Here is a 234,420-nt window from a genome sequence, read left to right on the forward strand (position 1 = left end):
TTTGAAATGGAGCTCCTCATCTCTGCTCGAACCTCGAGGCGACTTTAGCCGCGACTAGCGTTAAACGGTCTCACTTCTGGTTGCCTCGGCGACCCCTGTGGTTACCGGTGGGAATGCGAAGAAGTCGCCGACGTTGCCTGACGATGCAAAAACTGCCACAAAGAGAAGAATAAAGAATGCGAGCGCATCGCACGGCTACGAAGCAGTCCCCTTCGTGTGTCTCCTAGTGGTGTGGCACCTGTCGTTGAGGGGAGTGAAGTTGTACCGCTTGTCAACACACAGGCACAAAGTAAAGTCAACCACACGAGGCGGCAGTCAGCAGCGCGTGAAAACCGATCCACATCGCCGAAGCACATCCTCTGTGCTGGGGTCCCTTTTCTGTCAGGCTCACACACACACACACACACTCGTTCGTGCACACACACTCGCATTCCTCTGCAGACTCTGCGAGGGGCAGGCGCAGAGTGTGCTGAAAAGCTTGGAGCTTGTTCTTGGGAGTGAGCCTCTCTCTCTCTCTCTCTCTCTCTCTCCCCCCAGTCGATAAGTCAGAGAGCGGAGGAGGACTGGATTCAGAGAGACTAGGGGAGGTCTGACGCCGCCATCCCAGCACTGCACCGACTCTGGATGCACAGATCGATAAATGCACGCGCACACCGGTTGGCTGCGGGAGCGTATGGAATTTGTAACCCAGCTGTCCTTCTGCAGGACATGTGTACACGCCGGGACAAGCACTTAAACGTGGTTCTGGAGTCACAGCATGGTCCACTGTAAGGATGGATGACACCGGCTAACAATGCACCCCGCCACTTCTCTGACCCAGCTCTAATTTAGCCCGACGAAGAAGGACCGGCGACAGATTTGAGCACACCGATTCACCTGCAACTTTGACCCCCCCCCGGGCTTCTACGATGCTGTGGCACAACTACGGCCGCCACTTGTTCTCCCTGGCAGCGCTGCTGGTGATTGTGAGCTGCGGAGGAGGGGAGCAGCGCAGAGGGACGGAGAGCAGCAGCAGCAGCAGCAGCAGCACCAGCAGCACAGGTGGCAGCAGCAGCGGGAGCAGCGGTTCTGGCGGAAGTAGTAACCGACGCTTTCACAAGATCCAGCATGGCCAGTGCACCTATACGTTCATCCTGCCCGAGGGCGACGGAGCCAGAGGGGGCTCCTGCAGGGAGGCGAAAGCCGGGGGCCCGCAGCACAGCGGCAACTCTCTCCAGAGGGACGCGCCGCCGCCGGAGCCCGACTTCCCCAACCAGAAGATCCAGCAGCTCGAGCACATTATGAAGAATTATACACAGTGGCTTCAGAAGGTAAGGTGTGGGGGTGAGTGTGTTTCTGGGGGGGGGGGGGGGGGGGGGTTCAATGCACCGTCAAACCAAATCGGTCCTTAAGAAAAAAGTAGAATTCAAACTGTTTTACTGTTAATGATGAATCAAAACAGAAATTAAATTAAAGTTGTTGTTTTTCCGACATAGAAGTGGTCAACGGCGTCGTATATTTGTTGAGGTATCTGTGTTCCCGTGGCCGTGTGTGGTCTCCGCAGAGTGTCTGTTTGGGGCTCCACAAGATAACTTGTTTTGGTTTCTGGTCGAGGCTCTCGGCTTTAAAACGGAGCCGTGTTTCGCTGTTTTCTCCCCCACCACACGTTGTTTGTCAGGAGTGTTTGCTTTGGACCAGATGACGCCATGTGATGCTCCGTCCTTGGTCTCATGAAAACCTCTTGGACGTGCTCCAAATGGCATCGTGGTCGGTTCGCTGTATTTCTTTATCATTTGTCACAACAGCTTCGATCAAGTCTCGAAGACCGAGTTTCCAATGAGCCCTGCTGTTATGTAACTGTGTACATAATGTGAGGACAGACGTTGTGTTCTGGATGTCTCGCAGTTGTTTTGATTTATTTATTTATTTTGGATTTCTTTTCTTTTTTTCGCCTCCGCAGACCGTCTCGTACCGCTGCATCTCGTCTCGTCTGACACATCTGTGTTTTTTTCCCCCTTCCATCGCTCTATTTTTTGTATTGAATTTTTTTTCGCTGAGTAAACCACCCTTTGAGTAAATTCCACAGATGTCCGTTTGAGTTGCGCGGAGCGTCGGCCGCAGAGCAGAGGTAGTTATATGTCCGTCACCCCCTGATCTCCAGTGGGCTGTCTCTTCAATGGCAGGAAGTCAGAGGGAGTCCCCGGAGACGCTCTGAGGAGAAAAAGACAGAACGCTCCCTCTATTTATTCAAGTCAAGGACATGAAAGTGTAACTTAAACATACAGACTCCCATATAATTAAAAATTAAATAATCCCTAAACCTGTTTTTTCTTCTTCTCCAGAATAGAATCCTCCTTTTTTCCACTGTTGTGACATAAAGGATAACTCCCATTTAATGATTCTCCAACGACCAAATCTCTATGTATTTATAGATCCACGGAGGTGTTTGCTATGTTCAAATATGGCCCCGCTGTAATGTTAATGAGCTGCGTCACTGATATGGCTTGGCGGCCACTCTGCTTTTCTAAGCTCGGAGACTTCGTGTCTCCAAACGAGAGCGAGACTATCTCGCCGAAATGAATACGTGAATCAAATAAACAAAGTTCCCAGATTTCAGCTCCTCGACGTCCCTCAATGTTGTTCCCGGGGAAGATTAGCTGGTCCAATCTGATTAATTGCGTAAAGCTGATGGTTTATTTTTCTGGTCCATTAAAGCAAACGCATGCACGGATAACAGGCGGGTGGATTTGATGGATTGCGGTCGGACCGGGGGAATAAATCAACGTGAACTTCATCGATACCCCGAGTCTATTCATTAGCAATCGGCGCGCCTGCTTTTCATTTGCCCTTCGGTAAAACCTTCTCTCCTCAGGTCGGAGGAAATGGTCGTCCCTCATGCAATTACCCAGGCGTTGGTCACGGCGTGTTACAGAGAGATGGAGATTGAGTTTGTAATTTAGGAGGTACGGTGTTGGGAGAAATTCTGATTCCCTCTCTAAACCACAGGGTTAGGAGGGAAAACCCAAATAAAACGAGAGGTTTTCTAGGGCAGAATCTGAAAATACCCGCTGATAACAATGTGTGTAATATCAATGTATCTCAGTTTAGAGAAGGAACTCACTGTATAATGGTGTACGTCAAGGTGATGGCAGAACTAAGCTGCAAAATTCTGCATTTTTTTCTCTTTTCGAGCACTTTTTGTTGATGACTTTCAGCGCCAGTTTGCTATTTGAAGTCTGTAAACCTGTGTGTGTTTCCGCATGGCTCCCAAAAGCGATCAATGTGTCAGGAAAGGCCAGGGGTGAAATAACACCGGCTTTATCTTTGCTCAGTGGACCTCATCCGTCTGTGATAGTACAAGTGATACTATGAAAACAGAACGGCGGCGTTGGTAGACTGCAGGGCTGACTAATGAGACCTCTCGAGTAACTCTCTCCTCAGACGTCTGCCATCGCCACCGGCCATGCCTCTCTCCTTGACACGGGGAGGCTTGCCGGACCGCAGACATTTTTCATTCGGAAAAAAAAGAAATAACGATTTCACTTCCAATATCGAATGCATTCAAAGATCTTGTTGGATAGCAATAGTTAACGAATTATATAGATTTAAAAAAGTGTGACATGAACAGAGTTACATTACATCCCCCCCCTCCCTTGGGTCTGAAACTAATTCTCCACACTTATTCCACACCGTGAAAAAATCACCCAAAAAGTGGGCAAGGGGCTGATGGATTAAACCACGGCCACTTTCGTAAGACGAATACCTCGACACGCTGTCGCCAAGGATGAACGCTGCAGTAGCTTGCAAAATAGCGATGTCACATGGGGCACTGAATTTGATGGATTCAATGTTTATTCGACAACAAATAAGAGGATAATTGCACCCTCTGCCCCTCCTCCCGCTGTTTAGGGACTACTTTGCTGGGAGGAGAGTGGCCGGCAGCTTCAGAGACGAACCGTCACGGCTGTTAGCAGCTTGAATTCAGCCAGCGCAAACCCTAGCGCCTCCGTCTCCTCCCGGCTAACGGGTACTAGCCGCGGACCCAGCTCTCTTCTTTGCTCGTTTTATGTAACCAGAGTAACGTTAGCATGAAAACGTGGGGGAATTTGGCGAGCTAATGTACGCTATAGCTAGCTAGTGGCGAATGAGAAAAAAAGGAAAGACAGAGGGAGCAGGCGAGGAGTGGGTTCTGAAGTAGAGGGGACCCAGTCGCCTCATTTCATGACGTAGATTAGTCCCAAGCGGTCGGCTCCGTCTCAGAATGGGCTTTGCAGGAATGGGGCTGATTTAAAACTATACGTGAGGTTTTAGAGCCATTTTTAACCATGAAATGCATCTTTTCTATTAACGCCAGATTTGTTTCATAAGTTGTCGTGCAGTTATATCGTAGTTTCTACCATAAAACATATTTATGTGTGCAGTTACTCTTCACATTTCCTGGATGCATGTTTTTAGAAAAATATTGGACAAATGTAACAAGTATAAAGATTAGCGCCACAAAATAATTGGGTTAGACAGTTCAGAGGGGACACTTAAACACACAGTGGTAATTCAGCCTAATTGCACTGCATGGGTGAAGGAGGATAGGGGGGGCGACATCAGGATGCAGTTAACATTTTTCATCGGACAGAAGATTAAGTGTCCTGGCCAGTCTATCTATCTATCTTAATCACACTTTTTTTTTTAAACTGCTGGTCTAAGAGAAAGCTCGTCCTGATGAAAGAGACGGGATGGAGGAGACCGTTCACGATAGTGCTGCCGGGTCTGGGTGCTCAGTCCAGTGCGGGAGGTATAGACAGAAGAGAGCGATGCAGCAAACAGCCGTCGGGGAAGCGTTTTAAGTCTGAGATCTTTCCTTCCTCAAGCCGAGCGAGAGTATATGGACCCTGATAACATTCCTGACCAGTCAAAGTTGACCCGTGTTTGTCCAAGAATTACCTCCCTGCCTGTCTGCAAGTCGAGGAGGAGGCTTTACTGTCAGAGAGAAAAACAAGCTGCTTACCACATGAAACAATACCAATTAGCAAAATTGAGGAATGAAATGGCAGCAGAAAAATAATCAATCAATACAGTGACATTCCGTCTGTCCCAGACTAAAGTCGTCGATCGTTGGAGAAATCAATCAAAACCAGTCGTCTTACAAAGACTACAACCCACATGTATACACCAACCAACCAACCATGGCCATTTTATTTATTTGGCCCATTATCACAAATTGCAAATTGGCCTTGAAGGCATTAAACAAAAGGCTTTTTGAGTTGGCCTCTTTGTCATGCACCATGTGAAACATTGTGCGTCACAGATTGCAACCACGGCTCTATTCGACCCGCACAGAGTGACCATCAGTGAACTCAATGCTCTCCTTGGGTCCTTTCGACTAATGGTACGACCTGAACAGTTGCAGCTCGAGGACGGATGGCAGCAGTAAGAAAATGGAAAGTACTTTTTTTTTGCTTTCCTGTTGAGAGTTAAATTATGAGATCAATAAAGGCTAGAATATCTGTCTGTTTAAGATGAAGAGAGCCAGACAACGTTTACCTTCGCAGGAGCAACTACCTCCTGGAATGTACTGATCCAAAGCCAGCAAGAAGTCTGGCGCATCCCCACAAGTGAAGCCGTAACTTGTCATTTCTACACTTGGTTATGGATAAATAAACGAGATATAAAGTTGCATCCTGCATTGATGAGCTTAAGAGGTGTTACTTGTGTTACCTTTGGATCGAGCTATTTCACCTTCCCGTCTGTCTTCTGACAATACAGATGTCTGGTATAGTCACACATTTAAATGCCCTTTTAAGTACCCTATTTCAAGCAATATGAATATAACTATTTCCTATAAACCCTTTTTATTAATGTAAGCCAAACTCTAAATATCAGCTTTTCTGAATATTTGCAGCTACTCAAGCTTTCTCAGAATATAGCTGAGTCTGTGATGTGCTAAACTGTCTATCCACAGGTAGTGAGTGGACCGATTGGTATAGTGCGCCATTAGACAATGGGGACCAGTCTCTCGTTGGAAGCGCAGGATGGATTGGTTCCTTAACATAAGGAGAAAAGGTTGCACATGAAGTACACATTTAGAGAAAGACCTTTTTACCTCTCTAATTCATCATGGATGATGACAATTTGGACGAGATAGCACTTTAGCTATCCAAATTGTGTTTCTACAGCTGGGAGTGAAAGTAATAGATCATGTGGTTTCCCTCCTGGTGGAGACAGTAGAAAGTGGTTGAGAGCAGATTTTCTGGAGGAGGACGGCCTGTGCCAAACTAAGCCGTTGCTCAAAGGGAGGGGGGAAGGCTATCGGCGGTGTCTCATCCCCGTGAAATTCCCATCATTCTGCCTCTCCACGAATGTCGACTGTGGTTTAAAATGGATATAGCGACATGTGGGCAGCAGCTTGTTTCCCTTCCATACTGGGAGTTCATAAGCGAAAGGGTGAATATGTTTCTCTACTTAGTGCTATCAGAGGGCCACACAGCATGCCTGGGGATCCAAAGGAGAAAGCTATCTATTTTAGGGGGTGACTGCCTCTATGAGTGTTTATTTTCACTGATAACATTGGCCAAAACTAACAGTCGGATGATGCGGAATGGCTAAGAAATGCTCGGAGGAATAAAAAGCTCTTCCTTCCTGACCCCAAAAAACATGTAAAAAGGAAACTATGGAAATTTCTGAAGGACATTACAATAACAGCATCCCAAAAAAAGTTTTGCATCGGCTGTACTTGCGCTCTGGTTAAAAGCGTAAAGGAAACGGAGCCCTCTGCTTAGCACGTCGTGGGAAGAGGGGGAAAAAAGACACATTATAGCCGTGGTGTTTCCACATGGACGTGAAGACGGAGACCAACATTGTTAATGGGCCTGATTTTGAAGAAAAACGGACAATTAGTTGTTTTGTCACGCTCGCTATGGCAAGCCACTTTGTCTTGAGGCCCCTATTTGTCCAGAAATCATATTTCAATGCAGTCGGTGGCCCTTAACATGCTAGAAGTTTTGATATGCTGCAGGCAGGTTTTGTACACCTTTGTCTCTTTAAAGCTCAATAAACGAAGAAAGAAATGTCTTGAATCCGCCTCATTGGTTCTTTTTCCATCACTCATCGTAGTGAAACGCTCTCTGGTGGGCACTTTAGAGGGGATTTATTTAATTTTAATTATAAGGTTATACATTTGGCTAAATGCCCGCAGGATTTATGACATCCCGTCTGAAAACATTGTTGCTTGAAAGCTTGTAGCTTGGCACCCATTGAGGCATCTGTGAAATAAATGTAGAGCTTCCTCTTGGTCTGTGTTTCCGTGTAATGTTGCAAATTTTTCATCATTTGGTTTCCGAAGGTTTTATGTGCTCTGCAGTTTGTCACTCAGGTATGAAAGTGATTTTTTTTAAGGCCACTTGGAGGAAGCTAAACATGCTATAAACCTAAAAATGTACATGTCAGCATTTATTTTCCGTGGCTCCCTGTTAAATGCGAGTCCAATATTCATTCTTATTTTAGCTCCGTTTTGGCCTCCAGAAGGAAATATCTGACTCGTATGCTGCTAAAAGTTCCAACCTCTTATTTTGTCTGTTGCGTTTTCTGACTTTTACAGATTCCCATTTTTTTCTTAACCCAAATTTATGTTAACGTAGACTGTGATTAATCTGAGCAGCTAGCATGGAGTGTGAACGTTACGTCTTCTTCACTCACCAACACACCTGTGTGTGGCTGTGAAGTTTGACTTACTGTGTCGAGGTCAAGAAATATCAGACTGAAGGGAGGGGTCAAGCATCTTGCACCGCTGTGATTAAAAAGGCACGGATGAGAGCCACGGGAGTCAACCAAAACGTTTCAGCTGAGGGCCTTAAAAACCAAAACGAGCTGAAAGACGCTCCATCAGAGCTGAGAGTCGACTGGGACTCATCTGGGGGCTCGTCATCACAAGCCACCTCTCGCACACACACACACACACACGTGGTCATTTGATCCATTGTTGATATAAATAAATTGATTATAGCAGGTTGCATGTATTGTGAATGTGAGTGCTCTCCAGTGGTATTGACTGGCGTTTAAATATTTTCTTTAAAAATGAGTGGAACAAGAGCAAATGCTTTCTTCTAAGGAATGAGTATGAATAATATTATTCCGGGCAGGCAAGTGGAAGTCATTTGTACTGAGAGTGTAAGTTATGGGCGGAGGAGCTGCCAAAAGCCCCGAGGTCCATGGCTGTATCTCTGCCACTGCTAATGCTGAGCGACTGCGTGCCAAATATTAGATAGTAATAGGTTAGATGGAGTGAAACATTAGACATTATAGTCAATCTGAGCTCGCAGTTATATAACGGTCAAGTACTGCAGCGTTATCGCGGCCGGCCTGCAAATCACAACTGTGTTTGAACTCGTTTCAGTCCCAGAACCCGGTCTTTATCTCCGTTGTGTTTTAGTTTCATAATGACTCTAGATAAACACAGCGCATGATAATATAACTCACTCGTATCTGCTGCTATTTGTTTTCCTCCAGGCTTTAGATTCACTCAGGTTGTACGCTCTTGTAAATCAGGGTTTGATGAAGGTCGAGGGAACTGTAACGGCTCGGAGAAACCAAGCGGCGCTTCAGAATTTGAGCCGCTCGCACACGAATTCCGCAGGATGTCAACACGGCGTGAATTTACTGTAACGTGTCAGCCGCTGTGTTTGTTTCAGTTTTTTTCTACTTTGCTTTCAGGGAAAGAAAACAGAGAAAACATGCATGTCTTGTTTTGCCGGTTTCCTGGCAGGGAGCTGGAGAACAAATTCACCGCAAGTTGTATACGTGCCTCGTTTTATGTGTACGTCACATTTCTGAAGTTCACCATAAGTTGTGCCGCTTCATCAACTTGTGCTTCTATACGTTGTTCCTGGGAAGTCTGAATTCCTGAAACCTCCCCACATGCGACCTCTGGGGCCGACTCTCCCCGCGGCGTCTCTTGCGCTCGCCCTGACAGATGTTGCTTTCTGAGTGGACGTCTTTGTCTGTCAACACCGGGGAGCCTTCCAGAGGACTGAACCGATTCACCTTTATTTATTTCATTTACATTTATTTAAAAAATAAATGTTGTGTGGAATTCAGCGCTCTACGGATTTGGGGTTGCTACGATTTCAAATAGAAGGAAAACAAAAAGGAATCGCGTTGGGACGGTTGGGAGAGATTCTTAAAATCCAAGGAGTGTAGAATCAGTCCGAGTCGTGGAAAACTAATGACATGGAGCAAGTGAAAGGTGGAGGGAAAAAAAGAAAGAAGGAAGGAGACGGTGACAGGGTCCAAAATACTGGATGAAAAATAAAAATCTCCATTCCCCCACAATGGAGGCTAGATAGATGTTTAAATGACTAATGGTGGGCTCCACTATGTTAGTTGTGTTCTTGTGGCGAGAGGGATAAGAGACACTCGTTCCCTCCGTGTCGCATTACCTCACTTATTTATTTAAGTGAGTTGAGAGGAGAGTTGGTGGGTGAACATCTGGGGATGTATTAACATCGTGGGATGTGTTAACTTGCAACGTAATACAAACACATAGTGGATAGTCTGGAACTTTGGGTTTTTCCATCGGCAGTTTGAAGGAAAGAGAGGTGTGATGTCACACGTCACTGCGACCTGTTTGTAAACTGGGCATTTATAAGTGTTACTAAAATAGTGATTAAACCCCCGAAAGCGCAAATCTACTCAACGTTGCATTGCCTCGATGAGGCCTAATGCTCGAGTTGAGCATTTTTTAGCTTGCACACCGTGAGCTGTCGCAAAAAATCGGTCGGGTCCGGAAGGTTTCACGCCACTTCACCGGCTCTCTCTCTCTCCCTGCAGGGTCGAACGAGGCTCTTCAATGACTTAAATTGTTTACTGGAGCAAATTGTTTGTCTTGCCTCTTTATTTTTCTCTATGTGCACCAGATTGATGCATTTAACTTCAGAATGCAACCTGCACAATTCAGGGTGAATTTTTCAAAAATGTTATCCTAATAATAAAAATATATATATATATAATAAGATATTATATATATATATTTATGTATGTATATATATGTATACATATATATGTATATATATATACATATAGTATGTATACACATATATATATATACAGTATATATATATATCACAGGGGAAAAAATTACAATGTCAGTTATGTTTTTCCAATATTGTACAACCCTAAATTTTCCATTGCCAGGAATGTAGTATAACATGAACATGAAAGCATTGCTCAGTTTTTTTTTTATTTGCAAGTGCAATAAAAACATTATTTGTCCCTAAAATCCAGGAATTATTGTAACAGCTAAGGGGACACACTTCCCCTGGTCTGGGCCCCGGGCCAGGCTTCTCCCATGCAGCCCCGGAGCCGCAGTTGGCTCCGACACGACAGATTGTGACTCAGTTAGAGTGTGTACGTGTCCCCTTTGCTTTGTTAAAAAATATAATAAAAATCACACACTTCCAAACATATAACAGAGCATGTCAAAGGTCCTCGTAAAAATTAATTTGCGTTACTTGACCTCCCATCACATTCTTTTAATCCTTCGTCTTCGCAGCGCGTTGCGCTTTTTTGGTGGCGGCTCGGTCGGTGATGTCACAGCAGCTGATGGAAAACACCTGCTGCACTCTTTGATGAGGATATACACGCTTTTTTTTGTTGCCTGATACCGATTTCGGTGCCTGGAGTTAAGTGTTCAGCTTCCACCGGTGATGTAATTACCTTTTACTTTTCAAAATCCATATTCCCCATTGAGTGGAAACCGATCGGGGTCACTCCTAAATCAGATAGCATGAGGCTGGAACGCATCATTCATTCTGAGCCATATGAATCACCTTGAATATAAAATAAATGGTTCTGACTTCAGTTTCCTTGACTTTCCTTCAGCTTTCCGTTCTTAAAGCAATACATCCTGATATTCGATACGTTTGGCGTCCGTCGCCAACTCGCCACACATGACTTACGCTCTCGATGGCGGGACCACTTCAACATGACCGGTGCACATCGGTAACTCGTTGACCTCAAGCGGTGTCATGAAATGTGACGAGATCGGGAGACGAGACGCAAGCGCTCCCTTCCAACTGAAGTCTTTTCACCTCGTCTGCCCCGTCAGCCAGACGAGGATACGAGGTCGTGGAACTTACTCTGAAAGCTCAAACTCTTTGTGAGGCGAGCGGCTGGCTCTTGAATTTGATTTGTCTCGGGATGTGACGCTCGCGTTGTTCATCGCTGATTTCTAACAGCGATGGAAAACCGCGGTAAAGTATTCCGACAGTTAACGGTTTCGGACAGGAAGTCGCTCTTAAATCTGTCATTGATCGAACAGATGGATGTGTGTTTTTTTGGGGGTCTTCGTTTACACACAAAATACAAATAGATTCAAGATTCAAGGTTTTATTTGCCACTTGTGCCTAGACACACAGTCCAGACACATTTGGAAATCTAGTGCAGGGCTCTGAGTCCACAGTTTAGAAATAACACTAATAAACAAAATATAAAAGAAAACACTATACAGAAGGTTTTAATATGTACAGGAACAAGAAAGGTGCTGGTATGTACAGTTTTGGATACAGTTTTAAATTTCAGATCGTAATAATGTCTCAAATATTGCACATAATAGGTGTAGTGAGGTCGTGTTGGGTTATTAAACATATTTCAAGAGTTTTGTTTTGCCATCAGTCTGACTGGCAGGGAAGAAGCTATTGAAGGAACGTGTTGTCTGAGGGATGATGCGGCCAGCTCTGCCGTGTCTCAGGTTGTATGTGCAGAGAGTGAGCTGGGAGTCCATGGAAGGAAGTTTTATTGTTTATTTGAATTGACTTGTTTGCAGTGGTTCCGCTTGGGAGAGGCCGACCCCTCCGAAGCCGTCACATTCTGACCGCAGCATGCATCTGATGCGTCTAAAACGGCACGTGTCACACCAATGAACAATACCAGAAACACACTTCCTGTCTTCAGTTATGTCCTCACTCAACAGTGAATGTATCTACAATCAATCAATGAAACTTTTATTACAGATTCACGGTCTGTTACGAACTCAGACACTTAGGAAGTAGGACCCAATTGCCGCGACCGGGGCCAGAGAGAAAGTATGTAGTAACTTTTTTTTTTTTTTCTGTTGTGATGAAAAAAAGAAAAACGCCACGAGAGGACCAAAACAAAACAGAGCACAAATACTGACTGACCTGACCATGGCAAAGACAAGACTGACAAGACAATGGGAACACTGGACAGGAGAATTGGAATTTATGCACACAAGACAGGACCAATCAGGGGCGGGCCACACTGGATAACAGGAGGAGACAGGTGGGATGACAGGTGAAACAAGAAAGAAGCCTGGAAGAAAAGAAAGCTATAAATGATAAATGACCTGAACTTCTATAGCATCGCTGCAGCAGCAACCCCCTCCCCCGCCAACTCCTGATAACCCCAGGCTGAGATAAGAGTTGTAAAAAGTCGTGAGATAAGAGTCTTAGCAGCTATCCAGCTTAGCCAACTCAGGAGTCTACCTTCCAGCCCCAGGAAGATTGCTCCCCCTACCACGGACCGACTCCCCTAGCGGACCTTATGAGCGTGCCGCCTTCAAACTGGGGGAGGCGGTGGAGGGGGGGGAGGGAGGGGCAGGGGCTTGGAACAGGAGATTCCAGCTTGATTCTACTAACGTGAACGCAAAACGGCGTTGAGCGTGGGTGGTGGCGGGTTGTGGCGTGGGCGACATGGAAGCGGACCTTGACATCTGGACACTCTTTCTTTGGAGACGCGACATGGAGGCAGTGAGTTGGTAAGTCTTGTAGGAGTTTTTGGGCTGCGGAGCGTAGGAGGGGCCTGGACTGTATGAGGGACGAGCCGGCGAAGAGACGTCTGAAAGAGCTTCATAGAGAGAGGACTTCAGCGCAAGACCAGCCACAACCAGCGCATGGAACATGACATCTTGCCATGGGAAATGTGGTTGGGCCAAAGTGGAGGCACCTGGAGGAGGAAACCAAATGGATGGAGAGAATGGAGAGAGACCTGTGAAAGAGTATTGTGGTGGCCTCCTGGTGGAGGTGTGGAGTCAGGTGGTCGTGGTCTGGTCTGGTTCCTTCGAGGTTCTGGCAGACGTCTCTCTTTCTTCTCGCCTCTGACTGTCCATGTCCATGACACTGACTGTGATGACACGATGACGGTGGCACCTATGAGTCGGAATTCGGTTTGAACTCCGGAAAAAAAAAATGAAATTTGCGAAATGTTGATGTAATGAATTAAGGGAATCAATCATTCCGAATGGCAGAGGAAGCTTGTCATGGGCGACTTGAGGACTCTTTGAAATGGTCAATGGGATGTTAGACCATCTTTGAAAATCTCAATCGATCAACCAAACGATAGAACCGTCTGTGTGAACCTGGATGGAAAATCAAAATCCCGTAAATCCATCGAATGTGTGACCAAGGTGGTCTGGAATCGGCAGCGGCTGGAGCAAGCCCATTATAACTTTACATTACTAATACACTCATACACCAAACACATTTTCTTCATACCTGATTCACTTTTCTTGTCGGATGGCCTGAACAAACGTTGTTGAACTCGAAGCATTGGGATGTTGGAAGTGACATGAGGAACAAAAGTGAGATTGTTGGGTGAAGCACTGTGAAAGCTCAGAAGAGGGACACCTCAGACTGTGACTGTGCTTGCACTGCTGCTTCCTGGGACCATCGCTCCCTCTTGCTCTCTGACTCCGCGCCGGCCCACCCGACAGGAAGTTAGGTCTTAGGCTCTGATGCAGCAGGTTGGGGATGGTGGGAGAGACAAAAAGGGGGACAAAGCATCTGTTTTGATTCTGAGACCGGGGCGAAGAAGAGTGTAAGTTGAATCTAAGAAAGTGTCCACCTAGCGATTCCAGGAGTTGAGTATATATTCTAGATTTATTATATAGCCTAGACTTGTCTCCTGTCTATACTAAAAAGCTTTTGCTCTATTCTAGCCAGTGTCTCCCATTCCTCTGCAGCAGCTTTACTAACAGTTCCTTCTTTCCCACATCACATAATTTCCTGCCTTTGTTGTCAACAATTTGTCACAGCTCCACATGCATTTTCATTTGAAGCATCCACCTCGTTGAGACGATTCTCTCCCATTCCCTCATTGGAGATCTCACCATGGTGATCTGCTGGCTGGGGATCTGGAATGAAGTGATCTGGGAATGAGGGGATCTGTCTCTGAGAAGTTGGAAGCGAGGAGAATGCAGAGGCCAGAAGAAGAAACCTTAGGAGGGAAGAACATGCAGAGAGCAATACAACATCAAAGGAACTTAAAAACTTCCGTCCTGACTCTGTGGGAGTGAAGCTGGTGAACCTTTCCTGGAGTCTGGTGTGAGCACTGGGATACTGAGATTCACTGGATCCTGTTGGATTTGGATATGATTGGGTAGACTTCATCTGCTTGACCTGGAACACCTCTCTAGTGAGACTAACATTTTCTGCCTTGACATGGTTTCTGCTCATGAGTAAGTCTGGGACCTGGCGCATATGAGTTAACAGGAAGTTAAACAAATGGGAGAAAATCAGTATAACCATCCAAACAAACAAACACTGAAAAATTCACATCCATTCGCACAAAAACTCAGCTTGAAAAACAAATTTGATGTGTGTCTTACATTAAAGTCCCTACCTCATCCCCATCTTATTCCTTGTGTTAGATCAGTGCACTCATCATCCTCTCTTATTGTATTACAGGAGTATCTTGTTCTTAAATGAACCATTCTAACCATATGAGATTAAAGCGAAGCAGTTCAACATGGTTCATCATGAGTAGCGAAGCGGTGCTTCTTCTTCATTCAAAAGAATCCCGCTAGTTCATGAAGTCTATGTCAAGACGAAGCTTTCTTGGACCAAAAAGAAGGCGGTCCTGAGAGAGCCGCCTCAAGAGACGGATTCGAGTATCCTCGATTGAAGTCTCCCGAATCCGGGTAAGATCCTAAGGTCTCAGATGACAAAAAGTTGAGATCAATCGGACGCTCAAAAGATCGATGAGGAGGTTTAAAATCTCGAAAAGAGGGGTAGCGGAAGCCTTTAGATCATATAAAAACTGATCTATAATCATGGTAACAGGAGTAAACATCTTCATAACAGAGGATGATCATGGTGATCTCAGGATCCTACTCCTTGTCCATCTCTTTAACTCAGTCTGAAAGTTTGCACCTAGGAGATTCTGTTGTCTCCATAACAGCCAGCCAAAGCAACCCCCAAATTACAATCAAAAAGGAAACCCTTAAATAAAAATCCAAAATATTTCCATCTGAAATGAAAAAATATGAAATGGTGCAATCAGTACAATAATTATTAACTGTACAGTATTCAGCACAATTGAAAGTGCAAAACTACTGTTTTTTATTTTTTCTAGCTTTTACTCAGGCCCACAATGCGATAATACTAGCCCCATTTTTAGCTGTTTTTAAGACTTGGTGGTAATATTTTCAGTCAGCCCTGAGTCTATTAACTTTTACAACAATGGGTCTGAGTCCTGTGAGTCTGTTACCCAATCCTTGGGCTTTTTGAGGATTGAGCCCGGCTTGACCGTGATGCCGCCGATCGTTTCGGGCTGGGAGCAGTAGATCGCCGGCGCTTCTGCGTGATGAGGCGAGTTGATGACCCGGCTGGTGCCTTTCCTCTTGCGCTGCATGCGCCGGAGCCTCAGCGAAACAGTGTCCTCCTCCTTCCGTCTGGTATGGGTCCGAAGCTCATCGTTTGTAGTCCTCTGATGGTCGGTAACACTTGATGGAAATCTCTCTCGCTTCGGAACCTCCCGGCTCTTTCGGTCGGCGGTTGTGCACAACTGGGATCTAGCTGGTCGCTCCTCGGTCGAAAGTCTGGCGGGGTTATCCGGTATCGGTTCTGTCCAGAGGGCGCAGCCCGGATCCGGCCGGAACATTCCATCCGCTGTTCGCTGCTGCGTTCATTCCTCCGCTCAATGGTCCACGCGGCGGTTCCTCTGGCGGCAGCTGTGACCTGCTTCTGCTGGCCTCCGTGGCATAATCAGAGTGGTCAGTGGTTGGTCGTTGCGATGGCGCTGCTGGGTCTGCTGCCCTCGTGGCAGGCGACGAGTCGGTCTAAATGCCCTTCCATAGTGCAGCTCTTCCGTTAAATGAGACACAATAATTCCCACATACCTGCACTCATCTAGCCAGGCTGCAGCTGAAATTGAAGTAGGGATGAGTCGCACAAAACCAGGCTCCACTAAAGAGAAAGGCTCTCCCTGCTAATTGAGAGAAAGCTGTAACAGAAAGAAGCTGCAAGCCTGGAGAAAGTAGTCAGACTCTCGAAGTCGAGCCAGCCGTGAAGAAGAAAGTCAGCGTGGGATTGAAGTCGGAAAATCTGAGTCAGAAGGCCTTTTCAGCTGTGGATGGCGTCACCGGAGCCTCTGTTGTTTTGAAGAATCTAAAATTATTGCTTGGGCTATTGTATCTCTGTTCACTGGCTGCCTCAGTGTCAGCTCCGTGTACCTGTCCTCGTGGGGCCTGTATGGTTTGGTCGGTTTGTCTTCTGGGTCCTGTCCATGGCCCTCTCCCCAGACTCAGACCTACGAAATGCGTTGTTCTGACCCACGGGTGGGTCCATAACCCAGAAGTATGGTTCTTGTAAGTGACTTAGAAGGTTCTGCAGTGAGCAAATGAAGCTCAACAGAGACAAAAAAAACTTTCTTTGTTTAGAATACAAAATGAGATGACCTGGCGGCAACAAAGATGACGGAATGGAAGTAATTTAAGCACAGGAGACTGACCTGATCATGGCACAGACAAGACAGACGACAAGACACGGGAGACAAGGACAGGAATGAGAGCACATGACAGGTGGACACAGGAAAGGACCAATCAGGGCTGAATGAGAGAAAGTGAGCATACAGGATGATGACAGTGACCACATATCAACACGGTCCAGATAGTAGAAAACATTAAAATATAATAAAATACAAACAAAACCAAACAAGTACAAAACAAACAAAGAACTACACACATAAATAGACAGCTGTACCAGTGTCTCCACAGCTGGAACTGTTCGCGTGTTGTGCTGAATTTTATATTTGATAAATTTGTATATAAGATTTCTTAAAACCGCTTTGAATGTCTTGACTCCTGCAGCCACAAACTTGCACTTGTCCACCTCGGTCTCAACAGTATCTCATGGCATTGTAGGCCACCTGAAGTCTCCATAGTCTTGCTTTTTTTGTAGTTAGACCACAAGTGTACAGTGAAAAGAGGTGTACAGTACGCTTTAAACGGAGACATCTACACATGTTTTGCTTGAGTCATTCCCCTTATATTTAAAAATGTACAGCTGATGTCCTTGGGATGTGCGTAGATCTCAGTTAAAGGTCAATAAGGGTCGCCGTTCTGGAGCTTTGGATCATATCTCACGATCTTGACCAGAAGACGGTATGAGTTGTCTTGAAAGTCTTCTCAAGTTTTCAAAGTTCATTCTTGATCTAGAAAACCGCCGCAGGTGACAATAATAATAATACATAAAAATCGCATCCAGAGGTCCGATAGGTCTAGCTGATACTTTTAAAAGGGCCAGCATTCAGGGGAATCTATTAGCATCGTTGTATTTTTGTGACCTTATTTATATTCATAGGAGTACATGGAGCGGGTTCTATTCACGGAGTCCGCCATGTTCCTACGGTGGCCCAGAACGGACAAACAAAACACTAGCTGTAGATGGACAGATTCACGTTTTAACACTTCCTCAGCAATCCACGTATTTCTCCTCTACGCCGTTAGCCGACATAGCTCGAAGAAGTTCTAACATTTCTCTGAAACGAATGTAAATCGGAGCATCTACCCTCCACACCAAGACGACCGACAAAAGAGCATCTGCTGCGACACTATCAGAGCTCCACGAAAGTGACTAATATTCTCGCCCCTGGAGTACACAGGGCTAACGGGAGGAGATCAGTTGTGGTGGAGATGTGCCTTGTTCAAGGTTCATGCTGTGCAGGTCCGCAGGATGTGATAGGATGTTTTACTTTGTGTTGAAATAACGATGTCCAGTCTAGTTGCCCTTGGTTTGGATCATTTGAGCCATCCTCTGCTTCTTACTGTGCTTCCACACTCATGTGGTGCCGATCAGCCTGAATACACAGACACCTGGGCACAGGGAATGTCCTGGGATCACACCTCCATGCTTCTCAGAACCCTGCTCGTTCTTCCAGAAGTTCCCGACAGAAGTGTGCTGCGAATCAACCCAACAATGAAAGCCCTGACAAATTGCACATTTGCCACGCTTGTCCCGGCCGATTCTTTAGTCGCATGACTCACAAACACATTTACCCCGTGGCTCTTCTAGGAAGAGCTGTAGCAGTCTATAAAGAAATACAAACACGCACCGTATCAGCCTTCTAATCCGTCATCGGCTGAAGGCCAGACAGCAGCAACCGCTTCTAATGCCACGGCGGCTGAAAAGTGTCTGTGAGCTGCGCTTTATCACCGACAGCAGCATCGACTTTCTCCTCGTCCCCGACAGCCCCGCAGTGAACCGCGGGTCAGGCTGACGCGGCTCCATCTGGAGATGTCGGTCTGGCTACCGCACCTCGTCTTCCTGCTCATCTCCTCTTGTTTAGATTGAGTGTCGCTTCTGCATCACTTAGGGGGGAATTTAGTCTCGCACACACACACACACACACAGGCCACACTGCATTAATGTACCACCATCCATGCTTAAGGGTGCCCCATGGGATAAATAGTCTGGGGCCTGTTGGCCACGAGCAAAAAGCAAGAGTGCGAGAGTGGAAAATGACTCGGCGTGAGTAACATCATCTGGACCCGATAGCGATAGCGCCAATCCGTCTTTGGAGATAGAAGCAACGCAAAGCAGGGGTTGTAATTGTAAGAAAGAAGCGTGGGGGCGTGGGGGCAGGAGATGGATAGATCACGCAGAGCGGCAGAAAGAGAGAGCGAAGGGAATGAACTGCACGGCTGTGGTTGCCGTTCGCCGTGGTGATTGTAACCCTGGACGACGGCAGCGGCGGTTCCTACACTCCAGAGTCCTCGCTTAATGGGATGTTGGGATGAAAGATAAACAAGAATGTGACGTTGAAGGAAACAGCCCCTGTCATTTAACGGCCATTCGTTCTGATTAGAAGAGACACGCTGCTAGATAGATGGCTGTGCTGGCTCGCATAACCAAAGCAGGCTTTTTCTTTCTTTCCTTGTCTTTTTTTTCTTCTCCTGAAATGTTGCCCAGCTCGGAGGTTTTAATACACAACAGTAATGTTTCTGTCCTGGCTGAGCTTGAAGCAAAACATGTCTATTTGCATCTCCTGCTGCAGCTTCTTGGCAGAGGAATCCCCCGGCCGGGATGTTGAGAGGGTACACTGGGATGCTATCTCAAATATTTGGACGCCTCCTCCGTGGGATGGCGGATCCGTGGTATCCCATGTGTGCTTCAGTCAAAAAGGGGCAGACTGACATGGCCTGGTGCATGAAGATTTTTAAAAAGAAAGTCCAAACCCTGCCTGGATGCGCCCCTCAGGAGAGGTTCCCATGCAGGACGACCCTGCGTCACCACAGCCACGGACTCTTCTGCTGCTGCTCGGACGTTTCAGAGCGAGATGAATGAGCAGGTCCCCGTTTGTTTGCTTGTTTGGGTTGCGTACACATTCCCAGGCATCGGGTGAATGCAAGTGCTTCCTCTCCCATACGGCCAGATACGCGTAATTAATCGGATTAATTTTTGGGCCCACTTTGACATCAGAGAGCAGAGATTGCAGCTGGAGGAAAATATACATTCATGCTTGAGTTGCACTTCACCATATTTATTTTCCATCTCGCATAGAACCAAACTGCGAGACGTCGAGACGGCTACAACGGCCTGAGGTTTGAGCCAAATTTGAAAGAAATATATCTTTTAGTACATTGTTTGAAGGTCAAAGGCATCTTTAAGTACTTTTCTAGGTTGGGGTAATGCTCCAAGGGGAACAATAAACAATATTGTTTTTAGCTGTACATCCAGTAGCTGCTTCGCAATAATATTAAAAGGATACAATATTTGATGTTCGGTATAGACATGACTAATTTTGGTCTTAATTAGGCCAATGCGATACATTGAGATGTGCATTGGAGGCATTGGCGAACTTGTAATTGAACCTTTGGCCACGGTGCAGTTTCAGACCCTTTAATCACATTTAATCTCTATTCCTTTTCTAATGACAGTCCAAAAACCATTAAAAGCTGGAATACATCAGCTATCAGATCTGATTGATCTCACTGACATCTCCCTGTGTCCCCTTTAGCTCCAGAGCTATATCGGCTATATGAACAGTCGCTCAGAGGGTCTGAAGAGCAGTCCTCGCTAACTTCTGAAAACTCAAAAGTGGCATTTCACTCCGAGGAAAAATAAAATACATAATTTGGCCGAGTACACTTGACCCCAGCTCAAGTTGCCACATGTTTCATTTTTTAGGGTTTGGCTAACTCACGAAATATGTGTTGATGCAGCTTATAAAGTCTCAAAAAGTGACGCATGCTAACAGTTCTGATTCTGCCCTTGAGTTTAATGGGGAAAATTAGGTGCAAGGGTGTTGGTGGTTTTCTTTACAGGGGGTACTGTCGCAACAACCTTGGCTTGAAGCCTTTACGATATATTTTATAGCTTTCTTGCATGGTTTTAAAAACCTTTTTTTCCCCACTTTCACGCGTTTCTCTTCAGGAAAACAAAAAAGAAACTTCCACATGCGTCCGTGTCTTGAGCTTTATGTGCTGCTACTGGAATCTGATTAAAGTGTAGAGCTATCCCTGTCTGGACCCACTCTGACAATACATGAACTTTTAATGTAAAAACAAGCAGGCGTCCCCAGCGCCGCACCAATATCAATCACAGAAAAGTCAAAACATTTCTGTTGCATGAGCTCACGCGGAGTGGTAGAGAACTCAAGTTCAAGGCAAAGCAGAGCTGTCCGTCTCTTTACTTTGATGCTCGGATAAAGTTAATTCTCACCGAGACACAATGTCAAAACTTAATTACCTTTTTTTGTTTACCTCATTTGACTTTTGAGGAGAATTGGCTACGATTGTAGATATCAGAGGCGTACAGAAGACAGTTAATCACTAAAGGTATGGCTTGTAGACCAAACGCTGTCAGAGTACGTGATATTAATTAAAAAGTCCTCAAGCTAGAAGACACATTTATGTCCGAGGGAAAGCTAATGGCTATATTCAAGTTTTTAAAGATGTCATTTATTTTTCCAAAGAAGACTAAAAAAAGAAAGGGAACATCAAGTCTCTCTTCAGTTCCCAGGGCTTTGATATTTTTGGATATTTGACCTCATCCCAATAAACATTAAAATCTGAGTCAACTAGAAACACATTTCTTGCGATTTCTGCCGATCATGATTTAGGACCACACTCTACACATTTCACTCAGACTGTCATTGTTATGTCATTGTGGTTTTCTATTGTTGTAATCTAGTAAATTGGCCTCTTTCAAAGCTCATAAGTCATTTGAAAAAGTCAAACTTTAACATCACAGTTTCCACTCTGTTTTTACAGTTTGTGGCTCAGCCCAGGAAAGGGATTAACACGAGCAGGTTCCACGTATTTGACTGAACAAAAATGGAAAATCGATTTTGCCGCAAACATTTGTCCTCGAGTGAGAAATTCTGATTAGTTTTTCCAGAGAAACCAACTTGACAACTCAACTGCTGGCTAAATACTCTCACTTTCTCTCATTGTCTGCCCTGTTGACGAACCGTTGCGACCGAAAACCTTTGAAATGGTTCGACCTCTGATCCTGCCAAACGGTTTTGGGCACGTCCAAGTAAGCACAATGATTTACCCAGTAATTTATACAGAGAAATGGTTGGTTTGTTCCTCAGGTTGTGTACACAAGGCTCATTATGTCCCTTGGAAATGCAACAACCGAAAAAACGTGATTGACGTCAACAAAACAGCATCTTGACAGAAAGACAAAAGACAGAAAATAAGAAGAAAGAAAGATGTAAAAGGAGAGGAGAAAGGGGAGGCGGCACTGGCAAAGGGGCCGGCGAGGAGTTGGCGGTATAGCTGCGTTGCTTTTCAGATGGCGGTCGATCTTTCTGGCCGAGTGACGTCCAGATCAACAGTATTAAAGACGGCAACAGAGATGAGGAGGGACCGGACCACCCACCTCACGGCAGACTCCGGTTCATGATATTTGACCATTCGCTAAGCTACACCCCCTTCACTGCCGCTGCGGCTGCAGGCTTTCTAGTCTTTCACAGCAAATATGCCGTCTATAGGGATGAAGATGCCAGATTTACTGCTCTGAATGTGTTTTGGATTTTTAAACAATGGGACCTTGATTTCAGACAGCGGTGAATAAAAGCCTGTTTGTCATTTCTAGCAACTATTGGGCCAAATGAAACTGATGCTTTTATCAGCTGTATCTCGGGATGCACCATTCCGATTGTTTCTGTATTTCTCATGACGTGGAAGTGACTGAGTTCATTGTTTTACGTGGAAGGCAACATCAGGCTTGACATATACATTGCTTTCCTCCATTTGGTAAACCAAATATGACAAATAAATATCCTCACTAATAAAGCTGGGTTCAGGTTCAGGTTACTATATGTGTACCTGTAGGTAGACTTGGTTCACAGTGGAAAGTGAGACACACATTACAATCAACACAAAAAACAAGACGGACATGATGATAAGAGAAGACAAAGCCACACACCAGTGTTATAATTCTAATTTGTTCAACTGAAAGATCAAATTTGCGCTAAGCTTATGTTAGCGCCGTGAGTTTGCCAAAAACACTACTCTCTGACTTTTAATGCTGAATCTTATTCATACATAAAAGTACCTAAATCATACTAAAGGTGTCCTTAACGTGACGCCATATCTGGTTATGTTGTCTGGGGTAGCAGGAGCATAAATGTCCTCAAATCCAATAAATTGCTAATCCAGAGTTGCTAATGTTAGCGTCACAGACGTATAGCACCCAAATAGTACACGGTGAAGGCTGTACGGGGCTTTGTTTCACATAATCTATAACCTCTCTAAACTAATCTTCAGTTGATGTTGTTGTTTAGTTAATGATCTACCCAATGACCTCGGCAATGCTTCATTGCTGTAGATGGTAAGCTAGTTAGCTTTATGCTAACAATGGCAGCATGCGTTAGACCAGATGCTGCAAACAAGGTTTACTGCAGAGATGCTGTAAATCTTTTTCCTGGCATTGTCAGGCCTGGAGGGCCTCGTAAAGATAGCTGAGCTATGGTTGGAGATCTGCATTGTGGGGAAGGTGTCAAGGGAATGAATGGTCCGTTGATCAAAGCTCCCATTTCATTTCACTAAAGATGTGGGCACTTCTGTTTGTTTATTATATTACCCCCCCCCCCCCCCTCTCTCTTCATTCTATGAGAGGAACAAAAATGTGGCAGCAATTGAGTAAACGCCTGGGTGTTGACCACCGGGGCAAAGGTGACAGAGGTCAACCGTGAGTTCATCCTGAGTTGTTACTCACCTGATCTTGACAGAGTTTAGGACGTAGCGTCTTAAAACTTTGTCATGGTGGATTTAAAACAAACATGACTGAGTCAGACAGCTTTCTGAAATGTGTACAGAGGCTTGCCCATATCGTATTATACAATGCTGGAGAGTGACAGGGCAGTGAGGAAGGGTAACACCTTCCTAAAGCCCCACCAGGGTGAATTATAGGCCCAGGTTGCAAAGAGGGGTCTCAAATTCGCCCTCCTTTGTGAGTGGGCGATAAGAAGGCGTGGGTGAATCTGCTGCCGTGTAGTCCGAGGTGGCTTGTTATCCTCCAGGAGGTGCTGATACTTGAGGCTGGGTGGCGTTGGGTAACGGCCTCCCAGCTCCACTAAAGTGCTTTGAAATGGATTCAGGCCTGAGCGTAAAGGATGCATCCCAGAGCCACAGTAACACCATCACGCCCCCCCCCCCCCCCCCCAACCCCAGACAGAGATAAGTGGAGATGTGACAGAGCTACAGCCGTAAGTGTTTCATACAGTCCAGACCCACAGTCTTCTGACTCTCACAGAGTCTCTCAGCTCCGCCGCTGTCGCTGTTTGGAAAGAGATCAAGACCCCCTTTCAGAGCGGCGAAATGGCAAATGTCCGAAAAGTGGTAAACATTCGCAGTAATCTGTTCAAATGAGAGCAGGGAGTATCATCTCGAAGGATAATCTGGTTCTTGGCTCTCAAGAGATGGCAATTTAGCAGCTGCCCCATGACGATGTGCAGGATGTGTCGGGGGATGTCTGCTCTGTGCCTTCCCCCCCCCCGCCGTGACCACTTGTCCCTCTCTGCAGGATGAACAGTCTTTGCTCTTAAAACCGGCATCCCGCTGCAGGTACATACTTTACGTTGTGCAGCTTGTCATTTTACGCTCTCGATGGCCCAAAGCAGCTCGTTTTGGGGGTTTAACAGCCAGTTGTAGCTCATAAAGCGTCGAAACGGACCCGTCTGCATTGTAAAGGTGCAGTTAAGGTACTAATGGATCGGCATCGTTGTGATCGCAGCATCATTGGCCAGGTTGCAGGCGGTCCACCCTGAAGACAGACTGTGCCAAAACACACCACCCTAAAACCTTTATGCCTCTGTGTGAAGGAGCACTTGGGGAAACATAAACGTGTGTTTATGTGGCTCTCACTTAGCAAACAGGCGGGCTAGATTTAGTAGTTTCTAAAAGCAGAGACTGGTATTATTGCACTTTCTGGAATGTCCCCTATAGATCACAACAAAATCATTTAATTTAAAGTGGAGTTTTTATTTATTTTTCTTTCTTTTCCTAAGTGGGAAGTGTTCACGCACTGAAGGAAATCGACAAGTTACGACTTTAAAGATAAAAAATGTCGAAGTGAGACTAACTTTTGAATGAACCAATAACACGTTCTTTCATAAACAAATGAAGAGCTTAATTTGGAAGCAATAAAACAAAACATTCATGTTTTTAGTACATTCTGGTTTAGCAGCTGTAACCTTATTTGGTCTGGTATGACCCGTGGCTCATAATGGCTAATCTTGGCAAACTTGAGATAAATATCTCTGTAAAACAAACTTCTCTTCACTGTTACGGTTTGTATTTAGGGTTATATCAGAGTGTTCACTTATGTCCAGAGTGGCTGCTGTTCTTCATCATCCTGAGAAGCTTACACCTGACTGTAAAGTTAGAGGTGACCCCATTATTTAGTTTAACCCCGAGTTGGTGGGCTCACCAAACCTTACCGATTTTAAGCCAGGTTTACTGCTCTGACACCTGTTTCTCGTCAAATTCCCATTTGTGAAAGGAATTCCCGAGTATCAGACAACATTCCCACTGGGGTTTGTTATTTCATTGACTTTTTGACTCTACGTCTTGATGAAAATGCAGCGCGAATTGAAATTAGCCGACTTGGTTCCAGTTTCAGATAAACTTGTAATGGCTTTGTTACAAAATGTAATGGAAAATAATCTGTCATCGGCATAATAACCTCATGTCTTCTTAGAAAACAAAGCGCCACGAACCTCTGGGTTCTCATCATTCACCCACATGTATTTCAACATTTCTTACTACCGGTAGTCAGTGACGGGGAAAGAACAGCATTTAAATGGAGCCAAAGTTGGTAACCATCAAAATAACCCCACACCCACGAAGACCCACATTTTATGGCTTCCCGAGGGGTGAGTTGACATGATCGGGCTTGTTTTCGTAATCTTGTTTCTCCTTGGTGCTTTTCCATTTATGACCCCCAACCAGATCTAGCCATGAGTAAGCCACATTCCCTAGGACTCAGACCATGAAGTGATCGTGGGCTTGAGTTTCTGTGTGCCGTCCGTCCCTTCGGTACCTTTCCTCTCAAGGTGACGTACACCGGGCCGAGCCCAGGGCCGTCCTCCGCCTGTTCACACAGTGCTCTGCTGCTGTAGGACATATGAGGCAGGGAGCTTTAATGAATCTTGGCCTAAAAGGGTGTGAAGAAAAAAGAAAAACCAACACCATCCAACAATTCTAGAGACATTTCCAAACCCAGTCATATTCTGTGGTTCATTATCAGGCAGATTAATCCATCATAACTTGAGCTTTGTGGATTCCAGACCCACTGTTTTCTTTTCCAACTCCTCAGGCCAGACTATTGGAGGCTGTGTGGAAAGTGACACTTATTTCAGCCTTGTGTAGTTCGCCGTTAGGGGAAGCAGTGTCACGCCTGAAATCCGGCCCAAAGGAAACGTTGCGTATCTCTTTAATATTATTGCCAAGAGAGGATGTTACACTGAAAAGCTAATTCATCTTGGAAGACCAGTGCGAATGGCCAAGAGCTGTGTGTGTCTGTGAAACCGCTCAGAGACCCGTCTCTTGTTCACACCGGTTCATCATCGATCTGCCTGGGATTGATGGAAACGTTGCAATCCATCAGCTTTTTCTGCACGTGAATGTTTTATTACAAAAGCAGGCCATGACACTCGGCTCGAGGACCCGCAGAGCAACGATTACCGAGATGAGTTGGGACTTGCGGAAGTGTCTTTGTGATTCCCGGCAAAGCTTTTCGGGCCCCTGGTTGCAGTAGAGGACGGGGAACCCGTTGCTAAGGACACCAACACATGTGATGTCGTGCTGTTTGACACTAATTTGTCTTGGCTGATGCGTTGCTGAAACATGGCTGTTGCGCACCATCGATGAGCCAAAAGAAAAACAGAGAAACTCCCCACTGGCCGATTATTGAATCACCTCGGTCTGTGTTCAGGCATGCGGACACATAATATCCAATCAGGCCAGAGTTATTTATTAAACAAAAGAATGTCAGGAAACACACTCGGACAAATCCTTCCCTCTTGAATCGCTCACAACTCAACCGGTTCTGCACAACGTGATTGGACGGCGCATTTATTCGTGCTGCGAGAGCTCCGAACAGTTAACCTTAAGGAAATAAATTCAGTAAAATGTGGGTTTTGTGGGAACATGTTGACGTGAATTAATCACACACACAAAATTGCCGCAGTGCGTAAAGGCCTAATAGGATTACCTCAACTTGAGCCTCGATACAGGAAAAGAAATTCAATAAAAAAATGTCCTGTGAGGAAAATGACAAAGAATCTGAGCTCCATGGTCAACATAGTTCATTCATAGAACATGAACATCCATCTTTGTTTGGGGGCATTTGTTTGCGTTTGGAGATAAGGATGAAAGAGTTCTTTACGGACACGCTTCAGAGGATATCTGTTCATCTCTGCCTCGTCCATCCGAAGCTAACCACCCACATCTGGCTGTGCGCACACTGACGAAGCCACTTCTTCACTTCAGTGCCATTCAAATGATGGAGAGAGAAAAAGGGTTTGTTCGTGGATTTCTTCAGATGTACGCCACATAAGAAACCCGTTTTATCCCAACAGGAATTTGAATAATCGAGTTGGATCATGTTGTGTCTCGATTGAGGTACTTTTTAAGGCATCCTTAAAACTCGGGGATGACAGCAACGCCTCAAAAACATCCGTGTAGCCACTCATTTATATCCTGAAGTGGAAAACTTCCAAAGTTTTGAACCATTGTAAACCACCTTTTGACCATTTGACTGAAACCCACAAGTACATTACATTCTGTTGTGTTCTGTACGTCTGTGATCTCTAACCAGTGTGTTTTTTGTTGTTTTTTTGGGTGCAGATTGAGAACTACATCAAAGAGAGCATGAAGACTGAGATGGCTCAGCTGCAGCAGACCGCCGTCCACAACCACACGGCAGCCATGTTGGAAATGGGCACCAACCTCCTCTCTCAGACGGCCGAACAGACGCGCAAGCTAACGTACGTTGAGACGCAGGTAAGGCCTTGAAACACACACACACACACACACACACACACACACACACACACACACAGAGAGGATCCATCTAATGCACGATTAACTCAACTACGCCATGTTCAACTGCCCCAAAAAGACGATGGCGATGCCTTCTCGGACTCATTTGTGAGGAGGAGTTTGAGGAAGGGGGGGACGGATCGTTTTGAAAGAAAGCGGCAGGTCATTTTAGCCACAGCACTAAAAAGATAACTGTTTGCGAAGTAAAAAAAATGAAAAGAAGGATAATCATAGCAGAGATGAATATCTTCTTAAGTATTACCATGTGTTGGGCGAACGCCGCGGAGCAAACGAAAACAAAGTGGACGGTTTATATGTGAACTCCAGTGTCTACAAAGCCCTAAATACAGCCTGGCGTTTCTTGGGTCTCTCTTAAAAGTTGCACATGTGCATGATATTAGCCCGTAATACCATAACTAAAATATAATATGTGGAGTCATGATCTATTGTATATGTGTGTTTCTTATCATGGCAGGTTCTAAATCAGACATCCAGGCTTGAGATCCAGCTGCTGGAAAATTCTCTCTCCACTAACAAGTTGGAGAAAGAATTAATGGTGCAGACCAATGAGATCAGCAAGCTACATGACAAGAACAGGTAAACAGACAACACACACACACACACACATACCATACTGCAGCAAAGATAGATTAAAGGAAACAATGATGATGTGTCCTCAGACGGAGAGCCAGTCTTTACCGCTGTTCTCTGGTGGGATTGCGTGACCAAAATCCTCAGAAAGCTCTCATATTCTCTCCATTATTCCGTTGTATATACAACATCCATAATAGGAAGCTGGGCTTTCCATGTTGGACCACTGCGCATTTGTTGCAAAATCAGGCACTGTGATTGCCGCCTCGGGATTGTCCGAGATGAGGCAGTGTTTTTTAAAAGGGTTTGGTGCACGTCTCCCGTTGCAGTGTCCGCGGAGGGATCGCTTTAAAAAAGGGAACGCCATTTGAAAGCGCGGTCTCCGGTGATTCTGACTCTCTCCACTTATTCTTGAGGCTTACTCCCAAAGATTTCTCCAGGGCTATTCCCCAAAGCTTCATCAATTACGACTTTATTCCATCTCGTACGTGTCGTACATGTGATCAGTTGGTGGTTTGGAAGTCACTCGATATCGTCTTTTCGGACATTCTCACGAGCTGGAGGGGCTTACTTATTTACCCCCTGACGAGGCGTGTGTTGATATTGTGTTGGGAGAACACGTAGCAACCAAACCCATACATCATTATTTGCAGTAATGCGCTCTTCTTGTATTCGTATTCCCATAACGCTCTTTGGGAAATAGCATATCGTATTGGTTGTCATTTATTATAGTGTCCATGACAAAGTAAAGGCAAGAAGTAGAAATGTCAAAGGTGGAAGAATTCCACAAATTCCGCTTTAGTCTGTTAACCCCTATTTATAATGCGGTAATAAATAAAAAGAGAGAGAGATGCAAGTTACATAATCAGTAAGTCTCTGGTATTATCGTAGTAAAAACTGCAAAAACAATATTCAATCCATTTAAATCTGTAAAAACAAACCCTGTTCCAGCGGATTTGGATGCCTCGATTATTAGCCACACGTTCGTCTTCCATGACAAACTCCACTTCCTTTTTTTCCGTCCTTTTCCCCTCAGCCAGCTGGAGCGCAAGTTGCTACAGATGGAGACCCGGCACCGCGAGGAGCTGGACACACTGAAGCAGGAGAAGGGGAGTCTCCACACGCTGGTGGGGAGGCAGAGCGGCGTCATCGGGGAGCTGGAGACGCAGCTGAACCGGGCCACGGGCAACAGCACGGCCCTGCAGAGGCAGCAGCAGGAGATGATGGACACGGTCCACAACCTGATCAACCTCTGCTCCAAAGATAGAGGTACGTGACCTGGAAGTCAAAGTCTGGAAAGCCTGAGAGGTTCGGAGAAAATTGCGAATGCGCTCGCACGCAATAGCTGTCAAGCGAGCGCACGTCCTGGTGGATGAGGATGGAGGAGAAGAAAGGCTCGACCCGTGAGAGGTGTCAGAACAATGGTGAACCAAATGAAGAAGCCTGATAAAGAAGATAAGCCACTGAGAAACGCTTGAGCCCAGCAGCTGATGGAGAAATACCAAGAATGGTTTAAGATGAGGACGCTATTCTTTTCTTTTCTTTTTTACAGAGTGAAAAACAAGAAATCAATAGCAAAGGAATGTGTGCGGTGTGACCCCACGTGGCCCACGTTCAGAACCAATACCCCACACGGGACCTTTTAGAGACATTTTTTCCACTGCAGATTGTGAAAATGCAGAGCGGGAATACAAGTATTTAGAAAAAAACGATTCTGCTGTCGTTGTGGTCAGACTCAGGTTCAACCCTAAAAAAAAGTTACAAATACATTCAGATAACTAGAATGGGCACTCGGTAGAGCGCATACCTTCGCATATCACAAGATTGGGCATTGAATTATGAACATGTTGGCATTAGTTGCATGCCAATTGGATATAAATTGACCGCGCTATGGTAAAAAGAAGATGTTGACCTTTTCATGACCTTGACCATGACCTTTGACCCGATCGATCCCAAAATCGAATCAAATGGTCCCCGGATAATAACCAATCATCCCACTAAATTTCATGCGATTCAAGAAGATTTTGACCTTTTTCATGACCTTGACCTTTGACCCGATCGATCCCAAAATCTAATCAAATGGTCCCCGGATAATAACCAATCATCCCACCAAATTTCATGCGATTCGGTTTAATACTTTTTTACTTATGCGAATAACACGCATACAAATAAATAAATAAATACACGGCGATCAAAACATTACCTTCCGCATTTTCAATGTGAAGGTAATAAAGACCGTTGAAGAAATCTGTGTTTCAGTGGAGAATAGTTGATTGGTTATAGACGGATCCACACTCTTGTGAATGTTTACCTTTCATATGTATTATTATAGAACAAGACATTACAATTAATCATGAGTTTAAAAAAACACAGCTTGGTTTAATATTTTAATCCACACAAGCACTTCTGGTTGCGCCCACTGTTAGCGTTGGTTTAGTGGCTAACGCTAACTAGCGATGACCCGTACCCAGAAATATGCTAAGCTAAATGTATGTGCTAAATGTGTGGCGGTTCCAAGCTGAGGAGGCGGCACTCGACTTGTTTTGGATCATACTTCCTTCCTCTGGTAAAATATTAGAGCTACAACCTGTGAAGGAATGGGTGGGAGCCACGGGGAGTAGGACTCAAAAACAGACTTTTAGACGAGGTAGTCGGATTCGAAAAACAAAAGTCTTTACTAGCTAAACGTTTAGAGACGAACTGACACAGAATAAGGGGTTGACACAGACTAAATACACAGCGTAACGAGGCACAGGTGCACACAATGAGGGCGGGGCTAGCAATCACACAGGTGGAAACAATCAGGAACAGGGCAGACACTCACCGGGACAGGAAGTGCAGGGAAACAGATGACACGAGAGACGGGACTTCAAAATGAGACACAACAACTCCGGATCATGACACAACCTCTTCTACTTCCATCTTCTATTTAACAATCCTCTTGAAATTAGGGCGTAACCAGTTCTAATAAACCCCGCTCCGTCTATTAAATCTCGGTTCTCACCGTTACCCGGCGTGCTCCCGGTAAAGAGGTCCGGTGCCTCTCGTAAACCAGCGCGCTGCTCCTTTCTTTTTGATGCGCGTATCGCTTTTCACGCCTGACTTCAGAGAGTGTTTTGCACACTGCTTGAATAAAACTAGTTGTGAAGTAATAGGATTATCGTATTCCTCCGAGTCCACTCGCTGCTGTTAAATACCAAACCCAGGGATTTCCCTTCTGGCTTTCGACGTTTGACCCCGACGGCAGCGCGACCCGTCTCGTCCCGGTCGACTGCGGTGAACTCCTTCACCCCTCCCTCGGATATGAGAACGCCGAACCCCGCTTGATCCCGACGTCGGTCTCGAATCCCATCGGTCACGGGAGATTTGACGAGAGCTTCGTTTACATTTGTGGATTTCCGGCGGAGACGTGACTCGAGACCCCACAGAGGTTTACCCGACAGACGGGAAACGCCAAAGACGTGACGCCACGTGGGAGTCGCCAGTGTCGGACGAGTGCACATCACAACGCGTGATTCCTATTCATCAGGCTGCTCCCTCTTTTGTCATTTTAATGTTCCAATGAGGAGGAGAAAAAAAGGTCCCGGGTGGCCTCGCTCGCTCTCCCCGCCTGTTTAGTCTGGATTTGTGTGTGTGTGTCACATTTAATTGCCAGAGGTCGCTGGAGACCACTTTGGCCTGGCTGCTCGTTATGTATCGTCTTCATGTTCAAGGGCGACACTTCTGGCTCTCTCTCTCTCTTCTTTTTTCTTTTTCTTTTTTTTCTACCCGCCGTTGTAATTTGCCAAGTGTGATTACACTCTCTGTGTTTTATGCTCGTCTAGCCTCTATTTTGACACCCTTTCCTGCCATTTCCAGGGTCGGGAGGTGGAGGGGGGGGGGGGGGGGCGCTGTGCGTGATTGGTGGATGTCTTAATGAGAGGCGATGTGGAACGTGGTCGCTGCTCTGTGGTTGGTCTTTTCCTCTTTCCGTGAAGGCTGAGGAGGACGCGCAGGGCGGTATGGGGGGGGGGTCAGAGGTCTCCACTTTCTTCACCCCAGCCTGAATAAGTCAAACTGTAATAGCTCCTGGGGGACGTCCCATCCGAGGGAGGCAAAGGAGGCGGTAGGCCTCAACGATCATGTGACAGGGCAGACGCAGCTACGCTTCTTCTTCTTCTTCTTCTACTTCTTCAACTTCTTCTTCTTCTTTTTCTACTTCTTCTAGTACTTCTACTTCTTCGACTCTACTTTTTCTTTTACTTTGTCTACTTCTTCTACTTCTTCTTCTATTTAAATGTATTCTTCTAGTTCTACTTCTTCTTCTTCTACTTCTTCTAGTTCTACTTCTTCTACTTCTTAATATTATGTTTTCCATGTTCAGGGGGGCTTTTGTTTGTTTGACAGATGGATGAGTGTTTTCCTTTGAGAGGGGGTGTGGGGGGGGTGGCGTGTGATGGAGTGGCGTCGGCTGGCATTAGTCGCTGTTTTGAAAACTGAGCCCGAGCATTTCCTCTAAAGCAGCGACTCAAATCGTCTTTGACGTTGCGTTAGGGGAATATTACAGATATTTAGAAGAGGTACGTTTTAACACTAAATCTCCATGAACCCCCCCCCCCCCCCAAACTGATGTGGCCAGATGCGGCTCTTGTTTAGGTTGTAATCATTACCCAAACCCCATTAGGGTGCAATGAGCCACGCATTGGACATCAGCTTTTTAGGAACACTCGTTTTTACACCGGAGGCTGATAAATATGATTTTGTTTTACAGTGTTCTATGATACCCACGTGATGAATGAACTTTTTACAGCTGCTTACTCAGTAGGAGTCAAACAAAGTGGAATCATTTCAGGGCCCCAGGCTCAAAACCCCCTCCCCCACAAAAATAATAATAATTGTGGGTTGTAAACCACTTCATTTAGACATGATAAACCAGACCACATTTCCAAATGCTGCACATGATTATTGTTCTGCTTCAGCCACCAGCAGAATGAGTTGACACGTATTGTTTCAGGGACCCTGTAAAGTGTGCGGTTATTGCGAGTCACCTCGGTGACCTTCCTGAAACCTTTGTTTTCGCAGAGGGGAACTCGACTGTTTTATTGTATGTTGCGTTTGCACACATGTCTCTTTGAAACGCACGAAATAGAGCAATGTTTTTGAGAACGTAGATAGCATCACAGTTGGTAAATTTATAAATTTTAGGGTGAAAATTAGCCCATTAAGATTAATAAATTTTTGTCGGACGCAAACAGGAGATCTTTCAACACAACTTAACTCTTAAGAGAAGAATGTTTGCCTCCAACTCAGTGTTGGACATAATGTCTTTACATATATATAAACATATATACATATATTAATATATATATCATGTTCTATATAAATATATATATATAAATATATATATAATTTTATATATATATAATTATATATATATGATATTTCCATCTCAGGATTTTGACAAAATGCATTTGCTCTCCAAAGTTAGTCTCCCGTGTTCTACGTCTCGGGGCTGCGCCGGCACAAGTGTAGGCTTTCTATTATGAAACACTTACAACTTGACTCTCTTGCATACGACGCAGACGTCTTCACGCAATAACCGTAATCCCCATCCACCATCTTGAACACCCCATCACTGTCGCCGAGTGTACTGTGGGAATGAGCCGCTGTTGTTTTACAGCGCTCTGCATCCTTCGTGTTCATGAATCCACCAGAGAACAGCATCGCATCTCGGAATGGAATCACTTAAACTCTCCGCGGCCTGTGGAGACTGATTATGGTCACATGGGAGCGCCGATGTCTGCGGCAGTCCATTTAGCTCCACTCGCCCGTTCTCCTCGGGCCCGAGCACTCGGGGCTCATTTGGCAAGGGCACTGATTTATGCAAACACCCGAAACCCCCCCTCGCCCCCCCCGCCGGGCCTTTCACATGAACCCCCTGCTGCATACGAGTCCCCGCTGAACCACAAAATATCTTTCTGTAAATAAATATCGGGACATAAATAATATTTGCAGAGCTGGGCGGCACGCTGTTTCGAGGGCAGCCGCTCCTACACACTGGAGCGGGCCGCGATCTCCGAGGTCGATTGTGAAACGATGGTGCGCACTGTCACGGATGGAGTACCAGAGAGCAACCCCCTCTGTCGAGGTCTTCTCCCCCCCCCCCCCGGCCTCTAAAATGTGCCACGCTGTCCGCCGGCTTGGGGTAAATTACCGCCTGGCGGGGCGCTCTTTGTTGTATTAGAGTCCGGGGCGCGAGGGCCCACTCGGTCAACCTGTCACAGCGGGAGATTCTTGTCGCTGACACTCGATACTTTGTCAAAACGCTCGGAGAGAACACCCAAATAAGCGCCCTGCTTCCACCGGGATGTTCCCCGCTCGGGTAAGGGGGGGCAGCAGGGGGGGGATCAAAGCGGTGGCGGAGGCTCGCTGACACGTTTCGCTTTTTTCCCTGACATCTTCTTTTCCCATCTCTTCCAACGATGTAAACAACGGTGTGAAAAAAGGGAGAAAGGGAGGGGGGCGGGGGGATGGGATGGGGGGGGGGGGAGTCCGGAAGGAATTTCCATCAATGTAACAAGGGCTTGGAAAGGGTAAATATAAACCACTTGTTATAACAGGAACTGGAAATTTATAGCTTGTAGTATTTTGTCCTTAGCCCCTTGCTTGGTTTTCAAAATAGTGCCGCCATAATTATCTGCAGATGGAAATGGATGCAGCTGGTCGGCGAGTGTGTGTGTGTGGGGGGGGGGCATCATCCTGCCGATGAACTGCTTCTCTCTCGCTAACGAGTCGGTCTCCCTCAGACGGCATCCGGGCCGTTACGAGATACTCGCTGTGAGGCGACCAGCTCCCGCCTCCGACTCCTTTTCATGTTTCCCCCTCTGAGATCTTGAGTTGTGAAATGAGATAAATTGACCCGATGTTCTCAATCTGTGATTTCACTTACTGTTGGAGAACCACGTCCTCCGTTCTCGTCTCACACACAGGGTTGCATGGAAGGTACAAAATGTTATAGCGAAGTTTTTTTGGGGGTGGAATGCTTTTTTTTTGTCTCCATATGAATTGTTTATTTGATCCCTTAATTTGTCCCAGAATGTTTTAACACCTGAGCGTCAGCGTCCTGTCAGTCTAAGTGTAAAATTGCTCGTGTCGTGTTTCTGACCGACAGCTGCGGCATATGTGGCAACAAAATCTCTCACGCCTCCGAGTGGCATCGATCGTCTCACCTTACGCCGGGCGAGAAAAGTCAATAAGCATTTTTCCAGAAACGTCAAACGGCTCCTTTGAAGCGCTGGCCGGTAGAGATCATAACAATCCGAATCGAAAACAAAACCCAGTTGCTGAAAAGAGTCGCCGTGCTCGTGCTTGAGTTGTCTCTGCGGAGCTTCCGGTAGCTCAACTCTGTTTTCTGTGTGATTTCTTTCACGCCCGCAGCCGTACCCAACAGCACGAAGGTGGCGGACGAGGAGAAGAAGTTCCGCGACTGCGCCTACCTCCACCAGGCGGGCTTCCGAAAGAGCGGCGTCTACACCATCCAGATCAACTCTCAGGAGACCAAGAAGGTGGGAAGAAGTCACGATACCTCACGATACCTCACGCAACGGCAACTGTAAACGTGAAAAGAAATGTCTGCCTCTTCATCACCTCCGGGCCGCTCGTTCACAGGCGGCTCACACGGGATCTGGGAAACTGAAAATACAGCTGGCAGCTTTGTGGGGGTGGGGTGGGGGGTGAAAGTGGACACTGAGCGTATCACGATGGTGACAATTGTGCAAATGTGTGTGTGTGTGTGTTCTCAACCTCTCCACTGTGCTTACATAGGCTTGATTGATGGGAACGATGATTTAATAGGTCAGGAGGTCGGCACGAGGTTCTCGTGTGCGGACTTCTGTCCCTAAAACTCAAGCGTGGCGCTGCTGGGCTGATCGCAGAAGTCGTCCTTCGACTCCGCTGCATGGGCTGCGTGAGAATGGGTGCAGGGATGGATATTCAGGGGAAAGCTTTACCGCCAATTTGCCACCTTTTAAGTAATTTGTAGAATTGCGATCGGACTTCTGCCGGTCCGCCGTAAACAAACGCAAAACGTCTCTTGAGAGACGCAAACAAAAACCGACGGGAACCAACTTTCACGCAACTTGAGACGTGGAACACGATACTGCGCATCACGCTCGTGCGCCGGCGCCTGGTGGCGAGGCCTCGGCACGTGAGCGTCCTTGGCCTCGCGCCCATCCGAAGCCTCCGGGTGGCCGACTTTCACTCCCCGAGCGGACGCTCGCGAGTCTCGTCTTCGCGACGAGACGTTCGGTCGAGTTATTTCCACCCCTGCTGCGTTATCGTCAGCTCCCGCACACTCTCGGCGTTGTGTCGGTCCTACATTGCAAACAAGTTTGCGCACGCATGCCATGAGCGATGAGCTCGTCTCGGGCGAAACGGCGCCTCTGTCAAGGCCACTTCCTTAATTGTACCCAGGCCGCGCTGGTGTGTGTTCAGCTGCGTGGGCTGGCTGAGGTGAGAGACCTTCTCCACGCCGCCCCGGGGTCTCCTCAAAACAAAGAGCGACAGCGCCGATAGAGCAACAGCCCCGCGTTATCGGCTGACACGCAATCGGCTCCGGGGTTAAGGGCCACGTTACACCGAGGACCTCCACTTTGATCCGGCAGCGAAGCGGCCGCCCGATGAGGTACATCTCCGGGGAGCGGCCGCCGTGGGATAAGGAGACGCTGATTAACTCTGAGGAGGACACGGATACGTCGCATTCCCGAGGATGATTCATCGCGGAAAGCTGGGAAAAGGAGTGTCTTTAAAAAGAAACAAATAATTGCCCGAGTGACCCTTCGTTGTTTGTTAAGTCCTGTTGGATTCCTCCGCTGGATCGTTACATGAGTGCTGTCATTGTTCCATCGCCTCTTTATGCATCTCTTTTTTTATTCCCATCCTCCTCCCTTTTGCAATCGTGTAGGTGTATTGCAACATGGAAACAGCCGGCGGTGGATGGACGGTCATCCAGCGCAGAGAAGACGGCGGCCTGGACTTCCAGAGAACGTGGAAGGAGTACAAGATGGTGAGACGAGACACACACGCACACACACACACACACACACTTGTCTGGTATGCAGACACTCATATCTCTTGGTACTGAACACTGACCTCTTTCTAACACACATCTTGTATCTATTCTAATGGTCCGAAGACAGTGGGGTCAACACACGGGCAGAAATGGAGATAAAAAACATTCAATTATCCGTAATGTGGTCAATGAGCAACGCATCCTGTTTCAAATTATGACAAATAGCGTAACACGCTGAACGCTAAGAGGCAGATAGCCCCTCCCCCTCCCGCCCCCCGTCGTTGCTGTGCTGGCAATATTGTCTCGGGCGTCTGAGACTTCCTCTCCTCCTCCTCCTCCTCCTCCTCCGCCGAGGCTTCGGGGACTTGCTGTTATTCTTCCTTTTTTTTCCAACCGGGGGGAAATTATTGCCTAAAATGTGCAAACACACACGTTTGTTTAGTCTCAGCAGCGCCGTGCCAGGTGTGTCATCTGTTTGTCATCAGGGAGAATTGTCTGCGTATTTGCATTGAGGGTGTTTAACATCTCAGAGCCGCGGCGGCGTTGAGACGGCGGGTTGGATTTGTGTTATTGCTGGCGGCCGCAGCGCTTGTGTTTGCTCTGTAAGTCAGCAAAAATTAACGGTGTGTACCTTCCACGGGCCGAGAGTTCATTGTCCAATGGAAGTGTGTTCATTCCACCCCGTGTAATCTGCTTTGTGTTTGCCAGTTTAATGACTTCCTCCCCCCCGTCTGCTCTCGATGTTCAGCGGGGAAAAAAAGATAACTTTTGTTTGCGGGACAATACAAGCGGAGGAATCCCAACTTAGATTGACTTAGAGCACTAAACTGGGACTGAACACTTGTAAAAAGCTTTGAAAGGTAAAATAAAGACAATAAAGATATGCGAGGGCTAGAGCCGTGCTGTGTGTCTCCCTCTCGCCCCTTTCAAACGACGGCGTATAGAATCTCCCTGTTGAGATGGCAGCGAAAGATAACAAAGAAAACTTAACAATGAAAGGGGGGTACAGTGATTTTTTTTTTGTCACCACATCCACGTTGTTTGAAGCCTCAAAGCTTTTAGAACCACAACTACAGTCATTTTATTGTTCTGACCACAAATCTAAATAATGATAATAAACAGTTTAAGAACAAAAGGTCCTCCGCTCTGACTCAGCCCTGTAATGATAATAATAACAAATATACATTGTCATTATATATAATATGGTTAAAGTCATTCATGAACCAACTTCCTTTTTTTTGCCTGAACAGTCCTCATGGACTTTTCCCTGAATCTGTTCTGTCTCTACCTGTTTGTCACGATACTCATATTATAACTTCTATACATATTACATACCTGCCATAAATATCATGATACCCGATACCAGAATTCAATACAATACCATAAAAACAATATGGTACCATTAATACGAGACTGGTATATATATCTATAATAGTAATAAATAAAACATCTGTATGGTTCACTTTTTACCAACTTTTTCAACACTTAACAAATGACAGTAATATGAGTATTCATACAACCAGATATGAATGAAACTACATGGTTCCATCATAGCATTGATTATACACTATGAGGCCGTTAGTCTCTGACCAGATGATCCACAGTTCATCAGGATGAGCAGCTGGAGAGTTACACAACTTTACAGACTGAAACATTTCACTTCTGGCATCTTTTTATTCTTTAAGCCGAAGTCTCTAAAGCTGCGCCACTTCTCTCGCTGTGAGCTGCGCAGCGCAGTGTGCGCAGACAGCTCGACACGGAGCAGCGCGTGCGCTCTGATCGCTCTCTTAATGAAGTATCGATACTAAAAACATGCTAAATCACATCGTGTTTAACGTACGGGTACTTTGTTAGCATCGCTACACCGTGCAGCGTGACAGGAGTAGATGTAGCGGGCTAACATTCAAGCTAACCTGAACCCCCAAACGATGTCGACATCTGAACGCTGATTGGCCGAGACGCGTCCCATCAAAGATGTTTTATTGCAAAGAAGAGCACCACTTCAAACTTTTCTCCGCGTCTCACTGCAATCTCAACGGCAGCTGGCCAGGTAACCCCCCCCCCCCCCCCCCCAACAAAACAAAAAAACTCTTCGGATCTCCACAATTCACGTGGATGACCTATTTTGAGTTCAAAACGGTGAATTTCACCGAAAGGTGACAAGTTTGCAGGTATGCCACTGGCTGGTGGAGATAATGATGATAATAAGAGTGGAAACCCTGGAGCTCTTGAACAGGTGTCGGAGAGAGCGGCGAGTGCATTGCGGTCAGGGTAGGAAATTTATATATTTTTTGGGGGGCATTTAAAAATAAATGGGGGCACTTATTAAAACTTGTGAAATAACATTTAGCCTTTGTTAAAAAATTATAAATATACTTATTTAGGCCTACAGGATATGAGCAAATGTCATAAAAAGGCCAATAATACGACTATCAGGCAGTAATCTACAGATTAAAAGTGTTTTCTTCGATTTTCAATTGTATTCCTATTTATTTGTGGTTATTAATTCTTAATACAACTATTAACAAATTCAACTTATTTCTTAGTTTTTTTTTAATTACTTATTTATTTATTTTTTACCTAGCACAGGCAATACAGACAAGACACATCCAACAAAGAACAAAACAAAACACTATTAAATTAACATAACTATTAGAGAAAATTATGGGGCATTTTTTGCCCTTCTCCTCGTGATATCGGGGGCAAAATTATATTTCTTAGGGGCAGTTTTGCCCTTTGCCCTCGTGTATTTCTGACGCTGATTGCGGTACACGAAGGGCACGCTCACGGACCTTGGCCGACGTTTACAGTCGCTGATTTAATCGCCGGTCTTGGAGGATTTGTAAATCTTTCAGTAACGACTGACGTGTTTGTTTCTTCGTGGGACCACGGAGAGACGCTTGGCAACGGGGATGCAGAGCACATTGTGAACTTAGGACCATCTGATGTTTATAATAATCACATAACCAGGAGACCACACATCACAGGGGACCTCGCAAAATCATATTCGCAACTCACTCTTCCGTCTTATCAGCATGTGAAAATGGTGCTCGTAGCGCAGCGCTCTCCAGTCCCTGAACGCACCTTGGGGGTGGAGTGCTTGTGCAGTTTCCAGGGGTCAAAGTGGGAAAAGCTCATGTAGTTTTTTACAAGTGGATCCACAGTCGGCGGTAAGCCGATCACCAGCCTCGAGGATGAGAGAGGAAGAGACCGTCTCCAAAACAGTCCATTCAGAGTATAGCTATGACGACAGGACGTCGATATATCATGGATAGTATTTTTTTATAAGGCTTGCAATGTGAAACAGAAACTAACTGCATCAAATTAATACACCGCAACGAATACGCAAAGCCAAGTGTGTTTTCTTTATCTTATTCTGTGAAAAGACAAACAAAAGGTGTTAAAAAAAAACGGCGCAACATTTGTTCACTCGATCAGTTTTTCTTTCGCAGCCTCCGTTTCCTGACCTGCGCGATCCAGCGGGACTTTCAGGGCTAAACGGCACATTCAGAGTCGAGTCTAAAACTGAAACGTCAAGTTTAAAATCAACTTTAAGGTACATCGTATTCTTCATTCGAACTTGGCTTAGGGGTGTGAAAAGGCTCATCTCTACGAACATATCTATAACGGATGCATACGAATATGTCGGCCAAGGTGACGAGATCTTTGGTATTGGAATTCAATTCAGTTTATTTTGTATAGCCCATTCTCACAAATTACAAATTTGCCTCAGAGGGCTTTACAATCTGTACACAGCCCTCTGAGGCAAATTTGTGGAAGCGTTCTGCTTTGTACTCCGTGTGGAAATGACTATTGGTGTTGGAGCGGCGTTGGCAGGTGAACACTAAAGAGGGATTTCATCGGCGGAAAAGCAATCTCTGATCCCACCGGGTATTATTTTCCGTTTTTTAAGTGTTAATCGGAAGAAAAAGCCTTCACCCGGATATCTCGTCCAATGAGTTCCAAGATTGCAAAAAAGGCCCAACGTGTAAAAAACGGTTTATATAGTCGGCTAAAAGTTTGAATACACACTTGAAATGATATGTTTAAATTATTAAATATCAGTTGAAATCGGTCCTGCCACTCTGAAGTGGTGCGAATGGAAACTTGATCAAAGCAACTTAAAAAATAATCAATTCAGATGCATTGTCTTTGAACACATTGAGATAGTTAGATATCATTAAATAACATTCAAAAGAACATAAAGGCTGGCGCCGATGAACGGAGCTCGGTCCAATAGAAGACGTTAAGAACTGGATTGGACTCTCTCGGTATTTCGAGTTTATCTTTTCATGTCCAACAGATCCTGACATCTCCAGCGTTCGATGTTTACAGCATCTTTTCTCACCGACAAAGAGCTTTTAGCGAAGTATAAACTAAGCGCTCGGTCCAACAATGTGACGAGCCGTCCCCTCAGCGCTTCTGAGCTGAGTGATTGTGATCAGGTTTGCGTGTGAGGCATCTCGCGAGGAACCGGAACCACAACAAAGGAACACAACACCGAGCCTTTTTTTATCCAGCCAGTGTTTTTTTATAACCGCACTCACGGTCGGTGGCTTCGGACCGAGCTGGACGACAGTCAGGAGGAGGCATCTCACCGGGAGTGAGTTCAATTCTGGAGAAAGAAGAGTGAGGGAGGGAAAAAAAGGGAAAGAACAAGCAATAATGGGCTCCAGTCACTTTCTCTTCCACCCACTCGGCAGGACATGCCTCAGGCTCGAGGAATGCCTCGTATTTACTTTCCCTCCTTCCCATTCCTCATCGCCACACACGCTCAGCACAAACACACACTGCTGCCTGGCTTCTCCTCGGCCCCCTCTTTCCCGATCTTTAATGGGCCAGTTCAAACTGTCCCGTCAGACCTGTAATGTCATCCCGCTTCACAATATCCCCCCCCCCCCCCCTCTACAATCCGCTGCCCTTTGCCGCTGTCAGGAGCACTTTGCCCGTGACCGGGAGCCACTCGGATCAAACATGACCCGTTGCACGTTAATATACACTGTGAGTAATGTGTGCGGCCTATTCCCTGAGATGTGGAGGAATGGAAAGGAATGCTGGGATGCTCTGAGTAATGACTGAGAATAACTCCAATCCATCCGCAGCCCTCTCGTGTTGAGATATAATCGTTCTAGATTAAGAGTGGAGATCGTAATGAGTAACATCTCGTCCGTGATTTTGTAAAGAAGGTTTCCCTGCACTGTTTCCACGCTGATTGTTGGGCTCCTCTTCCTTTTTACTCCAGGGTTTCGGCAGCCTGCCGGCAGAGCACTGGTTGGGGAACGAGTATGTTTACCAGTTGACCAGCCAGAGGCAGTACGCCCTCCGCGTGGAGCTGACCGACTGGGACGGACACCAGGCCTTCTCGCTATACGACCGCTTCCAGATCGGCGGAGAGAAACAAAACTACAGGTGAGACGGTTGGTCACGAAGCTACTGGTAGACATGGATGAGGATTGTCTTTTTATTAGGAACGCACAATATTTTACACTGCGATATTTTATCCGTCCTCACGGTGGCTTTATGACGGTGTGTCATCTGGTTTGAATTGATATCTGCACCGCATGTTAAAATGTGACAATATTTGAATAAATTAATGAATCCAGAAATAATTGCACTAACCTGTCAAAGGCAGGCCGGTTAGTCCGCTAACGTTTGAGTTTGCCATGAGTCTTGGTACCAACATTTACGTCAAGACTTTGGCGATCACTTTTATCGAGCCTTTGATCTAGCACCGTTGGAAGGAGGATAGGAACTATAGAGGAACACATTACTTTAATGGAAAGTCTAAATTCAAAAGGTTAAAAGCGACAGTGAGCTCTCCAGACACTTCCGTCACGCCGCTCCGGTTATGGAAGTCCGTGGCGAGGCCTTCCTCATCGCAGAGTCCTTCCGAACCAAGTCTATCGCTTGTCGCCGTCTCCTCATTCCCCTTGATTGATGCTTGGTCCCTGCATGTTGCGGGGGCGAAGGTTTCTGTTTTCTTTAGTGGGGGTTAATGATAACAGGCCTCAAACTATGGCAGCTGCTTGGCCCTCTCAGATGTGGAAAACTACTGCAAATTCCACCGAGTTCCGAGCAATTGCTGGCTTCTCGGGAGAAGGTCTGACACGTTTTCACTGGACGACTGGTTTTCTCCGATAAGAGGTCCCTCCAGTTGCGAAATGTCTTGCGTCCAGCTTTGAAGGAGGAAATGTGGAGCGAGATTCTGCGGCTCGAAAGCCTTTTGCCTCGAGCCGTCCAGTCCTCGTATATGGGCGTTGTTGGATGTTGCCATATCCAATTGTCTGAATTGTCATGCGATGACAGGGGTTTCACTTTAAGAGGTTTCCGTCTTGAGGAGCTCGTACCTGGAGTGGGTTTCGTGGTTCTCCCTGAGGACCGGGGAAATGGATTTCAATCAAGCTGAGGAACTCAAGTTGTTGGTTTTTTTCCGAAATTAACGCAGAGTTGAGTTGATGTGATGACTGAGTGAAATCATCTCTTCTTACATGTACCTCTGGTCTCTACTCGTGGCTCTGGTTTGAACGTGCAGGCACTGGCCTCAGGCTTGTGTACAAGGCCCACGGATCAAACCACAACACGCACTTAAAAGTATCTTCCCTTGTGTGAATCTCTTCAATGCATAAACACATTTACTTCTGATCGTATATCATTCTTTCTGGGGTTTTCACACATATTTCTAGCATGTAGTTGTCCCTGCGCGGCTGGCCGAGGGCATCCCTCGCCATTACAGCCTGTTTTTCTTGCGGGCTCATGCTGCTCAGGAGTCCAATCGACACGCCGATCTCAAGAAATAGATTTGTTCTTGAAAAATAGTTGTGGTACGCTAATCACAACACTGCTCCTCTGAAACACGGGCCAAAATAAACCAGATGGTTGGGCCCAAAACAAACCGACGCTGCCATGATTTCCATGCTTTGGCACCTACCTGCTCCTAAGTGTTCTCCAAATTACATTTGGTGCTCAGAAACATCGGCGATAGCTGTACGCGATACGCCTCGCAGTTGGTTTTGGATTATTTTCTGTCGTCGGCGGCGGTTTCCTGGAACACAGTCTGCGTCAGCGCGAGTCAGACAAACATTCGTAAAGACCTCATTTGGTGTCGTAAATCTTGCTCTCTGTCACACACACACACACACACGCACACACACGCATACACACACAGGCTGTAAGAAGGAAAGCACATTAACTAGACAGACCACTTGGAAAGCAGGTATAATAATTGAATATTCTAAGTCCATTTATCATAAACAATATTGAGGATTGCCAAGAAAGGTGTGTCGCGCTGCCAGCTCCTTGGTTTAATCCATACGTGAAACGGACATGAGTCAACTTTAAGAGAGGCTGGGAGGTGTACAATTATTCCTTTGTGAAGTATAAGGTTCTAATCCTCCATAAATTAAGTCATTTTTATAGAATAAATGTCATATTTATTCCCAGTGTTCTTTAACTATGGACCTATTCAATTATATTCAGTCATCTCATTATTGTCGGCTTCATCCGGCGTCATAAAACTGTTCAATCAGCTCATGATTGAAGAACTTTAATCATATTTGGTCGTGTAATTTCACTACTTTGGTTCTATTTGGTTGATGGTTTTTTAAAATTGCAATAATGGGAACCCTTTGAGACTATTATTTCTCTAAAAAATAGAGATTATGCTTTTGTTATGAACACGGCTTGGGTTTTGTCGAATTTGATGGTAATTTTTCAATATTTAATTACATTATATCGACAAAAATAAAAATAAAAATTTAAATGAAGTACAGATTCATGGATAATGAAAAAAGCATAACATGTTAACCTTACTGTAAACTTTGCAAAAGCCTATTCATGCACTTCTGGCTCCAAGACTTGGATTATTGTTCCTCCGTGCAGTTTGGATAACATAAAAAAGACAATCTACCGCCCTAAACACACACTATCTATCACGCATGCACGACATGCATCCATATGGCAGAACTTCTCTCCGAAGTAGATCTTTGGAGAGAAGGAGCGAGGCGGAGGAGAGGCATACATCAATGCAACAGCAGCCAAATAATAGAAGAAATACACACTGGCTACATCTGCACAGTGTAAGCCGACATCAGTGATGTTGTTTTAAAATTGAACGAACAAATCATGCGGACAACACTGAGGGAAGAATTTGTGTTGACCAGCGCTTTAAACTTTCCACTGAACCACAACCACATAATATTGTGAAATGAGCTCTTGAGTCTTTCTCCCTCGTTGTGCCTGAGGTCACCATGATTGCATAAAGGTTACTGTTGTCATGAACAACACAAGAAATCCCCTATCATCAAACCTAAAGTGGGTGCTGTGATACAGCATGGGTCGCAGAAAATAAAATAATACAACCAAACATAATTTCATGACCTACACATATTGTTATAATGATAGCCATCAGATCAACGCTTTCAGTTAATCCCCCTCATTTATCAAAGTTTCTTTGCCTCGAAACAAGGGTTTCTGTGTGCTACACATCAATGTGAATAGAAGAGGGAAAGTAAACGTCAACCTCTAGGAAAGCAACCAAACAAAGAGACACAAGAGCTAATTAGAGAAAATGCAGATGGTTTGAAAAAAGAAGTTATAGCACAGAATGAAGACAATTGCTTGTTGCACAAAACTAAATAAAGTAACAAGAAAAGACGGATAAACAACCTGAACTGAGCGAAACACAATGTTGGCAGACATAAACAGTTTCATGCAGATAAACAGTGATTACTGAGAATGCTCTATAAATTACAGATTTGAAGGGAGAGTTGTTATTGTTTCTAAAATAACAAGTTTTCACACAGGCTTTGTCGATAAAATAGCAAGGATTATTATTTCTCTTAGCGAGTAAAGATCATCTGAACTTTTCCTGCACAATACAGTGGAATCATATTGTATATGATTTACAGTAACAAACCGTAAAGTAGTTAAGAGTAAAGGCAACCAAGCTTCTTGCAGTGAATGAAGAGGGAGTGGAAATATCTCTCTAAGCTAATGAACAGAACAAGCAAATATAAAGAAGTATTGTCTGCATAGAGATGTATCTGAAAATCACAGTTTCAAAGAATATAATTGTTAGGAAAGTCTCAAATAACCAGTAAGTGCAGGTAAAGGATCTGATTGTTGGCCTCCATGGGTTACGGACTGTAACTGGACTAGAGGTCCACTTCACAGCTGTAGAGTACATTCAATTCAATTCAGTTTATTTTGGATAGCCCAATATCACAAATTACAAATGTGGCTCAGAGGGCTTTACAGTCTGTACACATATGACATCCCTGACCTTTGACCTCACATCGGATCAGGAAAAACTCACAAAAAATAGAAAAAAATAAAGTGAAGAAACCTTCAGGAGAGCAAGAGAGGAGGATTCCTCTCCCCGGATGGACAGATGAATAGATGCCATGTGTACAGACGCAAAGAGTACAGAGTTACAACACATTCAATGAGTATGACAGAGTCTATGAATAGTTGGTAGTAGTCATGGACCACGGTCCAGACCTCCGTGACCCATCAGGCAGATGGAGGTAGGCTACATGTTAAAGTCGTACACTTCATCTTAGAGGTGTAGGACCATTCAAGCGGCATTTAGTGCAAGTGTTCTTCTAAGTAATGGTCACAGTTGTTTCAGGAGTTTGCCCTGAAGTAATTACTACTGTTGCAGTGTGGGAGCGATGACATGCAAAGGGTGGTACATCCCATGAAAGAGAAAAAGAAATCAGAGAGAGAAAGTTCTGAAGAGTTTGAGTCCTCATGCAACATCAGTTGAAGGCAAAGATGCTGCGTCGTGATAAAAGAGTACATACTTAGGGCCAGGCATGAACTAATGTGCATTCAGATGCATCTATATTTTAAAGATCTAAGTGAAATACATGAAACATTTATACGTTGAACCCTTTTTGTGATTTAAACATCGTATATTTTCCAACATGCAACAGTTTCGACGTTTTTAAAAGTCTTTCACGTAACTATTTATGACCATGTCACTATATTTAGCTAGGATTAAGATTTTAAAGTGACATCAATGCACAGAGCATTTGACCAGATGGAGCCAACAGAGGGTAACATGGACATATCTGTGTTGTATTTACTGTTACTGCTGTAAGAAAACTGTTTATTTTTGTATGATCCATTACATCTTTGTCCAATATCCTTCCTTGTTAGGGCAGCCAAGTTCTTAAATGTAATGATTTCTCCACATGGTAATGAGCCAATCTGGAATCAGATCTCGTTCAGATGTTTTTTTATGTGAGGATTTCGTCAAGAATTTGGGGGCGATTTGGTTTCCAGAACATGGAGAGTCCTCTCTTTTCTCACACTGTGATTATCTAAGATATCTCAAGCCTCGCCTTGAACACCATCCTCGAGAGCTTCAGGTTTCACCGTTTCCACTGATGCAGAGATGAGGCACCAAAGCTACTGGCTGCAACACTTGTGTACGACATAAAAAAAGGATCAGCGGAAAAATCTGTTGTGAATTTAAAGTGAATCACAAATCAAAGCTGTCATGGTTTTTTGTTTTTGTTCGGGTGATTATGCGTCTCTCTATCGCCTTCTAGAATTGAACAGAAGAAATCCCCAAAAGATTATATCGGAAGATGGCCTCCATCTGTGGATTGAGATCCATCTCCATCTCCATGACAACAAAACAAACTCAATCCCGCTGATGAAGCCCTGCAACCGGTTGAGATCTGTGCCCCGAGTGGAAGTTGTACAACTCAGGATTGCGTGGTAGTAATATTATTTAGGGCTGCAACTAACCATTATTTTAATAATCAATGAATCTGTTGATTATTTTTTCGATTAATCGATGAATCTGACTTTTTAAAAACATAAATTTTCAACCCTTTATTCAAAAACAGAACTGACGACGCTTTACTCGCGTTGTGGTTCATTCGCGCCTGAGAGGGGGCGTGGTTTATCTCCGTGGAAACGGTTATCATTTCCTCCATCCACTATTTCTGCTTTATTCTAATGATCAATTTTTATCGATTTTATCAATTCGTTGCTGCGGCCCAATATTTTTCTATATTTTGCGACACAATAAAACTATATTATATGTTGGAAGATTTAGTCTCACAGACGAAAGGAAGAAGCTTCGGTGAAGCCCGCAGCCGCGTAAAGAGGCTGCAGCCGGGCGGAGTATTGTCTTTTAATATCCCATCTTCCATTACATTACATCTCATGTCATTTAGCAGATGCTTTTATCCAAAGCGACTTGCAATAAATTCATCAACCAAGAGGACAAACTCAGAACAACAAGAATCCAGAAAGTAACATTTCTTCAAGAAAGTCGAACTGCAAAAGTACCATAAGTAATACCATAAGACATAAGTTATACCAGTACCTCAAGTAATACCATGAATCGTACCATAAGTAATACCATAAGTAAGAGCCATTTAAGTGCCACTGAAGTGCTAATCTGTGTTTTAATCCAATACTACTGATGCTGAGTTGATGCCTACCAATGATGTTCAGTAAGTTTTTTTTAATCACCACCCGTAGAGCCCCCCAGCACATCCAGCTGCCATTTTGCGATATCATTTTCACGAACGAAAGACGTAAAGAAGACGACAAAAATGTATTCTCGCGCCATGGCCGGTTACTTAAATGTCAAAAAACAGTAAAAATGTATTGCAGTACAGCTAACCTCCCGCTCCACGGTAGTAGAGCAGTCAAGCGGGTCTCAGCCAGCCGGACACCTCTGAGGCCCTGCAGTAGGAGCCCTTTTGGTCAGCGTGATTAACCTCCAAGGGCCAAACCGGAATGCAGCTCAGGAGGCTAACGAGTGCCAGGTGTGTACCAGCACGCGCTGGACCCTCAGCCGACCGGCTTGTTGGCTTTGCGCTCGGACATGAAAGAAAGCAAAAGCAGACTCATCGTGGCCGTGTCAATCAAAAAGATGAAAAGTGGCATATTTTCTTTTTCAATGTTATTTTTTTTCAGTCGAGCCTCGGGGAAAAGATTTGCCGCACCTCTCGGCGATCGCTCGTAACCGCTGCTGTTTTTTTGTCTTTCTGCCATTTCCTCCGAAGAATCCCTCTTGAACTTTGCGCACACGCATTCCGTTAGACACATTGTTTTATGTTTTATTTTCCCCTCCCGTAACCTCACCGGAGACATTCGTTCAGAAAGTCGGTGCGTGACAGCGATATCCTCTGCTCAGAGTAACACAGTGTGTTGTGAAATGGGAAGTGTCAGATAAAAGTAAGGCCGCGAACAAGCGGCGCGTTAGCCGATCGGAGGCCCCGAGCCAATCCCAGCCGGCCCCGCAGTAATCCAACACATCTTTCCTCTGTGGGGAGGACCACCTCCAAGGGGTCCTCTACCACACACTGCTCTGCTTTCAATCAGGTGCATTTCTATACATCGTATATATATATATAGAAATGCGAGAGCACGTCGAAGTACATCGAGGCTACGATGACTGATTCCATCACACTATGTGTCAAACACATCATCGCTAGTGAAATCAGTAAAACATTTAAACATTTAAATTGATTTTAATTAGCTGTATTTGTTTAACCCTTGTGTTGCCTTAGGGTCATTTTGACCCGAATCAATATTACACCCTCCCCCCGCTTTAGGATTAATTTGACCCCATTCAATGTTTAATGTCGGTGTTCTTTCGTTAGTCAACAAACAAACATAAAGTGCCTCACACTTAAACTTGGAAAACAATATTAATTCTAATAATTTTCTGGAGGTTTTAATTGCTGACGTCAAATTGAACCCAAAGGGTAAAATATGTTAGTAAATATAAAGGTAACAGGAGGGTGAAACATTGAATCGGGTCAAAATGACCCTAAGGCAACACAAGGGTTAATATAAGCATTCCATATATATATATATATACATATATATATAAAGGTTTTACTTGAGAGTTGCTAATATGTATATATATTTATATATATATATATATATATATAAAGGTTTTACTTGAGAGTTGATATATATAATATATATATATAAAGGTTTACTTGAGAGTTGATATAATATATATATATATAAAGGTTTTACTTGAGAGTTGATATACATATATATGTATATATAGAAAGGTTTTACTTGAGAGTTGATATATATATTATATATATATATATAAAGGTTTACTTGAGAGTTGATATATGTATATATATAATATATATATATCAACTCTCAAGTAAAACCTTTATATATATATATATATACATATATATGTATATCAACTCTCAAGTAAAACCTTTATATATATATTATTTCAATGTACTTGGACGTGCTCTCGCATAAACATGTCAGCGTCGCCTGAATCCTCACTCGACCCTGCAATTCATTTCTCACGCACACAGTCTGCAGCTGTGATGCTCCGGAGGCTTGATTGACTCATTAGGGAAACTGAATCTGTATCAAAGCCCCACCACCACCCCCCATCCCCCGCTCGTGCTATTAAGTCATGCAAATCGCCTTACTCATGAGTTAAATGGCATCTCGATTGAAGACATTGGCAGCCACCTTATGCATTACTCCTTTAAAAAGATCTGTGTTACTTAACTCACTTACTTTGCGCCAAAAGTAATACAATCGGTGCAAAAGATGTAACCCTTAAATGTGCTTAAAGCCGGAAAGTGAGTGAATCGGTGTGCATTGTTCTATGAACGAGGTTGATTATGTCAGTATCAGTTGTCTCCAGCTCCAGGCGTACTGGATGGAGGGCTTCTCCTTCAGCTCAGGAAATCCCTGAAGCACGACACGCTTGAAACGCATTCACATGTGTTTGCCTTCGTTAAATCAAATAAAAATGACACCCGGCTGCTACGGTTTAAGCCACACGGACATCTACGCGCGTCAGGCCGCTCGGCTGTAACTCGATGTTCTGCTTCTTGTGTTTTCTTTTCCGATGGAGACGTCTAGTTACCGGGTTGCATCGTGTAGCCTCCTTCCCCAGCTGTGGGACCTGTGGTTTAACCGCCACGTCATCGTAACATAAGCTAACGAAACACACACGAAAACCACTGTCGAGCTGACGAGCAGATTCACGGGGAACTGATCGCGCGCACCCACAGCAGATGTTTTTACGTTTAAACATCTGTGTGTTTGCATCTTCCCTCGTTCACATATGTTCAGCGAGACGCTTGCAGCGCAGTCCGAGATGCAGTTCGGGTGCTTCTTCTTGTCTTATTTGTGCAGCGTTAGCAGTCGTAAAAAACAGCCACACAGTCCTTTTGCGAGGTCGCCCCAGAGTGTTGTTGTCCTGGGGTGTGGGGGGGGTGGGGGGGCTGGCTAGCGTTGGCTGTCTCTCTTTTATGACTCCAGTAAACCTACAAGTTAAAGGTGACCGGGGGGATGTGTGTGATCAGCAGAAGTCTCAGATGTCTCAAAAGCTCTGCGTGAGAAGATCCCAGGAGGTTTTCTTTAATTTTGTTCTTCTAATTTGGCTGAACTGATCTTAATGCTGATGTGCACTGGTGCTACCAGAGGATTCTGCTGCTAGATGACTAGACTATGCTAGACTTTCTAAGCGATGCGGAAGACGACAAACAAGCCTGCATCCCCGATAGCTATTGAATAATTAAGCTTCAGGGACACCAACCTCCCTCCCAGAAGGTGTCATCGAGCTCAACCAGAGGATTCCCCTCACGGCTCAATGTTTTGGTTGCCGGTGAGCCTCGACCAATCACATTACTAGGTTACTTTGACAAGAAGGTTCAGATTTGCATGCATTGCCCGTTAGGTTCCTGGTGTCCATCCCCCGATCCGTTTCTTGAAGTTGATCCTCCGCACGCCGATGTCTCTCTCGATCGTACAGACACGGCCTCGGGAAAGAAAACCTCTCTTCCTCTTGAGTTCATTCCTTGGCCCATCTTCACTTCTCACTCGCGAGTGCGTAATGGATCCTGGCGGAGGAGTCGAGGAGGGATCGTCGGTCTGCGTAATTGAGTCCCGCGGCTGTGTTTACACTTATTTAAAGCGGCCCGTCAAAGTGTTACGCCGGACAACCCCTCGCGGTGGCGTGCCTTTGGCGATTCGTCGGCGCGGCAGAGATAGCAAGAGCTTCGGTAATAAAGAGAGAGAGAGAGAGAGTGCAGGGTGAGTCTGTTCATCGTCAGACCGGTAGCGGGCCCCATCCTCGACATCGCCTGCTTTGTTCCTCGGGATCCAGGATTAGCCTGATGGAAGTCATGCTTCCCATTAGTGAGGCCTGCGTGTAGCGCTGAGTGTACTCTGAACTGGAGAGCATCTCCCAAGACATCTGTTGCCGGGCAGACAGCGCTGTTGATACCTTCAGCATGTGACGTACTGTTCACACACACACACACACACATAGGGGGGAACCTGCGCATTTATTCGCACACGGGTGCCTATACTCGCGGGCCCTTGTCCAAACTTTCCGCAACCAGAGTCCGTTTGGTGCCCCTGATTACATGACTCACCTCTGTAGGATTACACGCCTCGGATTACTGGCTTAGTGAATCCCCCCCACCGGTGACCCGCAGTCACACTTCTTTTTTTTTAAACTCTGCTGTACAAACTCGACATTTCCACAGCTGTCCAAATACAGAAGTCCTTTCCCGGTAAATGACTGTCTTTCCCCCGAGGGAGTCTCTCTTTCCTGATGTTTTCCGAGCTTCAGGCTTCACGAAAGCCGGAGGAGGCGCACGCCGAGTCGATCGACGTCTATACCGTAAAACACGTCATATTTGGGGTGTGCGGGGCCTCGCGAGGTTCACGACGCGCACACGGGGGCCCCACTGTTGTCGGAGGAGTGAACTCCGGAAAAAAAGAGAGTGAGCCCCGAGCTCAATGACGGCGACCCTGAAGGTGCGGCCCTCTTCCTCTTTGGATGCGCAACCTCGTCTGTCTGGGAGACGGTGAGAGCGAGAGAGAGAGGGTGAGAGAAACGAAAGACGTGAGGAGAATGAAATGCAGCAGGTACGGGGGGGGGGAAAGGGATGATGGAGGAGCTGTTCCATTCCACGGGCAGCGGGAAACGCCCTGGAGAAAATCTGCTGACGAGCTTCGTTTTAAGTGCACTCCAAAAAAAAGAAAATATTAAGACACTTTAATGCATTTTAATCCGAGCAACTTGTCATCTTCTCCTCTGGGTGGATTATTGCCAGGTGATGCTCAGCAGCTGTTTATCATAGCCTGTCATCGTTTATCATCACTCCATTTATTCAGTGTGCATTAACAACAGCTGGATGTTTTTTTGGGGGGAGGAGAAGAGGAAGTGGGTAGTTTAACATGAGCAGAAAAAGGCAATAGTGCCACCTACAGAAACTCAAACTCCTTATACAAGAAGAAGAAGATAATTTTTAGTATTTTATCTTCTTCTCGTCAGTTTCCCAGAATGGTGTAGCAATTTATTTTGGGGGATTTCATTTGATAATTAATTGAAAGGCACTCCTCAATACATGATACTTCCTAGCAGATGCTCAGTGTGATGCACCAGCCTGTATTTGAGGAACACATTTGTTTAATGTTCAACATGTTTTCTATGGTTCTGCATTCCTGCATCCTTCTGACCTTTTTAAAATAATTAATTTGATGTAAAAATACAACATTTCCACAAATGGATAATACGACACACAGATAACAGAAAAAAGACATGCAAATTATTCAGATGAGATACAAATAAAATATAATAATGTGGACGATATAATACAATAGTAATAAACATATTATATTCACACATTAAGTTTCAAAAAATACATCATCTTTGTTTTTCATGAAATACATGGGGGTCCAATTAGACCTCTCTGATATCCCTGAACATGCTTTTAAATATAAAATCCTTCAAATTGCCCCCGGCATGACATAAGAACTGGCAGCAAGTATAGTGTGTATCTATTTTTATGATAGGGATGTATCGTCATGCAAAGAGGGAAAAAAAACATCGCAAATATGTACTTAAACACAAAAGGCCAGACTGGGATACTGAAGCCGTGAGCGTGTGTCCTACCTGCCGCGCCGTGGATGGATGGTTTTGTTTAACAGGTTGCTTATTGCTTTTTAAATGCATGTAAAGCTCTGAAAGTTCGGCATTCGGGGTGTAAATTAACGTTCTGTGAACCCGCCGATGGAAATGTGATTCCCAGACATTCCTAACACGACACAGCTCTTTCCCCTCGCTGTCTCCCTCTCTCACTTTCCGTCTGTAATTCTATCAAATGCTCTCTCTCTTTCATTTTTATTGTATCTCCTCTCCGCCCTGGTGATGTTGTGCCAGGTGCTCTACATGTACTCAATCACAACACGAAAATAAACATCTCTCGGGAGGCATTTCTTGCAGCATGTTATGTCTTCTCGCTGTCTTTATTGCTTACACTGCCCCCCCCCTCCCACCTCCCCTCATTCCTCCCACCCCGATGTGTTTTTTATGACCCGACTCCCTCCTCTTCCTCCTCGTGTATTTCAGGCTGTTCCTGAAAAGCCACAGTGGGACCGCAGGCCGACAGAGCAGTCTCGTGATCCACGGAGCAGACTTCAGCACCAAGGACATGGACAACGACAACTGCATGTGCAAATGTGCCCTGATGCTCACTGGCGGTAAGTGGTGCTCCACCGCGAGGACATCATCCATAGCTGAGCAGGGGACCACCTGCATCGTGATACCTCCCGCTGTGACTACGTACGCCCAGTACAGTAGATCAAAGTTGAAAATTGTAGAGCTGCTGTAAAACCACTCTGATTTATTTAGTGTTGGGCCACTTTGGGCGCAGCACGACGAGCTGCTAACACAACATTGACGTAGAAAACATTTGTTTGTTTACATCACCAGCAGACACAGAGCAGCAGTGACGTTCATTTGGCCGATGTCTCCGGCCACCTCCGATACTCATTGTCCTTGTAGCTCCGTGTTTGGTCTCCACCAAGTCCTGAGGGAAGTATCTGGCTCTTTAGCTACTAAACTATGATTACTTTACTTTGCCAGCCTGAATCAGCAGACGGGCAAAGTATTACAGGCTTTAAACAACAGAATGAATCCACAGAGCAGGTTTGTCACAACAAACAGCAACACAAGTAAATACAGCCTCGTCCTCTGGTCCGCGGAGCGCAGAGCGCGTCAGATCAAGAGGCAGCCATCGCTTCAGGAAGGCGGAGCGGATGGGAGGCAATGACACAGACGTAGGCGCGTATTAGTATGGAGTACTTACAGAACACTCCAATACCAAGGGCAGCGATCGGTATAAAGAGACTGAGGGCTGTTAAAGAAGATTGTGATAAATAAAAGACCGATTTAACAGCATAATGCCGTGTTCACGCCGAATGCAACGCCATTTTTCCGCACGACAAGATCCCATAGGCAAAGTCAACATACAGACGCGTGTGGTTGCGATAGACGCAACATTTTTCCGTGTGGCACGTTTGGGGCGTTTTTGGCGACGCGTTTTCTCCCCGAGTTGAAATATTTCAACTTGGAGGTGGTAATTTCGCAACTCGTGCCAATAAAGCATAATTAGTGGTTAGTTCTTCCTGGTGGATGAGAGAAATTATAACAGCCTTTACGGAAACACGCCACAGAGATAAGCCCCGCCCCTCGCTGCGCTTCGCAACGCTTTTGGTGTGAACACGTCAAATGTGTGAACTCACGCGTTTTGAACGTAGCATAAAGCTACTGTTTAAAAAAAACTAAGAATACATTCATAAGACAGATGAATCGAATAAGAACTGCGTACTGTTTAAATGAAAGACGAGACCGTTTGCCTTTTCTCTTCCACATAAGTTCACGTCGCCAGGAGATTTGTTTAAAACCCGCCTGACTGTCTGAAGATCTCATACTGGCAGGAAACATCCGCCGTCTTCGTCTCCCGTCTCAGAAATGAACTTATGGAGCACGATGTAATTATTACCCATATATTACCTTGGGTAAAACTACAAGAATAACGACGCAATGAAGCGGTATAATCATGGAAGCATGTGTGTCCCTCTGGCAGCAGCAGGACGACAGAGGATTGCCTTTACGGGGAAGAAAAAAAAAACGGCACGATTTAATCAATCCAAAAAAAGCAATTTCCTCTGATTGGCATCGTGACGAACACCCCGCGACGTTCCTCGCCTGGTCGTTAGTTCAGGTCGTTATAATCGCAGCCTGCAATGGGGGCTCACAAGGGCCACTTATCCATCTATCTGCACCTATTAGGGCTGTGGTCCACGTCCCCCTCCCAGTTGCACCGTGGTTGGAAACAAGCACATTATGAAAAAAAACTCCCCTGGGCGCCGCACCAAGTGTCAGTGATATTTAACATGACTCCGCTCCTCCTGCTGTGTAAGTGGAGCCCGGTGACCCCGGCTGTCACCTCATGGCAGCGCTGCGGCGGTGGAACCCTGACCTGGTACTAATCAAGCATCTCTAAGTGCAGGTTTAAGATCGGCATTACCTCTTAGGTCACTGAGTTAAAGGGAACGGACATCTGATCACCAATCAACACCCCGGACTCTTGCCTGATTCACGGCCCGCCTGCGGCCAGGCCGCAAAAGGAGAGGCATGACAACATGTAGCGCGAGGCGAGGCTGGTCCGAACCCAGCAACGAGCCGCGGTATGCACGGTATATCATTTGATTTATTCCCATGCGTTTATAAGAGCGGGGGGGGGGGCTGACATCTAGTGATGTAAGTGTCTGGAATATGCAACGGGGAAAATACTTCCCTGCTACATTGATGAGGAACTGCCGCATGTTGAGGAGGACGCAGGAGGATATACTGCGGGCCCACGTAGTGTAATGTATATATTTACACAATACCTCAACGTCCAGGAGGGATACAGTACTGACAGTAAGGGCTGTAGGGTGGATCCCTCTATCAAACTGCACTAGACTCTCTTTCTGCTTTTTTTTTTCAAAGGAAGAGACCTCCACTGTTTTCCGCATGTCAGTAGAGATATCAGTCATGGTAAAGGAGAGGATACCATAAATCCCAAAAGATTGCTGCTGTGCACCCTGGATGTTTATGGGCGTGACGGCGGTTGTGGGGTCTGCACTTTATCAACGCGCGATGGGAGACGTTCGCTGTGTTCTGCTTCGTTTGGTTAAGAGGGTAAAAAAACAAAACACTGCCTCAATAAAATAAAACAGCAGGTTGCGCAACACGCTTAGGGATGATACCACCAAGCCCCATCCAGGGTTCATACACATGTTGACCAATGGATGTCCATGACCTTTCCATGACCTTAAATCAAATTTCCATGACCAAAAATTATGTGAAATCTCGGTGTATACACGAGTACACCTTAAATGACACAAATAAACGAGAGACAATAGTTTGATTAAAAGAATAAATTATTTATATAAATATGTATTCTTTTAATCAAACTGTGTAAATCTAAATGTCCATGACTTTTCCAAAACTTTTGGGATTTTATTTTTTTCAAGGACTTTTCCAGGCCTGGAAATAACCATTTTTTAATTCCATGACTTTTCCAGGTTTTCCATGACCGTCTGAACCCTGCCCATCCCATCGTTGTCAACTACGGGACATTTCTACCTGCTTTTTTTTACTGGCTCATCTACGTTTTCATTGTATTTCGGGCTGGTGTCGTAAACTATGTTGTATTTACGACACCAGCCTCTTTTTTGGGGGTAGGGGGGTTAAGCGGCTCGATATTCAGTTTCCAATTTAAAGCCCCTTCAATGTTTTTTTGGGCCACTTGAAGGAAGCGGAAACGATTCAAAACGTATTACTTATTTACACATTCAAAAGATATTAAGTCAACTATTCACTCTCCTTTTAACTCTGTTTTTGGTCTCCACCACCTCATGAGGGATGTATCTCCTCTTCAGCTGCTACGTGTTTATCAGCTCGTCTCTAACTGTCGGTCTGACGCTCGGTGTTGGCCAGGTGTGGTGTGGAGAGGATCAGCATGCCTCTGTGGTGGCGACAGGTGTCACAGGAGGCGTTTTTTTTCTTCTATTTCGGGGTTGGTACATTCGTGCGTCCGTCCCATTCTCGTGAACGCGATACCTCAGTCACGCCTGGAGGAAATTTCTTGAAAAATTGGCACACATTTCGAATTTCGAGATCAACCTCACGATAAAAAATTGTGGCCATATCTTGCAAATTCATAAGCAAATCTTTACAATTGCACAGACATCTCAAACAGGACACAATGAGGAAGTGGTGACATTTTGAACAGAAATGGATGTTGGTATGTGCAACAAGCACCTTTTAAAACCGTAAAACCAGAACAATGAGCTAAAAGACCCTCGCATGTCCTGTTGAGCTGAGGGAAACTGCACAGATGGGTGATAATGTCACTGTGGACTCGTCACTACGAGCAACCACTTCAACATGTCACGTAATCATTCAATCTATCATTCGTTTATAAAGATTGACTACAGCAGCGTTGACCTTTCACCACTGTGGTCCATCTGTTAAGATGTAAGGTGCAGTAGCTCCTCTGAGGACAATTCCCCACAAAAGTCTTAAGAAATCATAGCAGAGCAAATCCATGTTCATATTTGGTTCCCACTGGCACCGGCATGTACTGAAATTATAAGCAGCTGTGGAAATGTAAGGAGGTGTCCACCCGTTTCCCCGCTATACGCTGCGTACGTGTCTCACGATGAAGCAGCAATCAACGGGAAATTTATGTCTAGTGCGATCCACGCCAGCCGCGAGGGCAGAACATCGCTCCTGATTGCTGACAGCTCTCGTGAAATGTCAGCCTCGGAGGCCGCGGTGGTATTCAGGTCTGACCTGGGAGAGGAGAGGAGCTGCCGTTCGGCCCCCGCCTGACTGACACATGCCATGCCTCGCATATGTTCCATGTCGGCCCGTTCACGAGTTCAGATGTGAGACGCGGATGAAAGATTACGAGTGTGGATTACATGTCGTGTTGAGTAAATTAATAACTCTGAACTCCGCCGATACTGAAAGATACAGGAAGCCAATGTGTGTGAGTGTGTTAAATTGAAGCCCAACCCTTCTCCTGAGCACCAGATACACCACAGGAAAATTATGAAATGTGTCACCTCGGTAGAATAAAAGTTTCCCATGCCATTCGCTACGCTTTAAATAGAAAACGGGTACCGAAAAGTGTCCAGCAGCAGGTACCGGCATGCCACTGAACCCAGTGACAGTCACACATTGAGCAGATAGCAGCGCAATGGTGTCTGAAGCAATGCCACGGCCCTGTGGGGGAGGCCATGGGAAGCTGTCGACCTTTCACCGAGGTCAAACACGTCTGATAGAGGTGACTTCCCCAATGCTTTGCGACGACGACTAATATCTCACTTTCCCTTCTTCTCTTCAAAGGTTGGTGGTTCGACGCCTGCGGCCCGTCCAACCTCAACGGCGTGTACTTCGCCCAAGGACAACACATAGGGAAGCTGAACGGCATCAAGTGGCACTACTTCAAGGGCCCCAGCTACTCGCTACGAGCCACGGCCATGATGATCCGCCCGTTGGACTTCTCCTAGTCCTCAGAGGGACGCTCCTTATTTCATCCTCTGGTTTCATCTCATTTTTCGCCACCCCCCCCGGGAGTCATCCAATGAATCCGTTTTTTTTTTTTCTCAATCTGGTTCCTCTCCAGAGCGGCGGCCATTGGCTCGCGCCAGGAGGAACACCAGAGCGAGAGAGGATTCAGCTGAACGGGTTCAGCAGAGTAACAAATGTTGAGTTATTTAAGGACTAAAGTGTTCAGCGGGTGTTAAAGAAGGTGCCATATCAACTGTTTCATCACCCTGGGGAGCTGCGCTGTGTGAAGAGGACTTGAACTCTTGTGAATGGGAAGCAGCTCTGACTCTTCATCTGCAGGACAGAACTTATCCGGAATGCTATAAGGAAAAACGTTTGTATTAAAATGTTGCTCACCGAATGTAGCCCATGAATATAACCATTGTATTATATATTGTGGGGGTTTTTTTGTAGTATTTTTTTTGTTATCCCAACTGTATACAATATCCAAAGTGAGATGAAATTGTCTTTTGTACTATACGTGTAACACGCTCAGTTTTAAGGTGACTTTGGAAATTGAAGTGACGAGCTAGTAATAGTTACACGGGTCACTGGCGGTATTTGCCGCCTTAACGGTGTGATTATTATTAGAATTCAACATGAGAGGTTTTCATTGGGTTAGATTCTGGACTGAGAACCATTTGCATTTGTTATTGGCTGAGAAACGCCTCGTACCTGCCAAGGTTCAGCGAGTGAGTGATCACCTTACCTCTGCTGAATATGAAAAACAAGGACATTAATACTGATTCCTATTATTAGTGATATATAACAATTGCAGCTGTGTGCACATTGATGAAGTACCATGTCATAGTCCGTCCATATTTACAAAGATCTAAATGCTTATATTAAGCGGATGTGCCACAAAGAATGAGGTCTACGTTCTTATTTCTTACTCTAAAGGACATTATAAAAGCTCTTTCGGGGTAACTTCAGTATCTTGTTAACCCTATTGTTCCTGGTTTTTATGTCCAAGTGACGAATAGGGCCCACACTTGTTTTATTTGGTGTTGAGGGTGAAAGCTGCAGATTAAAAGGGCTGCAATGTAATGGGTCACCGTCAATGTACGTCCACTAGAAGTGTTTCATCCTCTCAAAGGCTCAGATTGTTGTTGTGAGTGTCTGACCACGCTATGGAAAGAACCCGACAGGGAAATAAAACCTTTTTCTTAACCTCTCGCTTGATCCGGTCTGTCTTTTAGCTCGGAGAAGACTTAAATCTTGCATCACATCCGCGTTGTTGATAATCAATGAATATTCATTAAATCAATACATATTCAGACATGACATTAATCATCTTTTAGATAACACAAAGCTACACTTTCTGCACCAGGCGGCAAACTCCGAGTCCGAAAAGTGAGGCCAACTTGCATTCTCGCCACAGGCCAGCAGGGGGCGACTCCTCTGGTTGTATAGAAGTCTATGAGAAAATGACTTTACTCCTCACATGATTTATTCCCTCAGTAAACATTGTCCAGTCTGGGACTTGCAACTTTAACCCTTTCAGAGGATTCAATTCAGTTTTCAATCTCCTAGAAAAATCGTATTTAGCTTTATAGTTATACTTGACACTCTCGTGTCATTTCTGGTCAACCAATATGGCGACGGCAAAAAAATAATATGGTGACGGACAAAATGACGAACTCAAGGCTTCAAAATGGTAGTTCACAAACCAATGGGTGACTTCCACTTTCTATATACAGTCTAACACGCCAACACAACAAACTCTTAACACCGCCACTCCTCCCACCAACACGTGGTGTTCTGGCAACAAGTCACATGATACAAAACCAAACTGAGCCGGATCATGAGAAACGTACAAACACAATCATAGAAAACAGCACTTTCAGTGGACGTTTAATGGACTTTAAGACTGGGCATGACCTCTAGCCTTAAGGCAAAGAGCAGATCTTTAAGACAAGTTTCATCCAAAAGGTTTATAGACATCAACATGACATCAGAACCCAGATAGTTTCTGTTCCTCATTTATGTAACAGGAACAACATTATTAGAATAAAACAGCTGGAGTTGAATATGAAGCATGAAATGAATGATTGCACCAAGTGATCCGTGTGAATGCACATTTCATAACTTCTAGCTTTGTACCAACATAATCTACCGTGGGGTATTAATAAAGGTTCAAGTGGCGAGAAGATGAAGCATCTGCAACTGCAATTAACATGTTTATTAACGCACTAAAATGTAGAGGCTTTAATCTGTGTGTACGGAGAGCAGCTCTCCTGAGGAAAGCAATTATTTCTTTTTTTCTGTTTTTACTCCACCAGAATGATGTTTTGAAGTTGAGCTTAAAACATAGAAGTTAGGATCATAACCCTGGAGAAATAACATTGCTTTTACCTCATTGCATTCCAGATTGGGCAGATTTATTTAAACATCTTTTTGTAACATGTGGTCAGTGTTGTGTTGCTAGATTAAATAAAGAAAAGGAAATGTTTTCTTCTTTTTTTATATATATATAAATATATATTTTTTTCTTTATATATATATATATATATAAAATATATATATATATACATATATATATTTTATTTAGGTATTTTTACAGAATTAAAACCTTTCAAAGTAAGAAAGCATAATAATAATGAAACCAAAAAAATAAAGTAAAAATTAACCATGCATCTGGCCAAGAAGGGCCATAAGGAAATACAAAAATAAAAATGTTAAAGCAGGATAATAATTATAAATAAGGTTTTTCAACCTGCGTCCCAGCTGCACTTTGTGTGACGATAGGTGTGAAGTCAGGCTTCCAAAACCATGCCCTTCATTACAGCTTTCTTGAAGCGAACATGCTCAAATCTTCTGTATGTCCTGTAAAGCGAGCTCATCACACAGAAAGACACGCGATAAATCACACGGATACACAGAACAAGCTTTCTTTCAATCAAACCACGCGGTTCAGACATTAAGCTGCCGCCCTGGCCATCAGCCAGGCGGCGGCGTGGCTTTCGTCTCGAACGGCGACTCGCTCGCCCGTGACAAAGACAGATTGCGCGAAGTGTCAAACGATGCTGTCGGGACCCGTCGTGTCCTCGTGGTTGAAATTCCTGGGCCTAATCAGAGGTTAAACAAATTACTGCAGCCTGCAAAGGCACCGCGTGTCCCTCTGCGCCCGCACTGACCCGACACCCTCGCTGGAATGTGTTCCATTCAGAGTCCGGAGCGGTGGGGTGTGAAGAGAGTCCGCACGCGCTGGCGAACGCCAATGTGGGTCCTAAGCTCTGTCCTTTGTTAGCGTGACGACAGGAGGCACCGAGAAGCACTTCTAAAAACCGGGTGGGAAGTTTTTCCTCCGGTGGACATTCAGATGTCAGAGAAAAGTGGTGTTTCGCTTATCACCTACACACACACACACACACACACACACACATATCACGAGCTCCTTACATCCCCGGCCAGGCGGCTCCACTGAAAGAGGATCCTTTCCTGTTAACCGAGGAAGAGCTGAGCGCTGGCGAGGTGATGGGACTCCCGGAGGGTCTGACCCGCTGGACCTCCACCAAATCAGATAGGACGGAGCACAGTACCCGCAGTATGAAATCTCGGAGCCACTGAATCCCCTGAAGGGGCCACCTGCTCGCATGGAAATGAATACAAACATTGAGGATATGCAGAGAAAGGAAGTGGAAGTCAAAATAGAGCGTATGTCTGTAGCCGCTCGCTTCATATCAAATTTAATCATGGAATGCCTTTAGTATGGGCTCCTAATTCAAGTTTTATTAATCCAGTATAAATAGATTTGCAGAATCACAAACGCCTGATTATATGACAACGGAGATGGTTGGATTCAAGCGAGCAAAACGAAAGATTATCCCCTGTGGTAAGCAGGGAGCGCCGAAAGATGACGAGCAATGTCAAACAATCGTGAAAAGCGAATGATATAATCATTACAGCCTCGATGTACGATAAGGGATTAAAATAAATGAGTCAAATGAAAGTAATATGGTTTTAAAGTCATAAGCCAGATGTAAATAAGCAAGGAAAGGATTAAAATGCGGGAAACAAATCGAGCCATCTGGTTGGGTAATAGCCGTGATATAATAACCGCATACCATGGCTACATTGTCGGCCCGTTGAAGTCTTATTGTGACATGGCATAGACCACAGAGTGCATAAAAGAAGTGGACTTAGTCGGCGTGACGTTACCAATTGGTTTGTGGACGGCCGTTATGAAGCCTCGAGTTCTTTGTTTTGGCCGTCGCCAACAAATGTATGGAAGTGATCATATTTGGACTACGGGCAGAGGTCACAAGCTAGTCCCGCGTACTCCGCTTTATGGTCTATTTAATTCAAAATGGGACCATCATTTACAAAATGAATACATCATGCTGTATTGAAAAAGACTTGAAACTAGTAATTGACCTTTAAAATGTGTACTGCGGGGTCATTTTCTCAGAGACTTCTATAGAATCAGACTTGTTTTTGCAACCAGAAGAGTCGCCCCCTACTGGCCATCGGAAAGAATACAAGTTCAAGACACTTCCGCACTGGCTTCGCTCTTCAGAACCAGAGGTTGCCGCCTGTGCAGCACTGGGAACTGTCTCCAAAAATCAAGACGGCGATGGCCAAAATGCCAAACCTGAGGCTTCTAAACCAATCGGTGATGTCGGGATGTCCACTTCTTGCATACAGGGATATGATCCAAGGCCAAAGCAGCTAAAGTAGTGTGAATCACTACAATACCTTGCTTTTGAGAATTTAGTTTCCTTGATATTGTGTTTTATTTTTTTTTGGTATCTCTTTTTTAATTTCTTCTTCTTTCTGTTTTTCTGACACTATTACACACTTTAAATGCAGACTACTTCAAACCTACACTGTGAGTTCCACAGCCTTGTGAGGAAAGAAGAAAGCCCCACATTTTGGGCTTGTGTTTCAATTAGAGACCCTTCAAGGTCATAAATGTTTTTCTTTTTGCGGGGCCATCGTCAGAGCCAGCAACGAAAGAAATGCATCGGTTCTGCCGCGTAGCTGGCACAGATATTGACCGCCGATAAAGCAAACATACTAAAAAACTAGAAGGGCACAGGAGAATGCACTTATATATTCATCAAATGCGAATCACCCTGAAGTCGTTATATTGAAGCCGACATCAATGTATGCAACTCCCTTTCTCTCTTCGGTCTCTATAATCCCAAACCAACTGTGCGGTCTCTGCACAACTCTTAAGACTTGGCATTTATGTGAGTCACACACTGAAAGACCATCATATGTACGCATCATTGTATCAAACTGAAACATTACCCACATCAACTTAATGTATGTCCTAGATTTTCAAATCCTCAGCAAGAACATCTACGATCTCTGATTTCTCGAGACGGACAAAGGCAAACTTTCATCTGCAGGTTTTCTGAGCTGTATCACAACAAGTGTCATGGCGGGTGGAACAATGCTGGTTTGAGTACAAAATCAATAGAGTGGAATAAGAATGTAAACCTGAGTTGAGGTACTCCGTCTTGGAGAAAAACTCAAAAGGAGCTGAATATGATTGATGGCCTGCGGGAGAGAGAATGACACTCGGTGTACACAGAGGGTGTGAAGCTGAGAGAGAGGCTGCAGGCCCAGGCAGGAGCCATTCACACTGACGATGGCGTGATGAAAAGAGTTTAGAAGTGTCTTTCTCTTTGGGATGTGAGTAAAAAGCCGAATCGGCTAATGCGGACCCCCAGAGAGACGATAAATCATCTTACGACATCATGGGAAGACGAAGCTCAGGAGCGTTGGGCCTGTCTGTGTTGTTCATGGATTGAAGCGTTTTCTTCTTTTTTTTCCTATTCTTGTGACATGTTGGAAAATTACAAATTAAAAAAAAGTAAAAGAAAGCATGATAAGTTGGAAAAGAAGCAGTGGAAGAACAAACGCGTAGATCCTATTGTGTCGACTCCAGAGGCCTGTGTTGGCATTGTGAAGGTCCAAGTAACGAGTGCGAGTGAGAAGTGTGTGGCCAATTATTGCTCCAGAGGCTGCTGCGGTCACGAGTAATGAAGTGCGATTGCTGACTGACGCCATGCGGGCCAAAAGCAACATGTTTTTATAAGATCTCTTGTAACGAGACCATGTGTCAAAGCAAATAGGCCAGATGTTTTGCCTAGACGTTTAATATCTCTGAAATACGGTGATGCAGCATGCAAATTGCCAAACTTTGTGAAAAAACGACCCACGGTGTCCTCGTTTTCCCACAACTTTCAATAAATGGTGCAGTTTGACCATCTTGTAATTCATGTCTGATTGGAGGCTATACCTCCGTGTTCTCTGTATCTTTTCTCATGCGACCTCCTCGGAGACAATCACACTCGGCTTATGCGATGACGTTGATGAATGCCGTCGTCTGTTGGGCTGCTTGCCGCTCGCCGCTCGTTTGAAGAGCGTTTGCAGGATAGATAGCTCTGACTGCAGCGGTAAGCCCAGTTATTTGTCTAAATTAAGTTCATTTATGGCCCAAACTGTTTCATGATATATATACAGGACTGTCTCAGAAAATTAGAATATTGTGATGAAGTTCTTTATTTTCTGTAATGCAATTATGTCATGCATTCTGGATTCATTACAAATCAACAGAAATATTGCAAGCCTTTATTCTGATTTATTGCTGATTATGCTTAAGAAAACTCAAATATCCTATCTCTAAATATTAGAATATCATGAAAAAGTATACTAGTAGGGTATTAAACAAATCACTTGAATTGTCTAATTAACTCGAAACACCTGCAAGGGTTTCCTGAGCCTTGACAAACACTCAGCTGTTATAAATCTTTTTTTTACTTGGTCTGAGGAAATATTAAAATTTTATGAGATAGGATTTTAGAGTTTTCTTAAGCTGTAAGCCATAATCAGCAATATTAAAAGAATAAAAGGCTTGCAATATTTCAGTTGATTTGTAATGAATCCAGAATGCATGACATTTTTGTTTTTTTAATTGCATTACAGAAAATAAAGAACTTCATCACAATATTCTAATTTTCTGAGACAGTCCTGTATATATATATATATATATATATATATATATATGATATGATATTCCTTTAATTGTCCCACAGTGGGGACATTTCCCAAATATTTTTTTTGCAGTTTTCAAGCAGAGTATGAACCGAACACCAGTACCATGATTTCATTTTTTGTAATAACACAAATAACTTTCACAGACCTTTATAAATTACCTATTTCATTTAAAAAACTGACAAAAATAATATATTTTAAATTAAAGTGCACTTTGTTCTGATTGCAAATTAAATATAATACTTAGAACACTAAAACAAAATTGTTTTTTAATATTTTTTTTTATTCAACATGAAATCATCTGATTAGAATCGTATTTAATTTGTTATTCTGTGGCTCTATTTCCATTTCATTAAGGCTAAGTGTCCCCAGTTGGAAGTGTTCCCACATCATTAGCATTGTCGTCAAGTGGCTACGTTTCCTGTTTTTGCTCATGCGATGCTAACCACTAAAAACATGAACCATCGCTAATCTAGAAACCGTGTAAAAAAATGATAAAGAATTAAGTTTCATTATTGAAAATTAACTAAATGCAAAAAAGTAATGAATACGCCAAACAACCTGCTACCTATATTAGAAATGACCAGTGATAATGTGCCAATATTGGCATGCTAACGGGCTAAACGGTTGAGCGTGGTACACCTTGTAGCTTCTGAACATCAGCGTGTTAGCGCTGTCACTGTGAGCGCGTTAGCATGGCGACGTTAGCTCAAAGCACCGCCGCGCCCATGCACGGCCCCACGGAGCCGCTCCTATTGCTATCCGAGGCCAGTTATCAGTGACGCGGAGCGACGTCTTCCCCATGAAACAGTGCCATCCAGGTCCGCGACATCTGTAAACACTCGCCTCTCCTGAAATGCTCCCGTTTTATCATTTGTCCCGCCCCTTCCTCGTCTGCCTCCGTCCCTCTTCATCGTGCAAAACATTCGCCGTGAAAAAGCTGTCACATAAATCCCAACCAGCCTCTAATGACTTCGTCTGGCTCCAGCGGCGCTCTCCGTCATCCTGTCGGGCCCTCTGCAGGGGGGAGGGGGGGAGGAGGAGGAGGAGGAGGAGGAGGAGGAGGGGGTTGAAGGTTTTTCCTTTCAGCCTCCTGGCCGTCCCTCGTTGACCTCCCCTTGCATTGAGCTCGCTTTAATTTACCGTCCTTCCCATCTTTATTCGTCGGGGGCCAAGCGGCACAGCCGAGCAATAACAATCGGCCCCCTTTCCGGAAGGAAGTATGAGCGGACTCCATCGTGGTTTACTTCTCCCGGGCCAGCACAGATTTGTGCGGCTGGCCTCTTGGTTGAGGTCAGCGTTGTGGAATGGGAAGATCCCCTATTTGGATCAGAACTGTACTCATTTCAGATGCTGCGACCGTTAAAGATGTTATTGTTGATCAGGCCCGGAAACGAAGAGACGTTAAAATTCATCAAACCGCGCACAACATCCTGGTGCGCAGCTGTTTCATTTACACAAATTTGACAAAATAAACCGCGGCTACCGCTGCAAGATCCAGATGACGGTCTCGAACGTCTCCGACGCGCCGGGATGTTGATCGGATCGTCGCAACAACAGGATTCCGATTACGTGCGCGATCACCCCCGACACACGGGGTCAGAGCAACAGCTTGAGAGACCCCTCACAGATGCACATTCCTGCACAATTAATGTGCAACAATGAGGACGGCCAAATGAAACAACTGGAATGGAGGGTAAACAAAGCAGCAGCAGCAGCAGCAGTAGCAGTAGTAGAAGTAGCAGTAGCAGTAGTAGTAGTAGTTAGCAGTAGTAGTCGTGGCGGCGGTGCAGATGTCGATAAGCAGGAGACACAGGTGCACTCGCTCCGGGGTTGCACGTCCTCGTCATTCAGAGGGGTCGGACACCCGGTCAGACGAGACTTTAATTCGGGAAGTGCACCGGCTGCTCCCACCTGCAGCTGGCCGGTCTTTTTTTTTAGAAGAACCACCTGAAGAACTCGTCCCGCTGCTGCCATGACTGGAAATCGGCAGATGGTTAACGGCATTTTAATGAACATCGTCACTTTAAGCACCCGTGGATCCAGAGTTATTTGTTTATTTTGTATTCTGTGCTCTTTTCCTCGTGTATCACCTTTATGCGAGTCAGCCTTTTTGCTATCTTGCTTCAAACTTGAGGAACATAAAAATCGATAAAAAGGGAATTTAGAACCAAACTGTTCTTTCTAGTTTTTAATCTGGAAGGGCTAGATGTTTTTTAAATTGTATTTAAGCTGTAAAATCTAACTATTTTTTACAGTTAATTTAAAAAGCAGTTATTTTATTGTACTGTTCAATGTGATTATTGTTATTTTATGGATGCCTTATTTTGTTGTATTTTAGTTATCTAGTAGTTTTACGACAATTACTGAATTATTGCTTTTAATTATGTTTTTTTTGGTTATATTTTCATACATTCTATTCTATGAGAATGGTCTCAAATTGCTGAAATTAAAAAGAATTATATGATAGATTGATTTTCACTGTCGTCTAATTTCAAATGCAGCCAAATACGTCGTCAGGGTGAGATATTGGGCACTTTCTTCAGTTTAATATGCTCACAGTGCAGTACACATCACATGTGCTCGAATTCATTATTCAGCCCCACTGGTTGCTGATTCATTGGTAGGAAGGTGTACATATATTTCTAGTGGGGTTATTAAATGAAAACATTAAACCAAGGAGCTGAATAGACCTCTTAGTGTCCCTTTGGAGCTGCAGCGCTCCAACAATGAACTCATAGCAGCCTCTACTGGTGGACTGCCCCCCTCACATCGATCACACACGTTTTAAAGTCACTCTACAAACCAAACCTGACTTTTTGCCATTTCTATCAAACTGTAAATCCACTCAAAAATATAGCCAGAAGAATATTAACAACATCTCCTAAACTGTCACATTAACCGTGTGGGATGAAAGGATGCACGGATTCTCATTGCCAAGAGATTATTGGTGTTTCAACCGCCAGCACAAGTGTTCCATGTCCCCGCAGATCTGCAGTCACATTACAAAAACAAGCATGTAGCCCCGGAGGTCCACATCCAGCTCTGCCTGGAAGTCGTGGTGCTCTGCAAAAGAAACAAGGTTTGAGGGGCCGTCGTAGACGAGTCTTGTGACTATTATGATTATTATTATCAGATCACACACAATGTCGAATGTATGTCGTTTTTATTGTAACTAAAAATAACAAAAGAATGCTGATGAAATGGTGTGATGTTTGAGTTGTTGTATACTATATACACTCTAATAGTGTCTTTTTTGGGGGGGGGGGGGGGTCCAAGGACAGAGGATATTTACTGCTGTACATATTATAAAGCCATCCTAAGCAAATGTGTGATTTACTTAGTCAGGCTACAGAGATCAGGTGTAGAAAGGTGTTTCCAGCCAGGTGTCATATTTTCATTCCAAAAGGTGAAAGTGCAATGAGCCCTCTGGACCTCGTGGAGGCGCTCTAGCCCTCCTCTCAGGACCAGAACGTGAAACTGTGTCCATCGCCAGGCCCGCTCGGTTTGAAGAGGCATCCTGTGCTGATGATGCTCGATGAGTCGTTTCCTCTCGCCGTGACAGACTGCCAACAGCTGCAACTTCACATGTGTGTGTGTGTGTGCCAAGTCCTATGTATACAAACACACGTACAACTACATCATATAGGTTCACATAAAACACAACTCCTAACACCCCTGCCATGCATCAGTTTAGCAGAGCATGAAGTCTTGATGCTGATGTGACGCATGGAGCTCTCTGCTCTCATGTCGGTGACATCACTGCCAGCCGCATGGCGGCGAGGTTGAAACTCCTTCGTGAGTAGACTGGAGGTCCTCGTCTCCTCCGGGTCTCGTGTTCTGTCCCGGATGCTGAACAGGATCACCTCAGATGAAGTGTTTCTTTACCTCCCTGATACCCTCTTTGGACGTCATGGCTGCATCTGAAATGAGAATTGTATATTATTAGGTCTTTAGTGTCTAATCAACTGAAAATAAGATTAGTGTTTTTGTGGTTTTGCATTGGACCCCAGAGTTTTTTCGAAACGCTTCCCCACACGGGAGAAGTTTCAGATGGTTATTTATCTCACCGGATCAATATTTGAGCTATACTCTCACTCAAAGCCAGAGCCCAGAGAAGCAAGTCATCAAGTATAAAGTCTGGAGCTGCGACATAGACAATGAATAGGAGACTGATTCAGTTTTGTCGGTTTGATTTTAAAGCGTTATCCGATTGGTGCTCCGGATGACAGTAAAATAATAATAATAATACCCCGGGGTTCTCTTACTTTGTAGGTTTCTCAGCATTTCTCTTTGTGCCTCGGGGAAATGGCCATCGTTTCATTAACTACCCGTCTTATCCCTATAAAACTGTCATAGGGGAAAACCTGACAACACAAAGTAACTTCAGGTTCATTGACTCAAGTGTTGCACTTCAGTACAGCTGGAACGTACTTTCACCTGAGTATTTCCAATTTCAAGCCACTCCATTACATTTACGTACAAGATGCATTCTTATAGATTAAAATACCTGAAATGATATAGAATAGTTCAAATAAAAAATGCTAATGACGCAGGGGTTACCGGTGTCAGGGAATGACGATGAGGAGGGTAGCCACGGATGACTCAAATTCTTCCCACCGTCATTCCGTAGCTGCAAGCGTGAGGGCGGGAAAGCAGCAGAGGGAGACAAGAACAGCTTTGAGGAGATGGAGATGGAGATGGATATGTTCAGGCTAATCTGACAGCTGTCGAGGAAGATCGCTTAGCGGGATTAAATGTGCCTTAATTGACACATTACTACTCGTAATTATGTCTGAAAACCAGCTGGCAGCTAGGAGTCGGGCAACGAGCAGAAGCAGGCACGTGAACCCAGCAGCTGGGAGCCGACAAAGACTCGGGTCCCAAAGAAGTCTCCTCCCGCTCAGATCCAGCCAACAAGAAGCTTCTCAAAATCATGTGCTCAGCTTCGGGAGAGACTCGAAACCGCGCAACGCCCCAGAAGGAGAACAAAGATCCATCCGAGAGCCGAGGAGGCCGAGGAGGCCGAGACCTCAGCTGAAGAAGGTGGCCAGCGGGGTTCAGGAGGGAGGTGCCGGCATCGGGCTCTTGACGAGAGGATGAAGAAGGAGTCCCTGCCGCCGGGTGAGGAGGTCGACGGGCTCCTGAGGACGAGGTGCTCGGTCAGCGCTCCACCGGGGGACCGCCTCGGACCGCCTCGGACCAAAAGCTGGAAGCAGGCATGAGCTCTTTAATAGAAGCCGAGGAGAACAACTCTGAAGGAGACTCTGAGTGAGAAGCGAGGATTAAAGGACCCCCCCCCCCCCCCCGGTCCCAAAGTGGGTACGCAATGGGTTTTAAATGTCGCATGAAACAGCATATTTTATTATAAATGAATTACTTTTGAGAAACAGGATATTGAAACGAGTCATTTGACAGTAGGGGATCAATCTTGACACAACAATTGATAGCTGTGTAGAGAAAGGCCGTCTGATTTGATTTGGTTTTGGAGATGGGCACAAAGCCAGGACTGTTATTGTATTTGCAATGACTTAAAAGTGTTTGTGTATTTTGTGTTTCGGGCCACAAAGGAGAAAATGTTTCCTTTTCTGCCAACAGTGAACCATGTGACCTCAGGTCATCCCGGAATTGATATTCAACTCTTACACATTGATGACAAATTATTACCAGGACCAAGTTTTTCTCTTTGTGGGATGATTGGTGGCTCTGTTGGTGGTCTTAATGACCCCCCCAAAAAAGCTCAACATTGGAGTCTAAATTAAAGGTGAAGTTAGCTTCGTTTATCGTAATGACCGACCAGAAAGAGGGAAACGGCTCTATGTCTAAAGATTACTAAATAATCCCACCTATCAGCACCTCTAACTCTCACAGTGTTCTTTCTCGTTTGTATAATTCGTACGCAAACAGAAATGTAAAAAGCTCCGAGCTACGGTTTTACAAGGAATCCCAGGCTGTAGGTGTTTCTTGGCAGTGACTTCCTGGAGTTTCTGTCCTCGTCGTGACGACAATACTCCTGAAAGCCGCCATGAACGCCTCATTAACTTTAACCTGTTGCCGGGCTCGCCTCCAATCATTATGCTATCTAAGCTAAGCTAAGCTAATCATCTCCTGGCTGCAGTCAGTGGTTTCAAATTAAGCATCTCTCTAGAGTTGTGTGGCTCCTGGTGTGATGCGAGTATAGACTGAATGGACTCTAACTGCATGAATCCAAAGTCAAAATAATGCACAAGGAGTATTATAAAACACAATAACGTGGTAATAAGTTATGATGTGCAAAGGATGCCTTTTAAACATCTTACCCACAGTTCTGAAATAAACTGTGATTTTCTTACAGTTCGCTTGGCAAAGTTGGGATGGCTCCACAGACCCGACCACTGATGCACCACTTTTGGTAAAATACCTTTCCAGTCCCATCAAATTGAACATATATTATACTTACCCTTGGATGTAGCTGGAGTCGGCCTTCCACACTCTGTGATGGTGAATGGACTGCTGTCTCTAGGTCCACAGCACATCAGTTTCACATATGTATAAATGGAAATTTATATGACCAAGTTGATCACCGGACTTAATCCATGACAACCCAGGGTTCAGATCAGGAACTGGGAGCAGAGTTGTAGTTTAACACCCTTCTCTGCTCTTCCATTCGAGCAGTTACCCACCCATGACTTTAGAGTAGAGACTGTGTCTGTCCCACGGCCACTTCAATTAAATAAATTAAAAGTAAGCAGAAGAGGAGTCGTACACAATAACCTTATACAAATTAACACCATTATTTCAGCAGTGCAACAAAATAGGTCTATTAAATGTGGTCTCCTAAATATTCGATCTCTGTCATCTAAAGCTGTGTTACTAAATGATTTAATATCAGATAATCACATTGATTTATGTTGCCTAACTGAAACCTGGCTGAGCCATGAAGAATATGTCTGCCTGAATGAATCGACTCCTCCAAGTCATATTAATACTCACATTCCTCGAGGCACCGGTCGAGGAGGTGGAGTAGCAGCCATCTTTGAATCGAGCCTATTAATTAATCCTCAACCAAAATTACACTACACCTCATTTGAAAGCCTTGTTCTTAGTCTTTCACATCCAACCTGGAAAACACTACAGCCAATTCGATTTGTGATTCTGTACCAGCCACCAGGTCCATATTCAGAGTTTATATCTGAATTCTCAGAATTTATATCAAGTTTGGTTCTTAAAACCGATAAAGTTATTATTGTTGGAGATTTTAATATCCATGTGGATGTTGATAATGATTGCCTTAGTGCTGCATTCATCTCCTTGTTGGACTCGATTGGCTTCTGTCAGAGAGTACAGAAACCCACTCACAGCTTTGGCCACACGCTTGATCTTGTTCTTACTTATGGCGTTGACATTGAGCATTTGAACGTCTTCCCACAGAATCCTCTTCTGTCAGACCACAACCTCATAACTTTTGAATTTATACTACCGGAGTGTACTCCGTTAGTCAAAAGTTTCTACACCAGATGTCTAACTGACAGTGCTGTAGCTCAATTTAAAGATGCGATTCCTTCTGTATTTGATACGATACCACGCCTCAATATAACAGAGGACTCCTGGTCTAACTTTAGTCCGTCCCAGATTGATCATCTTGTTGACAGTGCCACAGGCTCTTTGAGAATGACACTGGACTCGATAGCCCTCTGAAGAAGAAGACAGTGAGGAAGAGGAGGTTTGCTCCTGGTATAACCCTCAGACCCGCAAACTAAAGCAACGTCACTTAAAGCTTGAACGCATGGTGCTCAACTAATCTCGAAGAATCCCGCTTAGTTTGGCGAGATAGTCTTAAAACATATAAGAAGGCCCTCCGTAATGCCAGAGCAGCCTATTACTCATCAGTAATAGAAAAATAAAAACAACCCCAGGTTTCTCTTCAGCACTGTAGCCAGGCTGACAGAGAGTCACAGCTCTGTGGAGCCGAGCATTCCTATAAACCTTAGTGGTAATGACTTTATGAACTTCTTTAATGAAAAGATTTTAACTATTAGGGACAAGATTAATATTCTCTTGCCCATAACCTGTGCCAATCTGTCCTCAAGTGGAATGGCCTTGGAAACCGCTGTATGCCCTGGTGTATATTTGAGGGCTTTCTCCCATCAACCGTGACCAATTATTTTCAACGGTTTCTACTTCTAACACGTCTACCTGTCTCTTGGACCCCATCCCGACGAGGCTGCTTAAAGACGTGTTGCCTTTAATTGGCGGCTCTCTATTAGATATTATCAATGTGTCTCTGCTAACAGGCCACGTACCACACTCCTTCAAGGTGGCTGTTATTAAACCTCTCCTGAAGAAGCCCACTCTGGATCCAGAGGTGTTGGCTAACTACAGACCGATCTCTAACCTCCATTTCCTCTCCAAGATCCTTGAGAAAGTGGTCGCAAATCAGTTGTGCGACTTTCTACATCATAATAGTTTATTTGAGAAATTTCAATCAGGATTTAGAAAACACCACAGCACCGAGACGGCACTGGTGAAAATTACAAATGACCTCTTAATGGCAGCAGATAAAGGACCTCTCTGTCCTGGTCTTGTTAGACCTTAGTGCTGCATTCGACACCATTGACCATGACATCCTATTACAGAGACTGGAGCAGTCGATTGGCATTTCAGGCACGGCACTAATTTGGTTTAAATCCTATTTATCAGATCGATCTCAGTTTGTATTTGTAGACGATGACGCCCCGATGACCACCAACGTTAGTCACGGAGTCCCACAAGGTTCTGTGCTGGGACCACTTGTATTTACCTTATTCATGCTTCCTTTGGGCAATATTATCAGAAACACTCCATTAACTTTCATTGTTATGCAGATGATACTCAATTATATTTATCGATAAAACCAGAGGAGAGCAACCAACTCTGTAAAATTCAAGCATGTCTTAAAGACATAAAAACATGGATGACCTGCAACTTCTTGATGTTAAACTCAGACAAAACCAAGTAATTTTAATCGGCCCTGAGCACCTCAGAGATCAATTATCTGGTGATGTGGTTTCTGTAGACGGCATTGCCCTGGCATCCAACACCACTGTAAAGAATCTTGGCGTTATCTTTGATCGACTTGTCCTTTAACTCCCACGTAAAGCAAATCTCAAGGACTGCATTCTTTCATCTACGTAATAATTCAAAAATCAGGCACATCTTGTCTCAAAAGGATGCAGAAAAAGTGGTTCACGTTGCTTATTGAGACTGGATTACTGCAACTCCTTATTATCAGGCTGCTCTAATAAATCTCTTAGGTCCCTCCAGTTGATCCAGAATGCTGCAGCTCGTGTTCTCACTAAAACTAAGAAAAGAGATCACATCACTCCTGCACTAGCTGCTCTGCATTGGCTCCCAGTAAAATCAAGAATCACTTTTAAAATTCTTCTCTTAACCTACAAAGCCTTGATTGGTGATGCTCCATCATATCTTAAGGAGCTTGTAGTACCATATTGCCCCACTAGAGAGCTACGCTCACTAAATGCGGGACTACTTGTAGTTCCTAGAGTCTTAAAAAGTAGAATGGGAGCCAGAGCCTTTAGTTATCAAGCTCCTCTTTTATGGAACCAGCTTCCAATTTCAGTCCGGGAGGCAGACACAGTCACCTCGAATACGAGTAGACTTAAGACCTTCCTCTTTGACAGAGCTTATAGTTAGGGCTGAATCAGGTTCACCTGGTCCAGCCCCTTGATATGCTGCTATAGGCTTATAGCTGCCGGGGGACGTTTTAGGATGCACTGACTACCTATCTCCTCTTTTTTCTCCTTAAGGATGAATTTTCATCTCTCAATTACACCTTACTAACTCTGCTTTCTCCCGGAGTCCTTTTGACTTCACGTCTCATGGGGTCATCGGACCCTATGAGACGGCATAGATCCTATCTGCCTGATGGATCGTCTGGGTCGTGGAATTCCTGCTCATGACTACGCCACTGTCCTGTTGAGACTCCGCCCACTGTTGAGACTCCTCCTCCCCACCGCCATCTGCCTGATGGATCGTGGAGGTCTCCATCGTGGAATATGCCTACTATGAACTATTCATACACTCTGTCATATTCATTGAATGTATTTTAACTCTAAATCTGTCCTTCTGTACACATTACATCTATTGCATCTGTCCATCCTGGAGAGGGATCCTCCTCTGTTGCTCTCCTCCAGGTTTCTTCCTTTTTTCCCCTGAAGGGTTATTTGGGAGTTTTTCCTGGTCCGATGTGAGGTTTTGGGGCAGGGATGTCTATGTGTACAGATTGTAAAGCACTCCGAGACAAATTTGTAATTTGTGAAATTGGGCTATACAAATAAACTGAATTTAATTGAATATATATAAATGTATATAAATATTTATATATAAAAATATTAATATGTAAATATATAATAAAATTATAATTCAGATGTATAATATGTTCTATTCTAATGTATTTTTAACAAATAAATTAAAATTGAAAATATGTATTCATATACGTGGCGTGGCTAAAAGACAGAGTGGGGAGGGCGTGGAGCTGAACTGTGACAACATGTATGTCGTTAGCTCCTCACCTGTCCAGCACCGGTGAAAACTAATCTTGATAACCCGATGTCACCATGTCAAACCGTCCTTATCAGATCAATTCAGAGTATCGTGATCAACGTGAGCTCCATCGTACGAGGAAGAAGTGTCATCGCCTGCGCATGTAGCGATTTGCAGTGTAGGAAGAACATTTTTCATAATATAATTGTGTGTAATTGTTTGTAAATGTTTAAAGCGGCTTTACTGCTTTTCAAATACAAAGCACAGAACATGTGAAACCTTCTTTTGGAGCAGCTGGGAGCAGCACCGGCTCTTCCTGAACTCCTGGACACCGTTGTCAAAATAAACGTACATAGAAAGTAAAGGTGAAATTAGAAAGCCGTGACCTTTTTTAGGAGAGCTTGCTCGTATTGTAGGGAGACGCCTTTGCGTGTATAGCAAGTTGTTAACTTCCCGTATTTTCTCCAGTTTCATGAATACTGTATAGATGAGAGTTATTGCTTTTTAATGAGATTCAACCAAATACAGAACGGCTCAACGTGGCACGCTTTCTGCATCCAAGATTCTTCTCACACTTAATAACTGAGTGTGAGAAGAAAACTTTTCCTTTTCTCCCCAGACGGTCGTCGCCACATTTTACATGAATCATTTCAGGCTCGGTCCGATTTAAAAGTGGTCCTGCTCTGTTCCTTCTGCATCGTGCCCGCGGCAGAATAACGACTGCTGAGCTGCAGGTACTCGGGCAATGAAACCCGACCCGTGTGTGAATTACTGTGCTGCAAAGCTGCTGCTTATTGGGACATTAACACATCGTCGAGAAGTTTCCTGATTAAAATAAGCCATAAAAAAAAATGTAAAAGGAGATTCAAGTCTGGATGGAAACTTCAGGAGCCGAAAGCTCGAGCATTAAAGATTACTGATTTCTCAAAATACATACATGACGGCTGAGTGAGTCACTGCCTTGTTTAAATATTTTGTTTCCTCTGTATATTTAGTATTTTAGTATTAGTATTTAGTAATATTATTGTGTTTTGTGTTTTATCTTTTATTTTTATTAATTAATGTGCACCCGCTCCTGTGATCTTGAAATTTCCCCACTGTGGGACTAATAATTGAATATCTTATTGTGGCAGCTGTCTCTAATTTGGCCTCGGCTGCTGGTGATTGGCAATCAGTCAGCAGCCGAGGCCGCCCTCATAAAAGCTCCCAGTTGAGAGTGGAGGAGGAAAGTGAGCAGAGGCGCAGTCTTGCGGTCTGCTCTGTGTTGTGCGTGTGAGATAAATAAATATGTTCTCCAACGGAACCTCTTTGTGCCTGGCTGATCCTTGGGGCTTTTGGGGGAAACCCACGGGTAGCGGCGTGAGACCTGCTACACTTATCTTATTTTAAATAGCCCCAAAACTAACAGCCAAATATGTTGTGGCTAATCCAAATCGACTGATTGTGTTAAAATTCTTAGCCCTGCTTGATAATGACTGAGTAGCTGTCGGAGGATTTTCAGTTTAACTTTGACCTGGGTTTTGGTACCCTCCTTGGGGCGTCCGTAAACCCTCTTCGCCCTTTTGGAGGCGGAGGGACGTGGAGTAATCGTGGTCGAAGAATTGGCCTGAAGGGATTCGGTCTCTTGTTGGCCTCTCGAGGTTTCCTTCTGTGACTGGGAGGGAAGTCAGATTACATGAGAAATATGTAAAAAATATACAACACACGCTTAGTAACCTTGGACCCAGTAATATGAAATACTGCTTTTTTTTAAAAAGTCGCTATGGAAGAAGACGTTGATCTATGTGGAAACCGCTACTTCCTGGAAGACTTCCCGTCTTTATCTGTGACCTCATGGTGCACAAGTATAGTTACTTCCATTAAATATACACTGCAAAATAAGTGTTTTGGGGTGATCAACTGACCTCCTCAACTTCTACACAAATCACACAGTATAGTTATACAAGCTGCCCTCTATTCTAAAAAATATGACATTATTTTTAATTTCTATAATTTTTTGTCTCTATTTTTAGTCTGCGTGAACTCATAACTCGTGACATTTCCCTAATCAAAAACTCACGATAACGAGAAGGAAATGGAAGCACAACCACACTCACACACACACACACACACACACACATACACGATGCTTATCAAATGTCGTCAAACAAACTCCCCAGACAGGCTGAGCGTTCCTGTTATGACACACCTGTCACGGAAACCACGTCCAGACTTCCTGGTACCGTGACACACATTATCCGTCCATCACTGCAGGATTATCGGTCGTGGAAATGTCGCAATCTAAAACGTGACACGTGCAGGTGAGCGGGCGGGGCCCTCCTCCCCGACCTGTGATGATACGTCTGGCACGTTCAGGCGCAGTCGTTGTAAAACTGCTCTCCGACTCGGTTTCCTCCTCCATTTCAAACACCCTCTCGGAGCCGGGCTATCCGTCCCCCCCTCCTTTCCAGATAAACTGAGACGCTGCTTATAGATGGTGTTTTTTAAATTTCTCACTCGGTTGGTCGAATTAACCAAGAATATGATCCAGATGTGGGAGCTTTTGGGCTATTTTGACCAAGTTCCCTTGGAGGAAGTGATGATCAGCATCACATGTGTCACTCATGTGACATAGGGTGTCATAGGGTGTCGCGGTTCATTTCAATTCAGTTCAGTTTATTTTGTCCAGCCCAATATCACATATTACGAATTTGCCTCAGAGGGCTTTACAATCTGCACACATAGACATCCCTGACCTTTGACCTCACATCGGATCAGGAAAAACTCCCAGAAAGTGAAGAACCCTTCAGGGGAGCAACAGAGGACGATCCCTCTCCAGGATGGATGGATAGATGTCATGTGACCAGAGTGAAGCGTCACAGAGTTACATAAACACATTCAATGAATATGACAGAGTGTATGAATAGTTGGTAGTAGGCATGGACCACGATCCAGAAGTGGGGGGGGGGCATTAGCAGGGCCATGGCAGGAGGCATCAGATACAGCCAGGCCACGTGGCATCGGCCTAAACTCATAACTAACACGATTTATAACATGCTAATAATAATAACACATTTATTTGGTACTCAAAAGGCACTTTACCTAGCATCACATATTAGTATGTGTTACCATATTCACCTGTAGCATCTTTAAACTGTAACATTATACAATGCAATTCTGGAAAGGCCATTTTCTCATAATGAGTCTTTTCTCAGTCGCAGCTAGATTGTTATTTAAGGTTTTATTATATTAACGATTTACACATCTATTTAACTTTTTCATTCAGAAAAGTATTCTTTGTCCATCCTTGGAGGATCTTGCTAGGAATATACAGGACTGTCTCAGAAAATTAGAATATTGTGATAAAGTTCTTTATTTTCTGTAATGCAATTAAAAAAACAAAAATGTCATGCATTCTGGATTCATTACAAATCAACTGAAATATTGCAAGCCTTTTATTCTTTTAATATTGCTGATTATGGCTTACAGCTTAAGAAAACTCTAAAATCCTATCTCATAAAATTAGAATATTTCCTCAGACCAAGTAAAAAAAAAGATTTATAACAGCAAAACAAAATCAAACATTTGAAAATGTCCATTAATGCACTCAGTACTTGGTTGGGAATCCTTTTGCACGGATTACTGCATCAATGCGGCGTGGCATGGAGGCAATCAGCCTGTGGCATTGCTGAGGGTTTATGGATGCCCAGGATGCTTCAATAGCGGCCTTTAGCTCATTTGCATTGTTGGGTCTGGTGTCTTTCAGCTTCTTCTTCATAATACCCCACAAATTCTCTATGGGGTTCAGGTCAGGGGAATTGGCAGGCCAATCGAGGACAGTAATGCCATGGTCAGTACACCAGTTACTGGTGGTTTTGGCACTGTGGGCAGGTGCCAGATCATGCTGGAAAATGAAATCCTCATCTCCATAGAGCTTTTCAGCAGATGGAAGCATGTAGTGCTCTAAAATCTCTTGGTACACAGCTGCATTTACTCTGGACTTGATGAAACACAGTAGACCAACACCAGCAGCTGACATGGCTCCCCAAACCATCACTGACTGTGGGAACTTCACACTGGATTTCAAGCAACTTGGATTTTGCGCCTCTCTTTTTGTGTCTTACCCTCCTGATGGAGGGTGTCAATGATGGTCCTCTGGACAGCAGTCAGATCAGCAGTCTTCCCATACTTGTGATTTAGTTTACTGAACAAAGCTGAGTGTTTTTCAAGGCTCAGGAAACCCTTGCAGGTGTTTCGAGTTAATTAGACGATTCAAGTGATTTGTTTAATACCCTACTAGTATACTTTTTCATGATATTCTAATATTTAGAGATAGGATATTTGAGTTTTCTTAAGCTGTAAGCCATAATCAGCAATATTAAAAGAATAAAAGGCTTGCAATATTTCAGTTGATTTGTAATGAATCCAGAATGCATGACATTTTTGTTTTTTTAATTGCATTACAGAAAATAAAGAACTTTATCACAATATTCTAATTTTCTGAGACAGTCCTGTATATGTGCTTTAGTGATTTACCATGAGCCTTGAGAGAGAGAGAGACTTTCAAACTGCCTTCTCTGCAAATACTGATTAAACTCTTTCTCCTTCACTCATATCCCTCTGGTCTAGAGAGCTCTGCGCCTACACTTCCCATGATGCATTGAGGCGCGGCGGCAGCTGTGCGCTCCGGCTCGCCCGCAGCCGAAGTGATAACACGGAGAACAAGGTGCGATGACAGGAGCGTTGACTTTCTACTTGTTCGCCTCGCTGCCTCTCGCGAGCGATGCGCACATCTGAGGAGGAGTAGCGCGATGGCGGTCAAAGGTAAGGCGCCTCACCTCACCGCGGCACTTCCGCTGTTTAGTTGCTGTTCCGCGGGCATTAGTTGCAATTGCCCGCGATGTGAGCCGGTGTGCACGGCTCGCGCCCCGGACCCGGGCACGGCCGTGTGTGATGGGGTGACGTGGTCGCTCCGGACTACGTGCCGCCGTCCCTCCGGTCATCTGCTGCCGGTGTTGCGCTGCACCGTGGAAACGATTAACGCGCCGCCGCCGCCGCGGGGTTCGCCGCGGGATCGTGATGATGGCACACGGTCCTCACGCGCTCGTGCAAGCGCGCAGCCTCTTTCAGGGTTCATAGTGCTTTTTACCGTCTGCGCGTGTGAGCGAGAGAGATACCGGAGCCCCGCAGTGTCGCCGAGATTAACATATGGGACTTTATTATTATTTTATTATTTCTTTGTGATAATTGATCTTGTCTCCATATAGCTTCTCTGCGCTTGTGCGGTTGAGACTGTTCATCTGGCATCAGGTGGTGTGCGCGCGTGTGTGTGTGTCTGTGGACCGGGGAAGAAACCCGCTCCTCCCGGTGATTGTCAGGGAAAGGCGGTTCGTGGTCGGTGCTCCGGTCGGCGTAGAGGTGAGAGAAGTGACCGCCAGTGGCACCGGATGTTCAGCCAATCACCGGGGAGCATCTTGTGGATCCAGAATCCAATGAGAGGTATGTTGGAGGAAGAGGGGGCAGTCTCTCTCTCTCTCTCTCTCTCTCTCTACAAATGCATTTCCTTCTCTTTTGTGGATAGTTTCTGAAAGTATGATCGGTATGTGGCACTCCTGCAGATCAAGTTATTCATTCCTCTGAGGACATGTCATGCACATTTTCCTGTTAGACCTGTTCCTTTCGCCCAAAATAGAGTTGTTGTGTTGGTTGTTGTTGTTGTTGTTGTTCTGCTGCGTGACCTCTCACGTCTTCAGAAAATAGACTACTGTGAAATGGCTATTGACCCCAGAAGCGGACACGTCTCAGGTTTATCGTCCCCTTTCAAAGCTTCACAAGCTTCACAAGCTCACATGGATGTCTTATAACTTTAACAACAACGTCCCTCTTTAGGCCTCCATTTTTTAAATTTAGATCAAGAGATGTGCTGTGTTGCTGATCCACCATGTTGACAGCTGACCTGCAGCATTGTGTTGTACTCTGTGTGGTTTCCTCTCCTCAGATTCCTCTTTCACAGCCATGAAAAAGAAATTGTGAAGGCGGGTTCTGCACACTTTGTTCTCAGAGCTGAACGCTTCATCCTTTGTCCAGCTTCATCCTTTTCTTCATCCCTTTCTCATCTTTTTATTGTGTATATATATATATATATATATATATATAACATTTCTACATTTCTGTTTTTTTCTGTCAAGATGGGGTGCTGAGTGTATATTAATGAGAAATAAAATGAACTTTTTAGAAAAGTCTCGTAATGGAATAATTATAAGTTGTTGTATTGATACCTGCACTTCTAATTTCTTTACTATCGTCACATTTAATGATTTTTATTCTGAAACATAGTTAATTTAAAGCCATAATAATGAGTGATTATTAGGATAGTAAATTCACATTTTTAAGCTTCTCAAATGTGAATATTTTCAACTACATTTATTCATTTAGAAACCGAGGATTTATTACTTTTAATTTTAAGGCAGGCAACAAAAAAAAGCAATAACTTTCATAACGTTTACACATTTCATATATTGATTGATCAAATATATGAATGACAGTTACTGTTATGTGCAACTTCTTCTTTTTCTTAAGGTAGCACGTATTATCAATGTCAAGTTCCAGTGCTCCACCAACCGCCCGCAGACGGGAGAGAATATAGAACAGGTATTTAATAATTTATAACGCATGAGAAGATAATAAGCTCTTTGAAAAACCAGCACTTTGGAGAGAGCCTGTCGCCTTTCCACCGTCGCTTTGGAGGACACTTTCACTTGTTTCCCATTTGCGCAAGACGACAAAAAACAAACAACGCCTTGACTTGGTCACATAAGTAGCTCACATGCTGAAAAAGTGTGAGCACCCCTGCCCTAAACGCTATCGACATCTTGACGCTGATTTGCCAAGAATCGACACGTCCCATCAAAGATGTTTTATTGCGAAGATCACCACATCACATTTTCTCCGCGTCTCACTGCAATTTCAATGCCAGCGAGCGGGCCAGTTGACCCCCCCCCCACCCCAAAATAAAAACTCTTCGGATCTACATGATTCATGTGGATGACCTATTTTGATTTAAAAAACGGCGAATTCGGCCGGAAGGTGACGAGTTTGCAGGTATGCACACTAAAGTACGGGCTAATGAGATTCTCTATTGTGGCTTTGGATCGCTCAAGTCCTCGGCGGCGCAGTTGGAGACATTTATATTCTCAAGTGCTGTTGCGTCACCACGGCTACCGTCGATGACTTAACGTCTGGTGTTATATTTAGCTCTGCCCATATTGACTGAGGGCCGGGTTGCACTACAACAGGCCGGGTTTGAACCGAGTGAAAAGTGTTTGTGGCGGTTCTGAGAATAGCCGGCCCGCCCACGAGACGCCTCTTCAGACGGACACGTCTCTCAGGGGAGGAATCCTGTCCTGAAAAGGGACAGAAGTCGGATAAGTTGCAAGGGAAAAAAAGAAAGAAAGCTGACGATGGACGTTCCAACCACAGTTCTTCTCTCTCTCCCACGCTGCGGGTGAATCTGGGCGTGAATGTCAGATTGTCCATTTTTAGAATAAGTGACACAAGTCAGATGGAGTATTCTGTGACGGTAGAAAACGTTGAACAGTGCGATAACTCACAGGACAAAAATATTAACGTGTGTGTGTGTTTTTGTGTGTGTGTGTGTGGGGGGGGGGGGGTTGGAGTTGCACAAGCTAGCTAATTATTGTCTCATTTGTGGTCTATCAAACAATAAAATGCCCCATGATCAATATGTCCCAGGCTTTGCCATCCGTAAGTGGGCGTGGCTTCGTCTCAACGCCTTCTGAACTCTGATCGGGTCGCTCGGCTCCTCGCGTACCAGTTCATGTTTCCGTTCTTCAAGTTCTCACACTAAATCCACAAGCTCTGTTTTTCCTTTTGCACATTTCCTCATGAAGCTGCGTTCCGAGCCAAACATTGGCATCGGCAGAGCCCTCAATGGGACGAGCAGCACTTTGATCATCCAAGAGGACCGAGGCCTCTGCTGGAATTCGACCGGCCCTTTTGTGGTCGCTCGTGCGTCTTCACCACCCGTCCCCCAGCATGTTATTTCCAGTCTGTTTACGTCAGTTTCTTTATGTCAGATTAGACTGAATATAAAAGGCGGCATGTCCTTGGGGCCGTAATGAAAAGATGCGTTTGGTAAGAACATATGCACATGTGCTTTAAAATGCATGTAGATGCACACGCACGTAGAAGAAGAGCCGAGGACTGGACCCCGTGTTTACCCCTGTGGGTAAGAGGGTGGCCATTGCATCTGTGCGTCAAGCCTCCATGATCACTCCTGCCATGCTCCGCATGCCTGTGGAAAAACCCCTCAAATCCATCTTCCCAACCTTACTCAGCAGTACCGGGATTAGGATGACAGAAGATGCAGCGAATGCCATAGGAGAGCGGTGTTGAGTAACCGTCCCTCGGGTGGACCCGCCGCCCGCTTTGATGTCGCCTGGACTTTAGAATGAGAGCGAAGCATAAAATAAGGGGAAAAGTATTAGTAGGCACAAAGTTGTCCTGGAGCAATGTCAGCACTCACGTGTTAGACTCAACCGATTTTGTTGGACTTCAAACTCGAGTTTTTTTGTACCCCGGTGACGTCTCAGAAGTTGATTAAACTGACAGGAAGTCAGTAGGAAGCTGAAGGCTTTCGCTCTTCCCCTGGCTTCAAGCGTTTGATCATCCCACTGTCATCCATCCAAGTATTTATTTTTATTTTGTGCCTTTTTATAAGTGCCTGACCTGTTTTAGAAACAGTTTCCAACGACCGCTTCTCTGATGGTTCCGTGGATCAGGACATTTTGTCCACTTTGAGCTCTCGGATATTATAAATAGACCAAAGGACGAGTTGCTTAAATCAAGAAGGTAATCGATAGATTAATCAAAACTGTGTTTATTAACTGTCTTTCTATTCCAAAACCTTTCTTTAAGGACACCTATCAGAGTGCCGATACTGTACCATGAGCCACGGAAGGGGCCCATTCCAAGTCGGATGTAATTGGCCATGTACAGAACTAAATTTTTAGGATACGAAAAATAAAGTCAGCCGACATAACCGCAGCGCAGGCAGAGTGGAGAAGATTCATCACGGTCACGCCTGCACCTCTCACTCTGAGTGTCACCTGCAGCCTCGGGGCGCTGCGGCTCAATCGGCTCGGATCGAAAGCCATTTTCCTTCTTTCTGTCGTGTATTTTGCATATTACTCTTAAAGATACAGCTATTTTATAGATCTGAGCCTAGAAGGCCACACGAGGGTTTGGAGTGAAGAGTTCCTTTGTCTCAAGTTGGCGCTATATCCATATTTGGTGGTCAACACGGGGAGATCATCTTCTGAGGCAACCTATAGAATCGACTCCCACTTTCTCTGTGTATATAAGCTGTAACCACATAGATCCGTTGAATCTCCTTGTACACGGACCGGGATTCCCAGCCGTTCAGCGCCTGTTTTACGAATAAACTTTGTATTTGGAGTGGGTCTCTCGAAACTTTCAACAAGTCCTCATTCAAACTGCGCCGGCGGAACCCCAAAGGGAAGACACAACATTTCTTTTTTGCCTTTTTCATTTTTGCACTTGGCACACACGGAGGCAGCATCGCAGTGATCAAAGAGGGAAGAGGGTGCAGATGTTCCACATTTAGATCCAATGAATATGCAGATGAGCGAAGGCAAAAAATAAAAGGATGAGAGGGAGTGTGGAGTTGTGTTGCCTCTGTTTCCTGCAAAGGCTCTGCAGTGACTTTTTATTTATTGTGTGTGTGTGTGTGTGTGTGTTGCAAAGCACTTCCAAAGCCTTCTCTCGATACAAAAACGACGACCTCTGTGCTTCCTCTTTATTTTTGTGTGTGAAATGGCCTGCGACACTCGGCACCCCGCTGTGTCGAGTGCAGAAACTCAGGTTCTCTGGGCTCTGTTCCCGCTCCCTTATTGAACCCTGAGGCAGTGTGTGTGTGTGTGTGTGCGTGTGTGTATGTGTCTCGGGGGGCTTCAGAGTTGCTTAATTTAAGGTTGTACGCGCAGTGAAAACATTCACGCTTCAGATGCACGTTGTGGGCCCCCGCTGACAACTGGAGGGCGTCTAGAATCACTTTCAAGTGCAGAATAAAAAACGTGTTCCGCTGCACATGTTCGGAGCGGCGATGGCAGCAGAGCTAATTATTATTAGCATTATTATTATTATTATAGCCTTACGAATTGAATCAGTACTCGGAGAAAAAGAATGCGGCGGGCTGCAGTGAGCTCAGGGTCGATTGAATCTGCAGCAAAGCAGCAAACATCGCTCTTCTGTTGACTCCAAAAAGGAGAACCGCCTTCATGTCGTTTCATATCGCAGCTGGAGCGGGGAAAAAGAGCAAAAGGTCAAAAGGTCACGAGCAGGTGAAGGAGGGCTGAATCCAAATGTCTGGACGGACTTGATGACCAGCATGGATGTAAAGATGTACGACACTATTTTACATTTCTTAATATATTTGAAGATATTCTTTTTTTCCTTCTAAGTATTAATGTTTGACTTGAAATATATTTGCTAAATAATCTGTATTTGACCTTTTTCTCCACTGTACTTGAGCCTTAATGCTGATACTGCAGTTATCGCGTTGCTGACATTGAGATACTCTGGTCTGATGGTCACGTTTATTTACGCAGTAAAAAAATAAAACATGCATCACATTGAAGCTAATAAAGAAAATGCAATTGTGAAAATGAGTCTGCAGCTGTGTGCTGCGGCTCAAGGCGAGCGGTGCACACTTTGCAGTATAAATGTATATACGTATAACACACGGTCCCCGAGAAATAAACAAAATTAAAGCTGCAAGCAGCGATGAACTGCTTCGCACGTCGGGGGTGCCGGCCAGACGCCGGCCCCCTCGGCCGAGAACGCATGCACGGCGAGCAACATTTTTTTTGGGGAGCACCGAAGACCCATTTTGACCCAGGAAAAACCATGCTGTGTGCGCGGATGTGTCGGCGCGCATCACGGCAGACAGAGCGATGCGACCCGAGATGTGTTAACATAAACTAATACTACAAGAGGGCGCCCCATTTGACATCGTTTTGTTTGGCGGTTAGAAAAATAGGTCAGATAAAAGAATAACACGTAATTTAAATCATAAATATTTTTATATTAATTTTAAACTTTTCAAAATTGAAAATTAAAAACATTTCATTCATTTATTGTAAATGACCTCTCGGGGCCCACCTGCAGTACCTTCGCGGCCCACAGTTTGGGAATCGCTGGCATAGAGTAAACATTACCCCTATGCTTCATAACACATTAACAACAATATCAATATTCTCCCTAATATTTCCTATTACAATATCTTTCTATATGTATTAATTTAAAGCCTAAGACTTCCTCTGCACATGTTATCAAAATAAACTATTACAACCTAACAGTACACAACACCGTTCTTCTCCGCTGTGGTATCTGCAGAGGGCATTAAAACCACCTTTTCCCACGGTACAGTGAGACGCCAATCTGACGCCGTTAACTAGGCATTGACTGGATTTTATGTATTTTGAACTGATGACATTACAACAATGTGTTGGATGGATGCAGGTTGTCCTTAAAGCTAGTCAGAATTGTGAATTTACTTTCTGGTGAATTAAGTTTTTAATTATTTATATTTTGTAATCTTCACATTTGTCTTTGTTCCGAGTATAAACTATATTATTGTATTCCCCTTTCTTAACCATATGAAGCCTGACACATCAAATAATATTCAGACAATTCTAATTTAGGGTTTATTTGATCTTTATTAAAAAAGGAAATGAAAGAAAAGTCATTTACATATAATTTTTTTTATTTGAGACATCAGGCATGTTGGTACATTTATTGATCGCAACAATATTAATTTTTAGAAAACAATAACTAATTATGTGAATTGATTGTAGAACATTTCAGTTAGTTTGGTTCTTATTTTGCCCAAAGAGGAACCTAACCCAAAACTTTATTTCAACAAAGCAGTTTCTGTCGTTTTTCAGGCAAATATTAACTTTACATCCATCACAGTAGACACGGGACACGTGATGCTGTAACAGCATGTGTGTGTGTGTGTGTGTGTGTGTGTCTTCCCTGTGTCCCCTGATTGGTCATTCCCTTCAGCCCTCAGCCACTCCTCTGCCTCCTGTGTGATCGCAAGCCCCGCCCTCATGGTTCCCGCCTGTGTCTCGTCCCCTGTGTATTCAGTCTGTCTGCGCCGCTCCGCAGATCCTCTCTGCTCCCCTCGTGTTACGTCGTCTTCCAGCCTGAGCTCCTCGTGTGACTTCTTTCAGTGAAGAGAGTTATTTCAACTCCTGTTCTCTGCTCCTGAGTCTCTGCCCTCAGACACGTGCCTGTGCATCTCTGCCTGGGCTCCATGTTGGGAAGTGATCGATGCCTTCCTCTCGGGAGGTGTTCTAGCGTGTGGCCTTTAGCATGGTGGTGTTCTGGGGAGCATGGTGGTGTTCTGGGGAGCATGGGGGTGTTCTGAGAGCGTGGTGTTGTTCTGGGAGCGTGGTGGTCTGCAGCACTTGATCCTGCAGCTGGTCTCTTTAGGGGGTCCATGCACTGACGACCGCCACGGTGACCGTGTGCCACCAGATGTACATGAACCATCTTTGAATGTGAACTTGTAAAGTGCAGACAGCGTATTAAGGCGGTAAAAACGTCTAGTGAAATATCTGGAATATTTATCTCCGTTGGCCGTAAAATCTAAACTCTGTTACGTTGCCACTGAACTATTTCCGTGCCACGAATGTGATGGAGCTGAATTCACGGCTGGTTTGAGCCAATACAAGATCAATTGTGACTGAATAAATAATCCACACTGCAAGAGACATGCAGGGAGGCCGGCTACCGTGGCAGACTCTCACCCCGTGACACGTGGTGAAGAAAAAGGGAGCCAAGGGAAATGTGATTTAAAAAAACACAAAAGTGACTAAAGGTGTTTGCCTTGAACGCTAACGTGTGTGTCTGTTACGTTACCCGTAAACTGTCACGCTGGAGCTTTCTGTCTGAACGGCTGCTTGCAGCCAGTAAAGATTAACAGATGCCCGGATGAAGGATCTAATGAGCACAAATAGTTTATTATTTATTCACAGGTTAAATCAGTTTGACTGTGGGTTAGGATTCATAACTTAGTATTTTAAATAAACTTTAATGTTTAACTATAATGGTGTCTTTGAACTGAATTGTTGAAAAGGTGTGGGGAGGAAATGAAATCAACCAATAAATATATATATATAGAGTAAAAATGTGTTCAGTTCTCCAGCATTTTGCAGATTAGTTCTGTAAATAGGTGGAATATTGCAGCGTGGTATGGACTAAGCGGTTTCACTTCACCACATGATCAAGCTGACGACGGCTTTACACAGCTCGTTGATGATCTTAATGAGGTAAGCGATGCCGCGTGTGGTCGACATGGTTCATGACTTCAATGGATCCTCGTTAAAGGATTTAAAGTGTACTCATAAAGGAATCAATAGCCAATTATGGAAAGAATTTGATTGGAAACTAAAAGTCAGATATTTTAATACACCTCTTGTAATCTCTAAATATGTGAAGGATCCTTCAGCTCCATTATGCTGGAGAAAATGTGGAAAAATAGGAGATCACACGCATATCTTTTGGGACTGCCCAGTAGTCAAAGGTTTTTGGAAAAATATAAAAAAAGAAATCAATAGAATTATTGAAGTGGAGGTACCCTCAGACCCATTAATATATGTGCTGGGGTCTATACCAAGAGATTTAGGGGACACCAATCTGAGGTATATTCTCCGCATACTTTTAATGATTGCCAGAAAAACAATAACTGAACTGGAAAGATGCAAAACCACCAACCATAACTCAGTGGAGACAGAGATTAAACCAGGTCCATACAATGGAAAAAATGACTGCAAAATTACAAATGACATTAGATATCTTCACAAGAAGATGGGCGTGCGTGACGTTATATCTAGAGTCGATATTGGATGTAGATAGTATAACTGAGAGGGGTTGATGTTGTACACATACAGTGCAACTGCAAAACAAAGAGGTCTATGAAAAATCTGGGTATGAAATTAATGTCTGTTTTTTTAATTTTCTATTTTTTACTTTTCACATTAATGCCTTTTATCTTTCTTTAGTTATTTTACTTGGTACTCCATGCTTACCATTTGGTGTTATGTAGTTTGATAGTTTAGTCCTTTCCTCCCTCCTCATTGGGTCCTACTCTTGGAGGGTAGAAACATGTGGGAGGGGATGGGTGGGAATCTTTGGCGGGTGTTTATGTGGATATGGATGGATTTGGATGTGCTGATTTTATTTTGTTGTAGATATATTACTTTTTTTTGTTTTTTTTGTTGTTGTTTTTGTTGTTTTTTGTTGTTTATTTGTTTTGTTTTTCTCTTTTTTTCTTTTTCTTTTATAGATGTCAAGGAATAATCTGTTTGTGGAAAATGCAAAATAAAAAGTTATAAAGTGTACTCATTCCAATTGCAGGGCCTCGAAAGAGTCCTGTCTATCTAATCCTGAAGAAGCTGCATTTTTTAATATTTGAATGGTTAAAATAGCTGAATATATGAAGGAGATGAAAAGGGACAAAAAGGGTACGGAAGAAATAGAATAATAAGTTTAATAAAGATGACAAGAACAAGAGTTATACAAAATACTAAAAAACTAATACTAATACTAAAGGAGTAAGAGTTAATAATAATAAAACACAAAACTAAATACTAATACTATAGGGGAAAAGGGGTAAGAGTTAATAATTATAAAACACAACTAAATACTAAAAACAATACGAATACTAAAGGGGTAAGAGTTGAGATGGTGGAGAACGGCTTAGTCAGTCCCATGGTTTGGGAGTGTTTTACTCGATCTACCTTTGGTCTTGGCTGTTTAGTGGTGGATTTCCCATTGAGCAGCAGCTGGTGCGCAACTTGGTTGGCAGTGGTCGTATACTGTTGGTGATTTGGGGTTGATGGGTCGTTGCTGATTTTTCGGATGAGGCTCCATGTTTTTTGTTGTTTTTTGCCATATCAGTTGTCTCCAGCAGGTTTTTCCACCTCAGCTGGCGGGATTCTGAAATAGAGGTCATGAGACACTCACCTACTTTGATGGTAGTTTCAGCAAAGGGATCAGATTCATAGAGCTGTTTGTATCGCTCATACAGCTCGGTACTTGTGGCGTCGAGGCCCGGGATGTACTGAGTGTGGCAGCCTCTTAGGATGTTCTTGCGGGCTGCTTCGTGCACAAGCTTGGTGAATTTGTCATAATTCCTGGGGTCTGCTGGGAGATGGGAAAATCTTCCTTTCAAGATCTTCTTGGAAGCCAGGCCAGTTCGCTTTTCCAAAATGTAATCTTCGGAATGGACTGTGGCTGGGGTTATTGCAGCGTTGATTGTGATACCGATGTACATACATCAGACCAATGGAAAGAGCCATACAAATAATATCACATGGAACAAGTTGTTTATTTAACTTTTGAGCAACAACTATTCAAATCCTTTCTTAATATATGCAATATATATATACATCTATATGCATATATATATAGACACACATATATATATATATACTAGGGCTGTGAAACGATTAAAATTTTTAATCGGGTTAATCACAGGTTTCTGTGGATTAATCATGATTAATCACATTACCGATATTCTCGGTATATTTTTGTGAGAACATAAAGATTCATGGCAAAAGACGTATCATTTAAACATTCTTTTTTTATTCATAAAAAAACAAACAATGGTGCTGCAACTCAGCAGTTATTTAGCAGTTTATGAACATTAATATAACCTCATTCCAAACAGAATGTTTAAACAGAACATGTTTCTCTTTTTTGTCAACCATTAACACCATGACACAATCTAAAGGCCCGCCTAGCTAGTCTTCCTTTAGCCAGCTGGTGAGGCAAACTAACTTGTTCACATTCTCTGACAGTAAAGCTGACCGCTTCTTTTGCACAATGTGTCCTGCGACTGAGAACAGTCTTTCACATGGAACCGTGGAAGAAGGAGTGGCTAGGTATTTGCGAGCTAGTGAGGCCAACTGCTCATGAGCTCCTGAATGAGATGACCACCACTCCAAGGGGCAGTCCTCCATACCAATGCTGGGCTCTGCTCTGTACCTGTGTAGGGCTCTGTGAGGCTGCTGCACCTCTTCATCTGATTCAGAATCTGAGCCCATTACCAGAAGGCTCATTTTCTTCTTGGGTGGCCCATCTTCAGCAGCTTGTGTCGTCCTGGCCCTGTGTGACTGTTCCTGCAGCAATCTCTCAAGTGTGGTCCACACCTCTGGTCTCTCACTCTTGGGTAGGCTCTTCAGGTCTTTAAAACGTGGATCCAGCACTGTTGCAATCTTGAGCCATTCATTGTTGGTATTTTCTTGGCGGGAGGCTAGGTCTGTCTTGAATGCCGTCTTAAATTTCACCACATATGCAGGGTCATCTTCGGTGACTTCCATTACATGATGCAGGTGGCAGAGTGCAGGCAGTACCACAGAGCAGGAGACATAGGCCTCCCCACCCAGAATTCCAGTTACATACCTTCAGTGGAAACACACAGACACACACACAGGAAGATGGAGGAGGTGAGAGATAATTAAGTTATTAAAACAGGTACACAAATATAATTTGAATTTAATCTTTGACTCTTTGTGGAGCACTTTGTAAACATTGTTTTTAAAGGTGCTATATAAATAAAGTTGTTATTATTAATCAGTCCAATTTAATGTTAGAATAGTCACATTATCATGGATTGCTTACTTGCAGGGCTCTAGAAGAGACTCCAGTCTCTGCAGTTTGTCCCATTCCTGTTGTGTCAGCATCACTAGTTTGTGGTTCTGCTGGTCCAGGGCTGCTGTCACTGCATCCGTATTGCGGATCAGACGTTTAACCATGTCTAGCGTTGAGTTCCAGCGTGTTGGGACGTCTTGGATCAGTGGCTGCTGCGCCTGCATGCGGTTCTCTTGCTCTGCGTTGAGCTCCGCCGTTTTGCTGGGCTGTGCTTGAAGTGGCCGACAATTTTGCGACACTTGGACAACGCATTCACAAACCCGCTGTCAGCGAGGCTCACGGTGATGCTTCTCTGCAAAATGTGAGCGATGCACGGCATGTGTTCATATGGCAGTAGTCTAGCCGCGGCTACCATATTGCGTGCACTGTCTGTCCCTATAGTCGTCATTTTCTGATCAATTGCCCAGTTGCTTGCAACAGTTTTGAACTGTTCAGCACATGCCTCTGCAAAGTGGCGCTCTTCGGTTTTCATGCACGTTAGTGCAAACGACTTTAATTTCCATTTGTCGGATATTAGATGTGCAGTTACACCCAGATAGTTATCATTACTCACAGAGGTCCAGTGATCCCCTGTCAGCGCCACATGTTCCGTAGCAGACAAGTCTTTTTCCTTTTTGTTCTTTTCAGTTTCATACAGCTCGTGGATTTTAGTCATGACAGTGCGTCTTTGCGGTGCTTTGATGCTCGGGTCCCCCGTTGCCACTCGCAAAACTTCGGTGAACCCCTCATCCTCAACAATATTAATTGGTCGACAGCTTTTTGCAATCCATTCCGCAACTGTGCTCGTTAGCTTGTCACAGGCAGACTTAGTGAGGGGCCGACGTTGTTCAGTGAGGGTGGTTTGGCGCATTCCACTCACCTCACCGGCAAACGCAAGCTTCGCGTTGAGATGGTACTTAAGGCTGGTTGTGCTATGGTGAAACGACAACGTCTTGCCGCAGAATGTACACATCACTTTTGATTTATTTAATGTTCCATCTTTGAATTTTTGGAACACGAACTTCCCACCCAGAAGGTCCCCAGGCTCATCGGAATTATACATGTTGCTTGGTAGGATAGCAGTTAACGTCTGACTGCATTAGAACCGGAAGTAGTTCAGATTGAATAGGTATGGAAGCTCATTCTGCGCATGCGTTAAAAAAAAACAACTAGTTAAACCTGTAATTTGATTAACTGAGTTAACGCGTTATTTTTCACAGCACTAATATATACACACATATTTATATAAACATGTATTTAACCCTTGTGTTGCCTTAGGGTCATTTTGACCCGAATCAATATTACACCCTCCCCCCGCCTTTGGGTCATTTTGACCCGATTTAATGTTTCACCCTCCTGTTACCTTTATATTTACTAACATATTTTACCCTTTGGGTTCAATTTGACGCCAGCAATTAAAACCTCCAGAAAATTATTAGAATTAATATTGTTTTCCAAGTTTAAGTGTGAGGCACTTTATGTTTGTTTGTTGACTACCGAAAGAACACCGACATGAAACATTGAATGGGGTCAAATTAATCCTAAGGCGGGGGGAGGGTGTAATATTGATTCGGGTCAAAATGACCCTAAGGCAACACAAGGGTTAAAGTCAAAAGGTAACTATTTACAATTTGTTCTGACAAATAATAAATAAATAAAGTTAGTCGTGACTTGTATAATGTTTATCTTAACAGTATTTGAACCGGTCCAGAACAGATATTAGTAAACAGCCAAATTAACACTCAGATTTGATTTTAACACTTTTGAAGACTAAGGGTCCACACCACAAAGTGTTAATTTAACTCTTTTTGGAGAGTTAGTACTTTAACACCAATATAGTGTTATTATTGACTCTTGGGAATTTAAATTTAACTCTTCGTAACACTCAGTAGTGTTAGTTTTTTGTAACACTTGTATGTAGTGTTAATAATTAACTCTCAAGGGATGGTTTGTTAACTACACGTGTCACTCCCATTTTAACTATAAGGTGTCAATGTGTTTTTTTACTAGAAATACTTGAAAATTAAAGTTTGTTAAAGGGAAAGGGACATGATAGTTTTAAAACATATTTATTTTAAAACCAGTGCATCACATACACATTTTACAATGCTTTTCAAAACATACAACAATATATGCTCCGTCACTCATTAGAGTAGTTTATCAAAAGGTCTAACATATGGCAGTTTGTCAAGACCAATCAGAACACGTTCGCTGCTTTGCTCCTCTATACAATATGCATGGAAATGGTCATGGTGGAGAGGAGGTCGTTGAAGAAACTGGTGTCCATATTGGACAACCCGGACCACCCTCTCCACCACCTCCTACAGGGACAGAGGAGTACTTTCTCCAGACGTCTCCTCACGCTCCGCTGCCACAAGGAGAGATACAGGAGAACATTCCTGCCGACGGCTATGAGGCTCTACAACAGTTCACCTCTTGCCAGATCACCCTAACCCTTCTTATATTTTGTGTTTTGTTTTTTTATTCTTGTGTGCTGCTGCTACTGACTCGACAAATTTCCCCTTGGGGATTAATAAAGTATATATCTATCTATCTATCTATCTATCAAAGTACATTGATGTTGTACACCGTGGTTTGAATGAGGGTGTAGAAACTGGAAAGAGCTTTGTTGTAGGAGATGCTGAAGACATAGTGAGCTTTGAATCACACACCAACAGCAGCCACCGATGTCCGAGCGTTGAAGGGGACAGCTTTCTGGTCCACAATGATGAAGAATCTTTCGATGTTCTTCTTTTGCTCACCGATGCAGAGGAGGAAGGGCTGTCTCGCACCATCCATCCATCCATTATCAATACCGCTTATCCTCATTAGGGTCGTGGGGGCACTGGAGCCGATCCCAGCTGACATAGGGCGACGGCAGGGGACACCCTGGACAGGCCGCCAGTCCATCGAGGGCACATATAGAGACATACAACCACTCACTCTACATTCACACCTATGGGCAATTTAGAGATCAATTAACCTGACTGCATGTCTTTGGACTGTGGGAGGAAGCCGGAGAACCCGGAGGGAACCCACGCTGTCTCGCACCAACTTTCTCTAGAAATGTAGTGATGCTGGCTCCTTCCTGTTGTTTGAATAAAATAGTCATATATTTAGCATAATAAGCAGTTAGATGGATATATTATATCAACCTGCAACTCACTTCTGATAAATAACTGCAGCACTCAAAAACTAAAATGTTGCTCATAAAAGGCTGATGGTACATACCTTAATACACCTTACAGCAGGGATTCCCAAAGTGTGGTGCGCGCACCCCTGGGGGTGCGCGAGCTGCCTCTAGGGGGTGCGCGAGAGGAAAAATGTAATGGTGGTCTAATGGTGTAATAATTAATATTAAACATTCTCAGGGCTCTCAAGTGTCATTTCGGTCTTAACTCACGCACTCCCGCCACACATCGTATTTCTTACGCTGAAAAAAACTCTCGGCTATTTAATGTTTGAATGCAGGGGTGCAATACGTCGATCGTGGTCGCCGCAGAGCTCCGATGCCGGTCTGCGCGCATCGGGACGGAGCAAAGAAAAAGTCACTCGCACCCCTCCCGGCTGTATACCCGGTGTTACCGGGAATATAATGACGGAGGAATAAAGACCGTGGGGCGTCACTTTGTTTCAGTGTAACTCTCGCTGTCAGAAGCAAAACTTTATTTGTCACGTGTCATCTTCAGTACCTCTGATTGGTTGTTCTCTGCCCATCAAAAAAGTGACAGGATTAACCCTATAAAGTCTGCACATGACAATACATATCACATCATATAATGGAGAACATATATTGTGTATGTTAACAGTTTAACGGCTTCTACAGGGAATATGGCCAAAGAGATTTTTAATGTCCTCACTGTGCGTTTAAAAAAAAGAAGTATCGGTTCAGGCACCGTTTAGGCACCGGTATCGTTTTAAAAGTACCGATTTAGCATCACTAGCACCCCCCCCGTCAACAACTCTTGCACTTTGTTGCGGTTTTTTTTAAGGTGTGGGGGATTGGGGTTGGGGGTGCGTGAACCCGGTCGGGATGTAGAAGGGGGTGCGTGGTCTAAAAAGTTTGGGAACCCCTGCCTTACAGGATGGTTGGCTGCCTGGGCTGAGCTTCCTTTGGCTGTTGTTTGTGGCCTCTTGATGAAGGAGGCAGGAGATGCAACAGCAACAGAAGAGCTGACATATCACTATCCCAGCCTTGAAGACATCTAAGATATTTTATAAAGAAGAAAATAAAGCAATGGAAAAGAAAACATTATTTTAGCCTTCAACAGCTACTTAATAACTCTTTATTTCAATTTAGTTTTACTGGACTTGGCAATTTGGGTATTTTTTACACAGAAAAACTGTCCATATTTACCAAAGTCATTCTCAGCCTCAGTGTCAAAAGCCAGCAACTCCTCGACATGGAGACTTTGGGGAAGACTCTGGCATTCTGCGATGACTTTGTCCTTGAAATATGAAGGCCACTTTGCAGGAAACTGCCCAGATACTTCAGCCCCAAACATCATTGAGAAATCCTGTTCAATCTTTAAACAGAAACACAATGACCATATACAGGTTAATGAAGTATGCTTTGCATTTAGAAGGATTCAGTTTTGAAATATTTCAAATAAGATGAAATAATCAATGCATATCCTTACCAATCCGGGTGTGTCAAGAAAGCGCTGAAAAACATCCAAGACGGAAGATGTTATAACCACAGATTGATCAGTTGAGTGTTGAATTGTTGAGAGAGCCTCTCTGCACTCCTCACCAAAGAGCTGTCCACCAACTAACAGAGTCCCTCGTTGGGTTGTTGGGCTGTCCTGGAAATCGTTCCTGGAACGCCGACGAAAGCCGTCATAGGTGGTGCGTTGGACTGTTTTGAGTCTCCAAGCTAGATAGCCAGTGTTGGCCTCAGCATAGAATTGCTCCTGCTCACGCATAAAAAAACATGTACATATAACAATGCACAAACAAACACACACATATAGAAGGACAAATTAATTGAATTATTAAAAACATTAAGCAGTCCATTGACAATTTTACAACACAGACTGGATTTTAAATTAAAACTTACGTATCCATTTTTGGAATATGGATCTTGGAGATAAGGGGAAAGGGTCACAATTCCCAGTGCACAAATGTGTACATTAAAAAAAGCAAGGCTGCTGTAACGCTTCTCCTTTAACAACTTGAGTTTCCCGAAGCATAATGACAGCAACAGACCAGCATTGATGTTTCTTAATGCTTATTCATTGCTCAGCGCTCTTTTCGGCTGTTTGTGTGCGCAGCAGAAGGCATTACAGCGGTCTGTACGCGCCGTGCGGAAGACACACACACAAACAGCCGTTGCCCTCATCCTGCTTCGGGAAACTCAAGTCGGGAACGGAGAACTTTACTATAACTAAAACTTTTTTTTCACAATAAAAAAAAAAAGTTATAATAATTATAATACTTGGCGGGCCGGATTAAAACGTATCGTAGTTTGCCCACCCCTGGTCTAAACCCATGGCCCGCCACTGTCTTCAGCATTATTGGGAGTGAATCAGCTAGGTTAGCTTAATGCTAAGCTAGCGCTAATGTTAAGTGTCGTGATACAGTAACGCTACCGTTATAACACAAGACTAACGGTGGCTCACCGTGCCAGAAGAGAAATATCAATATCAAAACATATAATTTAGTTAACAGAAAAGTACTTACCGAAAATGTTATGCTCAAACACCACGGTCATGGACGAAGTTTCTGCCTCCTTGTTGAACTCGGAGACTCACTGGCTTGATTCAGTCAGTGTGTGACGTACATGAGGGGGAGGGGTGAATTAACACCTACAGTGTCACAAGTCAGGTTCGGAGTTCAGACTTAAAGATTCGGAGTTAACGTACCTGAAGTGACACCTACAGATTTAATTTGCATACTTTTTTATTACAGAGTGGCGGGTGGTCAGATTTCACCCTGTTATAATGGTAGGGGAAACACTGGAGTTGATAAGCGTGTTTTCTTGTCTGATCAATACGCAACTGTGAGGTGCGCGAGTTGACAGAGCGACCAGCTGCTGATCACTCACTCAACAGCCCGACTGTAAGAATAGATAGTGCGCGCTTTGCGCGCAACATTTTTTTTTGGGAGCACCGAAGACTCATTTTGACGCAGGAAAAACCCTGTAATTACGACCTCGTGTTGCTCCTCTTTCGGAGGACCCCGGGACGTCTCACTCGCAGGAGATAGATCAGGGGTAAAACCAATGATCCATGGATTATAAGGCTGAAACACACAATGAATGTGTAACCCCTGTGAGATGTCTCCTGTTCAATGAATCTCCCTGGAGCTGGGCAGGCTGGAAGCAACTGTTTATTCTGCATTCATACAAAAGGGACAGAGTACGTCGTCAGTTTCTGTGGGCAACGGCACGTGCTCCGTTCTCATGAGGAATCCCGAGTCGCTCTTGTTACCCATTTAAATACAGTCACATTAAATAATATACAAAACAGTGAACTAAAGAAACCGTGATCGTATAGTGGATTTACAAGACCCTCCCCTTCCCTTTAAACGGCTTGCTCACGCAGACCACGTCAATAAACATGGGCATGTTTGGTATCCCAGCATTCAACACATCCTCATCTTTGCAAAGAACATATACATTTTCTTTTATTTCGTAATTTTTCATAATAGGAGCCCAAACACACAATGTCTAAAGTCGTGATAAATGCAGCAAGTCGGGTCAAATTTTTTTTGGGAGCACCGAAGACCCATTTTGACCGAGGAAAAACCCTGTAATTACGACCTCGTGTTGCTCCTTTTTCGGAGGACCCCGGGACGTCTCACTCGCAGGAGATAGATCAGGGGTAAAACCAATGATCCATGGATTATAAGGCTGAAACACACAATGAATGTGTAACCCCTGTGAGATGTCTCCTGTTCAATGAATCTCCCTGGAGCTGGGCAGGCTGGAAGCAACTGTTTATTCTGCATTCATACAAAAGGGACAGAGTACGTCGTCAGTTTCTGTGGGCAACGGCGCGTGCTCCGTTCTCATGAGGAATCCCGAGTCGCTCTTGTTACTCATTTAAATACAGTCACATTAAATAATATACAAAACAGTGAACTCAAGAAAGTGATCGTATAGTGGATTTACAAGACCCTCCCCTTCCCTTTAAACGGCTTGCTCACGCAGACCACGTCAATAAACATGGGCATGTTTGGTATCCCAGCATTCAACACATCCTCATCTTTGCAAAGAACATATATTTTCTTTTATTTCGTAATAATTTTTCACAAGAGGAGCCCAAACACACAATGTCTAAAGTTGTGATAAATGCAGCAAGTCGGGTCAAATATTTTTTGGGAGCACCGAAGACCCATTTTGACCCAGGAAAAACCCTGTAATTACGACCTCGTGTTGCTCCTCTTTCGGAGGACCCCGGGACCCGGAGGTGACGGCAAAGTCGGAGGAGGAGTCAGTGTCTGAGACCAGAGAACCGAGGACTTCAACGACTTCACTTCAACTTCAAGTCTTTACAAAATGAATAGCAGAAATCCAGTGACCAAGACCTCATCCCACAGGACCCCCCAGGACCCCGGTCCATCAGGACCAAGACCTCACCCCCCAGGACCCCGGTCCATCAGGACCAAGACTTCACCCCACAGGACCCCCCCATCCTCCTCCTGCTCCTGCTCGGCTCTTCGGGGGGCCTGGCTCGTCAGCTCGTCCTCCCGACTGATCAGAGACACGTGGAAACTGCTGCTGCTGCTGCTGCTGCTGCTGCTGCTGCTGCTGCGGGAAACGAAACTTAACTCGCCCAGTTATGGAAAACGAAAGTAAAGAGCTAGACTCGTTTAGAATTATTAGTTCATTAATGTCGATGATTTCCTCTCGTGTACTTTTCCAAAAGTTTTGGCATTTAAGTTTTTTCAAAGGACTTTTCCAGGCCTGGAACCTTTTTTAAAGTTCCATGACTTTTCCAGGTGTTCCATGACCGAATGAACCCTGTTGTAGACTCTCAGGGGTCAGACTTACGCCGCTCCTCTCCTCTAGGATTGAGAGGAATTGACTTCAAGTTGTCTGCAAATGAACTGGGTTAAAATAATAATAATACTGAGCATGAGCCCATCAGGACGTACCTTTTCATTTCCTGTCCCAGCTCCTCCACGACTCCCAGGTCTCTTGTTGACGCCCGGTCACCGAGAGCCACGGCGTTGCAGCGGTCTCTGGAAGCAGAGGATGTGTGTGATGCTCTAAACCAGTGGTCGCCAACCCGTCGATCGCGATCGACCGGTCGATCTCGGAGACGTTCCCTGTCGATCTCCAAAATAAAATGAAAATAAATTCAGAAACACATTGTTCCTTGTTTTCGAACATTTTCTAAAGTGTCTTCTGAAATGTTTTCTTTCTGACTGGAAGATTGACGTCAGAAAAGATCTCCGCCTGATTCATGAACGCCTGAAAACGGGTTCGCTTACACAGCCGTGTTCTCAGCTGTGCTCCCCGAGAGAGGGGAACGTCCCACTACAGGTGGGGCGCAGGGGGAAATAAAGAAAGACCTTGATAACTTCACATATTGCACAAGCTCAAAGTACACCGACATGAAACTAAGTCGTCAATAAATAAATGTTGAAATGCCTGTACCTTCGTGTAAATGTTTACGTTACGGCATTAACAGGTTACGCCTGCGCATGCGCGATAGCCGAGATTCTTGGCGACTTGCCAGGTCTTACCTCGGTGAGTTGGGCTTTTCTGCTGTTGTCCTTCAAAACAAAAGCTCAACATTTAGCTTTTTTTTCTTGTCCGATAGAGCAATCTGGTTTACTTGAAAGTGATTGCAATTGAATTAATTTTATTATTTGAAAAGGGACAGATGCAGGAGTCACAAATGGTGATTCTCATATTTATTATTATAATTATTTAAATCTGTTGAGCTGATGTGAATGTAATCACTAACGGTCTGAGTTCAGAACCTATCTCAGATGAGAAAACGTTCATGAATACCAAATTTGCCCCGAAAAACTCATCAGTGGAGTTGAGAAAATCACCAAATCAAAGACCAGGAGCTGGATTACTGACAGACAGCTCACAGACGGCCTCAGACTGGCTGTCTGTGCTTATGAACTAACTACAAGCTCACAGACAGAGTTCAGTCACAGACAGAGCACTGACTGGAGTCACATGGCTTGATGGAATTATGATGAGAGCTGAACTTACATGAGTTGCATTGACTGATCATGTTGTCAGTGTTGTGCTGTAATTGGATTGGATTCAATGCATTGTCATTGCTAGAGTACAGGTACAGAGGCAACGAAATGTAAATAAATACAACATTTATATTGGTAGTCCATCCAGCTGCTCATTGCAAATGTGTTTTTTCTTGTTCATATTGTGTGCGGTTAACAAATATCTTACTTGTTATATTACACTTAAATTCTGTGTTCCTGGTCACATCAATTTGAGGTAGATCTTGCCGGTCATGAAGGCGGAGGTCAGGGATCTTGGGCTCAAAAAGGTTGGTGACCACTGCTCTAAACTGACTTTACTTCCGTATTAAAACTCATTTGAAGAAGCCGCCGTGTGGCTGACTGAACCAACAGACAAAACGGAGCTGTAGAAATCGATTGATCACATTTTGAACTATAGATTAGACTTACAGGAGATAGTGTACAAGCACTAGAAGGCAGGCTTCATTGGCAGGTACATCCACCATAGTGAAGACAACAAAGACGGCCACTGCTCCTCTAGCTGGGGTCCCAGCTCCTCCGATGCTCGGCACTGCTGATGTCAAACTGCAGATCCAACACACACACTGTCCTCATGTGTGGTAACCTAGCCAAAGACACGGACCACGAAGGATGATATATCGAGTGGAAGCTTTATATCCAAATAGCAGAGGTTGCAATACAGGATATACTCAGGTACTTTATGCGGCATACAGAATTCCCGGAAGTGCCAAACTGGTAGTCATTTATACTAGAGCTCCCCCCTAGTGGTATACAAAAGGACTGATCTCGTAAACATTACAACACTCCTCCCCCACTAAATTCCAACATTCCATGAATACAAATCAACTTGTTATATTAAGCTAATTCAGTGTCATGGCCTTTCATACACCTTAACTTTAACAACAGTTCTATTTGGCATATACACTTACAACTGGCACATTCCCTTAAATTTAACACATACAGTGATTAACTAACAATCAGTCTGTCTGGAGGTTTCCGAGCACGCTGTGACCTGCGCACCATCTCCGGGGCTGTCGCTGGCACTGCCGGTGTAGGTGTTTTAGGTGGTTCAGGTGACGGGGTCACAGGAGGTGTCTGTGGGTCCATAGTCAACTGTCCCTCCTCTCCAGGGGGCGCAGACACTCCCCCGAGTGACCTTTCCTCTGGTGATACTCCCACAGTAGGCTGGCTCTCCGGGGGAAACTGAGGTGCTGATGATCTCTGGGCTGATGTCATGACGCTGGCGGACGTGGTCCTGATGTCTGCGGAACACTCGTCCATCCGTCAGCTCCACAACATATGAGAGAGGACCTCTCTGCGTCAGGATAACCCCCGGTAGCCATTTCTGACTAGAGTTGCAGCTGAAATTTCTCACATAGACATTGTCACCTGGTTTCAGCTGTCTCTCTTGTGCATGTTGATCATGTCCCTCCTTCTGCTTTTCCTGCTTCCTCATCACCGTGGCCTTGATGTCTGGACGCAGCAGGTCCAACTTTGACTTCGGTCTTCGCCCCATCAACAATTCTGCTGGAGCATGAGCAGTAGTGGTCTGTGGCGTCAGACGGTATTTAAACAGGAAACGGGAAAGCCTGGTGCTTAGAGTGTCACCCTTCATTCGCTTCAGACCCTCCTTCACCGTCTGGACAGCTCGCTCCGCCAATCCATTCGAGGCTGGGTGGAAAGGAGCTGTACGAACATGTCGAATTCCATTCTGTTCCATGAACTCACCAAACAGCTCACTGGTGAACGTCGGACCATTATCCGTGACCGTGTCAGGCAACCCATGAATTGCGAATATTTGTCTGAGCTTGTCTATGGTTTTGGGGGCCTCAGTAGCCCCTGTGATTAATATGTCATCTAAGTACACGGCTACCTGTGGAATTCCTTGCAAGTGTCCATTTTCCTTTGGAAAATGGCCGGGCTGGACGCCACTCCGAACACGAGGCGATTGTACTTGAATAATCCTTTGTGTGGATTTGGGCGATGAAAACTGCTGCGACCACATCGTAAATCACAGTTCCATTCCTGTTGGTGTTTGATGCGGAGCTTGGAGAAACCCTTTGTTTGTGCATCACTCATATAGAAATACCAGAAATGGGAAGCTCTCACATATGTTACTTGTCTTGGTTAGCTCTGATGATGAATGTACATTAACCCTCTGAAAACGAAGCACGCTGCAGTGCGTTTTGACAGCTTTATGTTTTTAAAATCTGTATATCTCCGCGACAATACGTCGCCGAGATACGTTTAAAATACTGGATGAATCCGGAGGATTTCCTCTTCCGTTCATTTCTCTACCGTAAGCTCCTCTGCGATTCACAGAGAAAGATAGGGGGACGAACGTGTCGGGTGACGCGGCACCGAGTACTGTGATTTGCCAATGCGGTTGTCCGTCAACATTTTGCGGAGAAGAACAACCAATGAACACTCAAGAAATCACAAGGACCTACCCACCTCCCAGGTGAAGCTCATTAGCAGCCTGTCAGTCAGAAAAGCCAGAGAACAGGCGCGAACGGACTTCACAACAAGGAAGCAGCTGCAGCGACTTTGGCGAGCAGAGGAGAAGCCTCAGAGGAGCTCCAGAGCCACGAGGAGGAACATGCAGCCAGAAGAGATCCACTTGGACCGGGTAAGTGTCTTCACTCAACGTTACGTGTCCGTGACGGGACGTGTCGGGACATGTCTGTTATGTGTCTCGTCACGTGTGTGCGGTGCTGACTAGTGTTATATTTTACAGAGATGATTCACCAGCACCTGCAGCGCAGCCTGCAGATCCACCTGCAGCCCCACCTGCAGCTCTACCTGCCCGGCCAGCAATGGTCTCGTGCCCCGGAGGACCATGACACGATGACATGATACCATTATAGTGAAGCCATATTGTAAATATTCTGGATCAATATTTGTGTTCTGTTTTCTATTTCTCAACATGAATATTATGTCGAATATCTTTACTTTTTGTAATGTATAATACATTTATTTGAAGAAGAAAAAATGTAATGGTCATTTTTTATTTGCACACACCCCATGAGACTTTATCTGCAATATTAAGTCATTTCTCAGTCCCATCTTTATCATTTTGGTGAATGTGACGGACCACATCATTTCTACTCAAAAAACAATAATACAAAATTAGTTTTTTGACATATCTTTACATGTATCTGGCATTGTATTCAGATATTTCACTGCTTTTGTGAACCTATGACCTTTGGTAAACCAATTTTAAACACCAAAATGTCACACCGTGGTGAAGCTTGTCTTGGGTTTTTGTCTCGTAACTTCCTGTTTTATTTTGAAGTCTCTTTCGCCCTCTCATTTCAGGTCACTTGCCCTTCCTCATGTGTCACCGGTCTGATTGTCTCCCCTGATCCCTGATTGTTTCCACCTGTTCCCCATTACCCTCATGTGCTTATAGTCTGCGTCTTCCCTCTGTCCTGTGCCAAAGTGTTTCGTCTCATGGTCGTTCACCAAAGCCACGTTCATAGCCGCCGAGCCTTTTTGGAAACTGATTACCAACCTCGAAAGAGCGATTTTTGTTATAGTTTTCATAATCCAGCGTTTTGTTTCTTCGTACATTATTTAGCCTCCACCTCTTAGGAGAGTTTTTGTTTTGAGTATTAAACTCTGTTCACTGACACCTCAGCATTTTGAGTCCTGATCGGAATCTCGGCCTGACACAAAACAGTTGGTCCACATGAGTAAAGGTGTGTTTTCAGAAGAGATATGAAGAATTTTTAGAAATCGAACTTACATTTTCAGCTTTAGGGCCATATTTTTTCTTTACACTTGTACCTGAGGTCATTTGTGCCTCGTTATATAGAGAGCTGAGATTGTTCTGGAATTTTTGATGTATAACACATGGGTATGTGTCATATGCAAAAGCCTTTTAAAGGTGAATTTAATTTTGTTTGTAAAATCGAGAAAATGACCCCAGACTCCAGAGGGTTAAGCAGTGATCATGAACTCACAGACCTCTGAGTTACATCATCTTACCTGGAAGATGCAGTCTTTAAGGCAGGAAAAATGTCCTTAATGAAAGCATAGGGGTTACGTCTCACTCGCAGGAGATAGATCAGGGGTAAAACCAATGATCCATGGATTATAAGGCTGAAACACACAATGAATGTGTAACAACCCCTGTGAGATGTCTCCTGTTCAATGAATCTCTCCCTGGAGCTGGGCAGGCTGGTAGCAACTGTTTATTCTGCATTCATACAAAAGGGACAGAGTACGTCGTCAGTTTCTGTGGGCAACGGCGCGTGCTCCGTTCTAGAGACGGAGCCACGTTTGTGTTAGCTAGGTTAGCTACGATTAACATTTATGACTGGCGACGAAACATATAAAACTTATACATAACCTAATGAAAACATGACGAATACAATCTAAGACAATTACTAAACAAACAAATAAAGCCAGCTCACTTTTCATTCACTATTCCTATCTATTACCCCGATATAGCCCACAGACCCGTTCAGACAGACGTTACCTCATGAGGAATCCTGAGTCGCTCTGGGGATCCCCCACAATCCCTTGCGTCTTATTATGAACTGCAAGTGCACCTTAACCACAGCAGGTGGCGTAAATTCCATTTTAGCTGGATTTAATGCAGACCAGATTGACTATGTTACATATGCACAATCAATACTGATTGTAAATGATAATGCAACAACATAGTGCAGCTGTAGCACAAGAGTCAGCACAATGTCCATTATAGGACAGTATACACCCAGACGTTGATAACATTCATTCGTTTTTTTTGATGAATTCAACTTCGTTTTTCAGAGTGACGTTATTTCAGTGATAAAACCATAAAAGGGGAACATACCCAAAAACGACTACTCCGATGAACTGTCCAAGTTTGATGGCTATTTCCCAGTCGTCAGCCTGAACGACAATGCCTGTGACCATGAACACGATGGCAAGTGGCAACAGGCTGGAAAGAAAACCATGAAATGAAACAAATGAAGGGAAGACTGACTGAGAAAACGCAGACGGTTGTCTGAATCGGTGCTCCCATAAAGGACCAGGGCATCCATGGCTGTCTGGCGTTTCATTTTCAAGCATTTTGGACGTTTTAAAAATCACTACTTAGCCACATGCTAAACCGGAAGTACAGGAAGTACCTCTTATAAAGGGTCTAGAGCTTAGTTCTTTTAGTATGTTTGTCACGCCACCCTGGGCAATCTGGGGTTTCAATTTCAAGCATTTTAGAGCATGTTAGCAAAATCGCTAATTAGCCAAATGCTAACTTTTATTCAGCTTGTTTTAAAGTGAATATTGAGAATAAAAATACGGGGCCAAGGACCATGGGCTCACACCACTTTGACTGATGTGTACCCAGGAGATGTGGCCCCGATCTTGGGTAGTTTTCTTGCAAATTGACCATTTTCCTCCCATAAAAAGCACGATATTTAGCCATCAGGACGGGGACAGGGAAGTTTCTCAAATCGGGACATTTTCTAACCACTTGCACGGGCCGGCCGAGTGTGGCAAATGTCCCTGGTTATTTTAAGATAGTTTCACTGGTTTTGTACCCAGGAAAGGTGGCCAAAACCCTGGGTACTGAGATAGTAAAGTGACCATGGTGCTCCCATAAAGGACCAGGGCATCCATGGCTGTCTGGCATTTCATTTAAAAATCGCTACTTCCCAGATCGCAAAATTCATCCGGCCCATTGTTGGGCCACATGGTTGAGTTTCTTCTGGCCCAGTATACGCCCGGGTCCTCGGCCCGAAACTGGCCAATATACAGCATGACTGTCAGATGAAACATACGTGGGCCTGACCTGGACCGATGCGTTTAAACATATTGTAAAATGCTGTGGCCCAGTTCTGGCCCACATACTACAACATTCTAACTTTTTATAATTAACTCTAGTGTTGGCCCAGCTCTGGCGCAAATACTGCTATCAGATTACAATTGTGCTGCTGGCCCAGACCTGGTCTATGTGCTGCATGATGGGTTGTCTTGTTGCCATGGAGACCTAAAATCCCACCCCACCTCTGTTCCACAGATTATTTTTGCATTTCTTTCATCATGCTTCTTAAAAGCTGAAAGTGATACTTGTTTTACTGTAAATTAATAATATTAATATAATTTTACAGAGCTGCAGTTTTTAAATGCTAAAATGTTGCCATGTGTTTAAAATATAAAGAAAATATAAAAATACCCAGGATCATATTTCAGCTTTTCACAAAGACAGATCAAAGAAAAGGAAAAAACACATTGAGGAACACAAATTACCCTGATAGTGCACAAATATGTTGATATACATTCATGTGTATTTCTGTTGGAAGTCAAAAACAAATATAAAAGTTTAACTCAACTTTAATTAAAATTGTACAGTTTTTGTAAATCAATGTATTGAATAGAGCAACAATCAATATAACAATAACCAACAAGTTCATGGAGCTAAAATTATTTTTAAAACAATGTATTGAAGAGCTTAACAATCAATATTACAATAATCAACAAGTTCAGGGAGCTGAAGGGATTTGGGCTCGCCTTCTTCTGCCCCCTTCTCTGTCCGCTGCCAGCTGTAGCCACCTCTTCATGAACATCTCCACCTGACGTTCAGAAGCCCTCGATGTCAGTGGGTTCTTCCGTACGGCAGCTGATGTGGGAAAAAGTTTTCAAAGACATTAAAGTTTCTGTTGGTACAGAAACAAAATGAGTTGAAGTTCTATCTGAACTATGAGGAGCATTTACCGATTACAGCTGTCTTCAGTTGCACGGAAGCCATGGATGTTTTCCCATTTACTCCTCTCCAATTGGTTTCCTTTGCCAGGGTGTTTGAGATTGTGTGCTTCATGAGACGCCAAACCGTATCCTTGACATCACTTCCGCCAATCAGGCTGAGATGGTTTATCTAAAGTATGAAAACATTCTGTATACGTGTGCCTCTTGCCAGAAAGAATACACTTTCACCTGTATATCAAATTTCAAGTCAATCCGTCATTGTTGAAAAAAGTTATTCGCTTTCTTCCTCAAGGGGGCGCTATAGAAACATTTCTAAATGCAAAAATGCGAAACCTTGAAAATATCGTGTTTTTCGCCAGTCCTGATATGCATGCCAAATTTGACAACTTTTGGAATATGATAAAGGCCTCAAAAGGGCAACATTCCCCAGAGAAAATAATAACTCTTTGAAAAACAATATGTTCCTCTACGACGAAGTCGTAGTAGAGGACCCTAATAATCCTTTGAAAAACAATAGGTTCCTCTACGACGAAGTTGTAGTAGAGGACCCTAACTATCCAACAGTCCCATGTCCCCCAATAGAGGAAGTGTGTGTGTGTCTCATGTCCAATATTTATAGCCGCTACTTGGCTCTCATTTAAGACAATATTTTTTTGTCCGCCTTTTTGAAGCAGAGTACGTTAAAAGCTTTATGCCTGGTGATGCAGTGAGTGGACGTTTTTATATTTAGCTCGCATGCGTCTGCGCCGCAAAGTGGGTCATTTCATCGCCGTCTTCCTGACTCATTGTCTGTCTTTCTCACATCCATCTCTTCTTTTTATCCTCTCCGGGCCGGAGAGGGCGTGTTTCCGAAGTTCTGATTGGATCTCGGGGCGAGTCAGGAGTCCCGCGGTGACTCGAGCTGGCCTCATCGCTTGTTACACAGCTTCACTTTGATTTGTTAGCCGTGCGGTCGATCCTCTGTCTCAGCGGCAGACGTATGAATAGATAAGCCGGCCGAAAGGGGAAGATTTGAATGCCCCCCAAAAAATGGTAATTTGTGGTTTATTGTGCCGCGCATGTTTTCCTCTAGTCTCTGTTCTCGGTGAGTTCAGTCCAACGTGAGGTTCTGTCGCAGGCTTTTGTTCTAACTGTAATGACGAAGTGCACTTTCCATCCTTACGGCCTCCTAAATAGGGGGCTACATTTTTGTGGCAGCTGGCTCTAATTTGGCCTCGGCTGCTGGTGATTTGCAATCAGTCAGCAGCCGAGGCCGCTCATAAAAGCTCTCAGGGGAGAGTGGAGCAGGAGAAGTGAGCAGAGGCGCATGTTTGGCGGTCTGCTCGGTGTGTGTTTGACAGAATAAATATGTCATTGAGCGAAACCTCTCTGTGCCTGGCTGGTCCTTGGTGCTGGTGGGGGAAACCCACGGGTAGCGGCCTCGGTCCTGCTACAATTTTATTCATGGGTACATGTGTAGATGTACAGATGCATGGACATTGTAGGAATCAATAATTAATATAATGATGCAATATACCAAATTAAACCATAAAGCCTGGGCTCCAATAATAAGTAATCCGTTTGTACATGCTCCAATCTCAACACCCAAAGTCAAACATAACCAACTATGAAGATGGTGGCTGGGGTGTAAGGTTTGACCATATCCTAGATGTAGATGGGACCCGAAACGTTTGCAGCACGGTACGCAAGAACCAATGTTTTGAAGCGGATGCTGGCAGCCACCGGTACCAGTGAAGAGAACGGAGGAGCGGAGGAATGTGGGTGAATTTAGGCTGAAGAAGTCGAGCTGCTGCATTCTGGATGAGCTGCAGAGGTCGGATGGCCTTAGCAGGTAGACCTGCCAGGAGGGAGCAGGGTTGCCAGTAGGGCTGCAACAACGAATCGATAAAATCGATAAAAATCGATTATTAAAATAGTTGGCAACGAATTTCATTATCGATTCGTTGTGTCGCGCGATTATTACGGCGCTCAATAAGTCACGGAGAATAAACAAAGTTGAGTTGAGCGCAGAGCGGCGCAGGAGAAACCAGAGTGGAGGGAGAGACGGAACGCTGCGTTGTGAGAGCCAATCAGCGCTGAGCTGCTCCGCTGTTGATGAATCTAATTGGCTGCTGCTGCTCACGTGGCGCTGGATGCGGAAGTCCTTCACGTAGTCGGAGACATTCACGGAGCTGAGTGCGCCTCCGGGTGACGTTATGAACCCTGACACCAGGGCACTACATGTTATGACGTGTGTGGCATTTCCACAAGAGGATAACGTAGAGAACATGGTTATTTATTCCGTGGCGGATGGCTGAAAATATTTTTCCACGGAGAAAGGCAACGGAGATAAGCCACGCCCCCTCACCGAATTAGGCGTTTAACCCTTAAATGGCCAACTCAGGAGAGTAAACCGCTGTCAGTCTGTTTGTGACGGTTCATCCACATGCTGACCAGTGAACAGGGTTCATACACATGACCAGTGAACAGGGTTCATCCACATGCTGACCAGTGGATCTCCAGGACCTTTCCATGACTTTAAACCAAATTTCCATGATTAAACATTTTATGAAAACTCTGTGTACATGAACAAGTGAGAAGATGTAGTATTTAAAATAACAATAAGAATTCCAAAGCATACCGTATATATACCGTGTAAATTAACATTTGAATAAAACAAATTTGCATTACTTTTCCAAATATTTTGGGATTTTATTTTTTTCAATTACTTTTCAAGGCCTGCTAATAGCCATTTAAAAATGCCATGACTTTTCCAGGTTTTCCATGACCGTACGGACCCTGTTTTGAATAAAGGGTTGAAAATTACAGTGTTTTTGTTTTTTTATCCGATTAATCGATAAAATAATCAACAGATTAATCGATTATCAAAATAATCGTTAGTTGCAGCCCTAGTTGCCAGGTCTGTGTGACAAAACCAGCCCAATGGCCAATAAAACCAGCCCAATATCAGAACTCAAAATATGCCCGTGCCAAACCATATACACTGCTTTTAAAGTCCAACAGCATTGCTATCATTGCCAAATGTATTGTAATATCTACAAAGCAACACCAAATGTTTAGTATGAGAGCATTAAAAGCAGTTTTCCCAAAACAGTTATTTCACCTAGGTCCTAAAATGGCCTTGTGTAATTAGATACAGTATATTATCATAAATAAAATGTGTGTACATGCTGATCTGAAGTCAGTTTGGTAGGATTTGGGTATAAATAAATTATTTCATTTAAAATATGGATTTTTATTTAAAGATATTCATGTAATTTGCATGCAAAATAGGTCTACCCGAACCAGCGCACAAAAAATTCAACCCGCGGCAACACTTCAAAAGTAGCCCAATTCCGCGGGAAAACCGCGGACCTGGCAACACTGGGAGGGAGTTACAGTAGTCTAGGCGTGAAATGACCAGATCCTGGACCAGAACCTGTGTTGCCTTCTGAGTAAGAAGCGGACGTATTCTCCTGATGTCGTGCAGCATGTACCTACAGGAACGTGTTGTCGCAGTAATGTTGGCCGTCAGGGAGAGTTGACTGTCGAGTGCCACCCGAGGTTCCTTGCAATCGGGGTCGGGGCTACACAGAGTTGTTGAAGGTGGTATTCAGGTCGTGGGTGGGGGAGCCTGTTCCTGGAATAACAAATTAATTATCTTTTTAGATGAATATCGCGGGCCCACGCGCCATTTTGACTTGTAAATGACGGAGATCTCCCTGTGCAGCACGAGGAAGTGTCCGGAGGGAGTTTGGAGTTCCGGTACCCTCGTGGGGTCTCAGTGGCATCGAATCAAATCCTACACGTCACCAAATGTGGGGATTTGATGATTATCTGTTGCCGTCAATCTCATTTGGATTGCTTTAGGCATCCCATAAACTTGCACCATTAAAAGGAGTGATCTTAGACTGAAATCAGACCACGTAGGGCGGAGATAACGACCGAGTTTATCGAGAAATATGATTAATTCGTAAATATTTATTGATGATTAAAGGGCACTGAGCATTATGTTGGTTTATTTAGTGGATGCTGCTGGTTTATGTGGATGTATTGAACAACAGAAGTGATATCAAAGTTTAATAAATAGCGTGTTACATGAGAAAATCTAAAAAAATCAACTCTCTACTAAAGTCTCTAAAAAGGTTCTACTTCCCATTATCAAAGTCAAACTTTGCAGAGAGACCGTTAACATGTGATATGATTTGGTAGAGTTTGAAGGTTTCAGCTGCGTCACTCTCAAGAGATATATCCTCAAAGCTTTCTTTTCTTTTTTCTTCCTCTTTTTCTTGGAGTTTCTGTCTTCAATAACTTTTAACCAGTAATGCATATACTGCTATATACACATCTTAACTTATCTCACAAGTGCTTTCTTTATTTTAACAGCAACACTATTCAAATATCCCTCGTAGTTGAGAAGATACACTGGTTTCACTATGGCTATGCGAGTGCTCATACGCCCGCCGGTAGGCTTGAAAATGACCTTGTCAAGAATTTCCGCCAGATGTCATGTGCTGTTATTAATGGCTCATTGCATTTGTATTACCAGACTACGCTTATGCAACAGTGAGTTTAACGCTTGTTGCACAAACCTACGGGCTTTCAACCAAGATGGAGCCAACGGTTAATGTGGAATTTCATCTCTCAACACATTATAGAATATAAGATGAGAGAATATTTGAGGAAAACGTTTGAAAACACTTAACATGTTGAACTGAATTGTGGCTTTAGAACCTTTTTTAAATCAGTTTTTGTCTTTAACTGTTTTTGTGCTTAAGATTTTTGGCCTAAAATCATGGCTCGATGACACACAGGAGCCGTATAAAGCCCCCCCAAGGCTACATAAAAACGAGAGCGCATAGCATCAGTTCTCCGTCACTGTCTGATCAATTCTGTCCGATGACATTTTGAAAGTCTGGAAGAGCTGCACCATTTTAATTATTGTGTCCCTATTCCAGTTAGCATAGGGCTAAACCGTAAGGGTTCTGGTGCGCATGCCTTGCCCACGGAGCATGCCAATAACGCTCTGCAAATGAAGTGCCTTTAGATGTCCAACATGTGGCACGCGTGCTGTGACTGGACATGTCATGATTGGCCGCTGTTCCAGAGCAGAGAAAACTTCACATTTCTTTCACGATTGAAACCTAATTTTCTATAAATGCAGATCATTTAAATTTAGCTGTGTGGTTAATAACACTTTTTATATATTTGTTTGTGGTGTGAAAACCCACAAAAAAACGGTCACATCCTTTGTGCTTCCTGATTTATTGTGAAGTCCTGTCTCTCGTGTCCTCTGTTTCCCTGCACTTCCTGTCCCTGATTGTTCATTCCCTTCACCTGCCCACTCCACTCCTCTGCCTCCTGTGTGATTGCAGGCCTCGCCCTCATTGTTAACACCTGTGTCTCGTTCCCCTGTGTATTTAGTCTGCATGTCCTCCTTGTCCAGTGCCAGGTCGTTGTTGTACCTCCTGTGTGGCGCCGCGCCTTCAGGCCTGAGTGCCTTGTCCTCGTGTGACTTTGTGCTAGTAAAGAGAGTTGTTTGACCTCAGCTCGACTCCCGTGTGTTCCTCTGCTCCCGAGTCTCTGTCCTCAGACACATTTGCGAACGTGACCTTAACAGATATAGACGTATAGACAGACTATGAGCTTCAGCCCAATGATTGGCATTCCGTTTGAACTTTGAGCTGACTAATGACGCGTTCGACCAGTTCCTTCAAATCTCTCCTTTTTTTAAATCCGGCTACTTCGGAGTGATTTACCTCGCCGGCTTGTGAGTTTTTAAAACCCAAAACGTCGAGTCTATTCACGTCAGGGTGACGGATGCGCTACTTATTCCATGCGTTTGAAGCAAAGACACCTCCACCTTGCGAAGGCTTTAACCCTCCTGTCGCCTTAGGGTCATTTTGACCCGATTCAATGTTTCACCCTCCTGTTCCCTTTATATTTACTAACATATTTTACCCTTTGGGTTCAATTTGACGCCAGCAATTAAAACCTCCAGAAAATTATTAGAATTAATATTGTTTTCCAAGTTTAAGTGTGAGGCACTTTATGTTTGTTGACGACCGAAAGAACACCGACATTAAACATTGAATGGGGTCAAATTAACCCTAAGGCGACACGAGGGTGTAATATTGATTCGGGTTAAGTGGAATACCTTACAGAGTCAATCCAGCTCGAGGTCAGACTGCAGGTGTGCTGCGACCCCGTTGGAGGTGACGATCAACGGGAATGTTTCTTTCTGAGCTCGACGTAACTTTAACCGGCTTCGGCGTGTGCAGCTCTGGCCGAGGCGGCTGCACACTCTTCATTGTTAAAAATGAAGCCCTAATGATGTGAAGGGCTGGTATCTTGTGATTTTTATTTAGTATTTGTTTCCTTTATATTATATGAATGTAGCAACAGAAGACCCATTTACCAAGTGGACTTAAACTGTGGGAAATGAGCAATTTTTCATTTTTAGATACGCAATCTGATCTCATTTCAAACGAGATTACAAATGCCGGCGTCTGGCACGATGTCTGTGATGCAGATGTTCTGTCTCCAAAGAGTCTGTTTCTGTGAGAGTACAACCAGGAGCACGCTCACCAGCCATGTTCTTTTCGTCCGCCTTACTTTCTAATCTAATTCAATTTCTCAATGCACAAATTGAAGCGATCAAATAAAAAAACTATTTGCTCAGGGGCTCAACGAAGAAGCACATTAATGAGTTTTCTATCGAGATGTGTCCCTTCTATATACAGGAAACCGCCGACTGAAATTTTAATAAGATCTACTCTTGACTTTTCTGCTCTGGGAAGCGTGCAACACGGACCTGACGGCGTCTTCTGTCCCCCACTGACGCATCTTTGCAAAGTCCTCAGGGTAGACGGCTGAGCACATTTGGGTTTTAATTTTGGAGGGGGGGTGTGTGCTCACTGTGGGGTGTGAGGATGGGCGACGCATGCAGTTTGAGGGAGGCCATTTTCACCGTGTGTGTGCACAAGTTGGTTGGAGCGAGATGACAGGCGCAGGAAGCTGACCGCTCTGTGAAGACAAAAAAACTAAACAAAAAAGTGTCAATCCACGCATTCATTCCCCGAATCGTTGAGTTATTTTTAGGGCCGGGACTAATTTCAGATTCAGCTCCGAGCCACTGTTGACACATAAAAGAGAAACAGCTGCGCCGGTGACTGAAATGTCTTTTATTTTTTTTCTTCTTTTTTTTGCAGAGACGTCAGTTTTGGTGCCTGGGCCAATGCGACAAATTCAAAGATTAGCGTCATTAGTGTTTAGCTCCAACAGTTTTCGGGGTTCTGGGGACACCCGGGTCACCTTTGTGTGAGGCCCCAGGAACAAAGGCTGGGACTCGGTGCGATCTGCGCCGTCATCTGGCCCGGCTCACCCTGGCTGCTTTCCCCAGGCTCGGTTTCTGGGTCACGTCGGTGATTCTATTCACAAACAATTCATTGTGCTCCACTTTGAGAGTCAGCCAGAGAGAAAGAGATAACTGTGAGCCTGAGCGCCCACACAGAGCAAACTTCACTTCTGATTATGGACCCGCGAGTGGCTTCACTTTGAACCAGTGGAGCTCGGGAGGCAGCGCAGAGGAGGACACTTGGCTTCTCCCATTATTACGGTTTGAACACTGTATTTTTCTCTCTTCCGGGTTTCTGAAGTTTCTATAGAGCAAACCTAAATGTCAAGCCGCAGCCATGTTACGCAACTAATATAGTGAGCAGATCCTACTAATGCCTTAAACCAGTGATGACTGACCTGAACATATGACTTCTTAATATTGACTATATTTAATTAATAAGGGATCAGTTTGGTTTTGTTTGGGGTCCTGTGGTCAGTGGTGGAAGGTAAATACATTTACTCTCGTGCAACGGATGTGACATGAACCGGGGAGGTTCTGGTTTTTTGTCGGGGTTCAGGACTCGAGGCTAACACATACCGCCATCTTGGGGACGGTAGTAAATGTCTCCTGATGATGCAACATGAGCCCAAGTATCCTTTTTAATTGTCATTTGAAAATGTAAGCAAACTTTTGAAAAGTCGCAAGACAAAAAAGGCGGGAAACTCTGCTACAGCGTCAGTTGGTCAGAAGTTGGAGCTCTAGGCTCCGTGGGGCCGTAAACTGGGGAGCAGAAGTCGAGGTCTTCGGCAATTTGAAGAAGTTTCTTAGAATGTTTCCGTTTCCATTCAGCGTCTGTTTTTCACGCGTCTAAAAGTAGGAGGCGAGCTGGTTAGCGTTAGCACTTAGCAGCCGGCGGTTAGTCCTACTAAATTAAATGACGATACACATTATGATGCATTCAAGCTCTATGCAATACACATCAGTTTTTGGAAGATTGTACATTATAATGTCATTGTGATATGTTCCAATGTAATCTTGTAAAGTTTAGTTAAGGCCCATCTTTAGGGATTAATAATACATTTGCAAAGACGAGTAAGAAACAGCTTATAAACACATCTATCTCTCTATCTCTCTGTCTATATCTGTCTCTCTGTCTATCTATCTGTCTCTATCTATCTGTCTCTCTAGCTCTCTGTCTATCTATCTTTAAAAGAGTGTTTGTCGTAGGACCTGGGATTTATTGGTGGTTTTTTAATTTTGTATTATCAATAGTTGTGGACGTCCACTGGTATTTTGACCACTCCATCTCTGGTTTCCGGACATCCAGTACTGACTGACCTTAAGTACAATTTTGAGAGACAAAGAACCCCCGAGCATGATTAAGCAGAATATCCTGTTAACCTGGGGACACGATGTTCCCGTCGGCCGGTATTTGTCATATCCGACTGGTCGCTAATGGCTCCTTGGTACGCAAACCATGTCCAGTATTTAGGAGAGACATTGTGATGTGAGATTAATCCAGTTCTTTATTAATCTTCCTCTCAGTAATCTCAGAATGCATTTGGCCGTGCAGGGATTGGCGCTATTCTCCAACACCTCCATTCAGTGTTTCCTCCCTGTTTTCACTGAATCCCATTGAAAGGGGGAAAAGGAGGCAGACACCCTCCATCATCTGTCTCTGGGAGGAGAGAGGGAAGAGTGTAATGGAGCTATTTATAGCAACTGTTAAAAAGAAATACATTCAGAAAAGGATTGAAAAAAAGAACGCAGCTGCCCTTCCTTCCTTTTTTTGTGCGCCTCCACTTTCTCTAACCCCGTCATCATCTTGTCCGCCATCCATCCATCTATTCCTTTAGGCGGAGGACGTGTAATTAAATTCTCCTCCAGAGTTGTTGCACACCATTCATGCGTCGAGTCGAGTCGGGGCGAGGAGGAGGGAGCGGGGCAAGAGAGAGCTCTGTGGAGATGAGGGTGGAATAGAGGGAGAGGAAGGAGGCTTCGTGCCGCGCATCTCAAGTCGGCTTTGTTTAAATCATGTATATATTCGCTCTATGGCTTGCGGCGGCATCATCTCAAGACCTCCTGTTTCTCATCCTGTGTTTGTGATGTGACCACAATTAGACCTTTTGGTCATTGTTATTCTTTTAACCCTCCTGTTACCTTTAGGGTCAATTTGACCCCATTCAATGTTTAATGTCGGTGTTCTTTCGGGTCAATTTGACCCCAGGCTGTTTTTCACTGTCAAACATATAAGAAATATCAACTTTTTTATATATTTAAAGGGCTATTTAGGTAGTCAACAAACAAACATAAAGTACCTCACACTTAAACTTGGGAAACAATATTAATTCGAATAATTTTCTGGAGGTTTTAATTGCTGGGGTCAAATTGACCCCGAGTGTAAAATATGTTATTAAATGTAAAGGTAAGAGGAGGGTTAAACATTGAATGGGGTCAAATTGACCCTAAGGCAACAGGAGGGTTAAACACTCCATTACAGGTAAAAGTGCTGCATTCAAACCTGCAGTACAGGAGGGTTATGTCAAATGCACCTCAGGTCTCAGAATGAGTTGACATCCTCCCGCGCCTGTGATGTCATCGTCATCTTTCTCCAATCCTTCTGATCCGTCTCGGGGTTGTTGTAATTGCTCGGTGGCGTCGGCCCGACAGTCGGCCTAGTCGCCTGTTTTTCCTCGGCTTCCTGGGCTTCACGGCGAGCCAGCAAACGGGCCGGAATCACTGTTTGGTCAAGACGTGGCCGTCGGCTTTATTTTTTCCATCCCGGTCAACACAACTTTTTCCATCCGGGACTTTCGGAACGTTGAGTTATTCAGAGCAGTTTGCACAAGTCGATGCTCTGCAGATCTCCCGTTGTGGTTTTCAAATGTATTCCCGCTCTCTCTGTAGACCGCTCAGAGGGAAAACAAGCCGTAATCCCCAGCAGCAGCCTTCAGGTGTGATGAAAAGAGTCTCTGACTCCTGTTTCCATATATATATTTTTTTAAACGAGCCGTCTGTGTTTTTTAGGACGATTGGGTCCAGATTGCATGATGACAAACGGAATATTTTCTTCACACGGCGCGCCGGCACTTCTGTGCTCTCACCGGTGGCTGATGAGGCTAAAGTTAGAGCCCGAGTCTGACGCTGCGCACGAAGGAAACAAAAAGTACTCTCAAAGTGTTGCGACGCAAGTTTATGAGAGGCATATAAAGGCGTCTGCTGATGTGCCTGTGTCTCTCCTGAGGGCTCCGGCTATAGGATAGAGTCTCCACTCACATGCAGCTAGACAGACAGGGATCGATTCAGTGGATTTAATCCCAATGTTCAAGTCGTGCACCTGAGATTAAACTTTTTTTTTCTTCTTTCTTTTTTGCAAGTATTTGAAGCCGTAAAGCTCTTGATCTCTTTTTCTTTTGGCTTTTCCACTGCAATTTCATATCATCTTAAATGTTTTCTAAACACACATGAGTCTCTTTCTCTAAAAAGATGCTTTTCTGGCTGAAGATGGAACAAGCTGTTGTTGTGTTGATCAGTTAAGATTTTATAAGATAATCCTTTATTAGTCCCGCAGTGGGCTCATTTACCGGATTACAGCAGCAAAGGGTAACGTGCACACAAGAGACTAGTGATATAAATAATAAACGGTAATAAAAACAGTGCAAAGACGACAGTAACTGAATGAATAGTATATATTCAGACAAAAAAATAAAACTATTATGCACAGTATTTATATTGCACAGGTTGAAGTGTAGTGTGTGTGGAGTGATTGAAGTGGTATGATTAAATGGTTAATAAGCTGCTGCAGAAGTGACGTGATTGGTTAACAATCGCTCATGAATTTAACTTTTTATCTGCAATATAGTGAAATAGTATTGGTTCAAGATTCCAACGTTGTTCATCGGAACTCTCACTTTAAATGAGTTATTATGAGTATTATTATTGTTGCTGGTGTCATTTGATGGTCAAAAACATTGAGTATTATTATTGTATTATAGCTGCGCATCCACGACTATCTACTGCCACCTAGTGGACGTTAAGCAGCACAGCATTCAGCGTGAGGACCTGGTGGGTGATGCTCACTGATGGATATCATCAGTCGACCGGGCAGCAATAACTTATAAATCACCTTAATTAAGGAATGTTAAAAAGCACCTCGTAGTGCTACTTTGGAAGTTATTAAATTATTAAAATATAAGCATTTCCACAATAAACTTGCACCTTCCGCCAAAAAAAGTTCCTCGTTTGTTTGTGAAAACATTCTTTGGCAATAAACCTGTTTCTGATTCTGATTCTGAATTTGAGTTGAGCAGCTTAAGTAATACCTCTTGATTTATAACGGGTAGTAAGTACCTGATAAATGCACCTGAGTGTCCATCTTCTCATTCTGTCCTTTTCCTTTTGACCCCCCCACACACACACACACACACACACACACACAGCTGTTCACTGCAACCTGAGCCAGAATGGCATCGACCACCAGATGTGCCCGGAGGACATGACGTCACAGCCGGAGGAAGAGGAGGAGTCGGTGGACGCGGGGGGCTCGGTGCTGCCGGACGACGACAGCCCGAGCTACCGGGACGTCAGCCCGCCCATGTACCGGGGGCGCCCGCCGCCACACCGCTCCGTGTCCGAGTCGGAGCTGTCGCGGGTGAGTGTTGGCCCGGGAAGCTTCATCTGTTCGGTTCCCAGCGCTCTGGAAAGATGGCCATGACCTTTATTAAAGCATCTTTCAACTTATTCTGATAAGTGTCTGATTCATAGACATGCCCCCCTGTAGTTACCGGTTCCTTCCCCCCCCCCCACCCAATTAGATTATTAGTACGAAATATAATGTATAAATACGTTATGATTCTCTCACATTGAAGCACCAGCAGGCATGATCCAATTGTATGATATTTTATTCCTGAGGCGTGTCGTTCTGCATAATAAGTTCTTATACTTTTGATACTTGATAAGTTTGGATCCAAATAGAAGACTTTTGTACTTGTACACACGTTGTGTGTTTCTCAAAAACATTTCCTGAACGTTTGTTTTTTAAGGCAGTATTCCAAAACCCAATGTACAAGAAATCCCATCGGCTTTCTGCCGAGGAAGCCGACGCGCTGCTATCGACCGCCGTCAGCTCTGCTGTTCACATGTGAGCACTTCATCCACCCGCTTATTAAGTATCACTCATATAATCCCCAATGCCCCCCCACCCCTAACATCCACGTCACAGATCATTGAGCAGGGGTGGAGCGAGTGGAGTCGAGCTGTTGTTTGAACCCCCCGCTGTGTTTCTGATACCAGATCAAAGGATCCATCATCAGCAACGCACAATGAAGTCATCACTTCCTCCTCCAGGAATAGAGCGCACACACACACACATATACACACAACCTTGTCTTCATGGTATTGTAAGACCACACACACATACACACATACACACAACCTTGTCTTCATGGTATTGTAAGACCACACACACACACAGCCTTGTCTTCATGGTATTGTAGGACCACACACACACATATACACACACAGCCTTGTCTTCATGGTATTGTAAGACCACACACACACTCCCTCTTATCTCTGTGTGAAATCTGTAATAATCAGCTGTCAATCAAAGCAAGTGGAGGAACTTTGAGTCAGACTCAGGCCGCGGTTCAATGAGTGCAGACACACACACAGACACACACACACACACACACTGCTCCGTCACTGAGTGCTCATGAGGCCACCCTGTGCCAGTATCTCCATGTTCTCTTTGCCGGTCTCATCGTGGTGTGATTTCATATCGCAGCGTCTCAGAGACGGGGAGGGGAGGTTCTGCGTGAGCTGAAGTGAATTACCGGACGGCGCTCTCTGTGTCTCTGGAACGCCGTTAACGGGAATGTCTTCTCTTCGTTAGGGGGGAGTCTGAAAGAGCAACTACGGAAGGGGCTATAATTACATCTATTCTCTCCCGCGACGCAGCCGAGGCCACGCGGCGCTCGCTCATACGCCGAGCTGGAGGAGGATGACTCATCAGCTTCACCGGCGGCAGTTAAAGTCACAGAGAAAATAACCGGCGGTCGGAGGCCCCCGTACACCCGGTCACCACGGGAACCGCTAGGAGAGGAAGTAGACCCACAGCCTCCGATCTGATCAATCAGACGCGTGTTTATCGGCTTACTGGGGGGAGATGCCAACATCTCACCATGTTGGCGAAGAGAAGGCGCTCTGATGTCAGTACCCACGATGCACCAGTGGGCTCTGAGTGATTGTGAGCATGGTGTCATAAATCCAGAACTTATTACATGCCCACGCCTGAAAGGTCATCTCAGTTCACATCAGCAGTGTTCGTTATCAAAGATTGGATCAAAGCCGTCTGGATTTGTACAGTGGGCTTCTTCTTTTTTCACGCGGGCTTATTAATTCATCCGGGCACACCGTGTTATTCTCCGTCAGTCGTCCACACGTACACACACACACACACACACGCACACACGTCCACATGCATCTCATCGCCACCCTCTGAGCCTGTATGCAACGGATTCATTAATAAGGGCAATTTTCATCTCCCGCCAAATCTGAGAGGGAAAGAGGGGGAGAGAGAGAGGGGGGGAGAGAGAGAGAGATATGACTGGGTTGGAAAGAGAGGGGGAGAGATGCAAAGAGAGAGGGTAGGGGGAGAGAGATGGAAAGAGAGGGGGGAGATAGGGGGAGGGAGAGACAGAGGGGGGGAAGATGAAGAGATGGAAAGAGAGGGAGAGAGGGGTTGGAGAGATGTTGGTTGTCTCAAACATCCCTTCACTCAGTCAACATGTCACTCCTGGCCGTGGCCCTCCCCTCCCTCCCACTCAGAGAGCGGCTGCAGTGTCTCGTTGCGCCACCAGAGGGCGCCATATACCCGCGTACCGTGAGCCGAGTGGAGCAGCGCGTCACTCCCGTGTCTCTGGTGTTCCTGAAAGACGTATTCAAATAAAGGGAGAAATATAAGTCGGAGTTTGTGTGCGATGCATTTGCATAAGTCAGAGAGGATGAGTCAGAGCTGCAGGGGCACGACGTGTGAGCAGAGTTTAAACTTCCTCCATCACTGCTCCATGAAATGAGAAGGAATGGCAGAGTAACAGTCAGGCCGGGTCTCCATGGGAGAAGTTATCATTGTGCTCACTACTGGATGTCACTAAACATGAGTAATAGTAAGTACATTGTATGTTATTAAACATGGGCATACACCATGTATTCCATGCTCAGTGTGTGTCAAGCTGTTATAGTCATCCATCTGAAGTAGATATATTGTCTTTTGTTTATAGCGCTCATGCAAATAATGAAAGTTTAGAGTGTTAAATGGCTCGGAGCATTATGAGGCGAGTACATGACGGCACGACTATAAACTCTGTTATGTTTCATAAGTTGTTGCAGCAAAGTTTGGGTTTCAGTTATTGTGTGAATGTTTATACATTACATTACATTACATGTCATTTAGCTGACGCTTTTATCCAAAGCGACTTACAATCCTGTTACATTGATACACTGTAGACGCAGCTACAGGGAGCAACTCAGGGTTAAGTGTCTTGCTCAAGGACACATCGACTAGGGCAGGGTTGAACCTCCAACCCCCTGATTGAAAGACGGACCTGCTACCCACTGACCCATAGTCGCCCATATATATACAGTATATATATATACATATATATATATATTCTATATAAAAATAAATATATGTATGTATATATATGTATATAATATATACATATATAAATATATATATTTATATATGTATATACAGTATATGTATAGAAATAAATATGTATGTATATATATATACATATATATATATCAAAATGTGTATATATAAATATATATATATATTTAATCTGCATCACTAGAAGACATTACCATTCGCTTTTCCAAATTTGATTGTTTTGATGCATCTTCCACAGCGATTTCTCTTGGTTGTCTTCTCCCCTCCCGGCTCGTGTTTCACAGGCTTTTATAATAATCTTCACCAGAGGTTGTAACTGTTTTCAGCCAGGAAATGATCTGTAAGACTAAAGTTTCTCACTTTTAATGAAAATGTGGTTAAAACTATCCTCATTTCTCAGAGAATTGAAAAGACATCTCCTGCAGAATGACTTTCACTGACACGCTGGACCTCATCACACTCACCTCTCTTGTCTTTGAAAAGATTGCATACATGAATATGAAGCTCATTTATCGCCTCATAAAAGATGCATTACACCTCTAGAAAAGGAGCTAAATGTAGAAAGGCACCCTCCTTTCCTAACGTACTTTTACTCGTTTCCGCTCTGCAGTGTTTTGAACGCAGATGTGTTTCATCCCCAACAACAACAAAAACAACAACATGTCTGATAAACAGCAGGAGCTCTGAGGAAATTATCAGGGTGGGGGGGGGGTGTTTGTTTTCTGTTTGCCCTCGGAGGCACTGTAAATATAAACGCTGCCCTCTCCTGACGAATACCAAGAGCCCAGAGTCCAGAGTCCAGGGTCGTGGTTTATGTCTGATGAAGGGCATTCTGAGGCCTTTGTGGACGGTTTAATACGAAATAACAGTGACGAAAACAACAACAACAATGCTCTAATCACTGCTGTGGTTTTAATTGAGTGTGCAGCCACGTGACCATCCAATCAGAGGCGGCGATTTCAGTGTCCAAATGACGGGGAGGACCATTCACAGCTCCTCATGTTCAGTTTGTTTGTCTCCACAAAAACAATATGGGAGGGGGGGGGGGGTGCGTGTGATTGCCTCTTGATTAATTTAGCAGGGTGCATTCATATTGGATCCTTTGATACTTATCAGCCATTACACGCTTCATTACGGTGGTAGTAGTTCTCCACCGCGGTCCTTAATGTGTGGCTGGTTCACTATAAGCACCCCCCCCCCCCCCTCCTTAAGGCCTTTATTCCTATTCCTCATCCTTTTTTGTGATTTCTGAGGTGGCCTTTGCTCTGTTGCTAGGGTAACGATGAAGAACACTGGTAGCTGCACGGGGCTTTCACTTATCAATTAAAGCCAAGGACGGCAGCACGTTGGCACGGGCGGCGATTAGATGCCTTCTCTGCCTGGGCTTCATATCCGGAAATATATATAGATATAGATATGTATATATATATATATAGATATCTATATATATATACATATACAGGACTGTCTCAGAAAATTAGAATATTGTGATGAAGTTCTTCATTTTCTGTAATGCAATTAAAAAAACAAAAATGTCATGCATTCTGGATTCATTACAAATCAACTGAAATATTGCAAGCCTTTTATTCTTTTAATATTGCTGATTATGGCTTACAGCTTAAGAAAACTCAAATATCCTATCTCTAAATATTAGAATATCATGAAAAAGTATACTAGTAGGGTATTAAACAAATCACTTGAATTGTCTAATTAACTCGAAACACCTGCAAGGGTTTCCTGAGCCTTGACAAACACTCAGCTGTTATAAATCTTTTTTTACTTGGTCTGAGGAAATATTAAAATTTTATGAGATAGGATTTTAGAGTTTTCTTAAGCTGTAAGCCATAATCAGCAATATTAAAAGAATAAAAGGCTTGCAATATTTCAGTTGATTTGTAATGAATCCAGAATGCATGACATTTTTGTTTTTTTAATTGCATTACAGAAAATAAAGAACTTTATCACAATATTCTAATTTTCTGAGACAGTCCTGTATATATATATACGTATGTGTGTGTGTGTGTGTGCCCGTTCCCCAGCCGCATCCCACTTAAAAATGAAGCCGGCTTCTCTTCTCACCCCTGCGCTGTCACTCAAATCTCTAATTGGCCCCGAGTCTCTTGAACGCAGCTCTTTGAGCGTGATTGTACTCGTGTGGTTTTTTTTCTCCCCTCTGCTGTTTTCTCTCTGCCCACTTGGTGCTGCCGACCGGCTGCTGACCGGCTGCCGATCGACCGGCTGGCTGGTTGTAAAGACTCCGGCTCACCTATCGCGCCCTGGCCACCGAGAAACACGTCTACGGGCTAAACCAGAGCAGAAAGTAACACACAGGAGGCCCTTGACCCTCAAATGTATTCATGGGGAAATCAGAGAACCTCTTCGGTCAAATTCTTTCATGTCCGGTTTTTTTTCTCTACTTCTTCTTCTTCTCCTCGCCCTCTGCTCTCCATCTTTTATTCCTCTGCCTCGTCAGTCCAGCCTTTACTCCAACCTGGTTTTCCTCTCACACAAACATCCGTCCTCTCTTACTCTTTCTCCATCCGTTCCTCCTCCCTATGCACTCCCTCTCTCTCTCTCTCTCTCCCTCTCTCTTCCTGCTGCAGCCTCAGGCCTCGAGTCAGGGTTAATTAGCGTTAAGTAGAGATGTGTTTAATGGTTAATGTGGTTTTCTTCCTGCGCTGCCCTCCTCTCCCTCCTCCCGCCCCTGTGGATTCACCCGACCACGACGGCTACCGAGCGAACCCTTGGTTTTTTTGACGGCGTCTTCTTTTGACTCGTCGGAAAAAAACAGCTGGGAAAAAAAACAGCCGGGGAAAAAAAACAGCGTGTACATCTCCTCCAATTTCCCTCCTTTCTCACCGGGGCGCTACATATAGTGAGTGAGTGGGAAGGAGCTGTGGAGAGACGAGAGAGAGGGAGAGAGTGAGCCGGTGCCATATAATAAGAAACACGTGAGAAAGAAAGAGAGAGAGAGAGAGAGAGGGAGCGAGATGGGAAAGATGAGAGAGTATGTGGGGAGAGGAAGTGTGAAAGACGGCGTGATAGATCTGACAGGGACCGAGCGAGATCGAATACGAGGGAGAGAGATCAGAGATGGGTGGTGTGGAGGGATGGATGGGGGAGGGGGGGCTGCCAGTACCTGTTATTATATATATATAGCAAAGGAGAGCAGGGCCTGCCATTGCTATATATATATTTATATACATATATGTATATATACATATACAGTATGTATATATATATGTGTGTATACATATATATATATAGATACACATATATATATATATATCCGTTAGTCTTTTTTTTTCTGCAGCGCCCTGAATCCAGATCTCTGAGCGGGACGCAGCCAGAGTCGTGACGCTGATACGTGCACGTCGTGTGTTTTGACTGCTGCGTTCATTCCGATATATATTTTAATATTCACTTTTCCGTCATTCTTGGCACGGCGGCGAGGCGTGGCGGCGGTGAGGCGTATAGCGGCAGGAATGTAGCGCCAGAGGCTCGATGTTCCTCCAGTTGTCCATCTGTTCCGTGCTTGTGATCTGATTGCAGCTCGGGAACGAACGCCCGGAGAGAGTTGTTTGTCGAAATTGGAACAAACGTCGTCTCAGGGATGAACTGCTTAGCTTGGGGGTGGTGGGGGTCAAAGGTCACCGTGATGTCACAAAACAGGTGTTTTTCGGCCCATAACTCAAGAATGTCTATGCTATGCCAATTTCACACAAACGTCTCCATAGAATGAGGAAGTGATGTCATTTTGGTCAGATATGGATGTAGAAGTCTCTCTTATTTCTTTATTGATGGAACTCCAAAAGCTTCTAATTCTAGCTTTTCCGTTTTTATTGTGTCTCGTTGCTTTCTGAAGTCCAAACGAGACGTTTGAAGGTGCCTCTTTGGACTCAACAACAACAACACACAGTAATTGGTCTCCACTGTATTACACAGAGTTATGGTCTGGTTTTTATTTTGTGTTTTATGTTGTTTTCACTAGTTCATGAAAAGAAAAAAGAAAAAACGACGTGTTGGTGGTAAATAGCTGTTCAAGGTAGCAATCTGTCAATAAAAGCTGCTATAAATAATGCAGGTTCTCCAAGCATTCACACTTTGTTCTGACAAAGAGAAACAGGATTCAACACGTTAGTCTTAGGGGAGGAAGTGGACGTCAACAAAAACATTCATTTGGTAACGAGTAGCTTTTTTTAATGCATGAGCAGACCGGGTCTGGATTAAGCATGTTATTAACCCTCGACCTGCCGACAACGTTCGTATGAAACGGTTCCATCTTACAATCAGGACATTGTAATTATGCATGAGAGCGGAGCACAGAGCTGCCAACCTCTCCACGATGTCGTTCGGCGGCAAACCCGCCGACAAATCCTCTGAAGCAGCGCTGGCCAATCAGAGGGCAGGAGAGGGGCGGGCTTCCGCGGAATCTGGATCCAGTAAAGAACCGTCTGAGCACCTGTGAAGAAGGTCATTTAGCATGCGGAGGAGGAAAGGGCATTTCATCATTTCTCTCTGGTTGTTTTTTTGTTTGGTTGCTCGTACCTTAAAAAAAGATGAATACTCTTTTGATCCTGGAGGTGGGAGAATGTTACACGGCAGCCAGTAAATCTAATATGACAAGATCAGTCAGGCGGAAAGTGTCACTCGACGGCCCTCTGACCCGTCGGTGGGAAACGACGACAGGCGAGAGTGTTTTATTCCACGGTTCCTGCAGCGCTGGTCACTCAGGCTCTGACCCGAGTGTGCAGGTGGGAGAACACACGCATGTGGTCCCAGGCTTTAAGAGAGCATGTATGAGGGGCCTCTGAAGAAGGCCAGGGGAGCCACAGCAAGCTTGTAAAACTTCTTCAGGACATGTCAAAGTTGATTCTGAAGTGGAAACATAATATATATATATTTTTTTTTAAATGTCACATTTATTTAACGAGGAAATGCTTCATTGAGATTAAACATCTCCTTTACAAGAGGGTCCTGGCCAAGACAGCAGCAGTAGCACATTACACAAAGTTTCAGACAATAAAACTTAAAACAGTGACAGACAATTAAAGAAATATTTAAAAATAAAGATTTTTTTTTTTTAGATCACAGTATGAATAAAACCCAAACTAAGACTCAAGTCATCATAACCCAGTTCACACAGGTGCTCATACCTCAGTCACAGAAAACATCGACGACCAGATGAACCGACCTCCAACTCTTTAAACACCTAACTCGTATAACCTAAGTATAACTGATCATGACATGTTTCTGAACTGTACTTTCCCCTGTCCGTCTCAGCCAGGATACGTGAAGCTGTCCAAGCCCGTGGCGCTGTGGACCCAGCAGGACGTGTGCAAGTGGCTGAAGAAGCACTGCCCCAATCAGCACCAGATCTACAGCGACTCCTTCAAACAGCACGACATCACAGGTGCGGTCCGATCCACGCCGTCCATCGAGTCTCCCGGTTCTGTTTTGTTCTGCCGTTACGGTCCATTTCTTGCATTCACGCGGCAATATTCTCCTTCAGATTTCTTTTATATTTTTCTCTTTCGAGGAAAAAACGGGAAGAGAAGTAAACTCCAGATGCGAATCATTAAAATCTGAATCACACGATCGATACTGGAGGCGAGTGACTCATTGTGCATCGTGAGCAGCTGTGGTGCCGTGTGCAAACACTCTGGCGCCGGCCAGCCCAAGAATATGAGAGACGCTACCGGAAAAAAAGCTGTATGAATAAGAAACTTCAGCGCTAATGAAATTGAAGTATTGCGACAAAGTAAACACGTGATTTCCCCCCCCCCCCCCAAAATAAGCATGGAAGAGGCTCCATGGAGCCTTCATTGGGATGAGTGGAGCAAGTCCTCAAATCAAATAGTCCAATCACATTAATTTCTCTAAAACATATAATAATCCATATTTCATTTTATGATATATGTGTTTAAAATGTTAAGATTTAAAGATTTATGGTCCTCAATTTTAAAAGTCATGGTGCCTTGCATTGGACAAACAACGTGTGGGTTTTTCCTATGTTGGTCAAAGTGCTCTAAAATCCCAGTTTGCAGTGAACGCAGCGCGCTCTGCCTGGGAGCTGTTTGTCATGTCTTCCTGTGGAGGAAGCGGCGTGCGTCTCATTCGTAACATCCCGGTCTGCCGTCCGTCTCACGCCCGGCTCGCCGGCCGGCGTCACCGCCTGCTCGCGTCGGCCGCCACGTCAATCACTCCCCGCTAACGAGGCGCCTCAAGGTCACCTCGGCGCTGACGACGCTCCGCATAATAACAGACCGTTAATTTGCCGTCTCTCTCTCTCTCTCTCCCCTCCCTTCGGAGCACGGCTGATCACGTTAACACGTGTATCCGTGGCCTTCGAGGACCTCCTCTACTCGCAATCGCTCGCGGCGGCCATGACAGTTCAGGCCCCCCGCCATTTTTTTTTACCCCGTTGATGCATTTCTTTTTGGAAAATGTTGTTCAAGGTGCAGTTCAAGCACCGCTGCAATTACAAAACAAATATCCATATATATATACACACACTACTGTTCAAATGTTTGGGGTCACTTAAAAATGTCCTTATTTTTCAAAGTAAAGCACTGTTTCTTTTAATGAATATAACATTAAATTCATCATAATACTCTCTCTACATAGTTAATGTGGTAAATGACTATTCTCTGGTGTTTAATGAAGTCTCTACAGAGGTGTCTAGAGGCCCATCTCCAGTGTTCTAATGGTACATTGTGTTATCGCCTTAGAAGACTAGCGGAGGGGTAGAAAATACTCGAAAACCCTTTTTATGTGAGCGCAGCTGAAAACAGTTATGCTGGTGAGAGAAGCTATAAAACTGGCCTTCCTTTGAGCCACAAGAAGAACAACAATAATATTTCAAATAAATAAATAATTTCTAACCTTGTCAATGTCTCGACTATATTTTATTTTCATTTAGATATTCATTTGATGAATACAAGTGTGAGTTTTCATGGAAAACACCAAATTGCCTGGGTGACCCCAAACTTTTGAACATATATAAAGATAGTTTTCCTGCTCATGTGGGTCTCGTGCAAAAGGAATTATTCGGTGCAGGAGTTCAGATGAAATACGAGGCGCGTACCCGCCGACCGCTTCCAGAGGCGAGCGCTGAACACTCACCTCTTATCTCCGCCGCGCAGCGTTTGTTGCATGAAAAAAAAGAAAATCATGTCGAGTGCAGCCAGTCAGTCTGTAGATAATTTCTCAAGAGGGCCATAACTACATTAAGGAAAATGCATCTTAACTTTGGGATTAAAAGCCTCGCCGTTCCTCACGAGCCTAATGTCTTCAGTTACAGTCTGTAAACAACAATATTTCCCCGTATTAGTCTTTCAGTGATTAAAACATCGCAACTCAGCCTCCTAATGACTCCATGATATGTGTTTGATTATTAAGGCGTAATGATTTTTACAGGATGCTGAGAAGAAGAAGAGAAGAAAGGGTTAACCACATACTCTCACACACACACTCACACACACACACACACACGTGTGATTTTCCTATCGGCACAATTAGGCGTTAATGATATGCACAAAAAGCCTGCAAGTAATTCAGTTTGTCTTCACATGCAGCATTCATTAACACGGCCCAATTAAAACAGGCCACAGCCATTGGGCTCGCGGAGGCAATTTGCATCCCAATCAATCTTTTAAATATTACGCCCAGCGCTCGTTTCCTTCTTCTGTTCCCGAGCCCCATTAGAATAAACAAGGGGGGAAACAAATGACGAATGGAATATTGTTGTGGAAAACAATCATGCGTGGAGAGGCAAACGGCGAGCGTGAATACATTGGAGAGGCCATCTGAGCATATCTGCGCATAGCCATAGCCCTTGAACTGTGTGTGTGTGTGTGTGTGTGCATCCTCTCTCCATATTTCCCGTCCCAATCCAAGTCAACAGCGTCCTGTGGTTCCCTCGTCATCCCTCCATAAATTACAGTAATCAATAGGCGCTCTCGTTTCCAGATCACAATTCAAGCAGGCGTTTTTCGTCCGCCCTCGTCTCGGCATGACAACCGGGGGGGGGGGGGGGGGGGGCGAGGTAGTTTCGACGCCGAAGCGACTACAGTTATGCAGCAGCTGCCCCCCCCCCCCCCAAGAGACACGGCGTTGAAAAATTTGACTTGAGCTCCGGAGCTGCCATTAAAAGGGCATTAAAGCATATTAAGGCATAATGAGATATTAGTCCCTAATCCGGTGTAATTACGAGGCCGAAGCTCTTTGGGGTGGGCGAGTAGCTCGGCGTGAAGAATTAGTTAAACACACACATTTGCGTGATACACCTTAGATGTAATCAGGTGCGATGAAGTCATCGAAAAAGCAACGGGGGACGGAAGAGGGCGAGGCGCCGCTGAGCTGCATCTTCCCTGACGTCACGTGGTGGCATTGGAAGGCGGGATCGGATGCAGCTGCGGAGGCTTTGCCAACCTCTCAGTAAATGTGTAAATGCGTAGCGATGTGTCGGGGCTCACGGTGAAAACGCTTCTCGGCCGAAACGAAGTCTACGTTATTACATTTTGTTGGTGCTTTTTCCTTGTTTTTACAACTTTCAATATTTTATTGTAACATATAATGTCAATGTGATAGATTGAGACACAGCCAGTATAAAAGGACCCCCCACCCCCCAACTACATACTGGAAGAGCGAGACTCCCAGACTGAAAGAGATGCAAAACAAAGAGTGGAATTTCTTCGGCTTTGATGAATTGCCGTGCGTTGGTAAAACCACTTCAACCAAACATCGATGAGTTTGTTTCTTCTTCTTTCCGCTCCGCACATGGAGCACTCGAGCAGCCTCGTAATACCACTTGACTTATGGCGTCGCAAGGCCTTCGCTCTAAATAATTCACAGCCTGTAATATCAGCGGTTTAATGGAAAGAGTATCCACCGGTTCCTTCACACTCGACCACTTAAATTCTTCAATCTCTCCTCCCTCGCGTTCCCATCATCCCTTCGCTTTTACACCCACTGGCGGCCCCTCCCCCGTTGGGTACAAAATGTCTATTTGATGCGCCTCAGAAGAAAAAAAAGGTGACAAACGCGTTTTTGTTTCGAGAAGGGAAAAACCCGGCGGGCAACAAAAGGCCTCGGCAGCACTTGAGGGACGAGACGATGAACTCCGCCGGCGCCGGAGCTCATTGTTTTGTGTAATTTGCAAAAAGGGAAATCTGAACAGTTCGCTGCTGATGAGCTGTTCGGGGGCGACGATTCGATCGGCAGACGCAATGAATCGCGCTTAATGACGCCGTCGGGCGAGCTGATTAGGCGGCAATGTGTGACACACGGTTAATTACGGCTCCGCCAAACGGCATGTTTTTGAACAAACGTTGCCCTTCGCTTCTCCGTACGGAGAGTTTGGAGTTGAAACGATCCGAGAGTGTGAGAGAGGAGCGTCAACAGAGTGCAGATGGGCTCATGATGCCGAACGAGACGCGGGTCACGGACCGCGACACTCGGTACCGGCGGTAAGGAGGCGCCCCGATTTCAGCGACGGGGAATAAAAGAAGTGCAGTGGAGAAGCCCGTCGATCGAAGGCGTGAGCAACACGACGACACGGTGTGAGAGTCAGGGAGACGAGTGGTATTGTGTTGCGCAACACACGGACGCACAAGGAAATGGAGCTCGTGTCGCCCGCCAGGAGAAAAACATGAAAACCAGAGACGTCAGCAAACGACCATCCACTGTTGATTCTGTTTGAGCGTTACTGATGCGGCCCGTCGAGAGCAGCGCGGGATGGCGGGATGGAGTGATGGCTTGACGGCGTGATGGAGTGATGGCGGGATGGCTTGACGGTGTGATGGCTTGACGGTGTGATGGCTTGACGGCGTGACGGCGTGATGGAGCCCGGTCTCTGGAAGGAGGCGTCGCCCAGGTACCGGTGTCTGATCCGGCTGACGGGTGTTCGGAAGACGCGGCGGAGCCGTGGTCGCCTCCAAGGTCCCTTTGACCCCTCATATGATGATGAAGATGAGGATGAGTGTTATGTCACTTGCCATGTATAGTGAAAGGTGAAGCTGTCGGGGTCCCGGCAAGTCGCTCCAAATCCAGACTCGAGTTCGTCGGGGAAGGTGCGCCGCCACCGTCGTTAGCCGCGATGTTCCCTTTCACGCGTCACAGGACGTCGGAGCGCCGGAGTCCCCGCCGGCAGTCGCTCCTCCCTTAACGACTCGGGGAAACTGCGGGCGGCCCGTCTTCCTCTGGACAGCTAGTTAGCTCCACAGCGCTTTGGGGTTATCTGAACCGACGGATTCGTCTGCCGGTTGTTTTGCCACGGCTAACCGACAGAGCCGAAATAGATCAGCGGCGGTGGAATCAGCGCGAGGCCGCCGCCGCCGCCGCTGTGACAAGTGGAGGACCGAGGCAGCTTATTATCCGCGGCGTGGGCGGGTGTTTGTGTGTCTTTGCGGGCCGGCTGGACCGGTCTCATGACTTCCGCTGAGCCCCCGCTCTCTCGCCGGGGGCTCACAGCTGGCCTCCTCTCCCGCAGCCGGGGACGAGCATTAGCGTTGCATCGCGGGTGCTCAGTGGCTGCGGTGGCCTTTTTTTTTCTAAATTGTTTTCCGCTGCCGGACTCCATTTACTTTCAGGACGGCGAGCGGAATCCGCCGCGGTCCGGCGGTATGTTTTGTAGCTCGTTGAATCCGCCGCAGCTGCGCGGGGTGATTTGAGAAAACAAGTGTGACCCGGCGCTCCCCCCCACCCCCCCCCCCACACACACACCCCACACACACACACACAGTTGGCAGATATCCCATCAGCTTGCGCATGCTTTTGAAATCCAATGTGTCCGTGTACATGTCGTGTGTGAGTGTGTGTGTGTGTGTGTTTGTACAGATGCACTCTAAGCTCCCATTCATCAAAGCCGTGGTTGACTGTGCCAGACTAGAGCTGTGGATTAATCTGCTTCAGCCCAACACTGCTGCTCACCCACCACTCATTAATCTAACTCCCGGGGATTCTGTGTGTGTGTGTGTGTGTGTGTGTGTGTGTGTGTGTGTGTGTGTGTGTGTGTGTGTGTGTGTGTGTGTGTGTGTGTGTGTGTGTGTGTGTGTGTGTGTGTGTGTGTGTGTGTGTGTGTGTGTGTGTGTGTGTGTGTGTGTGTGTGTGTGTGTGTGGAGGAGTTTGGCTCGGCTGTGAAAATATATTCAGAATAAAATGACCGATCATGCATCGTGTTGTTGTAGTCACGATAGAGCTCTCGTCTAATAAAACACATATTATTGGATGTCAGAAGCAGGTGGAGGTGAGGCCTGTGGAGGTGGAAACTCCTTACTGGGAGTTTGGATTTCTTTGCCCTCTTATATAAATAAGGAAAGGAATTGTTCAGCTCATTCCAGCAGGAGCAGAACAGTGTGCTCGTCGAGATGCGATACCTGAATATGGAAGTGACAGACGGGAAGAGCTGGGGAGGCGTGGGAAAAGGAAGGAGTGGGCCGGCAGGATTTTTGGTGTGTTCGGAAAGCAGATGGACGGGAACGTGTGTGAGCTCAGTTGTCCACCCCAACGTGAAAACCCACAACACAAAGAGTGAGGACGGCCAAAGGAACCAAGGAGATGCACCTGGGTCCGTTCTTCTTCTGTTGCCGAGTCCCGTGCTCCCACGAAGACCCCGGAATGAGGAACGGGAAGTGCAGGAAATCCAGGGGCTAAGTTGCATGTTGTTCACCTCTGTTCTTACGGAGGCAAAATAAACCTGGGGAAGAAGTGAGAAGAAAAAGAGGGCAAGGGTCATTTCCATTGATGTCATTGTGACATAAGCTCAAAGGTTTCCCAGATGACCCGATAATGGAGTTAAAATTAAACGAAAGGAAACTTGAAACCCTGAATATTATTGGTTTGATTTTTTTGGGTAGTTGAATAAAATCAGATGGATCCAAGACGGGTCTCAGATATTTCCGCAGGAGGTCTGCAGTGGGAGTGACGATGGGAGCAGGAGTATCATGTGATCCTGCACTTGTGTTGTTGTTGTTGTTGAAAGCATTTTATTTTGCCCAATTTTGGAAGATTCCCTGGAACAAGTGAGGAGCATCTGTGAGATGAGAGGAGCGCTCCGTCATGGCGCTGTGACCTCGTATAATTCACCATGCAGCAGGATGACGTCATCGTGTGTCTCTGCCACCGCGTGACCCGGTCGTGGCGGCATTAATTTTTTTATTTCGGATGTCTTTACAGCTGATTCACTTTTTCTATCTTTTCCAAGTTTTCTCCAAGTATCTCTCCGTCTCTTGCCTCATTTATTTCCTCTTGACCAATCTCCTCCTCCTCCTCCTCGTAGCCATGCAACACTGCTCAGTGTATTAATTGCGGTTGGAGATGTCCCCTTCTGAGATTGATATTGTCTCAGAGCTGCAGAGAGAGAGAGAGAGAGAGAGAGAGAGAGGCCTCCAGCCCGCCGGCACCGCCCCACCGGCTGGAAGGAGCGGCGGCTTCAGAACCATAATGTTGGGGGCGTGTCTGTGGAGGGAGACCCGAAGAGACGCGCTGCCACCGATTTGTTATTTATTATGCAAGTTTTGGTGGCCTGAGAGTTGGTGCTGCTACTTTCACCACTGAGCTGGTTCTTCTGGGTTTAAGAATCCAGATTACTCACAGGTTTTTTGCAAATTTAGTACTAACGTAGTATTTAAAGCTCAGTACTAACGTAGTATTTAAATCTTAGTACTAATAGAGTATTTAAAGCTTAGTACTAACGTAGTATTTAAAGCTTAGTACTAATAGAGTATTTAAAGCTTAGTACTAACGTAGTATTTAAAGCTTAGTACTAATAGAGTATTTAAAGCTCAGTACTAACGTAGTATTTAAAGCTTAGTACTAATAGAGTATTTAAAGCTTAGTACTAACGTAGTATTTAAACTTTACTACTAACTTAGTATTTAAAGCTCTGTACTAACGTAGTATTTAAAGCTTAGAACTAATATAGTATTTAAAGCTCAGTACTAACTTAGTATATAAAGCTTAGTACGAACGTAGTATGTAAAGCTTAGTACTAATGTAGTATTTAAAGCTTAGTACTAATGTAGTATTTAAAGGTTAGTCCTAACTTAGTATGTAAAGATTAGTACTAACTTAGTATTTAAGCTCAGTATTAACTTAGTATTTAAAGTTTATTACTAACTAAGTATACAAAGCTTTGTACTAACTTAGTATATACAGCTTAGTACTAACGTAGTATTTAAAGCTTTGTACTAACTTAGTATGGCTGCTGAAATTGACTCAATATTTATTCATATTTAATGGACACAACAGTGAGGTTTATCTTCTAAATTCACTGTTGGTAAGTGAATCCTAAAACTTCACTGAATGCAGAGAGAAAACTGTTGATTTTGCATTTATAATTGTACTTCTACCCAAACGGCGGTGTGCGGTCCTCTTCCCAAGTCCACACGCCAACCCGCCAATAAAGTTCCCGAGCGGCTGCTTCCTGAAACACAGCGCTGGGCGAACCACCTGTTCGTCTGCTGCTCCTGCAGGTCTGGTTTCATCTCTTGTATCTGCTGAAGACATTACGGAAGCGGAGAAAAAAAGTGAACCTCTGTTGCCATGCCAATCTATCTTTGGTTGCCCAGTGCCGGTTGGTCAATATTTATAGACTCATAAAGGCATGCGCACGGCGTTTGGTTTGGGTTTTTTTCTTCGTCAATTTCTACGTGTTCCTTTATCTGGCCAACCTTCCCTCCTCGCCTTCGACCCATCAATCCTCTTTCCACCTCACTAATCTTGTACTTCCCATCTTCCCATTTAATAACCTCCCCTCACCTCTGAGCCTTTATCACTCTGCTTTGCTCCCCTGTTGGCTGACGTGATGTAATGGGCAATTCTCGCGCCATTTTGCATCCGAGCGTCGTTACGGCGTTTGACATTACACTCCCCGTGGCCGCGGCGGGCGAAGAGCTGCTTTCGTTAAGGCGGCGGGAGAACATTGGCCTAACGCCGTCAACGTTACACCGCGAACACTTAAGGGCACTTAGCGTTCCCAACGACTCCCTTCTGGGCTGTGGTGGCAAAGTGGGAGTCTGAGGCTCGACCGGCAATAGATCGCCCCAAACAAGTCGTGACACATGAAATGATGCCGTCTGCCTTTTCATTCTGTTGTAAATCTGTTGTGTTAAAACAATATAAATATATAAATGTTGAAAGGGCCACTGAACAAGAGGGACTTAAAAACGGCATTGATTGCATCAGGGATGTTAGCTTTAATTATCTGGAAATGAATAGAAGGGATGTTAAGAGGAGAGAGAGAACGAGGGAGAAGAATGCAGCGGACCCCCCCCCCCCCCCCTCGGCTGTCAACCAATCACAGCTAGTTTCATGCCCAGGGAGCCATCAGGGCTGTCGGGGTCCAACCCAACACGTAGTAATTACGCTGGATGTCCACCCCGTCTGCTTAGCATCGCACAAGTTACAAAGGCGGTCGTAACAAGCGTTAATAATTACGCCATATTCGAGTGGCGTTTTTTTTTTACTCGCAGCCCAAATCCCCCTCATCGACACTGATTGGATGATTAAATTATGGATTGTATACAAGGATTTGCAATTAAGGAAGAAGCTGTGAGGGATTACTGCTCGAGGGCCGTACAGCGCTAATATGTATGGAAAACTGCCTTTTAGGAGATTGTGCGTCGCACTGAGTTGTGCTGCGTTTAGAGCTAAGTGACAGTCACATAATAGGCAAAGGCTTGTGAAGAATTTGTTTGTCACATTTTGCAACCTTGAAAAACCCCTCATATCAACATTCAATGCACAATTTGTGCGGCTGTAATCTTCCCACCCTGCGTGTCAGTGTGTGTATATGTGTGTGTGTGTGTTTCTCGCTTTGTTCCTCCACTGGAATAAATGCTTTATCTGTGGCCTTTTCGAGGGTCTCCAGCTGTGCATAACGTATTCCCACTGGCTATTCCCGCTCCTCCTCTCCCTTAACCCTGAGCCTGGCTGGTTCTCCTCTCTCTCTCAGGGCGGGCTCTGATGAGGTTGACTGACAGAAAGCTGGAGCGAATGGGCATCATGCAGGACGTCCAGAGGCAGCACATCCTGCAGCAGGTCCTGCAGCTCCGCGTCCGGGAGGAGGTCAGGACCCTTCAACTCCTCACACAAGGTAGACGTTTCACCACCCGTTCCCACCCTCGGTCCTCCCGGGAAATATATCCACGATCCATTTCACCGTCATATTATCTGTCTCTTTCTGCATATTCACAAGCGTTCAAAGCCACCGCAGGGTTTCAGAGCACGGGGTGTATCGGTATCCCTCCCGGGTAAAGATTAATCACAAGGACACCGACTTCTCACATTCTGAGATAAATATTTCAATAATTTACCGTGCGGCATTTATGTGCATGCCATCCGTCGTCATGGCAATCAATGCATGTTTTTTGGACACAGAGGAAGTGATGAATCAGAAATGATTATGCAACTCCAAGAGAACTCGTTATATATGCGCTACTTCTTAGTGTTGAAGTCCGAAGTTGTGCCTTGATTCTAAATACCTGGTGCGGCCTCGAGGCCTGAACACAGCGGGGTATAAAACTCTCTTTGAGAATATTTGATTGAATAAAACAGCATGTTTGTGGCGATGAACAAAATGCGAATGGGAAGTGAACAGTCAAGAAAAAAGCTGCTGGTACTTTAGTGCTACTGATCACTAGGCTGCGATTAGCCATTTTGTATCTGACTGCCACTTTAAAGGTGGCCTGTGGAATTAAACAAATGATATATATATATATATATATATATATATAATGGCACCCTGCAGTTTCTCACCGTAACCTCATTTCGTTGCCGTCTACATGCCGTCTACACCTCTCTCTTTGCACCTCGCATCCTCCGTAGGATGTTCCATGAGAACAGCCAGGCGCTGTCGCTTTCCATTCTCAGCCTCCCTCGTCTCTCCCTCCAGCGATCCTGGCACCGCCGCCTCCGTCAGCAGCCGCCTGCCCACGGACTCTCAAGCAGGGCTTTGCCGCAGGGCGCCGATAAACTAATTCGAGCGATCTCTGTCACTCTGCGATATCCTTGGAAAGCATTTGGAGTGTAATAAAGCGGCTTCTATCCCCCCCACCAGTGTTTTGGTCCCCTGGCAAAGAGGAAAATAGAAAGGGAAAGAGAGAGAGGGCAAGGGGAGAGTTTAGCTGAGTGATGACACTTTGCTAAGGGCCACTCTCAGCCTCCCCATCCCTTTTTCCTCCGTGTGCTTTCTGTCTCATCTTCGCCACTCTTCTTCTCCACTCCTCTCCCCTGTAGCGATAACGTGGGAAGCAGTGGCTCACCTTGCCTCAGGCCTCAGCAGGAAGCAGCCTGTCGATAGAGCCGGCCTGGGGGGGAGAGAGAGAGGGGGGGGGGGGGTGTAAGCGAGAAGCTGTGAAGAAGGAGGAATGGCGATAATGTCTTTTATTAGAGAAGATTCGATGCTGTTTTGCATAACTTGGCATCATTATGTATAAACTCTTTTGAATCATGTCAGGGACGAGTAAGATTGACACAAGTGAGGATAGTGTCTTGCAAGGAATCACATTAATACATTTATAATATCAACAGTTTAAATCGATATCGGTGCTCGTCTTTGTCTTCATCACAGCCATTGTTTGCCGTCTGTACACGAGGAACGAGCGTGACGGCCGAGAAATGGGGAGCATGTGAGAAAGTGGAAGAGAAGGAAGCAGAAGTATTTTAAGTCTCAAAAACTGTCGCTCCTGGAGATGCTTTTGGCAGGGATCGAGAATTCGGAAGGAGAAATGATGGTGGAGTATGTCCAGGCCCGGGGCGCACTTCCACGAGCTGTTGCTAGAGGGAAAAGAGAGAGAGAGATAGGATGATAAAGAGAAAGAAAGGAGGAGTGGTGAGAAGAGTGGGGACAGAGGGAGATGGTAGGTGTCACGAAGGTAGCAGAAGAAAGAAAAGGAGAGGGAGAGAGAGAGAGAGAGAGAGAGAGGGCGGTGAGGACATGGAGTAAAAATGGAAAGTGAGGAGTGTGAGAAAGAGAGGAGGTGAGAAAAAAGAAACCCTGCTCCTCTGACGCATGACAAATTACATTTCTGTCTCTATGAAATACCTTTCTATATATACTGGCCAGGAAGGATTCGAATAATGGCTGCGTTTCAAATTACACCCGAATGAATAAAGACCAAATGAAAGTCATTAGTTTCTATTAATTATTTCACCTCTACTTTATTTTCTCTTTCTTTTTTTTCAGTTATTTTATTTTTTTACTTCCTGGAGATGTTTCACATTACAAAGCTCCCCGGCTTCTACGCCGTTTGAGTTTCGGGAAGGCTTTAAATGTGAAACATCTCTGTTTCTATAATAATAATAATGAAAGTAAAACTCCGGAAAAGTATAAGATGCTGGAATAGGGATTTGTGGCAGCTGTCGCTAATTTGGCCTCGGCTGCTGGTGATTTGCAATCAGTCAGCAGCCGAGGCCACGCGCATAAAAGCCCTCAGTGGAGCAGGGGAGTGAGGAGAGGCATAGTGTTGCGGTCTGCTCGGTGTCTGTGCGCGCTGCTGAATAAAAGCATGTCTTCCAACCAAACCTCGTGCTTCCGGGCTGATCTTTTGTAGGACTACCCCTGCCAGCCTCGAAGGTCCCGTCGGTACCGGAGCTGCCGATGATCGGCCGGCCAGCAACCGCTCCAGGGCCGCCGAGTGCATCTGGGCTTGGTCGTGAAGCGCCCCCAGAAATTGCCTGGTTGTCACCGCCTCCTCGCGCTGCATAGCCGTGATCCTCTCCAGCATCTGCCCTAAGGCCACGAGCGGCTGGGCCGGTGCCCCCGCCTGCTGAGCCTGCGTATCCATGCTGCCCTCCTTTGTTGGGCTCCACTGTAGTAGACCGTGGGTCTCCGGGGCACAAAGTGGACACGCACCAGCGGGTTTGACAGGAAGAACAACGTTTTATTGAGTCTTCGGCTCCCAGGACGCTGCTGCTCTGCTGCCAGGTCCTCTCCTCCCGCTCCCTCGCTAGCCCTGTACATATATTGGACAGAAAACACACCTAATTTGGTGCAGCTGAGGCCACTTTGCCACTCCAGCACCGTTCCTCGAGCCACACCCCCGCTTCCCCCCCTCTGCAGCTGTGCTTCCGCACCCCCCGCTGCCACATACCTCCACCGCCGACTTAGGCCGGGGCAACATCCGGCCTAACCTACTCCCCCTCCCCCCCATGAGAGCGGGAGAGGAAGTCGGCCACGACCATCTGTGTCCCCGGCCTATGGACCACCTTGAAATTAAAAGGCTGTAAAGCCAGATACCACCGAGTGATTCGGGCGTTGGTATCTTTCATGCGGTGGAGCCATTGGAGCGGGGCGTGGTCCGACCAGAGGGCGAATGAGCGTCCCAGGAGGTAGTAGCGCAGGGAGTCGACCGCCCACCGGATGGCCAGGCACTCCTTCTCCACCGTGCTGTACCTGCCCTCCCTCTCCGACAGTTTGCGGCTGATGTACAGCACGGGGCGGTCAAACCCCCCTACCTGCTGGGACAAAACGGCCCCCAGCCCTCTGTTCGACGCATCAGTCTGCAGAGTAAAACTGGGAGAGAGAAGTTAGGTGTGTGAAGGAGTGGTTCCTCACAGAGAGCTTGTTTTACCTTCTCAAACACCAACTGGCACCGCTCCGTCCACTGGACCGGATCTGAGGCACCTTTCCGGGTCAGGTCAGTCATGGGGCTGGTCAGCTCTGCAAAGTTCGGGATGAACCACCTGTAATAGCCCGCCAGCCCCAAGAACTGCCTCACCTCTTTTTTAGTCTTGGGCCGCGGGCAGGCTGCGATGGCGGCGGTCTTGTCCACCTGAGGGCGCACCTGCCCGGCGCCCAAGTGGTACCCCAGATACCGTACCTCCCTCCGTCCAACTGCACACTTCCCCGGGTTGGCCGTAAGCCCCGCCTGCCTCAGGGACTCCAGCACCGCGCCGACCCGCCGCACATGCTCCGCCCAGGTGGTGCTGTGTATGATCACATCATCCAGGTAGGCGGCAGCATATGCAGCGTGCGGCCGCAGCACCCGGTCCATGAGGCGTTGAAAGGTGGCTGGGGCCCCGAACAACCCAAAGGGAAGCGTGGTAAATTGGTACAAACCAAACGGAGTGGAGAAGGCCGTTTTTTCCTTGGACTCTGGCGACAGAGGAATCTGCCAGTAGCCCTTGGTTAAATCCAGTGTCGTAAAGAAACACGCAGTGCCCAGTCGGTCCAGGAGTTCGTCGACCCGGGGCATTGGGTAAGCATCGAACCGTGACACCTCATTCACCCTGCGATAGTCCACGCAGAACCGAATAGACCCATCCTTCTTGACCACAAGAACAATGGGACTACACCAGGCACTGTGGGACTCTTCTATTACCCCCATTTCCAGCATGGCCGCTAATTCCCGCTGAACCACCTTTCTCTTGTGTTCAGGTAACCTGTAGGGCCGCGACCGCACCGCCACGCCTGGAGGCGTCTCAATCTCGTGCTCTATGAGGTTTGTGCGTCCTGGAAGGAGAGAGAACACATCAGCAAACTGCTTTTGCAACCGGGCAATGTCTGTTTTCTGGGTCCCGGAGAGACGGTCTTCACAAAGGAGCGAGGCCGGATTGGTGGATTTTGGGACCTCAGGCCCCAGCTCCTCTCTCTCAGATACCGAGGACACCAGAGAAACCGACTCCGCCTCCCTCCATGCTTTTAGGAGGTTGAGGTGGTAAATATGTGTAGCTCCGCCCCTGTCAGAACGCACCACCTCATAGTCGACATCCCCCACTCGCCGTGTGACCACAAAGGGCCCTTGCCACTTGGCGAGGAGTTTAGAGCTGGAAGAAGGAAGCAATACAAGTACCTTCTCTCCCGGTGTGAATTGTCTCAGCCTGGCACCTCTGTTGTACAGCCGCTGCTGACGCTCCTGGGCCTGGAGCAAATTCTCACGTGACAGCTGACCCAGTGTGTGGAGCTTTGCTCGCAGGTCCAGGACGTGTTGGATCTCGTTTTTACTGGTGCTCGGCCCCTCCTCCCAGTTTTCCTTAATGAGGTCGAGCACCCCCCGCGGAGTCCTACCGAACAACAGTTCAAAGGGAGAAAATCCCGTGGAGGCCTGGGGAACCTCCCGTACTGCAAACAACAGAGCGTCAAGCCATTTATCCCAATTACGTTCATCATCATTAATAAATTTACGGATCATGGACTTCAAAGTTTTATTCAGACGCTCCACCAGACCGTCGGTCTGTGGGTGGTACACACTGGTCCGAATAGACTTGATGCCCAGTAACCCGTAAAGTTCTCTCAGTGTTCTTGACATGAACTGGGTGCCCTGGTCCGTCAGAATCTCTTTCGGGATTCCGACTCGGGAGATGACCTGAAACAGCGCCTGCGCGACACTCTTTGCGGAGATGCTGCGCAATGGCACCGCCTCCGGATAACGTGTTGCGTAATCCACGAAGACTAACACAAAGCGATATCCGCGTGCACTCCGGTGAAATGGCCCGATGAGGTCCATAGCGATACGCTCGAATGGAACCTCCATTAATGGCAGCGGCCGTAACGGTGCCCTCGGAATGGCCGGAGGGTTTACCAATTGACACTCCGTGCAGGACGCACACCAACGGCGCACATCCGCCCGGATGCCCGGCCAATAAAATCGGGCCATTATCCGGTCCAGAGTTTTATCATATCCCATGTGACCAGCCATTGGGCTCCAGTGTAACAGGACCACGTCCGTTACCCGTGGGTTTCCCCCCCCAGCACCAAAGATCAGCCCGGAACCACGAGGTTTGGTTGGAAGACATGCTTTTATTCAGCAGCGCGCACACACCGAGCAGACCGCAACACTATGCCTCTCCTCACTCCCCTGCTCCACTGAGGGCTTTTATGCGCGTGGCCTCGGCTGCTGACTGATTGCAAATCACCAGCAGCCGAGGCCAAATTAGCGACAGCTGCCACAGGATTACGCTAACTTTATCAGGACGGCAGGTAAAAACATCAGCCGGCAAGATAAAGGGCCCCTTAAAATGTAGGGTATATGTCCGTGATAGGAGAGAGAGAGAGAAGAGGGGCACCAGCTTCATATGAACACAACCATGACAGAGATACAGGCATAGACCTCCACGATCTAGAGAGAGAGAGGGTGAAGAAGAAGGCATTGGTGCGAGCAAGGTGCTCAATAGAGGGAGAGAGGGAGAGAGAGAAAGAGAGAGAGAGGTTGTAATTACTGCAGTGTACCCAGACATAATTAGCTAGACGGACAGTGATTAACCTTTAAGGCTTGCTGGGCCATGGAAGGAAAAATAATTAGATTCTCTCCCTCTCTCTCTCCCTTTTTTGTTGCCACGGCGGCTATTGGAGGCTCGTCGCCTGGCGTCTGCAGAGACGGGGCCGAGGCACTCCAAAAAGGAAAAAACGATACCCGAACAAAAAACGGCCTCAGATTGGTCTTTTTGGAGTGCAGTGCCCCTGCACTGCTTCGAGGTCCGCCATTCCCTTCACCGCGACATCTCCTCTGGCGTGATGCATGAGGAAGGTCAAACCATGCTCGCTCTGCCAGCCGGGCACACTTTGCCCAATCGCGGCTGCGCGTGGCCTGCGCGCTTGTCAAATTGTCATTTTTCAGGAAATTGCGAAAGGTATTGAATGCAGCCGTTACCCGCGACTCGACAAATCAAGTTCCAATTTGGACACTAATTGCACATAAAGTCAGGAGTGCTCTGAAAACTGATTGCACGTACAGTATCTTGACTAAATAATGGCTCGTGGTGAATGAGCCTCATAAGTGTAGCGAGCAAAACACGTCCGTCAGGACCGAGAGCCACGACAGACCGAAACTCGCCTGCTCAGCACACTTGAGCTTTCTCATTGTGCACGCCAGACACCCGTAGAGCCGACAGGCCGCGCACGCTTGTCCACTTCAAAACACATTAGTGTGAAAGTCGGGTTCGTACCGCCGCCGACCGAGTCGCTAACTAGCTGAGTCTCTAGCTAGCTGAGTCACTAGCTACCTGAGTCGCTAGCTAGCTGAGTCATACTGGTTAGCCTGGCGCTGCCTGTCGATACACGGCTATATCGGAGACCCAGATGACGTTTCTGAAACACCAATCAAGGGCCTGTGTGGTACAACATCCCTCTATTGTATGATAACATGTAGTTTTAGAGATGTCATGGTTAGTCGTGTCTTTCTAGCCAAACGCGGCGGTGGTGTTGCTAACCTAGCAAAGGCTGGCTCGCGCGCTAACAAACTGCGCCGGTGCTCGGCTCCTGATTGGGTCAGGCCGATTGTGGCAGCTGTGTCTGATTTGGCCTCGGCTGCTGGTGATTGGCAATCACTCAGCAGCCGAGGCCACCCTTATAAAAGCTGCCACTCGAGAGTGGAGAGGGAGGTGAGCAGAGGCACGTGTTTTGCGGTCTGCTCGGTGTCGTGTGAGTGACGAATAAAGATGTCGTTGAACCAAACCTCTTGCGGTCTGGCGGATCCTGGGTGCTGGGGGGGGAAACCCACGGGTGGCGGCCTCGGGCATTTATTTTTTAAGCAAAAATGTCATGCATTCTGGATTCATTACAAATCAACTGAAATATTGCAAGCCTTTTATTCTTTTAATATTTAATAATTTTTTAATTGCATTACAGAAAATAAAGAACTTTATCACAATATTCTAATTTTCTGAGACAGTCCTGTATATGGGCGGGACCTCGACACCACGGCACATGTGACACATACAGTGCATTAATATTGTATTTAGAGAAAAATAAACATACACAGTCACACAATATCTATTTTTCTTTTCAGAATTAAATTACATGAATGAAAATGTGATCAAAAGTAAATGTTTTTGGTCGGCAATGGTAAATGTGTATTTAACTTTCCATTAACTTTCCAATTTCCAAGGAAAAAACTAATCTCGCTTGATTACAGTTCGTTTATCAAACTGCCATCTCACACGATGTCAAATGTCTAGAAGTCATCGGGGAAGCAGCGGCTGACGTAAACATGGAACTATAAAGTTTTCTTTCTAAAACATTACTGAAACGGTTAATGAATATTTTGCTGAAAAATAAAACACTTGTTTTTGACAGTTTGTTAAATAAGATTTTTTATTTCTATTGAAAAGCTCTTTACAGCTGCGCTCTGAAAGGGAGGAAATGAAAAGAAAAGATTCAATCAAATGAGAAGAAACCCTTCTCTCAAATGTCAACACACAAGAAATGTTTTAAGTAGAATATAAACAGTAAGGACATTTAATAAAAGATCAACACTTTAAAGAAGATTGCTGATTTCAAACACACTACAGGTTTACGTCTGTTTTTATCTCGACTATACGCCTGCGTCTGAGACGGCATGCTCGTTGTGCCATTTATATTTAGCTTTAATATGTGTATCCATAGAAACAAGCAGTGATCTTTCCGCACATAAGACAAAATGTAGAGTGCTGGGTGTTTAGCAAAAGCGCCTCTCTCTCTCTCCTGGCAAATTAAAGTGAGTTATGGCTTCATATTAACCCCAATGACGGCTTAAACATCAGGACTGGGAGACAATAGAGACAAGGGAACGAGAATGTTTTGATTAATTAGGTTGTTTTCTTGAAAATGGCATCCAACCGTTCAAATAGTTAGTGTGTAAAGGCCTCCACTGACTGCACTGAATCTCCCTAAATGAACTCCCACTTCTCCACTCTTCCCAAAAACAAAACAAAAAATCATTTAAACTCTTCTTCTCTATTCAATTTCATGCTTATAACCATTTCAGAGTTATCAATAAGAGTCATATGCCAGTAAATATGCTATTACCGGCTTGTGAAATCATCACTCTTAAAAATAAACTTGAATTACACAGCTGACGGAGCTCTCTGAAAGTGGTTTTCTGAGTACATAGCGCTAATCTGTGAATGTAGACACAGGCCCGCTGTTTGTGCTTCATTTACTGCAATAGAGTCTCATTTAAAGGAGGAGACAAGGACAAAGTTTGAAGGAAATTAGACATCGATGCTTCACAGTTTCCGTCACTTTGTGCAGCCGTGCCTGCTATCGTCCAGCAGAGCTCTGGCATCTGTTGCTCAGAGGTTTGTTTGGTTTTCCCAGCTCTTTTGAAGAAGTATTTAAAATATTTGCAGTGCGTCGCCAATCAATCATAGAGCAAACAATTTCTTTTAAATAATTTATAAATAATGAAGAATTCCAGTCTTCACATATGTAGGTGTTGTTCGAGATTCAAATGTGCTTCCATATCACAAGCGGCAGCTATTTATCTAAGAAGTCTCAGACACACCTGAGAGTTCTTATTCAGTGAAAAGTTATGACTTTTATTGGCAGTAAATGAAGGAAGCAGTCCCGCTGCGCTCTCGTGGGCCACGGTTCCCTTGCTCCAGGCAACTTAATTCAGATTCAGATTCAACTTTATTGTCATCGCACAGGTACCGAGGCAATGAAATGACCAGAGCAGTGCAAAGAGAGCAGTATAAATACAACAATGATCGTGAATTATCTCTCTCCGCTTCATGGCTTCATAAAGGAATTGTCTGACAGGACGTCCTCCGTCTTTTTATTTCTCCGAGTTCAACATGTAAAGTTGGCATGACGATCTGGAGCGACTCGGGGAACTTGACCAAGCTTTTTTTTATTTTTATCAAATGTTTAATTGATTTTCGAGATGTACACACTGTACGTATACAAAGGTACTCAGAAAAAAACATACAGAAAATAAAATAAAGAATATATATATATATACTGTATATATAAATAAGGGTAGACATACCAAAACCTGCACACATATTAACATATATATGCACATGTCTGCATACCCTAACACATAAACTCGACTGAGCTGAGCAAAAAATATAACCAAGAATTGGAAACGCTGCATTTGAGTTTTTTTCCCCAGCTAGTTGATGAACACTTCATTTGACAGTGTGGTGATTGTGGGTTAACGATCGGCCCAATCAATAACGTTGTAATGCAAACAGTTCTCAGTCGCTAGGCCCCCAGTGAGCATGTGCAGGATTTGTGTCTGCTAGAAGATCCTTGACGAACGTAATGTACATAACTACGTAATAAAAGTACTTTTTTCAACCCAAAGCACCATCTTGTATAACCATAACCTACATAAGACACGCTGGATCGGATAAAAGCATGTTTTTACATATGTTTTCTTTTGTTTGTTCTTTTAAACTTCCTGAGACGGGATACAGGAAGACAGAGTTCTTCATATTGATTATTATATCATCATTTATGAACATCACTTGTGAATGTCATTATTCTATTTATATTTAGCATTTTTTTTCCAGGGAGATATCAATGACTTTATATCGGGAAATTACTGTCGCGAACATTACTGTTGCTGCTCTGGATGTAATATTGAGTTATATCTGCATTATAAATAACTTCTACTGCTGTTCTGAATTGATTTGTTTTTTAGAATTCTAGACATGTTTTTGAAGGCAATCATTTTGTCATGAATAATAAGAGTATAGCTCCTTGCGGTAATAAAATCCTCGACATATCGAACCCCACCTGGAAAGGGAGTGGCAGACCGGGGGGCAGATTGTTGCCTAATATACAAAGTCTCACCATCTCCCACTCACTGTTCCTTTAAGAGAGCCATAAAAGCCAAATATTTCTAAATATATTTCATTGAGTGCCATATAGTATTTTTAACGTATAATAAATTAAATATGTCTTGCTTTTAATGCGACTTCTGGTGCTGCATGATATGATGCTACGGGGGGTGGGTGTGTGTGTGTGGGGGGGGGGGGGGGTGCAGGTGACTTTTGTTTTGCTTCGCGCCGGCATCGGAGCTGTGTGGCGCACGAGACGGAGAGCCGAGAAGTGTTAACGCGACACGTAGAGACAGAAATGACGTGCTGCTGTGTAGAGACGATCAATAACAGACGGCTGTTTAGTTTAATAATATAACAAAGACGTCTTTAAGAAAAGGACCTTAAATGATTTCTGCTGTAATCTGGTGCGATAGAGAAAATTACAGGGGGGCGGGCGGAGATTTTTTTTTCAACTCAAAATTGTCTGGGAGCCATATGCCGTCACCGGGAGAGCCATGGCTCGCGGCCATAGGTTCCCGACCCCTGCTTTAAGACATAACCGAGGGTTCTGGTGCCTAAACCGGACCGACTTGTTTCCTGACACTTGGCATAGCTTTAAGCATTGGGCCACTTTCCGAACTTAAAAGTGAAGCGTTATTTGGGAGTTTTTCCTGATCTGATGTGAGGTTTTGGGACAGGGATGTCTATGTGTACAAATTGTAAAGGACTCCGAGACAAATTTGTAATTTGTAAAAATGGGCTATACAAATAAACTGAATTGAATTGAAAAAGTTAGGAGTGTAAATGTGTTGCTGTGACCACGCCCACAAGTGATGTCACAGTGTACTGACACGCCCTCAAGTACACTTCTACATCACCACTGCAAGCTCAAGTAGAACCAGTGGAGGTTAAAATAAAATAAGAGTTTGCCTCAAAAACACCAACGATGTAAACAGTCTCACAAACAGCTCATAGAACATTAATCCAGGGTTTAAATCTATAATGTGAATATTACACAAAGTCATCCCAACCAATAAATATCAGCGGCAACAATGCGACTGGTGAATTTGGCAGCCTTTACCCACCTTGTGAAGACGTTGATACACACACACACACACACACACACAAACACAAACAGCGTGGACCAACAGCGTGTAACGTTCAGGAGCCTCACGTGAACACTGGGTCTGAGGTCAAACTGTCAACATGTTTATATACACTACCGTTCAAAAGTGTGGGATCACTTAGAAATGACTATTTTTCAAAGAAAAGCACTGTTTTTTCAATAAAGATAACATTAAATTAATCAGAAATACACTCTCTACATTGTCAATGTGGTAAATGACTATTCTAGGTGGAAACGTCTGGTTTCTAATGAAATATCTCCAGAGGTGTATAGAGGCCCATTTACATCAACTATCACTCCAGTGTTCTAATGGTACATTGTGTTTGCTAATCGCCTTAGAAGACGAATGTCTGATTAGAAAACCTGTGCAATTATGTTAGCACAGCTGAAAACAGTTATGCTGGTGATATAAGCTATACAACTGGCCTTCCTTTGAGCTTGAAGTTTGAAGAACAAAATTAATATTTCAAATATTAATCATTATTTCTAACCTTGTCAATGTCTTGACTATATTTTATATTCATTTGATAAATAAAAGTGTGATTTTTCATGGAAGACACGAAATTGTCTGGGTGATCCCAAACTTTTGAACGGTAGTGTAAGACCATCTCATCTGTTAAACAACAACAAAGCCAGCCCCTTTGACCGGCCGTGGGAGGCCAACAGTGAGTGCACCTCTCTCCGAGCAGGAATGTCCACCACGGGTGAAGAGAGTATCTTTTAATCCAAAGTCTTCTTTGAAACCGTTCCCTCTGAAGACTTGAGGTGCTCCGGGTGACTGGCGTTCGTCCTTTGCTCCTCGGCGAATCGGATGTCTTGCCCCATGTGTGTGGGGAGCTGAGAGCTCTCATTATCCCAAGCTCTCTCCTCAGGATCCTCCCCCCTTAAACCTCCATGGACTCCATCCTTCCTCTCTCTCTCTCTCTCTCTGTCTCTCTCTCCCTTTCGTTCTCTTGCCGCAAGCGAAGGTCAAATTAATTCTTTTTCATAATTTCCTGTCAGCGATATTCCTCCCCTCCGAGACTCCATCTACGGCTCGGGACCTGAAAGATGTGATTAAGGTTGAAGACGAAGTGAATACCTGTGCCTGGAAAAGTGAAATATGTTTTTTCTGTTCTCTTTCTTTCTCCCTCCTTATCCATATAGTGACATATATATACATATATATATATATGTATATTTATATATATACATATATATATATATGTCACTATATGGATATGGATCTTTTTTTCTCCCTCCTTATCCATATAGTTACATATATATGTAACTATATGGATAAGGAGGGAGAAAAAAAGAGAACAGAAAAAACATATTTCACTTTTCCAGGCACAGTGTCTGGTAATAGCACCTTTAATAAAGCTTCACTTTTGCTCCACTAATATGCGCTCGTGCTCACAAAGGAAATGTCATTTAAGGAGCAAATGGCCCATTAACGCGGCGGGTCTCCCCAAGGCCTTCACGGCCTTCAAAGCCTGAATGCAGACATCCACAACATAACCACGCACCTCCGATTGTAATGTTTTGAAGTAGGAAGAGTAATTGCGTCCCCCCGCTGTGAGGGAAAAGGTTCCTTTCATTAAGGCTTGAATCGGGAAGCGGCCGCGGAAATGAAGGTCGGCCGGGCGCCCCGGAGCTGGCGTGGCATTCATTCAATCAGGAGATGGAGTCCGGATGTGAAATAGTGGAGGGAGGAGAGCCGAGTGACGAGTATTAATAATAATGTACACATGCTTCTCTGCATTTGACCCTTCTTTAGTTATTACGGAGCAACTGGGGGTTCAGGGTCTTGATCAAGGATCTTCTGCTCCCTCATATTCATGGGGGGGGGGGGGGGGGTATACAGAGAGAAGTAATAAAGAAGGAAGAGGTGCACTCGTGGAACAGCTACAGGCTCAACAGCGCCACTAGTTACGTGTGTTATGTTGTGTCTCGAGTCTGACCTCTGAGCCAAGGTGTGGGCATAGGAGGGGGGGGGGTATTAGGTTAGCCACAAAGGGCAAGCCCCTGAAGCCCCCCCCCCCCTGGTCCCTGTAATTCACGTAAACCTAATGAAACCCGAACCCCTATAAATAACAGAAGCCCCCCCCCCCCCCCCTCGTCAGGTCGATAAGGACCCCCGGCGCTCGATAGTCGTGTTTTTATTTTTTTCCTCTTTGTTTTATACCAGAAGCGGCGGGTCGGGTTTCGGTCGCGGAGCCGCACTCGTTACTTTACGGCGGTAGGAGAGGCCGTTAAAGGAAATAAAAAGCCCTCTGGACCGGTCGTCCCCGGCGTGCCGCGGCCGGTTCCACTCTGTCTGCCGCCGTCTCCGGCCTCCCCCTGACCACACCTCCGGACATCCAGGAGCCCAGACGGCGTGGACCGACCACGACTCCTGCAGCACTCCGGCTTCCCAGCAGCGCGCTCATGATCTTACCAACCCCGGGTCGATAGCCGTAAGGACACTTACTGTACATTACCCAATAAACATGGCGGGGCGGCGCTGGACTCCAGACTCGCCCAGCGGACGCGTAATGGGAGGAGAGAGAGAGAGAGAGAGACAGAGAGAGAGAGAGAGAGAGACAGAGAGAGAAGGAAAGTAGAGACGGGCACTCCGAGAAGTCGGTCTGCCAGAGCGGTGGTTTACAAGGTTTCGAGGTGACGCGGCGGCGGTGGCGGTGGCGGCGGCGGGCTCCTGAGTTAACTCGCTGGGGCCCCGTGATGTGTTCATGTTACATCACTAATAAGATAACACCTCAGTCCTGAAGGTCCCGGCCTGCTTGGTGCCTGCAACACGATCGCTTTCATTGCAATTATGATTCACTTTGAGTCATTAGGGACCCCGCACAAACAAAAGTATCATTTAGTTTTGACAAATGTGTTTGAATTTGTACCCGATTGATGAAAATAAAAAATCTTTATGTTTCTATACCTAATAGATTCAAACGGGCCTTTGGTGGAGAAGCAGAACCACAACCACCGATGTATTATTATCTTCTCATTGAAAATGCGGAAGGTTATGTTTTGATCGCCATGTATTTATTTATTTGTATGCGTGTTACTCGCATAACACAAAAAGTATTAAACCGAATCGCATGAAATTTGGTGAGAAGATTGGTTATTATCCGGGGACCATTTGGTTAGATTTTGGAATCAATCGGGTCAAAGGTCAAAGGTCAATGTCATGAAAAGTTCAAAATCTTCTTTTTACCATAGCACGGTCAATTGTTATCCAATTGGCATGCAACTAATGCCACACTGTTCATAATTCAATGCCCAATCTTGTGATATGCGAAGGTATGCGCTCTACCGAGTGACCGTTCTAGTTTATCATGTATTACGAGTCCGCACAGGGGGGAATTGAACGCCGTGGCAGACGTCATCTTCCTGTTCACCGTCTCCGGGTGACATTTTAACATCGCCATGATAACCGGCAGAGAGAGAGAGACAAAGAAGGGAAAGGGGTAGAGAGAAGGAGAGAAGGAGATAGAGAGAGGGGGGAGGGAGAGAGAGAGAGAGATGCCAAGGACATTTTGAGATAAACGGGGTGGAGCGAGTAGGTACATAAAAGGAAATGATGTATGTTACATCGCCGCGCGGCGACCCCGCGGCTTGTGTGTTCATGCCGCACCTGATCCTCCATTATCATCCTAACACCTCTCACTTCGTTGGGGGGGGGGGGGGGGGTGATTGATGGGAGGCCGTTAATGACTTTGGGTTCTTGATTGTTGTGACCGCGGGGAGAAAAAAGATGAGACGCGCGACATTTTGAAGACTGATTAGCAAAGAAAATGGATGACGGGAAAAAAATGTGAAGATTGTAAAAGAAGGGTCAGACTTCAGTTCGCAACTTGAGCTTTTCTTTTTCTACTTTTTGTGTCCTAAATATGCATTTCAAACCCGAATGTGCACGATTATGTTCAACGTGCAGGAGGAAGCAGCCCGTTGCTGCTCCGCTCTCATTAATGTGACTGTGCTCCTCCAGCCTCTCCGTCACCGAGAAGAGACGTGACAGGGCTTCACTGTAAAACACCACTTTGAAAAGAAATAATAATCATAATTGAAAATCAGGAGGAAGCCTTGTGTAAGAAACTGATTAACCCGCCCACTTCCCTTGTAATTGGTGCCGTTAGTCTTTTTTTATGCTCGATTGACTGTCAAAATGTCAGCCTGTCTATTTCCCCTCTTTTTGACACTTTTTTTTGTTTTTGTAATTACAAGTGATTGTCTCACTGGCAAGTGGAATGACATTTGTATTTGTTATTTTTTAAACTTAGTGATGAAAGTTCTGGCAAGCGGCGCTCGTTATCGTGAAGCACACCCTCAGCGCCGCTTCCTTGGGATGAAAACATATTGAAATAATCATATTCATTTATATCTAATTTAAGAGCAGAAGATACAGAATACAAAGAGTTGTGTTACTATTGAATTAATTAACTTCCGGGTTCATAAACACTGACGACACATTCGCCGTTGACCTTTGACCCCTCCCATGTTTTATATATTTAGCCCGCCTCATGTTCCTGGGGTTCTGTCTTTGGAGGTCAATTTAAATACTTCTATATAATATATATATATATTTATATACATATATATATATATGTATATATACAGGACTGTCTCAGAAAATTAGAATATTGTGATAAAGTTCTTTATTTTCTGTAATGCAATTAAAAAAACAAAAATGTCATGCATTCTGGATTCATTACAAATCAACTGAAATATTGCAAGCCTTTTATTCTTTTAATATTGCTGATTATGGCTTACAGCTTAAGAAAACTCTAAAATCCTATCTCATAAAATTTGAATATTTCCTCAGACCAAGTAAAAAAAGATTTATAACAGCAAAACAAAATCAAACATTTGAAAATGTGTTTCCAGGTGTTTCGAGTTAATTAGACGATTCAAGTGATTTGTTTAATACCCTACTAGTATACTTTTTCATGATATTCTAATATTTAGAGATAGGATATTTGAGTTTTCTTAAGCTGTAAGCCATAATCAGCAATATTAAAGAATAAAAGGCTTGCAATATTTCAGTTGATTTGTAATGAATCCAGAATGCATGACATTTTTGTTTTTTTAATTGCATTACAGAAAATAAAGAACTTCATCACAATATTCTAATTTTCTGAGACAGTCCTGTATATATGTGTATATGTGTATATATATATGTATACATATATGTATATATGAATGTATATATATACGTATATATATGTATATATGTATATATATGTTCAGTGAATTCAAATAAAATATTGCACAGACAAGAGGAGGACTTCAAATGAGTGATGTCAAAAAGTATTATTTCCCCTCAATGACTGTGTTCCTGACTTATACTTACACACACACACCAAACACACACACACACATCGGTAAAGTTTTGAACATGAGCAGAATTGTTGCTGCAACACAGACGAGTTATCGACGCCCCCGCGAGGTTCATCAAACGACTCAAATCAATGAATGCATCACCACCAGCGGAGCAGGCAGCGAGTAAATCATGTCCGCCTGCGTGCTGACTCAGCAGAGAGGACATTAAATGGCCGACGTTGATCTACAGGAGGATAAATATTTGAAGAGCAACGTTCACACTAGACTCTGTTCCGTGATGCGCACGGTGTTTCTCGGTGTTTCAGCTTCAGCGGTTCCCCGACTGGCATCTCTAAATAAAGACACGGGAGCGGCACATTTATTACACACACACACACACACACACACACACACACACACACACCCCTTCCAGGTTGTGATACCCGAGCTTAATCACGAGGTAACGGTGCCCTCAGGTAGCGGCATTAGCAGCCGGCAAAGCATCCCTTCCCCTCCCCCCACGCGATCGTTAGCTCACTTTAATTTTTTGGGGCGAGAACTTTAATGCGTTGGAGACGGCGCCGGTTCAAGCATTTTGGGTTTTAAACAGAATTAATTGTAACTGAGCCAAGTGCTTTTCTTTTTTTATTTATCCACAACACCACCACAGGACCTCGAGCTTCAGAGGCTTTTTCCAACTTTTTATATTAATTACTTAATAAATATTTAGAGGCAAGGGGGTTGCCAGAGGGATGCAATATAAATGAGTTATTTTTCTTTTTGGGTAAATAGCGTATGATATCATTCTCTTTTCTTTGCCCTCGCTCACTGTGTCGCTTGTGAGTGTCGGCACGCGTGCAGGTGAGATGCTTCTGCTCTTTTATTATTCCTCTTAACTTCCCCGTGCGTTATGGGGCTGAACTCGGCCTCCATTAAAGATGTAGCTGGTTCTCAGAGGGGAGTCATTAGAGTCGGGGCCCGCCGCTCCTCGAGAAGACGTCTCTCATCAGGACCGGTTTGTTGCTTTGTCAGAAGATGAAAGACGGTTTGCTGAAAGGCCTTTTTGCTATTCCACATGATTGATCTTCAACCCCCCCCCCCCCCCCCACACACACACACACACACACAACCCTCTTTCATACGACAGCTCTGAATATGCTGAGCCGCTCTCCTCGTCTCTCCTCGTCTCTCCTCGTCTCCTCAGCTCCTTCTCTCTCTTGTTTTTTTCATTTCTTTTTTTTTGCAGCTGTTTCTCGCTCGTGTTATCTATCTACACGTCGACGTCACATTTTATTTCGTCGTCTCTCCTCGATTTGATCCTCCCATGTCGCCCGGTGTCACGAGCAACAAGAGCTCGAGGTATCCGGGGGGCCCTTCTTCGGCCCCCCTCACCCCCCCACCCCTCCGTCTTCACTTTCTTTCTTTTTCAATTTGCTCACCGACTCTCTCCATCTGCGAATCTTCGGCGTTCCGCGTCTTGACACCGGTCGGCGGTCGCTTGCGCTTGAGGGACATTCCTGATGTCATTACAGCTTTTGATGATCCTCCAGACTGACCCCGGAGCCTAAAATAGCGGCGTGCCACGTCACTCTGGCGTGACTTTATAGGACGTCATCCTGGCGTAAATCAGAGTTAAGCTCTAAGATGGCGACGTACACTCCAGGTGTTAAATCGCCTTCTTGCTGTAGCTTCAAGGACTGTCCATCAGAGGGCGGAGCTTAGCGAGTTGTTCTGTCATTTAGGCATTTTTTAGGCAATTTTCATTATCAGTTAATCCGTCGGATCTTTTTAAAATATTTTGCAGTTCACTTATCTGGAGTGGTTTTGGTGGGACTTACAGTGTGGATGTGTTTGACGTGTGGCTGGAGGAGTTTCCTTTACGTTGGCGGTGTAGTAACGTGCCGCCGCCATCGGTTCCTTTGTTATGTGTTATTTAGTTTAAAAAACCAATATCACTGATGTCACTTAATAAAATAATCCTGTTTGCGTCTTGCGGCTTTGAAGAGAGCACCGGCTGCGGCTCCCCGCCGGTGAGAGCTGTCTGACGGCGCCGTTAAGATATTCTAAATCTGAGAAGCGGAGGCCATTATTTGCGGCCCTTTGTTTACGGTTCCTGAAACACACACAGCGGTACACCGCTCCACTCCTGTGGTACTCCTGACCGCTCCCTCCGTCTACTGGAGATAATACACCCTCGATGGATAAGTGCCTCATACAAGCCCACGCCAAAACACCCACAGTACGCCCTTGAAGGAACCTTTGAGGTACTTGTACTTCATCCGAGTGTTTCCACTTTCTGCTCCTCCACTAAGTTTCAAAGTCAAACGTTAGACGACCGTCTTTTTCTTTTAATTTAACTAATCTCTCTAATATATTCATATATAATATAATCCAGTTTAATTAAGATGTATTGGGATAAGATGAGTCTAAAGGTTTCACTAATCGCTCCTTCATAACACTTCTGCCGACTAACCATCCACAACCCGACTCACCTCTGGGAACGTTTCCCCCAGTTGATGAAGTTCTCACCAAACACCGGATCATTATTCACCCGCCAGGCGGTCAGAGCATCTGTCACAGGGATGATCGACTTTGGGTGTCCGGCCAGCGGACCAGAAGGTTGGAAGGGGGAAAGTGTATGAGGGGGGGGGGGGGGGTCATGACATGTGTTTAACCTTTTTACTAAATCAAACTCTCACAGCCGACCGCGGCGTTTCACAAGAAAGATAAAACTAGGATTTGATTCAGATCGCCAGCGTTGCTCCTACCTGTGACAGTTTGAGCACAGAGGCGGCCACTGCTTTTAGTGTGTGTGTGTGTGTGTGTGTGTGTGTGTGTGTGTGCGTGCGCGTGCGTGTGCGTGTGTGCGTGTGTGTGCGCGTGTGTGTGTGTGTGTGCGTGAGGAAGAAGGCACTAAACGGTGTGGACTCTTGTGTGGACGTACCAGCTCCCCCTCCTTTGCTCATCTGTCATGTACACCAGCTCTTTGTAATTAAAATGGCTCGTAGTGTGTGTGTGTGTGCGTGTGTGTGTGTGCGCCCATTGTAGTTGTCTGTGTTTCTAACCTCGGCATATCAAAGGGAACCTCTGTGACCTCCTGCAAATTTGTCGGATGTGCAAACACACACACACACACACACACTCCCTGATCCATAAACACACACACACACTCACGACTGCTTGGTGTCCTGACCGTAATTATGCGGGTTGAGAGAAAGCAAGTGGCTCGCGAGCAAATTGGAATTCCTCCTTTCGCCCTCCGTGTTTCACTAATGGTTCCATTTACAGTCGTCTGTTCCTCCTGCGGCGACGACTCCGAGCACAGACCTCTGGGTTTAACACACACACAGACACACACACACACACACACACCCTTGTGTGCACCCTCCTTGATTCCCGACACATTTTGACTCCCCTCTTCCTTCCTCGTCTCTCAGCTCAATCTCCTCCTCCTCCTCTTTTTATCGAGACTCATCATCGTTACGACTTCTGGCTGCAGAACGCAAAGAGTTACGGCGCGTCGTGTTTTAAGCGTCGCCGCCACGACGGAAAAACGTGTGCGCCGAGATCCCGTAAGCAGGCGGGAACGAGGCCGGCCGGGCCGCGCTCCTCCGCCGTGCCCGTCATTTACTACGCTGGCGACGGACGGGAGTGATGCAGTGCACACTCGGGCCACATGACACCAAATCTACCCGGAGGATATTTACGAGGGATATATTAGTTTTCATTAAGCACGCATGAAATCATCAGCGGAAACATTAGGGATGAGTGATTCCACCCGAGAGCCTGAAGACAATCTTTGAGTGTTTTTTAACTGACGTAGACGGCTTCACCGCAGTTCTGCCGTTTTGACTACAGTGCAATACCTGAGACGGCCACCAGGGGGGCGGTGGGGGCGGGAACGACGTCAAAGCGCCCGCCGTCCAAGAGGAGCACACCCCGCGTTCATCTGGCCTTCTGAGTTTCTCGGCTTGTGTGAAACACCTCAGAGTGAGAGACGCTCTCGTCTTCTCGATGTTCTACACGCGAACCTCCCCCGTCCGCCTCGCCGCCCACGCCGCCCCTCGCCAAACCCCCGTCCCCAGTGAGAGGTCGGTGGTTTTCCAGCAAGCGGCCGCGTGCGTTGGGAGGTGCGAGTGAGTCACCGTCCGCTCCGTCGAGCACGCCTCCGATACGGGACCGCGCAGTCGGCTTCCCAGAATAACAAATGTTAATCTCGGATCGCTGGCCTGGTTTCCCTTCAGCGGCGTGAAGCGTCTCGGAGGGGGAACCGGGATTTACAACCAGTCTAAATGTGGCTTTGGGTTTAAAGGCCCCTTAAGTACGACTCCGGTCTACTTCCAGGACCCGGGGCGTGTGCTTCTCAACAGAAATGTAACGTACCGGCCTGCTGCACTCAAACTGTCACGGCTAGAGCCACGAGAGAGGAACCCAAACGCCGACGACGTTCCACGGGAACTTTAATCTTCTTATAACGGGCCAACGTCGCTCAATCCAAACAGTGCGAAGCAACACTGGGGAACCAGCAGGGTTTGATTACACAGGGAAGGCAGCTGATTGGACACAGGTGGAAAGAATCAGGCAGACAATCACAGGGACAGGAAGTGCAGGGAAACAGGGGGACTTCAAAATAAAACAGGAAACAAGACACAAGAACTCCAGATCCCAACACAACAGGAGTAACTTGACTGTGGCGCTTTACTTAAGAAGACTGGTGGATCACTTTGTGTTGGTCAAACCTTCATTTACAAGGTTTTTTTCAATGTATAACTATTCAGACGTAGAGCATTATTTTTATTCCGTAAATCCGATACTCACTCTTTTTAAGCTCTGTTTTAGTCTCCTCCCCCTGAGGGGAGGTCTAGATGTTCCACCCTGCCCCCCGCGGTGCTCGGCCGGCCGCCCTCAGAGTCCGAACCGGATTTCAAGAAAATATGCAAAAGGAAATGAAACCTTGATTCCATCCGCCAGCTCTATGCGTCTATTAGGAGCGACGTCATTCAGAGCAGCAGGTGGCGCCAAACCTCCAGTCGGAACACCGTAATACCGTCAGAGGAGAAGGCAACGACGTCATTAGGGCTGGAAACAGCGATGTCATATGTAATAGCTGTGAGCGTGGTGTTAGGTATACGGTTGTAGTCCTACATTGAATCCTCTTACAACTGAATTGAGCATTGTTTTTGTTGTTGTTATTATTATATATAATATTTGATCAGTATAAGAAAAAACATATTGCAATAAAACACTATTGTGGCCTTTCCGTCGGGCCACAGACGTTATTAAAAGAGCGACAGTCGAAGCTCAAGACAATGTATACAAAAAGCTGATGTTATTGTGTGTTACTGTGTCAATGTGAGGAAGGTTCCATCAGATCTGGGAGGAGCTGTTGTTGAAGCTGGAGCTGCAGTGGACGTTGAAGGGATCTCCAGATTGTTGTTTTTTACTTTCTGTGCTTGCACTGAGCTTCATTTGTTTGTTTTTGTAATGCTCAAATTGAAAATAGGCATTAAAAAAGGTGGCTGGGAATGCACCTTGCGGGTTGTACCTGTGATTTTGACTTAAACGACGCTATTGAGTGCAGAGAAAGTGAACGGATGAAAAGCTGGAGACTGTAAGACCAAAACCAGAGACAGACTCGTGCTCAGAGCTCCGTCCCTGTGGGGTCATCACTGCCAGAGAGCCTTTTATATGAGGCGCACGGATTATTACATATAAACGTTATTAAAGGGAAAAATATTTGAAAGTGGTGTTTTGGCGCGTCAAAGATGTCAGGTGTGTGTGTGTGTGTGTGTGTGTGTCTCTGTGTGTGTGTGTGTGTGGACACGAGTGCTCTTCTTTTTTCTTTTTTTTACAATGAAAACACAAGATTGAAAAGATATGCAGGTAGAACATGAGAAGAAGGTAAAGGATGATCAGATGAAGTGCAGATACATATCGTGTGGCTAAACGCAGCCTTCAACCAGCACATTGGCTCCGCCTCCTCGACGATGTTATGCTCCTGACAGTCGGCCGAACATTAATGTACGCGAATACTTCAATTTAATGACATTGGCATCTGATAAACACTGAGCCCCACGACAATCTTCACCGCTGCTATTCTTAGACACATCAAACTCCCCTGTGTGTGTGTGGGGGGGGGGGGGGTGATTATGATTCTCTCAGTCATAATTTGCAGGTTATTAAAAGGTGAGACTTACAAGGCAGGCTTATTGTTATTCAAAATGAGAGAGTGCCGTGTCGGCGGAGTCGTTTATCTGATGACGGGAGCTGCATGGAGTGTTATCTTTATTATCTCTGCTCCGCCGTGACACCCTGCCGGCCGGTCCGGGAGGCTAATGTGCATCAATGCAAGCGGGCACCAGATTACATGTTATGTATAATATAATATAATATATAATAGTAGACATTTTATTTTTTTTGTATCATCTGCTGATTTTCTTACTTTCAAAGAACTACGAGGGAACGCACACAGATAGTTGTTCGTATCTTTTCTTTGAGGGAACATTTTAATTAAATTGTGTGTGTTCATAATAAAATGTGGACCATTTGAATAACTTACATTTTCTCCAAAACTTGACCTTCTCTCACTCTCATTCAAATAAATCTCAAAAGTCAAAGTGCTCCAGGTCACAGATAATATCCAAACTGAAGACAATTTTTGAAATTTCCCCACTGTGGGACAAATATAGGAATATCATATATCATATATCATATTGTGTTGAATGTTTTTGTAACTTATTAATAAATTACCTGAAACGCTGCTCTGTCACTTATGAAACGATTTTTCTCTGATCTACTTCTTGTGCAACTTGTCGGCCAACGAGTAAACCATTTCATGCAAGAATCAATTCACTTCAGTTTATTTTGTACAGCCCAATATCACAAATTACAAATTTGCCTCAGAGGGCTACAGTCTGTACACATACGACATCCCTGACCTTTGACCTCACATCGGATCAGGAAAAACTCCCCCCAAAAAACAGAAAAAAACCTTTCAGGGTGAAAAAGGGAGGAAACCTTCAGGAGAGAACAGAGGAGGATCCCTCTCCAGGATGGACAGAAGAATAGATGTCATGTGACCAGAAGGAATCATTACAGAGTTACAACACATTCAATGACTATGACAGTGTATGAATAGTTGGTAGTAATCATGGACCGCGATCCAGACCTCCGTGATCCATCAGGCAGATGGAGGTAGAGAGGAGGAGTGGGCGGGGCTTCAGCAGGACCATGGCATCAGACCCAGCCAGGTCCAATGGACCCTATGAGACGTGAAGTCACAAGGACACCGGGGAGGAAGCAGAGTTAGTAATGTGTGATGGAGAGATGAAAATTCATCCTTAAGGAGAGAAAAAAGAGGAGAGAGGTACTCAGTGCATCCTAAACGTCCCCCAGCAGCCTATAGGCCTATAGCAGCATATCAAGGGGCTGGACCAGGTGAACCTGATTCAGCCCTAACTATAAGCTCTGTCAAAGAGGAAGGTCTTAAGTCTACTCTTAAACGAGGTGACTGTGTCTGCCTCCCGGTCTGAAATTGGAAGCTGGTTCCATAGAGAGGAGCTTGATAACTAAAGGCTCTGGCTCCCATTCTACTTTTTAAGACTCTAGGAACTACAAGTAGTCCCACATTTAGTGAGCGCAGCTCTCTAGTGGGGCAATATGGTACTACAAGCTCCTTAAGATATGATGGTGCATCACCAATCAAGGCTTTATAGGTTAAGAGAAGGATTTTAAAAGTGATTCTTGATTTGATTTGTGCCGAGCAGCTAATCCAGGAGTCATGTGACCTCTTTTCTTAGTTTGTATGGGAATTTCCAGACTCCTGATGATGGCTGGCAGGAGCTGAAGAGGCCGTTCCTGGAGATTGACAAAGTCCTAATGTTCTCATTCCTTTACAATGCAGACACTTTGTAATCGACTTCTCATCTGAGCCGGGACGTAACAGTCATCGATACCCATTGCGTTTTTCTCTCCACTTGAATGGAGAGTTTTAATGAAGCTCTCCGCATTTATCGATACCTTCAAAAAAGCGTACGGCGTCTGATGAAGTGCCGACTGCAGACGGCTTGCGGCTTGTTTCTCTCTGGTTATTGATGCGTCGGACGGGGAAACTGTTTTCAGTGCCCTGTTTCCAGAACGGGGAAAACAATAGCGTGACAAATAAAAAGGCATCCCTCACACGACGCCGAGAGAGAGAGACGACGGCCCTCAGCCGGTGTTGTGTTCGGCTCCCGGATGCCATCCATCCTCGTTTGCCGCCGCATGGGAACGTCGGGCGAATGTCAGGCGGACGCTTCAAAGTTCATCGCGGCGGATCGTTTGATGACGGGAGGTCGTCATTCATACCTCGCACAGGGCGGAGACCTCCAACTCCACGCCACGTCTTATCGATGCCCTGAAGACATTCGTTAGATCTCCCCCACCGGCAGCCTCTTTTTATAAATGATCCCGTTGTCGGATGAAGCCAGAGGTCCATCAACAGGTGACCCTTTCAAATATCCGGCCTCCGTCAAAATGGAAGTATGCAGCCGCATAGTTTAATTCTGACTCGCAGCCAACAACGCTGACTTATTCATCACCTTCGTATTTACTGGCCGTATGCAGAGCGAGGCACTTGAAGCCGATCTGTCTTTGCACAACTTTCTTTCACCTCCTGCGAAAAGAAAAGAACGTGAGATGATGCGTCAAACTCCTTCCCACGCATTCCATCTCTCCTTCATAATCCATCTCGATGAGCTTTTCTCCCTCTCGCTGTCACTCAGCTGTACTTTTTCACCTTTTCCCCCCTTAATCCTATTTCCTAAAATGGCCCTGTGTGTGGAGCTTAACTTACATCTCATACTTAAAACTAACATTACATACTTAACTTACTTCATTTAACTTACATATGTAGCGTACTTAACTTACGTCAAGTACACAATATACTTTACATCACACACAAACTTAACATATGTCACTTCCACCATGTACTTAACTTAAAGTACTTACATCATGTACTTATATACGTAAAGTACTTAACATAAATACATAATGTACTTAACTCAACGTATTTACAGAACTTAACTTTACGTATTAACATATTTAAGCCCATTACATTACTTAAGTTACATCACATATGAATGACTTAAGTAATATACTTAACTTACATCAGGTACATAGTGTACCTAACTTATGCCATGTACATAATGTACTTAACTCGTGAAACGTACATACATAATGTACTTAAGTTACATCATGTACATAATGTACTTAAGTTACATCATGTACATAATGTACTTAAGTTACATTATATACATAATGTATGAAGTACTTAAGTTACATCATGTACATAATGTATAAAGTAGTTAAGTTAAATCATGTACATAATGTATAATGTTCTTAAGTTACATTATATACATAATGTATAATGTACTTAAGTTACATCACGTACATATTGTATTGTACTAAAGTAAGTACTAAAGTTGCATCATGTACATAATGTATAAAGTACTTAAGTTACATTATATACATATTGTATAAAGTACTTAAGTTACATTATATACATAATGTATGAAGTACTTAAGTTACATCATGTACATAATGTATAAAGTACTTAAGTTACATCATGTACATAATGTATGAAGTACTTAAGTTGCATCATGTACATATTGTATAATGTTCTTAAGTTGCATCATGTACATTGTACATAATGTATAATGTTCTTAAGTTGCATCATGTACATAATGTATAATGTTCTTAAGTTGCATCATGTACATATTGTATAATGTTCTTAAGTTGCATCATGTACATAATGTATAATGTTCTTAAGTTGCATCATGTACATATTGAATAATGTTCTTAAGTTGCATCATGTACATATTGTATAAAGTACATCAGGGTAACCAGCGCATGTGACGAGTTGTTATAAGTTGAAATGAACATTGAGGCTGCTGGAGCGCCGTCTGAAGGGAAGAGAACCAGCAGCACCACACAGAGAGTGAGACAGGGAGGTGTGAGACAGGGAGGTGTGAGACAGGGAGGTGTGAGACAGGGAGGTGTGAGACAGGACCGTCGCCCCTGAGCCACTTTAAGCTTCACACATTGATCACCTCTCCCTTTTCCTTCTGTCGGCCATGTCCTCTGCTGATCTCCGCCACTTCCATCCCTCCATCCCTCCATCCCTCCTCCCTCGCCTCGTTGCCATGGGGTCGAGTTGGCTGGCTCTGACATGTGGTAACAGGTCCGTGAAGAGCGCCGCTTCAAAGGGAGGAGGCGGTGGCAACACGGCTGCTTCTGAGCATCGACCACAATCTTTTAGAAAATATATCCCCCGCACTGTAGATTTCACCGGAGACGGACCGGATAAGTCTTTTTCTTTTTAATCCTGTTTAATAAAATCGCATATTCTCTTGCAGGAAACATGACAACGTCCCTTTTTCAGCGGTATCCGACCCGGTGGCTCTGATGACGAGGAAGAAGAATAACAATATAGAAACAGACAATCTTCTCGCTGATGGGCTTGTTTGCGAGGTCACGTAATACTACATGTTTAGACCGTTTCACAACCATTTAAAAGTTCCTCAAATACAAGTATGTAAGTGTAACCCACTGATTGGCTCATGGAGGCAAATCATGTAATTGGCCAATCCAGGACCAGAGTCCTGATAAATATCCAGGTCAAGGAAGGTCACTTCCTGTTTGGCGTACCGGACAGCGTGACCGACGTACCTCTAAATGTTTTATCCTTGCAGACAGCGGTCAGGTTTTTAGGTGGTCAGACGCAGATGACCACCGCTTTGTATCAGATGGCGAGCTACCCACAAGTGAGTTCAACATGGATGACTGCCCACTTTGACCAAGTTTATTTTTCATTATAAATATAAGGTGTGTTACTTGATTTATGTTGAAATTTCAGTAAAAACCCTTCAAACTGAACTATTTCATTTGTTTTTTTCCCACAATTATTGAGCTCCGTAGCCGAACCTGGTGCCAAGTCCAAAGACTTTGGTTAAAATGATTAAAATAGAGCCATGGGTTACATAAGTATTATCAGCATTAATTTTTAAAAGGTTAAAGGTATCAAAGTAAAAGTGTTCATTATTTCGTCAAATATTCCCTCGTCAGTGTTTTACGATTGTATATGATAATTCTGGATTAATATTACTGCTGTGTTTTCTTCGTATACTTCGTTTCTCTGCTGTGGATGGATACGGTCGTGCCAGTTTAATCTACGGTAGTCTCTCATAGCCGGACCGGTCTCCACAGCGCCGTGTCAACGCATGAGAAACACGGTTATGGGATAATAAAAAAATGCTCCGTTCATATTTCTTCAAAGCAATCACAACAAATTTTGGGGAGGAGAATTCAAATTCACCTTATGAAGATGCATGTTTTTCACCGGACAGGAAGAGGATGAAAAAATGTTTTCGTCAGACAAGACGAGTGGAGTAAAAAAGTACAACATTTCCCTCTCAGATGTAGTGAAGTCAAAGTTTAAAGTTACTTAAAATGGAAATATACTCAACATATTTCATAGAGCCTGGAGTGAATGGACTGAGTGCATGTTTCCATCTTAGTGCCGAGCTAACCGCCTGTTGGCTGCAGCTTCATATCCAGCCGACAGACATGAGCGTGAGGGTGGTGCCACTCTTCTCCTCTAACTCTTTATGAGAATGTTTTATTTATTTATTTAACTGTGACTGTTTTTTCGTTGGGCGATGAGAGGATAGTTTCTATGACGCTGGTCCGACATCTTTTAAAAAGGCACCGGGGGAGGGGGAGGGTTTTCTTGTCGTTTGAATGAGGACTGATTGCGTTATGTGTTTCCTGTACTTTGTGTGTGTGTGTGTGTGTGTGTGTGTATTCTCTCTCTCTCTTTTTTGTTTCTTCTTTTTTTTTAAATGCTTGTTTTCTTTCGTAGGGGGAAAAAAGGGAAGCGGTGCAAAAGATAAGAGGCCAGGAAAAAGTCATAGAGACGGGTGAAGAGCGAGGAGGGGAAAGACAGGTGTGTGTGTGTGTGTGTGTGTGTGTGTGAGAGAGAGAGAGACCTAGAGAGACTACTTAAACTGCATCCGGCTCAGGGGAAATCTAACCAGGCAATATCCGAACCCAGGCGCTCTGCTCCTGCCACCTTCGCCCCACACAATTACAATACTATCTGACAAAGATATTGAGCGCGGGTCCCTTGCTGCCGCTGTGGATGCGCGTGCATCCGGCTCCAGCCTTGGTTTTATATAAAAGGACCCCCAAAAAGAAGAAATGGCATTAACACTGACTTATTGAAAAGATCCAGGCGGAGCAAACAAAACACCTCGAGAGGATATGTTGACTCCCCGGAGCCCTGGAGAGACTCAACAGAATGTGACTGAAGAAGGAGAAGTGACCTTTACCTTTTCAACAGCCCTCATCGGCGGCCTCATAACAGGGCGGAGTCACAGGAGAGGAAAGAACAGCTTTTGTGAACGAGGCGGTGATGAGGAGAGAGAGGGAAGACACATGGCCGTCTTCTCTGTTGCAATGAGAAGCAAAAGTTTGGGTTGAAAAGCTCCAGGAAAAAACTAAAAGTTGTGTTAAGCCTTTTTTTTTGCAGTAGTTTTTCTTTTGCGCATGAAGTATCTGCAGGTGATTTTAAAAAATAGTCGTAGAGGGACTGGCGAGGCTCACGACTACGTTCGTGAACCTTAAGAGAGAGCGGTGAAGAAGATGAGTCATGGGCTCATAGCGCACTGGGAAGAAGACCCGCTGAATTTAAGCCGTGTCAGCATTCCTGGTGGCAGGAACGTAGGAATGCAGCGCTCCATATGGGGGGGGGCAGTCTTTTTAAAAATATCATGCCATTCATCTGAGACTCTTTGGGTCACTAATAATGCAGGATATGGTTATAGGGCAGTATGTTCTCTTCATTTTGGAGGGGAAGGAGTGTAGGGTGAGATGTGTATTTTTTTTAAACACCTTAAAGTTACACAAACAAGTACTTTATTTAATTATTTAAAGCACTGTTGCCGTTGTTCGCGCTGCTCGCTGCCATCGGGTTTCAGTGGAACGATCACGCCTCGTATTAAATCAAAGAGCGCTGTGGGCGAGACCATAAAAATGATTCTTTGTGTGGTGGGTTTGTACCATGTGATATTTCAGTTTTTCTTTTTTAATAAGTTTGCAAAAATTTCTACATTTCTGGTTTTTTTTGTCAAGATGGGGTGCTGAGTGAACATTAATGAGAAATAAAATGAACTTTTTTGATTTTAGCAAATGGCTGCAATGAAACAAAGAGTGAACATTTTAAAGGGGTCTGAATAATTTCCGTACCCGCTGTATCATTCGATTGCATCAATTTTAATACCGCGCCGACCCCCAGGCCTAAAGGACACCCATCCATTCCTTTTATAATACGCTTTTTATCCTGAATATATTGGTTATACCTTTTATTTTAGCTCGTCTTTCTCATCTCTCCTTGATGCTACGAAAATATAATTCCCCCCCCCCCCCCCCTGCAAGTCATATCACTTTCCTCTTTCTCGTGAATTTGCTCTCGTTTTGATGAATGTTCAGAGCCCATATTAAATTAAAAAGCCCGGAGATTCTCTCACATTCTCCTGAGGGCTCCTCCATCATGTGTGCTCCACCTGTCGACCCCCCCCCTTACCTCTCCGCGGTCATAGCAATCAAGCACCAGCGGACGTCAGCGGAGATTGAAGCTTTAATGATTCCCGTCTTTGTGCTAAATGCTACTTTTTTTTCAACCCCCATAGTTAATGTTGATGAACCTGTCAAATCTTCCACTGTAGCAACATACTCAGAGAGAGAGAGAGAGAGAGAGAGAGAGAGAGAGAGAGAGAGAGAGAGAGAGAGAGGCATATTTACCATATTTACCACTCGGAGACCACTGGGAACAATGGGTCCTTGATTTTAAGACCGAGGGACACAAAAGTCACTTCAAACCAGCAAAATTTACATTTTGTCGGCCGCAATTAAAATCTGTCGCTAGGCGTTTTTTCTAGGCTTGAGCTGACGAGCTAAACTAACTAAACTAAGCCGACGTTAGCTCCGGGATTTGGAGGAAAACGCCGTCTCCGCTTGACTACTTGTTGTAAAACCCTTTAAACGTAAAAGCTGTCGTCTCCCAGGGGGAAAATAATTCAAGGCAGGATAGACACAAACAGAATAACTCTGATAAGTTACATATACAAATACATATACATGTATATGCATACATATTGATATACATACGTACAGCTTAACACTTACATATGTGTAGATTTAGATCTCAAAGAGTAATCTCACGTTTCAAACATCACTTCTTCTTTTTTTAAACAAAATTGTAAACATGATAGGTGGCCCGCTGAACTCACGCTGTCTCTATACAGAAAACCCATAAATCATTTTTCGAAGCGAGAGAGCACTATTTTATTATATTCTTTTTAATGTGTTCAAGAGGCTGTTTGAATCTGCAGTGGGAGGAGCCTGGAAATGTCTTCTTTCAGAACTCTGGACAGCGCCCCCCCCCCCACCCCCCATACAATCAGCAGCTCTGTCCGTGGTCCTCACGCAACAATCAAGCAACACAGACGCATCATGTCTCAGACACTCATGTGGTGACAGAAGAACGTGGTGCGTTTGAGACGTGAGACGACTCGTTGAGATCTAAATCCACGCATGAACAGGTGTATACGCTGTATGTATATAAATATGTTTGCATATCCATGTTTTATACATGTATTTGTATATATTCTTTTACTTTTAACCGGGCAACACGATCGGAGCTGATTCCATGCCGAGGCGTTAATATGGATTTCATCATGATATTCGACCATGACCTCCATCAACAGAACTATAAGAGTCTCCTCTATAAACACAAGGCGATACGGGCTTTTCACGGTGCTGGAACTTTGTGTTCTCTCCGAGATGATATTTTCTTTATGGCCCCGGGTCAGATCTTTTCCCACTCCATGAATTCATAATGCCACGGTGCTGCATGATCAGTAAATGGAATGTGCAAATGTAAGACTAATATATGATTTAGGGCGAAGCTGTTCTATAAATGCAGAATCAATAATTCACTAATGCAGCCGATGGAGGAGTGCTCCATCTGAATCCTCTGGTTTCAGCCGCTGGTAAAGTGATGTTGGATATCAGCGAGTATTAAAGTAGCCATTGTTGTTTTTAATTCATTATATACGTGGAAATGTGCTTTCTACGCCTGGCGTAATGCAGATAGTAGGTGTGTGTGTGTGTGTGTGTTTGTGTGTGTGTGTGCGTGTGTGAGTGAATGGGTGAGTGAGTGAATGTGTGTCTGTGAGTGTGTGTGCGTGCATGCGTGTGTGAGCGTGTGTGAGTGAGTGTGAGTGAGTGTGTGTGTGTGCATGTTTGATTGTGTGTGTGTGTGTAAGTGTGAGTGTGTATGTGAGTGTGTATGTACATGTGTGAGTGTGTGTGTGAGGGTGTGTGTGTGTGTCTTAGTGCGTGTGCGAGAGAGTGTGAGCGTGTGTGAGTGTGTGCGTGCGTGTGCGAGAGTGTGTGTGTGAGCGTGTGCAAGTGTGTGTGTGCGTGCGTGTGTGTGTTGTCTTTATTTTCTCCCATGCACTCAATTATTTGGCTTTAGTGTGACCATGTGTACCCACTGCAACTTCTCCCCCCCCCCCCCCCCCCACACGCACACACTCCCATTCACCCTTCCACGACCCCATCAGAGAGCCCAGGCGGTCTCGGGACGAGCCGATCGATGCCGGGTCGGTACCGGGCCCGCCTCCTCCTGGCCTCGCCGAAACCTCCCCGTGAGCCGCGAGCTCGCCGTGTGTTTAAGCCTGCGTGCCGTTAACCCCCATTACCCTGCGCCGCACTGGACCGGGGGATTAGCGGAATACAAATAGCCCCTCTTGCTCCAACCTGTCCTCCACGCCGCCGCCGCCGCCGCCACCGCCGCTCTCCCACGCACCGTCCGCCACGGAAGAGTGACGAGGAGAAAAGAGTGAAACATGATTTGCGGTGTTTAGTGCGTGCTAACCAGGCTCCCGCTGCTCATTGTGCCGGCCTTAGTGGTGGGAGTGCATTAGCAATCCATGTGAATTTTCAAATGTTGAAGGGTGATTTTTTGAGGGGAGGGGGAGGGGGGGGGTGATGAAATACTACTACGGCTTTGCACCATGTGACCATGGCTTGCAGAAGCTCTGATCATGGTGTGGACCAAAGGGACCGCTGGAGGGTTTGGAGGCTTATTCATAATTAATACCCGGCACATTTCTTTGTTTTGCATTCCAGCGTCAAATGTAAAGGCATTACGAATCAACAGCTGATCCATCAAACACCCCCACTGCCCGCTGAAACATTTATGTATATATATATTTATATATACATATATGTATATCTGTATATATACATATATATATTTATGTGTATAAATACATATATATACATATATATATATATATATTGGTATGTGTATATATATATGTATACATATGTATATATATTTATGTGTATATATACATATATACATATATATGTATATATATATTGATATGTGTATATATATAAATAAATATATATATTTATATATATATGTATATATATATTAATATTTATTTAAGGAATAAAACTGGATTGTAAAATGTGATTGTTATTCACTGATATTTACATACATATATTTATATATATTTATATATATACAGGACTGTCTCAGAAAATTAGAATATTGTGATGAAGTTCTTTATTTTCTGTAATGCAATTAAAAAAACAAAAATGTCATGCATTCTGGATTCATTACAAATCAACTGAAATATTGCAAGCCTTTTATTCTGATTTATTGCTGATTATGGTTTACAGCTTAAGAAAACTCAAATATCCTATCTCTAAATATTAGAATATCATGAAAAAGTATACTAGTAGGGTATTAAACAAATCACTTGAATTGTCTAATTAACTCGAAACACCTGCAAGGGTTTTCTGAGCCTTGACAAACACTCAGCTGTTATAAATCTTTTTTTTTACTTGGTCTGAGGAAATATTAAAATTTTATGAGATAGGATTTTAAAGTTTTCTTAAGCTGTAAACCATAATCAGCAATATTAAAAGAATAAAAGGCTTGCAATATTTCAGTTGATTTGTAATGAATCCAGAATGCATGACATTTTTGTTTTTTTAATTGCATTACAGAAAATAAAGAACTTTATCACAATATTCTAATTTTCTGAGACAGTCCTGTATATCTATATATATTTATATATAGATATATATATTTGTGCATATATCTATTCATATATCTATATATATATTTATTATATATATATATATATATATATGTTGATATCGGTGAATAACAATCACATTTTACAATCCAGTTTCATTTCTTACCATTTACATTCTGGAGGTTTTTACACTGGGGTTTGTTCATATATCATTCATAGCCTGATTAATAAAACATTTTATAAGATTTTTGTCCTTTTATTTGTTTTGAATGGCGGTTGACGGCGCTTTAAGATTCATGGAGCGATGAAAAGAAATGTCCCAAATCCCCCCGTAGCAACCGTTGCCTGTTCGGTTCTGGACATGTTTAAATGAGCACATGTGTAATTGGGTAATGCCTCATTTGCATATTTAAACATGAAACGTAAAAAACGGTAATGGCAAAAACGTACTGCCGTGGCGTGAGTAGTCTTCCTAATAAGTTCCGTGGTGACATCTTTTTGTGAGATGATTCACCAGGAAGGTTCAAAACCTAAAGATGGAGTGAGAGGACAGAGAGGGTAAGTAATAAGTGTCCCCTCCTTTTCTCTTTATCTCTCCACTGTCCTCCACGAGCCTCCCCTTAGTCTTCTTCCATTACATTTTTTTTCTCTGCTTCTCTCCATTCTCATCACTCACTCTCCTCCCATCGATCCTCCCGTTTTCCATCGCCTCCTCCTCTCACGCCCTCTCTCTCTCTCTCTCTCTCTCTCTCTCTCTCTCTCTTCTCTCCTTCGCGGCAGCTCGGCCCAAGACGAAGCGGACCAATATGAGATTAATTGCTTGATGGAGAGCCACAGCCACTCTATCACACTGTGTGTGTGTGTGTGTGTGTGCGCGCCTGTGTGTGCATGTGCCTGTGTGTGTGTGTGTGCGTGTGCGTGTGTGTGTGTTTGTTCTGCAGCTCTGCCGGGGCCCGGGTGGCTGTCAGTCTAGTTCTCCGTGCTGCGTAGAGACGAGGATGCTGGAGGGATAACGCTGCTGTGTGACTTACTGCCCGGGCTCGTGTGTTTCCCCGGCGCTTCAATTAAAGTGAAGCGGCTCCGGGGAGAGAGAGGGGCGAGCGAGCGGGCGGGCGGGCGGGCGGGCGGGCTGCTCGCCATCCTGCTCCCTGTGACTGATGGAAGGCCTCCAGGCGGCGCAGCGACGGCTCACGGCCTGGTGGGAAAACGGTGATGGAGGGGCGCACAAATAGATGCACACACTTACACACACACACACACGCATAAAACGCTGACTCAGACGAGCACGTTTCATCTCGGCAAAAATCTGCTGTTGTCCCATTTTTTTAATGTTTAAAAGTCACATCTCCTTTTTGCTGAGTTTTGCCGCGCGACATCCGCTCGCCACTTCCTGGGGAGTGAATGAACTCGGGTTGAGAGACTCTCACATGATCCATCTCCCTCCAGAGGCCGGAAACAGAAATTTAAATGTTTACAGCCGTGACAGATTTTAGGAGCTTTTTTTTCTCGAGTAACTGGCCGTCAGTGGAGAGGCGACATCATACGCAGGGCATTAAGTCAATGAAGTCAATCTCAGCGTGTGTTGTAGTTCACGCTTCTCTCCACTGGGGGCCGGGCTTCCCGTGAATGCGAGTCCCTCCCACCAAAAACTGTGGGCCCTCCTCCACGTTTCTTCGTGCAGCGCCATAAACACGAGAGTTTCCTTTGACCCCGCCTCCCCAGGAAGAAGGAAACTAACTCTAGAGGAGCTAATGATTTAAATAAGGGCCACACTTGCATTTTTTGCTGTTGATTTCCCTCTTTCTGGGCATCATGGAATATATGAGACAGAAATTGTACCTCCACATTTTAACCAACACGTCAAATTAGCTTGAAGGCCGATAACAGAGCTAAAAGGAGAGGGAACGTCGTTGTTTGAGAGAAACACGACTGCCAGTGAACGACAATCGATTAATTGATGATGACTCGTATCTACCGGCAACCGGGAGGTCTGGCCTCCTCACTCGTTCCTCTTGAGGCGATAGCGAGTCACTGCAGGCGGTCAGCGCACACAGAGAAGGAGTCGGCCGCTCCGCTGTCAGCTTCAACGGCTCATGAGAAGCGAGAGACCAGGATCCACAGGAAACGGTTAATGACTTCAGACGTTGCAACTACAGCAAAAAAAGAAGAAACGGCCTCGATGTCTGTGGCGGCGTTGTTTGTAGTGACTAATACTCTCACTAATACTGTCACTAATACTCTCACTAATACTGTCACTAATACTCTCACTAATACTGTCACTAATACTCTCACTAATACTGTCACTAATACTGTTACTAATACTCTCACTAATACTCTCACTAATACTGTCACTAATACTCTCACTAATACTGTCACTAATACTGTTACTAATACTCTCACTAATACTGTCACTAATACTCTCACTAATACTGTCACTAATACTGTTACTAATACTCTCACTAATACTCTCACTAATACTGTCACTAATACTCTCTCATACTCTCACTAATACTGTCACTAATATTCTCACTAATACTGTCACTAATACTGTTACTAATACTCTCACTAATACTCTCACTAATACTGTCACTAATACTCTCTCATACTCTCACTAATACTCTCACTAATACTGTCACTAATATTCTCACTAATACTGTCACTAATACTCTCTCATACTCTCACTAATACTGTCACTAATACTCTCTCATACTCTCACTAATACTCTCACTAATACTGTCACTAATACTCTCTCATACTCTCACTAATACTCTCACTAATACTGTCACTCATACTGTCACCAATACTCTCACTAATACTCTCACTAATACTCTCACTAATACTCTCACTAATACTGTCACTCATACTCTCACTAATACTCTCACTAATACTGTCACTAATATTCTCACTAATACTGTCACTAATACTCTCACTAATACTGTCACTAATACTCTCTCATACTCTCACTAATACTCTCACTAATACTGTCACTCATACTGTCACCAATACTCTCACTAATACTGTTACTAATACTCTCACTAATACTCTCACTAATACTGTCACTAATACTCTCTCATACTCTCACTAATACTGTCACTCATACTGTCACTAATACTCTCACTAATACTCTAACATACACTAATCCACAGTTTGTCTGCTCTAGAGAAGAAGTCACTAACGCCCCCCCCCCCCCCCCCGCCTCCATTCTGTTGAGCTGTGATGTAAAAACAAACCCAATCCCATCGCTTCTTCTTCTTCCGCTGAGTGTTCCCCCACTTCACTCGTTTTCAGGCACTAAGGTGCCGAATAAGTGTCCTTGATCTCGACACCTACTTTCCCCCCACTTCGTTCCTCCTTTCCTTCTCCGTGGTGACGCGAGCGCCTTCCGTTTACCTCGGCTGCTTCCCACTTACCTGAGGTGGCCGCCTCTGTAATTGTGTTTTTATTTTTAAACTATTTTCCGTTCTGACACACGGGTTCATCATCTCTACATGAGTGTTTATCCTGCCGCGGTGAGGAGTGCGCCCGCAAGTGATCCTTAAGCGACCGCCGAGCCTCGTGACGCCACGGCAACAACCCTTTGATTAAGATCTCGAGGCTGTGACGGTAATTACCTGCCAAGCTACTCGTCTTCACCAACGTGGAGACCCCGTGGAGGGCGAACAAGAGGCAGCCGGAAGAGAGAGAGCCTGTGTGTGTGTGTGTGTGAGAGAGAGCGTGTATGTGTGTGTGTGTGAGAGAGTGTGGGGGGGTTGTGCGTGTGTGTGTGTGAGAGAGCGTGTGGGTGTGTGTGTGTGAGAGAGAGCGTGTGTGTGAGTGTGTGTGTATGTGTGTGTAGATGTGTGTATGTGTGTGTGTGAGAGAGTGCATGTGTGTGTGTATGTGAGAGAGAGTGTGTATGTGTGTGTTTATGTTTGAGAGTGTTTATGTGTGTGTGTGTAGATGTGAGTATGTGTGTGTGTAAGAGAGTGTGTGAGTGTGTGTGTGTGTGTGTGAGAGAGTGTGGGGGGTGCGTGTGTGTATGTGTGAGTGTGTGTGTGTGTGTGTGGGGATGTGCGTGTTTGTGTGTGTGCGTGTGTGTTAGAGAGTGTGAGTGTGTGTGTGTGAGAGAGAGTGTGGGGGGTGCGTGTGTGTATGTGTGAGTGTGTGCGTGTGTGGGGATGTGCGTGTTTGTGTGCGTGCGTGTGTGTTAGAGAGTGTAAGTGTGTGTGTGCGTGTGTGTATGTGTGTGTGTGTGGATGTGCGTGTTTGTGTGTGTTCGAGAGTGTGTGTGCATGTGTGTATGTTTGAGAGAGTGTGTGGGGGGGGTGCGTGTGTGTGTGTGTGAGAGAGTGTGTGTGCGTGTGTGTATGTTTGAGAGAGAGTGTGTGTGCGTGTGTGTTAGAGAGTGTGTGTGCGTGTGTGTATGTTTGAGAGAGTGTGTGGGTGCGGTGCGTGTGTGTGTGTGTTAGAGAGTGTGTGTGCGTGTGTGTTAGAGAGTGTGTGTGCGTGTGTGTTAGAGAGTGTGTGTGCGTGGGTGTATGTTTGAGAGTGTGGGGGGGTGTGCGTGTGTGTTAGAGTGTGTGTGCGTGTGTGTATGTTTGAGAGTGTGGGGGGGTGTGCGTGTGTGTTAGTGTGTGTGTGCGTGTGTATGTTTGAGAGTGTGTGGGGGGGTGCGTGTGTGTGTGTGGGGGGGTAGTGTGATGAAGACGTAGCAGTTGGAGTGTTCTGAGAAAAGCAAATCGGGGGAATCTTTATTAATTTATTTTCTAATGTGTTTGTTGATGAGTAAAAAGATGAAGTACAAACTGAATTTGAGGGATTTTAAAAGAGGAGGAGATGGAACTGATGTCAGTGAACGGGTCGAGTCGTGAGTTCATGTCTCACTGGTTTCATTCACACCTGTGTGACTCAAACCTTTGACTGAGTACTGAGTAGTTTCTTGTTTTATGCCGAAAGTTTCAAGAGAATTCATACGTAAAATGCGTTAGCTAGAGCAGTTTTTGTAAGTTACGTACATAATGTCGTCCAGATGGCGTAAATATTGCATCCCGGCTAACGGCGTTTAACCGTTACGACAGAAAACAATAGAAACATCCTTTCTGCTGTCGTCACGTCTCCTGAACCGATGGAGGAAAGGTCGTGGGCGGCGAGCACGGCGGCGCCTCTGAACATGTGGGTAATTGCACGCCGAGCGTTCGCCGTAAACGCCGGCCGCTCCTGACGGCGACTCGGCGCTGGAAGCTCGCCGCCGAGTGACGCTCGGCTCAGACGCCATGTTTGTGCTGTCGCATTCAGCCGGGCCGCCATTGTTCCGCCGCGCCAACAAAATGTCAGCCTGTCGCTGCCGAGGACGAACAATGGATCGTCATCCACACGCACACACACACACATCCACACACGCACACACACACACACACACACACACACACACGTCTTCAATCTGTATCCCTCCTTTGTTCCGGTTTTGTCAGCCATTGTAACTCCAGTCTTTTCACCTCCTACGAATTAGGGCGCCGCGTTCAGCCGTCAATTACAGTCTCAAACGGGAACGGGGGAGATAAAGAGGCGAGGGCCGCTTCTTCTTCTTCTTCTTCTTCTTCTTTATCCTTCATCTTCTTCTTTCTTTTTTTCCTTCTTCTTCTTCTTTCTTTTTTTCCTTCTTCTTCTTCTTCTTTCTTTTTATCCTTCTTCTTTTTCTTCTTCTTTCTTTTTTTCCTTCTTCTTCTTCTTATTTCTTTTTATCCTTCTTCTTTTTCTTCTTCTTTCTTTTTTTCCTTCATCTTCTTCTTTCTTTTTTTCCTTTTTCTTCTTCTTCTTTCTTTTTTTCCTTCTTCTTATTCTTCTTTCTTTTTTTCCTTCTTCTTCTTTTTCTTCTTTCTTTTTTTCCTTCTTCTTCTTCTTCTTTCTTTTTTTCCTTCTTCTTTTTCTTCCGTTCATTCGATTCTGTGTTCGTTATTCGGGTTTTCCGGAGCCGTTTTATGGCAGGGAGGTGGTCTCTCTACCTGCTCCCCCCTGAGCCGTGAAGATAAACTCATTCTGTCCTCCGCCGGTGACGAAGAATGAAACCCCGTCTTTGGTTGAGGGCGGCCGAGGGTCAACACTCGATTGTCTTGACTCGTGTCTTTGCCCAGAGTGGATTCTCCTGAAGGGCCCCGCGCTCTCTCACTGAGACAGACGACTCACTCGAAGAGGCAGCCGAGCATCTGTTGTTCGCTTGGCTCTCGGGCCCCCGGACACGCGCTCGCCAGGTGCCTGCATGTATATGAGCGCATAGGGCCCCGACGTACACGCAAAACACTTCAACCCGTCTGTGTTCCGGTTATTAGCGATGCTAATTGCGAGGTGTAATTGTATAACGCAGCTGCGCTGAAGCCCATTATTTTTAATTTTTTAATATTTAATCATAATTCCTCAACCACACAAATTCAAATTCTCACGGTAATCTGTTTCTGTTCACTTATTTTCCTCCCGCACCTTAGCGGGATAGTTATTATTTTGTGTTCTGAGATATGTTAATTAAGATATTTTGAATTAAAAACACACCGTTGCAGCTAATATTTCACACATTGGCATTTTTCCATTTTAACAAAAAATCCAAATAGCAAAGACAAATCAAAGCTGCACTGATGAATAAAATTATATTACCCAGGGATCGACAGGAACCGTTGCCAGGTTGCCATTGGCAACTAATTCGTCACCATTTCTTGGCCAAAGAAATGCTCCTGATTCTTTGCCACTTTTCAACGATCCGCAAACGGCAAAACGTGCACAGCGAGAAAAAAATACATTTATAATATGATGCATGAGTGATATTTAAATATCGCCAGTGCAGTCAGAACCAGAACCGGAGAACGCTGCATCTGAAAAGAGCTGCATGGGCCCGGAGGCATCAATGATGAAGCAAATTCACTTTTTCGGAAACAAAATGTGAAAATTGATTTAACAAACGAAGATAAATTGGAAACCCATCAGAGGAACATCTGCAGTCGTAGACAACATGATTTAAAAAAATAATAAAATGGGTTGAATACACAAATATGCGTTTTAAAAATGTCGGGCTGTGTGCAGGATGTGGTGTGTCGCGCAACTGATGACTTGGGTAGAGAAAAGAAGGGAATAACCTTCTGTTACCCGTTTAATTTCTGTCTCTTCACACCCCCTTCTTCTGTAATGGAGTCTTCCCTCCTCAGGTTAGCCATTATGCATCCTCCGGTTTTCTCAAATCACCTCATTTCATCCAGAGCGAGCGGCCATCATACATTAGGGTGCTCGAGAAATGAAAGGGAGAAGAAAAAAAACGTCATTTGCATGTCTTTCAGTCCGCCTTTCCCCAGACGCGCCCTTCCACTTTCGGAGCAGCAGAAAAAGCCCGGCTTGTTAACAGGAGGATGTGGAGCAGCCCGTCGTTAGAGTACCGGCTCATGTCCAGCAGCCTCAGCCGATCCGATTGATATAGCGTCCTCTCCTGAGGAGCCTGGGTCAAACACCACTTGTTATTTCATATATTCAGCACCTGAAGGGTTATTTGGAAGTTTTTCCTGGTCCGATGTGAGGTTTTGGGGCAGGGATGTCTATGTGTACAGATTGTAAAGCACTCCGAGACAAATTTGTAATTTGTGAAATTGGGCTATACAAATAAACTGAATTGAATTGAATTGAACTTGTAAATTATTCAGTTTTTTTAAATTTAAACCTACGTTGAGGACCGGTTGGGCGGAGACGTCAGAGGAACGGCAGTAAACCGACACTGGATCTACTTTTCTTCCGCATTCTCTGGCGTCCCGGTTGTTGTTTGAATGGTTCCCGAACCATCTGGCGCACACAGTTTGCGAAGCTCTCTTGTTCCGATGCTTTGTTTGCCTCCCCCTTTTCCTCGGCCCTTCAATACTTTGTTCCGTTCCCACCCTCCCCCGTGTCTCCGGGTCCTTCCCCTCCTCCATTTCCATCTGCAGAGCTGTTTTGCGGAATTTCTCCATCCTGATTTTCGCTCTCCAAAGCTCCCTTTCTCATTATTCCTCCTCTCCTTTTCCCACTCGTGCTTTATTTTCTCTCCTAGCAGGTGTTCCTCCTTCTTTCTTGCCTCTTCATGCAGTGGAATAAAGAAGGATGGATGGTTGACATCTCGGGTATCGGCCTCCCGGATGCACTACACAGTTGCTCCCTGCAACATGTGATGCTTCCCAGTGGCGTTGAAGGGGGTCAGTCCTAATCCCGGGTTCTTTGTGCCAGCACGGATGTGGGAGGCAACGGTGGCATCACACGGCGGTTGTCTCTCGCTGTGTGATTACTCAGTGTCAAGTGGGCGGCGGAAAAACAGGTGACCCGTTTATCTGCAGGGGCGCGTTTTTCGCGACGAAGGCTTTTTTCGATGAGTCATCATTTGTGCGACTGTTTCTCTCTCTCTCGTCTCTTAACCCTTGTGTTGCCTTAGGGTCATTTTGACCCGAATGAATATTACACCCTCCCCCCGCCTTAGGATTAATTTGACCCCATTCAATGTTTAATGTCGGTGTTCTTTCGGTAGTCAACAAACAAACATAAAGTGCCTCACACTTAAACTTGGAAAACAATATTAATTCTAATAATTTTCTGGAGGTTTTAATTGCTGGCGTCAAATTGAACCCAAAGGGTAAAATATGTTAGTAAATATAAAGGTAACAGGAGGGTGAAACATTGAATCGGGTCAAAATGACCCAAAGGCGGGGGGAGGGTGTAATATTGATTCGGGTCAAAATGACCCTAAGGCAACACAAGGGTTAAACCTCCGGGAGAGGCCGGTCTTGATTTGATCTTTTTGATTGATAATAATGAAGGGGAGAAAAAAAACGGGCAAAAAGCGGCCTGTTGTTCTCCCACGCCGGTAGACTGTCCGCAGCGTCCTATTGGCTAATCAGGAATATTCAGGAAAAGAGAGAAAGAAAAAGAGTGCTTGATTACGAGAGGCGCCTCCATTATTGAGGCTCTTCGAGTGCCAGGTCACGTCTCAAGTGTGTTAATATAAATCTTAAATATTGAAGAGACTGATGTGTCCTTCAGGTTCCTGCCCGTTCAGAATAAAAACACAAAGCAGCTGCAATATGAGTCGGATAAGAAATATAATGTCTGCTCCTCAAAGTTTAGGCAACGCAACATTCAGACTTGTTATCGTGTTGTCACAATGAGAGAGCGGGATGAGACCGTCCTGGGAGAAGGAGAGATGGAGCAGACGAGCGCCAACCCGAGGTCAGGATGACGTGCTTCGCTTGGGAGGGAGAGCTTTTTTGGGGGGGGGGGGGGGTCAACCAGCGTGTCGAGAGAGAACTCCCGGTGTGATTGCAACCGCAGCGAGCTTTTATTTTACTTGTGATCAGCGAATAAAATGTAGAAAAAGGAGAGAACGAGACGAGGCCGTCGGCTGTATTATTAGGCGTCTGATTAGGCGTCTGATGCTTTCATGAGTGGCGGATGACAAAAAATAGATAAAAAAGGATCCCCGATTGGATCCGTTCCCCCCCCCCGCCGCCGCCGCCTTTGTGCCGTGCTAAGGTTAAGGTGTCTGGCTCAAGGGCGATGCGGCAGGTACGGCCCCGCCGGGAGCCCGCGTTTTAATGCTCACGGAGTCAGCAAGGGGTGGACGGCGTGCTCGGACTACGCCGTCACTTTAAGTGATTTACGTACGGCGGCGGCGGCGGAGCAGCAAGTGTGTGAGGAGGATTCTCAGCGTCAGCACATGGAGGCTACACACACCGCCTCACACTGACCCCGGTGAGGGGGGGGGGGGGAGCATCTACAATGTCAACATCATATTTAGGGGAAAAATAATCTGTAAAAAGTTGTTGTTTGGAGCACAGTAATGCAATTTAAATCAATATGACTGCACTAAGTAGAGAAGTGCACTCTTAACAGCCAGTTAAGAGGAGCGAGGGGTCAGCAGTCAATGGCGGTATAAAATAAATAAATGGCGGTTTTAAAAACACATTAATTACTTTAACCACGAGTGCTTGAGCATTAAAAACATGGAGCTGATACGACCGGCAGGATGCCAGATTATCCGTGGACAGACAAACACAGAGGACAAAACACATCGTTATTCATGGCGATCATGTGACCAACCTCGGGCCATGTGTCCCTGGGATGAACCGAGTCCGCCAAAGATTTAAAGGTTTTGTTTCTATTGAATTAGTGTCATGATCTGGAGTTTGTGTCTCGTTTTGTGTCTTGTTTGGAAGTCCTTGTGTCGTCTGTCTCCCTGTGGTTGTCTGCTCTGGCCCTGATTGTTTCCTTCTGTGTGATTGCTGGCCCCGCCCTCATTGTGTCCACCTGTGTCTCGTTCCCCGTTGTCCAATCACCTCCGCCTGCCTGTGTAGTAAACCCTGCTGGTCTCATTCCCAGTGTGGCGTCGTCCTGTTAGTAGTTTGAAATTAAAGATTGTTTTTTGCAGTTATGTCGGCATTTGGGTCCTCTCTCGCTGCGACATCCGTGACACCCCCTGACAATTATTGCCTTCATTGAATTGACCCTGAATAGTAATCCGAGCCTTCGACAGCTCAGATTTGAAACTTTTTTTCCCCTCCATGTTTGGCCACTCGGGGACATTTTAAATGGTTATGACATTGAGACATTCGGCGTTTCTCAATATGTGTACTTGTGCGTACTTTCCTCTACTTGTGTCCTCGTGAAACGTCATCAGTCTCAGCCCGAGTACATGTTCCAATTCAAAGTTCGCTTCTCGCAAAGCACGGTCAAAACGCCCGGATGTGACTTGATCCTCCCACTTTCCGGAGGATGCATCAGAGGAGACTTGTGCGTACTCTGGCCAGCATATATCCCAGAATGCATTTCACACCAGCAACCGGAAACAATAGCGGAGGAGAAAATAAACTGACAGTTGACTTTTTATAAATACTACTGTTGTTGAGTCACGGAACGTAATTTTAGGATGTTTTGTTTATTTGACTGTAAAAAATAATTTACAGTGAATAATTAGAGTAAACCCAGGAGCAAGAACAGCTGATGTGGTGACGTCATCAAGTCAGCTGCTGTTCCAATCGCAGAAAGACCGTCCTCCTGTCCTCCCGTCGTCTGTACTCGTGTACTTTGAGTTCAGAAACGCCGATTGACTTTATGGCAATTGTGTTAGCAAAACAGCTGGCGCCTCACACACCCAGCAGATGGACCTTTTTGGTGTCCACCAACTCATCGGGGACAATCGTTCTCTTTATCCGTTAAATGCGTCTCCGTGTTCACCGTCTCGCCTCTCACGGCGTCAGTCGGCTGTTTGATGCTCCGTCGCGTGCAGTAGATATTTATAGCTTCTTCACCGAGCTCGGGGGGGAACCAGAGAGTCGGATGTTTAAGTCTTCTCCGTCTATGTCACTACAAATGCCCCCTTTCAAATTACACGTCGTCATTTTCATTATTCATCTCGAGAAAAATTGATTTTTGTGGCTTTGAGGGCAAAACGAGCTCTTTTGTGGACTCAGCGTTTTCTCATTCAACGCTCGTGCAGGCTGACTAATTTCCCCGCCGACAATACCCGACATGTCTCGTGGCTCTGCGCTCGCAGAACATCGTGTCTATTGAGTAAAAATGAGGGAAATTATGCTCCCCGTCTTTTCTTTTTTTCTTTTTGCTGCCTGGAGATCACAGTTACTATGCTGTTGCTATCATTACCTGTATTGGGCTCTCCTCCCACACACACACACCGAACGCAACAAGTTCACTCCTGTCCTCTCGGAGTTGTTCAAATGCATCGTGGGAACTCGACGGAAAAGCCAAACCACGATTAAACAAGGCGGTTTGAGTGAGAGTGGGCGCGCCGAAATGTAGCGCAAACATCGCAAACCACAGGAAGCATCGCAGACCGAGGTATTACCTCTGAGGTAACGCAAATATTCTAGATTTTTACATCCTTCTTCAAATTGTCAAATGCACCTTCATGTCAAGAAGAAAAGATCTGTCTCTCACTGCAACGTCAGCATATTTATGAATACTGGATATCTGGAGCATCTCCAGGCTGCTTGATGACACTGCAGATTCAGGTGCTGCGCCGTCTTGCCCTGCAAGATGCCAGTTGCTTGTAAATAATGTTTATGGAGCTGCATTTAACGCCAATAACGTGCGTTTCTCAACTTGAGTGATGTTCAACAGCTTGAGGAACGTCTCAAAATCTCCTATCAACTCATTTGTGTAATTCTCGACGCGTTATTCCGACTTGATGTGAGACGTTGTTGTCGTCGCCTCGTGGCGGCTCTCAACATGGACACAATAGCGCACAGGTGCGGTTTTGTTTCCCCCGAAAAGGGAAAATAAAACTTTGCAATCAATCTCGAAGAGGGCCATACTTCTTACACAGACACACACGATCACACACTCGCACACACTTGAACGAGTACTAATAGCTCGCATCCACCGGCGGAACCAATTGTTTGTTGGATTGATTTCTTATTTAATTTCCAGACAATCAAATTAGTTTAAAATTGAAATCTCAGAGCCATTCAAGGGGAATTAAAGTGTTTCCAGCGGTTATCAGTGGAGGAAAATGTAATTGTCTTTTCATGGTGATTGTTTACGTCGCCGAGAGAAAAGCGTTGCTCTTCCATCGAGGTTCATCAGCTATACGAAGCTCGCCATGAGGCGTAACCACGGCGTTAATGTCAGAGACAACACACGTGTGTAATACTCAGCGTCAGAAATACACCAGGGCAAAACTGCCCCTAAGAAATATAATTTTGCCCCTGATATCACGAGGTGAGGGGCAAAAAATGCCCCCGTAATGTCCTCTAATAATTCTGACAATTTAATAGCCTTTTGTTTTTGTTCTTTGTTGTGTGTGTCCTATCTGTTTGCCTGTACTGTACACACACAAAAATCAATAAATATAATTTTAAATTACAAAAAAAGAAAAAGAAGTTATTATTGTTCAAAGTTGTTTAAAAAATGTAAGAACAAGAAATAACAACAAAGAAGTAAGAATAACATTGAATAGGATTATGTTTTCTGTTTGTTTGTGTAATAGTGTTATTATTGCTCATACACTGTAAGCCTAAATAAGTATATTTATTATTTTCGAAAAGTGCCCCCAATTTCTTTTAAAATGTCCCTGGATTTCAGTCACTGGGGGCAAAAATTGCCCCCTACATTTTTTTTTACATTTCCTACCCTGATAATACTGCACCTTGTGGAAGCTGCGAGCCACTCCCGTTAAATTATTACTGTGTGAAAACGGATAATGATGCCATCAGTACCGACGGTGCCTTCGGGGACAGTACGCGTCCGTGATTCGGATTAAATGGAAATTGAGGGGGGAAAAAACAAAGAAAATGTCTTTCTCACCAGTTTGCTTATGAGTTTTTTTTTTAATTGTTTTGTAAAAGTGCTTTCAGCTGTAAAATATTGCAATCACATTTAATACAGATGGTTAAACCACAAAATACATTCTCAAATTTAGCAGTAAGTGATTTTTCCAGGCGGGCTTTTGTTTCTTCTTCTTTTTTTTTGCGCCCTCGCTTCAAAACAAACCCGGACGAGTTTGTTTCCCAGACTACTTTAGTATCGACGGCATTGTGAGAAGAGAAAGTTGAAATGGCCACTGAGAAATCATGGATGTAGCCATCAAGTGGAAGTTAAAGATACTTTTTACAAGAGCGACGTGGCGATGTGCTCATGCAATAATAATAATAATTTCGGAGCTAATACAATTAGCTCGCATAATAATAATAAATCTTGTTTTATGAATTTGTCTTTGTAATATGAGGATTCAAAAACATGACAGTAACTCTAAAATTACTTATGGGTGACAATGTTATTAAAGTACTATTTACTGTATATGGTTTGATAACAAAGATGGGTGATTGTAAAACCTTAAAGGCTTTAAAATCCTATTAAACGGCCTGTGTCAAAATAAATTGAATTAATAATAATAGTGATAATAACAATGTAATATTTCATTCTACACAGCTCGATCAAGAAGGAAATATCTGTTCATTCCTGTTACGAACCTTCTCTCTCTCTCTCTCTAGCTTGTTTCTTCAAATTTAAATGTCCGTGGCAGTCGACAGACATTGTAATTTATTCCCACGAGATTATCCATCATTCAAAACATCGAACAACTAGAATGGGCACTCGGTAGAGCGCATACCTTCGCATATCACAAGATTGGGCATTGAATTATGAACATTTTGGCATCAGTTGCATGCCAATTGGATACAAATTGACTGTGCTATGGTAAAAAGAAGATTTTGACCTTTCCATGACCTTGACCTTTGACCCGATTGATCCCAAAATCTAATCAAATGGCCCCCGGATAATAACCAATCATCCCACCATATTTCATGCGATTCAGTTTAAAACTTTTTTTGTAATGCGAATAACACGCATACAAATAAATAAATAAATACATGGCGATCAAAACATAAACTTCCGCATTTTTCAATGCTAAGGTAATAATAGCTTTCTGACATTGTGATGAATAATGTCCGATTTTGACCAAAGGGAGACTTGCAGTAGCACCTTCTCACCACCGAGCTGCTCGACAAGTAGTAACCTGATGTATAATGAACTTGAATGGATAATAGAAATAAGATCCCGCTGCTACACATTCACGAAAGGGGGGATGAGACATGTCGGGTGTTTCTGGCGCCCCCGGGAGGTCGTGGTTATTCACACGGCAACTCGACGGAGAGAGAGAGAGAAAGAGGCCGACGGAGAAAACGCTGAGTGGGGAACTTTGCGACCCTTTTTCCTTATTGCGAGCCCCGCTTCCCCCTCCGGCTGCATCACTGCCCGGCTGTCGAGTCATCACATTTCGTCGGAAAATGAGATTCGCCGTGCCACTAAGACTGATGATCCCCTCTAACCTCGGCCACTGGAGCGCCGCGCGTCGAAATAGCAACCGGGCCCTTTTGTCCCCGCTCTTTGAAGGCCTCTTATATCTCGTGTTTAAGTGCTGTTGACTCTGAACGCGCCCCGGGTTTGAGGCTGGGATCGGGCCGCCGCGTCAGCCGAGCGACGTGAGGTGGAACGTTTTCCTTCAAGTATCCTCCGAGTGCACTAATAAAAGCATATCCCAAGGGCAAATTGGATAGCGGCGTGGTAATAGACTAACTTTCTTCACTTGAGTGGTACATCAAGAGCCTGTCCTTGAATCAGGACCGCCTCATGTCCGGCTACGTAGCGTGGAGAATTTACAAGTTGCTGCACATCTCAATGTGAACGCTTGGGTGGAGTAAGCAGGTTAAACTTATACCGTGGGACTGGGACGCCGAGCCGAGTATTAAACGATGTCGTGGGGACGTTATTCGTTTAGGTTACAGCTGATGTCGTTGTTATTTCGTCTGCGTGCAGATTGAGAAAGCCCACCGAGGCTAATTTGTGATTTGGGGCAGCACAAAATCAAATTGAATTGAAATAAATTGAATTTTGAAGTCTGCGCTGCATCCTGTAATATGCCAATCGAGGGACATTCGAGACATTATTTTATTACATAAATGACATTTCTTTCATGTATCCTTAACCAACGGCGAGACGACTGCAGCCACGGCCATGAGTCAAGGCTGGTGGAGAAGAGGGAGGTGGTGGCAAACAGGGCCGTGGCTCCACCTCTAAGCTGTGTCCACATGTGTGAATCCACACTTTACACTCGAATGGGATTCGCCTGATCGGGGAGGGTCGGCGAGCGTTTGTTAAACGGCAGAAAAACACATTTAATTTCCCTTCACAATAAAAGCCCCTCGTTGTCTTTGCTGATTCCTCTTCCCCTCCGGAGTATAAGTAGACTTGATCTTTAATAGCTAATTGAGTTATGGACACATGTTCCTGTAAATTCATCACAATAACACTTGTTTTATTAGGAAAGCTTTTATTTTGAAGCGACAAAGTCAGGACTTTTTGGGGTCCAGCCCCGGTTTTCCTTCCCTCTTCCCTTCTGCTGTCTTCGTGTGGATGAAAGATGAAGGACACCTCCGCTGATCTCAACCCCCGGCGAGCCAGGCCACCTCCGTGCTGACCGGGTCCGGCGAGTGTGTCCGCGTCATCGGATGACAGCTGTCGCGTCGAGAAGACAAGTGTAACCACGGCGACCGGAAGCAGTGAGTCATGCGGTAGCCACGCACACCTGTATTCAGACAGGTGTGCAGGAGACTCCGGGTTTGAAGAAAACAATCAGCTCCCCGCGCGCCACCGAAGGTCATTGAACGGTTTGTTCAGGTTGTTAGGTTGTAACAGTTTATTTTGATAACATCTGCAGAGGTCTTATGTTTTAAATTAATACATATAGAAAGATATTATAATCGAAAATATTAGGGAGGATATTGATATTGTTATTAATGTATTATGAAGCATAGGGGTAATGTTTACTCTATGCAAATGTAAATGGCAAGAATTAATGTATATTGCATGAGAGTGACTGTATGTTAGTATTATAGATTAACGAGGCCGGTTGAATTCCGTGAAGTGACTTACAATAACAAGAGTCTTTTATTGTGAAAGTGACTTTAATGCGGACAATAACAAGACGGGACTCTTATTGTGAAAATACTTGTTTAGCGACTTGACCGGAAGTGACGTTTTGACCGGGGCCAGTGAGATTGAGTATGAAACTCCGTGGATGAGAGAAATCGGGTCTCTTCTACAGGTAGAAGGCGCCGGGAGCCGAGGAAGAGCGCCTTGAATGTTTGTACTTCCTGCCATTAAATGTTGATAACTTAATTCACGCGCGTCCGGAAGCCTGTTTCGCGTCATCTGCAAAGTGCCCAGTTTCAGAACTACTTTATAAGGTCGACCTTCGTCGTGCGTTTCACACGGATGACTATATGAAGGCCGCTCGCTCAAGTCACCGAGGCGGTGGGCTCGCCACTTTTTTTGTGCACATTTGCTGAGATTTACAGCATAAAATCCGGTTTATGAATATGTTGTTTTCTTAATGCATTTAAGACACTGTTTTTTTTAAAAATTCTAATAAGATTACTATAGCATGTCATCAATCTGCTATTCTCTTTGCTATTTGCTGTCTGCGCCAACTGAAACGCCCACGTCCTCGTGCATCCGAGAAAATATCAGCAAAATAACAACAGAATATGAAATAGTTACGGACTCATTCTGCTGCATCAAGAACCGATTAATCCCAAAGTCAGAGGCTATCGGAGGTCTTCTTCAGCTTCTTCATGAAGAGGGAGAATATCCAGCAGTAAGGTTTACGCAGGTAAACGGAGCCGGTTGGTTTATTCATGATTTTTTTATTTTTTTAAACAGAGGGGGGGTGGCGAGTTTCTCAGGGAGAGAGAGAGAGATGCGTAGAGGAAGAGAGTATGGCGGCTAGAATACAGGGAGAGAAACGCGAGAGAGTGTAACAATCTCAGAGACACTCAGACAAGGGGGGGGGGGGGGTATTCTCTTGGAACACAATGCCGGATGGCGTGCTCCAACTCAATAAATTATCACGGGGGCTATTTTTAAGCTGAAGTGTAAATGCAGTAATCCTTAGAGCAGGAGCTGCAGAGAGCCAACACACAGAAGCCACATCAGGGAATACAGCTCTGCCTTTATCTTCCTCCACCGCCCGCCCCAGTCTCTCTCTCTCTCACATACACACACATCCTCCACTCCCAGCACCTCCATCTTTTCTCGCCTTCTCCGTCTCCCTCTTTTTCTTTTCTCCCCTGCCTTTTTAGATGGTAAAAGCCTCCTTTCTGTGTCGGGGTTATTTTGCTTCTCACTGAGCCCTCTGAGGGGACTCCACCGGGTTCTCTTGGGGGGGGGAAGAACAACAACAGACTTTTTGAACGAGACGGGGAGGGGTAACATGTAAGTGGCACGCAAAAGAAGCAGCAGTCAGAGGATATTAGGCCACAGTGGGTCAAGATGAAACTCAGACACATCTTTCTTGGGTTGTCATAGTGTTGCGGTTCATTTTCCCGTCATGCTCCGCTGCCTTGTGGGAGAATGTCGTCAGGCCCGGGGGGAAAGTTCCTCTGGAGAAGTCATAGTTCCTTCTCGGCTGTTTTGGTTATGGGGGAGGAGAGGAGAGGTTTAATAGCACGTAATGGGATGTCGTTAATCACCGGAGGTTTCACAAGGTTAATGACGACGTAGCCGAGCTCTCCACCGTGTCCCATTCCTCAGGTATTTATCAGTGTCAGCAGCCACCTGAGAGCCGGGGCCAGTTCATAGTGTCCTCCCTCGCCGGGCCCACTTGTCTCCACCTCTGTATCGCCCCGCCCCCCCCCCCCCTCTCTCTCTCTCTCTTTTACTGGATGTGTAATACGCTGACAAAAAAAAAAGAGCCAGATTTGTGAATATGGACACAACCTTCCGGTGGTGGTTTGTAACGCTGAATACAACACTGCAAATAAAGATCATTTTGTTCGCACTTAATCCAGTGGGTTTTTCAAAGTGGGGTCCCGGGGGCTCCGCGGAGCGGGGGGGTCCTTGGCACTCTTTCAGGTGGTCGGGCAACAATAAAAACAAGCATAATGGGGGGGGGGGGGGCTAGTGACTATTTTTTTGCTCCGTCCCGATGCGCGCTGACCGGCGTCGGAGCTCTGCAGCGTTCGCGATCGACCTATCGATCGGCATATTGAGCACTCCTGCATTCAAGCATTAAATAGCCGAGAGTTTTTTTCTGCGTGAGGAATACGATGTGTGGCGGGAGTGCGTGAGTTGTGACCCCAGCCCTGCTACTTAAATTGAGAAAAAATGCCGGCTGGTTTGAGTTTGTTTGTATTGAGAACAGCGACGGGAGACCAACGTGTGTTGTGTGCCAGCAAATCAAGTGAAGCTAGCAAAGCTAAATTAACATCTGACCACGACTCGCCCGGATATCAGGGCCAAGCTAAGTGTTTTTAACATGATTCACATTGAAATGTGTTTCTATGCATCACTGTTAAACAGGTCTGATTCATTTAGGTTTAAACACAAACGGTAGTTAGGGAATGCTTAATCTGTGTTTTCCGATTATTTGTTCGTTTGTTTGTATTTTTTTATTCAGTCAATCAAATCAAATACAATACAATATTTTCCTATAAAAAATAATAAATACAAAAGAGAGACTGAAAAGGTATAGGTAGAAGCAAAAAAATGCTTATAAATTCCTATCCTAAATTGAAATCAAAATAAATCAGAAAATTAATATAAAATAAAGAAAAAATAAAACAACAAAAAAACAACAATAAACAAGATAAAAAACAATTATGAGGAGGTCCTTGAATAATGTACCTCTTCCCTGGCCCCAAAAAGTACAAGAACCCATGGATTCATGTGCCATGTTACAGTCTTGATGAATTCACACAAACTGTGAAAAATGTTTCCCGGACTCTAACTAGACGCCTTTAACGTGTCTTCAGTTGCCCGACAAAACAAAACCCAAAGATAATAAGTTTCCAACGACAAAAGAAAACAGAGGAAAGTGGCTAATCCTATCTGGAGGCAAAAACAGACGGAGAACTCAGCATCTCAGGTCCGTAGGTATGTCAGCCACATCTCACGGCCGGCAAATGAAGTTTACTCGGTGGGCGTGAAGAAGGTTGAGCGAGATGTGGCCGAAGGCTCCAGAAGAAATGTACAGTTTGCAATCTGTCAGTGCAGTGTGCTAACAGATGTTGTTAAATTACAGCATACTACTTCCAAGGTCAATCTAATGAGGCGTTTGCACAACTTTGTTTCTGTGTAATACCTGATAAATCAACAGTGCTATAGTTGCCATGGAGAAGCCTACAATGCCCTGAAACAACTGCAGATGTAAAAGGGACCGGAGTATATTTCCATTTCTCTCAGCTCATATATCTCATATCGGCCAAAGCTAACAAACCAAGCACAAGCAACGATGGAGGACCAATCAATTAAAGGAAAAGCAACTTTTTTCACGTTCTTGCCAATAATTTGTTCACAAGTGGCTCAATAACTCTCGAAAATATATGCACTAAATATTAATATGTTATGAGCGGCCTGCTAGCTTAACTTAGCGCAGTGGGAATACAGGGAACGGAACCAGGACTTCATTGGACGGTGCCAGCGGAACCGCCTCCAGACCAACTCTGGGGAAACCAAAGAGCTGGTGGGGGACCTGCTCCGGTGTAAACACCCTCATGTGAACATCCAGGGAATGGACATTGGGAATGTAATATCTGATAAATACCTTTACTGGACTGACCCACACCGGCACTTTATAAACAGGGACATAGCCGACTCTCTGCTGAGGAGACTCGGGTCTTCTTTGACTCCGTGGTGGCATCAGCCGTCTTCTGGAGCAGCAGCATCTCCACAGCTGACAGGAAGAGACAAGCTGGTGAAGGAGGCCAGCGGTGTGCCGGGGTGTCCACTGGATACGCTGGAGGTGGTGGGAGACGGGAGGATGGACAACACCTCCTCCCACCCCATGAGGACACTCCTTCAGCTCCTTCAGCCACCGGCTATACAAGTTATTCTGTCTCTATATATGTTATTGTGGATTCTTGACTTTTTTTATGACGTTTTTTTTTTTACTGTCTATTATTTCGACCACTTTTTTTTTAACTATGTCTCTTGCTCTTTCCTGCTGTAATCCTGTAAATGTCCCCACTGCCGGGACTAATAAAGGAATACCTGATCTTATCTTATCTAAAGACTTGAAACAGCGAGCTCAGCCCTGTCTCAGGGCAACACATCTATACCAGCTGCCCTTTAAAGGTCATCATTAACATCCTGTATGTCTTTTTTAATCCCTACAAAAAACCCAGATGTAAGACAGCCACTTCCCAGAGCAGTATTGATCGTCTACCTTTCCCAAAATGTTGACCTATTCCTTTCGTTTTCAGTTCAGGATTAGTATCTCTAAGGCAACAAAAACAGACTGGTCAGCATTAACCCATTATAGGCCGTGGAATATAAAATGCCTAATCCTTGTGATTCATCGCGATGGAATCGATGTGTTCATACCAGCAACCGCCAAAGCCTTCGGGCTCGGTACACCAGTCAGCGGAGAGCGAAGGCTTCCCTTTTTAACGCCATGAATCATCGCACAGCGGCGCTCTCTCCCGCCTCGGCGCCCGCCGCGAAACACGGATCCGTGCAGACGTCGCCACGCATGCTCTGAAATAAATGAGGGGCTTGTTTTCGCTGTTGCACTCTTTTTTTTCTTTTTTTCGCTCCTCCGCATCGGCGTCTTCGAGCCCTGAAGGCTGTGACAGCTCCGAGTCAGGAGAGATATCCTGCATGACAGAGCAGCACAGGAATGGTACTGAGCTGAAGCATGGTGTGTGTGTGTGTGTGTGTGTGTGTGTGTGTGTGTGTGTGTGTGTGTGTGTGTGTGTGTGTGTGTGTGTGTGTGTGTGTGTGTGTGTGTGTGTGTGTGTGTGTGTGTGTGTGTGTGTGTGTGTGTGTGTGTGTGTGCGTGTGTGTTGGCAGCAAACAAATCCAACTCGACAGGCAACTGGAATACCAAAATACGAGCACTTTGAGAACTACCAGTCTGTCTGTCTGTATCTGTGTCTGTATCTGTGTCTGTCTGTATCTGCGTCTGTCTGTCTGTATCTGTGTCTGTCTGTATCTGTGTCTGTATCTGCGTCTTTCTGTCTGTGTCTGTCTGTGTCTGTATCTGTGTCTGTCTATCTGTCTGTATCTGTGTCTATCTGTCTGTATCTGTGTCTGTCTGTGTCTGTCTGTCTGTCTGTCTGTATCTGTCTGTATCTGCGTCTGTATCTGTCTGTGTCTGTATCTGTCTGTCTGTATATGTGTCTGTCTATCTGTCTGTATCTGTGTCTATCTGTCTGTATCTGTGTCTGTCTGTCTGTATCTGCGTCTGTCTGTCTGTGTCTGTATCTGTCTGTATATGTGTCTGTCTATCTGTGTATCTGTGTCTATCTGTCTGTACCTGCGTCTGTCTGTCTGTATCTGTCTGTCTGTATCTGTGTCTGTCTGTATGTCTGTCTGTATCTGTCTGTCTGTATATGTGTCTGTCTATCTGTCTGTATCTGCGTCTGTCTGTCTGTATCTGTGTCTGTATCTGTGTCTGCCTGTGTCTGTCTGTCTGTATCTGCGTCTGTCTGTATCTGTGTCTGTCTGTATCTGCGTCTGTCTGTATCTGTGTATGTCTGTGTCTGTGTCTATCTGTCTGTCTCTGTGTCTGTCTGTGTCTGTATCTGTGTCTGTCTGTATGTCTGTCTGTATCTGTCTGTATATGTGTCTGTCTATCTGTCTGTATCTGCGTCTGTCTGTGTCTGTCTGTCTGTATCTGCGTCTGTCTGTCTGTATCTGCGTCTGTCTGTATCTGTGTATGTCTGTCTGTATCTGCGTCTGTCTGTATCTGTGTCTGTCTGTCTGTATCTGTGTCTATCTGTCTGTCTCTGTGTCTGTATCTGTGTCTGTCTATCTGTCTGTGTCTGTCTGTATCTGTGTCTGTCCGTATCTGTGTCTGTCTGTCTCTTTGTCTATCTGTCTGTATCTGTGTCTGTCTGTCTCTTTGTCTGTCTGTATCTGTGTCTGTCTGTATCTGTGTCTGTCTCTTTGTCTGTCTCTGTCTGTATCTGTGTCTGTCTGTCTGTCTCTTTGTCTGTCTGTCTGTATATGTGTCTGTCTATCTGTCTGTGTCTATCTGTCTGTATCTGTGTCTGTCTCTGTCTGTCTCTGTCTGTATCTGTGTCTGTCTGTATGTCTGTCTGTATCTGTCTGTCTGTATATGTGTCTGTCTATCTGTCTGTATCTGCGTCTGTCTGTGTCTGTCTGTGTCTGTCTGTCTGTATCTGCGTCTGTCTGTGTCTGTCTGTCTGTCTGTATCTGCGTCTGTCTGTATCTGTGTCTGTCTGTCTGTATCTGCGTCTGTCTGTATCTGTGTCTGTCTGTCTGTCTGTGTCTGTCTGTCTGTGTCTGTGTCTGTCTGTCTGTATCTGCATCTGTCTGTATCTGTCTGTCTGTATCTGTGTCTGTCTGTATCTGTCTGTGTCTGTATGTATATGTGTCTATCTGTCTGTCTCTGTGTCTGTCTGTGTCTGTCTATCTGTCTGTGTCTGTCTCTTTGTCTGTCTGTATCTGTGTCTGTCTGTATGTCTGTCTGTATCTGTCTGTCTGTGTCTGTATGTATATGTGTCTATCTGTCTGTCTCTGTGTCTGTCTGTGTCTGTCTATCTGTCTGTGTCTGTCTGTATCTGTGTCTGTCTCTTTGTCTGTCTGTATCTGTGTCTGTCTGTATCTGTCTCTGTCTGTGTCTGTCTGTTCTCTGTCTGTCTTTCTGTCCATCCGTCTGTCTCTCTGTCTGTCTCTCTGTCTGTCTGTCTATCTGTATGAAATAGAGTTGTCTCACTGGGTTCCTGCTGATGAGGATCGCTGCTTAAAGGATAAAAATATGAACATAAACATCTCCATTATGGTTTCCTCTTTAGGGCGGATAATTAGACTCAAGCTATTTCAAACAAAATATGCTCATACAACATAAACTATAAAAAAACTATGAATAAACTATTGAGGAAACTGATTATTCTGTGTTAATCCAACACGCGAAGGTCTCCAATCCACACTGGTTCTTATTATCAGCAAATCCCCAAACCTATAATGTGTTGGCCCCTCCCACAATACTTTCCAACCTCATGACCTCGTCTTTTGCGATCAGGGGCCGATTTCCTTCTGAGGAAGAAGACGTACATCTTTAGGTCAAAGGTGCCTTTTCATTTGAGCACAAGTGACTCAAACAGTGTCGGGATCTGGAGTTTCTGTGTCTCGTGTCCTGTGTTTTATTTTGAAATCTCCTTCTCTCACGTCCTGTTTCCCTGCACTTCCTGTCTCTGTGATTGTTTCCACCTTTGTCCAATCACCTGCGCCTTCCCTGTGTATTTCCTCTCTCTCTCTCTCTCTATTGGGGGGGGGTCAGACATCAGTGACTCTTCTGTAGTCAAAGGAAAAAACTGTACAAGCCTGAAAAGTTACAAGTTTTTTTAAAGATCCCGAAAAACCAAACGAAAATCATCGTGATGGATTACTTGGCTGATCTGGTTTTGTTTATTCGGTGTATCAGACACCGAGAACGCGAGACGGAGGAGGCCGGAGTGACTGAGGCAGAGATGTGTCGATTAAGAAAGCCGTCGCTTATAATAAGAGGCGAGATGGACGAGTGGAAGCCCTAATGTGTGTTTATTATTCATTTATTGGTTTCTGTTTTTTAAACCTCTCTTGTGAATGAATCATTGCTGATTGTGTTTGTTCCGTCTTTGAAGAGGAGTTGGAGTATGAACAGTCTTGTATTTATTTTAATTTTAAAACAAAGCATGTGATTTTTTAACTCGCTCTCGCTCTCTCTCTCTCTCTGGCTACAACAGCTGTGACAGAACAAACCAACACTGGGGAATGAGACCACCAGGGCTTAAACAGACAGGGAAGGCGCAGGTGATTGGACACAGGAGGAAACAATCAGGGACAGGAAGTGCAGGGAAACAGAGGACACGAGCGACGGGGACTTCAAAATAAAACAGACACAAAAACTCCAGATCCTGACACAACAGGAGCAGGTCAGGCATTTGTTTGACTATTCACATCCACAGGATACAGAATGTTTAGTGAGTGTAGTGGCCATGTCTCCAATAAATCAAATGCAACTATAAATCAAATGGCCACTGATGCACCGTGGGGGGTTTTGGAGTTCACGCAGCCAAAAGAAAGTAATGTCCATTTCCTTATTCCATTATTCTTATAATAAAACAAAATGTTGACACTGTCTCTCGTGTGCTGGTAAAAACCAGAGGCCACCCTGGTGCATGCTGGTCCTGAAGCTACCCACGCCTCCATATAACCGCAGGTGCCCAGTGTTATCCAATCAGTGAACCAATCCTAAAACTGCATATATTTAAACTACAATCACAATGAACTAAACTAAAATCATAAGAAAAAAGCTCTTCTAACATATCAAAGTATAACCTAAAGAGGCAATGATTAAACTATATTACTTTACAATAGAACTAAATACAAATGTCAAAATAAATAGCTCCAACTGTGAGTATCTGTGGGATTGACTAAGCATCGAGTGCAAGTGGTCCAGAAGAACCGGGCCTTCCAGGTGTGGGCTGAACAAGCAGAACCTGTACCTGAAGGTTTCCAGCAGACAACCTGTCGGGGATCCATCCCCCTGCTGGTAAAGCCTGGGACCAGCACTGGGACCGGCACTGGGACCAGCACTGGGACCGGCACTGGGACCAGCCTGGGACCGGCACTGGGTATATACGAAAAAGGAGTGGAGGGATTCTGATGATCCAAACTACTCGTCTGCTCATCTATTAATTTTGGAAAATGACATTCATTATTCGTACCGGTGGCGCACGAGACTGCCGGCAACAGGAGCGCTGTGTGTGTGTGTGTGTGTGTGTGTGTGTGCACGGTGTGCGTCCAAGCATTCATGTATGAACGTATGGGTGTGCGACTGAATCCGTGTGTGAATTACGAAGTGGAAGAAGTGCATTAATAATAGATCAGCTCTCCCTTTGTTTGGGACGTGATGAGTGGGCCTTGTAATTGGTTAGTTTAATAACTGGAGACAAACCGAGTGTCCTCTGCCTCTCATTTTCACACACACACACTCTCTCTCTTTATCTCTTTCTCTTTCTCTCTCGCTCTCTTTCTCTCTTTCGTGCAATTACACACCACAAAAACATGCAGAAATTGTAATTTTCTGGCAGACACTGGAACACACACACACACACCACTCTCATTCACACACTGTTTAATTTAGGTTTGGCCGATTAGAGTAAATTATGTTAAAGAACCGATTTTTGTTTTTTAGAGTCGTTTGCCCTTTTCCTGTCCTTGAACACGGAAGGAGGATGATATTCTGTTTGTTTTCTCAACTGTTGAACCAGATTGGGAAATATGTTTGCATAAAGGTTGTGGAAGCATCCAGGCTTGTGTTGTTCCGGGTGGTTTACAGCTATAATAATGTCTTTGATCATCCGAGGATGTAACCAAAGCCATAACAGCAATCTATCCTTTATATTAATGTCCCGTGTGTGTGTGTGAGTGTGTGTGTGTGTGTGTGGAATTGCATGACGCATCACAGTGTTTGTCAATAATGATGACGAGCGTCACCTGTTTGTGTATATAATGATAGCCATACTTTTAAAGATATAAATAATAATAATAATTTCTAAAAATACGTGAAATCATTTCACTGCATTAACCAAAAGCTATGCTTAAAAAGTTAAAACTTTAAATTGCAAAAAGAAAGAAGAAAAAAACCTGCGACCGTCAAACCTGTCAGCGAGCAGACCTCGACGACACGTGTACTTTCGTAACCATGACGACAACGTCATTTCAACCTTGGCAACGATCTTTACCTAAAGTTACCCAAGTGGACACCTCCACGTTCCCCTCCCGCAGGTGAATGGAGTGTCCGTCTACCGAGCTCTGCATCGAGACACACACACACACACACACACACACACACAAGCTGTTGTGTATCGGGGCTGTCTCTGTGTGCCTCGACATCACACGCTCCCACTGAGCTCTAAATGTCACTTGTCTCTTCGCTTCATCTGCCCGACTCGTCCTCCATGTCTCCACTCGGAAATGCCTCTGTGCGTGTGTGTGTGTGTGTGTGTGTGTGCGTGTGTGTGTGCGCGTGTGTGTATGCGTGTGTGTGTGTATGCGTGCGAGACACTGGCATGTGGTGTGTTTCCGTTTTGACACGCCGCCGCTCTCCACCTCCCTTGAGGCTCGATGACGCTCGCTGCATTGATTTTTCTCGTGCCATTTTTATAATTATGTTCCCTCCCTTTTTTATTTGTCCCCCTGTTCTCCCTCTCTCTCTCTCTCTCCCTCTCTCTCTTTCTTATCCTGTCTCTCTTATCTCTGCCCTCTCTCTTCTACTTTTTCCAATTTCATCCCCCTGATCCCATTTGTATGGCTCGCCGTGCCCGTGCCTTGTTATCTCGGTCCCCCTTTTCTCTTTTTCCTGTTTGATCTTCAACTTCTTAATTTCCTCTCTCATCTACGTCACACACACACACACACACACACCGCCCCCCCTCTCCCCCCACCACCACCGTCACTCTCGCTGTGAAGCTCGTCATTGTTTCTCTATTTGTTTCTTCCGACCTTCCCCTTGTTTTTCCACTTCCTGTTGACCTTGTGCCCTTTTTCCGACGGGAGCGTCGTTGTTTCCCGTCCGTTCCTCCCCCGGCTGACCGCCTCTCTCATTGTCTTTTCCCCGCAGCTTCTCTGGAGTGCAGTCCGTCTTCCCCGTAGCCCGACCGAGGAGGCGAGGAGGAATACTCGAGTCGCAGGAGGAGGCCGACCCCTCCACCCTGGGGCGATCTCTGCTCTCCAGTCTCACTCCTTTAGGCTCCGCCTCCTCTGCCTCGTCCGATCTGGAAAAAGAGAAGAAGAAAAGAGAAACGTCTTCCCAGCCACTCCTGAGAAATCTCCCACGAGTTCTGACTCGCTCTTTTTTCTCTCCCCTCCCAGCCCAAACGATCCCTCCCAGCTTCCTGGCATCCGACCAATCGTTGCCGTGGCAGCCGTCCCGTCTCCAGTCACCGCCGACCTCCCACCAGGCCTCTCACGCTAACACTCCTACACGCCTCTCAGAACCACTTCCCTCTCCACTCCCTCTAGATCCACGCCTAAAAGACCCCCCGACTCCCCTCCTCCTGCCTCCCAACACTTAACCTACCCAGAATGCATCACTTCCCTTGGCTGGATTTTCCTAAAAGCATTTTTAACTAAGAACTGGCACCTATAATCCACGTCTTTATCCAAACGCGGCCTCTCGGCACACCCCGGTTCCCCCAAATCTGATATATATATATATATATATACACTACCGTTCAAAAGTTTGGGATCACTTAGAAATGACTTTATTTTTCAAAGAAAAGCACTTTTTTTCAATAAAGATAACATTAAATTAATCAGAAATACACTCTATACATTGTTAATGTGGTAAATGACTATTCTAGGTGGAAACGTCTGGTTTCTAATGACATATCTCCATAGGTGTATAGAGGTCCATTTCCATCAACTATCACTCCAGTGTTCTAATGGTACATTGTGTTTGCTAATCGCCTTAGAAGACTAATATCTGATTAGAAAACCCGTGCAATTATGTTAGCACAGCTGAAAACAGTTATGCTGGTGATATAAGCTATACAACTGGCCTTCCTTTGAACTTGAAGTTTGAAGAACAAAATTAATACTTCAAATATTAATCATTATTTCTAACCTTGTCAATGTCTTGACTATATTTTATATTCATTTGATAAATCAAAGTGTGATTTTTCATGGAAGACACGAAATTGTCTGGGTGATCCCAAACTTTTGAACGGTAGTGTATATATATATAAATATATATATATATACTGTGGAGACATTAGACCCTCAGTGGCGGCGACCCACAATATATGAGCCCTCTTCTTCCCTTATTCTCCCCTGTGTGCTCTCCTCCCTCTGCGACCCCTCTCTGTGACCTCTGTGAAAGCAGCCACAAGTTTGCCGGGGGGGGGGGGGGGGGTGAACACGACGTTCCTCTGTGCCCCTAAATGTCCTGTGTATAGGTGAACCACGGAAAGACGGGGAAGGGACGGAAAGACGGGGAAGGGAGTGGCTGAAGGACTCGACTGGAAACTCTTTGCGGCCGATGAGGAGAGGAAGAAAACGACATCACGGATAACAAAAGAGGCTTTCGCTCTCACACATCCTCCCCTCTGTATCGCCGACCCTTTCTATTGCTTTGTCCGCTCTCCCATTACTCGCGGCTCTGAACTATTTTTAGATGAGAAGCATCGGAAAAATAGTGTCGGGGGGAAAAAAAAGGAGACGCAAAAAAGCTCATCGTGGAAATGTTGTCCGACAGTCTTTTTGGAAGATCTCCTCTTTATCTGTGAGAGGGGGACACTCAAAATCTCTGCTGCCGATGTGAATAATGGCCGCTCGCTGTTGATGCTCTGGGGATTTGAACTGCACTAAAAGCACGAAACAAAACAGCTGCTCCTCCCCTTCGCCCCGCCGGAGTGTGTAAACGCAGCGCGTGCGACCCCGTGGCGACCTCTCGGGATCAGATGCTGATTCCACCGGAGAGATATTCGTCAAAAGCTCGAATCCACGGCGGTGTAGCATGAGCTGTTGTCATGGTAACAACATATTTCCCACTTCGTGGATGGGAGATGTCAATCAGAGGTGGATAAAATATCTGTTGTGGGTGGAAATGGGGGTGGGGGGGTGTGGGGGTCAGCGTGTGCCCCAGAGAGCCCTCGCGCTCTAATGGGATTCTCTCGGTACACGAGTCCCTCCGTGTCCGGCCATTCGTTGTTTGGAGAGCAGCTGTAGCCTAATGCGGCCGAGACCCCGAGAGCAGATTGAATATTATTGATCAGCTCTTTGGGACGTACGGTCGTGTGTGTGTGTGTGTGTGTCTGTGGAGTTGTCCGGGTTAAAACACAAGTGGCTATTTCACGGTCGAGCGGAGATGCCGTGTCCGTGCCTGTCAAGGCCCCACAGGGGGGGGGGGGGGGGGGCGGGGCCTGAAGCTTCCGCTGAGTTTGTAATCACTGTCAATATGTGACCCGGGAGACGCCGGTTAGCGCTGGTGAAATGTCGGAGAGCTTGACAGCCGGCTGCGATGTGACTCTGTTCATCAACACAACGAGATGATGATGATGATGATGATGTTTTAAAACATTCAATGTAGCCTCTCTTTGTCATGAAAGTAGTTTGACATTTTTGGGAGACACACTTTGACTCCAGTTAGCGTAGCTTAGCATAAAGACTAGAAACAGGTGGAAACAGCTAGCCTAACTCCAACACCTTCAAAGCTCACCAATTTAAAAAGTAACATCTCATCCGTCTCTTTGGCATTTGGGAAGTTCCATGTTTTTTGGGATGAATCCTGACCGGTCCGGCTCTCACGTTCAAATGTTTCGGACAATATCCCAGCAAAAGTTACGAGTTCTCTTGAAAACGTCTGCTTCTTCTCTCTCTCACCAAGAGCGAGGCGATATGATCGAGACCACTGGTCCATTCGTCGGCGAGCTTGGCCTGTAAATGTCCACTTGACGCTCCATTAGGGAGGAAATCCCCATCGACTTGTAAAAAGAATAAATACCCAACATGTTTACAGCCTGGGACAAAAAGACAGTTTTCCACTCATTTGAATCGATAGAGCCCGACTCGCTCCCAGAGCGTATGCTAAGCTAAGTGAGCTAGCTGCGGACAGACGTGAGAGTAATATGGACCGTCTCATCTTAAAGACTAAATACTCCCAAATACCACAAAGTTTTGCTCGGACCCAGAAAGAAAGAAGCCAAACAGAACCGAGGTCCGTCGGGGAAGAAGAGCACAAGGCCCACTTTTTTTTTCTTTTTCCTACCTTTTTTTCTTTTTGTGATCTTACAGCATATCAACCCACTTGCGTTGAATTTCATCATATTTCTGATTGGCCCTTAAAGAAATAAAATTTTTCGGGAGGGTTTCTCTCTTACGACCCGTTTCAATGTGGCTGTACTGGATTATTGGAAGCTCTCGTTTCAGAATGTATTCTCCCGAAGCTTCTTTGCAATTTATCTTTTTCACAAATACCACACACGCGGTGTAAACTTTGGGATTTGCTTGGAACTAAAGACACAATTTAGCGGTGTGTTTAACCCCGCGTGTTCAGAGGTTTTTGTACTAAAACCTCTCTAACTTTGTCCTGCTTCACTTTTTCAAAGTCAAACTTTGCAGGGAGAATGTTAACACATTTTAATATGATGTGTGAGAGTTTTAAACCTTTCAACTGCCTCATTCCAAACATATAATCATCCTGGAAGGGCTTTTTTTTCCAATTCGGACCTGACATTTTTATATTTCTTTCTGTCTGCCATCTTCATTTCCTCTTACCCAGGAACATATCGACTGATATGTACACATCTGAACAAATGTAAACATGATTAAAATAGCCCTAGTGGTTGCAGAGATACAGCCTTTTTAGTTTGGAGATGCAATTTTCGAAGCAGAGGCCTAAAAAAAGCTCCGTGCTGAAAAGGTTCAAACACAGAGTCCCCGTCGCCGCTCTCCGGGCGAGTCTTCCTGTTCCCGACATGCTTTGGTTTCTGGCTCCGGTATCTGGTTAGAACCAGATCGGCCCGCTGCGCCAAGTTGTCCAAAGACTTGCCTGAACTGGCTCAGTACGTGCGAGACGTTTTTGTTTGGCACGCACCCCCTCAGACGCCGGTACACGGTTACACAAGGGACCGTCCTGTCCAACGCTGTTGCACAACCGCTGTCACACACGTTGGCACACACACACACACTCATTCATTCATCATGGTCTGAACATTATATTGCCCAATAAATTAATGGTAAAAAGCTGTCCGAGCCGCCCGCAGGTTTCCGTAAAGTATGCGTATAAGTAAATGTGTAAAGAAACATGGATGACTCCTCACCACACAGACGATTTATATCTTTATTTATTTACTTTCTCTGCCGTGTTGACAGCATTGTTCCGAGTGGTGTGTTTTATTTTGTACCCAACATGCATGCAGACCACGTCTCTCCTCCCCACCCGTCACACTGGATACGGGGCCTAATGATGGATGTTGATGACAATATTGACATCATGAGTGTGTATAATAAACAAAAATAATCTTCACGAACACGGTGTTCTCTGTTTATTCCAGAGTGTGATTCTAACATCTCTTTCTCAAGCTGCTCGCTCCGGCTGTGTGTGTGTGTATATATGTGTGTGTGTGTATATATGTGTGTGTGTGTATATGTGTGTGTGTGTGTATATTTGTGTGTGTGTTTATATTTGTGTGTATGCGTGTGTGTATATTTGTGTGTGTGTATGTATATTTGTGTGTGTGTATAAGTGTGTGTATTTGTGTGTTTATATTTGTATGTGTGTGTGTATATTTGTGTGTGTGTATGTGTATATATTTGTGTGTGTGTGTATATATTTGTGTGTGTGTATATTTGTGTGTGTATGTATATGTGTGTGTGTGTATTTATTTGTATATGTGTATGTATATTTATGTGTATGTATATATATTTGTGTGTGTATATATTTATGTATATATTTATGTGTGTATATGTGTATATATTTGTGTGTATATATATATTTGTGTATATATTTATGTGTGTATATGTGTGTATATTTATGTGTGTGTATATTTGTGTATATATATATTATGTGTGTGTATATATATATGTGTGTGTATATATTTGTGTGTATATATTTGTATGTATGTGTATATATATATATGTGTATGTATATATATGTATATATATGTGTGTATATATACACATATATATATATGTGTGTGTATATATATGTGTTTACATATATATATATATATACACACATATATATGTGTGTGTATATATATATGTATATATGTGTGTGTATATATATATGTGTGTGTATATATATTTATATATATGTGTGTGTATATATATATGTGTGTATATATATATGTGTGTATATATATATGTGTATGTATATATATATATGTGTGTATATATATTTGTGTGTGTGTATATATTTGTGTGTGTATATATTTGTGTGTGTATATATTTGTGTGTGTGTGTATGTATATGTGTGTGTATGTATATTTGTGTGTGTGTATATGTGTGTGTGTGTATGTATATTTGTGTGTGTGTATATTTGTGTGTATGTATATATGTGTGTACGTGTATGTATATTTGTATGTGTGTATATGTATATTTGTGTATATATATGTGTTTGTGTAGTATATTTGTGTGTGTGTGTATATGTGTGTGTGTATGTATATGTGTGTATGTATATTTGTGTGTGTGTATATATGTGTGTGTGTGTATGTATATGTGTGTATGTATATTTGTGTGTGTGTGTATGTATATTTGTGTGTGTGTATATGTGTGTGTGTGTACAGTACATCTACTCAAACTCAGGCAGATGTAAATGACTCCGATGTTCCCTGCCAGATGTTGTGGAGGTGGAGGTGTGACGTTGTGGCCCCTCAGGAGACCCTGTGGACCCCAGCAGGGGAACAACCGAGAGTGGCTCGCCTTTTTTATGGTTTATGTTTTCTTTTAAGAAATGAAATGTGGAATTTTCCAATTTTTCTCACGCGCTCCACGGCCGCCGTTGTGTTTCTAATAGCTTCTGCAAAGCAAATACACCTTCAAGTTCAGGGGAATGATGTTGAAGCAACCGCTGAGAATTCTGGGTAAATATATCTCATTTGCTTCCTATTTGCAAAAAGTGTGTGGAGAGTCGTGTCACTGTGTCTCAATCCGTGCGGGGGCGTAATCACATTTGTAAATCTGAGATTTGTGATTGGCTGAGGAATCTGAAGCGGCTGCAGACGCTGTTATCTCTGTCTGCGCCGTTAGCTGCAAGCTAACAGATTAGCTCTGAAAAATCCACACTGGGCACCTTGAATGAATTATTTATATCACGATTAGTTCATCCGTTAGAGACGACTTTGATATGCTTTATATAGTGTGACTGCACATCCTTTTGGGGGGAAATGGGCGTGTTCGCTGTATTGGCACTAAAAGTTTTAATTCATGACGGAGCTGGTTCGACCTTAAATTTACAGAAAGGAAAAGCATCCATTTAATCCCACAACGAAACTGATGCCACTGCCAAACAGGCTGTAGTACCTCTGCTACGTGTGCCTCGGAGGAGGAGGAGGAGGAGGAGGAGGAGGAGGAGGAGGAGGAGGAGGAGGATAACAGGCGTGAGGGATGAAAAGAAAGAGAGATATGACAGAAAGTCTCTAGCACTCCGTCCCCTGCCTCTCCTGAGACCTGCAACACACACTCAGCACTCTGGCTTCTTACCGCCTGCCTGCATGAGATCCCCACAGTTTTATATATATACTGTATATATATATTTTGTATATATATATGACTGCAAAATGTCTCAAGCCCCCATTCCCCCGACTCTCTCTTTTCCTCTCTTTTCACTTCTGCTGCTCTACTTCTATCCATCACGTTATTCCGTGGGAGCCGGCATAACTCTCACCTATTCGTCTCTTCTTCTTCTTCTTCTTCTTCTTCTTCTTCTTCTTTGTCGTTCTCCCTCCTGCTATCGTTTTATCGCCTCAAACTTTCTCCGCTCTGTCTATTTCGGTAACCGTGTTTTCTCTGTCGCCGTGGATACTCCTACATCACTTCACCTCCTCTTCTCCATTCATTGGCTTTATCTCTCTTCTTCTTGTGTGTGTGTGTGTGTGTGTGTGTGTTTGAGAGGGAAGGAGCACGCCTTCAGTGCTCAAGCTTTGCCGCCGCCACAAAAGAACAGTTTCTCGTTCCTCTCCCTCTCTCACGCTCCCCCTTCTCTTATCTCGTTTGATCACCCGTGTCTTCCTCTTCTCTCTCATTCCACCGCTTTTCATCTTTACCACTTTTATTCAACTTCTCTTTTTTGTGTTTGATCTTTGTTCTTTTCGCCCTTGTGTTATCTTCCTCTACATCTCCCTCTCTGTCTCCTCTTCATCCTGCTCTCGCTGCTCCTGTCAATACGAATGATGTGAAAACCTTTCAAAGCTTATTTTAGGGGTTGAGGGTGGTCCCCTGATCTCAGTGGGCTCCGTGTGTGTGTGTGTGTGTGTGTGTGTATCTCCATCTCTGTGCGTGTCGGTATCTGCGTCAATGGGCCCGCGAGGCGTCGTATATCTCGGCGTGTAAGTGGGCATCAGGAGAGTCTCCTCGCCGGCTGAGGAGGTTAAGCCTTCTTATCGGCCTCCGCTGACAGCCAATCGGTCGTGAGCTTCCAGTCCTCGCTCCGTGCCTAGAACTCTCGTCTCCAAAAACAACTTATTTTTTTGTATTATCTTTGCCAGCTCGGCCGCGACCGGCGTCCGGCCTGCGGGGGATGCTGCACGCCATCCGTCACACTGATTCACTGCGGCGACCTTTTAAAGTGTGCGGGGGTCACACAAAGACGGCTGGACAGATCTATTCAATCGGAGAACCACGGAAATAATTGGTCCGGAAAAATAGGATGAGGAAATGTTTACGCTCAGCTCGGCTTTCTCTGGAAGTAATGCTCGTATCCACTGTGGTCGACGTGGAGGCGTGGGCGGCGTGGACGGCGTGCTCCAAAACGAGCGCAGGACTCCCCGGAGCTTTACCAGGAAAAATAAATCTGCTGTGAGGGATTTACATCGCTGGAAATCCCTTAATCCTGACTCGTTTGAACCCAAACCACAATCTATTCACCCAAACAAGTCACTTTAAAAACGGTGTGAACCCCCTCTGGAGGTTTACTTTGAAAAGGCATGTCAGCGTGTAGCGAGTGGGCACTGACTAGAGCGTCATAGTATGAAGCGTAGGGCCAATGACCGATGATTATCAACAACCCGAGTCAGCAGTTTCCCTCATCTCAACGAAGCATGTTAGTGTCTTTCAGCTCGAGCAGGAACTAGCAGCTTGTTTTTTTGTTTTTTAAATGATCTAATCTCCTGTTTGCTTCATGTCCAGCACAAAAAATAAGACACTGTTGGTAAGTTAATTATTGTAAATTGCTGAATCAATTCATTCAGGTTGTTTTACATCAAACCCCTGTTTGTTACTATTTAAAAAGAAACACAGGGCAGACACAGGACTCTCAGCCAGCAGGTTGTTGTTCGTGTCCCATATAAAACCCACGGTCAACTTTCACTTCGTTCAATTTGAATCAGTAACTTAAATGTGACACTTATTTTAAACCAAATCATTATATCTTACAAAGCTTTCCAAGTAGTTAAATTCAATGAGCATTTTTTTTTTAATAGTGCTTTATTTTACAAAGTAAACTTGTTTAAAACTACTTTAAGACAGACAACTCTTTTGTTTCTGCTGCCAGTTGATGAAAAGATAAAAAAACAAAGAAAAACATATAGAAACATTCAATGTGTCTTTCAATACTTTCCACTTTCCTGTGTTTGGCATTCTGGCTAAAATCCATTCATAAATCCATCTGCATTAACAAAAACATGTTTCTTTTTTTAAGCATTTCCTAGTTAGCTAGACATTGTAGCTTCTACAAAATGTAAATAATAAATTCTAAATAATTCCTGATTTGAAATAAATCAAGATAAACAGTAGCTTGTCAGCCAGTGCAAGGCGTGGCTCACTGATGTGTTATTAATCACTTTAAAGCGTAATATCACAGACACGCACAGACATGCAGGCTTATTAGTCAGATCATGTCTTTGTTGGTTTGGACCTCTTCACAGGATTTATAGGTAACTATTAATCTCGACCGCATATCCTATTATAGCACAGCGCTGTCGGATTTCACCGCAATGGCAGATAGGAAACAGTTTAATAGGGAGAGAGAGAAAGAGAAAGAGAGAGAGAGAGAGCAACCAATTAAAGTAGGTGTCACATTTTTGTAAAACTTGACATGCGTTTGTCTTTTCCCGCGGTGCATAGTGGAGAGCAGCCGTGGCGTTTTATTCATCCTAACAGCGATGATCCTTCAAGAACTCCCTGCTTCTTCTTCTTTTCTTTTTCTTTTGGGGTTGCCTCCCACCAGTGAAACAATCACATAACCTCTCAGCCTTGTGATTGTAATCTCTCTCCCCTTCTTTAACTCGTGTATTTAAATTAGAAAAGTGCCTCCTTCTTGAAGTCTAGCACCTCCCCCCCCCGCCACAGCTGTGTGCTCCGCCGCTCCACATCAAGGGGGAAGCCGGGGTGACTGCCACCATGTTTATGTGTCAGGCGGAGTCAATTATACCTCCGACTGGTGAGAGGAATCAGAAAAGCGAGAGGGAGGGAGAGCGCATGCGGTAAAGCGTTCTACCCTGAGGCTGCGTGAGCCAATGCTTATCCTTCCTTTCTTTCTTTCTTTCTTTCTTCTTTGTGTCATGCATCTGTGCAAATGTCCTGCTTGCTCCACAGGTAGTGGGAGAACATCCACATCCTCCCTCAGCTCCCCCACGACGCTCGGCGGGGATGGAGCAGGCGGGCAGTCCCTGGTAGGGGGGCCAGAGCCTGGGGGCCTCCAGCCGGCAGGCGCCACTGAGGACGGAGGGGTGCTGTGAGCTCGCTCGTTAAACAGCCCGGTGCCCGAGCCTAATGATATCCTCCTGCACGTTTCCTCTCTCTCTCCGGATCCCCACCCCCCCCTGCCCTGCCCTCGCTCTCTCCCTCTCCGCTATCTCCACCCTTGTTTCACTTTCACTCTCCCTCCAGCCTTTCTTCCTCTTTCTTTCTTTCGTCGCCATCTGCCTCTTCTGCTCTCTGCACACCACCCCCGATACTCCTGTTTTGGGTGTGGGAGTCGAACCCAGTCTGGTGAAGGGGGGGGGGGAGAGAGAGAGAGGCTCTATCACACTCGCCTTCTAATGAGCAGTCGCTCTGCGTGTGTCGCCAGCAAAATGGCCGACCCATTTCACACCGCCGGGCCTTTGATCTGTCAGGTTTGTGAGCGGCTGCCTCGCTGTGGGATTATATCGTGTAAGGGGGGCGGAGAAGGAGGGGGGGGGGACAAAAACAAAAGAACAGACGAAATGATGTAACACGCTGCCTTTGGTGAGAAATTGCCCCGGCTCGTCTCTTCACTCGGTTGCGCAGAACCCGGGACAGTGAGGCGCGCGGCGGCGCTGGTGTGTGTGTGTGTGTGTGTGTGTGGAGAGTTAAACATGCGTTACTGTGGGTCAATATTCCAATTTGAGGCTCTTTTTTTCTTCATTTCTCCATCCTCCTCCCCCGCCTGGACGTCGGTAGATATTTAATGTCGGGGCCTTCGCGCTCCTCCGGGCGAATGATTAACGCCGGTGTCCCTGACCACCAGGAGGGCCGACGGGGGCGGTCCGTCCGTCACGAGGTCCCGTTGGTCTGACGGGTTGACGGTCGATAGAAAAAGGGGGCGTGCTTGGTCAGCAACCTCGAACCCCCAACGAGCCGGTACGTGCAAAGGGAAATGTTTAATCCGGTGCCCCTCCCCCCCGCCCCTCCTCTCCTCCCTGGGTTCTGTTCTCGGAGAACAATCGGACCCGTGCACGACATTTTGTCATGCCAAAAATTCCAGCTCCAAGTAAAGGTGTGTAGGACAAACAGCAGCGCACCTCTTCCTCCTCCTCCTCCTCCTCCTCTTCCTCCTCCTCCTCCTCCTTCCTCCTCCCACCTTGTTGTGCAACCCTGTGTGTGGGTTCTGGTTAACCATAGACCTCCTGATAGATAACAGCCTTACACTTCTTGGAAACTGTTTCCAAACAGTGTTATGCAATTACCCCGGTTACGATTACCCATCAGGCATTTGTTTCATTTTAGACACGCACAAAATCAAAGACGGGGTCGTTTTAACCACAGTTTTTTAGGATTGGTAGACACTCCAGATACACAAATGTCGACACACAAGCACTGCAAAAAAAAAATTTAAAAACAAAACCAGAAATAATTTGGGGAGGCAATAACGGTCAAATCAGTGTTGGAGAGACGTCTGGACAAGCTAGGTTGCTTGTGTATGTCTTGGTATAGGTGTACAGGTGTGTGTGTGTGTGTGTGTGTGTGTGTGTGTGTGTGTGTGTGTGTGTGTGTGTGTGTGTGTGTGTGTGTGTGTGTGTGTGTGTGTGTGTGTGTGTGTGTGTGTGTGTGTGTGTGTGTGTGTGTGTAAAACACTGGCACCGGCTCCTGACAGTCAAAGCAGTGGAGGTGGCGTCCTGTCCACACAAGACGCGGCAGAATAACCAGTATTCTTCTGTTCCTCGAGGACACTGTGGAGCACTTGGCTCGGGGGGGGGGGGGGGGACATTTGCATAACGCGTGGGCTTGAATAACGCAGAATAATAACCGATTCAATACGAACGGACAGTTCAAGATCGACGGCAACAAAACAACAACGTCTCTACATTCGCTCTCGAACACGACCCTCCCTCACATTCATCTTCAGATCGGCCTCTTCATCTCCGCCACTCTGCATCTTGCATTAAACAGTCCGCTGGAAAAAATGTAAGATGACATCATTTCTGTCCCGGCGGCAATTACTCGAATAGACTTTATTTTCTCCTCTCTTTTTTCCCCCCCTCTCTTAAGACGCATCGAGCGAGAGCACTGATTTATTGATTGAGGCTGTGTATCGGCAGGAGGAGGAGGAGGAGGATTATTATGTAGCAGCACGGTGATGTTGTTGACACTCCTGTCGCCTTGTCAGCTCCGACATGCCAACACTTGGGCAAGTGCCCGACCCTGAGTGTGTCTAAATGTGTGTGTTGAGGGGGGGGGGGGGCGTGAAGCGGTCGTGTTCGAGAGGTCAATGGAGGACATTTGGGCTCTGAGATAGCGTATGTGTGAGGTGGGGGGGGGGGGAGCGGTGGGCCAGCTGGAAGCCTCTGGCTCCACTGGACCCCGTTGGCATCTGGCTTGGCACAAATTTTCTCCACTGCGACAGCTGGGACCCGAGCGCCGACCAGGGCGGAGCTCACGGACGCACAGCGACGCTCACGCCGACCGGCGCTCGCACACAGCAGGATGACGTTTTCAGAAAAAAGTCTGGAAGTATAACTCTAGCTGAGCTGCTGCATCTTCAGTTCACACACATTACAGAAAATATCCCCTTCAGTATCAATTAAATGACTGGATTCATACAGCTGACACATTAAAGTGACTTCATAGGTGAGAGTTAATAAAGAAAGGAACCACACCTGAAGTGATGTACCCAGGTTATGTTTCTGTACTTACCTATAACCTTAAAGCGGCTATAATCATCTTGTATAAAGCCGTGGAGTAGATGATTATGTACTTGGCAGATCCACTTTTACAGCTTCTTGTAGCTCGTAGTTTTAGTTTCATAGCTTTAAAATTGTGGTTGACTCTCACGGCTCTCAGGGGTTGGAGTCCGAAGGAACCGGGTTCTCAAAGCCCAGATAAAGTCCTCCTAATTCATAATTTAAGTAGAGCTGCCCAACTGGCATATTAGAGATCAGTTAGAGCTCCTTACATAATAGTTATAAGCACTTCTCTTTCATAATCATCATGCAATTTATGGCCAATAACATTTCTTATCGGCTATTACTGAGTTGAACCAGCTTTTGTAATTGCTCTGCTGTTTAGTATTAAATATGCTTAAATAGGAAAAGCACAGATTAATGTGTAATGTAATATTCTTGCATTTCATTGCAACAAGGATTTGTATTTCCAGTTCATTAACGACTATAGATTAAGATACATTTGCATATTTGAGCTACTTTCTTTCCGTTAGAGATTACGTTCTCAAAATCAAAAAGTCTCGGTAACCACGTCAACTCTCTCAATGGAACAAGTGTGTTCATTGAAGTAGAGTAAGTCACAACCGGCCAACGGGAACGTAGCCCCAGGTTGTGGTACCGGGGAGTCCAGAAAGAGGACACGTTTTTTACGTAGTCACGGAGGTCGAAGACTGCTGCGGGTCGCCGGGCGAAGGAGGTTATTGGGAGTAAATCGGGGAACTGTGGCGGCGGGGTGGAAGCTTTTGAGTATTTGTTAATGCTGACTGCCCGACTCGCCTCATTTGTCAGTATTCTCTGAGAACTGACTCAGGATCTGATATAGATTTCCACCCTAACACTCTTTTGTAATTTCAACACTTTTCATTCGTTATTCCCGCGCTGAAAGTAGAAGGGTTTTAGGGAACACTGAGAAAAGAAGTAGTATGAAGCCTTTTGAAGCCTTACATATTGACTTAAGTGATGTCACTTGATTCCGCCAGCAAATTGAGTCGCCGTTAGCAGCTGTTAGCATAACACAAGCGAATATCCGACCAAACTGTCTTTGAATTGAAGTGTGTGTAATGCAGCCACCAGGTTTGGAGAAGGAAGAGGAATGCAAAGATTCTGTGAAACTGAGAATCCGTACATGATTAATAGAAGGAGGAGGAGGAGGAAACAGAAGAGAAACGAGTCGAAAACACAAAGTGACCATATGTTCAGTCAGATAGGAACAGCCTTCAGATCTTTCCACCCATCCGTCCAGAGTGAGAGAAATAACCGCCAACAACACCCCTAACATGGAAAAATGGGTGTCACCGGGCAAGAGAGCGAAAACATCGTACCGCGATATGCGTTATCGCCCTTGACAGTCCCTCAATATCAAACTCTCTCTGAATGCGGAAGGGAAACAGCTGGGGCACGAGGTCAGATCAACATTCTGGGCCTCGCACGCAACTCATGCATTTTCCAAATTGCGTCCATTTTTAACGCGCCCGCCGACGCATTTGCTTGGGATAACCCTCGTGCGCTGAGACGACCCCTGGTGTAAATGTACCATTGAGCCTTGGATGTTGAGCGGCGTAAGTGCGTCGCGGGTGCAATGAAAGCAGGTGGGCGGGCCGGGGTGACGGATGGACCGTCTCGTGGGGACCGCATCGAGACGGACAGGAAAAGCCGACGGGTCGAGATTACCGCTGAGCCGTAATGCGCGCTGAGAGGTGAGCGACCTCCCACCTCACTCGCACAAGCACAAGAGAATCCTCGGGGGGGATTATGCAGCTGGCGCACGGCGCCCATCATTATTGTGTCTGCCTTCCCACTTTGTTCGGCCTCACTTTGATTAATCGCTCTCGTACGGAAACCGCTCTATTTACCGCATGTAGGTCAGGTTGTACCTGCTCAACCATTAGGTGGCAGAACCTCGACGTGCCCGAATACACGGAAGTTTACTTTTAGTTTGCTTACTTCGATGGCGATGTTGCAGCTGGCGCCCGACCAGCTCGTGGATTTACTTGCTCCAGAATTCAGGGATTTGTTTCCCCCCCTTTTTTACTAGAAAGATGGAGATGACCCAGCCTACTTTTAGTCTAATCACATGGTTTTGTACCGCATGTCAGGAGTCCGTTCACATGTTCACCGCTCAGGTGAGCCTCTGGAGGGCTGTGTGCAGTCACCGAGGCTAAACTGGCTGCTGGATGGCCAGTGAAGAGCTGAGTGGTGAGCAATGTCCCGTTTTATATCTCTGGACAATGGAGGCAACGGGAGGATTTGGAGTCTCCTTTGAAGGCCCATCTGACGGAGCTCAGAGGACCACATCACTTCTAGTGCTCTTTAAAGTAATGAGCAAAGTAATGGGATTACTCTTTGGATGATTCATGTTAGTGATTGATGCCACGCTGTCTTCGAAAGTTACGAAACAAATCAACTGAGGGAAGCCGCAGTTTTGAACGCGCGATACGGTATTCCCCGCGAATTATCCAATTTCTCGAAAGGTTGTGTTTCTGAAACTGGAGAAGGCACGGAGGTCGTCCAGCGGTGGCCCGTCGTCCAGCGGCCAGACATTGGCCAGCAGGAGACCGGACATACCATTAACCGCACAGCAAGCTCTATTATTCCCCTGATGTTTGGAGGATAAATTCTCCCAAAGACCCCAACCCCACAAACACGATTGAGTTCAGTTCCGGAAAAGATCTGAGGTGACACCTAGCAGACAGTTAGCAACCTGAGACGACACCCACCTGTCACTCAAACAACTAACCTGAAGCCTGGATATAATTTAAAGTGAGGAATATAAAAAGTCCCCCCCCCCCCTCCCCCCTACTGTTGAATGTTGAAGGGGGATATTAGCAATAGGGACAACAAATGTTTTTTAAATGGCCGCCACAGTGTGACCACGTCACACTGTACACCGCCGACATCTTTAAAACTCATGGCTCATTGTCTCTTTATTGAGTTGGCCGAGGGAGAGAAAAAGCAATGTCGGATATAAGGAACCTCTGTTAACAAAATCCATTACCTGCTATTTTAGAAGTTACTGGCTCTGTTGGAATTGACTTTCCTTTAGACTTTAAATGTCCCAGTCGGTGAAGTGGAATTTGGTTTTGGCAGGAAAAAAAATGTCATGACGATGACAGCACCGGCCTGCTGCCATGCTTTAATAAGACGTCATTGCCGGGTCACTTAAGCTCCGGTTACTTTACATTTTTCACCATTTTACCTCAATGAGCTTTTTGTTTGTTTGGAGTGTCATCTGGACGACAGGCTCGTTAGACCGCTCCAAACACTCAGCGAGTTCTCAGACCTTTTTTTTCCCCGTGCGCCTCTGCACTTTATTGCTCCACGGTCAGTCTGTCGTAATATGTTTTTTGTTTGTTTTTCCTCATTTACTGAGAGCCCGGTCTCAAATGAATCCTCCCACTCCCCCCAGAGGAATCGCCCTCCTCCTGCCTGAGGTGCACACACTCGCTCACGCACACACACTTTCGAAAAGTGATACAGTTTCACTTCTCACGGTCTTGTTACCGTCTCTCTGTACCTGCCGTGGTCACATGTTCGGTCAGTGAAAAGCAGCATGTCGTGGACCTTTGGTCGACACCGTCTTTCTCCTCCCTCATCTGCACATACTTTCACTTTTTTAATTGACTCTCTGTGGAGGCAAAAATAATTCGCTCCGCATTACAATCACAATGTCCTTACGCCACGAGATGTGCAATAACCTCGATGTGAATCTTTCCCCGTGACCCGACAAGGTTTGAGCGGAAGCCCCATTTGTCCTTTTGACAAAAATGTTCCCGCGAATTAATCAGTTCGGGGAATCCTTCGAAATGTGAGTTTTTTTTGCCGGTAGAACGGAATGTATTTCAACAATACCCGTCAAGCTGTTCGGGCAAGCTCGAGCTCAGGGGCAGACGGAGGAGGAGGCGGAAAGAAGACGGATGGAGACATTTTATGCCGTCTTGGCAACTGTGAGGGAGATAAAGTTGCACGTCTGATCTTAAAGGTAGATGAGACACACACAGGCACACGGGGAAATGGATTCACAGAGAAGGGATTCGCCTGTTTACCGAACACAAAGCAGCGGGCCCCCAAAAGGGTCCCCGGCTCTCGCAAACATGGACTTTCTCTCCTCTATCTCTGCTCTGCTGTCCTTAAACAACACTGAAGCCAGTCCTCCTGCGCTCAAACCCCTGACTCATATCTTTCTATCCAAATGCAGCTTTTTGTTTGTGGCCTCATGGTACATAGCAACCAGACTTGCCCAATAACCACCATTTGATTAACTTGTTTTAAATTCAGAGTTCTGGGACTCCAGCCTTGTTTTGGTCCTGTCGTATAATGGGGCGACAGTGTTACTGCCAACCAAATGGAACTGGAATGACGGGTTATTAAAAAAATAAAAAAACACTGAGCTGCACGCAGCCTGGTGGAGGGTGAGATTATTTGGTCCGTGTGCTTTTGTGAGTGCTTGTGTGGAATCACCTGCCTGTCCACGGCTAATCTCATTACTACTGGATACGTTTGCTTTCATTCATGAAGAGGAGATGAACCATTTCTTTTGGACATTAGTTTGACTGTTACATACCGTCATTGACTGCTGACTCCTCTGAAGTGGAAGATAAAAAGGGATTTCCGGCAATCTATAAACTATGATTTTTAAGAGACCGCGGTGGACTAGTGCAGGTGAGATGTTTGTGGCTGCAGGAGTCAATACATTCGAAACAGTTTTAAGAAATCTAATGTACAAATTTATCTGCTGGGTTGATGAGTCCGAAAATGAGATCATCATGTTTTTATCAAATATAAAATTCAGCACTACACGCTACCAGTCCCAGCTGTGGAGACACTGGTACAGCTGTTTATTTATAAAGCATGTGTAGTTCTTTGTTTGTTTTTTTAATTATGATTTTGTATGTATTTTATTTTATTTGAATGTGTTGTACTATCTGGACCTTGAATCTGTGATAAAGGTTTAATTGATTAATTGATTATGATTAAATCAAGTCCAGTCTGTTGGAGGCCAAATTGTTGGGCCTTTTTTAGGGTTCGAATATTTCAAGTTTATTCAAAGTTTTGTTTCCTTTTTAACGAGAGCGTCTGCAAATTTATTTGGATGTATTTTATGTTATGATAAGTATGGAAAGGCATAAACCGAGTTGAACAAAGACCGTTTTTTGTTAGCTTCAGCGTCAACTTGATTGTAAGGGAGCCCGGAGGGACAATTGAGTGAGACTTAACTGTTTCTTTATTTGCACTCTTCTGAGTGCGCTTAACTACTTCTATAGTAGTGATACTAATAACGATTTAGAAGATCACAGATGTGAAACTCCTCGGTGACATGCAGTACCTGCTTAATTCTTGGTGTATAGGTTGTTAACAAACACTACCGTTCAAAAGTTTGGGGTCACTTAGAAATGTCTTTATTTTTCAAAGAAAAGCACTGTTTTTTCAATAAAGATAACATTAATCAAAAATACACACTATACATTGTTAATGTGGTAAATGACTATTCTAGGTGGAAACGTCTGGTTTCTAATGAAATATCTCCATAGGTGTATAGAGGCCCATTTCATCATCACTCCAGTGTTCTAATGGTACATTGTGTTTGCTAATCGCCTTAGAAGACTAATGTCTTATTAGAAAACCCTTGTGCAATTATGTTAGCACAGCTGAAAACAGTTATGCTGATGATATAAGCTATACAACTGGCCTTCCTTTGAGCTTGAAGTTTGAAGAACAAAATTAATACTTCAAATATTAATCATTATTTCTAACCTTGTCAATGTCTTGACTATATTTTCTATTCAATTTTCAATTCATTTGATAAATAAAAGTGAGTTTTCATGGAAGACACAAAATTGTCTGGATGACCCCAAACCTTTGAACGGTAGTGTAATTTAGAAAAATATTATGTATTGGGGGGTTTATGCTTTGATGCTAATACTGATTAAATTGGATAAACTCTCACCTTGCGTGTGTCATCTGCTCTTCTGAGCACAGCCGCTCTCAGGCCTGGCTGGTGGGAGGCTCATTCTCACCTTCACTGCTTCGCTTTTTTTCCCGACCAACCTCTCCACTCTCTCCTTCCTTTTCATCTTCAGTTCTTTCATCTGGCAAACCCAAAAGTTCAGGTTTGGATGAAGTTTACGGCGGTGATAAACAATAGGAAGACCCCTCGCTGCAGTCTGGACATCAGTGACCCTCTGTCTTTAGCAAAAGGTGGCCCCAAATTAACACGCAGCATCCGGCTGACTCTCTCACGTTTCTCAAATGACGAGAACTGTGTAGAAGCCTCTGAAGGCCGTGATTCTTCTAGCTGATGACGTTGAGGCTGAAGCTGCATGTCCCGGACCAAATCCAAAGTCTCTCAGACGAAGTTACGTTTGCTATGCTGTGTTTGTGTCTGCCTCCTGCCTCCTTGGCCCTGCCTCCTGCCTCCTTGGCCCTGCCTCCTGCCCTCATGGCCGGCCTTCTGCCTCCTGCCACGGCCCTGCTGATACCCCTCCTCTCTATCTCCTTCTGTTTACATGGATCATGTATATCTGGATCGTGGTCCATGCCTCCTACTCATTATTCATACATTCAGTCATATTTCTTGAATGTGTTTATGTAACTCTGTAATGATTCCTTCTGTCCACATGACATCTATTGCTTCTGTACATCCTGGAGAGCGAGCATCCTCTGTTGCTCTCCTGAAGGTTGCTTCCCTTTTTTCCCTGTGAAAGGGTTTTTCCTGATCCGATGTGAGGTCAAAGGTCAGGGATGTCGTATGTGTACAGACTGTAAAGTACTCTAGGGCAAATTTGTAATTTGTGATTTATGGCTATGCAAAATAAACTGCATTTAATTGAACTGTTTGTTATAAACTTCCGACTTGGATATTCACACCCCAGTTGTGCGATTGCTAATGGCCTCACTGTGTGCGTTTTGCCTGGGTTGTCGGCTGTTGTTCAGCACATTCACCTAATTGGATGACACCCTTTTGTCTTTGAGCGAGTCTGTGCGTGCAACTGCGAATGCGTTTGTTTGTTTGTGCCTGCCTCTCTGCTTTGATTTCATTTAATCTCAGTGTAATGGGCCGTGTCGATGCCGAGCCCATTCGGTCTTAAAGACACATCTGTACGTTATGCTCCAATGTTTATGTCTAATATATACCAAAGACATTCATACTCAAGCCATCTTCTTGCTTTTTAGAAGGTCAGAATCCACCCTCTCTGAAAGCTCTCATACTTGTGTAACCAAAATAAATAAACACAATGAAGGACAATTTTATGGGAAATGTTGAATTTGTTCTACAATGAGTTTACGAGTCCTAAGTGTCTTAAATAAAACGTTTTTAGCGAAGTTGCAAGTCCTTTGGGACGTAGTGAGCGTGAGACTGGATAAATGAGACTTGTGTTGTACAGCTCAAGTTCTGTAGGAGTTTATGAACAGATTTTTTAATAATGTTTTCTGTTATTAAACCTGGCCTCCATTTACTTCAATTGAGTTTTTTGTAATCCCTGCTACCAGGCATGCAAATCAAACAAAGCTGTTACTCAAGAGTTAAAAGGTAACAGGCAGTGAGTAATTGACATGCAAATAATTGTTCTGCGACTTTAAAAGATCGTAACGTAAGGCCTGCTTACCGGCTCTTTCCCCCGGATCAGCCACATCCTATTGTTTCATTCAGCCGACGGAGTTGGCTCAGTTATCATGGACGGCTCCACTGTATCCTGCATCGCCATGACAATTGAGCTAACTCCCTATCGTGACGAAGAGATGTGGTCAGTCACCAGTAAAAGAAAAGAAAAAAAGACTATGTTGCTGTATATATATTTTTTAATTTACATTTTTTCTTTTTAACACAACAGTCTTTTTTTCTGATATATAAATTTTTTTTTTATACAGAAAAATAGTATATTTTTTCTGATATATATATATATATTATACAGCAACATAGTCTTTTTTCTTATATATATATATATATAAGAAAAGACTATTTTGCTGTATTATATATATATATTATACGTCAAAATAGTATTTTTTGCTTATATATATATATATGTATATATATATATACATATATATATATTATATACAGCAAAATAGTCTTTTTTTTCTTATATATATATATATATATAACTGGCTTCTGAGGTCAAAAATAAACCTTCATGAATAAGTTAAATGTGTTTTTTTGCATCCTTTTGTCACTCAGTCAAGGTTTCCAAGTGTTAGTTAAACAAAATAGGACATCTATTTCTTCACTGCTTTATTTCTTCAATGCGAGCCTCAGTTCAGTCTTGTATTACTTCTCCTTTCATACACATGCACGTGCCAGTTGAGCCATAACGTGTAGTAAAGAGCAAGAAACATGTCAGCTGACACGAAGGCGGTCATGGAAACTTCGTGGGAAAGCGTCAGTTCCTGAACTCTGTAAATGTTTGACGGGTGGCGTGTGGGAGCTTTGTCATCGCAGTGAATGGAAAACGTTCTTATCGCTGTGTCGTCTGCCCCCGGGCAATCTAACATGTGGCATACATGCGGATGTGTCACTGTATTCACTCGGAGCTCAGTGAGTAATGAGGAACTCCCTAACTGTTAAACAGCATGCAAACCCATTTTCATCCAACTTGATTTACTACTCCGCAGTTCTTCCTTCTTTCTTTCCCCTCCCCTCCCTTTCCCACAGTCTCTTTCCCTTCTTTTCTCCCCTCCACACCTTCGTCACTTTCCTCCTCCACCCACTCTGTACTTTTCGCCATCTTAACAAATTAGGAGCAAATGAGGGGGGAGGAGTGATATGGGTGATGAGGCATGCCAGCATGTCAACAGATGACAAACAGTGCAGATGAGAAGGGGAAGGGGGGAGTAAGAAAGAGAGAGAGAACCTGATGAAAAGAATAAAAGCTCCCTGAATATCCAGACCTCAAAAGAAATGATTAATGAGGCCAGATGTTACGCTTCTTTTAGCATGAATCATCGCATTCCCCCATGACAAAGCAGGAACGACCCCCCATTTCCACAAACAGAGGCGCAACAGGAAAATTACTTTCCAGACGGCCGACAATAGAGACAAATCCAGTACTTTCCTGGCTTGAGCAACTCTCCCATCGCCAGGTCAGGACAGTATATCGACTAAATGTTTCAAGCTTTTGTTTCATGCTGACATCACTTTATTCCAATCCATAACCCTCTGGAAAGAAGACAACAACAACCGAGGTCTCTTAAATAGATACACTCCGGCAGAACCACTCCAGAGCAGCTTGTTTGCCTGACCAAGCTAATTGTGGCATGCGGGCAATCAAGCGGGTATGAATCCGCAGTGCCTCGCCGATGATGTGAGAACACAGCGGATCCTTCAGAGGGGCATTTACCAGCCACAGGAACTGACATCCTTTAAGAAATCAATGCAACTCGGCACGCTGTGCCAGCAATGTCAGCTTGGCCTCTTTGGCTGATTGAACATGAAGCAGCAGATCGAGGAGCCGAGTGGGACGGGATAAAGCGCAGGAAGGGAATCGCTGTTTTTCTTTCGCCAGGTTTGTAAAGATGTGTCTTTACACGGCTCGACTCAACACTCGACGTGTGCTCACTGGGCAGGGTGTGATCTCTGTGCTCACAAGTCCACGGCCCATTATCACCGGCTATTCTCGTTGGCCCTGTTACTTTCGGAAGAGAGTGTCGGCTACGGGCATGCTAATAGCGTTAGCGTCAAGCTAATGACGTTAGCCTCAAGTGCATACACACGCTGAACTCTCTAAAGGTCGAAGACGTCACAGGAAACACGGTGTTATTCGTGCCGAAACTAAAATGTTTGTAAAACTCGTTACACGGCACAACACGCTCGCTCTGCTTGATTGGTTAGAAATGTCGGAATCCATCGGCTAACGGTCTGACGAGGATTCAGCCTTTTAGATATGTCTGGACCTCTGGTGTGGGAAAACTCAAATGACGGGTAACTTCCACCGGCCGGAGTTGAAGTCGAGAGATGACCGGATTGTTTCACAAGTAGGCTAACAAGAGTATAAGCTCAGTTCAAGCTAACGTCAGACGCTAGCCGGGGGGTTCCAAGATTGCATTTCGGCCTCTTTCGCTCTCTACGCGTCGGAACGGTTCACCTGAATGCAACAAAACCCGTCCAAACAGGATTGTTCAATCCCACAAAGCGCAGGTTGCTGTACAATACACACAGTGAGAGGGGGGGGGGGGGGGGGAGTCCAAAGTCATCTTGAACAGAGTCCAAAATGCAACAATACGCCTCCCAACTACATCAACCCCTGACTTAAATACACACTGTATCTTGTTTGCTTAACATGTTGTTTCACCTGGCCTTGTGTTGAGAGGACTTGTGACTCCAGGCGTAATGCTAAGCTAGGAATAAGGATGCTAACAGACACACACACAGTTGGTATCAGTCTTCTAATCTTCCTCTTTAAAACAGAAAGCAAAAACGCACATTTCCGCCTTGTCTTACGTAGCTGTTGTTTTAAGGGCATGGGGAGATTTCTGACCTCTGAAAATGGAAGTTGCTGTGTTCTTCCGTCGGACTCTGGTTCCTCTATTTGGTTCATTCCTAACATCGGCTCCGTGGTGCTCACAGGGTGTGTTTTGCTGAAATAAAAACCTTGAGTAAAATAGGCCAGCCATAAAACCATCAGCTGAAGCTGCTGTTAACTTCACATGTCATAAAGCCGGTTTCAAATCCCAAGTTGAACTCCACCAGCCCAGCGTAACCTCCAGCAGTAATAAAACATAAGAGGGCCCTAATGCACACAGCCAGAAGGCTCAGTCGTCTCTGCGACTCGGTGTTGAGCCCTCTCCAACAGAAGGGGCCATCCATAATTAACCCCGCACTGTCAAGTCAAGGCAGCAGTCATAACATGTCCTCACATGTCATTCTAACCTTTTTCCCCCACCCGCATCATTTTCTCCGCCGTCAACTCATCACCCAGATCTGTCGCTCCCTGCATGAGGACTGCTGTGAGAAAGGGCGAGGGAGACGGCTTTGATGTGCCGCATTTCCTTCACAGCGGTCTCTCTCAAAGGCTTTGGACGCCAATTGATATTTGGAACACAGAGAGAAAAATGTGTTTCTCATTACCTTTTGTCAAGGGTGGTTCTTGTGATTTATTCTCTGTTAGTAAGATGTGATTGAGCTATCTGGCCGTAGGGTAATCATTGCTATCAACATCTGTTGTTCTCAGCCAAAAAAACGAAGTATATTGTGTCGTTTCCTGTTTCCTTCTCCGTATTCCCCCTTCTCATCACTCTAAATCCCAATGCTTCTTTGTATGACTGCAGATTTTATTAATTCCGGAGATGGTGGAAATGGGCAATTACAATGTATGAATCAAAGCAGAGGAAGCAGAGAGGTAGAGAGAGCGCAACTGACTGAGTCAAAGGGTCAGAGAGGGTACGCTGGAGAGAAAGAAGGAACAAGAAAAAGAGCAAGATACGGTGATTGAATCGTGAAAGGAGGAGATTGATTTGCGTATCTCTGACTAGAAACTGAAATAAGGGCCAATCGAATGTGTGAGGGAGAGTAAAGTGAGAGAATTGTAAGAGCAAGAGAGTCAAATCAGACACAGGACTAATATAGACACAGACCGATTGATAAAAATGTAGATTTAAAGATTGGTTTGTCTTCAACTGCAAACTTAAATAGTATTTAAAAAAATGTAAATGTGCTTTTAGCCACGTGTGGCGTGTGGCTCTCGGGACGGCGGTCATTGGCTTGGTTCAACACCTCGGTTCAGACTGAAATATCTAATCTAATCTAATAAGTGTCAGGACACTGTGTGCAGACATTAGTGGTCCACAGAGGATGAAGAGGATGAAGAGGATGAAGCATTGTATTAAAGATGTTTGATTTGGTCCGCAAAAACGACATCCGTGGAGATTTCTTCTGCCGTCATCACCAACTCAGACTTAGCATCTGACCGGCTGTGCAAAGAGAACGTTATCTATTCAACAAAAGTGCAATGCAGGTATAATACACAGTAGATGCCGCACTCTACTAAGCGTCATCACGCGATACGCTACGTTGGTCCCCCGTGTGGACTCGACCCCGTGTGAGCGCGGCGCAGCTCGCTCATAGCCCGTCGTTAGCTTTTTTACTTCTGCTGATTGCGTAACACCATTACGCAACAAACGTGAAAGTATATCAGTTTGCCACAGACCTCGTTTTTTTTGCAATAACCCAAAATGCCGTCTGCTTTTTTTTGTCTCGAGAGCTTCTTTGATGCCAAATTTCGGGGTCGGCCTCCAAAGAACACGTCATCCCCGCACCACTCTTTATTCTTTTGTCGTAATCTCCTCCGTCTGAGAACTCCCACACTGTTACGACACTCTTTCTCCCCGCTGTCATTACAGACATGTCTGAACTAACGACGGCCTCACCTATTGGACTCGTCTGTTCAGCCTGTGGCGTTTAACCTGCGACTGTCATGGATTTACAGTAAATCATGTTCGTTAAAAGACTGCAACAAAATAAAAATAAAGAACCTTGCATGACGTAGTGGGAGGCAACGCTCCGTTTCAGGGCTGGATTTTTTTTGTTCTTAGCCTTGCTACAAATTCCAGTGGGATTTTTTTCACCGAGGCCTTATTTCTTCAAGCGCCGAACCACGGGGATCAAAGCCTCGCAGAGGCGCTGGCGTGGCTGTGGGCTCTCATTCCCAGGTACGAGAACACAACCCCTAGTGTTCCACGATCTCACGATCTCCCCACTCGATACCAAATACCCGGCGGGCCAACGGCGCAGACGGGGCGAGGAGGCGTGGACCGAGGTTGGTTGGCCGACAGTGAAAACTGGGTTAGAGTTTATTAACGTGCGTCAAACTGGAGGTCCCGTGCTCGCTAAAAAATGAGAATCTGAATCCGATAGATACGGTTAACAATATTTAATGGCAAGAAGTCTAAGCAGTAAATTGAAGCTACGATCGTAGGGCCGACCGGAATATTACGCCACAGACTAACAGCAAAGTAGCTGATAGGGAACTGTCTTGTAACCTTCCGACCGTCTAGAGAACGAACTCACCCTTTCCACCCGTATTTATTAGTAACGGCATTCACACCTCTCAATCCTAAGAGTTAGTTCCATTGGTCAGTTCAGCATGCTACACTCTCGTTGACTTACGGCCAGGTCGTAAACAGGTAATGCAACGGGTCATAAAATAGCCGGGTCAAACGTCATGATCCCGCGACCAACATTACTTCCGGTCACCTATGTGAGGAAAGTTCCCTTTCAAAATAAAAGTCCCACATGTCACTCTCCTGCTTCAAGCAACGTTACGGACTTCAACCGGCTTCCAACTCATGTGTCAACATTGAAACAACAAACTAACTTTCATTCTCATGCGGCATACATATAATCATAAACAGATAAACAATTATAAACATTACTTCTGCCATTGACATATACATAGAGTAGACATTACCTCCATGCTTCATAACACATCAACAATATCAATATTCTCCCTAATATTTCCTATGATAATATCTTGCTATATGTATTCATTTAAAGCACAAATGTTCCCTATGTACATGTGCAAAGTCAAAATGAACTATTACAACTTAACAAGTTCAAAGGGCCGAGGAGAGAGAGCGAGCGCCGCTCTGATCTTTGGCCGAGGAGTTAACCACTTAACATTCACCCTGCACAGCCAGGCTTTACGCTCGCATCTCCTCAAAGACGGGGAGGAGGTTCATAAAGTATGCAGAGGGAACGTGCAGCATGTAGACAGTATTCATAAACATGCCTGTGTGTGTGTGTGTGTGTGTGCGTCTAATCTGAGAGGAGTATGACGTCGTACAAGACAGATGATAGATAGATAGATATATACTTTATTAATCCCCGAGGGGAAATTTGTCGTCACAGTAGCAGCACCAATAAACTAAACACACGAGAATATAATATAAAATATAAAAAACAGGGATGAAAGATATAGATGTATACAAGTAAAATATAAAATACAAAATGAAGTATATATATGTTTATAAAATGAAACATATATGTATATATATATACACACACACAAACAAATATAATAAAATGACTGTGCAAAGTATACAAAGTAAAATATAAAATAAAATATATATGTATATATATAAAACATATATGCATACACATTACAATACTTATGACTGCAGTGTAAAATTAAATTAAATATACAAATATTAAATATAGACAGAGTGTGCAAAATGCAAAGTGTGTGTATGTGTGTAGTGTAAATGAAAATGAAATGTGTGAAGTGCAGATCAACATCGTGTAAATATTAAGTTATTATTACAGTTATTGCACTAGGATCTGGCAAGAGGTGATCTGTTATAGAGCCTCATAGCCGTCGGCAGGAATGTTCTCCTGTATCTGTCCTTGTGGCAAATGGTGAAGGGGTAGGAAACAGGCAGTATCGAGTGTATACGGTCTGGTTTCCATGCTCGCCGGCTCAGTGGGATTACTTGAGTCCATTTATCATTCCAGATGAGTGTGGCTTGCTTGGGTAATGGTAAATTAAGTGGATTACCGTGCAGTATTGTCCCTGAGGGAATTAGAGAATCTCTGAATGGATGCAAAATCCCATCGTATACCGTAGCCGGCAGGTCCCACAGCCGCATCAGCACTTTCTGAGGCGATGATGGCGGCATGAGCACCTTTTGATTGATGCTGATTTAATATCGGCGCGCTAGATTTAATGATACAGGCAGTCGTTACGTTTCGGCTCCCAGAAGTGGGGCCCCGGCGCTCTCAGCCCCGGGCGCGCCTGTAGAAGAGGTGCTTCGCAGGGACGTGCCGAACACCCGTCCGCCGGCAGGAGTGCTTTCACCCCGCTCTGCTTTTTTTTGGGCCTTTAAATTACAAAGTTGGAAAGTGAGCGAAGACAAAGCCCGTGTAAAGTTCCGCGTAAAGACGAAATTACAAGAGACATTCTTTCTTGCTTTTTTTTTTCCTCCTCCAGACTTCAGTGGCCTTAAAACCCTCAAAATCTCCACCTCCCCCTCCAACACCCACCTCCTACTAAATCAAAATCCACCTCGAGTGGATTGCGGCGGAATACAAATGAGCAGGCGGTGTCAGGGTTTCTGTTTTAATGAGGACAGAAACCTATCGCCACATCTAACCTGAAACGCTATATTTGCCGCGCTGCCTGCCAGCCGGGACTTCCCAGTAGAATTCCGTGGGGTTAAAAAAAAAACTGTTGAGTTTCGGCGCAGCTCGCTTCACAGCCCCGGCAACAAGCGATTGGCCTCCCTCCCACGCCGCCCCTACACCCCCGCCCCCCGAACATTTAAACCCGGCTCACTTTTTTGCCCAAAGCAAACCCTCGGCTCGGGAGTCGAAAGGTCACTTTTAAAATAAATAAAGAACGGGGGAGATCACTAGGCATCCCACACATGGAGGGAGCAGCACTTTGAAACGGAGAGCCAAGGCTACCCACCGTTTAGCATTCAGTAGCCTGAAGCCACGACGCTGGCAGTCTGAGAACACAGAGTCCAGATCGGCTCCCACTCACTCCCCGCTGCCGCATCATCCTCGCCGCTCTTTTCACATGAATGTTTGTCGCTGCAACCGTATGCAGTGAATTCATCGCCTGGGGGGTGAGAGGCCACTGTGTGCAGCCATCACCAAACATATACACCTTCCTATATCTCTCTCCCTACCTTTAACCCGCTGATGCTCCGCACTGAATAATCTCAGCCCAGGGGACGGGCACTCGGAAACTGAAAAGACCCGTTGTGGTATTTTCTGAATCTCACGCAACCAAAATTAAAAAAAGAAGGGAAGCGGTCCTGTCGGGGAGGAAGCGCACACTCCATGTGAGACCACAAAGGCGAGATTACACACACGGGACTCGGGTTTTAGGAACTACTCTTAAGTCTTTTTACAAAGTAAACTCAATTGGATGTGCGACACAACTAAGACCCCGTTTACACGATGGGAAAACGCATATATTTTCATGTGTTTTGGCCTTTCATTTACACAAAAACGGAGGTTTTATCACGGAAAACGATCATTTCTAAAAACTCCGGCCAAAGTGGAGATTTCTGAAAACTCTGTTTTTGTGTTTGCGTGTGAACTAAGTCAAACGGAGTTTTAGGTTGTCAAACGTCACAGTATGCGACTAAAAGTGCTTCACGTCATGTGAGCGTCCTATGTTTACAGTTAGTTTGCTTAGGTGCGCCCCGGGTTATTTCCTCCTTGACATGAGGAGACTCCTCGGAGGTCTCGGACGGGTACTGTTCTAAGAACAAAGAGGAAGGTCTTAAGTCTACTCTTAAACGAGGTGACTGTGTCTGCCTCCGGACTGAAATTGGGTTGGTTCCAGTCCCGTTTAGTAGTGAGCGAGCTTTCTAGGGGGCATATATACGACAAAAAGATGCCAACATATCCCTGTATTTAGTTTGGCATGATTCCCAATCCACATTATCGAGTGCTTTATTTGCCTTATAATCTAAGGCGACTCGAAGCAGCAGCTCCACTTCGCTGTCTGTCCATACAAATGAACCTCACGCCATATTTACTCTCTAAAGGAAAAGGAAGTTGGTCGTGTTTTTCGTAGTTGTTGTTGGTTTTGAGAATTCTGATTGGTTTGCATGTCTTTATCCTTCTCGTTACACTGCCGACTGTCATGATCTGGAGTTTGTGTTGTTTTGAAGTCCTTGTGTCGTCTGTCTCCCTGTGATTGTCTGCCCTGGCCCTGATTGTTTCCTTCTGTGTGATTGCTGGCCCCGCCCTCATTGTGTTCACCTGTGTCTCGTTCCCCGTTGTCCAATCCTCTCACCTTGCCTGTGCATGTAAACCCTGTTCGTCTCATTCCCAGTGTGGCTTCGTACTGTTTGGTCCGCGTGTTTGTCGTCCTGTTCTGGTCTGGTCTGTGATTGTTGGAAATAAATAATAGTTTGTACAGTACTGTCGGCATTTGGGTCTTCTCTCGCTGCGACAACCCGGACTCCCCCCGACAGCCGACTACAGGTTTGGCATAGTTATGACGGCGCCCGGGGGCGTATTCATGCAGGTTCATATAAACAGAAACTTTTTTGAAAACGACCTTGTGTGTACAACGTTATTTTTGAAAACGGAGGGGCAGAAATATTCGTTTCTGTAAATACCCGGCTATGTGTAAATGTGGCCTAAGACACAGTCTCAAGTGCATAACCAAGCCAGGTGCATGGAACACACACACACACACACACATAAGCAGGACTCGTGAGATACAGTATTTTTGGGCATATGCACACATGGCCTTTGTGTTCGCAGGAGCCCAGTCTGTTACATCATCCAGAGGGGAGTTTATCAGCGGCTGATCAGCAGCAGCCTGAAGACTCTCAAAGGCTGTTTTGTCTTCCTCCTGCCTGAAACTCCCTGAACCCACCGGTTACCTTGCAGCCGTGGGGATTTGTTTACCGCCGCCTGAATTTGCAAGTCTTTATCAGGGCTGCATGCCGTCGCTGAGGGGAAACGCCGTGCGGGAGCAGAAGTCCACAGGTACTTCTTTTTGTTTGACGTAGAACTATCAAAAGTACTTTATTATCTGCCGGTGGTTGTGGTCTCGTGATTCAATTGTTTTTTTTCCAACTGAATATGAAGTTACCCCGAGCCCCATTCATCATGCATTTCTGCTTCATTTGATGGTGAGAGAGACGGACAGGGAATGCGAGGTGGAGAGAGGGGACGGCGTGCAACAAAGGGCCGCCGGCCGGACTCGAACCGCGGCCCGATGCCGTGCAGAGAACCTCGCTTTAAAGGAAAATGACGTCCATTTTTAAGAATTGATACACTCCTGATGTCTCAAGTCAGTCCAAAGATATTAGTGGACAAGAACAACTTGTCTGCCAAGTGCTAAAACATAAAACATGTGTGGGTGAATATAAATGTAGACCTGCTCCATATAGACAGAAAACTGCAAATACTATAATAGAATAATAAGCGTTACACCTGATGACGTCTCAGGTTTGTTTCCCTGGTGTCTGGCTGAGAGAGAGAGAGTAGTATTGAACTTTCCTAAACTGTGGAAATAAATTATTCTAAGATCAAATAACAGAAACATTTGGAAACCGATTTTCAGCTTCACGGAAATTAATTCAAGCGAGAACGAGTGACACAAAATAAACAATGTGTTTGGGTGTTACAGGAAGAGACATTAAAATAAATAAGAAGATGACTGCAGTCATATGTCATTGCTCTTTTTGTGAAACACAAGCAAAGTTAGCACAATTATTTTGTATAAAAACACGAGATTGGAAAGAAACATTAATTTAATATTATTTTTGTGTTCGTGTTGTACAAGTTGCACAAGGAGACGTGTCAATAAAACAAATGAGGAAACAGGTTTTTAAAAATTTAATAAAATAATTTATTGCACAGTCAATTTTTTCCGTCCAGATGGTTAGAAAAGTCTTTGAGGAATCTGGATATACCTTGAAAACCCAGCGGTGAACATTCTCCGACTACCTCGTGGGTTTTTCTCAAAGCTCGCTGCTAATTAATTTTTTCTCAAAATGTAATATTAGCTCCGTCCTCCGTAGACTCGAACGCAATTGCAAAACACGAGAGGCACAAACTGGGGCGATACAAAAGTGAGATATCGAGTGAAGTCAACTCGCTGGATTTCAACAATACTTTAACGTTCTCTGTGGCCAAAAAGTAATGTATACACGTAACCAGTGGCGTTTCTACATGAGGGGCAGGTGGGGCATCGCCCCACCAGAACCAGATGACGCTGTTGTGCAGAAAGCTCAATGCATTCGTACTTCGCGGCAAAATATATATATATTTGTATTTTTTTATGCAAAGTAGAGTGAATATGTGTGTGAATAAACTTGACTCACAAGCATTATAGTTTTGGAGTAATTTGATTTGTGTGTTTTTCTGTCTGGGTGCTCTGTTAAATGCTGCTCTCCGCTGCCCCTTCTCACGCTGCCCCACCGTTACCATGGAAACACCAATGAGCGTGAACCACACAGGCCAAAGTTAACATTGAGCGGTGGGGCACTTTCAGATCTGCCCCACGAAATCTGCCCGGTAACTAGACTGGAAAAATGTGAAAACCGCGAGACCTGTACCCCGTGACTAAGAAAAAACACATAGTCAGATCAATGCCAAATACCAATGTCAAAATGCAGCCCATAGTATATCTGACTGTCTATATAGGCCTACTGTTATAATAATCAGCTACCCCGATTTTTGTGACGGTGACATGACGTCATACAAAATTGTCCCACCAGAATTTACTGGCAAAAATCGCCACTGAACGTAACATCCCAGTCAGTGTGTCTGGGAATGGAAGAATTTGTCACTTTCTTCCACCACTTTTATGGGGAGATTTCACTGCACCTGGAATTTCTACAGCATAAGTGTACTCTTCTCAAATTCAAACGCACTGATTTTTTTTTTTTTTTTTTTAAAGAAGCAGTATTTTACATAACAATCTCGCTTTGTCCAGGTTTTATACCGTTTCACAGCTGGCGCCTCCTCCGCTCCAGCCCCACCTGCAAACCAGAGAAATGCATAATGACACATTCATAAATACACAAGCGGGGTTTTTTTCTCAAGAAAACATCTCTATTCAGAAATATCACAATCCTGGTCATATATCAACTCTACGTTAACCCAATTAGAGTTGGAGGCAATTAAAGGAGACACATCGTGCTTATTACCATATATATGTATGTTGGGTATCGACTTTAACACGTTGACATGCTTTAATGTTGGAATTTTGTTGTTGTTATCACGCCATCTGCCTGATCATATACCTGTATTCACCCTCTATCTGAAGCGCTCTGTTTTAGCGCCTGTCTCTTTAAGGCCACGCCCCCTCCCTACAAAATAAAAGCCCAGCCTGCTCCGATTGATCGGCAGTTTTTTTCCCGTCTGAGCTGTCGGTGCTTTCACAACAGGTCGGGGACTATGTGTGTGTGTGTCAACTGTACACAGAGTTTAGCGACACTTCTACCAGTTAACTGTATATAAGTTGTGACATCACAACGTTACTGGTGGCTCATTTAAAGGCATCGTTTGTACAAAATAAATGTAGGAAATGTGAATTGAGCCTTCTGATACTGTCACAGTATATATACATAAAGCACCAAGACATGCTTTATCATAAATTACAACAAAAAGACTCGCTTTCTACAATATGGGACCTTTAAGAGCAAAGTACCCCAGGCATCAACAGTGAGGCGGCCAGCTGTGTGTCTTTTCCATTAGAGTTAACGTTCTTGTACTCAGAAACCATGGAGAAAAATACGAGGCTTTCTACCTGCTATGGGATGCAAATAGCCAAAGACAGAGACTTCACGGTTCATATTTTCCTATATACGACCACTTGACATTGGATGAAAGTGAGCCAGGGGCACCCCTCTGGAACCACATTCATCACCAGCATATTCCAACGACGAGCGCCGGGGCCAACCACAGGATCCTGGCCAGTCTCCCAGTCAGCCCCGCTAATTATGCCCCCTCTTCGCAGCTAATTGGCCGCTAAAAAATGAGGATGGCCTCTTCACCCAGCCGGAGTGTTTTGCCACCAAATGGCGGCGGGGAGAATTATGTGGGTTTATGAGGCATGGTGACACTCAGCGAGAAACCCTCCACCGCTATTAATTCCCTTGTCAAGAGAGTGTGTGTGTGTGTGTGTGTGTGTGTGTGTGTGTGGGGGGGGGGGGGATTGCCTCTGCTGTGTCACTTTGCGAAAAAGGAAAACTTTAGTCCGACTTAAAGTTATTCTTGTGGAGCGTCTTCACATCTTACCTCTTTGTATACTGTGTGAGTTTATATGAGACACGTTACCAAATGACATCATTCTTTTCCACGAGGTCCTGCAGGCGGGTGTCAGTGTTCCAGTCAAATTGCCCAGGGCTAATCTGACTTGTGGGTTTTGGGATTTTGTTTGCAC

General features: G+C 44.8%; 2 protein-coding genes and 1 long non-coding RNA gene across 3 annotated transcripts; 2 read left to right on the plus strand and 1 right to left on the minus strand.

The window, feature by feature from the left end:
• Positions 1 to 570: 570 nt before the first annotated feature.
• On the plus strand, positions 571 to 61,004 carry angpt1 (angiopoietin 1). Its single transcript, XM_056414210.1, has 9 exons — positions 571 to 1,310; positions 27,566 to 27,721; positions 28,236 to 28,357; positions 29,388 to 29,620; positions 35,768 to 35,895; positions 37,293 to 37,394; positions 42,643 to 42,809; positions 54,790 to 54,920; positions 59,626 to 61,004. Exons 1-9 carry the CDS (start codon positions 909 to 911, stop codon positions 59,787 to 59,789), a joined length of 1,605 nt encoding a protein of 534 aa, XP_056270185.1. The 5' UTR covers positions 571 to 908; the 3' UTR covers positions 59,790 to 61,004.
• Positions 61,005 to 82,085: 21,081 nt separating this feature from the next.
• samd12 (sterile alpha motif domain containing 12) lies at positions 82,086 to 205,535 on the plus strand. The gene is made up of 5 exons (XM_056423938.1): positions 82,086 to 82,161; positions 121,723 to 121,934; positions 130,236 to 130,365; positions 139,909 to 140,049; positions 201,127 to 205,535. Exons 1-5 carry the CDS (start codon positions 82,149 to 82,151, stop codon positions 201,156 to 201,158), a joined length of 528 nt encoding a protein of 175 aa, XP_056279913.1. The 5' UTR covers positions 82,086 to 82,148; the 3' UTR covers positions 201,159 to 205,535.
• On the minus strand, positions 98,200 to 99,777 carry LOC130200060 (uncharacterized). The gene is made up of 5 exons (XR_008832926.1): positions 99,763 to 99,777; positions 98,834 to 98,993; positions 98,721 to 98,744; positions 98,438 to 98,606; positions 98,200 to 98,285 (listed from the first exon to the last, which is right to left on the minus strand). It is a non-coding gene; the product is annotated as an uncharacterized LOC130200060 (long non-coding RNA).
• Positions 205,536 to 234,420: the final 28,885 nt, after the last annotated feature.

Source organism: Pseudoliparis swirei, chromosome 1 (genome assembly GCF_029220125.1).
Source record: "Pseudoliparis swirei isolate HS2019 ecotype Mariana Trench chromosome 1, NWPU_hadal_v1, whole genome shotgun sequence".
Taxonomy (NCBI): domain Eukaryota; kingdom Metazoa; phylum Chordata; class Actinopteri; order Perciformes; family Liparidae; genus Pseudoliparis; species Pseudoliparis swirei.

Bases quoted from the DNA above. Each gene is read 5' to 3' on its own strand.
- angpt1 (XM_056414210.1), top strand. From the start codon at position 909: ATGCTGTGGCACAACTACGGCCGCCACTTGTTCTCCCTGGCAGCGCTG. The intron at 28,358-29,387 runs GTAAACAGACAA...TTTTCCCCTCAG, and splicing joins AAGCTACATGACAAGAACAG to CCAGCTGGAGCGCAAGTTGC. The intron at 42,810-54,789 runs GTGAGACGGTTG...CGTGTATTTCAG, and splicing joins GGAGAGAAACAAAACTACAG to GCTGTTCCTGAAAAGCCACA.
- samd12 (XM_056423938.1), top strand. The intron at 121,935-130,235 runs GTGAGTGTTGGC...TGTCCGTCTCAG, and splicing joins CCGAGTCGGAGCTGTCGCGG to CCAGGATACGTGAAGCTGTC. The intron at 130,366-139,908 runs GTGCGGTCCGAT...TCTCTCTCTCAG, and splicing joins CAAACAGCACGACATCACAG to GGCGGGCTCTGATGAGGTTG.